Here is a 271,841-nt window from a genome sequence, read left to right as displayed (position 1 = left end):
TCCTTCAACTATACAGATGCATGCACTCCCGTCCCCGATTGTACTTCACGCAACCCCCTCCGTTCGGCGCTCGAGCCTTCGCGAAGTTTCCCTATGGAAACGCCGTCGTTTGTCCCACCGCACGGCTCTACTCTACCAATTTTCCAAAGCGACGAACCTTGACTTGAAACTAACTGGAAAAATACGACGGTGTCTTCGACTTATCGCGAGGCTCTGACCAGAAGCCGAATTCTTCATATTTGTCAACTGAATCACGTCCCCGAACGGTCCATGAATTTCGCGATCGTGAATTGATCTCGTTTTAAATCGAGATTATAGATTGTTTCCCAAATTTCGTAAAGAATGTACGATCTCTAGCGTACACAAAATTGAGGCGCAAGCTCTTTTGACGAAATAAATATCTGCGACAATATATGATTTTCCTCGCGTACGGGTCAAAGTGCACCGACCTAGGTGGATCGTATAACGCTCTTTCTCCTCTTCTCCCATAGCTGTCACATGCTTTGCGCGTATATCCGTGCACGAGGTGCACCAACACTTTTCCCCCGGTTATCTCTCCATTTTAACGGGAAGATAAACGCAAAAGGAAAGACCTTTATAAATCCGAAGCGAATAATAGCGACTCGTCCTTTAGATCGTAAAACGCACGCTTGAATTACCGCGATCCCCATCGCGCGTTGTAAATTAAATATTACATCTCAAATGTATCCCCGTGGAAAACCTAATGGAGAAAATCCGTACGTTTATCGCTCTTGCGATTTACTTAATTGAATCTTCACGGAGGAACGAGAGGAATTTCTCTTACGATCTGTCGCGATAAGTTCCTTTCTTATCGTCCTTGAATCTTCGTAACCGATGATTGTAGCGTATTATTTCCGGATATGCGAATTGCTATTGATAATTATTAATTTTCTATTTAATAAAGAAAAATATCAGATATTATCCAACTCACTATCGATCCTGTAAACTTGGCAATGATATATCGCGTGTATTCCTACATATCTCTGTTTTTTTCATTACCTAGAGATATTTTTTCTTGCAATATTTGTTTACAATTTATACGCAATTAATACATTTATATAAAATTGTAATGTTTACATTCTATATATATATATATATATAAAATTTAATTTATTGAATTTGTTATCGCATCATTATATTTCCTTTACGTATTAGGTTTCCCAAGAATAAACTTAATAATCGATATTTAAAACTGTGAATAATCTCGAAATTTCTCGCATGAGGCCACAATATATATACGCTTGACGCTTGACATATACCTAATCCATACTGACGTGAACAAGGTCGAATACTCATCGGCCCGATAGTCCGTGGGCCCCTTAATTCGCGAATTACAACCGGGCCCAGACGCGGACCACCTGCCCGACTAGCGGTTTCGTTAAGTAAGAGTGAAAAGAGAATTCCGTCTCCTCTCCAAGACCAAATCTCTAGATGCGAGCGAGAGCGCGGACCTTGAACCGAGGCGCAAGCGTGATCCCATTGTTCTCTGCCGACGACCCTTCGTCCTCTCTCCGACCGAGCACTCTGGCCGATTGCTCGATTTTTAGTCAGGAAGGCCTCACACCAGATCGGCTCGTGTCCTCCATTTTCGAGGACAGACAAGACGACGGGAGCCCGCCAACAATCCACGAATATCCGCGATTCATTGTTTTCCACGTATCGGACCAGCCAACGGATTCGTTAAAGCATATGGGAACGCTTCGTTAGTCGATGCAATCGTGTAATCGCGATAAAAAGAGAGAGAGAGAGAGAGAGAGAGAGAGAGAAAGAGGGAGAGAAATTCTCCATGAGAAAGCGAGACGAGACTTCGCCAAGACTTTCGGTAAGGCCTACCTGAATTCGCTCGGAGGTGTGAGCGACTAATTTTGTTTCTCATCGCATGCCGAAAGCAACGACCCGTGCACTTCTCCCGATCTCTCTTTCTCTCCCTTCAAGGTTGTCTCGAGACACCAACCACCTTGTGCCACAAGCACCTGCCGACTGCTCGTGCTCTCGGCTCGCTCGTAAATACCTTGGTGTTATCGCACGCATGATTTTACAAACTGCCTCTTCTATGTTCACCTCTTTCCTATATCGCGATCGAATCGACAGCATGGATTATTCGCACGAACATGTCACGCTCGATTACTAACCGCCGCCGAATATTAATCGTCGATTAATTCAGGAAAACAGAGATGATCGGCTGCGCTGATCGAAATTCGAGGATAATTATTTCAAAAAGCTTCCATGATCCTTCGTTATACCGAAAAATTAAGCGCGCTAAATTTAATTCTACTGCTGCTAAATAAATTTTTATGAAAAAATAGAAAAAAAAAGAGGAGAAAAGAAACTTACAAAATCGTACAAAAGTCAAGCAAAGAATATAAAGAAAAGGTTGAGGCGACAGGATATTTTCTTGTAATCCGTAATCCTTTCTTGTTCCTGCTAAGAATTTCTGAGTCTGTACCTTAATAAAGAAGATTGTTTCGACGCTTAGACGATGCCGAACCATATGGCCGGTGCCACTCAATGCTGAAAGGATGCGTTTTGCGTCGCTTTTCCAGTCGACGCATTAAACAAACTCCTCTTCTGTTCCGCGTCGCTCGTCGTATTTTTACAGCGCGCAACCGGTTGCGATCATTGTCGTTGCTTTGGCGACTCCCGTGGTGCGCCTCGCGCGTCCTCGCCGATATACACGCGCGGATAGACGCACCGCGGCCACGTACCTATGTACGCGTATTCGCATGTATAAGCGTATACGCGAAGCGGGGATCCGCGGAGAGGATATTTCTTTCGATTTTGATCGCCGGGGTGCAGCAACGCCGGAGAACCGCATTGCTAGGCTCTGAGTCGACATCGGCGATGAGGACGACGACAACGGAGGCCAATCATCTCGATACTGTTTGAAATTTTTATTCGGTATATAAGTAAGCCGTATTATCAAATGAAATTGTAACATTCTATTGTTCGATTATCGAGAAGAGAGTTCGCTAAAATTGCGTATGTCAATTACGGCGCAGCGGTACAATTACACAAAGCTTTTGTGAATCGACTAACAAAACGCCATTCCGCTTTCACGTTCCTCGAGGCGATCCGAGAGAATTAATACGATATTGGCATCGAATTATCTCGCAATGCGCCCGATATTGATTGGCCGTCTAATGTCTGGTTATCCACAAAATCGCGCGGGCAGTCGCCCACACACTCGCTCGCAAAAGGCAGGAGATCTCTGTGGCTACCGCTGCGGTGTCGTACATAAGATAGTTGCACAATGGCGAAAACACAAATAGCGTGGTTAATTGATGATAGCGCGGATAAAGAGAGTGCAGCGCCTTTCTAAATATACCCCGCGCAAAGCCAGTGCACTCGCACTCTGATCCATCCGCGGATATTGCTGTATGTTTCTTACCGCAGACACAACACTTGTCACTTATTGGAGTTGCATCTAAATTCGCTTAACCTTGAGCGTTGATTCGGTTGACTCGCATCTAGATAATATACAAGATGTATATACTTTCTAACTTCCCTACATTGTTAAGATCTTTTACAGCCGAGGTAAAAAAAATCTCTGAATAATAAAACCAAATTTTGTACTTTATTGTGTCTCAACAATATATTCAAAATCAAAAACATGTTAAAGTTCGAAGGAAGATTTATTTGCAGCCAGATGTGACAACGATCAATCTTAAAGCAAGAAACGGAAAACTACGGCTTTTAAAAGACACAATACGAGAGTCTTTCATAAAGCTGTTCCAAAAGCCTAACAAAAAGTGGAATTTTTCATTATTGAGAAAATGCAAAACATCTTTTGCTATGACCTCTGGAGTCTTTAAGAGAAAAACTGTAGAATAGAATTCGGATTTATTATTTAAAGATATGCGTACTACAGATATTATATATATTGTATATATATAAATTTTATATATTATTAAATATTGTATAATTATACACAGTTATTTGTATTTTTCTAATTTAAATTAAGTCCTGAGTTTAAGTTCTAAGCTTTGCTCGCATTTTGAAATAATATATTATATCTTTCTTGTTTCCATTGTATAATTACTACTACCTTTATATACATTTATGCATATTCTGTTTTGCTGAATAAAATTATTTTATTATGTATTATTACTAATAATGGTATTGATTAGATATCTATAAAAATTTCTTTACCCATATACCTTTTTTTTCATATTCAATTTTATCCAGTTTTATCCTTTAAAATAAAATAAAATATGCATGCATAGATATACTAATAGATAAAATAGTATATATACAAAATAAATAATTTACATGAATTAATTAATTTTCCAGTGACTATTATTAATTTCGATAATTATTGCACGTGTGATTTCAAAATTCACAAAACCACCGGAAGGATACGTGTATATAGTGGCATACATCTAAAAGTGAAAAAAAAAAAAACAAAGAAAGTAAAAGAGAAAATTAAAAGAAAAATGCGGGTGCCCATAGAAACATTTTTCGAATAGTCTTTGCTTCAATAGATTTTGTATAGAGCTGCTTTCTCTATATTTTTTTTTCTGCGAAAAAAAAACGAACAATAAACCAGACCGAAACCATAACAAGAAAAAGCCTATCAGATACCTGCATCTCTACGCACAAATAAGAACAAAGATTCAAAAATTTCGGTTAACATTTGTCATAAAAGATCGAACCATGTTTGACATTTGTAAAAGAAATTAAATAAATATAAGATTTTTTTTATTAAATATATAAAAGAAGTTAAATATATTTGTTTTGTATAAATTCTTTTATAATAAATATATTATAAATATTATATTATTCTCGAACATTTTAGAATCTTGGTGAAATCATTTCAAAGAAACGTACACAATTTGCATTATTATTTCGCATGCGGTAACAAAGAAGACTCGATTACGCTCACGCAATCGATGAAAGTTTAAATCGCAGGGAGTTAAAAATATTCTTTTCTTCCTTTTTATGACGATTCATTTATATCCTTTATGTAATTATTATGTCTTTTGTGCCGACAGTGTGTATTAAAAACGGAAACGCGGGGAAGAGTTATTTTCTGTTCGCGACATCGAGACCCGGTGAAAATGGAAAGAGCACGATCACGCGGCGTGGTTATTAGGCGCGTCCGCTCTCCTCTCCTCTCGCAGGTCCACGAGAGAGAAAGTCTGCCGACATCGATTACGTATAACAGTCGTCGTTAGGAGTCGAAGGTCCTCCAGCTGTTCTCTTCCGTGCGAAGCGCGATGGACCAACGCCTCCTGCTCTCACAAAAACCTTTGCGCGAACCATCGTCGTTCCCTACGTCGGTGATTTTCGCTGCGTCACAACGACAATTTTTCACGAGTTATCTCGCAAACATTAAAATCGCACATTGCTCTGTCCTCGTGTAGATAAATCCGAAATACTTAGCGGCCAGTAACCTCGATACAAATAGTATAGTCAAGTCGGTCAACTTCCGATGGTCGAATATACTGTCTGCGCGAAGATCGATAACATGCTGTAGAGGAGCGTCTATTTATATGTTGGCTATATTACGTTCAAGATAGCGGGGGATGTAATCTTCGATGTGCTCCAGATAAAGTCTTTACACGCGATGCCACGACTGTCACATGGCTCGAGCGTTGTACATTGAAGGAACGCGCGTTAAAAATCTATCGAGAGATAATTAAACGAGCGTGGCGCGTTCGACAGTACGGAATTAAATGCCGCATAAATGTGCGCGATATAGATATTGACAGGTCAAAGCACGGTCTCAAACGCGACGCAAAAATTTCTGTAATTTTGTAAAATATGCACGCGCACGCAGAACATAGGTGAGATTATTTCGGGACGTGTCCCGTGGCGATTTTAATTCCTCATTCGTTGCATGATATCCGCATTTATATTCATGCGCGTCATTTATTATACATACGAAATTCCGATGGGAGTTCAACTGCATTCTGCGCCTGAATCTCCGAAATCCATAAGGTATTTAAAGTTTTCTCCTAGAGATAAGAGATAATTCGCGACGTATATATATATATATATATACATATACATGTACATTTATCTATGAATATGTATATTATATACATATTTTATGCTTGCATGTGTATGTATGTATGTACATAATATATTATAAATATTTTATTAGTAATTTATAATTATCCGACAATCATTAAATATTTATTTTGGTGTTAGTGAAAAATTATGATTTTCCACAATTAATAATTATCTTTATAAATGCAATTCTTCTGTTATTATATTTTTCTACATTTCCGTTATTATCTTTTTTTTATGAACTGGATATCGTCTCCATGCGCATAAATTATTGCAAGAATACGCGATAGCACGCTATTGATCGCTCGAGATGCAGACTCAGGATGCAGGCAGTATCGATTTGACGGTGAATTTTCGTCGAATCGATGATGCACGCAACATCGTCGCCGATGTCCATGATACGATATTCGCACCGGACGGATTATCGGTCGAGTCATGTGTTCGACGAGTTATAACGATTTAAACTGGGACATGTGCCCCGGCGACGAAGGTAGGGCGAAAATGGTTCTCTGTCTGTGGTTGACAATAAGGGAGAGCGACCCTTGGCGAGGAGGGAAACAGCTGTTGGTCGGAGGTGGAGAAGTACCGGGCAAGAAAAAAAAAAGAGATTACCACCTGGTACCCAGCTTATGCTTACCTGAAAACGGATGCCTGTATACCTGCCTGGGCATTCTTTTGTACGATGCCCTCGGCACGTATCCATTCTCAGAAGATGGCTATGGTAGCATTCGATACAAAACTGCATTCGGCACAATATACGATTTAAAGGCTCTAATAACGTGACTGATGAATATAAGATGCATCCTAGAAAATAATTTTGGACAAAACAAAATTTTTGAAAAACAAAATTTTTGAAAAATAAAAGTTTTCAGAGAATTACCTTAAAAGACCTTTTGAAGAAAATCCATCATTTACATATTTTTCCTGATTATTCTTTGTTAAATTCTTCACTCCCTCAGGTACAACGCTTTTATATCCTTAAAGATTCTATGGAAACAATACAAATATCAAGAAATAATACATCTATGTAGAAATATCTATATAGCGAAAAAATCTATTTCCTGTTAGATTTTTTAAGCTAATTCTCAAACCTGCATTTCAAAAAAATTGTCTCTTTTTGTATTATTATTTTATTCTTTTGCAATTATTACTCAAAAACAAAATTTTATTTATATTTGTTTTATAAACTATTTTTCCTGTCATGAAACGACATGCTGCACTTGAATTTGAAGAAATATTTCAAGATCAATTCCCACATGGCCTTCACAAGCTAAACTAAAAGCATGCCTATTTACATAATTAATATGGAAGATTTGTCAGCCCAACTTTCGTGAATAATTTTGGTCTGGATTAAACACGCTGCACTATTGGATTGGAGAGTAATGTGTTTAAAATGTAATTTGCTTATATTTTACAGAGTGTTATCTTAATATCGATTCATTTTCGTTTGACATCGAATATCAAATAGGGTACTTTGCCATCTGTCGAACTTAAATCCGAGAAATATATTTTCGTGACCATTACTAATTTGATGAATTTCCTGCATGTCACAAAAAATATTAGGCAGATGGCACAATCCAAGCCATTTGGAGCGCTACAAAACAAATTATCCTCGAGTTATAATGGAGAATTTGTCTCGCCAAATAGGCCTGTACGAGAGATTTAGCTGCATAACCGATTTTCTCATATTGTTGGCTTTTATCTAGCAAAGTTTTGTTCAAATATATGTCGAGAAAATCAGTCTATTTGGTGCTTTTAATATTCATCGATTTTATCGATTTATCTTTTGTCTTGCTTTCGTTTTTTTTTTTTTTTACAAAAACATTTATTACAAAAAATGGCAATGATATAATTTATGATGAACTTAAAATTAAGAGATGAACAAATGATATACATAAAGCTATAATTTAAGTTTGAATAGCACGTAAGGCGTCTTGTAACTTTTTTCTCGCAATAGCCACTCGATCTTCTTGCCTCTTTATATCTTCATCCGCTATCGAGACCGCCTTCAACACAAAACAAAATATAATCAATTTATTGATAATATGAAAATTTTATAAGGATTTGTGATATATTTTGAAGCAAACTATTCTGATAGCATTAACATTTTTCTAAAATGCATTTATGGCGCCTTATTAACGTCCGATTATTCATTTTACCTGTACAAGTGGTTGATCAGGATTGAGAAACACTCCAGGATTCTTCTCCAAAGCCATTTTCGATCCCGTTTGTCCTGTAACTGGTTGAGTGGATACATGTAAGGCAGTGGCCACACTTTGAAGCAAAGTTTCTTCTGTGATATATGGTCCCACAGGTTTTAAGTTCTTTGGCAAATCCATTCCATCAAATTCATAGCCATCAGAGTCGCAGGCTCGCAAACCTTCTAAACGTTTTTCCCAGAAAAGCTGAAAAGCAAAAATTTTGATTATTTATGATTAATCAATCTATTCTTCCACGTAACACATTATTATACAAATAAAATAACACAAACTATAAAAACAAATATTTCCAGTACATAAAAATTATATAAAACTAGATTATTGTGTGTGCTTTTGTTGTATAAGTATGTAGGTATGTTTTGTCAAATACCAATTAATTTATCCAATCTAAATTCAAAGAAAAACAATAAAATTATAACTTCTTTCTGCATTTGCTTTCAAATATTAAGAAAATTGCATTTCAATGTTATTATTAAAAAAATTTATTAACACATGTTCACCATTAGAAATATAACAAAAAGAAGTAATTATTGACAATTTCATGATTGCGTGTTCAGATTTACCTGTTTAGGCTTATCTTGGGAGCCATATTTGCCATCAGTTTTATCGGCTCCTTCCTAAAGCAATGATTTGACAGTTGAATCATGTAAATTTACAAGAATATTACAAACAAATGGATGTAAGCAAAATGTGTCTCGCAAGCATAATACAAGAATTAAAAACTTTCCACACAAAAAAAAATTTTCGCAGATATATTTACAAGTATAATAATTATTAGATATTATATATAAGTAACCTGTACATGTAAATAGATAAAATAAAAGAATATAATAAAAGATGTAATAAAAGATTTGACTTATTGATATATCATACTGATTCACAATCCACTTAGCGTAAATAAACAAATCTATAATCACATAAACTAACTTGTTTTGGTTTCTCTTGAATGCCATGTTTAATATCTTTCACTTTTCCTTCCTGTGTTTTATAAATTGTCACTGGTTGCTTAAAAATCGATGCTGTTTGTCTGATCGGTGGCACCAATGATGAGTCATTTCTAGCCCGGCTGAAAAAAGAAAATTCGTCGGTTTACAAAAAGTAGCTGTGATGGAAGGTTAGGATTCCTTACATCTCAAACTGTATTCATTCGGGCAAGAATTTTTTCAGTTTCACAAATATTTAAGAATCTGCGAGTCATATAATTTCACATAAGATCAAATAAAGTTTTTTCGGGAAATAATTTTATTCAATCTACCCATAATAATAATCCTTGCCCGTAGATGTCAACTGATTCTGGCTCTTCCTCGACGGTTCTTCTCGTGTGTGCCAATTAATTGGCAACGCCGAAGGATATTTCTTCTTCTCCACGGACATATTCATCGTGCAAAATTTCCGTCTTCACCGTATACGCGTGCTTACCAAAAATTCTATAATTCCAAGTTTATATATATTATGATTATTGTGCCTTGCGCCTTTACTGTCAGCCATATTGAAGCGCGCGTCTACATCTGCAAAGCCATCGAGGATGTGTTCGAAAATTCTACCCGTAGAGCAAAGTAGTGTTTAATTGACCAATCAGGATAAAAAAAGTAAAGCTTTTGAAAAATTTTCCCATTAATTTTAATGGCAAAATTTTTGACTTTTTATGTTTCCGTTCTAAAGAAAAAGTTACATGATTAACCTCCTAGTTGATTATTTCAATGGCCGCGTTTCGGCAGAGAAAGCGCTCAGTCGCCTTGTTTGACGTTGATTTGTTGGTTCTAAAAGTAAGAGCCAATCACGTTCGATTACCACTGAGCGATTTTCTCTGCTGAACGCGATCAATTACTCAACCTTATGAATAAGATTTTTGAACGCACCCCGATGATACGACGATTGACTTTAGAGAGGTAGTACATATTCCATTCAAGAATGCACCGAAATGCACGTGCAGCTGCGACACTCACGTGTTCATTCAACATGCGAGTTCAATGAACGGACAGTTATATCTGTGTTGTATAAAGCAAAATCAAATTTTTAATGCAATCGTTTTGTTCGAGCAAGTTCCGTTTATCTCAGGAGCTTCTTGAATTCGATTTCTTTTTCTTGTAACATCATCGTGTTATCAAAATTGATAAAATTATAGATCCTTTTCGAAGCTGGTTTAAATACTCTGACTTCACTTGTGAAGATATAATCGCGCTGTTAAATTTTTTCTATTGAATTACATCAATGTATCTTGATTAATAAAGAATCATCAGTATGTTGCTGCGAAATTTTTATCGTCAAATATTTCGAAAATTTAGAAACTCATAATATCAAATTTTAAAGTGAGATGCTACTGTAACTTTTTTTCCTGTCTCGAATCATAAAGCATTCGATTGATGATAGGAATCGATGGAATGGGAATCGGCGAACATAATGATGTCAATCCTTGTATATAGATATAGAGGATTTAATTGCCGAAAGAAACAATTTTCGCGTAGCTATAGGAACAACTTGAACAGTGCTTGGAAAAAGATTAACGCTCTTTGTCTTCCGTTTATTACGAACGTATATTTTTTTTTTCTCCCACGGCGGCTTTCGTACGCTTTTCACGGAGTGCAAAATGCGAGCACGGAGACGCAATTAAACATATATATATATATATACATACACATATACATATACATATATATATATATATATATATATATATATATATATATATATATGTATATGATACGAAAAGGGGGCGGGGAAGAAAGGGGGAAGAGGGGCACAATCATTATCGTGGCTATGCGATTCCTTTGTCTCGCGTAATGCTTCTTTTTTTCCCACAGTGCATGTGTTATTCTCAACTGTAAAAGAATATCAATTCTGTACAAGTCAATGAGTTAGAGATAATAACTATTGAGTCTTCTTGAGGTATCGTTGTTTCTATTGGTCTATATGATCGGAGCTGTGCTCGTCCAAAATCGAATCTCGTTCATCGATTCGTCAGTCTGCGTATCGTAAAACGGCACGTGTGTGGAACGTTATCATGTCGTGGAAAGTTTTTATTCATCTATTAAGGTTTTTATCGCGGCAGTATTGTATTTGCGGAATTGAATTTCGGACGATCACAGCGGTGTCAACATGTTATGTGCCTTCCTGTAACAAAATATAAATCTCCATTACGCATCACCCGCTTTCACCATACAATTTCCGAATAATAATGCGCTAGCTAGTACCCTAAGTCCAGATGCAATTCTGGCTTTATAAACTGCACCAAAGAGTAGTGTAAGAGTTGCTCAAATGTGTCTCTCGCCTCGTTTCATGTCGCCTCGTTGCAGTCGTTATAGACGAACGCGTGGTCGATCGCACTCGACCGGATGGTTAAGTCTAGGGTCATGATGAATAGTCACAAAAATACTTTATCGAATATTCTGCAAAATCCGCTTACGAACGTGGTCCGCTCGCTCGTGTATGTATGTAAGTGCGTGTATGTGTGTGGGAGTGTATATTTACGCACATATGCGTGTGCGTGGTATGTATATGCCTATTATGGCAGTCAAGACAATGTACATTATATCAAGAATCCACGCGCATACGGGCGCAACTTATAGAATTTCTATTTGTATTCGATACCGCTTGTGTGATAGCCGTATGAAAGCCAGTTTCCTAATTAATATACGTAATTACTGCAAAAGATCAAAAAGTATCTTTCGCCGTTTTTTATTTATTTTTTATTTTTTTTTTTTTATCACTGTCTCCATTCGCGCGACGTTTATAAAATCTCAATTACAATAAAGTCTTAACGGCAGACGCAACAGTGCCATATAATTATAAAAGAATCGTTATTTAAAACTAAAAGTGTAATAAGTACAAATTATTCCTCTTGTCGGTGGTAGAAATGTCAAAGATCACATTATTGGCTTCGATGCCGATGAACATGCGCGTTGTTCAACACTGTTAGCGTGATCGATGCTTATCGATTTCTCATAGCCCTACAATTCCTCCGCTATATGACGTAAACATTCTGTCTACATGTGTGCTCAATATATTATGTATAATTCTGCGACACAACATACACATCCCTACTTTGACAAGTCTACGACACTAGATCAGCATTCCGTACGTATTCAGGTATTTCACCGCGGTGTACATACATTTCATCGTTACTGCATGAGAACGATCTCGTTTGACGAAACGATTCCTCGCTCCATTTTCCCTCCAATCGTGCACGCACAAAAGAACCTAATTGTAATGACTCTATATTACATTAGTAACATATTACACAAGCGATTTCATATCGCCTCCCACGTTAAATACAGTCGTAGGGTACTTACACGCATTTGTTCCTCTCATATTTCATTCGCTTCATTCTACTTACGATCATAGATTCTATACAATTTTATACAGCTAGACGCCATAAATCCTCCATCATAAATCAATCACACTGAGTGTCACAAAAACTTTAATCAATGTTGCGTAACTTTTATATATAATTATATATCTCCATAATGTTTTTACATGTCATTTTCAGTTTTAAGAACTCGTTATCAGAAATGTCGTATTTATGTAACCTGTTGAATATAGCGACCATAGTACATCGACCAAGTCTTGTCAATTTTTATCAAATTAATTCAATTGTCGTACAGCTTCTTGAAATACAAGTCACATTTTGCATACAAGAAATTAATTTTTTTTTCAATTCCTCCGTCATAAATCGATCACACTAAGTGTCACAAGAAACGATCGATGTTGCATAAGTAAAAGTTCAAATATATCATCGAGTCAACGTTCAATATATCACTTCATAGACGGTGGCTTTCTTGTCGCCGGATCCTGTCACGATGTACTTATCGTCCGTAGAAATATCGCAGCTAAGCACCGAGGATGATTCTTTCGACTGAAAAAAAGTAAAACGGAAACGCTTATTAATATTGCACTCTGTGAAATGAGAGATAATAATAGATCATACACGTAAAGTATAGAAAAAAAATGTAATAATAACTAACTTGGAAAATCGAGGCCCCATACGGCGTGCGCCACGCATTGAGTAAATTATCTTTGCCGGTGGAGACAAACCATTTGCCACAGGAAGCGAAGCGTAACGATAACACGCAAGACTCGTGCAGATGTAGTTGATACTTGTCTGGTTTCGTGGCGTGGAGTACCTCGACATTCGAATTTTCCATACCCACGGCCAACCATTCGCCCGTTGGACAGTATCCTAAGGAGAATATCTGAGACGTGAAGTCGTGCTGTTGGAGTTGCCTGCCTTCCCGAAGGTCCCAAGAACGCACGGTATTGTCGAGACCGCCTGTCCAGAGTTTCGAGCCATCAGCGGAGATATCGATGCACGAGGCGCCATCCGTGTGACCTTGGAATTGTCTAACCAATGTCTGATTCTGCAGATCCCACACGGCGATGTTGCCATCGCTACAGCAGCTGAAGCAAACCTTCGAGTCCGGCGATATAGCTAAAGCGTAACACGCCGGTGCTGAAGAGGTCAATTCAGCTTTGATTCTTGGCGTCGGGCTCGCCAAATCCCAGATGCTAAGATTACTCGCCTCGCCGCCCACAATCAGCGTTCTGCCATCAGGCAGCAGTTTCACCGACCTAATAACATCGAACAACGAGCGTTACATCACTAGCGTTAATCTCGTTAAATACCGTTTATGCACGCTTTTAAATAATTATTATCTTCGCGCACGGTTATACGAGGATGAGGAGGAGGAGGAAAGGAGAGAGATAAATGCATACGGAAAATGTATGCGGTAACTCGATGCCGTGTTGCTTCGACGAATGATATACAGCCGGCGGACACGACTAAATGTCATCCAGAATTCAGTCGGAAATTAATTACATCGACCGCGGTTGGTAGTTAATGTGTGTCACGAACTGCGAATGAAGACACGTGTTACCCCATCACTGACCTGATGTAGTTGTCCCGTTGCAAGCAATCGAGCTGAGAGACTGGCTTCGCGCTACCGCTACCGCCCTGACTGATGTCCCACACCTTTACGCAGCCCTTGCCACCGGTATAAACATACTTAGTTGGATTCGAGATTGTCACGGCGCAGACCACCTCGCCGTGAGTGAGCGTGTTTATTTGACGTGCATGACGCGGTATGCCCGGGCCAATAAGTGCGTCCTGCGGAAATGGCACCGGCTGCATCTGACCTTCGCTAGACACGTGAAAACTGTACGCACTGCTATGAAAAAAAAAAAAATTTCCATGAAAAATTGCGATAAATATATACAAATAAGATGATGTAAAATAAGGAACAAGACAAATAGCGAATTGTTAAAGAGGAGAAACACTCACGGTTTGCCGCCGGGAGGTACACCGAGCGGTCCAAGCGGCGCTCTCATGCTGGCGTGAGGATCGTAGAGCTGTTGAAGGGGTGGTCTCGCAGGATAACCATTGAGCGCCGCCGGGGGATAGCCCAGCATGTCCACGTGAGGTCCCGCTGGCGGATGATGCGGTGGAGGATAATGCGGAGGATAAGGACCGACTACCGAAGCCGAGACCAGCGGTTTACTAGAACTCGATGGTTTCAGGCCACCGGAACCGGAACTGCTACCACCTACGATATCGTGAATCAACCTGGTTATTTTCTCTCGCCGCTCTCCTCCATCTCCTTGTACTCTCATCAGTTTGTAATGAATCAACACCGACCTGCCGACGTAGGTGTAACCGGTTTTGAAATCGGCGTCGTCGGTTTTTCGCGTTCTTCCATTTTCTTGGCCGAGGGAGTGCTCGCATTACTACTGGTGCCGCTTCTAGGCGACGGCGGTGGTACTTCCTTTTTTACCTGACCACTCAGAGGTACCGAAGACGGGCCTAGCTTGTCGAGACCATTTTCCCGTGGCGATGCGGTACCGTTCGCCGCTGGACTGGTCGGACCCTCGCTCGCATCGTCGACCACCAAGTCTTGGTCGCTCTTTTCACCATCGCTTTGCTGTCGGGGAGAACACGCACGGCTTTATTAAGGCGGATCACGAATCGCGAATCATGGAGCACTAATCTTGAATACTTACATGGCCTATGTCCTTGTCGTGTTCCTTCTTCATCTTCTTCCCCAAAATATGTTCGTGCTGCGGATCGGGCGTACTGCGCGGCCTGTATTTCTCTCGCTCCGCGGGCGATATCGAGTTTCTCTGCAACACAGACAATCAATATTCAGCGAGATTTTTAACAAAGCCGTTTGACAAGAACGCGTTTCAATTTTTATAGAACTGTTATCGACCCGAGAGAAATACGCTCTCTCGTCTCGCGCGATTAATCCGCGATTACGGAGATTTGCAGGATTTATTCGTCCAAGATTTTTTTACGGGCCGCGCGATTTCACCTCCTCGATGGATCTCCACGGAAATCGTATCGGGAACGAAGGACTTCTTGCGGCCGAAGGGATGGTCGACGGATAGAGGATAGAACGACTAAATTCCTTCCTTCCTCTTTCACGATTAAATAAAACGGCTTTCCCGTCGGATGGGTGGAAGAGGTATCGACGGAATTACTTATCCCTCGGCCCGTTCGACCTCCATTCGCTCCCAAGTGAACGAAGAATAATAGGATGGATCTCTCAGAGTTCTGCTTTTTTCCATCTTATTATGCGCGAGAAAAACATCAGCACATGACCGTTTACAAAAGCAGATGAATATACTAAATATCCCGAGCTCTTTACGCATTTTTTTTTCACGAGCACGACGGGAACGCGAAGAAAGAGAAAGAGAAATACAGGATAGAATATGAAAAAAAGAAAACATAATTCGAAACGTTTGTTACACGTTCAGATACAATCTGATCCGAAAGATAAAAAAAATGATACACTTTGATTCTCGAAAAAAATATAAATAGGAATGTTAAAAGTACAATGCTTTAATAATATTTCAATCACACTTATTTATTTCTTTTTCAATTTATTGCATCTTCTTCAATATAATTGTACTCTCGTACTCAATTAAAACAAAAGATCTTTTTCCGAATATAGATTTAATTAATGAAGTATTATTGTGAAAATATTTTTAATATAAATACAAAATAAAAATCAAATAGATTATATTTAACTTGTTAAAACTTATTACTCTTCCTTTTTTCGCACGTTAAATAAAATTATTATTATTGTTATTATTATCTAAATAAAATAAAGGGGAAAATCATCAACTGACAATTTTCGTAAAATACGGAAAAATGCATTTTTCGAAAACGCAAGATCGTTCAAGAGCTCGTTAAGTCGAGAAAGGCCCTCAAAGTCCGAGATAGCACGACGAGAAGAAGTTTTACGGACGGCAGTTTCGTCGTCGACAGAACATCGCCCACATATCTCTATATATACACAACATACACACACACACACACACACATATGCATACACTTATATAAATGTAGCGGAGCCCTTGTACCCTGTCTCCGATAACTGCGCGCCCCATCTCGCAACCCCGTAAACCATCCCGTCGCGTCCCCTCGCAGTCGGTGTCGAAGTAAATCTCCTCTTCTCAATTACCCTTCGTTTCTCATTCGCTACTATCGCGTCGCCGTCGCCTCTCTCGCTCTTTCGGTCCATTACTTCGACGCCTCGCTATCATCCCCTTCTCGCGGTCGAGAGATGCCGAAGACGCTTCGAGCGGGGGAAAAAAATAAAAAATGCTATCTTGAAAGATACCATTTATATATATATATATATAAATAGACACACACACACACACACGAATACATTCGCGAGTATCTCTAGGCGATTAACGTACGAAATTACATTCCGCGCGGTATCATACCAGGCCTTGTCAAACAACGTCGAGATATCGCTCGAGAGAACGAATATGAAATCCCGCGACGTGGAAAAATCAAGCAATCGTGTTCTTCCGTTCGTGACGACGATATAGACGATAGGAGAAAAGCGAAGACAAAAGCCGGAGGGTGAACAAGGGGGTGAGTCCCGCAAACACGCGCGCGCTCTGTTCACGTCGTGAAAGATTCTCGGAAGAAAAAGATTCCCCAGGAGCCGTATTACGTGCCTCTTTCGAGTTTTTCGAGAGAAAGAGAAAGATCTTTTTCTTCCGACCTCTTGCGGAAGGAGAGTAGTCTTCTCGTTATCTGAAAATGGTCGGTCACTGCTTATCCGGCTGGAATCCACTGAGGCAGACGAGACAATTGTCGCGACGCCTTTGAAACAATCTTAGAAAATAAAACGCGCCAAAGTAATCCAAAATATCTTTCGATTTTATCGTCGATACAAAAATAATATCGCGCTACCTTTTTAAAGTATTGCAATGTCTCTTTGGATCGCATGTCTAAAAGAATCACGGGCTTCATTTCTGCTCAAGAAGAAAATCTATGAAAATTTCTGAACGTTGTAAAATATATATAGATAATTAAATAAAAATTAGCGTGCATGTTATATTATTGTTGCCTAACGGAGGATTCCAATGGATGGATTATAACTACGGTGGCAAAAAGATTTCGCGAGGAAATGCGACGTGATTGAGTTCCCTGGAAAATCATGCGAAAACATATACCACCTCTTGCCCGCAGTCGATACCGCTAGTAGTAATATGTACCCGGAAGTCTCGTCTTTCGGAAGAGGTAAGCGCATCCTTTTTCTCCTTCTCCGCATCGAGACGCCGATAGCTCGCAATATCGTTTCTCGTTTCTGTTCCCTCTGTTGCGCTAGTATATGTGTATATTTATATATATGTACATCGTACACGTACACATACAATGTGTGTATATATCCCCGCGAAGAAATGATACACACGCGGCCCGCCTTCCATTCACGTAAGTTTACTTACACCTCCTATCTCGTCTGCTATCCATACCACCCTCTCCCACAAAGAGGATTCGTGCCACGATCAATATGGGGGTTGGTACCCCTAGAGGAGGACGAGGAAAAGGAGAGAGAGAGAGAGAGAGAGACGGTGGAATGTAGGAGGAGCTGCGGGTATACCGTAGATATATAGACTTTGTAGTGTTAGGGACGACTTGGTCCGCAAGCAGGCAGGCAGGCAGGCAGGCAAGCAACTTGGCAAGCAACAGCAGGCACCGAAGTACAGTTAGGGGTGGCTCTTTCGAGGGTGAGACGAGAACGGGAGGGACGGTGAGAGAGGAGTACAGCGGGGGATGGAAAGGGAAGACGGCTTTGGCCGTGTGCATAGTATTGGGGTTGGCGGTCGCAGCCATGAGGGTGGTAAGTGAGTGAGCGACTCCTTCGCCACGGCGCCTCGTCTCGACTCAACCACCCTAACCTTACGGATATATCCCAAGCCACCGACCGACCGCCACCCACCGTCCTCTCTCCGGCTCCTTCAACTCCTCTTCCCTTTTCTCCGCCGTCTCTCTCACCCCCTTACTGCCGCTACTTACTCGCGCGCTCTCACCCTACGTCGACCAACCATCCCCGTATCCTCCGCTTGCCTGCCTGCCTGCCTGCCTGTGGTGCCTGTTTCCCTATTCCTCACTCCATCCTCGTCGTCGTGGCTAGGACCCCGAGAGAGAAGGTTACGAGCCAGAGTCGCGTCTCCCAAGACCCCGCAAACCCCAGCTGGTACAAGATTGCACCCAGTGACTCTCAGCAGCATCGTTGTCATCATCGTCGGCGTCGTTCTCGAAGGAACGCGCCGGAACGAGTAATATCGAGAAATTGGGATTCCGCGCGGAGGCGATACGATATCGTCGACGGCGGGAAATGCCCACGGTTGTGATGGACATTGCGGAACTTTGTGCCGCAGCGAGAGATGTTCGATTAATGCATTTCGTGCCGGTAAATCTCCGACTGTCGAGCATATCAGAAACAGAAGACAAGACTCTCTATATCAACTTTAAGATTGACATCATACGAATGACCATACAAGGCCATACAATCTCTATTTCCAACAAAAATCTCGATTTTTGATTTTTAAATTTATCTTTTCGCTTATGTTAATATTCTGTATGTTATAACAATATTAATGGAATCTCGGATAAAGAGATCGTAATCATGAGTCTTCTGCTTTTCAATAGATAAACATCCGCTGCACTTATATTACGCTGCCACTTGTTTCGCAGTTTCGTCAAACTCATTTGAGAATAACAGTCTCGAAATATTGAATGCTTGATCGCGATTTTTGTTTCTGCGCATCGAACGATTAATTTAATTGCCGAACGAAATCGCGCCTGCGAGCAATCGGCGACAAGATTCATGACGGAATCTGAACTGCAAGCGCGCGCAATTTCGGCGAAATATCCAGCGACTATATATCGCGCCGCGCAGCTTGCATCGCGGATGCATGGAATTTTTTATGATTGCGTCGGATAGGACAACGGTAATCGGTTCGCAGAATCTGCTACGTACACGTCACTGGATCAAATCGGTGCGTTCGTCGCAATGGCAATTAGTGCACGCGAGAAATTTTTATCATCGTCGCAGTAGATATTCACGCGCGTTTCAGCCGAACCGATCTTTCTCTCGTGGCTTATCATCAAAACTAACACCTGCTCGATGGAAACAAGCAAGTTCGATATCTATGCTGCTGTATACAGGCAAATCGAATCTCATTTTTTTCAAACGAAGGATTCTATTTACATAAACAGCATCTGCGGTAAATTTTCATAATAAAAGCGTCAATGGAGTCTCTCGTTTTACGAACGAAAATTTATTCATTACAGACTCTACTGTTATCGCTGTTTTCCATAATTCTATGTACAAATTTTCGCGCCAAATTTTTAACGGAAGAACGGGTTCTCGCAATCGGACTTGCTCAAATTGAACGACAAATAAATAAAGCTCACACGCAACATCGCGAATCGGACCAGACATTCACAGCGCTATGATTTATGACGTCGCCGTAAATAGTAAAGTCCCTTTCTCTCGGCGCGTTACTCGCGTTGTATTCTCTCGCGCTGCGCTTTTTTTCCCTCGCTCGTCTTCTCTCTCTCTCTCTCTCTCACTTTTTCTCGGTCTATCGCTCTCTTTTTTCCCATGTCCGCCCCCGGAGCGGCAGAGAGTCCCGTGGTGGAATTTGCATTTTTAAATTAACTCGCGTCTGTTTGCAGCTATCTCGGCTCGGCGGCGCCGCGTTGCTGGGCTTTGCAATTTTATGCGGCAATGCGCGTCCCATGGCTCCCGCGTACACACCATCTCGTTGCTGGTACGTTCTTTCTTTCGTGTATATGTATAGGCGTTTCCATCGCGTGATCGATAGTGCAACAGTTATCGTTATCGCGCCAACGAACCGGCGGTTACGGACGCGTTTTCGTTCAAATTCGGTTGGCGCGATAAAAACTGCGAAAAAAGACAGGCAATTTCCTGTTTTTAATGAATATATAACTGGAAAAAAAAAATGACATTTTTGAAAAATGTTATTCTCAGCTGTATCCTCTCCCTCCCCAGCGATCGACGCCTCGAGGCTCAATTTTCATTAAATTTTCATACGAGGCAACCGCCCTCGAGCAACGTTCCCCGTCCTTACAATCAATCGATCGAGCGTTGCGTAATTACAGCTTTTAATTACGTTTTTAATTACGAACATGGTTTTGACGCGAACCGCCAAGGCCGTAGCGCCGCGTGAATACCTACTCGACCAGGCAACTCGGCCTGATTGCGCGCGTGATTTTTCAATGGGGAAAACGCCGATGGCGCGTTTGTTCGCGCGCGGACGTTGTCGACCAAGTCACCGAGTTCCGTAGCATGGCTGGAACGTGAGTAGTCTTTTACAAAGCAGCAGCTTCCTGAGAGAATACCGCTGAGGCGGAAAGGCGCGAGGAGAGACGACGCACAAAGGGTGATGTAAGGGGATAAAAGACAGAGAAATCGAGGAGGCGAGAGCAGGTCGAAGAAATAAGGGGCAAACAGAATAGCCTGCGCCATAAAGTGCCTGCGCGTTATCCACGAGGGAGGAGGAGAGAACGAAGAAACATTTTTATCGCTCCGTGAGAAGAAGTGAGAGAGAAAGAGACAAGTTGAAAGAAGCAAAACAAACGGCGGAAGAGGGGGATGAGGACAAGCGGAGGAGCGAGAAGTGAGTGCGGTGAAAGGAGGAGGCTACGGGTAATTGAAAAGCCCATGGTGCATCCCGATCGTCGTTTTATTTCGCGCGCACGCTCGGCGCGGTACACCGGAGCTTCTCCTATTATCTCACCCTTCTACACCGATCGGTCGTCTCCTCTCACCTTCTCTCTTTCTTTCTCTCTCGCACGCGCGAGTTCTCACCTTTTGCACGTCGCAATAAGGACGACGAGAAAAAAAAAAAAATGAAGGAGGAAAAGAGGGGCGCGAGCAGATGCCCATCGAGGTAGAGCCCGAGGTGAGAGGAGACGGACGAGGGGAAGAGAAAAAAAGATCGTACGCAACAATGCCCGCGGAGGTGCATTCTCGCGCGATTACCAACGCGGCGCGGAGGGGCCCTTAACGAATGGCTTCGTAAACCATGGGCGCTTTAAGGTCATTACGCATCGCAAAAAAGGAGAGTTAATGGACGTCGTCGAGCCACATTGCCGGCAGGAAGCGAGACGGAAGAGCAAAAGATGGAGAGTGAGAGAGGAACGGAGAGAGACGAGGACCGGTTGGCGGCCACCCGTCGCCGATCGACCGTCTGATTTATAGCGGTAGTATCTTCCACCGGAAAGACGTGAACGCGCAACCTCATTGGCTTCCTACATTAGCGAGTTGAACGTTATCCTGCGGCGCGTCGCCCTCTTGAACTTTCGCCAAAAAGCAACCACGTGTGCGCCGTTAAGATCGAAAAGTCTGGATAGGGTACGAAATAGTTAATCGGAATTGTAAACACGTACAACACACACGATGGTGTACCAAATTTCCCCTTCAAAATACACAGAATAAAAATTATACGGTACGGTACTTCGTTCTACGTGTATTTATTTCGCTGCGTGAATTTTTTTCTAACAAGAAGAAGCGTGGAGCGGTGTGCAGCGGGTATTCGCAAATTTTCACATTTTTTTGTCCGCGAATTCGCGCACGTTATGTAACGGACGTTACGAATAAAATAATGATCCTTCGCTATGTTTCTCGCGTTCTCGTTTGCAAACTGCATCCATCGCGCGCCGTCCGTTATTTCCAGCGAGACGTTTTTAATAACAAATCCACGCTTTCGCGGCCGCTTCTCTCTCTCTCTCTCTTTTTCCCCTCGTCGCTCTTCACTTCCGCTTCTGCTTTTTTCATCTCCCTCTTTCCCTCTTTCGTTCCCGTCGTCGTCGCGGAAAAAGCTTTTCATAGCGCCGTAGAAAATGCACCAGCACAGCCGGCCAATTATATTGTGAAATATACATAGAAACGTAATTACACGGCAGTCGATCTTTGCATCGGCTGCTTACTACCAACGGCATTTTACGGCTGCCTCATTAAATTACGGAGTAATTACCGACAAATTATTAAAAAGCTTAGTCGGCCGTTAAGCGCGCCACGAATCATAAAAGCGCGCAAGAAGTCACGATACGATCTTACGCGTGTGTATATCGAAGCACTTCGTATACAAAGATACATATACACACAAGTTAATTAAATAAAAATGTGTCGTTAAGTAATTATATTATATAATATATTTTAATATATATTTTAAATTTTCCAAGAAAAAATTCAAAACTCTAAGAGATGTTTAATTTAAAAAAAATAAAAACTCTGCCATCAATAAATCACAAAAGAACAGTCATGCGAACAGAATGGAATCACGATGCGAAAAAAATTCGAGTTAATTTCTCGGTTAAAAATTGTGACACCGGGGCTTATATCGCGCTACAAACGGCGAGCGTAAATATCAGCGCGCGCCAAGCGGAACGAAAGCCATGAGCCGAGAGAGAATCGATCGTAAAGGACCGCGACGAAGCGATTCGCCGTTGAGGTACTGTTGTTAAAATTGCTCCCAACCGCACCTACGTATCGTGCTGTGCCGTGTAATAAATACCGGGAGACGACGCTTTATTCCGTTTCACAGAATCGTCATCGATCGTTGCAGACGCGCAATGACTATAAAACCGCCGATCCGTTGCGCTCTGATTGCGATCGCTGCGCGTACGCAATTTTTATACCTGCATATATATATATATATATATATATATATATATATATGGTGTGTGTGTGTGTGTATTTTGTTTTTTTTTTTTTCTAACGATTACGTTTGTTGCCAATCGGCTGTAAAACTAGGACGCGTTAAAAAATACCGTGTTGCGTTTTTGCTACCGTCGCTTTCACAAACACAATCTATCATTTCATGCACCTATCGTTATGATAATTGATATTTAAAATAATTAAACATCTTCCCATATTACGCAATGCTTTATTACTTCGATATTTCACAGAGAGTTTTGTAGCTTCAAATTTACATTGAAAAATTGGTATAAAATAGGAAGAGATAAACAAGCTTCTTTAAAGTCCTATTCCATGACGGATTTAATCTTTCCCGATCTTCTGCAATTTTCATAACGATATTGCGCCACAGAAGAGAAGAGTACTTCAAAAAAGGGGAAACAAAAAAGAAGGAAGAATAAAATGAAGCCGAAAAGCGGACGCGACGAGGCGTTATTAAGGCGCCATGATGTTTTTAATTAATTAATTCACGGAAGCCGCAGATTCACCGTCTCATAAATTCCGGTGTCGAGAGTCGGGAGAGTTCCTCTCTGCGAAAGGGAAAAAGACGGGAAGGGTATAACCAGAGAAAGTATGCAAAGTATTTAAAAATATTAAGTATCCCCGAGAGAAGAACGGATATTAAGACAGAGTCGGAGAGGATCGGCTGGCTTGGTGGGGACTAGAAGATCGTTTGAGTTAAGAGTAGGGGAAGGGAGAGAGGGTGAAAGTGACAGCGACGTGGAAACGGAATTACGGGATCGGCGCGGTGGAAGGTGGTAGCAGAACGTTTCAATTAGTAATTAAAACGTGCCGTGCAGTAACCCTCGCCCCAACCTCCCCCCCGTTCCCCACCCGCCTTCTCGCGGTACGATGTGGCTCTTGCTCTCTCTCATACCGTCGCCACCGCCGCCGCCATCTTGTAAATTAATTAATGCGTTCCTAACGAGATCAGAGGCGTCGGTAAAGCAGGAGGGTTGGCTAGTTCTCTACTTTGCCCGCTAAAGAACGGGGGTGAGAAATTCAAGAGCGTAACTCGCGTCTCGCGCACCCCGTGTCGGACTTTAAAATTCTCCACAGCGATCTTAATCGAACATTTAGTTTGATAATTAAGTACTGAATCAAATATTTGATAAGAAGAATATTGTATGAAATTTTAAATGAACAACTGATACAAATTTTTGATCTCTTGCAGTTTCCTCTGTTTAATGCGTCTGAAAATTTTTTTGAATTTTATAGTTGCATCGTGAACTTGAAAGGATTTTTTAGCGCGCAAATATTTCGAATTTGCCATTCCGTAAAAGTAGCCGCGAATCTTCACGTCAATTTTTCGAAACGCCTCCCTATCATCGTCACAGCCCTGGGCAAGGACGAATTAGTCTGTTCCCGGGGGTAGACAGCAGAGACAGGGTGTTAGTGGAAGGGGATGTTGGTCGGGAGCTCGGTGTCAGGATCTCTCGACCCTTTCATCGGCGCTTCACCCGCTTACATAATGCAGCCACTCTAATTAAAATAAATTACACTCTCACGCGTCAGTTCGCTCTTTTATCTCTCTCTTTCTCTCTTCCTCTCCCTCTTCTACTCTCTCGATCCTGCACTCGTGCTCGTTCTTTCTCTGTGTTCCTCCCCCTTTCTCACTTCCCTTCCTCCTTTCTCCTCGCCAGCTTTTTTTCGCTCTCACCCTGTCGCTTTTTTGTACCACACTTTCGACCACCACCACCCGGGTAACGCCTCCTCTTCCACCCTCTCTCACCCCTCGCTCGTTTATTTGCACTTTATTCGAGATTTAATTTACCGACCTCCGGCGACAGCCTCGTTGGTGCGCGCTCGACTCTGTGATGGGATTAAAAAGGCGGGTAGGGGATGATAGGATGGAAGAGATGAAGGGAGAGAGGCGAGAGGGTCGCGTAAAAGTTGAAAAAAGAGTAACGCGACCGCGAGCTTCGCGACCAATGGAGAACGAACTGCCGGAAAATGGCTGAACCAAGGAAAAAGCGAGGAGGCGTACGAGGGGTAGAGGTACGAACAATCGATATCGCGGCGTCTCGATTCGTAGCCGATTTTCAATTCCCGGAACAGCGACCGTGTATATAACTATTACCACGACATCGCGACAGCTTATACACAGTAAATAATGAAATCGATTTCGATTAAACGTTTAAAATCGTTCCTGTTTTTGAGATATCGAGGTCGTTGGCGCGGTTGCACGGCCTCCGGGTTACCGAAATACAAGGGGTGAAAGGAAAGCAATTTTTTTCCCGATTGATATTTGATCGCAATTAACGCTCAGCAAATTGTAGCGGCGTCATAGCCCCGAAATAAGCGATAAACGTTTATATGTATTGTTGCATCTGCATCAATGTGTAAAGTTCACTGTGTAAGATCAATATTTTCATCAAGATACGCGATAAAAAAAATAATGAATCAAAAAGGAAAAAAAAAAGCTCTCTTCTACAAATTATATAAATGTGAACGATATATATTGTCACGAGAGATTTTCATTGTTATATATCTTGTAATTGTTTATTAAACGCTTCGCGTTAGAAATAATGTATTCATTAATATGAGATTTAAAAAACGGTAAAAAAAAATAAATAAATAAAAATACATGTGTAAAAATATACAATAAAATTTGGCTTCACGATTACAATCGATTTTGACGAAAATTATATTGACATTACAATGAAATAAACTAATACCATCGCCACAGATATTTTCCTCATCGCTATCGAGATTAGCAGCTTTCGCGACAATTTATCGTGACCTGATAGCGAAACGACGCGTAAGTACCGTGCAATTCAATTAAGCTCGCGCTTGCGTGTCGGTTGGAGTAAATTAAGAAAGCTCCTCCCTTTTTCGTCTGTATCGGTGCGATAATAAAATATTCCGCGGTTGCCTCCTTTCTCTTCCACCGTCTCCCTTTTTTATACAAGAAACAGCTGCTTTACGGTGTTTTATGTACTCGTTATGAGTCGACATTTCGATGAAAAAGATGGCGAAAGAAGATTGTTGAATAACTCGAACAAATTCTGTCCTCTTTTTTTTTTCCTCTTATCACACGACAATGACGATGACGATGTTAACGTCGACGTCGACCTATAAACATCGTAGCTTCTTTTTCGCATCCTCGAAAAGCTTCGAGGTATTCCGCAATGCACAGAGTAAATATCTCTCGGGTTACGAAAAATCGTGAAAACGGAGAAGCAAAGCGCATCTCGCGTGCGCGAGAAAAAAAGAGAGAAAGAGAGAGAGGGAGGGAGGGAGAGAGAGACGAGGCAGGAGGCAAAAAGTAAAGCTCCCATAAATGAAAGGAGAGGTGACTTTACTGGTACGCGAATAATAACGACTCGCATTCTCTCCGGCTGTCGCCGGTTTTCGAATTGAGATGTCAACTTTCTCTCTCTCTCTCTCTGTCTTTCCCTCCTTTTTCTAGTCCCTTGCCTCTTTTTCTCTCTCTCTATATATAACCCCGTTCTTCTCTCCCTTTCTCTCAATCTTCTTTTTTCCATCTTTTTCTAGCCTGCCTGGCGATGGTTTGCCTCTTTTCCGCAAGCACCGTTCTTCCTCGTCGATCCAATCACGAGATCGGATTGCACGGTAGAGGATGGAGGCAGGAGGAGCACGGAAGGACATGAAAATGCAGTTGGGTAACGAGCCGCCGAGCGGAATAGAAGTTTTATCGTGCAGCCTGCTCCACGTTGCTGTGGAGAGAAGGTATAAATTCAAAGTGACGCGAAAAAGCGGATCGATGGGAACGTAATTCTTCGCTCCTCGGAACTTGGTAAGTACGGCGTCAATTTGTTCGATGGCTCGGAACTCCCTTCCCGTTAAAAAGAAGGCGATAGACGTCTTCGCGTCGAGATCGGACTGCCGATCAATACGGTATACATACGATAAAGCATCTTGAAATATCTTGACAGAATAAAGAAGGTAGCGAACTTTGAAATGGGGATATGAATGCGTAATCATAGCTCTTTAAAATTATCACTTAAATGTCTTAAATTATTAATGCGTTAAGAGAGAAAAAAAAAGAAGGAAAAGATTAATGATGAAGTTTAGCAGAAATCGCAATCGTCTAAAGTGTTTCTGGGATGAATGAAGATATAAAAGGCAAACGAAAAATATGTAGCGAGGAGAATATAAAAGGACTTATATCTGCCCGACAATCAGTAATATTATATGACGCTGAGGCGAGTAACCCCATTAGCATTCATATTTCAATTTCACAGCCCTCAGGGTCGCAGTTTGAAATTGTGGAAGAGGTACTCGGTCAGAGCGACGAACGGGGGAGATAAACGGAAGAGAATTCACACAGGGAAGAGCCAGAGGGGAGAGAGAGAGAGTAGGCACCGACGCTGGGATGAGAGGGAAACGTACGGGCGAAAGAGGAGAGCTAATATCGATAGCAACCTATTACCATCTATCTCCATACCAATGTAATGGACGCGCAGCCCTGATTATCAATCCGTAATAATTGTGCATATTAAACGGGCGCTAATTATCAGGCTGGCAGCGTGCCGCGGGCGCCATCGCCATCGAATCCAACGAGTTACAACTCGACGGCCCGCTCGCTCTCGTAGTAAATTTCACCACGGCCGAAAGAGGATCAATAAACTCCCCCCCACCCAAAAAGGGGAAAAAAATTCGTCGTCCTCTCGGGTGCGAAAATATTCGCGAAATCAAATATCAAACTGTGTTTTTCGCGATTCGCCAAGTGGTACGCGAATTTTTCAACGAGCGTGAAACCTTAATCGCCCATTCGTTTCGCCGCATCGGTTAATGCGGGAACGCTGTTACGACGCACGGGACCGTTTAATCGACGCCTGAGCTAACTGCGCTCATCGATATTCATCGATCCCGGAACGAAAAAAAAAAGTAGGAGAACGAGGATGGGAGTTCCGACCGCGGCGGCATTGATTCGCCTTTTTCGCGCGAGCCTTTTGCCGAGCGATCGATCGATCGGTAGGACGATCTCGTAGGACACTCGAGAGACCTGGGAGGCGGAGAGCGCAAACGGCGGTACCCTCGAGCGCTCTCGAAGCTTTTTTCCTCTCCGAAACGCTTTTAATAAACGCGCGCGCCGCAACTAGCGGACGCTTTATGTTATCGAAGAAGGAGAGAAACGCGGAGAAATAGAGAGATTGAGAAAGTGAGGGAAAGAAAGGGAGAAAGAGAGAGAGAGAGAGAGAGAGAGAGAAGTCGTTGGATGGTCGATGAAAGCGGAAGGGAGTGCTTTTGACGACGAGCTTTTTATGGCCCTGTGTTCCGGTGTTCAGGCTTTTATGTCCATTCCGTGTTTCCTCCTCCTCCTTCGTCGCCATCTCCGCTTTCCATCCGCTCTCTTTCCTTTTCTCCACGCTATAGTGTATCGCGCTAATTCCCTCTTTCGCTCTCTCGTTCGTCCATCTCCGCTATCATCCAATAATATATCGCGCTTAAGCGGCAGCGTAATTTCGCTTTATGGGGTGAAATTTTACGTACTTGGCAGTACCAGAGACACGCCAGTCTCTCTCTCTCTCTCTCTCTCTCGTTCGCGATAGATAATGAAAAATTATCTTAATATTTAAATGTGGTACTCACATGTCTCTCCTCGGCTGGATTGAGACCTGCAACGTAAAAATTTCGCGTGAGTTACACGTAAAAATCGTACTATCGTTAAAACTAGAGATACAACACCTAACTATGGTTTTATTCGCGAAATCTCCCGTTTTTCAGATATCATCATTCCCTCAAAGTCGACAGATCTATCCCTGACAGAATGAACGCGCCCTGAATGTTTTTCATTATTATTACAACGTTGAAAGCGAATTGAGTCGGCGATACGTCGGCGAAATCTTTTCCCGCGAAAAGAAGGAGATAAAAGAAGCGGGAGATGGAGTACGCGAGACTAGCTAGAGTTCTCAAGGATTTCCGAGACAGCGGTAGAAAGGGAGAGGGAGAGAGAGAATAGAGAAAAAGAAAGACCGGCCGGAATAGGGAGCGAAGAAAATCCAGACGGAAAAGCTTTGTCCTCGAGAAGCTGAGTTCATAGTTTGCCCTCGCTCGATTTCCCCAGCCCCTCCTTCTCCTCCTCCTTATCCTCCTCCTCCTCGCTTAGTACACTTCGGTCTCGTAGGAAATATCTTAACGATATCTTTTTCCTCCCGTTACCCCATCCTACCGCCAAGTAAGAATTACACGAGCCGTTTATGTTCCTGGTGCACCGGGACCACTATAAATTGCCTCTCTTTTCTCTCGCGACATTAACCACCGCGGAAATAAAATATTTTTATCGGCGCGCAAGAGACAGAGTTTCGATATCCACGTTATTGAGGCGCGGCGTCTCCTTAAAAATAAGTTGCACGATAAAACGCGCATTTTCGTCGCTCGATGAAACCTTAATTCCTAAGCTCCCATTTGGACGACATTATCGAATATCTACATCGACCATCGCGACGAACGAGTGGTTTTACTATTATAGTCTTTTTAGTTCGCCAAATAATGGAAACCATAGTCCCGGGAAAGATCTTATTAAGCCGGAGAATTTTCTGATATTTTTCCGGGTACGGTCGCGAGTAATAAATGTAAATATCATGCGGAAGAGGCCAAGGATCGTCGTTCCAGGGGTTAAAATCCGGGAATCCACGAGCAGAACGCGTGCAAAACGGAGCACTTTCAAAAGAGAGAAAAAGAGAGCGAGCGACAAGTATCCTTCTTCTCTTCGCGCTAGTCTAGATCTCGCTAATGCCCGCCATCCCCCTTTTATCCTTCCCGCTATCCAACTCTTTTTTCCTCCCTCACTAGACTACTCTTCTCTTTCTCGCGTGCGTGCACGAGCGCGTGCGCTCGTAAAAGGACGCGGAAGAGCGCGCATAATTTTCTACTAAAGCGCAAAGAGGTCGTCGAGTGTTTCCGAGAGGCGTTTTAAGGACCCACGTACTCGCCTCTTGTCTCCCATCTTAAGACGAGCTAAAAGTACCGAGAGTATATATACAGCTCGCCCGTTAGTCGAAAAATTACATCAAGAGTAATAGATTATTAAGTATTCAAATCATCCAACAAAAATCCTCTTTGTATTAAAATCGTACTATATTTAATTAATGGGCTTACGTTTTTCGTCGATTAATTCACTTGGAGATATCGGTTCTCGGGTATTGAATTGCGGTAAGATCAATCCGCGGGCTAAGGAAGGAGAGAGAAAAGAAATATTTTCTTTTGCTAGTATGCCGAGTACTTTTAGATTTCGAGCGCTACACAATTGATATGGCGAGATGAAACCAGTAACGTTATTATCACTCGCGTCATTCCCGCGTACCGCCTTTTTCTGTTTAGTAGTCTCGCTGCTCTCGTATTTTGCAAGGCCTATATCGTAGGCTTTTCCGAATTGGCAGAGCTGACAGAGCGGTATAGGTACGCGCGATCGACTTGTGTCGAATTTATAATTTATTTATTTAATAGGCCTCTGAAAATCATGGCACGCCCTCGACCAATAAGGAGCGCATTGCTTATGTCGCGAGAGAGCACTCGATTTAAAGAAAGATAAATATCCTTTCTTCGTTACACGTGAAAGCCTGCCGCGAGCCAAGTGTCGGTCACGAGACGCGAAAATCACATTCAAGAGTTCCGAGACGCAAAATCTTAACATATTATTTCTATCGCAGCAGCGATATAGAAATAAACTTTGGTAAATTGAGCAAGAATCAACGCCTCTATTATAAACTCCAACAATGGTCAACACATTTACTTCTAATCGACCATAAAAACTGTAAGCTCATAAACTCGCTGAACGAGTGAAAGAAAAAAAAAAACGCGACCAGCCGTTGGCAGATATTGCGGCGGATGTCTGAAGATGGAATCGTTTTAGGACGCGAAAAACCATTAGAAGGAGAGCAAAACGATAACGGGGCCGCGGTAGTACGCGTTGGTAGAAACAATTCGCTTCGGGCAATGTTCCGGAAAGAAGAGAAGAAGTTTCAGTTGTCACGACAGAAATACTGGGCCGTTACACGTTTCTCGGGGTTTGCGCCGAAATCTCGTTTCAAAAGAGTATCCGCGAACGTTGACAATGTGGACTGCGGTAGATTTGTTTCTTTTTCATCGCGCTTTTTCACTCTTTTTCTATTTTGAACGAAGCAAACGCATGTTCGCGCTTTGACGAGAAAAAGAAGATAAATTTATAGGACGAATATAGTCGAAGAAAACAGATTCGAAATAATATCCAGCATTATATATTTCGCAAATATGAAAAGATAAACAATTTATTATTCCAATTTTAATTTCTGAATTCTAAAATCACTTCTGTCAAAGTGATTGCGCCAAGATCGGCAAATAATCCATTACGACAGTTCCGACAATAGTCGAAAAGGCGAAACAACACGCGGAGCAAATCGGCCGGAGGCTACTATATACATCTAGCTCGAGTAACATAGTTAGGTGCGAGCGAGTCGAAGGAGAGGATCAGAGCAGGGTCAGAGTGGAGGCCATCGGGGAATAGAGACAGCGAGTAAGGGTGGAAGGCGCGGGAAAGGAGAGGGGAAGGGTTGTGGAAGTACACTCGTGTCGAGAGGAGATTCTGAGTGCTCTCTTGAGAGATGGTTGTGGTTAGAACGAGACACGCCGAGCGAGACATCGGGGAGGAGCTAAGAAGCGCGCGAGAATAAGGGCGAGAGAGGCGAGACGAGGGGAGAGAGACGAGTCTCTGGAGCACCGCGTGCATCTTCGTCAGCGCTACGTGGGGCCCTCCCGAGAGCGCGAACCAAGATCTTGTACTCGTGACGTGCCAACGAGAAGGATGGAGAGGAAAGGAGAGAGAGGACGAGGACTTAAAATCGTCGAAGTAGATTCTCGAGGTCAAGATCGAGAGTTTCAGGAGCTTCTCTCGGATTTAAGCACGGTCGTTTGCGTCATCGGCTCCAAACCGTATTTAAAATGGCACGAGAAGGTACGGCTTAATTTCAGTAATTTTCGAGCGATCGTCTCGCTCGCAAAGTAAGTCCCTCACTTCTCACAAACGTTCTCACGAGCGTTTTCATCCGTTACACCGACGACAGCTCTCAACGGATTAATCGTGTTTACGTTCATCGTCGCTACATATACCGCTGAATCATCGATGAGATTACGAGTCACGACGCGCGCGGCAAAACAACGTATCGTCTTATGAGAGGATCGGTTACCGGCTTATTCTCACAGAAGTGAAGATAAGGGATTGAACAGCAGGTAGCTGAGTTATGCGAGAGATACGAGACGAAATTGGATACGCGACTCGTTCCGCGAAGTTGGACGGATCGTTTGGCGCGCGAAATCACGAACGACTCGCTGAGTGCGCGAGAGTAGTCCGATAGTCGAGTCCGTTAAAACGTACTTCCACGAATCGAATCTTCTCTATTAACACACAGCTGACCTCACGTTTGTTAAGAGATTCGCGAGAAAGATTTACTACGCGTATATTTAGCGATTGATGAAATCGAAAATCATAGAGATATTTTCCTCACAATTTTTAACGCAAAATTTGATACGCTCAAAATTTAAGCTTTTACGACTGTATTTTATTAATTTTGCAAAACCTATTTTTTTTAGACGCATATGTCGAGTTTAAATATATCGCAGATCTAATATTTAATAAATTTTTAAATTTTGAAGATTTAAACGGTCCAAAAAAAATGTGCGACTTACCTCCGTTAGGCTTGAGATCGTCAGGTTGACCTCGATGAAGATCCGGTTTCGTCAGCATCGACAGTGGATGCGCGGCAGTGCCTCCCGGAGTGGCGGCCGCTCCCGGGGGGAGGCCCAAACCGAGAAGTGCAGCGGACGCAGAGGTGGGGACTGGTATACCGGCACCCGGGCCCAATCCAGGAAGTCCGGGTATACCCGGATGTGGCCCCATCGCCGCGCCAGGCGGCAATTGCTGGGCGTGCATCTGCTGCAGCAGTCTCGGCAAGTCGGGCCTCTGTTGCTGCAACAGCGAGAAAAATTTCGCGTATATAAATAAAGTTGCTTGCGCAACCTCGCGATCGTTATCGCGATATCGGGATATCACCGCCGGTCGCGCTATCGCCCTTCGTCGATACGCGTCGCGAAGCATCGCGTGAAAAAGATTACGTGTTTGCACGTACGTAGATAAGCGCGGGACGACGCGAATAAATATCACTGGGATCACGATAAATTTCCAAGATTAGATTAAATAAGTGGCGGGGCAATTAACGGACTCGAGAGCGCGTAACGGTGCCTGTCGAGTATTTCCGCTGTAATTAGCAGATAAAAGCGAACGGGTATTATTCCGCGAGACGTGAAAAAACGCGATGCGCGGGAAACGAGGCGATCATCGCTAAGAGCGCGGCAGATTGGAATTGAAGGGGGCAGGTAGGATGGGGGAAAACTTTAATAGCGCGCCGATATTATCGCCGCTATGGCTGCACCGCAAAAGAGAGAGAGAGAAAGAAGGAAAGAGAGAGAGAGAGAGAGACCCGATAGAAGAGTTCGGAAATGATTTTTACGGGCTATCGGTTTAGCACGATGGTATAGTGTGTACGTTGCCGCAGCTTCGTTAAGAGAGTCTGTTTGCCGAACGTGAACTCACGTTTCCAACGCGGACAAATGCATAAGCAAATAAAATCGCGCGAGCGAGCGAGCGCTCGCGGATTTAAAAGCACTGCACGATGGGTCTCCCCTTTCTCTCCTGTCCCCCTCCCCCCCTACTCCTCCCTCTCTCTCTCTCTCTCTCTCTCTCTCTCTCTCTCTCTCTCTCTCTCTTCCCACCCGTCATAATTGATCAAACAATTTCGTTCCCGCGAGAAGACAGGAAAACAGCGAAGGAGCGAACAAAAAGCAACGCAACGATAATTCGCTGGAAAAATCGCTCTGCTTAATTCCGGTCACGATCGCGCGTTTTCTGCTGGTTTTCTCTTCCTCTCTCTCTCTCTCTGCAAATTTCTCTCTTCTTCTCGCTACCGTCAGCCGCTGCCGCCGTTACGCGAAAATACACTTCGTTACAGTCAACGGAGAGGCAACTTTCCATTAGCAAAGCATACAAATTGCCGAGTAAACTCCGGTAAGTTTGAGTAACCCCCGCGTTCCACCTCGCTCGGGTAAATCAAAGGCTGCGAAACAAGTGGAAAGACTTACGCGTTCTCCTGTCGGACGAGCGAAACAACGAACGAGCGAAACGCAGGCGAAAAGTTTCGCGAAAATCTTAAGCGTATCTCGCCCGTAGTTTCCTCGTTAGTTGGACCAAGCCGCTAGACAAATTATGGACCTGTTCAGCGCCGTTTTAACGGTTCGTGAATCACGGTGCGGGCGGAGGGTAAACGAGGAGGAGAAGACGAGAGACGGGCGAAGCCCGTAGGAAACTGAGCGAGAGAGGAAGGGAGGATGGGTGCGCAGACGGCGAGTCGGAAGAGCGGAGGGTGTACTACACCCACACCTCCGCCTGTATAACCATGTACACTCGTTAAGGCAGGCCGGAGCGAATATTCCGGGGGAGTAGTTTGCCGAGATAATTAAATGGCTTAACGATATAATAACCTCGCGTCGAGTGTCGACTGTCTGAACAAAGAGCCACCCACAAAACATACAAACAGAGAAACGTTTATAAGCGTGCCGCGTCACGTCGCCTTTCCTCGCGCATCTGTGTCGGCAGACGGAGATTGAGTCGCGAAGCAAAAGAGACAGGATAACAGAAAAAGAAAAGGAGGAAAGAGAAAAATGAGAGAAAGACAGAGAGGCGGTCGGCTTTACTTCGGTCTACGCGAAGCCATTTGCCAGAGATTCGAGGAAGTCGAAAGCCCCTAGGAAACCTTCCCCAGTTTCCACTCTTGATAGCGATAATAATCCTGACCCGGGGCTGCTATCCTCACGAATCCAACTTCCACGCGAAGTGTTACCCTCTTACCCGTGGCAGGAAACCACCCTCATCTTTGCGCCGAGATTCCCTCGTAATACTGTAGCAATGCGACGGAATGACGAGAGCGGCGCTTTGACTCGCGGCGCGAACAAATTGTACCAAAGTTTCCAGATGCAAATTTCATTTTAGAAGCTCTTGCTAACGAGCAAGAAAATATACGCAAAAAAAGCACGAAGAAAAGATAATAGAGTCTCTCTGAAAATTACATTTAAAAAGTCGCATTAAAATGAAATACACGCGATTTATATATATCTTTGTCTGTCATTATAAAACTCAGAATAATCAAAATAATTTTTATAAATAATTAAATACGATAGTAATTAAATGCGACATTTCCTCGTCCCAAAAGGTTTCGACTCGCGATCTCTTTTATTTCTAAATGCAAAACAGCTACGTCTTATACTCATACTCATGCGAGTCTTCTCGCGGCACCTGCCGCCAACGCTCGTTCTCAGCACTTTTCATCGTCACCGACGCCACTTGCTGCTGACTCGACCAGACGCAAAGCTACAGCCGAGAAAGATGGAGGATCTTGAAGGAGGGGAGGATCGTCTCAACTTTCTTATATTGCGTATAGTTGACACTTGGTAAGCGTCTTTGAATAGGCAATCGCCACAAAAAGAACCGCGATCGATGCAAGGTGCATTTATACAAGCGTGTCTATTACCAAGGCACGTAAGTCAAGTCAATATCATTCGTGATATCGAAGCTTTGCAATTACCATTTTCCATTCGCCGTCTTAAGTTCGTTGTTTACAGTAACAATTTTAATCGCTTATCATAAAAGAAAATACAAATCACAAAATAATTCGCGAATTATTTTTTGAATTATATTTATTCCTCGGTATGTTTATCCATAATAAAATCGTGCGCACGAGCGGCTAGTCCGTCGCAGCTTGTCCGATTCGATTTATCCATATTCTGGTGGGATTTAAGAGAAGAGAGTAGACTAGGATGGGCGGTATTTCGGAATCCTGCTAAGGATTTGCCGCACGTACCCCAACAACGTCGCAGATCCGTGGAAGTTTCTCTGTGTGGGAACAAGAGGTCGGGGAGGGAGAGAGGGGGAGTAGAAGAGGGGTAGCTGGAATGCTGATTAGTTGGCGTTCGTGCATCGTAACACTATAACCTACCCCCGGCGGCCTGGGAAACCAGACGGGAAGACTCCGGATAAGATTCAGGGGAGAGACGGCTATATAGGTGGCGAGAGCGGATGCGAGGAGCGGGGTGAGAGGAGCGAGAGATCGAGGAGGACGGGGAGAAAGAGCCGGAACGGAGGAAGAGAAGCCGGTGGCTTAATAGGGAGGAAATTGAGTGCTCGAGTAATATTGAGGAGGATTCGGGATTCGCCAGGATCGTATCCGTCCCGTCCGCTTTTGGATTCCTCGGACGTGCATCGGCTTCCAACGTGGCGAACCCCCGCAGGGGTTCTCCGTTCGCCGCGAATGCTTTTCACGCTGAAACGCACGCATATTCATCGGGCTGCCACGCATCCGGTCGAGTATGCCGCGAGCGCAAACCGCGCCGCGATCAGCGATCCGACACGATGATATCCGACGACAGCACCGAAGGGTCCGCCCTTCAAACGACCGATATCATCAGCACTTACCCCGATGATGGTATTTAGTTCGGTCATGGTCACTTGTTTGGCTCTGTCGACCGCTGTGGCGACTTGCTGCTGATGCTCCTGCGAGAGAAACGGCAGAATCTGTGCGATGATGGCGTTCAATCTTTTCGCTATCTCCGTCTGAAAATAAAAATTGTTTATCCATAAAAAAAAATTTACTTTTGCGAAATTATTAATATTATATCTCAAGTAAGACACATTTCATATCCTTGCTATTTTATTATATACATATATCATGTATTTTTCCTTTAACACAATTAGAATATTACTTAAGAATCAAAGAAAATCGAAAAAGAAAAATGAGAAATGAGAAATGAGAAATTAAAAGAAATATATATATTTCGTCAGACTCAGTGCTGGTTTTTTTCTTTCATCGAGTACCAGTTACGACGAAGAGCTGTTCGATCCGGCATTACATTACTCTGTGCCCGGGGCCCCGGGCGGCTTGTTCCGGGTCGTTAAGAAAGGTAAGGGCTAGCTTAACGCGCCCTCGCGAAGGAAACGAGAAGATGCAGGTGCGGCATAACCGACTAAGGGTGTTTACGACGCCCTCCGGCTGGAAGAGACTGCTGGGAATTAAATTAAATCCAGGCAAGATTGCCACAGTGGCGTAGGCATTCGCGTGTTTTAAAGTGTAATTTTGCTGCAGTCTCATTTATTTCAACATACCAATAAATATTCCCCATTGTTTTTTTATGTCAATTTAAAAGACTTTGGATCTTTAGACAATAAATATATATATCTAAATATTTTGTTAATCTGTAAATTAGTAATTATTCAGTATTTAATATATAAGTTATCTCGATAAATAAAATTATTCTTTCGGCTTATTTTTCATATTTCTTTTTTATCTACTGACTTTTACATAAAATATCTCAAGTACAATCATTGGATAATCGTGCTCAGATCCATGCGCTGTAAAGCTGGATATAATAATTCACACGGCGCAACATCGCAGTGCGAAACTCCATTTAATTATCGCGGAATCAACAGGCAGTGCACGGAACGAAGCGGAGCGCGGACCATTTTCGACGCTTTCGTCGAGAAAATGAAATCACTTAATTACCTCGACAAAGCGGCGGCTCTGGCGCTCGTTTCACCGTCAACGCGTACAATTCGCACGCTCGAGAGACGCGGAAGCGGAAGCCGCCGATTCGTCGCGAAACGGAAAGCGAACTGCTGGTTCTTACGTGCCCTTGATCCGTCCCGAACGATCCGTCATAAACGCCTCGAAAATATAAGCCTGGTGAGCTTGCGGCTGATTTAAACGCGAGCTTCCTTCAACGCGTTTGCGCCACCGCTTAAACGTACCTCGGAACCTGCTAATTGAAATATCGCCGAGCCACTGAAATTCTTGGCAAGTTTCCCTCCCTCGAGCACATCTCGACAGCTCGGTGAACGAGCGCAAGGAGAAAGAGAGAGAAAAAGAGAGGAACGAAGAAAGAGAAAAGAGAGAGAGAGAGAGAAGGACCTGTTTTAATTACTCGTCGTCTTCCGAGTGCAGGTTATTAAGCCGCTAATTATAATATACGCGAAAATGAGTCAAGCGAGATATCGTATACATGAGAGCAAGGTTTACATAGCGATAGAATACATGTGCGCGATACACGGAACATGTAACTTTATGAAATACCGGAATGTTAAAAGTATATTTTTTGTGTACATTTAAATGTGTACAGTCAAAAATGTGAATAAACAAGAATGGAAAAAAATTCTAAAGAAAAAATATTCAGCTTTAAAAACTTGATATGAAAAATCGACACATCGATAAATGTATAAATTTACGAAATTAACTTTAATTTTATTCCTTATATGCAGAAATCACTAGTACTATTGAATATACGTTAAATGTGTTTAACGATTGACGCATTATCATGAAACTCAAATATGCGAATGAAAATAGCTCATTATCATGAAACTCAAATATACCTGTGTTGATCGCAATAATAACATGCGGAGTGTGTTTCGCAACGTGTGGTAAAGTCCTATCCGGCGTATACTGTACAGTAGTTTGTTGCAATACGAAAAGCAGAAGATTCCGAGTGAGTGGTCCCGGAAGACCCGGGAGGGAGAGGAAAACATTGTGGGCGAGAAATGGTGGCGCGGCTTGAGGGAGGAAGGGACGACAACGGAGGTGGAGCAGTCGCAAACGTAATTGCGTTGCCGAGAAGTTTTCCCCGGGTGAGAGGTAACCAAGAAAATAATGAATGGGATGCTCGGCTACTGCTCTCGCGTCGCGAGAGAAACAACCAAGACGGAGAGAGAGAAAGAGAGAAATGGCACAAGTAGAGACCCGAGTTTTGGTTGGCGGCGGTGTTCTCGTTCGCCTGGATTTCATACGAGGAGAAGAGATGGAAACCTCGCCCCTGAGAATGAATTTTTCTCTCCAGTTGTGCCAAATTGGACCAACGAAGATTACTTCACTCCGCGTAGCAAAGTCTTTCGCGGCACGAATGGCTTTTTCTTTAAAATAGCACTTGAGCAGCGGACGTTGTTATTCGCTATCGGTATATATCGGGAGCAACTTGAGATTTCAGCAATGACGCAACATCTAGGATGAACCGTGATACATGTAGAAAATATCTTCGTCGAGATCTCCGAATCATTTTCAGCAATTTTTCTATTTTCTCCGAACAGCTGCGTTCTTTCTGACATTACAAGGAGTCGTGGCGTGCCGAAACGAAATACGCAGATGCCCCGGCTCGTAATATCGCGAAAACCGCAAGAAACTCTCGCAAAGTGCTATCTCCCCCCGCCCCCCCCCCTCCCTCCTCTTTTCCCACTTACACGTACATGCGACGTCGCTTTTGTGTCACGCAGTTACAAGCACACGCGCATTTCAAAGGAATCAGGCACTCTCTCTCTCGAGAGATGTTCTCCCATATATATAAATAAACTATAGCGTATATCTAAAAGCAGGCAGCAACATTCACGACATGAAAATGCAAAGCACCCGAGTACCGTCGATAAAATTTCCCGTCTGTAAAACGGTGACGTGAACCGAATGCTCTTTCACCACCCCGACTCGACGCTCTCGATATTGCCGATAATCCGATACTCGAAGCTGCTTCGAGATAGAGAGAGAAAGAAGGTAGTCGAATCGCCTCCACGAATCGGGTTGCGTCTGTATATACGATGTTATCGAATATCGAAGCGTGACTTCTTATTTCTCATTTCGCGCGCGACGCTCTTATTTTTAATAAGAATCTTTGCGCCATCGGAAAATATTTAATCGAAGAGCCAGCATTTAGTATTACTAGAGGGATGAGAGAGAAAGAGAGAGAGAGAGAGAGAGAGAGAGAGAGAGCGAGAGTTTGCGCCAACAAAGCCACGTTCGCCGCCAACCTCCGCCGACCAAGCGGAAGCCGTTACTTGCGCTAACGAGTAAACCAACGGCTGCTCGTCGGACTTTGGTGGTATTATGCTGCGCGAGCAAATAAACTGGCGTGTTCGGCTAACTCCCTGGTTTCTGGTAAGCCCCTGCACACCGGCGGCGGTTCTCGCTCGCTCACTCGCTCGCTCGCTCGGCTTGTAAAGCCCGGCTAACGTCCGCGTGATTGCAATATCCCGCGGCTTGCGGAGAATACCGGATGTAACCGTGTGTACGCGCGCGCGCATCTGTGTACACACGGCTGGACCAGTATGTGCAAGAGCGCGGGTGGGCTGCACCAGAGCGAGAGCAAGACGCGAGAGAGAAAGAGGAGCGCCACCCGTTAAGGCATATGACCGGGCGAGCGAGCGAAAAGCTCATTGTCCGCCGTTGTTTCGTATGTTCCGTCTCCCGTTACCTACACCGAAAGTTAGATTAAATCAATTTTCTGTCCCGCATCGCGTCGTGTTAATTCCTACCGCATCGCGAAACAGCGCAGTAGCGACAGCTCTCTTTCCGCCGCGTTCGTCGCGCGACCACGTGAAAAGAATCGATAATGCTCCGTGTCTTTTGTTCCGTCTATCGCGCGCATCCGTACAGCGATACGCGACTTAACTGACAAATGGGTCAAACGCCATAATAGCAGGAATTTGATACGAGAGGAAAATGAGAGAAAGAGAGATAGTCGGATCCGTTGTTTATCCGTGATACATACGCGATATCTGTGCGCGAATAATATCAATTTGAAAATATCCGGCCGTTCAGAATCGTGAAATCAATTAGATCACGCGGTTCGCAATCGCGCGTAGAGGAGAGGGAAAATCGCACGCGTTGTGTATGTCGTTCCAGCGACTATGTCACGCGTGACGAATATGCGACACGCGGCAAATATCCGGGGAGATGTGGAGCAAAACGCGAGCAAATCCGGGATGAACGCGTCGTCGAAAGCCGGACGCAGTAGCAACGCCTGAAATTGCTTGTATAAATATTGAAGGCTCGCCATTTTCATTCGGTTAATTTTCTCGCGGTGGACACCAGAGAGGCCGCGATGAAATTTTATGCGCTCCGCGCGTCTCTCGACGTCATTGCACACGCTGTTCCGTAACGCGATGCGGCGGCACGCATGCACGCACGCAGGCAAGAGCGTGATTTCGTTCCCGAATGGGGGGGAAAAAAAAAGGGAGAGAGAGAAAAATCTCGATGTCGCGTAAAATGGTCAACTCGAATAACTCAAATCGCTGTTAAACGGATTATCGGAACGAACGGGTTACGAATGACGATGATCGGCTGTACATACATTGTGTCGATGGTTATTGTACCGCGAGATGAAGAATACAATTGCCAATCGCGATGCGGTTTCCGGTTTTGATTCGTGCTTTAACACGGCGTAATAGTTGTCCGCGTTGTAATAAATCTAATACAATTTCACATACAATTCAATACTTCTCTCTCGCACCGTTCTTCTCATTAAATACACAATTAGATTTATACATTTTAGTCACGCATCGCAAAACTCGAAATACGCTTCCAAATTACGATAGAATTGCCGTGAACGAAATTAAGGACGAAGAACACTCCTGCGAACATAGCTGAGGCCAATTTCCAGAGACAGAGGGTAATCGACGTGACGCGAAGGAGAATCGAGAGAGAAAGGGAGACAGAGAGAGAGAGAGAGAGAAAGAGAAAAAGCATTGTACGTGAATGCTCGAGGGTAAACAGGCTACAATCAATTCGGGGTTCGTCGTGGTCGCGCAACGAGAGCGGCGAGGGGTAACTTGGAGTGGCCGCAATTCGGAGAACATCCACAGTGTGTACGAGGCGTACGTGAACGTGAACACCAAGTATGGTACGGCATGCATGTGTATATGCGTGTGATCCGAGAGAGAGAGAGAGAGAGAGAGAGAGAGAGAGAAATCGTTGTTGCCACTAGCAGTCGGTATTGCCATCACCAGCTACATCGTCTCGCTAGAAATGCCAGGATAGAGAGAAAGAGAAGGGGAGGGGGGATAAGGAAGATGAGAGCAGAAAGGACCTCAGGTTCTGGTTAGAGATCCCTGGGCCGAAGGAAGACGAAGAAAGGGACGGGGGCTCGCTGGAGAGAAGGATAAGTGGTACTCGAGTCGCAGCAGTAGCTCGGCAAGGCAGAGAGACCCGACACACAGACAGCCCCGACCCCGAAAGATCGAGATGTTTGGATGTTTGAACGTCGGAGTGCTGTCTCAGCACTCGAGCTTCCATCCATCCTTCCCGTCCATCCCCTCCCCCTCCCCCCGTTCCTTCGTTCCGACGTGCTCTTCGCAAGTGTCCTGATCTCGCGCGATACCGGGAATCTACCGGGTGACTCAAATCTGTTTCAGATTGACAAATACCTGAAGGGCTGCTCGAATGTTACTTATCATCACAGCTTTCCTCCCTTATATGGCTTAAAAATGATTATTGCAAAAAATGTGGAGAAAATTTTAAAGCGTATCCGTGCGCGAGCAATCTGGGAAAATTTTTTCTTTTACCTTCGCGCTTTATCAAATTAATCGACTTCTCGGTTTCCACCCTCTTTCCGCACAAGACGATGGCAGAGACGGCTTGGCAGAGCGATCGATCAACGAGTGTCAGAGGGTTACGGTCGGCAAATTAGTGGCACTCAGGATATTAAACGGCCAGAATACCCATCTTGCAGTGCGCGCGCGAGCACGACCGCGATAGTGTCGGTAGCCAGCCAATAATAGCAGCGAACTTCGACTCGGCTATTAAGAGTTATGTACAATCGGGTGGTTGTTAGAAAGATGCTGAGAGCCATTATCGCCGTAGCAGCAGTCTTTTCATCTCAAGAAGATATTGTGTTATTGAGCGTCGCGATTACCGTAGACAATAAAATGGCAGTCTTTGATTATCATTATGATTATGTCGCTGGCATCCAAGCAGCTTATTCAGAGAAGCGACGTACCGTTTAATATTTAAACAGGGGCAAACGTGGATTGACTTTTCGCGCAAACATCATTGCGCAGGGTTTCGTTTCGGAGTTTATCTAGCGAATCTTGGAGAAAAGCCGCGAGAGAGCGAGAACGAGGCAGTTGATAATCCCAACCGCAGCAACGTATTCGTGTGGCTCTCTGCGCGTATATACGATGGTCAGTCTCTGGTCGAAGCGAGTGTGGGGCCGGTAAAGACCGCTAAGCCCACCTGATATGTCCCTCCTCATCCTCTCTACACTATGACTACTACTCTATCTTTCTCTCTCTCTCTCTCTCTCTCTCTATCTATCTCTTTCTCTCTTGCTTCATTTCCCTCTCACCCTTCGCCACCGCTGACCCTTTCCTTTGCACCCTGCCGAGGGGCAGTCCGCTTTCGAACCGCAAACCGCAACGGGCTACTGCCTTGATTAAACGCGCCATAGACCGCCATTATCGCTGATTGCGCTAAACATTAACGGACTGGCCGCCGAGGCCGACCGACCTCCTGTTCTCCATCCCTTCGAGTCTCACTGTATGTACAGTGCCCTCTCTAACGGCTCGCTATTATTGATATAGAGTGAATTTCGAACGAGGTGTATCCTCCTTGCACCCATTTTAACGCTTGATTTTGTATCTTTGACAAGTGTTTCGTGATCGGTCCAAATGACACTCGATTCTCACAATTAACGCGTTATCGATACGTATATAAGACATGCGCAAATCGAAATTGAATCATCGTCAAACCTCATTTACAATCGAGTGGCATCGATGCATTTCTACCGTGTGCCAAGTGGCGCATAAGACCTCACCTCGAACATAAACGCGCAACTGCGGTAATCAACGCGGAGAAGTCGAGAACGGGACAGAATGACATCCATCGCGGCGCAAAGCGAGCAAATTAGTTCCGTAGCAGCGAGCGGAGTCTCGCCTTATCCTACGGATGCCATTAAGACGCCTCGTTAAGAGTCTCCCTTGCCCTTACCCACTCCCTTTGCGCGCTCCATCCCTTCCCTTGGTCTTATTCCACTAGCCAGTGTCTTGACACTTCTCTACCCTGACGCTCGGGCACCTCGAACGCATTCGCCGTAGCACCGTCAACGACAACTACAACGACGACGACGACGACGACGACGACAATCCGCATTGTCGACTCGACTTTACGACCGCCCACCGAAACACCAAGAAAATTATCGTCGCCAAGCGACCCCCGTAATTCTCCGTTGGCATGGCGAATACCGGAGAAAACACGACTTGCCTTCCTTCCTTCTCCATCCACCGAACGTCCCTGGGGTTAGCTCGCGTAGGAAGTACAATTAACTTAACGCTAATTGCGAGATGAAGACCGAGCGGTGCGGTGAAACCTGCCTCCGGCAATTCGCAGACTCAATTACTCAGTCATATGATACAGTGATTAAGCGTGCTAGTTTCCTTTATACTCTCCCCCTGTCCCGCTCCCATGAATTTTCCATTCTCTCTTTCTCTCTTCCCTGACTCTTTTCGCATTGCAAAAAACACCAAAATTACACGATTCAACACCGCGTTGTAAACACCACGTGGCTGAATGAATAAATTACGTTGAGATAAAAAGTATTATGTATCCAGTAAACGAATGAATTCTGAAATTCAAATCTCTTGAAATAAAAAAATAAATTTAAAATAAAATAAATTTCACCTCTGAAAATTTTGTTTGAATTCTACGTTAAAAAAAAAAAAAATTTCTATTTCTTTTATCACAGATGAAATGTTTCGCGAGATAATTGCCGTATCACGTTCAACATACATGGTACTTAACAATATTTATAATTTTTTTTTTTCTTTTCTTTAGCACTCCTTTCCCCCTTGGTCCTTTTAACATTCATTGAAAACGGGCGCAAATCGTAAAGAGAAAAAGAGACAAAGGGGAGATAAGGGCGAAATTCAGATGGATAAAGTAACATGGTATAAAGTATGATAAAGCAGGCAAAGAGAGGGTGATCTCTTAAGGACACCTCTGACACGAGAGGGCTCGAGGCTGTTCGTTCCACCCTCTCGTTGATAGCCGACATAACGCTAACGTTCTTGCGTCGATAAAAATGCCGGGGCTCGGCTGGATAAAGTCGACGAGGGTCGGTTTCGGCGGGAGCTGCTTTCGAACTATAGAGTAAGCATGTAAATATACCCACGAGGAAGTGTAACGTCGCCAATCTATATCCCCGAGCGTACGTTAGATTCGTGTTCCTTTTGTTCGAAACTAACGTTGGCCAGCGAAAACTTCTTATCTCGTCTGCATTCACGTAAGTTTGCTCAACTCGGAATGATATCAAGAAGGTTTGAACGTTCCACGTACAAACATGTTTAATTACCACAAACATGTTTAATCATCAAGCATGTTTAACATGCTTAAGCTCCTCACGGCTTATTTCATTAGCAAACGATCTAAGCGAAAGATCTATGTAATCTTTCGATAAGCGAATGAGGAACGTTAGAGGGCATAATAAGAAAATAGAGATCTTATCATGTCTAGTTAACGGCGAAGACTTGAATGAAGATAGTCTCGCGGACGGGTACGATAAAGATGATGATAATGGAGCAAAACCGGAATCTCCTTTTTTTTTCAGACCACCCACTGCGCAGCACCTGTACACGTCGCGATACGGCGCGATATACACGCGCCAAGTGAGTTTTATGGCTCGCGGTTTAAATACGATGCTTACAACATAGAAAAAGGATGAAAACGCCGCATGAACGTGCCGCGCAAAACGCGAAGAAGCGACAAGCGAGGGCGCGACAAGAGAAAGAGCGAGAGAAACGGGGGTCAGTCGTAAAAGTCGTAAAAGACGAGTGATAAAAGCGTTCCCGATGCCGCCACCGACATCAGGGCCAGTAGGTAGTTACGACTCTCTTGGGAACGGTCACGAGAGCCGTCTACATGGATCTGAAATCCCGAGAGTATCTCGGCAATACACATACACACACTCAGATGCCATTTCTCTCCTACCTCTCTCTCTCTCTCTCTCTTTTCTTCTCTCCAAGACGAGCTTTTTAAGATCTCGAATTAACGATCCGGCTTTTTCCCGCGCAACACCACGAATTTTATGGCAAGAAATTTTAAGTGTCCGTTTGGAGACGCGAGAATTAAGCGTATCCCTCGTATTTCGCCCGAACTCCCAGAACCTTGAATTCGATATAAACGGAAAGCTGAAAAAAAAGAGAGAGTAATAAAAATTCATGACCCTCCGCGGTCGCGCATCGTATACTTATATCATTTATGTCATAATTGCAGATATTGCCCGCGCGAATTTTTGCGCAGACTTCTTATATCGTGCGGACGCGAGTTAGATAATTAGAATTAATTAAGATCGTATATATCGGAAAGAAAAAAAAGTAATACGATTACAATACTTCTTAACTTTGCATTGTATACGCGAAATGATTCTTATATATTTCCGATAAGATAAATCGGAATTGGAACAGCCTGGACCAGTCAGAGGTAAATAACTCGACTTCCTGTTCGCGAAGAGAAGAATATGATTCGATTCGCGTGCTGATACTCTCATGCCGGCGAAATCCATTTGCGACGGATAAAACTATTCGCGGATTGCGACGTCTCCGAGCAACATCCCTTCTATCTGCGGGGTAAAAGAGGAGCGTATTGTGCACGTGGACGAGGAAAAGAGAAAAGAGATCGAGGCCGCGCGGTGCCCGCGGTTGAAAGAACTTATCGTGTTGAGAGATCGCAAGTATGGAGAGGACGTGTATCGGGTATATGGAACCCCGTCGATATCGCGGATTCTTGCGCTGAAAGCACATCCGACTGGTGTGTATGGTCGTGTACACGCGCGCACATACACACACACACACACGTAACAAGCGTATATACTCCCAGCGGATGCGCTCTCGCGACATTGAGAAAAGAAGGACGTAGAGACACGAGTGCGAGCGAGGATAGACATTTCTGTGTATATTTTATTGTGCACATATTGCGAACCGCTCTCCGCCAAGCTGCACGATATACACGAACGCCATGTCAAACTCACACCGACGCGACGTACCTCTCGCTAGGGAAACCCCCGGGTTTCGGTGGCGGCGAGAGGTCGGGGAGGATCGCGCGAGTCGCGGTTGGGCGGGGTCGAGGGAGAAAAAGCGAGGAGCACAGCGCGTGGAGAGGTCGACGGCGGTGGCGTGGAGAGCTCGATTTTTCCGATAGCAAATTTTGCTCTTCGCTTTTTCCCTCCCGTACCAACCCCGGAGCCACTGCCACCAACGCGTCCCCACCGTCAACCATCGCCGCCCAACCGACCACCCATCCCTTCACCCTCTGCCGCCTTTGCCCTTCCTCCCCCGCCCCGGCGGCGGCTCCCGGGTTTCCCCTTCCGGCGTGTATCCCGTTCCTACCCTCTTCCCCTCTGACATCAACGACCCATTCGTTCCTCCGCTCGTCGCGGCGGCCCAGACTCGCCCTCTTTTTTCTCTCTTCTGCCCACGATCACCCTCGCCGCGCGGCGTTCTCCCTTTACCACCATCCTCGTACCTCCCCGCTCGCTTTCCTCTCAATCACCATCTGCTCCTCCGCCTCCACCTGGCGCGGCGGCTCGACCGATCAAACCAGTGGCACTGCAGACACAATAAAAACGGGAAAAAAAGCGGCGGCTGCGCACATATTTCGCGCAGTTACTCTCTCTCTCTCTCTCTCTCTCTCTCTCTCTCTCTCTCTCTCTCACGAATAAGGGATGACGGGATACCGGACGCTTTTGAGAAGTTATTCATGAAGCGCCCGACGAGATTCCTCGAACGTATTTTTTTTTTTTTTTTTTTCTTTTCTATCCAGACGCGACGCCCAACGCTCTCGATAAAAAATATCGAATCATACGGTTTTACAGACTCGTTTATTCGACCAATCTCGAAATCGTTCGACGATTTCCTTGACACTTCATTGCTTATATTCCCTATCGTTCATCTCGATGACGAATCGAAAATTCGTTTCGGATATACATCGCGCGAAATTGTGATCGGTTGATTTTTTTCCCCGAGCGAAAGATGGAGCACGCGCCAACAAGGGACCGCGAGCCGAACGGGTATTGACCATCCGATATCGATATTTCGCGACGCTTTATCGCGGACATGCTCGTTAAACCGATAAATGAATAATGAGCGCACTGTATATGGGATGGATATGGAGAGACAACCGTGGGGGACAAGCGCCGCGGGGCACAAGGGGAGGGAGGGGAAGTGGAGAACGCGCGCGATGGAGGAAGGGAAACGTGGGCAGAAATGGGAGGACGCGGGTGAGGGACGTGAACCAGCGAATCGAACAAAACAACGAAATCGAATCACTCGTGGTGGCCGCCCGTACTTTTCATGCGTGAATTTTCCAACTGCCCCGACACGTACTGCAGCTGCGGAATCGCCGGTAATAGCGTTAGTAAAATCGAGAGTAATGCCTGAAAGCGTTTACAATACGCATCGCTTCCTGCAAATAAAAACGTGGGGCGCGCGTGATCGCCATCCAGCGCAACAAAGCGCGACCGCGTGATCATCATCATCGGCCGATGACATGCGACGAAGCGGGTCAAAATCAAACGATACCCATCGTGTGACGCGGCGACATTTTCGATTCTCCTATCGATGCGGGAAAAAAAAAACACGATAAAAAGAATGGATACGGATAAGGCATCGATATTTGTTTTTTTCCGTCACTAAATATTCTTGGCATCAATTTTTCAGCGATTATCAGTCGATATTTATAATGTCCGATATTACACGAATAATTGTACGTCTTCTCTCTTTCTCTCAATCGATTGATCAATTTCAAAGTGGACGATTTTCTCTTGACAGTTTTTCTTGTTGTCTTTGTAAATTACATAAGAATTTTTTTGCCGATATACAAGACGGATCTTTTAATATCGCACTTCAACCGATCGAAAAATTTAGCCGCTGAATGTATTTGTGCAATATACATGCATATCCATAAACTATCATCGGGCAATCGTGTGATTCCGGCTGACAATGATTATCGTACAGGTGTAACAGGAAAACGTAACAGCTCGGTTGCGGTCGGACGGCTGACGATGATGACAGTAATTGCCGAGAATTAGCGACGTTAATAATCCCCTCCAGGCGGGTGGAAGAGAACGGACGCGTTTGCCTCGATGCGCGGACACTTACCGGGCTTGTTCGGCGTCCATTAATGTAACACGCCGATAAATCCCCAGCGCGCCCGCGTTATTTTGCTCTTTCGCATCGTCGAATCCGTTATTCATTCCCGCCCGTTCTCTCTCTCGCCCTTTTTTCCATTTTATTTCCATCGCGCGCCCGCGAACGACAACGCCCGGCCTCGTCATAAACGAGAGCGGGCTATTAATCGCGTGGTACCGCGTGGCAGGAGCGAGCGTGTCGACGAGGCGGTGATACGGCATTTCGATTTTATAAATATGAGACCGGATACACACATGTACATGTGCGCGCGCGTATACGAGCGTGTAAATCGCGCGCGCACACGCGATAATATCGTCTGATAATAATAAATCCCCGTCCGTCCGCGGCTAGCAGAAGCGATAAATCCCAACCGAATTAAAATTATAACGGCGATAATAATCATCGTCTCTCCTGATTCAGGAAAATACGTGACACCATCACCGTCGTATTTCAAAGGGCGTCGTCTCTCGGATGCTTACCTCGAAGGTATCAAGGGCATAAAACGGCGGATACGACACGATCGCGCGCGCTCGTATTGCGATTTCCTATCGAAATTTATATTCCATCGCTCCGATACGTTTCACACGATATATATCTTGTGGTCTGTTACATGTAGCGTATGAATATATCCACGTGGAGAAAGTCCTGAAAGAGTTATGCTTCTCATTCAACCTTAATATGTATGTAACTTTACTGCGACGCAGTAGACTTACTAGCGGAAATCCGAACGTCTCGACCGTATAAAAAAATCACCGTTCCTTCTCTTGCAATATTATCCTTCTTTCCCCTTCGTGCAATCTACATATCAATATATTGCTATATATTGGTATACATTTTTATATACCAATATTTTTCCATATATTTTGCTTTTCTTTATTATCCAATGTTAAAATATAAATGTTATACATGCAAATTTATCGAGACAATAATTTAAACATATTTTTAAATTTTATTATTCGCATAATTATCATTCAATCTGTCTTAGATATTTGCGAACGCGTCGATGCTACCATCAATCGCTCGAGTATATGTAGGAAAGAAGGGGAAAGCAGATAAGCAACCTGCTACCTGACTTGCGTCGTTATTAGTTTTGTGTAGACCTGTCGTGAGATCTTATTCATGATTTGAGGGAGACGCATCCTGCCGGAAAAAGGAGAGATGGAAAGAATGGACGAGACACAAAGGGAACTTGCGCGACGGGAGTGGAGAGAAAATAACGGGCTCACACAGCTGCTAAATATTCAATAAACGTGAGCATTACACGTCACTGCACGCCTACGCCAAAGAGAGATTATGAAGAAGGCGCAGATGAGGGGGCGAGAGAATATCAAAAGCAGACGGAAGAGAGGAAGGATCGCCATTCATTCTACTTGATCGAGATTCTTGTTCAATAGCGTGTACAGAATGCCTTCTCTAGGACACTCGGAAGCTACGTCGCCGATATTGCTGGCTTGTCGATAATTCGATGAATCCATTTGTACGTCGGTTTTAAAAACAAGATACCTCGCAAACCTCTCGCAAATGACGGATCAAGGAATTATTTTAAAGATAACAATAAAAAAATATGCAGCTTCTTTACCAGATTTATATGTATATATATATATATATATATATAACTGATTAAAAGATTGCGACCAGCTCTCGCTGACCATTTGATTTGAACCGACATGTCCTATAATTAAGAGATTAAATCTCGTTGCCGATCGATTAACGCGTTTTTTCTTCTTTTGCCTTCACGAGCCTCGACGACTTTAAATTATTCGATTGAACCCCATCTTTTTCTCGTCGTCCGAAAAAAAAAAAAGAAATAGAGTCCGCTTCAAAGAAGGATGAAATCAACGTTTCGCGATGGTTGTCGTCAATGAATGCACACGTGCGAGAAAATATAAAATTTAAATCGGCCGTTCGGTAGGATGAATATGGATACAATGCAAAAGGAACTTGATTACGAAATCTTTGTAATGCAAATTTTCCAAATAAATCTTTACTCAAGAATAATACGTAGAGTTTGACGCGAATCTATATGCGAGACAAAAAAAAAAAACAAAAAATCTTATTTGATTTGATCGTGCAACGTGAACAGAAATAAAAAAAGCTCGACGATTCGCTCCGAGTGCTTCTCGAAAACATGGTAATCTCAATAGTTGCCGATAAAAGTTTTGCGAATCTGGTTGTTTTCTTCTTTTCATTGCGCAAGACTTTGCGCAAGAAGCAACCCCGGGAACCCCGGTCGCGCTATTTGCATGTTATTACCTTGTTTACATATTTATTCAATAGCCAAGATCCCGGAGGGTCGCAAACACCCCCGTAATCGGGGCTTTCTCCTCATTCGACCCTTTAATTTCAGATTAAATCCTGCGAGCGTGCCAATTGGACGATCAATAAATCACCGCAAACACATATCGGTCATGACAATATAAGTTCTCCCTATTTTCGACGATAATTGAGTATATATTTGAATAATATAAGCGGAATGAAATCCCTTACCTGTTTGTGCATCTCCACATTAAGCCCGTACGACATCTCGTAATACTGCAAAAGTAAATGAAACAAAAAGATTAGAACATAATTACATATGTTATGTCGATATTATACGTAATTAGTATATAAGCATAATTGTGTAGCTGAATACATTGTTATATGCGTTTCGTTAAAGCGACGTCGACGTTAAGCGTAAGGTGATGCGTGCATAAACTGCGTAACGCGGTCTTTTCATGCAAAAGCTGAACTTTGCCGGAAGGTTGCTTACACGGAACCCATTTCACGCATTTACATTATAGCTTTGTCATCTTATCCTTTCTAAATACGATTGCACGCGTTATTTTCCGTTAATCAGAAAACTAAGAAACAATATTCGAATAAATTTGCGCCACGAGTGCAATGTCACAGATACAAATAGCACAATGCTTATAGATAAATGATAAATATTATTTTTGTCTATTATTTTAATGATAAAATAATTTCTTAACGTTTTATTCGGCACGTAATAATTATATTCGTAACGCGCAATTCGAATACAAATAATAATGAAAATTAGCGTATAAACATGGCATAAAGTAAAAAAGGCAAAGCCACTTTCCGTATGATTAATCGGATTATCGAGTTTCGTATACCAAGATGTTGCTTGAATCCGTAATGACGGCCGCGGGAAGAACGCCTCGCTGAGGATCCTTTAAGAGCCCCCCTTCGCGATTGCAGGGTTGAGATTATATCGATCAAATGAGATTACGAGATTACGAAAAGCGGACCAAATTGAGCCGTAATGCGAGACCGCAGCCAGTCGGTAAGAGGGATAAGCGCGTCGAGAGAAAATGAGAAAAAGGAAGATGAGAAAGGAGAGCAGCCTCTCTCGCCGCCTTCTCCTCTAACATGGGAGAAAGAGAGAAAAGACTCGTGTGCGCGCAGAGTACACATGTGCGTGTGAGTGTCGAGCAAAGACCGGTTTCTCGTAACATCGTTTCTACATCGTGTGTACAAGACTCAGGGCCGGCGGGGCTGGCTTTAACTAATTCGCTCACCGTGCAGCGGTTCTCATTTCGCGCGCATGAGATTTCCGATCGTAAAGATCGGATTCGCGATCGGGAATAAGGTTCACGCGTACTTAGCGGTACCAAGTTATTGTCGGTTCACCCTTCGCGAATGCGTCGTGTATCGATGCGGTCACGCGCCACGAAAGAAAAAAGCGTATAACGACAATCGTCAAGGAGGAAAGGAGAAAATCCGGCGGTTTGCGATTTTAACGAGCGTCTTGAATATAGTCGCCGCATTATTGCCGGCAGAATCAACGACCGTTGTGAAACGGTCTTTATTGCCCCCGTTGGTCGTAAAGAGCGCACTAAACCGCGTTTTAATATAACAGCGCAGCTACGACAGTCGGTTTAGAGTTTTGTCTCGCGGATACGAGGGGGAAACGTAAATGTAATAAACGCGTTAGATGGCCGAAACGCGGTCCAAGATGGTCTCACGCTCATCAAACGCAACGTTCTCCACGCATTACGATTTTAGCGACACCGGTAATATCTATTTCGCATAATGCGGGTAGAGTTATCGTTAATACTTTAAACGTGAACAAATTCGTTCGAATGAATATTTTACGAACCTGCTTCGGACAGGCCGCGATTAATTAAACTCGTTTGTTTTAATAATTTGATATTCATTCGGCGCGGTTTATCTTCGAAATTACGATTATTTTGTAAATTGTAAATGCTACAATGTATATATAGAAAATATATATGTAGAGAGAAATTTGGCCGTGCATACACGCTTTGCTTTTAAATATAAATTAATTCGCCCATATTTTTATTCCATTCGCGCTCACGAACATTATCAATAATTGCGAAATGTATATTTCAATCGGTCCTGTTCTTGCGAAAATAATAATTTCGCTGAAAGCTTGTAACCTATGTTAGCATATATTATAAAATGTAATTACATATTTAAATTCATCACAATTCTATTAAAATGGCACGAGAATAAATAAAAGAGAAAAACGATTAAAAAAATCTAAATAACAATGTTTCTGTTTCTCTCGCCGTTGCATTTTTCTATTTAAATAAATCTTATATTAAAAAAAAATGTGTTCTTTTTTTATATTTAATGTCTGAAATATAGCTTAGCTTCTCTCTCTTTCTCGTGTGTAGCATTTTGGCGGATTTATGGAGAAAAATTGAAAGTTAAAAAGTGCAGAGTTGCACGGAGATTGTCTTACCAGCAGAGTCCGTTCCAATGAAGTAATTGGCTTTTAATTAATAGACTTCGGTAGGAAAACGGAATTGTCGGAAAGTCAGAATATTAATTATCGCGAGACTGAAGACGCCACTTCTGTGATCAAGACATTTAATACGAACACAGTGGCAAGTCGGCTACGATAATGGCGTAAAGACGTATAAACTCAATAATAACGATTAGAATTATTCACCGAGAATATCTACTATCGATACTTTCAACATTTATATGCATTTCATTCGCGCAATCTTTTTTTATACGAGCAGTCGAGAGAGGAGAACATCTCAGGATGTATTTTTATTCCCGGTGTGTCTTTTCAGCTCTGCTCTTAAAATTGAAGATAAATCGAGCCTGCACATCCAACTGAATTTTCATCCACTGAAATCTCTCCCACTCAGAAAGCAGTATGTCGAGAAAAGGTTCCATTATTATATCTGGAAACTTACTCCATTGGTACTCTCGTCTCGGATTCGTGACCTAGTTGATTGCGAAAACGATTCCCACAATCTCTTTTCAATTCTCGAGCATCCAAACGATATCGATCATGATCGGTATCTACATACATTGTCGATTCGTCCCCTCTCGTAGAGAAAGAAAGGGGGGGGGGAGAGAGAGAGAGAGAGAGAGAGAGAGAGAGAGAGAGAGAGCCTTATCGTATACTCTCCGTCGTCTCTCAATGGAAATCGCTTCTGTTACGAACACACTTTAGGCGATGCCGACATCTGACTCTGACCGCATACGACTTGCAAATTTCGTCCTCAATGTAACCCCATTCCGCGGTCGATTCGAAGCTTTGATTTAATCGAGAAAAACATAGCATACCACGTGGACACGACAACTATTTACGCTCGCGTATTCATGCTACTGTGACATAATTCTCAACAGGACGGAGAGCTTTTAATCCTCTCAACGTGAGCGCACGCGCGATATTCCCTTCGTACCTAATGTTATTTTTATATCTGATGGAGACGTTCGGCGGAGAGTCACTCGACTGGCGACTGGCGCGGTTAGTGCGCGCACTTCGCGAGCGGAAACACGAAACGAAGAACATACTCATACTAATGTATAGGGTGATATCGAGCGAGCGCCGTGTCGGACAAAGTGCTTCGTGGCCGGCGGTCTCCCGTCGCGCTCGCGATTCGCGTGCTCGTAAAAGTTCACGAGCTCGACAATTACAATGAAAGAGTCGTAAAGGCGTAATGCCCCGTGGCCGTCGTAGTGTTGTATAACGACTTCGCGTATCGGCGCATCCTTCGTCTCGCACGACTGAAAACGCGTCGGCCACGTCACGCGGTTTTCTCGCGTGAAAAATTCGAGGGAAACCAGACACGGGGAAAAATAGTTCTATGCTCATATACGAGATGTATCTTGACTGTATTACACGCAAGGTATAAACACGCAGGTAGTGTTTTGAGGAAAATCATCGTAATGTAACGAAGAGGACAACGATCTGCTTACGTTCTCGATACGCACAAAAGCAAATTACGGCAATTATCGAGTAAAATAACCGTAACGCGATACTTTAACCAGTGATTAGGGGGCGGACAAAGCACGACGGATGCGTTTACGATTGTACCCGCAGAAATCGATGATTCGCGCGACGCAAAGCCGTTTAGCCGTTTAGACTGACGCGAGTACATACCTGTTGCTAGTTAACGCCGGCCTAAACTCGATACTACGATAAATTCTTGCTACATCGGTAATCAATCATCAATGATAAAACGACGCGATACAACGATAGCGCAATAAATATGCTTTCGTGTGCTCGTCAATCGAAATTTGATTAAGTGCATTCCGTGGTTTCGCTATGTTTCGCGCCGACGTTCGTTACCGCGCGGTGAACAGAACAATAAGCGTGCGCACACTATATATATATATATATATATATATATATATATGAACGAAAGTGGGATAAAGTGTGATATGTATGCATTTAAAGGCTGTCACGTACGCGCGTGAATCGCGACCCGATCGATCGTACGCGCCGGATAAAGGGATCGACGTACCGATGCGAAAATCGATCGATCGAGGAAGCCAAAGCTCATACCTGGGTAAGGCAGCTCTTGTACGGCGTACACGCTACGTACGTACGTATGTATGTACGTGAGACGATCGCACGATTAATCTTCGTGGCGGCATGAATCGGCGGAAATGCCACGTCCACGCGAGAGCGAGCGCCGCGCATTTTATATCAAGTTATTTGCATCGAACGCGACCGCGCACAGACTACGGCCTATAAATTATCGGCCGCCTATAAATGCACGCTTTGCGAGCTTTGGCCAACCAACTCGGCATCGTAAACTTACGATGCGACTGCGAATAGATGCCTCTAGCTTTATTTCTCGACTCGAAACGATAAATATTTTCTTCACAAGTTTTCAAAATTTAAAAATACATGTATACATACTTTAATCTTTAATCTTAATGTAGATTTATGTATTTTCTTATGAACACTAGACGATATAACACAAAAATTATCGCGTTACACAAAGGCACACGTCAAGATAAACATTCTATGAACGCGCATATTTCTCTCGAAATTTTTCTTTTCTGAAATAATAGATGGGAAAAAAATGTAGATGCCGAGATGTCGTCGGCACAACTGGCGTGAAATTAAAAGCGGTACTCTTCGACCTCCCGCGAAGAAAGTGGTGCACCTCTTCACGCTTCACGCAGCCTAATGAAGACGCATACACGACGACGGTGTATCGCTATAACGAAGATCTACGAGCGAAAGCAAGCCGCGACTCTATACGTGTATATACTCTCGCGGGACAAAGTCGAAAAACAAAGCTGAAAGATGAGCCACAATGACAAAGAAACAACGTGGCACGATGTAACTCTAAATTACTTCCTCTTACATCAAGACAAATATTTTTTTCATCGCGAATCAGATTTCAAAAGATAAACACTTCAAGTTTTTGAAGCGTGTCATTTAAACCTGTCAAAATATTTTTTTTTTTTTTTTTTAAAGAGATAAATATAAATCTATAAAAATTACGTTTCGATATATATTGCAGTATCGCATCGTGGCACAAATTTAACGAGCGAGCTAAATATAGAATATTTCCTATAATTAACGTAACGCTTCAGCCAAGAGGTAAAATAGATTTTACGAGGATTCGTCTCTAGACATAAAACGAGAAAAACGCGTTAGTTGCTTTTTTGCTACAAATACGATTCACTGTCGATTTTTGTTCTGCGATAGGTTCTGTAAGCTTGTGGACTCACCATGACGTAGTGGCGCTGCATCTCCGTCTTCTCCTGGGCGAGTTTGTCCAGCTCCAACTTAATACTGGACAGAACAAGCAGGAAATCACACGTGTAAGCTAAACATTAGTAAGTGCAGGCGACATTCAAAAGCTGTGGAGGCAAAATAAAGGAGAGCATGGGGAGCCTCTATCTTTCGCTTTACATCGGGGGAGAGTCATGTGACACATTTGCGGCCACAATAGAGAATATAACGCCGTTGAACGAGGGATTATCGAGACGTCAACGAGTCGAGGGGTCTGGGACTTGGGTTCCGTGGCGAATAATAAGGGATGCGATATCATGTTTGAAACGGTATAACGATTCGTTTAATTTGTCCCGCATTTTTTCGCACATTTTCTTTTAATCTTCCGAACCGCGATTCGTTCCTTCCACGCCTCCCCAAATTGAGGAATATTGCGGAGGGGTGGTGCACAGCCAAGCCATTAAAAACACACAATTAGTGCAGCCGCAACAAACATTGATTATAATTGTTATATACTGGCCATTGTGTATACGTGTTTGTGTGTATATATATATGCGTGTATCTGCGTATGAATTTCATGTTTATCAAAGTGGATCGTGGAAAATATTGCGAGCGTCGCGATTGCGAGCGAATAATTCATAAAAACGCATTCGTCGAATTTACGTCGCGTTCGATTAACAACGAAGCTCGTATGTAAATATAAACGATCGCGTATACAACGCGCGCGCCAGATACTTGTTGTTAAACGCCAAATGACGAAAATATTATTTCCGTCGAGTGATGATTAATAATTCTGCGAAAGAAAAGGGAGGAGAATGTAATGGTGAGAAAATTCGCGTACTTAATCCACCTCTCGTCCGAAAAGAAAGTTAATACGAAATCAATACGAGAATCGACGACAGCGGCAGTGCGCAGGTTCATTAAGAGTTAATCCTCGTCGCGCCGCGCTTTTCCCCGACGCGTTAAAGCGCATATTAATATTCACTTGGTCGACCACCATGGCGACCCGTCGACGGCGACGTCAGAGCGGGACAAAGACCTCGTCCGCGGTACGGCGATAACTTTTTTAACGACGACAAGCCCGCGCGTCGTATTTTTGTTTAGCGCGGCATTCCGCGCACGGGCGCAGGCAAATAATCTCGCGGTGACGACGAGCGACAAAACCGCTTGTGCACCGCGACAAATGAATGCGTTCGTATGCCTGTAACGCTCGAGTGCATCGCGTTCCTGCTACTGCCGTGGACCGCCGCCGTCGCCGCCGCTGTTCCATGATATATCTGATAATGAGCGAGTATGAGTCGCGTCTCTCTGTATCTCTGATCCATGTTTCTCTCCGTCTTTCTAGTATTTTCGGCGCAATGATAATTTCACCGTTTTCGCGTTTTCCTTCTCTACATACGCGCGCCTAGAACCCCAGTATTATACCTCTGACATTATTCTGCGAGTGATATCCGCGATATTTTTATTCTAATTGCTCTCCAACGTACGCTAAAAAGCGTGTACAAAAAGTACACGCGTGTTATCATCGTGGTTCGGAAAACTCATCTCGGTAAAGTCAAATCGATTTTGTTTTGATAATTTCGCCTCTCTTTTAGCTTCTTCGTAATTCGCTTGCGAAAATTGAAATAGCTCGACCGCGACCGAATGATATCGCTATCAAATTCACGCGCGACGAATTTATTTTAATCCGGGAACAACGGTAAGGTGATTTTATATGACTCTGTGTGTGTGTGTGTGTGTGTGTGTGTTTGTGTGTGTGTATGCATGTGACTATATAACTGTCCCTTTCTACGTTCTCATCCTTCTCCCGGCTTACCATCACGTAATGCCTCTGTATCTCTATTTTTTCACTGGCCAGTTTCTCGCACTCCAATTTAAGGCTGTGTAAGAAGAACAAGAACAGAGCATTAATATCCAGCAGCCCTCGAATTTGTCGGAGCCATTGTCTCTCCGCGTGTCATTCTTCGTCGCGACATTAAGTTAATAACGCGTCGTTTGTAATACACATGTATCGCAAAAATAAAGGAGATTTTACAGTAACTGCGTTAAAGCTTCAACGACGAAAAACTAAATAAAGATAATTTTTATCAATTTCATTATCGTCAGCAAAGATATCATAATAATGTTAAACAAAATTTCCTGTAAAATTTCCATCTTTTTTTTTTCTTTAGGAAAAAATTTAGAAGCCGCCGTGTAATATCCGCCGGACGCGATGTCGTTTAATTTGATTCGAGGAAGACGATAGAATGCACGCGGTAATTTCAATGCGGCATTTAATATTCGTGAAAACCGAATCAAAGTACGCTAGACGTGACGCAATCTCATCTATAAGGCGAAAAATTAGCACGGTATTAACGATCGTGCTTGCGAGCAGCTCTCGTTACGCAAGCGGCAATACTCGGCACAGTCGGAGAGTCAATTAATTATTTCAGATTGACGCCGTGCCAACGATTTACGGGACGATTTATCGAGAATCACGTTGCGCGCTTAAACACGCGCGATTATTACACGCGACCGAGGTAGGCTCTCCTAGTTCACGCAGTCGGACACGTTTTTATCTTTCCGTGATTAATATCTCTATTCGCGAAATTTATGAATAGTATTCACAGCAGTGTATATAGAATTCATTCTAATTTACACAAGTTACCGATATCGCTATTTCAATCATTTTTCTTTTCATATTTTAGGCATTTTGAACATCGTTCGATCTTCGTAAACTCGGTGCCAACTCTTCTTCTACATACACGATTCTGCCAATGATTAGAAGCGTAAATTCGACGATTCGAAGAAATTATAATTGTGCCAACGAGCTTTTGCCAAATCTGCCAAAGAGCGTGATGTATTTAATGAGGAAACTATTGCGCTCTGCGATTGCAGACACGTGCGCGCTTGCACAGCACACAGATGCGCTATCCAAACGCGGTCCTTCAACAGGCCGTGCGCATACTTCGATGTACACAGCTTCCGGTCGGACAAACAATTATCTACCTACGCCCATCGTCTCTACGTCAGAGTTCGTGCGTTTCGCGTGCGCGCCTACGCGATATTTGCACGCACGCCTAATGGATACGGCCCTGCTGCTGATGTCTACGGGCGCGAACCCGTTCGACCAACTACTAACCACCGAGCATAATTTACATTGCGTTCAACTATCCTTCGGGAAAATGTGTAATTTCGCCGAGAAAACGGAAATCCGGTAAATTTTGCTAAAATAAAACCGACGTAAATTGTAGGACAAATTGCGTCAATATCTCGACTTTCTCAAAAGTATTACACTTGTTACGTCAATAAATTAAAAATAAAATATATCGTCGCGCAATTTAGAAAAAAAAAAAAAAATTGTGCAACAAATTTACATCAGAAAAGTGATTTCAGATAATGGAGACGTACGTTTATAATAATCATATTGATTAATTATTAAGATTAAACAGTTTGTAATAAATTAGCTTTATCTCGTTTTATTTTTATTAAATAAAATTAAAATATTACGTACATCCCCGATTGACTGCAATTTACAAAGTTTTTAAAAAAAAGAAGGATACCTATGGTATTGAGCCTGCAAGAAATTGAACTCCTCCTTGATACGATCACACGATTCGCCGACAGAAAGTTTGAACGGCTGCCCAGGCTGCGGTGGACCCTGCAACACAAAAATATCATTAAATGTAACAATGCACCGTAATCCCTTAACGCTATTAAAGCCCATAATACTCCGAGATTTATTCGAAAGACTTTGGCGTCTCGTGTATTCGAACGTAACTCGAAATCGATATACGAGAACAATAAAAATGTTGCCACTTAGATGATAAAAAAACCGTACCACATCCCATAAAAAAATTAATGCTTTTATTTTTTTCTTTCTTTTTTTGAATCTTAACTCAATACATTTTTCTTCATTTATTACATCTGCTATCAACTGCTATCGCTGTTTCCGTTTTTGTACTAACTTTAAATTTAATGATGTTTGCAGTCATGCTTTTGTCAGATAATAACTTTGGTTTTCCAATCTTTAGATATTTTTCGGATCGTAAAAAAAAAATGTCGTATATTAAAAATCCTAATCTCTCTAATAAGTATATTTCTTATATCTCATTTACACCAAGTTCCTATTTGTTGTTTCTATTTACATAGTTATATTTTTTGTACATCGCATTATGTATTTGCAAAACACAAATATAAATAGAGGATAACATAAAACTTGTTTATAACAGCTTAATAGTTTTTATCGATCGAAAGAGAAAACCTTTAAAAATTATGCTATTATACAAACAAACCAGTGACCTCACTATTTCCGTTTGAGTTTGGGAATTGAATTTGTACTCAATTACCTAAATAACTTTAGTAATGATTTAAAAGCATGTCATGTCACAAACATTATTCTTCAATTCTTACATATCTTTGTATACATACAGTTATATTACTTCGATAATCGTTACAGCCTATAAATTTCTTCACCTTATTAAAAAAATTATATATATATATATTTATATATGTTTTAATTTTTTAATAAACAATAATAAACAATAAAAAACAATTACCAAAGCTCTAAACACAAAAAACGGTGGCGATTTGAAACCTTCTTTGGTATATTTACCATCTCTATTAAAGTATGTTTCAAAGTTAATTATTTATATATCTACCTCAATTGTAAAACAATATTGCAAAATTATCTCTTTCCATCGCGGAGTACACTGTAGCAAATGCCGACTGACTTTGGTAACTGCTGTATCAGCGCCCACGAGCGTAAAAGCCACATTATTACCGGTGCTACCCACCTCCGTATACCTGTTAGTAATAACGTTACGAGCGTGTTATCGATCGTTTTGCACGTCGTGCCCCCGCAAAACGGATACGCCACTATGGCCTCGTAAAAGCCGGAATAGCTCTCTCTCCCTCTCCATTTCTCCCTTTCCCCCGTCCGATCGTTCTCCCGCGTCACACGATCTAGATTCCACGGCGGCCAAAGAATGCCGGAATCGCGGTGTTTCGTGCAGGAACTCGCTAACGATTCGCCGACGATCGCGACCGCGTAATGAAAATCGTGCCAAAACTCGTAAAATAAAAATCAACTCCCGGACGCATTATTGCGCTAATGACTTGTCCGTGACATCAGCCTCCAGTCCTCACGCGATACAGTCCAAATATAATAAATATAAATGTCCAACTTAACCGATATTCCTATTTTTTTGCATGTATAAATCTTTCTACTTTTTATATTTGTAAATAAAATAATTTATTATATTATCTTGTTAAAAAGATATTTTTAATTTCTGTAATATTTTTTACCTCTTGTCAAGAGGTAATATATTTTATACTTTATTAAAAAGTAAATCAAATTCTTTTGAGAGGAATGATGCAACGCAAACTCATACTACGCGCCATGTCTTAACTGTGTAGTAGTCCTTTTTAAAGAAGGCTTTGTAGCTGCTTTGTATATAGTCACCGCAAGGTGTTTTATTAATTTCCACGGCTTCGAGTCGGGCTTCTCTCTCAACGTGTGCATTATCACACATGTATGTTTAAATTAGACCGAGGTTTTGCGCGGCAGCCGTGCAATATCTTTAAACGGTTCAAACCTGAGATGGGCGAAGCCGTATCAGACAACACTACGGATCTCGTTTATTTACGCCAACGTACGAGCACATATACATGTTCTGCGACTTTTTTTTTAACGCAACACAAAAATAGAAATTCTCTTTCATCTATCGAATGAAAGAACGTAAGAGCGAAGTTAATGCGAATTGGCGAAATTAGCTAATCGCAACTCCAATCGCTGATCCAATTTGTATGCGACAAGTCACGACGGTCAAGCCAATTAATTTATCAGCTTTCGCTCCTGCGGAGCATCAGACCACAACGCTTTGCTTGTCATTTTCCGGAGTGCAGCCGCTCCAGATCGATACGACAAGAATGTGACTCCATAAGAATATTAAGAATCGTGAAATAAATCTTTTTCCATCAATTGCATTCATAATTGTTATAAATTACTACTTGGAAAACGTATAATTATGTAATATAGAAATGTGAACATATCGAAAAACTATACCTTTAATATATACAAATGTCGAAAGCACAGATATCTTGTCGATAGTGAGAAAAAAAAAGATATTTTTCTCTCCGAGATTGTTTGTGAAACATTTATCATTTTTACATTTTAATCGAATGAGACTAACGACCGATGGCCTTTCGTATGGATGAGAGACGGAAAAGCAACACCGTCGAGCGTGCGACGCGGTTTATTAGCGTGTCCGTCGAAAAGCGAAGCGCGCGAATTATGTCGTTTCGACGAATAATGAGAGAACGTAGCCGTCGCGCACGTCAATCAGTGTCCTTTACGTGTCGCGGCCGATTTAATTATCCGATTGATCCGCCTCCTCTCGCGCATCATCAGCCGCGCTTTTTTTTATTTTCCGCGCGATCGAGAGGCTGGGCGCGTTATCGTCCCGACAAGAGCGTGAAAACGATAGCCAGATTCGCGGATAACGACGAACAAGAATTGGCATTAAAGCGCAACGATCGCGCTTTTATTGCTTTTCGAGTCTCGCGCGACATTTAATACATCGAGGGCCGCTGGCATGATACCGGATTGCTGTTTCGCAATATATTATCGCAAACGGCTCAATGGAGCGAGGAGGCCGCTCAATGGACGTTCGTTAAAGCCGACGACGACGGGCGACGTCGCCGTTTACGGACAACGCTGCTCCTGCGGCCGGTGACAAAGAGAGAGAGAGAGAGAGAGGAGAGAGACGAGACAACCCGACCACGCTAACAGCAACTAGACCCAATCGGTTGCGTTTGCAGCCACTCAAGTACGCTTAAGTGGCGCGTATCGCCACGTCTAATTACGTTACCTCCATCGATCGCGCCCCGTCCGTCATCCACTAGATGCCTGATTATCGGCACGTATTATCGGACAGGTTAACTGCTCTCTACAGTGTGTCCCCGTGTGTGAGATCAAATCCGTAACCAAACACCAGGCACGCGCGCGCTCAAGTGCCAACAACATTTGCTCATCTCGAGATACGCTAAACGGACTTGCATTAGTACGTCTAATGCAAATTGAAATGCTACTGGATTAATCAGACGTATGCCTATTTGAGATATTCTCGAAGAGAAATGTTCAAAATTTCCTCTTGTATTTCCTATGTATAATCAATAATAATAATATTAAAAATCTTTAGTTAATCACATATTTCAATTTACATATCAACTTGTTTTATTTAAAAAATTATAAAACTATTTAAAGCTGCTATTAAAAATATATATTGTCGCAATTTTTCCTAAAGGAAGACATTGAAATTCATTTTGATTAGTTACTTCGACAACGTAACATTCGAGAGAAACAGCCATTTGTATTATACCGGGAGCATCTGATATACCACCCTAATCAAAGAGATGGTAGAGTTCTGAGAGTTGGTGGCCGGGTGTACTCGTCCGCTTTACTTAGAGACTCTCGTGAGAAACTCGCTAAGCCATGGCGGGATTACGCAAAAGGACGCGACGCAAACAACACAGGGAGAACGGACGGGAAGAGCTTCGAGAGGGTCGGCGGTTTTCGTCGTACCGCAAAACCACCGACTCGTGGCGCGGATTCCAAAACCACCCGGCGACCAGAACCGACCGCGTTCGCCCTATAAGCGAAAACCTCTCTCTCTCTACCACCTTCCGTTATTCCGTGAGAGAGCCACTGGTCGCTCGAAATATCGTCGAAATATAGCGCGCGGGCAGAGAGAGAGAGAGAGTTCGTAGATATCGAAATACGCTTCATCTCGTAACGGTTTAAGTACCGTAATCTGAATTTCCTGAGAATATTCGATAACGCGCGCAAGATAATCACAACCACAATCGACAATACAATGAGTAGTCTAGTTTAATGTAATTTTTACAATTTCCGTAAGAAATTGGCCGAAAAACGATACGGAAATCGATGCGCCCGATATATACAAACCGATTGCAGGCGAGCAAGCGACCTCGGCAAACCCGAGCACGATCGAATGCCGAAATTATGCAACGCGATAACAATTCCTGTAATATCGCCAGACAATACGCCTCAAGATTTGCATGAGGTGCGGAGTGAGAATACACGAAGCCGAGGGGGGGAGAGAGAGGGCAACGGACCGTACGAGCGGTTGTATCTTATTGATCATTATGATTATTCCCCGTAGCAGACTGCGAATTCGCCCCGAGACTGCGGGGCACGACCGCTATTTGCATAAGCAATGCATTTTGATTCGTAGACCCACATTGTACTCGGCACACAGGGCAATGACATAAATAATGCATAGAATAATGATAGCGCGGGGCGCGCGCGACACGGCTCGGCTCGGCTCGGCGAATCGCGCGCGAAAGCGAGTCTATCGCGAAACGAGACGATTTTCGCGCACGTAATTCTTCGCTATGTTGAAATTGCGGTGCGCCGCCGTGCCCATGGCGCATGCATTTCGTTCTACTCTCGTTAACCATTACCGGCGCGCGCTATGTAATCCGTCATGTGATTCGCGCAATCTTCTCGCGTCGCGCTCAAATCTCATCGTATGTACGCCGCTTTATTTGAAAAAATGCCAATACTTCTAAAGTTCTAAAGTTTATGTAAACGAGAGAAAAAATATATCTTTAATGTATCAGAAATGCGAATAAAGCGAGCATTTCTACTGTTAAATTGAGACTCGCGCAGTCTCGCGTATAATATTCGCTGAACCGTTTACTTAAATTTACGAGAAGCACGGGAATATAGAGTTAACGTATACAGAGCGTGGTTAAATAAAAGCATCGCGGCGCAAGATGCTATTTCACGAGAGGAGGCGGTAATCTGTGCCAACAATGTATCTATAATAACGTTCTTTTACACGCGTCAATCTAACCCGTCGCGTAGCCCGCGATGACGCCAAGCGAGCTGCAAACACCTGACGCGAATATACACACGATTCTCTGTCCCGACATAGGCAGGCACTCGTGCAGATCGCTCGATAAGAGGCGACCGCGGTAGTTTAACCCGCCGAGCAATTAAGACGATACGATCGGCGCTCTCGCGAAATAACGTCACACCGACACGGCGCTGGCTGGATACGTGAATAAGTGCCACCCTACTCACTCTCTTTCTCTCTCAAACGTTGATGTATTTACACTCGAATGCTTTGCATGCAATGGCGTCTCGCGTGCGCACGACGCGACAACCACGACCACGACGATGACAACGATGACAACCAGCTGTGCACGCCAGAGATCGTCGCACAGGGAACTTAACTTAATAACACGCGCGGATGCTGACGTTTATACACTCCGTTTTACTGTTAGCGTTGGCAAATGTTGGCATGACGGCTCTCTATCGAAACTGACGTCCTCCTTTTGAAACATGATTGCGCAAAAAATCGTTTTACCCGTTTCGACGAGAGAAAGAAATAAAGTGCGCGGATAAAAAAGAAATTGGCGAAATGTGATCGCGCACCCACGTGTGGATTTGTCAGCACAGTAATAAAGAGAGTATGCAGCAGTAGTGATTCACAATTATTGCGGACAGAAATCAAAAGGTTATGAACCCCTGTTGTATTTTGCGCGGATATTACATCGGACACATTATAAAAAGAAATGTTAGACGTGACAGGCTCGAGGTGAAACACGAGATAACAGAGCGACAGAGAAAACTGGGAAACGTGGAAAAAAAAGAGCATATGAAAGAAGGAAGGAATAAAGATTAAGCGAACAGAAGCCGCGGGCAAACAAAGGGCCCGAGAGCTATGATTCGGCCGTTCTGAGTAGACCAGGTAATTACTAGTTGAACCTCGGGGAGAGAACGAGAGAGAGTCTTTTTCCTCTGCGCTTCCCATCCTCAACCAGCTCTCGACCTCGTTGAAGCTGAGAGAAAAAGATAGAAAAGGAGAGAGAGAGAGAGAGAGAGAGAGAGAGAGAGTGAGAGACAAGACTCTCGGGCGAGAGAAGAAAAACTACGATGGTAGATAAAAGCGCCACGAGAAAACTCCGTCGGACTGCGCGAATGAGCCGCGCGCGTGGTACTTTAACGACACAAAGGGAGCTCAAATATCGGCCAACTGTCGTGGCCCGCTGCTGCTGTCGCCTCTCCCAACTCTCCGGAACAACCGTTTGCTCTCCTCGTCTCCCTTTCATCGTCTGGTACGCTCGGTTGCCGGTAGAAACGTGAGCAGGAGGAGAAGAAAGGGAAGGGGACTTTGACAAAAGCGACGGCGCTACAAAAGCTCTGGCGATAATAGGAAGCACGGCGGGAGCCACCCTGGCAGTTCGGCCACCTAATCTGTTACAGTCATAAACCCCGTTCTCGCCCTCCTCCTCTCTACCCCCATGCCTGCCGTTCACGGTGCCGCCCTTTTACGAGCTCCTCTCCCCGAGAACGACTCACCCTTACGCTCGTCACTTCTTTCTCTCTCGCTTTAGAATTTTTTTGCAGATTGATTCTATCAGCGGGGCATTCAACCCGCATTGTCAACGAAATAGTCATCTTATAGATACGCGCGCGAATAAATCGAATTAACATCGAACTTTGCGTCGCAGCTTCTCTGTGAATTTTTAATATTTGACGATAGTCAAACGATGTTCCTTTTTTTTCCTCTCTCGATAGAGCATCGCGCCTCTCGTAATATCAACGGTCCTTGAGGGCGTCGCGCGATACTCGACGGGGAATCTGTAACACGAGGGTCGTCTCCCTCGGGACCGAGGGGAGAGATCGCGGGAATATGTTATAATTACCGCCAAACTCAACGCCGGAGCAGGAGTCAGGCGAGAAAAGAGGGGAAGACGGGATCGTACCTATCTACCTACCCTCTTTCGTTTTCGACACTCGCTACAATGCCGTCCCCTTCCGATTTTCCAGCGCCCGATACTACCGGCCTCTTTCCCCCTCTTTTTACGACATCCCGCGCATCGCGGCGCAGCCAGTAACGTCGAAATGAAATTTCTAAGGACGAGGACGGTCGTCGACTCTCTTACCGCTCCCTTTTCACGATAATCTCGTTACCCACGCCGACAATCGAGGGTGGAAGGCACCCCTTGTTGTTGTCTGCCACCCTCGTGCGACGAGGGAGTGCGTACGTCGAGGCAATGAAATCCGAGCACGCGGCCACATCTCTCGAGAGCATCTAAATTGCGATTCTAATCGCCGCTCTTGCGAGCATCCCCGACCGTTTCTATCGTGGATCATAAATGCGCGATCACGCTGAGTCATAATGCGCATCCGCCCGAATTGAAAATGACAATCGATGATTCTCGACGGAAGAAAAAAACATTCATGAAAAAACTCACGATTAGGCATAAAAGTCAATAGAGTGAAAATGAAAAACAAAACCGTCAGAAAAAAAGAAAACTTCAACGATAAATTTACACATTCTATGAAATTAAAAAAAAAAAAAAAAGAAAAAGAAAACTACAAGACCATATGTCGTACAATCGTAAGAAATAAATGATTTTTGGCCTATACACGGCGGCGATCACGACGGGGCCACTCACGAGTGAACTGCATTCGATGCGCTTCGAAAGTTTCGTTTTCGCATTAATCGTTTTTCTATGCTCAGCCCAGCTCGGCGAAGAAAGAGAGGAAGGAAGAAAGAAAGGAAGAGAGAACTGCAGCCGCGGGACTCGTTGCTTCCCTCCGGCGATCGAATACAAGTCGAAAAATGAAACGAATGCGGAGCGGTGGAGTGAAGGGAGGAGAAAAGAATGTCTCCCTGATGTCTCCGGCTTGTCGAGCCATTATCGAAGCTATCTCTCGACGGTCGACTGCGAGCGTTTTTAAGAGCGCAGTCGACCTTTATCTGCGAACAAGCTATAGCTAATGTAGATCCCGACTGTGCGACTCAACTTTATCCCTTTTTTTTATGTCTATCAAGACCTATAGCCCCGCGGGCCGACTTCGTAATACCTGGAATAGAACTCTACACAGAAAACCGCTTCCCCTATTTTGTAGCTTCTCGTATTTCAAAGGAAGAAGTCAATCTCTTTGCAGCAAGAAAAATGCTTTACTTTATGAAAAAACAGAGAACAATTTTTACACAACGAAGCCATGCATATCCAGTATCCCTTTCTTATTCAAAAATATTGGTGCCATATTGTCTGTATAAAATACAAGATATAAATAAAAAATACAAGAGATCGTAGTGTATTTGTGAGCGATACTAAACGGAGAAAGCGAATAAACGAAGAACGCGCGAAGAGGACGAGAAAAAAAAAAAAAAAACGAAGAAAAAGACGAAAGGATGGTAGCCGCGGACGAGCTCGAGACGGTAGTATACGGTAGCCGGCGTGTATATCATTAACCTCATCTTCGTTTTTCGTCTCTCTCTTTCGCGCGCGCACAGCCCCCAGCAGCCGACCACCCCACCTTCGTGACAAGCATGAGTCTCAACGGGTCCGATGGAACAGGAATGTGCCGTCTTGTTCTCTCAGCCGCATCGCATCTCTCTCTCCTACTCGCGCGCGTATGTATTCACTCCCGCGCGCGCGCGCGCTCGCGTTCCCCTCGATATGTCTCCCATCTCCGTTTATCCCACGCGATACTCGTCCCGTCTCACTTCCAGATGACTCCGACTCGGCGTAGCACAAACGAGTAATTAACTATCTCCGTGTGGGACACGTGTTCCCATCGTGTTCCTTCTCCTTCTCCTTCCGTTTGTCTCTCGCTTCCACCTCTCCTCCTCTCTCTTCTCACCCAGTATGTCTCTCCCGTTACCTTCTACCTCGCTCTACCGACTCTCTCCGTGTTTGCACACACTCTCTTATGTTAATTCGGCTTAACGCCCAGAAGGGGACGAGAGGGGACGAGACGAGTGTTTCGTTTCGTCTCGCCTGGCCGAAAAAATTACGGACGATCACGAAGAGGGGGGCCTACGACGATTGGGGTGGTCATGGACGATCTCGTGGAAAATAATAGGGATGTTCGTCCACTCGGGTGTCACGATACTGGGGAGAAGACACGAGCAGAAATCTAAGGGTCGTTCTTGGCCATTCGTGGGATATAAATGTGCCTAACGTTATTCGTTTTGCACTTGCGACTTGCGTCTTTTCGTGACAACTTTACATTAACGTCCCCGATGCCGCTAATTTTCAGCTCATTTTTCGCATGAAACAGCTCTCGACAAATTTGACGATAGTTTGTTTTGATTATAAACTTCCAAAATTGCAAACAATATTCGAAAAACGATTTATTTCCAGTCGACAAATTTTTTTTTCCACTTCACAGTTTTCAATTTTCTCCAGATTTTTTACAACCGCAAACTTTCACGATTTATCATTCGATGTGGTTCGAATTGGAAAAGCATTGCGTTGGCAACGATCGATAGTTAGGTAGATAGACAGAGAAAGATAGAAATAGAGAAAGAGAGAGAGATACTAGCAATAAACTCGATTATTCCGACGTAATCCACAGCGAGCGTCTAATGGGCGGGTAGTAATACCCGGTCGCAAATTTATCCATAGCATTCATCTTCCCATTAGCGGTGAATAATTCCGTTGGCGTTTACGTGTCAATTCCCCATTCGTCTGGACTGTAAGATGATTGGCCGCAGGGCAGAGGAGACGGTGTCGTCGCACGGTCACGACCTCTTCCACTCCCCCTTGCTCGCTCTTATATTCCCGCTCGTTGAAAAATCGAGAGATCAAAAGACACATGATAGTGGATAACATTATATACCGCTTAGTTGTCGATAAAACGGCTTAGTCTATAGGCTATGTACTTTCACTAAACGCACTTCCTTATTTAATTCTAAGTCAATATTTCTTCTGCAAAAATGTGCATCGAGGTGCTCATAATTCTCTAATTATAAACGATTATAGAAACAGGGAGCTTTTTGAAAATCAAACTTCATAGAAACAAATAAATAAAATTATATTTTTCATATATTTTTTAAAATTATATTTTATTTATATTTTTAAAATTAGAAAATTGCGATAAATGATGACCTCCATTGATAATTTCGTTGAAGAGAAAAAAATGGATTCAAAATTAGCTAAACACAATCAACACTTTGCATAAAGTACACTTAATGTAAAATGCATTCTCGATTTATTTTATGTATGAATGTTATTTAACGTACGGTCCATACGAGCAGAGTTATAATGTCATGATATAATGCAAGAATGATATTATCAAGAATAGGATATTACTATTATATTTACTATAGATTAGTATATTAATGGTCGGTTTAGTCCCCCCCGTTATTTAATCCGTCGATCAACAGTTTATTCAGCGAAACCTAATCTTTTCACTCACCGATAAAGACAAAGGAAAGAAAAAGAAAGAAAGAAAAAAGAAGAAGCATGTGGTCACGAAATCTTGAACACGAGACACTCATCGATATGCTGCACAAGGTAGAAACAGCGTGTGACGGAAAAAGGAAGAGAGGCGGGAAGAGGGAAAAACACGACAAACTGCCAAGTCTAACGCCAATTAGTGCCATTCTCTCGTACGAATGGGTCCGAGAGGTCCAAAGGGACCTCTCGACCAGGTTCTCTCGGACTTTCTTTTCACCTCCTACTACTACCTGCAGATACGCCGAGAGCAAGCCGTATTTACCGCTTTATGCGTATACAGGGTATCCGCAAACCGCAACGGGCACTATTTCAAACATGGTTTCCGTGACAAATGTGACGTTGGCTCTTTTTTAACGAGAATCTTTTATGGAACGTTAATTTTGAATAGGAAAACGTCACGATAATTAGGCGTGAAATTATATCTCCATACAGAGACAAGATCTAGGTAAAAATTTAGCTCGAGTCAAAATGAAAAGAAGACAATCTGAGTTCGGATAACGAAAGAAAGCTACAGGAAGCTAAATTAGAAATAATCATGACGATCGGTTCTTTAAAACTCTCAGTCGGGCTCTCCTTCGGTCTTTCAATGGGCCAATTTGATCCTGAGAGTTTCGGGAAAAATCTTAGAAACTTGAGATCTCGGGTCTAACTGTTGTAATATATTAGGGAGATTATTTCAGCAGGCAGGAAAGAGAGATCCATTAAATTGTATGATTCATTCGTTTACGCGTTTAAAATTTTCTAGCGGCTGTAAAAACAGCCGGCGATCGAATAATTACGCAGTCTAGCGAGATATTTAATCATCATGACGCGTGTGTTTTTCCTTTCTTTTTCGGATCGCGCATCAGCGATTATTATTTATTACGTCGTAAAGCGTGTCGTGTTGAACAAAGAGACAGAGAGCGACATAGAATAAATCGTTCGTCGTATCGAGCGTGTTGATCGCGACGGGAGAGAGGAGAGAGAGGGGCGGGGGGGGGAGAAAGGCAGGCATCACGCCCGGCTCATCATCGATTGCGTGTATCACGCGAAACCGCTTTCTACGCGGTCATCGCACATTAACGTGTAATTGTATCTAAAGGTAAATACAGACGCGATAAAATCGGTAAACGCCTCGCGCGTTACGCGTTAGCATCGGCAGATGTGTGCCGCTATTGCGCGATAAGACCGCCATCGGGAAAGAGAAAGCGCAGGGTGAGGAAAGTGGGAATTAAAATCGTCGCTGCTCACGCACCGCACCGCTCGTCGCACATACACACACGTAAAGATGTACAAACGCTCACGTACATTCCGCCGCAGAGTTCCTCTATCCATTCGGCGGCGCGGCACCGTGTAATTACGTCGGGCGAGAGCACGAGATCGCGATCCGGCTCGGCCAGGAAACGTATAATGGGAGTATAATGCGTGAAATTTACTGGCCGCATCGGCATAATGGACGACGTGACGCTCAAGATATCACCGTGATTCCATATTTCCGAGCGGTCCGCGCGCGCGCGCACGCTCGCTCGACGCGCCGAAGCGTAGCGCCAGTTCGCGTCAGTTTAGATCTCGGATTTTAATACGAGCAATTACCGAGACAGGACGGTGCAGGCTGGACCGGATCGCCCCCGAGATTTCATCGTCCCGTCCCGTCCCGTTCGCGCCATCGAATATTCGCATCGCGTCGCGCATTTATCGCGCGCGGTCTTGGCCTGTAATTTCGTCGAGTCGAATTTCAACGTTGCATATATCACCGGATATCGCTGATATACGCGGGAATTCAAATTAAATTAATTCCGTCACGGTAGCAAGGAAGAGTCTGTATTTATCGAAGAATCTGAATTTTTAACGAGATGGTATTTATAAAGTTGCGCGCGTGACTCTTAGCACTTTGGGAATTTTCGAGCATCTGGTCAACACGAGTAACGCGATCGTTAGAAGAGTAGAAGAGCTAGAAGAGCTTCCTGTATTACACATTATCCTCTTTATATGTGCCGTGAGAGAACCGCCGTCTTGTGCATAATCCGAGATTAACATATCACTAATTAAGCAGCATATCGACGCGTCGCGTCGTACGAGAATAACTTAAAAACGCGAGGAAGGAGTCTACGACCGGTTTACGCGCCAACGGGCTGACGAGCGCGCACAGGCGAGTTTTTTCAGCTGCGCGCATTCAGACGCATTTGAACAGCGTGTCGGAGCAAACAGACCGATTAAAAGTATCAATATTTACCGAATCGGGGGTCCTGCGCAAACGTGCGCCGTGCAGTTTACAGGAGGTAGTAAACCTGACGCGACGGCGAGGTCCGGTCTAATGCGCGCGTGTGTACGCGTGTAACGCCGTCCCCACCCGCCCGTTGACATTCGCAACGTGTACCCTACTAACGTCAGCGCTTCGCACCGTTGTTCGTTCATCGGTCCTTTCCCGCTAGTTACGGATCGTTGCTCATCGCCCCTCTATATACTTACTCTTTAGCCCTATAATATTATATGAGACGCGCAAAAATATTTTCAAGATGCAAACTTTCAAGATGCGAATAGAGAAAATGTCTGTTAAATATAGATGTAGAAGAGAACCCAAAAAAATTTCAAAAATGTAAACCTTCTTCATGCATAAGAGCGAGGATTAAATATGATCTTAATACTTGATACATGTGTAAAAAAAAAAAAACAACCGCCGATGATATCGATATGAGTAATATTTATATACATTTAACAAAAAGCATAATGTGATATCATACTGCCATAGTATTTAATGAGATAATTTTTAAAATGTATACATCGAGAAATTAAGCTAAAGAAAAATGTTAATATATGTACCGTGTGTCTTATATATTACGAAAGACCCCGTATATATGACAGACTGTTGTTGGCCGATCTTTTCAGAGGACTTTTCCATCTCTATATTCATCTTTCACGTGCTACCTGGCCACATCCGGCATAAACGACTATTATTATTATTGTTATTAGGGGTTGAGTCTTTCTTTGGGGTTCCCATTATGGTTACGGTTAAGCCTGTTCTTGGGGGCTAACGACACAGAATAAAACGACGTTTGACTTTTGCTGTCGCACGTCATAGCGATTATCGCTTATAATGACCGATTTCTTTTTCTATGAGTCACGTTTCGCGAGCGCTTGTAACTCGATTCGATTAGCGCGCCGGTCGCAAAAAAATTGTTTGTCCGTGGCATCTGTGGCTACGCCAAACGTCATCGTTACGAGTTAAAAAAAAGGCGTTAATATCCAGTGTAATGGTCGGCGAAACGTTATACGAGAGTCGAGCGAGAAAGAGAACCGAGAAACGGCGAACGTGACGGGACTGCGCGCAACGACAGTCCCGACAGTCTCGTGGTAGATGATGAGTCGTGCGCGACGACGACGACGACTAAGTCGCCATTATCTCGACCGGGCCATTAAATGCAGACGCGAACGCCAAGTCCGGACGGGACCGGACCGCGGCGCGGACAGCTTCGCTCGCTCGATTCACGGATCAACGACTCCGACGTACCGTGGCGAAACGCTTTTCGCACGCCCGCGAGGCTAATGTCGGACGATGGCGAATGCGATTGTTCCGCGCGATTGTTCGTATCGCCGAACTTCGAAGCGTAGCGGAGAGACTACGCGTGTGCGTTATTCATACATTGGCGCGAATTCAATATATAGCTTTACGATACTTCAACTTAACTTATCGGTAGTTCCATATATCACGCATGCAACCGCGATGCACGTGGCCGCGTTACCGCAGACGCGACGCATGATTTTCTCCGCGCGCATCGATGAAATTTTAGCGCGCGAAATCCGATATACGCGAGCGTTTCCGCTGATCGAAATCGCGGAATTAGCGCGTCCTCGACAGACCGAAACACGAGAAGTTTCGCCCGGAGACGACGACGGATCGTATTACGAGGTGCAAATCGCCTGGTCGGAGTAACGGGAGAGCAATCGAGCGCGAGAGACCGCACATCGGGAGAAACCTCGTCCGCTTCCCGTCGTTTCGCGCGGAGAAAAGAAATCCTGTTGTCTAAGCAAGCGCAAAAAATAAATGCTCGATAATTTATGAAATCAGAATAGTCTGAATCAGAAACAAGCGATCAAGGACGAGGTTAAACAGGGTTAACAACGATGTAAATTACGAACGTAAATCAGATCGTCGCGCGCGGTCTCGCCGCGCCGGTCCGCGCCGGCGCAGTGCGTTGCGACGCGGCGGTACATTAAGTATGCAACGTGCTGTAAAATAGACCGGAGGTTCGTAGCGGTCTCGAACAAAAAAAAGAGAGAAAGAATGCCGCGCGATCGAAGCGGCCATTTCGCGGAGCAAGCGAAAGAGCGTTCGACGAGTTTGAGCTACTATATATCAACGTCGAGCGATATCGCGACATCGCGTAAACTTTTTAACTCCGGTAAATCCGAAGCGAGCAATTCGTTCTCGTGCAAGATACGATCGCGAATCGCTCCATGAAATATTCGCCTTGTCATCGATATGTTATCAGTCACATTCGGCGGATAGAGAGAGAATATTTGGAGATAGCATTGTGTATTATAATTTATTCGATCTGAGAATTTACGTCGATTGAATTCGATAGCTATTTAATGGTCACGCGCACACGCAACTGCGGTTACGTAGTTTATCCGCCGAATGCCATTGTTGATACCGGGGAATAAATAAACAGGCTATTATTATTGTTATTGATAATTGAGTAATCGCTACTCACCGGATGCCTGGCAGCGGCGGCGGCCACGGCGGCTGCGTTGATTCCGGCGCTAGGATACATCCTTCCTGCGTGATTTCCCGCTTTAGCGAGTTCACGGGAACAACTTTTATATATGTATATCTATATATAGATCTCACACACACAACACACACACACTGAGGCGAGGTGCGCCCAAATTTTAAAGCGCGCCAAGACGCGTCATGTCACGCGATACACTATTCCCCGACGAGTGCGTACAACTCCTCTCAACAATAACAATAACAAACAACACAAGAGTAACAACCGATAACGGAAAAAAAGCGACGACGACCGGAAAAATCGAATTATATTCAGGACTGTGGCCGCTACGTCTCCGATCGGTACTCTCGGCGATGACGTGTCGTCTCGCGACGTGCGTTCCGGCGCGACGCGATCGTGAACGTGATCCGCAACACCCCGTTTCCTCGCCGAAAATCCATCGGCGATCTCCAATCCATTCGTCACTACCGTCCCATCTCGATCGCTCGAACGTGCGTAGCTATCTTGACGCGCGGATAATCGACGGCGGTGTCCCGGATCGCCGGGTTAGATGGCCGTTACGTTCATTCGAGCACGAGCGACGGAACGAGGAGCAACGATCTCGTCGACGGCCGTCGCGTCTCTTTGTGTCCACGGCGTGCCCTTTTTTTTCGGTCGGTAAGGCAGGAAAAAAATTGCAATCGCCGATGCCGACGCCGCCGCCGCCGTCGTCGCGCGTCGTTGGCGTACCTCTCGGCGCGCCGGAAAAACACCGGCTGAGATTATTTTCTATCACTCTCCCCCCTTCCCCCTCGCCGACAGACGAGAGAGCACGTTCCTCGGTTTATTACGAGATCTATATTTACTTCAAACTCGTAGCTTCCTCTCGATGGCGTCGCGAATAACACACTGGGATACGTCACACTGGCACACACTGTACACACTTCTCGTTGTTTACTCAAAACTCGAGACGACGCGCGAGCGCGCGCGCCCGATGGTTTCCAAGTCACTCCGAAAACGCGACGCCCGATTAAAAGCGTCCTTTTGTTACACAAAGCTACGACGACGGATCTCGATTTCACTGGCAAGAGTTTTCGAAACGGTAACGCGAGAATATTTGATGAGCGTCGCGAAACGTGCGTACAAACGACATAGACGAACCTGTCGCGATAACGGCTACGAAGCGACTGGTGGACAAACCGATAGAGGGGAGAGATCGCGAGATCCCCTCTACGTCTCCTCCCACCGCGCCGCTTCCTTCTCCGTTACTCTACCTACCCCCTCCTTCTTCCCTACTTCTCTCTCTCTCTCTCTCTCGTCATCCTTTGCCCCTCGTCGCTCACGGCCCCGCTACTCTGCGTTTAAAGCCGCCAAGCATCCCCCTCGAATGTCTCGTCTCCTCCACGCTCGTATTAACCGGCGCGATAGCTCCTTCGCAATTAAGTCGCGTTACGTAAGGATCTTGAAAAGGCGAGCACGAAAATCACGGCTCGTTAAAACGTTGCTCTACGTGTTCCTCTTACCAAATCTCTCTCTCTCTTTCTTTCTCTCATGCTACTCTTTTCCTTCTCTCGCTCGCGATACTTTTCTCTCTTTCTCTCTCTTTCTTTTTCTCTTTCACTCTCCACTATTGTTACATACGCTCGATGCGTTTTATCGAGCCTCGCAACGAGGTACGTCCGTCATGATTTTCGATCGTCTACACGTCTTTACGGTCGTCTTTACGCGTCGCTCGCTCACCCGCGATGAATGGCAATTCCGACAAAATGGAAATTATATCGTCATTAAGCGGCGTAGCGTCCCGATTTTATCGTTTCGCTGACCGACATTTCGCGCGGCAGTACTTTGACTTTACAACGACGTTGCGAAACGCAGTACTCCCGATTTGTCCTTTCCGCGAGTGTTATACATAAAAAACGACTCGACGCTCTTTCTCTCTCGCTCATCGCCAGTTTATCGACGTTGATTACCGTCCGTTTTTTTCCATTACGCCGGAGGCATTATCGCCTCGATACCGACAGTGACGACAGCGTCGAACAGCAAAATTGCGTGCAAATAATATTTGCGCTCGATCGTCTTTGGAATCTGAACAATTTGGCATATCAATCTCGAGAGATAGAGAGAGAGAGAGAGAGAGAAAGAGATGACTAAAAACTTACACAGCTCGCCGTTATTATTCGCACTGATACGAGTACTTTCTTCGTGTTCCGACTCCAGTTAAAATTTTTCCGAGTCTCGGGCGGAGAAACGCTGGTCCATCGGATACCGAAAAGTTTTCGGTCGTTGACGAATACGACGTATATATAAAACGAGGATAAAGAGAGAGAGAGAGAGAGAGAAGGAGAGAAAGATGAGACGCGGCATGCCGAGCATACGCGTCGGTATTAGTCGTTCCTCCGGGTTCGCTACGGCGTGTGCAAACAAATCGAAAGTTTTTCGCAAAATGGCCGTCACCGGGCTGACACGGATGTCCGCGTAAACTCCCTCTACCACCCCTCCTCCCCTCTTCCCCTTTCCGTCTCGCTTTTCCCCGTGCCTCGTTTCCCCGCTTGTCGACCGACTGCCTCTCTCGCCACTCGTGATTTCCCTCACTTCCCACACTACCACAAATATGGCGCCTCCACCCGTTTTCCCAACCCCTATACAACGTAGTTGCATAAAGCGACAGAGCGAGAGAGAGAGAGAGAGAGAGAGAAAGCGGGGAGAAGGATACACGTACGTGCTCGCGCACACATATTACCGTATGTGTGCGCGAACAAATACCCATGTACGTGCGTGTATGTACGTAAGCGTTGTGTATGCAAGTGTATAGCGAGTACCATCCTGTACGCGCGATTGTGTGTGCTAAGGGGGTGCCCCTATGTGAATATCGCGCGGCACACAGTCCCAAGCAGTTTCCTACTTGATTGCCGCTATCGTCCGCTCGCCTCGTATAAAGGCGCTTACTCCACGCGGACCGCGCCGTGCACCTCGACCAATCCACGCTGCTCCAGCCGACACTTGGCCAATCGCGGCGCGTCTGGCGCGCCGATCGACTCGGCGACGGCAAAGAGTCGAATGAAAACGCGACCTCGGCCAATGGCGCGGTGACTTTTTCAGTTGACGTACATACGTTGCGTCCGCGCGGATAGCTCGCTCGCTTGCCCCCGAGCCTCACGAGAACGTACCTATACTGAATAAAGGTGCTACGCGAAGCCGCAGCGAAACATGAAAAATAGGGGGCCACACGAGGAAAAACACGGACCCGAGGGAGGATGGAGGACGAGGACGACGAGGTGGAGGAGGAGGAGGAGGAGGTTGAGGGCGCTGTAGGATGGATCCTACGAACCGAGACACCGAAGGCTGGGTGCAGTCGGGGTTGCGTGGGATGAGTCAGGAAAGGAGGCCGGGAGGACGACTAGAGTATAGATAGAGGCCGAGGATGAGAATGGTAAAGTAACATAACGAAACGTCGATCCCATTATCTGGAGTTCTCTATCTTTCTTTCTCTCTCTCTCTCTCTCTCTCTCTCTCTCTCTCTCTGTCGCCTCTCCCGCAACCGTGCAACGAACCCACTTTCGACCCTTAATCCAAAGGAGGATTAGAAAAGCCCATTGTCATGCTTGGCGGGACGCGGAATGGGTAATACACGTACGCGTATGCGCGACGTTCCATCCCTCTTTTGCCTATGGCGCGTACGAGATAGGGCGAGAGAAGGAGAAAGAGAGACAGACTCCCCTAATGAAATATAATAAATACGCGATGAAACTCGCGCGCGGACGTCACGATCGCGGTTCCGTTTTATCGCGAGAACCGTACGCTTTTTGCGCGATTCAACGCGGTACGCGCCACGCGGGCGATTCTGTAAATCCCCTCGCTTCTATAATCGCGCGCTCTTTCCGTACCGTCAGCTCGCCAGCCAGCTCTTTATCTTGTTTTCACGGGGCGAGAAGGAATATAAGGCAGTGCCGCGGAGTGTTGGCGAAGCTGTCGGTCGCGCTTGGTCGGTTGCGGTTTACGCGAAGCTGCCTCACCTCGCCCCGCCTCGTCTCACCAGGCGGTTTGCGTGTTCGCTCGCAACGTGGATACCTCTACCTACGTGTCCTCGACGCCGCTCTGCTCGGCCCGGCTCGCCTTTGGTGCTCAACCGAACGGCCGCGAGAGAATTGGAAGGAAGAAAACGGCGAGGAGAGCATAGAGCTACGCTCTGTACGCGAAGGAAAGAAAGAGAGGGAGAATGACAGAGACGTAGGAATGCGAGCGGTGCGAGAGGGAGAGCGCGATATTACCGCTCGAAGCGCCGACGAGAGCGAGAGCGAGAATGCCGCGTCGTGCCGCGCCAGCAGGCGGCTCCGAACCGGTCGCTGCGGTTGCCGCGGTTAACCGCGCCGGTGCTCTCAACCCGCGGCGACCGCGACGGTCACAGAGCCGCTCTATACCCGGCCTTCCTCTGCGCGTATCCCTTTTCGAAACGGCCCGATAGATTCGCTAAATTACGCTAATGACGAGAATTCCCTCCATGTTCGCGCTTTACATCTGCGCGAAAACGTCGCATCCGTATAAAAAGCGAATAATATCTTTGCTCGAGTTTCGTATCTCGATTCTTCGGACCTTATATATATCTCATTCCTGTCCGGACCAGAGATAATTCGCGCGTATCAGAGCGTATACATAACTATCCACCGAGCAACCATCATCGCTTACTATTATACGCCCGGCACGGATGTTACTTTAATTAATCGTTATCGGCCGAGGGCCTCTTCGCGATCAGCGTCTGTTTTATTCGTCCCGGAAGAGAGGAAGAGAGATGGGATGAAGCGACGACTGAAAGGAGGCCCACAAGGCGACTTATGCGCGAGAACGAGACCTACGGGTTTTGCCAGCCAACGCGGAGATTTGCGACGATGACGGGGCGTTCTGTGAGAGAGCACTCTCGTTAATATTTTTACTCTTGAATGTCGGCGAGCACGCACGCGCACCTACACACACGGTCAGATTGAAAATAACTAAATGCCGAATCACCATAGCTACTAACCGCGCACACAGCGGAGCTTAATGGAATGTGGAATTTTATTGCTCGGACACTTTTCCATTATGCAAATATACCAAACAACTACTTCTCTCCGCGATACACATCGAAGAATCAATTTTAATTAACGTTGCAACGGAATAATTATCAGATTGTGTATGCCGATATAAAAAAATTATTATAAAGACTGATGAATATGATTACTGTATACTAATTGATTGTTGAAATTATCAATGCGCCATGCTGAAATGTAAATAATTTTTTAATCGTCCCTGCTGCAGTAATTTTCTCGAAATAGCGAGATTGTTTCCTCAATATTAAAACTCAGAAAAATATAATCCTACCCCTTTTGTGTCATTCCTCGCGCGTGATAGTCAAAGCTACGTTATTACCCCTAATCGAATTGTTAAGTGACACTCTCGCCAACTCCATCGAGTGGCGTTAACACGCTCGATAGAAGCAGAAGCGAGCAACCTTTGATTAATACCTCACTTGAGCGCGAAAAAAAAAAGTAGAAGAGACGAGCCGACAGCGGCGGCGTTTTTGGCGAAATATTAGATTTCGCGTGTATGTACGTGTATGTATGTGTGTCTCGCCTCGAAGCTGCGATTCTAGCGACGGCTGACAAATGCCTTCCGCGATTCTGGCAGCGCGGTGTACCGTTATCCAAATTACAAATAACACACCGCCGTTGACGTTTTATCCAACGCCCGAAGACAAATTGCAGCCAACGTGGGACGGCCGAGCTCGAGATTATCCTCCCCTCTCACCGCTGTTCCCCCCTCGGCCGCCGCCGCCGCGCATCTTCCAACTACTCTTCGTGGGGTAACCGCGTGTCGTGGACTCGGTTAATACCGGTAGTTGCTCGGCCCCTTGGTCGGCACACGGAATTAACACGGCGAAGTGTATTTATGGATCAGGCCCGACCAGATATCCCGAGGAAGCGCAGCCAGAGATCGTTCCATCTTTCTCTCTCTATCTCTCTTTCTCGCTCTTTTCCCTCCGTCTGTTCGCCTCGCCTCGTCGATGTTTCTTTTTCCTTCTCCATGGTGGAGGATTAATTAATGAGACTGGACAAGCCACAGGCATTATTACCTGCTTTACAGCGCGCGGCGCACTGGCGTGGGAATGTCTCTTCTTTGCTCGATTACTTTAAGAAGCGGCGAAATTTGCCGAGCAAACTTCGGCCATTAATTTTCATTCTCGATCGAGGCTATAATCGTTGACGTAATAGGACTTTGGACGTCTAATATGATCCAATGAGTTATCGATCGCCTTTTTATTTCGTTTTCCACGGTGAGAAATTCAATACGTAGACGGAAGTTTGCTTGCCGATGCAAACGTCGTGCACTTTGCAGCGCGACGCGCACGGGAATGCATTTTACGACGGCGCAAGGACGGTTACCTTGGACATAAGTTTGTACTCGGTAATGATTTCTCGTCGTTCGTCGCGTCCTTTGTTTAGTCGAGTATGGGGCGCGGAGCAAGCAACGCCGAGGGCGCGATAATCAAATAACATCGCCCTTGTGCCCGACGCCATTGGCCTACATCCCACCGCATACAGGACGTGATACACGTGTACTCGCAGCGTGTAACGCGTGCTCGAATATAGTGGTCTCTCAGTGTGCATCGCCGGTGTGCCATGCACTCGCAGAGAGCCGCGTACCACGCGTAATGCACATTTGTAAAGCTACACGCGTAACCGCGAGTAGACATTTTTCACCGCGCCGAGTAACTTCTTTAATTGAAACCTTTTGTAGAGGAACAAAGTGTATCTTTTCTCTCGGTAATCGTATAAAAGAGAGAGAGAGAGAGAGGGGAAAAAGAGCAGAAAAAAAGAAAAATTCGCTGTCGTTTCAACTTTAATAGCGGCAGGAAGAAGGAATTACAGAACGCGATATTAATGTCAACGCGAAAAAAGCATTATTATAGCCACGACTGAAGCGCCCGTGGCTAAACACGTAATAGAACTCATTTAAATTTAAGCGAAACTTAATTAATTAAAATGGACATCGCGCGGCTTGACTTCAAATTCGATTTTAGGTCAGTCGCGAGAGGTTAAATTAACTAACGAGACATTAGCGTCGTGAGATAATTTAGGATTCTCCGCTAAGATAGCTATATCGAGTTCATTGTACATTGTTAAACAGTAGCAACCGATTTTTTCTCGGATAATTCCCAATTTGTAACATTGATGTCAATTGTTGCAAGCTGCCGTAGATGATTTTAGATATCTCCAAGGTATCGAGATGTTTCTGAAAAGTCAACTTATATTTACAGTTTTATCGAATTTAAGATATTTTTACCCAAGTGTATATATATATGAGAAAACTTGTCGACTAGAGAACTTTATATATATTCTAAAAATTTCACCGTATGCGGAAAGCTAAGCGTCAGCAGAAGGAAGTCCTGGTTTTTCGCGGAAAACGAATGGGCAGTCGCATCGTTTATATACACACTTGAGGGCATGTCGAGGACGAGGACGAGGACGAGGACGAGGACGACTACGACGACGACAACGAGAACGACGACGTGGTGACGGCAAAGAGGGCGATTTCGTCACGGTCGTCGCGGCTGCGGCTGAACGAAGCTGGGGAAGGGGAGTCGAACGACTAACAGAATTATACTCGGAGACCATGGAAGGTTTTTAACGGTCCATTTGCCGCGTAGCTCTCCCGTGTGGGTCGCCACGCCACACCACGCTACACCACGCCGTATCCTCTCCAACTCTTCAACAGCAGCTAAGGGCGACAGTGCGACGCTCACCCCACAGCCAGTTAGTACCCTTAAACCGCCCTTACCCTATGTGCCGTTCGGCGTTTCGTCACGCCAACGGGGGGTCAAAACTGGCCGCAGATGTCGGCTATAAACCTTCACGTACGGACACGATCCAATGCTCCACCAATCGTCCCCTTGTACTTGTAGCTTCTCCTCTCTCTCTCTCTCTCTCTCTCTCTCTCTATCTCTCTCTATCTCTATCTCTTCATCTCTTTTGGCTTTCCCTTTACACACAAGGTCGTGTCGTTTCGCTATTGTATCTTCCGTCGAATACACGCCCTTAAATAAATCCATCCACGAACCCGAATCATCTACTCCTGCCTCCGTTGCCCTTTGTTGTCTCCGTTACTGTTGTTACCGAGATTAGATTCGCGTTCCACACGCATCGTTCGGTCCGGCGACCTGTTCTTCGACATTCCCCAAAAAAGCTGCTTTTTTATTGACCAATGAAGATCGATTTCGAGAAATCTCGTCCACCGATCTTGTGACCTAACAAAGTCATATTCGCATCGAATTAATCGTATCGCGTTTTGGCGCGTTCGACGCGTAAAATACGCGTATGCGTTTACGAGCGCGTTAATACGACGAACTGCTGCTTGGTCGAACGTCGATCGGACGCGGCAGCCGTGACGCGCTACGAGAGATTCCAGCGCGATCTTTAACGACGAGGCGCGGCGGATCGTTAACAATCGCTCGTCGACGTTTAATTAACCGAGGCTCGCGATTACGGGGCGCGCTCGCTCGCAAGCAGAGTCCCGCGGCGCAATCGCAATCGCGACTGTAACGACCCATACCGAAGGGGGAAACCGTAAAAGGCCGGCGAGGCAATGACGAGAATCATTGCTTCTTCTCCGTCGTTCCTCCATCCCTCCCCTCCCCCTCCGCCTGTCCATTCCGTTCGCGCTCGCGTTCGTCCTTCTTCGTGTTATTTCTCCTCTCCCTTCGCCATCCGCGGCACTTTCGTGTGGCGCGCGTTGCACGCACGCACGAAGCGAATCGGCGAATTACAACGATTGAAATTCAATTCCGCGCGCGGCCGAGCGGCTAATTAGACGCAATTGAGGCGGCGACGGCGGTGGCGAATAGGCGATCTGCCATTGGTATGCGAGAGACTTCGAGTTTATCCCGGGCATCGTTCGTCGCGTATGTTACAGCTTGTGATTACCGATGGAAAAGAGAGAGAGAGAGAGAGAGAGAGAGCTCGCAATGATACCAAAAACGCCAGAAGTTATCTCTCCTCGAACAAGATACGCGAATATAATGTGGCTTTGCCGAGACAGTCGAGGGTAGGAATTATGTATAGCCCCGGGAGTACGTAATCCGCTTTCGCGATTCGAGCTCGGGAGACATACTCCTTTGGTCCGTGTATACGAGGTCGTAAGCCGGTCGCAAAAGCCGTGAGGCACGAGACGATTAATGTAATCGGGCATGCGTGACGAATAATTATTCGTTCGAAAGCTGCATCGTTCGGCGGGGGCAGTCTGTCGATGTTAACCGCTCGTATCCGCCGTTACGACGTTGAAATCTCATACGACGACCACGGTCGTTTATCGATGATTATTCCCATTAAACAGTCTGTATCCACTGATGTTATAACGCGTTATACGACATACGTGCTGTGACGTATAAACGCGTATATACATAATTAAAAGTTCGAACGTTTGATATCGTGTACGTTGATTAAAATAGCGAGCGTGATCATAAAATCGTGTTCGTGCTTCACGCAGATTCTTTAATCAAAATTTTAAACTAAACAACTAAATATAGATATATTCATTAAACAAGATAACCAGCTTGGGGACTGTATTTGACGACATACTTTTAATCGATATAAAGTCAATTTTTTAGTCAATGAAAATTATTTTAAGACCATAGAGAATGCGAATGTGTGTTGTGTGTGTAATTTTTTTTATTCCTTTTTTTTTATAATATGAATATTCTCTGTATGCTCTCTCATGAAGTTTAGTAACCAGCATTGGCAATTAGCACTTAAAATCGCAAAGCGAGCGTCTCTGTATGCGACAGCCGGCAGACCCTCTTCGAGCCGTCTCGTATTTACGAAGTAAACAAATCGCCCCGATCGGGGGGACCGCATCATCAAGCACCGGCCTTCCCCTTCATCTTCTCTCAAACTATCGACTTCACTCTATGGCGGTCCGACGTTTCGTTAGCGACGCGATTCCTCCCCCGTTTTCTAGCACGCTCTTACTTTTCCCCCCCGATGATTTTCCACTCCCTCTTCTTTTTTCTCCCGATTAAGCATCATACCGTCTATTGCGTTATTATTATCTCGATCCACATCGTGGCGTCATTATTATCCACAAGAGCGCCGGCGGTCGAAACTATCGCATCGGCCGGTGACTTAATAACAACCCGCTATGTTAGAGAGTAATGGGCGCTGCCGAGTATCGTATAAGCCTGCTAATTTACCGCTTTTTTTTCCTCAAGTCCTTTTCCCACCTGTTCTCTCTTTCTTTCTTTTTTTTTTACCGACCGTCTATTTACTATCTTTTAATGGATTGTTCATCTTTTTTTCAAATGCACTTTGCAGTGCACTTTGCTTCCCTTTTACACGACGACGCGCGCGGTTCCTTAAAGGCGTTCGCTCGACAGACCCTCGCCAAGTTGAAACAAGTGTTGCGTCACATGGTCGGGATAATGTATCACCTGTTCAACCGCAAGAAGGGCCATTTCGGTAGTAGGGATTTTTTTTTATCGAGCAAACAATATATCAACTCGAATGTCCGGCAATTTTCCCGGACGTTGTATCGCGAAAGCAAAATAACGACGAGTAAAAGAAGAATTATTTGCAAATTAGAAATTTGTTAAAAGCTAATAAAACATCTGTATTCTTACGGGATGACGAGGGCTGTTTAACGCGCTACTGACTTTCTGTGAAAGACAACGACTGCGTGCTTGTCGGTGGCACTTTCGCTCCACGATAACGATCGGGAAACATCGCGACAATGGCTTGTCACTCGAAATAATAATACGGAGCTGGCACCAGGCATAGACTACGGACCGGCAAGTCCTTGGAGCGAGTATAATGGCCTATCCGGCGCACACTTGCACGCTTCGTCCATTTGCATGCGAGGGTGCGCCCCGTAAGAACGATCGTCGTTACCTCCTTCGAGCAGCGACGCGGCCAGAGTGTACCGAAACAATGCGCCGTTTATCTTCGATCAAGCGGGAGGAGGGAAGAGTGGCTCCGCTGATGCATAACGCGTTTCGATGTGGGAGCTTCGATAAATTGCCGAAGAGTTTAGGTGCGATACGATCCAAACGATCTCTCGAGAAATGCCGTTAAAATGGCGCGAGATTTACATCGTTGCTCGTAAAGTACGCAATTCGGAAGGTCCATTGTTCGTTTTTATAAACGTCTTTTTGTCATAAACGATCATCGCACGTCGTATTAGAGATGCGTATAAATCTTTTATAAAATTATGTTCCCGTCAGTTCTTCCGAAAATGTTCCATTAGGTTAAGAATAATTTGACATCTGCACAAGAGTGAGAACAGCTTTCGACCGGGTCTCTTATTTCTCAAGGGTCATTCTCGATTTCTCCCGCTAGGTATCTGTTGTCCGGTCGACCCCCGTCACGTGCGTGAGAGACGGGGAGAGACAGAGGGAAGAAGTAGCCGGACCGGATGACAGTAAATAACGAGAGATCTTCGAGAAACTCGAGCCGCCAAGTTGGGGAGCGTACAGGCAATCGAGCATCAGAATCGAAATTCGATACTGGCGTACACACCCTCGCGCTTACAAGTAGTTTTCAGGACGACGGCGTGAGAGTGGCGTAAGATCCGGGTTAACCGCAGGCAAGGAGGATGGCTCGCGCAATGGAAACGCGAGAGATAGGATAAGACTCTCTTCGCCACGTAATAACTATCATCTTATAGCCGGAGGTACTCCCTTCCTTTAATTCGCGCCGCTTTCCGAGACACATCTCGACGATCCCGGTATCGAGTTTACGCGATGAAATCACGTACGCGCGGCACGAACGCGAACGCACGTGTGTACCTATCGAAGCTAATAATAACATGCGCTGCTCAGCGCTCGTCGAGAATCACCTCCTAATTATAACTCGGCTACTAATGATCCGTGAAATTTAGTAAGTACAGCGCTGCGGCTCGTAACCTGGAAATTAAACGATCCGCCGGTCGGTCCGTTCGATTCCCGCCGCCGTCGGCGATCCGACCAAGCAATCGTTTTACACGACCGAGACCCGAGATATACCCTCCCTCCGCCCCTCCTTCTACCGCTCGCCGAGTTATTAGAGAAACGTCAAAGATGTACATACACACTTGTACAAACATGCACGCATACACACACGTGTGTGTACATATATATATATATATATATATATATATATATATATATATATATGCATGTATAGATACGTATACATATATCTACGTATCGATACTCTCTCACCGAGCGTGCGCGGTTATGTATTACATCCATTAAAGCCATATGCACGCGCGAAGGTACGCGCGCGGTGGCGAGGGCAAGTTTGTAGGTACCCGACGTTAATACGTTCCGCCTGGATCTGCATCTGCATAAGACAACACCATGCGAGCGTGCAACGCGAAGCGAACGATCGTGATGGGAGGAGAGGAGAGGAGGGGAGGGGAAGTTCCGACCGGTACTAATTATTTCGCCTCTCTGACACGATTGTTGGTCGTTCCTCTCGATATTACAACCTTATCTCTCTTTTTTTTTTTTTCTTCACATTTTCTCTTCTTATAATTAATTTACTTATTAGCATAAATAATAATGCTGTATTTTCTACGTTATTATTATTGCATTTACCTGCGCTTTATCACTCATCCTTGAATATACTTTTATGTATATTCGTTAACAGTAAATCCGATACATGAAATGTATCCAAGTCTTATTTTCTCTTTTATATGTATATTATATGTATATTAAAGAGAATTCTATCTCTTTTTTCTTACTTTCTATTGCAAATTATTTTATTTTACTCCATTCTTTCTCTACACTTTTGTCTCGTCTCATACCTCGACAGCAGAAAGGAAGGTTATTAACGAGATTTCGCGATAAGCGATTCGATCAAAAATAACTGTGTCACGCGTGCACGCGCGTCCATGTATATAATATACGGACCTCTCTTTCTCTCTACGTGTTAAATTTTTCTGCGCGCAAAAATCAGCACGAATCGACCTCTATGCGCGTCGCGTATCGCCCGACCGCGCGTATATTAATGCTCGCGTATGCACCGTCGGGTGCAATGCGCTCGTTATCTGGCGCATAACGCCGTCGGTCGCATGCAAATCGCAACGTGTGTGCACGATGAAAGAGCTGGTCGTGCCGAGAAAAATATAGCGATCCTGGCAGGCCAGGATACCTGATAAAATCGCGAGGCAGCGCGTAATCGCGCTTTCGCGGGAAATAATTAATGTTAACTCTCTTACGTAAGGCGGTCACGAGGAAAGAAAGGTGGAACGTCGTAACCCTTTCAATCTCTATTTACTAAATGTCTAAATTTTTTCCAACTAATCGCTCTTCTCTGCGTCGCTGCAGGCATTTCTTACAAGATTTTTTGGGGGACAATTTTTCACGGCAAATGCGAGCCATTATCGCTTTCTCGAGAGGTGAAGAATGTAAAAGTTCGCTTTCACAGAATCGAACTTGTGTGTGAATTACGCGAATCGAACGGTTTCGAAATGAACGTTCATGCTCTCGCGACTCTGCCGTAATGAATTCCACGATAGGTGATGGGTGAAACATTAAGAAGTGACTGGAAAAACGAATCTACGAGCGAGAAAATAAGAAAGAGAGAGAGAGAGAGAGAGGTGGCGTATCTCGTGTCATCGTCTCAGTGGAAATGAATTTTTCATTTCGCGCAAAGTCGCGAAACGGTTCGTGACTTAAAGGCGAAGATTAAAGGGCGCGGCGCCGAGCTTTTCTTCCTCTTCTCTCCGTCTCTCCCGCACCCTTGCTTCTTTTTTTCCTCGTCGGAGTGTAAGAGGGAAACGAGGGCGGTGCCCCGCTATTATTTTTCATTGCTAGCGCGCACACGATCCTTTTCCATTTCCTCTTTATTCCTTCCTTTTTTTCTTACCTCTTCGCCTCCCTTTCCCCCTACCCTCGCTCGTCCCTTACCTCTTCGTCGCTCAACGATGAGACGCCGCGAGTGTTTCCTTAAATTTGTATTACCAGCCCCGAGTTACGACGAGAACGAAGCTGCCACGGAAGAGGGATGCTATCCTCGTGGATTATTCAATTGGACCGCGCAATTTGTATCGCCTCGCTTTTCTAGGCCAACGCAATCGTTGCCGAGCTGATTATGCTGACAATAAGTACGTCAGAAAATACAAGTGTATCTGCAAGTCGTATTTCGCTATAATCCTTGTGAAATACGAAAGAGAATGACAATTTGATAAAAAAAACGCGAGCAAATTATAATATATATGTATACATAATAAATTTTTTTTATTTGATAATATTCAAAAAATTCGTCTCGAGCCAAGTACGATACGGCAAGAAGAGGTTTATCTAGATCTCGTAAAATCTCAAGTGCAGGATGAAAATTCATTATTTTTCCTCGGCTAACGAATAACATGAAAAGGAATATCACGGCGAAGTGAATGGAAATAAAAAGCGAAATAAATATTCGGGCAGAACAAAGGGATACGATACTAATTGAAAAAGTCCGGCCTCCGTGATCCTATCGAATTAAGGTCGTCGGGTCGTTTGGATATCGGATCGTATCCATAACTACTAAATTACGGCGTTGTATTTTCCCCTCGGGAGACTCCTCCGTTGCACACGTCCTTTCGCCAGATGCCGTTCTCCCGATATCTTTCTCTCGCTCTCTCTCTCTCTTTCCTCTTTTCAACGATGTTATTACTTATACCGCAGCCCATCGACGACGGTTTATTTTGTCGACGACGTAAGAAGACGGCAATGACGACGGTGAGTAACAGAGACGACGACGGAAAAGCAAAGGAGGAGAGGACGGAAGGAAGAGAGGGGAAACTCTCTACATCTCGAAAGGGAAGAGGAATACCGGCTCTCTCAGTCTCTCTTCTTCTCGAGGGATTAGAGCGCGAATCAATATTGGGCAGCGAGGCGAGGTTTTTTGTCGGCGCTGAAAGAAATCCCCTACTTTCTTCTACTTGGAGTGGGCACCATCACCGATTCTCGGAGTCGAGAGATAGGGTGCGAGCGGTGGGAGAGAGAGAGAGAGAGAGTCATGCTCCCGGCGGATGAAGTGAAGAGGGTCGATCGCGAAGCGCGACGGAAGGACGGAAGGATGCGCCGCCGCCGCCACACCACCACCACACAGCGGGACACGAAAACGGAGTTGCGCGCCGCGAAGGAAGGAAGGAAGTAAGAGGCGGCAGAAGGAGGAGGTGAAGAGAGAAGTAAGAGAACGAGGATTCCGTTCGAGCAACTTACCGGACTTGTACGTTTTCTCTCTCTCTCTCTCTCTCTCCACACTCGAGGATTTACAGATTACGCGCCGGTAGACCCCGAGCCCGCTCGAGCGCTCGAACGAGCGCGGCGAAGGGCGACGGCGGCAGCGGCAGACGTGAGAGCGAAAGCGAGAGCGATGCCCGGAATGGTGCGAAGAATCATGAGTGCGACGAGGACGAGCGAGGGTCCGTCCGAGTCCGCGCGGACTCGACGGTCGTTGAGCACCTCGGCCAATCGGGCGACGCCGTTTACGCGCGTCAGCCAATCCTCTAACAGTGCGGGCATTACGCGTTTATTATCAGGCGGCAAAAAGAAATGACTGTTTATAAATAATTAGAGAGGTTTTAATTAACCCTCGGGAAGCTCTCGGATCTCCGTTATCTACCGGCATGGCGAGATGAGGCGAAACGAGACGAGACGAGACGAGACGAGACGCGGCGTTTTAATCGCTCGTCCGGTTTCGCTGTGACCGGATCGGCCGACATCGTTGCCGTCACCGATAACGAGACGAGGACCATGTTGTTCGTGCCGTTCGTCGCAACCTCCTTTCTCGCGATCTCCTCATCTCTCGCGCGATCCGTGTTATATTTGTAAAACTAAACCGACGCTGGTGTAGGTATAAGTCGATCGTTAAAGACAACTATCGCCTTCTCGCTTCGTTCGATATATCTTCGCCTCTCTTTTTTCTCTCTTTCTCTCCTCTTACACAGGCGTCGCGTATATGCGGCATGGTGTAAATATAATACTCAAAGTAACGATGCACGGCAGACGCTACTGCAACTTTCCGATAACCGATTTCTAAAGGCGCAACGGCGCGATGCCTTCGCCAAATTCCTTTATTAAATATTCAGACGTGCGTAAGCTCCCGCCGATCTCGGGACCGTTCAATCGTTCCGGCAAATGTGCCGCGTTCTACGAAAGGGGAAATCAAAGCGGCGTCGAGAAGTTTTTACGATCGAATGCACCGCTTTTCTTCCTCCCGCCACTTATGCCTTGGTCCACTTCCCGTCGCGAACTCTTCGCCAACAAAAAGGTGCTCTGGCACTTCTTTTTAGTCCTCGCACATATGTGTAGAAAGCCATAAACCCTCCCATATATATGTGTGTGTGTGTAGCTCAGAATTTATTATTCGGGGATGGAAAGCTTTATCGAGCGAGATATAGCGAACAAATATGTAGATGATTATTGAATAGCTACAATGCTGAACAGCTAGGTATATCCTGTTTGCGAATATAACGATTTAATAGATATTTTTCTAGCACATCTATTAGTCAAACTTTCAGTAGTATTTTAAGCTAAATTACTAAATTAATAAAACATTTCTTTATGATTTATGAAAAAATTTTCTTAATATAAAGTTTGACGAATTCGTAGATCTTATATTTTTTTTGGTATCTATTGTAAATATTTTAATAATATTGCATTTGGCAACATCAAGCTATTAATATATGCGACATTTTTATTTAATAGCTTTGATTCACAAGATGAAAAGGAGACTCTAAAGATTTTCGTATTTGTCATGCGACGGATATTATTTTGGACGAGATACTCGTCGAATAAAGAGGCAGGAGGGAAGTAAATCGCTCTGCTCCTCGATGATCTTTGGCGGGCGGCCAAGAAATTTGTTTCGCGGTCACGCCGCGAGGAGAGAAGAATTATTATTTCTCACTCGGTAGAAACGTCAAATATATCGCCCTCGGCGACTCGACGTCGTCATCGTGTCATCGACGACGTCGGCAGTCAGGACCGACGATGAGCGCGCAGCGTACGAAATCGGTTTCCGGTCGAACGGTTCCGCAAAATGATTTATTGCGCCATGGAGCGTGGCGAAACAGCTGAAACGAGCGGAGCGTGACCCGTGACGAACGGTGTATTACAGACACCGGTTGGATGAATCCTTGTCATCTCGCTAAGACGTGGAACGAGGTTTCTTCGGGGGCATCCCAAAGTCGAATAGAAAAGAGCAGCGCGCTCGTTCAAGCGTGGAAAACGGAGTAATTATCATGACAATGCGCTCTCCATCGCGCGCCCATCCTTGTGCAAGTCGCTAATATCGCGCAACGATCCTGGATAACGAAACTACTGCCCTCGTCTCTTCACGCGACTCCGTAATGTTCGATCGCTGCCGATCGAACGATGCCGCTCGTCATCGTGTGCCAATCGCGTTCAGCTCGAGGAGCTAAAGATCTACTTACGAGCTCGAGAGCGAATTAATGGGCGTGTCGAATGCGCCAATCTCCCGATCGACTTGCTCCGACGATAAACGCAACCGGGATAATAATCGGGACGGTTTAATTATAATAATTGATTTGCCAGACGCGCGCCGTTCTCTTCCAACCAACTCCATCCGTCTCTCAAGCGTCTTGTCTTCGTTTATTTATTCTTTCTAAGAAGGGACAAAGTACTTTTCTCTCCCTCGAGTCCTTCTAACGAGAGCAAGGAAATTTCTGCCCCACAGGCGGAATCTGACCCGTCTTCCCCGTATTTTCCGCCACTTCGTATGTATATATGTACATATACGGAAGGGCAACGTAGACGATGCAAGTTCCTTGGGGGGTCATCGCGTCAGGGAAGATCCCTTAACCTCGACTGCGTCGCTGATTAAAGCATAAATGGCAGAGGGATACATGGGAAGATTGCTGAGCGTGAAAGAGAGAGATGGACAGAGAGAGAAAGAGAAAGAAAAATTTGTTTGGAGAAAGGGGAGCGAGGGGAGCGAAGAGAAAGAAAGAAGAGGGAGAAAAAGAGAATAATGAAAGCAAATACAACGTGAAGGGATACCTAATTGTAAGTACATTATACCCTCGCCCTCGGCCCGGGCGAGATTATACAGCTACTTCTTTATTGCCGACAGTGGCGTCTTTTATCCATAATCCTCCCCTCTCCCGTCCTCCACACTCATTCCGATTATAGTCGAGAAAAGATGCTTTCTGCGTTCCTGCGTCGGAAAAAAAAAACACCCTCTTCCGCCACTTCGCTATTGTAAATCGCCGGGTCTGAATATGTTCACCACCTGTATTACGGCGCGCGTCCCATATTAATGTAGCGATATTGGCTTGTATATAATAGAAAAAAAAAATGATTGTTACACGTATCGTTGCGCAATAATTTCACGAAATTGTGCAATTCAATGCTCTTGTTGTTTTTTCCCATCTCCGTCTGGAATGAACGACGAAATTGCTATTGGTTGTACATTACATCGGTCATACTTGTATTGCGATAGGTTAATATGTACACACGAGAGGATGTGTAAATTGTTTAGTCTCCGAGCAAACACGCCAGAGGATATCTATTATGAAACTATTTACGATTCCGATCGAGCATACTTCGTTGACGTTTGTAGCGCTTGGAAAGTAAAAATATTGAATTTTCTATAAAATGGTTATATATTGCAATTTTATTATTCATGAAAAAAAATTTTTAATTTCTTTTAAATATAAGAATAAAAATGATGACTTTAAGTAATGAAACTAGTAAGAATAACAGAAATTTATTTTTACAAAATTTGTAAGAATAATTTTTTTAATTTATTCTTCCAAACTTTGTAAAAATAAATTTAATAGGAAAAAAATTTTAATCTTTTTCTGATGATTGTCAATATATAAAAATTTGAATTTGCGATAAAATATATATAGCAAATTTAACATCTCACACATCGCGGTACAATGCGCAACTTGTAATTTACAAACGTTCATCAGCAAAGAATGCAAATAGATACAGATTATAAAAAAAATTGTCTAAATAATTAATATTTTAAAAAATAATTATCGGGCACAATTAAGAAAGAGAGTTCTTTAAATATGTACATTCATTTTTTAAATATATATTTTTAAAAATTCATAATTTACGAACAAAGAATTTTTCAGATATAAGCATTTATGAAATATGATGATGGATAAAATTTTAATATTGATAAATATTCAAAATAATTATAATTTTAAAGTTACGCAAAGTTAAAATATTTTATATGTAAAATATTATATAATTATTGCAAATATTTTATTAAATATTTTTAAAATATTTAAGAAAACAAAATCTAAAAAATTATATATATATATATGTTATAATATATATACATATATATGTATACACACATAATAATGTAATATCATTATCGCGGAGATAAAAAAACGTCGAGTGGTTATGTCTATATTTTGATATAAATATATATAATAAAGATAAACAACGTGGTCAAGATCAAGATTATTGGGAAGTGAGTCCCCAAATATGCTTATTCGCAATAACAATTAAAATATTATATTGCTCATCCCATGATTGTTTTGCCTTTGCTCCCCGAAAGCTTCTTCTTCTCTTCTCTCGTTCATTCTTTGCTGCTCCATCACTTACATGACGTTTTATAACCGTGCGGTATTTAATCATCAAAATATAATGATCGTATAGAACTTTGCATGTCACTTTGCTCTTTCAACATTAATCGCACACGACGCTTACTTTATTATATTATTACAGAATATTATGTAATGACTATTTATGACTTAATGACACATTGGATCGTCCGGAAATGCAATCGAAATGTAGCATTACACGCACGATACATTTTGCGAACACGAATTCCGCGAGATTATTGTATTATATTTTAAATGAATATGAATATATATGCATAAATCGTGCGAAATATCTGCTTCGAGAAGTAGTATAGCTTTGTCGCTTACAAATTGTTAATTAGTAATTGTTAATAATGAATGATTGCGTTTATAAAAATTATACGACGACATATACGGAGCTACCGCTTGCTCACGCGTCACTATACAAATGGCAACAATGTAAGACGACAACATTTACGTATGACAACAATAACAACAATGTTTTATACACAATAGCGCTCTATACGCCGCATACCAACGCGCAAAGAAGCGGAGAGATTATTATTATTCAATCGACGTTCGTACGTTACGGAAGGTGTAGTATTTCGTCGTTTATCGATATAAAGTTTTTCTATCTTAACAAATCCTTACAATATATACATATATTCGTTATCTCAACGAAATATTTAACACGTGTAAGATATGTTCAAAAATCTTAGCATTACAATGATTATTGCCTTAAATATTGAGATGAAACAAATTTATAATCAATTCTCTATCGTTTCGATTTCCATTTTAATTGATTAAATCGCGTGAGATATCTGTTTTGATAAGTTGTTTCGATATACGTTTGCGAGTCTTTATCTTAATCTAATCACAGAGAACACACACACACATTAGGATAATAATTACTTTTTTAATGTTTCAATTCGATGTATTCCACATTAAACTTTGAATCTTTTGTCAATGTAATTTATTAGAGTAATTTGACTATTATTTTCAAATTAGAAACGTATAGTAATTCACAAATCAAGTAATTAAAGTAATGAGTGATAAATCAATTGTTTATTAATAATGATTCGATTTGATATTCAAGTAATGCAATATACATTTTACATGCATTGATTTTATAGTGTATTAAATATTTCGTGTGAATATAAGGAATATGTATTAAAATTGTTATACAATGTTCGGCGTTCGTCTTTTGCGGCATATCGAATGTTTTTGTTGGCGCACGGTCACCTTGTTGTCATTCGCGCGTCGAGCGAGCAGGCAGGCAGCTGCTCCGTGTGTATCATCGTATTATCTCTTTAGTCGCGATCACAAGTATTAGATGTCAAATACGATCATTCTCTATTACAATTAGTAATTAATAATTCCTGACCGTGTCGATGTGACTGCTAGTTAATGAAGCAGTTATTTTGTGCAATTTTCAAAACAGAAATAATACATATTAATTTCGCGAAATTTATCTATATATTCGAAATGTTTCGCGCATATAATTATATTTTCGTACGGTCCATCGCGTCGTAACTAGCCGCGTTAATTCGCGTAGTATCCTCTCGCATTACAATAAACTACATATCGCGTGAGATTAACGGGAGTGACGTACAAAGTGCTCTGCGATCGTCATATCTTGGTGATTAGTACGCCGATTGTAATTAACTGTATTTTCGCGAGTGAGTGTGCGAATTATGTGTCATGAAGAAGCAACAAGGATGAACAAGAGAAAGAGAGGGCCCGCGTCTGGTAACGAAAAACGACTGTGAAGTAAGTGAAAAATTTGAATTAATTTAATTTATCGTATAATTTATATATTATCTTTGACATTTTTTATTTTTTCGTCTTTTTATTTTCGCGATATTGATCCACGTTACATTATTGCGCAATATAATATGTATAAAATGTTCTAGATTTTATCTTTTTAAATATGTAAAATATTTAATATATAAAATATTTACAATAATTAACATTTTATATATAATATATCTCATCAATTTTACGTTTAAGAGATTTATAATTAGTTTATACATATTTATATAAACATTAAATTTTTAGTTAATTATAATATATACGTATGTTATACATATAATATATATTACAATAGAGAAAAAGATAATTTATATGTAAAAAAAAATATATATTTTTTCATTAATTTTTTATAAAGTATCTGTTTTAAGCACAAACAAAAAGTTTTGATGAGCGCATAAATTATTTTAAGCAGTATTAATTATTTTGGTAAAACTGCTTTAATTTATGTATATTAAAGTTTTTGTATTTTACGGATCGATATTGTTACAACTTTGCTGTTACACATCGTATCGGTTAGTGTTAAATTATTTTTTATTTTAATGATTGAATTTGTGTGAAAATATATATCCAGGGAAAACTAGCATATATTTATAAATACAGAGGCCGTTTTTAAATCGAAAAGCACATAAATTTTGATTATTCCGCATGTTGCTCGATATTTATCCGAGCGATGAGATCCGTAAAAAAAAAAAAAATGAAACGTGTCGATCTATTTATTGAATCGTATATTTGCGTTCAATTTAAGTCATAGAGCCACTCGCAGATAAGGGGCCGATATGAACGCGCGGCGATAATGTAAATGCGATAACAGTACGCGGAATTTCTACAGCACAGCTCGACTGAAGGATTTGATTAATTTGAAATCGTTCTACATATCGAATAGTTTGTTTATAAATAAAAAGACGACTTTTAAATTTTTATCTGCTTGTAAAATATCATATGCGATGTTGACGCCGAAATCGAGACGTCGCGAGAAAACTCTAGGATGAATGTGCCTTTCTGTAAATGTTTCTCTCGTAAATCCGAACCTTAGCACCGCGTGAGCGGCCTAAATTCTTCTTTCTTTGCTTCTTGTCTCGTTCGCCCTCTTATTGTCGAGAAAACCATTGTCTCCAAAACCGATCTCTGCTTACCCTCTCGAGTCCTCTCTGTAACAAACAAGGTAACAGGATACAAGTACTCCGAATCCCTCCATTCGTAACCTGCTCCTTCTGATCTCTCTCTCTCTCTCTCTCTTTCTCGAGCGTGAACTTGTGCGCGCTTTTTTTCTTTGTTTCCTTTTGCCCGCTTCCTTTCGAGCTATGTGCTCTCTTTCCTCGTCGGATCGAGATGGGCTTCCACTAGCTTGTCGAGCGATTTATTGCCCGACCGCTCTACCACAAACACAGGCCTGTTTAGCCCCGTTTTCTATCTCGTAAAGGGTAGAATAGGTAGATAGGTAGAGGATCGGTGCGGAACAAGAAGGGACGGAAAAAGATGAGGGTTGCGAGAAAGGCAAAGCAATACTGGGCGAGAAAAGTGGTCGTGTACATACGGCCGCAAAAATGCCGACCAGCCAGTTTTTGTATATCGTTCCGAAGAAACATTCTTGAAAAATTTATTCTTTAATTAATGATTATTAATGTTTCCGCGCAAATTCTTGAAACGCGTGCACGCTCGCGTGATGTAATGTACAAGCGCGCTGTATCGTAATTTTTTTTAATTAGGCACTACACACAGACACGGATGATATCCGCGAATTAAAATAATTTTATAATCGACGACGCCATTAGCGCGGTGCGCAAGGGTAATGATCCCCGCTGCATTAATGCTCCGTGGAAAGCGCGATTTCGCTCCACCGCAGCAGAGTGCGAGGTAAAATTTTTAATAGCGATATAATTGTACGTGCGAATCTCCGATTTACATCCGATGGAGGAGAATGAAAAAAAGCAAACGGATTACCGAGAAAAAAATAAAAAAGAAAGAAAGAGAGAGATTTGCGCGATTTAATCGCGTCTCTATCTCGCGCGACGATATTTTATAGCGCGTCACAAGGAGACGATAGACGATTGTCTGTCGTTTGCGATCGATAACCGGCTCGTCGATCGAACAAGGCAAACGCAATCGTCGACGGAACTTTCCGGACATGCGATAAAGGGTACGATCGGCAGGACCAGGTACGACGCGGATTAAAACACGTAGAGATGAATGGAGACGTTTTTCCGTAATGAAGGACAGACTACTCTCGTAAAGAGAGAATGCAAGCGCGATCGCGGCGATCGAGCACCTGCCTACATCAGCGAAAGAGAGGTCCACAATGGGGAGACAAGGTTTCCTGCCTGTGCCTGGAACTCGTGAAAATAATTCCTTACCTTTTAAGGTATGCAACGCGCGCGGGTAAATATAAGCCGATGAGTGCGTGCCCCGTGTTCTCGCCTTACGTGGCGCGTCTCTTTCTCAGTGGCTTAAACAGGATCAAGCAGGTGTCTCTATTGTGAGCGTATCTGCGGATTCTCGCTTCTCTAACGCACGAGTCGACCCTCGATAATCTTTCCTCGGATAATTTATTAAACGTAGTGCGCCTCTGCGTCGCGTCTCGCGCTTATAAAGGTTTTAAACAGAAGCCTGATTTATGTATTTATTATACTTTTCTAGGAGATTTTGAATGTATAATTTTGTGTAATAATATAACCGTTTTCGAAAAAAATATACACGTGGTTTTTAAAATAGCGCGCAAATATTACGGATCAACGATGCTGTTTCATCGTAACGAGCCGTTTGCGAATTATCGCCCCTCCAGCACCGAAATCGCTCTCGTAGACTTTTAATCTTAACGATGACTGAGCAATTGACCAGTAATGGCGGACCTTTATTAGACATCGTTGAAGTCCGTTACGCTCGAGCGGTGTCTTTAAAAATGCATACGGTCGTCGTAACGGACTTGTCCGACCGGGTCGTTTATCGTTTCGCCGCATGTATTATCGATCGCGTCGAATTAATATATGATGTCGGTGTATTAATTTCTAAAGCGTCAACCGGCGTGCGATAACGCATTGTGCCGAGTTATTTCCATGGACGGTAAATAACCGTTACGCCAAACACGGCAGATCTTTATTGCATATATGTAATAAACAATCTAAACATTGTAAAACATGCATTCCGCTCGCGTATGGACAGACCAAGCTTGCAATGTTGCTAATACATTGACCGATGTATATGCCTCTGATATTGTTTCATTCGACAGTCTATCTGTGATTGGCGTGGGAAAAAAAAAAAAATATTTCGCACTCTCTTTTTCGAATTTTCCATATGGCGACGGGGCGATAAAAGTAAATAGCGCGATCGTCGATCGTTTTAGATTTCGCGACGAGCTTACACAACGACGTTATCGATGCGCAAACGAAACGATTGATTATTAGTACACGGCGTCTAACGACGCGTGATGAAAATTTCGCGCTCACGATGGCCTAATCTAGCGAATAAATAAGCGTCCGTTTCCGATGATGCGGGACGAGGAAGAGGAGGGGGGGGAACGTGATTCAAAGCCCCGGCGTGACATAAATATTTGCCGACGATAATACTTCATTCCCGACTCCGGTTAGCGGACTCCTGGCTTCATCGTACTTGCACGCACATGCGGGAGATAGTAGTAGTTATAAACATCGTCGACGCCTACAGGTGACCGTGTAACAGTACGAGATAATCAATCCGCGAGTGTCTGAAAACTCTAGCCTATCTCTTTTCCTTGCTAATCCTCTTCCCTTCTCTCCCAGCAAGCTTGGCGCGTAAATATCTCGTGCATTAATGAGTCATTATCGCCGTACCGTTATGGCATTCGTCCGTGCTTACGGGCAATGCATTACGAGCTCGGGAAATCTTTTCATCACTGTGCCGGGAGTTAATCCGGATGAAGGTGGATAAGAACATAGGACGGGGATGAAGGAACATGGAACACAAGGGAAGCCGGAAAGAAGGCTAAATCCATAGATAAATTTTACATTTATTTTAGAAAAAGGCCGAAATATTGTTGTAAATAATCGTCGTTGCACAATGATAGGGTAAAGAATGCAAAAATATATAATATAATATTGATATTTATAGTCTCATATTCGATGCTTCATATTAGATAGATATTTTCTTTATAATTATATTGCAAACTTTGTAATATAAAATATTTATCTATTCATGCGAACGCGAATAGTTATAAAGTAATCAAAGCGTTCTAATTTTTTTTTTTTTACAAAGTGTCTATTAACTGGAGAAACTAGAGTTGCATAGAATGTCGAATATCTATTAAGAGAAAGAGAGAGAAAGAAAGAGAGCAGCGTTCGTTTTTGCGTCCGATCGCAATACTCAGGTACGCTGCGAGGGGGATTGTTTGTTTTTAATTTGCCTCGCAAATACGTTTTGCACGCGACAAAATTTAATGAATACTCCAAAGCGTTTGCCGCTTGTGTCACATCGTATCGAATCGCGCGCAATTTAATAACTCCCCGGGCTAATCGCGTCGAATGCGTAGAGAGGAGGAGCGAAGGGGGTGTGAGCCCAGAGAGAACGAAAGAGAATAGGAAGGGAAGAGAGAGAGAGAGAGAGAAAAAACGGGGAAACAAATCGAACGTATATTTTGGTCCGTGAAAAAAATTGAATTTTGTTCGCGTTTTATACGGGATACATTTCAATAACAAATACAATCGACGTGAAAACATAACGTTGCGGCCGTTGCGCAAAATGCAGGAAAGATACGCAACGGCGGAAAAGCAATTACCCACAATCATTGAGCCCTCCTCTGTTCTCATGTAATTCACCGCGACACAGAGAGATGATAATCGTCATTATAGATATATTGGCTGGAGATTTCGAGTGGACCGAGTATACAGACCGAAGGTCTCAATCCCTCTCCTCGAAACTCTGCTTATCGCGTCGTCGCACCCGGCGCCAACAGCGCGATGGCATTGTCACTTTTGTGAGGGGGCTCTTAACATCTTTTCGAGAACGAAAGGCCACTCCGCGTGACGCGCCATAGTAGATAGGCAGCCGACTCGACCGAGTCGAGAGCGCTCATATGTTCGCCCGCTTGGGAAAAATTCATTTGCGGCTCTCTCTTTCTCCCCTCGTCTACGAGGTCCTCCCCTCTCCCCTCCCCCCCCCCTCTCGACTCCTCGAGTTTCGAATACGTCGATTTCAATGGGGTCGGTTCGAACAATACACACAGCGCAAGTTTCACCAGAGGACGATCTCTTCGTTGTTTCAAAGCGTTGTTTCATTCGTTAGCGCGTATCAGACGCACGTGTGACGAATTTTGGTGGAAAAAGAAATACCGAATGCGCGATCGATCAAATTTGAGATATTTCATCATCTAAAATATCTAGAAGATATAATAATTTTCCGTGACGGTGATATATTTTTATAAAAAACATCGTCATGCTTTGAGCAGAATAAATAAATTGCACGCTTGTATGAACGCTTTGTTTCGTTTGGATTGACGCGTTTCAATTATAATCGTGATAATGCAGAAAACCGATCTGACTCTTCCTAATTTCTTGAATTAACCACGCGGAAGTCGTTGGGGAATATTTAACCGACCGAAACTTCTCTATCTCTCTCTCTCTCTCTTTCTATCCACCTAACTTTCGAGAAGCGAATTGAACCTCTTTTTCACGCCTTTCCTTTCTCCCTTCCATTACTGACATTTTCTCTTATTCTCTCTTATCCTCTACTTACTCCCCTACATCGTCACGATCCGGTTTCTCGACACCTCATCCCTCCACGCCGTTCGACGTGACTGGAGGTATCAATCTCACCCCCATTCACGACCCCTGGAAACGCCGTGTTGCCACTTCATTACCTCGTGCACCATAGTGCCGATGTACGAGTTTTCGGGGAAGAAACCAGGGGTGGCTGGGGTACAGTCGGCGAAGAAAATAAATCGAAGAATTACAAAGTGGAAACCGGGAAAGCGTAAATAAAAAAACAAAATCGCAAAAACAGAAAAGGAATTTTCTCATTCCGTAAGGAATTTGTTTTCCTCTCGCAATTCGGTGAATCCTCGTACAGTATGTTTGTAGTACAAATATCTAAAAATAATTTAGCATGTGTAGTATGAAGCGCGTTTCGGAATTTAGCAAAACGCACATGTTATATGCAATATTTAAACGAGTATGATTTTAAATCGCCGCAATCAGTCGATACGTGCGTATATATGTCGAGAACGACAAATACAAAAATACCTGCCGCCAGTATACGCGAACGATAAATGTCGAGAGCCGCGTAAAAAAAATTCCCAACACGGGCTTGAAAACACGCACCAACATTTCTATGCATGTTATACACGCGCGTACGCGATTTCGTTAAATCGTTCGAAACAAAGTGTTGCCAAGATTGAGATATTTACAAATTTACACAATCGCAGTACATTAGAAAATATCGAAGAATAGAATATGGAGGAATACGTTGTCTTGTTTATTATTGCACTCGAATAGTTACATCGACAGCAATTATATCGAGAAATAGAATTAATGAGAGGACGAAGCAGATTGGAAAAGCGAAAGCTTCTTTCTTGGCTGTCGTGTTTCGTGCCCCTTTGGATGCCAATCGTCGGCCAATTTGTCGCGTGGCAACCATTTCCGGCCTATCGAAGGGCCACCACCATACATGAGCCTGCCCTCGATTGGTTGGATACATATCTGCGGCCAGGCAAAAGGACGATTGATGGGGGCAGCAGTAGAGTAGGCGCAATAAAATTCACAATTGCAGAGGGTACGTGATCGAACGTGCGCGCGTTATCGAGATATTATCGATGTTTATATTTGATATTAATCTCGTTGATGTTTACGGACCACGTCGTTTGTTACATTATTTTAATTAATTATTTTAATGAATACAAACGTAACCGGGGACGACACGCCTTCTACATGCCACCATATATACGTGTATATACTTTTAAATGCGTTTTATTAATATTACGCGCTAATATTATGCGCGAGCGAACGTGCAAATATCCACTTTCGTTAATGAGGTTGAAGCAATTTATAGAATCGAAGACTCGAACTCGTGATTGTGCTCTTACGATGTCCATTTCGAAATTGCTCTTGCGAAGGGAATCTCGAGGACGCTTCCGAGGGGCAATAACGAGTGCAATGTAGGGACGCTGTGTTGCGAGAGTGGCAAAGTATACAAAATAGAAAGTGAATCCTCTCACCCTTCCGTCTTGATTCTCCGAGGGGATTCTTCCCCTCGAAAATCGAGCGTGGCGAGTTCTCATATCCATTACCTTCTCGGTGCCCCGGTAGGTAGATCCTGCATCCACGAACATGTGGTTGGCTCCCCTTTTCGGTATACATACACCCTTCGTGCTTTGTTCGCCGGGGTTCGCTTTCGGGCACGTCTGGCAGTCGCATTAAATCGCACATGCGGGTCGAGCCGTGTTTTCTTAATTCTCCGACGACGTCATCGAGGGGACGCGCCGACCTATTCCAAATTCATCCCCTTATCGGAATCGAACCTTTCACCTTTATGAATAGAATAGATCTCTGCGAATCTACGTTCGTTGATTCGCTCTTAGGCATGCAGGTACGTATGTATATGCATGCGTACGTATGTATGCGTTAAATTCCACGGTCGAGAACGCGGTAGGTGGCAGTCGAGGGGCGCGACGGTCGCGCAGCGTAGGTTTAGGGGGATGAGCCTGATGAGGCTGTTGATACAATCACGAGGGTGCGGCGGTGTGGGGCTCCGGCAAGCGGCGGGATCCGACGAGGAAGAGTAAGTGAGCGGCGGAGCGAGAGAGCAGAGGCGAGCGGGGCGGGACAGGGAAAGGGACAGGGACCGTGGTGGCCTATTAACAACCCTTGCCAACATCCGGCAAGCCGACATTACTCCCGACTAACCCCCTCGAGCGCGGTGCTAACTGTGTGTATGTTCAACACGCGATCTCCGTGTTAGCCCCCTACTATCCGGCCATCCAGCGGGCCAGCATCGACGACGCCGGCGTTGTGCCGCTTCGCGTACAGAATTCCCTCTCTCTCTCTCTCTCTCTCCTACCCGCTCTCACCACCTCGCGATCTCCGTTGGCCGCAGCGCACCCGATAGAACTCGAACATGCTGTCACAGAGGCGTCGAGCACCTGTTTCCTCGAAATTGACACGTTGCCATCCCTGGCGACACGCCCGCTATCGACCTCCGTGTCAATCGACTGAATCTCGCGATCATCCATTCTCTCGGTCGACTACCACCGTGTCTGCATTGGCTTTAGGGTGTGCATACACGTAACGCTTTTTTTTTTCCACAGTTTTATTCGAACGATTATGTTTATGAAAAAAAGGAATACACACGTCAGTTATGTCATAAACGTCTTACATTATCGTTTTCGATCGCGAGTCGCGTTTCGATGAAAAGAAGCGTATATTCGCGATCTCGCTCGAAAGAGAATCCGACAAACTGGGAAAACATCCGCCGCGGTTTAATGATCGTGTTGAGGTCAGTCGATAAAAATAAAATGAATCGCTCGCTCGCTCGTGCTAAAATTAACGACGTGTGGACATGGAATATGGCTATGAAACTTTTACTGGAGTGTAAAGCTGGATACTCACTCGGTTCGCGAGCGGATGTCGATGAAAGAGAAAGAGAGAGAGAGGGAGAGAGAACAGCTATGAATCGCAAAGTATTTCTCGACTTTATCGCAAAGACAAAACGAAAATAGAATTTAAAATGTCCTAGATTATTCTTTCAGAAATAAGATAATATAAAAAGAATGAAATTTTAATATTATCCAGATCTATTTTTCAAAAACTTTGAAAAACGTATCCTTCCGCTTATCCTTCGATAAACGCATCGGACGCGTTATTCGAACGAAATAAATCTCGGCGAGCCAATTATCGTCGCCCACGCGCACGACATCGCGCTCGCTGTCACGCTCCGTCAATTCGCACGCTCGTATCTGTATGCTTCCGTATTGTACCGCAATCTCTTCGTCGCGGTTTCGTCGTGCGTTACCCCGTCGCGTTGCGTACACCGAATTTGCATGACGCGCACGCGGACACGAGAGGCGAAGCGAACAGCGCGTCGCTCATTGAGAATTAACATAACTGCAACAATTATTGGGCAAATTGATATAACTCGTTTGCGTTTGCGCCTATGTGCGCGCGCAAATATACATGATTGACGGAGAATGCTTGTTCGCTACGTAAAGTTTTAGAAACATTACCAAAAATCCTTTCTCACAAGTAAATCTTTTCACCAAGCACCAAGCATAATTTTTATATTCTCAGTTCGTATGCGTCGCAAACACACTATTAAAATACTTATTTATATTCTAATAAAATATATGAAGGATTTTTTTATTTAAAATTATTAGTGGGAAAACACCCTGACATAATTTAATCCAAGAGATTGAAAGAGCCGTTAGTCGTTAGTGTGGCTTTTGACACGCGAGCTCGCGGCATCACGCAACACGGAAATGAAACATCATCGACGCGTGACCCGGGGGAGAGCGTTATCGGCGAAGGGCGTTCGCGATACGAGTCCATCGCTCCCTCACCATCGTGGGCGAAACGACATCGCCGAAGGGCGAGATAAGGATAAGTTATCCTCTCGCGCAACTCCCTCATGACGACGCATGCGGCACACAACATCGTTTTCCCAGATTATCATCGTGAAGAGTTTTCGCGTGGGCGACGAGTATAACAGATTTTTACGCTCCTATCCGCCGAGCGCAAGTGTGCACGTGCGCGCACAAACATTCTTCCATTTCGTTCCCGAAGGCAACAGCGAACACAATTTCTCGATACCGACGTAACGAAGTAAAATAAATCGCGGCCCGACGATAATAAAAATCAACGAGTTTCGCGACCGTCCCTTCGATCCGAACGAAACGTGATTTACCGCGGCGGAAGGAAGGAAAGGAGGCGTAGTCTCGAATCCCATTGTCGAACAGGCGGCAACGCTACGAACATTGTTAGGAAGAAGAGGCGAAAATGATTCCGCCGACTGAGCAAAGAGTGTGGGATTCCGACTTTAGCGGTGGGGCTCGAGATAAGTCAGGGCCTTCTGAAAACTTAATTACCTGTGTAGGCCCTATAAATTAATTTCTCTCGATTTTCTTGCCGACCCTTTCCCACTCCTATTCCCGACCACCATCTCGATCCGTCTTTTCCCCCTCGGGCCGTTGCCAAGCGCGTAATTCCGCTACCATTATTCCCAGCACGTCTCCAGTCGTCCCCCTCGTTTCTCCCGCGGCTATATTTTCCACTCCCGATCACTAAAGACGCGGGAGCTTTGTTCCTCATTTACTTTTTATTACTATGGCGATTCCAGCAGCGGCTCTCTGCAACCCGACACTTTACCCATGATTCAACCTTCTCCCTTTTTTTTTTTAGTAACACTTTTTTATCCCTCGTCTTCAGCAACGTTTGCTCTCGTTTACGCAATTTCTTTCGCGCACATCCAACTTTTTATTCCCCTCAATATATTTTTACGATCAGTTTTTTTTTAAGAAATAAAAATTCCAATTCTCAAATTCTCATTCGAGAAGCGTTTCATAGATACTCAATAATGATCGCTAATTCGATCAGAGCCACTTTTGCGTACAACTACTCCTAATGGAAGTTGATAACGCAGATGGGGAACGAAGCGACGACCGAGAGGGTCAAAGTGTGCGCGGAAACACCGAGGGGTTAAATACGAAAACAAGCGTATCCAGCCGCAAGTACCCTCCAGTACGCGTCATCGCTAATACCCGGCTCTGTGTCATGTCGCGGACGGTGGGCGTTGTGTGCGTCGATGTGTGACGTCGACGTATCGGTGTCGGTGTGCGGCGTTAACGGAGGGAAATGAGAGAATGCGAGAGCGTCGGCGTCGGCAGTAGCGACGACTACGACGATGACGACGTCGACGGCGGCGGCGAAGGCGGCAGCGAGCGTGTGCTCGTCGTGGTGCCGTATTACGGTCCTATCTCCCCGTCTCGCTCCCTCGTGTAGCCCGGCGCCGAAACTTTCAGTAATTACTGTAATTGGTCCAATTAACAGACTCGCTCGAGCGGCCCCTCTGGCTACGAACCCTTTTCCCCTTTCGTCCCTTTCGAAACTCCACCGCTTTGCCTACTCGGTCGCTCTTTTCATTCACTCTCTCTCTCTCTCTCTCTCTCTCTATCTACCTATCTGATTCTCTTTCTCTGTCGATTTTCTGCTCTCTCTCTCTCTCTTTCTCATTCGCTGTAACGATGCACATCCACGTCAACGCGCTCCAACACCAACAAGATCAACTCGCTGACTGGCCAAACTCGCTGGCGATATGGCTGAAGGCAACCGACCTGCTTCACCGTGATATATCCGTGTATGCGTGCGATGTTATGTAAGTGTATATATCCACTACGGTCCTCATCCACTTTATCCTCCATTTCCTCCTCCTGCCTCTCTTCCTCCTTCACCGCCTTTGACTCCTCTAACTCTCGGCACTCCGCGCGAGTACTACACTCCTAGTACTCGTAATCCGAAAGCAATGTTGCGCGCATCCGAGATACGAGATGTATCAGAGTTTCCGCGGCGGAAGTAACGCTCAAGTTTCAGGGCGAGACCGAAGTGGAGATTATTTTCGAGTGTGCAGTAACGGGAGCGAATGCGATTAACTAATTATTGTGAATACGAGGCGAGACGCGGGTTTATCTATACACGCTGTTTCCATTATCTTTTTTTCACCGTACGCGATGTTGTATCGAGAGATTGACACATAGCGCGCGAATTTGCGACAATTTGAGATTAACGGGTAAAATATGTCGAGGAGGAGGGAAAAGCGGAAGGGCTATTGATTTATATAAGCGATTACTTTATTTGTATTAACGATTCACACGCGTCCTCCATTATTTCTATCGGGAATATTATATTTCACGTATCGGACAATTTTGTGCCGGCAGTGCGCAAGCCGGGCGCATTACGTGTCCATCGGTGTTATTACTAGCGACCGATGTTAAATAACAATGAACACGTACGCCGCGTATCCGTTTGCACATTATTTAACAGATTGTTGGTAGGTGGGTAAATGCCGATCGTATTTTACACGCTCCTTATTGATACGATAAATATTAACGCGGTGCATCTGCATAATGCCAAATTAACAGATTTGTTTGCCGTAAATGAGAGCAGGACCACCCACTCTATCTCGAATCGAAGCTTTTATAAGAGGGAATCTTATCTCTATATTTTTTATAATAATTATTATTTATTATCAATTTTCTACAAAGACAGAAACTAAAAATTATTTTTTTTTTTTTTTTCAAACATTGTATATCTTTCAGTATTTTTTTTCTTACAATTAGATGTATATGTGGAAGAATTTATGCGTCATATGACGACGCCCTGTATAGATCCGACACGGCGCTTCATCGCTTTAGACAACGTCTGTCCCGTTTTCTCGTCGAGTTTTCTCCCTTTCGTAATTTGCGAAAGGCAGTCCCGTAGTCGCGTCGCAGCATCCTGCAAGTGGCAGAAAGACTCGGAGCTGGAGACAAGCTTCGCGGTGCTAGGTGGATGCTAGGGGATCTCGCGTTGCCATTAACACCTCGCGTCGTACTTCGCAATGTACTTCAAACAAATTAAGCGCGCCCGTAATTACGTTACGGTTGCGCGACCTCCGCACCATGGAAGAGGGAACGGTAGAAGTCTCTTTTGAATCTCCGGCGCGCCTCCCTCTTCCCTCGATATGACTGCGATGATAAACAAGACTCGGAGCTAGCGACACAGTCTGCGGATGTAGTATACTCCAGGACCCCTAGGTTGGCGCAGAGACCTTTGAATCTTCCGCGATCTAATAATGGATATTCCGAGCACATCAAGAGAGAGAGAGAGAGAGAGAGAGAGAAAGACTTAAGAGGGAGTGAACGGTGATAACGCGCGGCTCTTAACTTTGCTAGTTTCCAACTCTGACGCTTCCGCTTTCGACATTACAATTCGCTTTCACAACATTATGCTATTTTCTTGTTTTTTTCTTTTTTTCTTTTTTTTTTTTTTCTTGAGAACCTTGCCGAAGAATTTGTCACGTTTCGTTGCACGCGTTGATATTTTAATTTGTCTTTAAAATTGAAATTGAAAATTCCAAGATATATCCTGCAATTGAGAATTAAATGCGAATATCATACCTAATGATATAATTTATACATCTTTAATGTAGCTTAGAAATATTTATAAATATCTGTAATAAGAGAAGAAATCTTATTTCAATATGCCGCATATGTGCTATATAGCTCGCGAGGTGCGGATACGAATTGGGCGTCTGGGATAAATGAGTGAACGCAAATAACGCGTGTAACTGCAGGTTCGCGGCGGCGAGCATTGATCAAACTGTAATTGATTAGCATCGGTAACACGAGCGATAATGTTTTACGAAATACAAAACCGCCACGTATCGACGCGACGTTTAGAGGTATATCGCGGATCGTTATCACGCGCGGACCGGAGAGTTATCGCCATAAACACTGATACATACACGGGGACCATTGTCGGCCGTATATTGGTTCCGCGGATACATCGCCACTCTGTATATTGTATGTACATGAGATGCACACACAACTACCTCGTACAATACTTAAATATATTCCAGGGATTAGAGCGGAATATCTTAATACAAAGATGTGCGATAGTTTTGTTGTAAACGATCAAAATGATAAATATAATAGATATCGCGTGATATATTGTACGTTATATAAAGCGAGATAGATGTGTATACGGCATACGAGGAAGATGTGATGAGCGGACGCTAGGCTGGGTTAAGCGACACGTAAAATGGGAGTTGACAGGGGAGTGCGCGCGAACGATGACAGCTTTACAGCCCTGCTCGTAACGCGAGTAATTTCCATCCCGTGGTGCGATCATTCCTTTCTTACCCGGTCGTAAAACTCGTGTACTCGGCGCCCCACTGGTGTTCCCCGATCGGTAGCGAAATTATACGGCGGCCCACGAGTTAGCGACGTGACGATGGTTACGCTGTCCGGACACCCTGGCGTCGCGTCGTCAGGAATCGGGAAGCACGTACGCGAACAATTTGGCGAAAATGTGCACTCGAGTCTCGATTACTTGGACACGGATTCGAGTCGAGCGTGCCGAAAACAACGTCGCAGAGATGTCGATGTAGATAATCCGCTCCGTGAATAATAAGTGAATGATGTTAATTGCGATTTATCGGCGATGTAAATTAAACGACAACTGCGATCAATTTTTGCCTTTCCTCTCTTCCCTCGTCATAAATTTCCCGCACGTACTCGACGCGTACATTCATTCGTTACTCTCGGTTAGTAATAGACCATCCGTGCACGACGCGCGGCACGGCCAAAATGTTTATAGCGGATTCTGGTCTCGCGTTACGGATTTTCATTGTAAACCGTGTTTACGCGCATCGCTCCCGTCTTGACGGCGTATATAAAGCGGTATAATCCCAATATATCCAGCATCCGCCCTCCAATCCGGCACGTAAAATATACGTTCGGTCCAATTCCGCGCTCGCACGGAACGTGGGGCGTGAATTCGCGATGGCGGGTTCATTTCGAATTCCCTGAATGCGCGCCCCGATATCCTCGCCGGGGCCGGAGCGCGCAAACGAAGAAGAGGTGTGGCTGGGGGGAGAGGGGGAGAGAATATATAAGGAGCCGGGGAGCCTTATAAGAAGAAATCCGTGAGGCTGCGGCTCGTATATTTTAATCAGAACCCTCTGGCTCTCTACCCCTCTTTTTCCTTTATCTACGTCTCATCTTCTCGGGCCTCTTCCCGCTCGGGCTGCTCCGCCCGAAGAGACTTATAAAAGAGAAAGGAAAGTAAAAGAGGGAGGAAGAGAAAGAGGGAGGGAGAGAGAGAGAGAGAAACGCGCGAGCTCACGGCCCGGGCGGAAAGAGCTGAATAACTCCGGGATAAAAGCCGAATAAATCTTTTTATTATGACTCGTTCCTGCGTCTGTTCCGTCTAAACCCAAACCATCGCCTCTTTGCCCGAGGCGCGTTCGCACGTACTTTTCCTTTTGTTTCTCCTCTCGCCCGAGTGTTATCCTCGCGCTTAGTAGTCATCAAATTTTAGTGGAAATTAAAACTCTTGTAATTTCGATGAGTTCGATCTTTGCGCGTTATATAAAAATACGAGCGAATATAACTCACGCCGATCGCACGGTAGCTAATAAGAACCAAGGGATGATCCATTTGTCTTCACCTGAATTGATCGAGATTTTAATCGGTTTTCAATCACTAAATACCGCGTGACATACTATGGTAAAATAGTTTATAGACGATAGTAAAGCATATATCCACTTTGGTTTTATCTCTAACGATCAGCAAAATCGATAGACCGAGTCGACTCGAGTTGGGGTGAACTGCGCGACAGAGGGTACTAATAATCGTACGATGTACGCGCGGCACGTTTCATTTAGCAAATTGGCAATAAATGGCGATGGCCATCGCGTGAAACTCACCCCATAAACGCGCGACCCTCTCGCACCCTCTTCTTCTCTGCTACCCTCGTCGCCCCTTTGTTCCACTTCTCTCTCTCTATCTCTCTTTATCCCTCGATTTCTCACCCGGCTCTTCGCCAACCCTCGACGAATTAAGTTCCGAGAGGGGCGGCAGCTCGTAGAGAGTTTATGGGGCTAGGTTACCGCGGCCGATTTCAACCCCTGCTACCGAGATTGGTATCTACACGCACCCAGCACCGGTGGCAAAAGCCGTCTCTCTCTCTCTCTCTCTCTCTCTCTATCTTCGAGGTCGTGTGTGCAGCGCGTGCGCGTACATGTGTGAGTGCATGCGCATGTGTGAACGAGCGGGCACGTAGCACGCGATCGTCAAACCTAAAGCCGTAAACGTAAACAAGGGTTGTTAAGAACGGCCGCTAGGCAAAAGCGCGGGCACTTATGATCGAATCTAAATATTTTGCACCCCTACCACCACAGTGACTCTCAACATTCTCTCACATTCCTCGAAAATTATGATAAAAATGTATATAAAATTTTTTTAGATTTACTAATAATAAATAAATAAATAAATAAATAAATTTTTCATTATATGATTTAATATTTGATAACGAGTTCTTACTGATTTTACGAAATCGATTTGCTTGCGAAACTTATAAATCTTTTTTCTTTTTCCATTTTTTTTTTTTAGTGCAAAAAATTTAAAAACGAATTCGATCACAGTCCTTCTGTCGTTTATCATGCATATCTATCTATACATCGGTAACTGGGATCGCGTGACTCTTAATATTAAAGCGCTATTGAACGCGAGCAATTAATTACGGGACAACCGGATACACCGGATAGTGAATCGTGACATGAACAATCTGATGCTAGCGGCTCGTCGACCGATTGTCCGTTCAAAGGGAAAAAAAGCTATTGATTCACGCGTCAGTAAAATCAACCAAATTACTTTGTACAATCAACGAAACGAACACTGTCGGATCGGAGTAAAGCAAACTAGTTGCGCACAGATATTGACATTTTTATCCGAGCGACGCGTATCTATTGATTTCGACCCTGTCCGTCTGCCTTTCCGTCGATTGAAGGCTCCTCTGTTGCGTCTGAACTAGAATCGCCGCACGTCAATGTATGTACAGAATTGTCCTGAATTTCCATTGGAATCGCAGTGTTCCCGCATTAAATGAGTCGAAATGCGAAATTCCGTCATGTATTTCGAGTATTTTCGCATTTAACTAGATTCTCTCTGTCACGGCTACGTGAATTTTATTTTTAACTTTAAATATGGTTTTTCTGTTTTGCACGCGAGCACAGCGTTTCCATGCCGGTCATTTTACATGCTTTTGCAAACGTGGCGGGAATCGTGAAAAAATTTTTTTGCAGTTTATGATAAAATCCAGTCCCTGAACACACGAATAATTTTTTTTTTTTATCGTCCCATAACATATTTGCAACGCGAGCATAAAGCTGCAACGAATGGAACGAGCGCATCAAAGCGCGAAGCGACCGGATATCACACGCCCCAGAGCTTCAACGCGCTTTCCGCCGCGATACGAGCCACCGTGAACAGATTACGACATAGTGTGCGAGAGCGCGGCTTCTGTCATTTCGTCGACGCGACGCAACACGAGGTATTCACGCGAACGTCGCATGAAGCGGAAGGTTGCATCGTCCTCTCGCGGGATCAAAGATGAGGCACGTGATAGATATATCGGCGGATTTATGAAATGCGTTGTCAATGCATTCGTGTTGAAGATTGCCAGAGAGTGAAACCGCACAGCTCGGCAAAAACGTGTCAGGATCATCAACGGATCGCGATACCGAACAAATCCGTGAAAACTGTCCGGTTGCATGATGTGGCACGTTAAACAAATCGATCGAATATTGCATCCGTATATTGTTAGTATCGATATGCCAAAATTGCGATTCTTCACTTTAACAACAAGTTTTTGGTTCAATTTAAGATCTATTTATATATATCGCCGATTAGAAAAAAAAAAATTATTTTCTGAAGAGATGATATATTCTGGAATTTTAATTCAGAATTTAACACGCTATCGATATATTCGAGGATGAAACTTTGAGCGAGAAAAAAAAAATCGACTTTGTGTCGCAGCGGCACGTCATCTTTAAGATATCTTTTTTTAATGATGAAATGTCACGGTCGGCGAGTTACACAACCGCAGCTGTGCTTTCAGACTCGGAGCTTGTGATAATTTAATGAGCGACGTCGGTTGAGTTTTGAACGATCGCGCGTGCTAGGGCCGTCCCCCGAGCGGTCGCCAACAGACAATTCGCGAGATCGAAAGTGAGCTCGTCGCCGTTCAGAATCGCGCGGGTTCAACGACCCCGGAACTAAATACTACTATATACTACGTAGTGTAGGAACTATATCCGCAAGAAGGCGAATGATGGTGGAAACGATAGAGAATTTACGAACACGCAGCCTTTGAGATACGCGCACCTGCGACCTCGCGATTCAGCTCGCCCTCGAGTCTCGAATACGTATATATCCGGTGGCCGTTAAGTCTAATCCCGAGCGAGGGAAACGCGATATAATGCCGCTGCCGCGGCATTATCACTCCGTTACAATATTGCGCTTTTTTTTTTCGCGTTACACGCGAGAAAACGCGACTGCTGCCGTGAAAATCGGCGATTCGCATGCGGCGGTAAACTCCGCTGCGCAAAGAGCGGAATACAATAAGGTTGAAGGTTTTCCCCTCTCGGCGTTTTCTTCTCACGGCAACACGTACGTTGTTTACCCCGACATCGGAGTACGTTGAGAAATTTTTCACGTCGCTTAAGGATTCGTGAATATCGTCGGACGCGAGAGACAGAGATCCCCGACATTTGCGGCGAAAGATAGTGACGTGGCGCGGAAGAGAGGAGCTGTCGTGCGGAGGAGTCGTAAAACTTTGAACGAAAAGCGACTCTTTTTTTTTTTTCCCCCTCTCGCATGACTTCTTAACCGCGCTCGCGATTTATTCATACGTATGACCGCAACACGGTACACCGTAAGTATCAAGGAGAACTTTTTGCTCGCTTCGTGCTTGCAAGCTATATTCAGCAGTAGCTATATTAAGCGCGCTTCTATCGATCGGTTTCTTCTCTCCGATCGAATCGACTCGCGAACAAAAAATCCGTGTTGATCACGGTTAAGATTGTCGCGATAACTTATGAAGCATAATGGATCACATTTTTATTTTCACGCCGAAATATAAATCAAGGACGAATAAAATTTGCTTTTTAAAAAAAATTGTATTTTCCCGACACAATCTGTAACATCTTTCAGAGTAATAATGCGCGAGGGACAAAGAGAGTGCTCTCTATCTTCTATCCCCCCCCCAGGCCCTCCTCTCGTCCTTGCCGATTAATCGGGAACATCTTCGGTGCACGCGAGACGCAAAAATGTTGTCTGCGAGCAAGCACTCTGAAACGCGCGGACGGGTAAGGGGTTTCTCTTTAAACATCCCCTTCGGGTTCACAGGTGCAAGGCGAGACGAAGCAACGCGCGAGGGGTGACGGTGTGAAAGCCGCTGTCGTAAAACCGCACACTTAATTTGCCTTGCAAAATTCAGTTCCTCTTTTTTTCCCCCCCCTAACCGTTCCCTATCTCTCCCGGCTCTTTTCATCCCCCGTTTCGCCTCTCCATCGCGACGATGCTTTCAGGTCGGGGAAGTGAGCGAGCGAACGAACGAATTCACCGCCTGCTTCCCTTTCGTAGCGGCTTCTCGGCAAGAAGGAGGAACGACGAGCGAGAAAAGCGAAAAGACTAGAAGGGCAGGTGGCGAAGGGGGAGAGGGCGGTGGAAGAAAAGTGTGCTTAAAATATTAACGCCGGAGGCGCTCAGTGTGGCGAGGTAGAGCACAGTGTTCTTTGTTCGAGCGGCGATGGAGGGCCGCAGGGTGTAGCATGAAAGAGGGTTGCGCAAACACCCGCTAGCGGTAATGTTCGCTCACTCGCTCTTTTGAGACATCGTGACACGTACGTATCTACACTCGTGCGCAGAGAGGCCATCAACCTTCTTGTCGCGCAAAATAATATATGAAATATGCGCCGCATCGTCGGGCACTCTGCCGAAACTTTCGCCGAGAGCGGAGACGTTAATGAAAAACTTAGAATTTTCCGTCAAGGATTTAAAGTCTTCAATCCATACCGCTTATTCTACCGGCAACGCTTCCTGTCATTTTTTTTTTTTTCTTTTTTTTTTCTTTGCTTTCGATGGAAGAGAGATTTCAAATTCTCGCGTCATCGATGTAAAGCCGATTTCTTCTCGCTGAAATGAAAAGGGAAGAGAAAAAGATCCATTATTTGGTAGAAAATAAATAAACAGGCAAGCAGGAAGGAAGAAATTTTCTCTCTCTCTCTCTCTCTCCTTCTTGATAAACGTTGCGTGCCGCGAAACCATCGTGCATCGTAGACTTTCACACACGAAGAAACGGACACTCGGGCTGCACGAAATATTTGAGTTACTCGGCAAATACGTAAATGTAAACGCGGCGTTTACATTGCCGTTTACTTTACTCTCTCAGTCCCTCAGCGCCGCCACCACCGTCGAGCCCCGGAGCCCTCGGGCGTCTACGAATAGTGGAAGCAAATGTGTTGCTCGAGACGAAGGTGCCGGTACATATTGAGAGACGCGGCTGAAGGAAGAAGAAAAGCGGAGGCGGAGGCGACGGAGATGTCGGCGCAGAGGCAACTCTCTCTCTCTCTCTCTCTCCCTCCCTCCCACCCCTTCTCTTTCTCTGTCTCTCTCTCTCTCGCTTTCGCTCTGACTCTCGCTCTCTCGTTCTCGAGTCGACTAACCGTCGAGCAAATATTGACGAAGCGGGATATTGCTCCCAATGCTTGTTTGTTTATTTCAATGCCCGTGACCGACGGGAGCTCCGCGGGAGGTTCATTTACTCGGGGCGGCGCGACGCGGGGAGACACATGGCGACACACGCAATGTACACACGCGGCTATTTATATCGGCTCCGATATGTATATTCAGCCTCGCGCGCTTCCTCGAGGATGCCTAACGATAGCCATCGACGATGATCTCGCGCTTGTAATGCTACGCTGTTTCTCCTTTTTTTTTTTTTTTACGAACAAGGTAATATATGGTTCTCGAGATGGATTAGTTTCGGCCAGACAGCAATTGTTATTGTAATTGATATTTATGTAAATATATACAATAATGAACAATAGAATAAATTAAACAAACTGAAGCTCGATTAATACATGACGGACAAAATTGACTACTTATATTCTAATTTTATATTTCATTGCTGTAAGTATGATGAAAAATTCTTTTTTTTACAATCAAACTTTGATTTCATATATCCAGAATCGTGTACTTCGTGTTTCTTTCTTCCGCTCTATTCCTTTTTTCTATATTAATTTTTACCTTTTCTATGTACTAATAATTTCTTGCAATTTAAATAAAATAGAATGCATCGAATACGTCACGTTGAAGGAAGGAAGAGTAGATTGCGAAAAAAAAAAAAAAATGCAGACAAGACGGACAGACCTAACATCTCAAGATTCTCGATTCAGGTTCTGCTAAAACATTTATATAGCAGATCTACCGTGCGATATCGGCGATGGCAAAAAGTCGATGGGCGTTATCGGTCCGATCAACAGCGGCCGTGACAACGAAACGAACACGTTACAGCGTTGCGACGCGATGTGACTCGATGCGATACACGAGCATCGAATCCATCCAGCCCATGCCAGCGTACGAGTGTCGATACGCGTCGCATTCATCCACAGCGTATTCGCAACGATCGTGTTCCCCACATGTTGAGCGTGTCTCGCGCCGCTTAGTTAGCCTGTCCGCGAACGCGCGCGTTTCTCGGCACACGAGAGTGCCACGCGCGTACACCCTGTAAACACCCGACTAACATCTGTCCAACGGAAACAATTAAGCCGAACTAATAATCGCGCGGAAAACTATCGCTTTCCACATTGGGGAGAGAAATGGAGTGTACGACGAGCGAGAGCAAGCTCATTTTTTTTTTTATTTACAAAATAGTAAATGCGACGGTCTTTATGTCCCCGGTTTAAACCTAAGATTGAAAAAAATTTTTTTTTTTTTAGTGTTAAAGCTCAATCGACGAATTGTGATATTACGTGTAACGTGTATTGCGGAGCGATAGAGCCAAACTTGGATATCTAAAGATGATCGCGAAAAGGGGCGTTGGAACGTGCGCGTTTGAGTACCACTGGCGGACACTTGATTACGTCAGTTAGGCGGTCGCGGCTCAATTCTGGCTATGAGGTAGCCAACCCCTTTCCAATGCTATCCGCGCCGCCTCCCTCGTAAAGCGGCGGCGAAGCCAATGTGCGCCCTCCTCTTCCTCCTCGTTTCCCTCGTCGCGTCCATCTCGTCGTTCTGAAACCCCCCGTCCGTCCGCCTTCCGCTTCCGACAGACACCGTACAAGCGTACAAGCGTGTACCTACCACTATCGTGGACTGCCGCATACGCGAAAAGGGGGATGCAACCCCGCCATCCCGTCGCCCTTCCCCGCCCCTACGTTCGGCCTACGTTGACGAGCTAGCGCGCGTATAGCTCGAAGCCAGAGCGGATTGCGACGTGGGTCCGAGGCACTAAACGTAATTAAACGGATAGTTTCCGCATTAGCCACGATTGGATAATCATTCATCGATTATCTCGGCTACACAGAGGGTGACACACAATACGCTGCCGCTACCGCTCGTGTTGTACCGACTTGGCGAAGCGCGTTTGCATCCCGAACGTCCCGAAACCAAAACACGAATCTCGAAAGATAGACAGATTTACGGTTGAAAGATCGCCGTCAAATATTTGCGTTTCGAGTATCTCTCTTTCTCTCTCTCTCTCTCTCTCTCTCTCTCTCCATCTATCCATCTCTCTTTCTTCGACACGATGTGTGTATCGATTTGTCATGGATATACGATCTTGGTGATAAAGAGAGGTGGAGTGAAAGAGAGGGAATGAGGCGCTAAGCGAGTTTCGCGTGTGTCGAGGCAACTCGTGCGTGCGAAAAACAATCTTCCGCTCGGTTACCGGCCGGACATCTCCGAGAAAAGATCGACGTACGCATTATGTAAAAAGCCAGTCAGTCGGCCCGTATCTCATGAATTATGTAACACCGTCTAATTAATTCGAAATTTCGACTGCTCGCGGCTTCCACGAAGCCCGGAAGGCGTTGTGGGACTCGTGATAACACGCACTTTGCCTTCTCGTGTACGTACGTTTCAGATCCGACGCACGCGATACTTCTGTCCCTCGATCTTTAAATTAGGAAAGTTCGAGATTGTATGCACGAGATATAATCTTAAACGTGTAACTATTATTGATGAGACACTTGGGAAAAATTCTGCGTTATTTCTTTTACAAGCTTATATATTGATAAAATTTATTTTACACTTGTTGACGAATTATTAGGACATATGTATGTCTGTTTTAGGCTTTTATTTTTGTCTGCGATGAAAATTATATGTTACTAAAGAATAAACATTGTCCTATGGTTTCTCGCTGTTTCGATGATTTATTCGCTGAGTTACGGAAATTACTATGCTCCGCGAGTCCTTACCAAGGCATTACGGGAAAAGGACCGGTATTCGACGCTAAATTACCGTGACTTCGATCGCTAAGTAGAAGAGCGCCGCGTCATCCTTGCTATTTACACGCTTCCCTTTCTAGAAATACGACGGTAGAAATGTTTTCGCGTGAGAAAATGCTCGGGGCCACAGGAGGGCTGTAGGAGCGGCGAAACGACTAGTGGAGGAGAATGAAGTCGATTGGAAACGCCGGGGCCGAAAGATTACTTTCCTCATCCTTTCAGCTTCTCTCCGTCTTCTTTCTTTTTTTTCCCTCCTCTTCTCTTCGGCTTAGAGAGCTCGGGCACGGGCGTTCTTCTTTCGGGCCGATTTCACTTAATTCGAGAGGAGTGCACGAGGTTTGCGAAATAGCCGAGAGGAACTTTGAGGTAAGAAAAGGAAGGAAGTGAGCGGTGAGAGAGAGAGAGAGAGAGAAAAGATGGAGGAAGGAGAAATGTGTAAGCGAAAAAGGAACGTCTCGAATTCGTCCAAGATCTATCGTGTCTACCTCTTGGCGGCGTTTTATCCCTGGACATTCATTTTCGAAGGCCAACTTGTTATTAATTTCGCCATTTCGTAAGACACGCGATTTTGCGCGAGTAAAGTTGTATCGTCCGAGTTTGTCGCTAATCGCGAAAAAAGAGAATGTGAGAGAGAGAGAGAGAGAGAGAGAGAGAGAGAGAAAAGAGAGCGAGAAATTGAATCGAGATATATAGCGAGCAGTATTTCGAGAGAGGGAAACCTGTAGGATTTTCGGTGTGTATCATAACGAATTCTCTTTGGATATCATTATCGTAGCACGCGCCAATTACCCCGAACGAGTGGCGAAATGATTTATGCGCTTGACGATATCCTTGCTGCTTATAGAATCGGGATCTATTCACTTTACGTCCCCTTCGTATTATATATTCGTTAAAAATATCGTGAGTGAGCTGCCGATTTTCATCACAGGGAATTCTCCCCGGTTCTTAAACGATTACACGGAAAGTATAACGGGAGCATCGAACAGACATAATTATCAACGTAATATTTTGTTACATTTATCACGCGATTAGAAGCGTGTTATTAATTATTGTTCCATGATGGCGAGACGTAAGTGCAGGTAAAAAAGTAAAAGTATTCACGACCGCGAGAGAACATTTGATTACACATTAACGTAACAATAAATATGAATTGAAACGATTTTACTCGAGAGGGAACATCGAGAGATATTGACGATAATTATTGTCAATATAGTATGAAAATCGCCTTCGGAACTAAATTGATATTTATTAAATGGCATCACGGGACGCGCGATAGGGTATACGAGAGAGAGAGAGGGAAACGAGAGAGCAGAAGAGCGGCGATCTCACTCGATCGATTACAATCGTAATGAACGTATACAGAGCGGTGCATAAATGTTTCGAAAGATCCGACGAGCCAAGCGCACGTATGTGGCTGTATATGGCATATTTGTGGACGGGCTCGTCCGGAAACCGTTGTTATCCCAGTTCTAATTCGACTCCCAGTTAAATTATTACCGGGCGACCGGCATTTCGTGGCCTGCCAGCCGTGCGCTCGGCTTTTATACGTCCCGCCCGACAATCACAACGCGACGAGACCGCCGCTGCTATCTTTGTTATCATTCTATAATACACGGGTGTCGCAGAAATACGCTTAATCGCGCTGCATAGTAATCCGGAAATTACGGACAATGTTGCAAACTGTTCAACGAGCGAATAAAACACTTAGTATGCATAAAACGATCAAATTTTTTAAGTTTGGCAATCTTAGACGAGACGATCAATCGAGACGAATGCGTGATGTGTCGTCTTCGAAAAAGAACACACATATATATATATATATATATATACGGTATGAATTTACTAACGATTATTATATTAGATCAAACGCAAAATGAAAGATATTGTCATCGATATAATATGTGCAACCTGTTCAAGTGGCAAATGAAATGAGGGGGAAGATAAAAAGGGGACGTAAAGAGGCGACTGTTAGACTACAGGAGTTAGGGAAACCGGGCGCGATCATTAATAATACCACGGCCTCGCGTCTCCATTTTACGGCCCTGACAGTGCACAACTGTGCAACAATAATGTTGGCCGCCGATCCCGGCTGCTCGCGAAAGCGGGGACGAGGGCTCGCACACGGGCCATCTACCCGCTTGCCGCGGTCAAGTAATGAAATTTGACTGGAAATTAACCACCGTGGTGTACACACGCGCACGCGTTTTCCGCCGAATCCGAGAGCACGCATACGCACATGCATACGCGTGAACGAAGATATTACGAGAATAGAGAGAAAGAGAAAGAGAGAGAGAGTAGCGAGGCATCATCGGACAAAATAATGGCTAACTGTTTCGTGATAACGATGAGTTAGCGCTGAGCTTCGCATATGTATATACAGGGTGAGTCATTAGAAACTGTCTTCTAAGATGTCTTCATGAATATTAATTTTATACAAAAACGGTTAAGACAAACGTTAAATCATTTTGAAAGGGCTACATTTTTGTAGACTTAATTTTCTTTTTAGGTGGAGGCGTTAAAAGTTTTGAAGATTATCTCAAATTTTTTAAGTGGGAAGCTCTATCATTAATTAGCTATAATTGTAGAGTATGAAAAGATTTCAGAAATTCAACGACTTATAACACTTTGACCGTGGAGTAATTTCGAAATGAAAAAAAATCTAGAAAACAGAAAGAGTAATTAATAAAGGATAGCGTAAGTAATAAAAGTAATAATTTTACAAATAAAAAATGAATTAATTTTATTTAATAAGATGCTCCAAGTGTTTTCCGTTTATTTCATGATCAATTTTGAATGCATTGTGTAAAAGATGCACGTATTTTTTGAAATCGTTCGATAAGCATTGGTAATACGTTGCTTCATGTCTTGGGGATTGATAAATACAAGGGAACAGAATGTGTCAATGAGATTTCGTTGGGATAATAGGGAAATAATATGTCGAGAACTCTCGAAGACATGAAGCAACGTATCATCAATGTCGAACAAAATTTCTAAAAGATAGCATCTTATTAAATAAAATAATTAATTCTGTTTGAAAAATTATTACTTTTATTATCGATTTATTTTATTAATTCTGTTTTTCTGAATCTTTTCATTTCAACATCACCCCATAGGTGTTATAGATTGTTACATTTATTTTTGTATCTCCTATAATTGTAGCTAATTAAAGATAGGACTTTTTATTTTTAAAAGTTGAAATGACTTTCAAAACTTTTTGCGCTTTCACTTAAAAAAAAGCTACAAAAATGTAGCTTTTTCAAACCGATTTAATTTTGTCTTAAATATTTTGTAAAATCAATATTTATAGAGAAGATATCTTGTTAGAAGATATTATAGTTTCTAGTAATTCATCTTGTATATTACAGCTCATAAGTAATCTTTTTCTTTCTTTCTTTCTTCCGTTTCTTTCTCTCTTGCTCTCCAAATAAAGACATTCATCAATCTCAAAAGATTCTTAAATATGTTATCGCGAATATGAAATCGACCGAAAATTGTTTGAAAAAATGATAGACTTCGCGATTAAATCTTTACGTGAATGTGTGATTGACTGTGAATGTTAAATTATAAAAAAGTTTAATATGTTGAATTTATCTCAAAGTTTTATCAACTTGCGCATCTACATAAGTGTGTTATGTCTATGCATATATTAATACTTATCTCTTTTATATGTATAATTATTTATACATGTTATAATAACATAAATTTATGATGTGTAAAATTGTTTCTTATTCTTATCTTATCTATGACGTTGGACTTTTTTCAAAAAGACCTAGAGCGTTGAATAATATTAATGATAATAATTTTTGTCACACTTGTAGTATTATACGCTGCGTCTTCACTTTATGTGCATTTCACCGTGCAACTGTTTGTTGCATTAGCTTGAGCCGCTTAGTACATGGCCGGTAATTTTGTCTCCCGCGATTCCTCTTAGCGGCGCTCAAATTAACGCTATAATACCGTAATACTCTCTCTCTCTCTCTCTCTCTCTCTCTCTCTCTCTCTCTCGGAGCTGGAGCGTGTATTCCGTGTCGGCGGCGCGCGCTGTCGTTTCTGCATTATCCAGACGTTGCGCGTCACAATTATGCGACTCCCGCGTGCAATTTCGAACGAATTAAGCGGAATAAAAACGGACAGCCGTCGCTACGTAATTTGCAGTCCGTCGTGTGTACCTTTAGATTTATACCGTAACATGTACAAACGATTCTCTCTCTCTCTCTCTCTCTCTCTCTCTCTCTCTTTTTCTCTAACTCTCTCGGTTAGCCGAATGTAACTGCTATATTAGGCGCGTAGCCCGGGAAACGCAGTAACGAGCGCGAAAAATCACAGTCGCGCTTTTTAAAAACGGAATATTTACGAGCGTTAAAAAGTTCGAATGCGAGGACGCGATGGCGGGATATAACGTTAATCTCGCCGGATATTATAACGTCGAAACGATCTGCTCTCGTCGTCGCCGCTGACGCCGTACCGGCTTTTCCGTAGCGGTTTGTCTCTTTCATACGCGCTTTCCGCTTTCGGAAAACGCGTAGGAAGCTAACGCCCATTTTCCCCGCCGCTACTATTCCCTTCCCGCTCTTCGAAATCGACGTTCCTCCCCTTTTACGATCTGACCAGCGGCGGCAGGCACACAGGTGTACCGTACCAATACTTTTTCTTCTCGTAGATCGAAGGGAGAGGATGGACAAGGGAAAATAGGGAAATGGGGAGAGAGAAAGAGGATAAAAGTGGAGGCAGACGAAGAGAAAGAGAGAGAGAGAGAGAGAGAGAGATCGGTTGCGTAGCCGGAATGGGGATAGAGGGCAAGCGGAGAAGAGTCGGGGAGTAGGAGAAAGTACAGGCTGTTTTATTATGCAAAAGCTTTCTCGGCAGTTGGGTCGTTCCAGCTCCACGCCGTTGCACTACCCATCGAGTCGCGCGGATCGAGGTGGTGGCGGCGGCGGTGGTACACAGGGTAGGTGGAGGAAGCTCGGAAAAAGCCTCCGCCCCCGAATCACGTAAATACGGGCAGCCATTTTGCGATAAACTTTTTTCGGGCCGTCTCTGCCCCGCACCGCACCTCTCGCCACCGTGGCCCGGTGCGAGCGAGACGGTGAAAAACTTTGGGCACACTCGCGAAAGAGGAGACGAGGAGGCACGAATACTCTCCCCCGCGATACTCTCCACTGTGCGAAACTCTGGGTAAATGAAAGCGGGAGAGAGCTTCTCTTGTACGGCGGTGTACGCCGACTGGAAATTGAGTGGAGATGTGTACGATAAGAAATACGAGCCGATTAATCCCTGGTGAAAGACTAGTCGCACGTGTAAATATAATTGACTTTATTATTTCATAAACAACGTCTATGATATTTAGAGATGGAAATAAATATATGCTCTCTGGAAATAATGAAACGTTGAATCTATAATATATCTACAATTTAACTTGATTAATTAATAGACGTCGCGACGATTTTCGAGAGGCATTGGAACAAAGGAAACGCCTAGACGGTCGGAGTCAATCGTTGGCACGGTTGCAAACTGAGCCGCGGAGCAACTCGATTTGTTTCAACTCAATTATGCGACACTGTTTCAGCTCTGCTCGATAAGCAATTATTCGACCGCGTAATTTCGCAGACGCGACAAGCGCGCGAGCCGCTCTCCGCCCGATTGTTCTTGCAAAAAGGCGCCACTTTGAAATCAAAGGTTAGGCCAAGACGCGATGGTGCAACCACGCATGAATAAAGAGAGAAAGATAAGAGGATATCTAAACGAGGCATACTATCATTGCGCGTAATGCTGAACTCATTCATTATTACTCGCGTCGCGATGATCAAGATGGTCACGGATCGGCGGGCAGGTGCGAGACAGCAGATTCGGTATCGAATTTCACCGACGCATCATCTTTCTTATCGCGTTCCTCCGGACAATGGATAAAAAGCGAAGAAAAGGAGACAGTAAGGAAGAAACAAAAGGCGGCACCACCTACCCGTGTCGCGAGTAATCCTCTTCTACGGAACATATCGTTTTCTCTCTCTCTCTCTCTCTCTCTCTCTCTTTCTCTCTCATTTTTCTCTCAATCTCCCGTTCCCTTCACGTCTCTACCGGTGCGAGACGAGAAACTCGGCCTGTAGGTAGGTAGGTAGGTAGGTAGGTAGGTAGGTAGGTAGGTAGGTAGGTAGGTAGGTAGATAGGTAGGTAGGTAGGCGGGGACAGATCTTGTTCCGATAACATTCGTTTTGCGGTGAGTTCGACCGACCGGTGAGCGAGAGGTCCTTACACCGAATCATTGATCGCAGATGCGCGCGCGCGCGCTCACTTTACGCTTCGAGTAATTGACGGCACGGCCGGGTGAGCGAACGAGCGAGCGCTCGTAATAAACAGTCGCGCGATCGCGAGGAGAGATAAGATTCCGGTTCGAAAGTTGGAAACTCGTCTGAATTCGTGGTGCAGATTACACACCTCCCGCGGCCCCGACGCATTTAACAAACATCCAAGAAAGTCAGTAGTGGCGCGGAAACGGGAAGGGAAGAAGGAAGAAAGGAGGGGAGGGGGACGGATGGGAAGTCGAGAGAGAGAGAGAGAGAGCGTCCGGCGAGCCCCTAATTTCCATCGTGCCCGATTCATTACCGGGTGGCGCGCGAGGAGGAGAAAAGAGGATAGGGGGTAAGGCGATGGTGGCGCGGCGACGCATTATTACGAGGCCGAATTACCTAATTTCGCTGGTCGTTACGTTGTTTCGACGAGCCCGGAGCCCCACGAGTCCGGAAGGGAAAGAAGGGCGGCGCAGGGTAAGCAGGAGGGATGGTTGTGGGGGGATAAGCGGGGAAGAAGCGTAGAGATCCTCGCAATGGTGGGTCCTTCTGGCACCGAGCTTCGCGTTAAACCACCCTATTTGAGCGTTTTCCACCCCGACGACCTTACCATCGGGGTGGCCCGAGCGTGACCCCCTCTCTTGGCGCGCACGGTTTCTCGTGGATAGTCCGCGCGGATTGTACGGCCAATCGTTCGCGCCGCTCGCCCGACTTGTCCAATCGACAGTTCCGGTTCTTAAGCAACGTGCCCCTCTTTCCGTGCGGCGCGCAGCCGCTGTTAAAAACAGCCAATGGAACCGCGACGTCGACCAATCCACGTGCCGCACGAAACCGCTCCGAGTGCAGGCACATCGCGCGACGGCGCTTGACAGTTGCTCGTCGAGTCCGCGCGGACTCGAATCGAGGGGGCAAAACTATTGACCACCCACGCCAAGCTTCGTTCTTCCTCGATCTCTCTCTCGTTCTTTCTCTCTCTCTCTCTTCCTCTCTTTTAGCCCTAGCGTGTGTGTGTCCGGTATCTCTCGAGGGACCGGAAAAACAAAACTCGAGAGGAGAGAAAGGAGAGTACGTAGGGGTATGTCTACTCGTCGAGGCTCTCCTCGGCTGAGCTTTTTTCGCTCGCTCGCGACGGGGGCGAATGGACCAGACGGAGGAGAGTCTTTCCAGACTTCTGTCCTTCCTGCGGGCTGCGCTATTATGGCCTAACAAAGTCCGGGTGGCTCTCTCGTTTTCTCCGCCGTCTTTCTTCCTCTTTCTCTTTACAACTTGGCTGCGACGATATCGGTGACGGCATCGCGCTGGGATATCCTGTTCTATCACTTCCAAGACGCTTTTTAACAACGCGAGCGTGTTTACGAACCGCAACCCCGGACAAATTTGGATTTCGTCAGCTTTATATTCTTTCGAACGCGACGTTTGCATTCGAATCTCTTTTTTTTTTTTATCTAATTGGCCTGTAGAAGAATCTGATAATTACCGAAAATGCCAAGGCGAGTATAAAACTGGACTTTGTACTCGGCTGACTTAACGCAGTCATTAATCATAACGACGACGACGACCCGACTCGGTCACCGCAATTATTTCCCATTTTCCCCGCGTCTCGAGACGATTCCGCTATTAGTCGCACATTAGTCCGCTATTCTGAAAACTCATCGTTGTCGTTACGAAACAATTGGCGGTAGCAACAACGATAAGCCGAGGGGTAACGCTCTAAATCATTTCGTTCTATGGTCCAGCAACGGAGCTGTATCGCTACGTATTCCAAGAACTCTCATTCGATTTGTTTTTTAACAGCGAGGAAACGCCGACTTGACGAATGCGACGCGAATCGATGTGTCGACTCGATCGTTATCGGCTCAAATAGATATACCACGGTCGTTCATGTTCACTGGCTTGTTGTAAAAATATATTTTTTTCCTCCTTCTCTTCTCCCTCTTTTTTTTTCTATAATATAATGCGGCGCAATATTTTACTCATTATCGCGCGGCGGCTGGTCTGCCCGTCCCGGACATCTTCGATTCGCAATTTTCCCCCGGATCGTCGTAATCGCGGACGCGCTCGATTTGACCGATTATTTGGCTGAAGCAGCGGCTATAATTAACATCGGTCCGCTAGAAAGTGATCGAGTAAAAGGAGCAAAATACTGTGGTGAAACGATCACGATCGCTTGTGTATCCTTGGGACTCGTCCCGGCACGCTTCGTTGCGCGCGAGGAGAGCTGCATCGAGGATATTAAAGGGATCTCGACGAGGTCGAACGTTTCCCGCACCGCGAAGAACCGCGAACAACTTGTTTTTCTCTCTCTCTCTCTATCTATCTCCCAGTATTTTACCTTCTTCCTCGCTCCCGATTTCCTTTCCTGCTTTTCCGCGAGCCGTTAAGCGAGACGATGAAAGAAAGAAAGAGAGAGAGAGAGAGAGAAAGAAAGACGGAATGCGAAAGTGAGAAAGAGGATAGTCGGTGAAAGACCAAAGGGAGAAAAGGAAGACAGCGAGAAGAGAGAGAGAGAGAGAGAACGACTCGAGGCCACTGAAACCAGCTGCATACCCGGCCATTAGAACTCCGCACGGTAGTGAAAATTTACTGTCGTAACCCAGTCCTAATGCACTGCGCGCACAGCTCTCTGGATACGGTGAGGTGCGACGTGCGGTACGACGCCGCTCCGTTGCAGTTATGGACGGTCTGTTAGCGGTGTGCCGGCGGTACGTCCGTGTGCGCGTGCACGTATACGTTAGGAGAGCGCACCAAGTCGCTTTGGCTGTATGGCCCGTAGGTAGGTAGGTAGATAGGGTGTAGGTAGGTAGGTATCTACCGCTCTCCCCGGTACTCGAGTAGTTGTACCAAGAGCAACGGTGTCATGCAGCAATGTTATCTGCCACCCCGCCTGACGAGTGCCAGGGAGAGAAACAGGAAGAGAGAGAGAGAGAGAGAGAGAGAAAGAGCAGCAATGCCAGAGGAGAAGGATGAGAATGTTCGTGTGCATCGCGGTAATGGCTTATATTCAGGGCTGTAGTCACTTGCGGTAAACTTGCAAGAATATGTTTTGATTTTTATTTATTTATTTTTTTTTTTTAATGATAAACAGTTTGATTACATAAAGATATTCTACATTTATCGAATTATATTAGACTTTAACTCTTTAAAGAATTAGGATATCCTGTTTTATATAGCGAAAATGTAACGAAAGATTTTATATTTCCTCAACTTTTAATATATTAAATACCTTAACTCGATAATAATCTATTAAATAGTGATGGAGTTTTAAAAAATCCTATCGATACTTTTCGCAGTATATGACATGAGTCAAGTGCGTGAATTTTATGTTTGAAGACAAGTAGCCAAGTGCGACAACTTTTTTATGCGCGGCCCTGATTCTATCTTTTCATTCCGAGCGTTTGGAAATTGCGAACGGTATGAAGGCGATATAGATTGTATTGTTCCACATGTGCGAGCATGTGTCTCGCGACAAGCAAACCCCAAGCGACATAGGAAACTTCAGTAGAAAGCATAAGAAACAGTGCGCTCTTGTAATATCGTTTGCGAGCAGAACACAGTTACTAGCGCTATGATATCAGAGATTACTCTTATATCATTGATAAGATAATTCGTCCTTTGTAAATTTTATTCCGATAAGAAATGTAGACAGATATTTTGATACGCGATTTTGGAATTGATATTCGCGCGTCGAAGAATTCGATTCGTTGAACTTTTGCACTTTTTCCATTCTCCCCCGGAACCGGAAATTCTATTTCGCGGCAAATGATCCTTTACACCTCCCGCTCGTCGCGCCCATCGTTACCGACGGCCCTGGGTCGTCGTGGGATATATGTACGCGCCGGGAACCTCGCAATAGTGGACGCAGCCGCAGCAGCGGCCGCAGCCGCAGCCGCGAAGCTGGCGGTTATTAGCGTCCGCCAGCAAAGTTGGCTGACCGGTTGACCGTCGAATCGTCCCAGTAGTGGCTGCTGCTGCTGCCGCCGCCACTGCAGTCCCCTCTCAGCAACGCCGCCAGTTACACGGGTACTATCCGTTGCCGTTGCTGCCGCCAACTACACCACCGTCGCCGGCAACAGTCTCGCTAAACTCGAAATGGCCAACTGTCTCGTCCCTACGGCGACATTTGACGCGATCCCGCACATCCTGCGCGCTTCCTCCGCTCCCCCTCTCCGCCTCTTACGCATAGCTACGTACACTGAACTTCCCCCAAACTGACACGAGATGAAAATCTTCTTATACTTAATGTCTAACGCCATATACTGGCAACTCGCTTTAATTATATCGAAGATTTGAATTTAGAACAAACATTTCTAAGATTTTCTTTAATAATTTGATTATTTCGTGTTGCATCAGATTTCATAAGCGTAAAAATATTTTCAATAATATTTTCAACTCTCTTTTTCTAATCAGATATTAATTATCTATTAAGTTTATATCCGTGAATTGAGTTTTTCAACGAGTGACTTTAATAATTTTTTTATTTTATCAAACATTACTTCATATTTTATATTTTTTCTTTTTTATTCTTTTGATGCTGAGAATGTATATCTATTAAATTTTGCACTCTTGGAGGTATTCTGTCCTAGGATAGCAAGTCATTAAATCACTATTTCCTTTGCCCACTCTTACTCTATTCGCCATAACGGATCATATTAGCGCGATGTAAGATACATGCATATGTTTGCGGTGTCGCAGAATCGTGAGCCTGGGATCGGCGTTAAGTCACCGTTAAACGTGGACATCGGCCGATTATCGTATCAGTCGCTTGTTTGCCTCGCTGTCGAATTCGCGAATGAACGGATGACTGCGACAGCTCAGATGTAATGCGGCGATTTAATGCAACCTTGTTATATATGCATTTGTGTTTAAGGAAATAGAGCACGTTATCGCGCGACATTGCAATATATTATCACGACCGATATATTCGCAGTCAAATAAAATTTTATTTATTTTTCCAATCAATTTTCTAATTTTAGATCAATCACAACACATTTATCGATTATTGTTTTTTTATATTATTTATCATTGACAGAAAAAGACACTTAGAATTAAATCATATATTTATTTATAGTTCCTTAGTTTTTTCATAAAAAAATTAAAAAAAAAGCATTTTGACTAAATAATGTGCTCAACTTTTGAATTGCTAAATAATTTCGAATTAATAAACTTTTTAATAATTTAGTGTCTCGAACTATATTCTCCGTCATATTACATCACCTTAACGTCTAATCGCACGTGGTACGTTGCACGTGCACGCACGCGGCCTCCGATCTACCCGAGGCACTCCCTCAACACTCCCTCGAGAACAAGACGAGGGAACGAAACAATCCGTGAACAAGCCACTACACGAGGCTCGTGGATGTATCGCTCGGCGATTAGGTTCAAGAAACGGTAGTAAGTCGTATAAGAGGCCGAGAGACACGACGGCGGCATCTATCCAGCTTGATGATAGCGAAGCCAAGAAAATAGGATCTTAATTAGACACTCGCTCACTTGTATGATGCGCAAAATCGTATAACACAAGAATGAGATAAAGATAAGCAACAACGTTACGTTAAAGATTTATAAAATTTTTTTGATTTTGAAACATCATGTATACACACGGAGAAGGGAGGAAAAGCGGATGTTAGATTTGCGCGAAGGGGCGATAAATTGCGGCGGATAAAGGCGATACACCACCATCTCGAGACGTTTCCGCGCGAGATGCGGAAAAAAAAGAAAGGCGAGAATTGCGCGCGAGCACGGGATGGATAAAGAAAAATAGAGTTAAGCGAGGCGAACAAGCTGGGGAAGATTGTGAGGGGGAAAGAAAAGGGGCTGGGGGTCTTGCCGGATTTGCTGCCGGGACGGTGCTCCTCCTTTTGTCCCTCGGGCGCGAGATATCTCTCTTTATCCGGATTAAGAGGCGAGGAAGGTCAAGACTTCGGGATTAATAATTTGTCCGAAAGCAACGATCGTCTCGCCGGTATCTCCAAGGATGGACGGCGCCTGTCCTTCCATCTAACTCCAACTACCTCTTCCCGGCCCCTTCAATTCCTCCCCCATCCCATCGAATCTCACCCGTTCTCTCTCTTGTCACCGATGTTCAAAATCACTAACCGACAGATGGAAGAGTAACGAAGAGAGAGAAGTACCGCGAGAAATATACGACGGGTCGTAGCGGATAAACGATGTATCGATAAAGCCAGACGTGCCCGCTTTTAGCAGGACGGTCCCGTTTTTAAATAACGTGTTCCATTCGTTGCTCAGCTTCGAAATGCCCCACTTTTCTTAACGATAACCGCGAATGTTAATATAGCCGAATATTAACGAATCAAATTAATTCAATTGAAAAGAAATTTGTCTAGTTTTCTTAACAGATTGCGTATTAATAAATTCGTGTAAAAAAATAATGACTTGACGCGAATGTTTCTCAATTTTTTTTTCTCGTTTCTTGTACGCTCTAACTTGAATAATTTGTAATTGATCTGATCGATTCGAGAGAGTAGAATAAATTTCTCTTTCTATTTTATATTTTTTCCTCATCTCAATAGCGTCAATTTGATCTTATCGCGATCGACGATTAGGAACCGTAAAATATCGTAGAGTCTCGCAGAAAACTTTCCCCGATCTCGATAGATTCGTGCATCGATTTAAGTACGCTAATATTCGCTGTACATTGGACAGGAAACATCTCGTATTGCGACGGCTCGTTAGGCGTACGTCTTGTCCCGTCAGCTGATTGGTGTCAGCGCGATTTTACAGGAACAGGCTGCCGCGTGAGAATCGAAAGCCGGTTGTGAGTAAATAAACGTCATTGCATCGTGTAGGGGAACAATATCTACCACGCGTTTACGTAAATCGTAATCATATTATCGTAATCGCGTTAGTTTTCCGACGTGGGGCGCTATCAAGCGCAACGGTATACCGACAGGCCGGAATGTATAGATGGAAAATGTTCAATCTTTTCTTTTTCAATAAACGGTACGAAAATATTAACGTTTTATCAAATTATTCGCGTTTTTTGATATTACAATTTATAACCTTTCATAATTCGTATTTCCGAAATTATGATTATTATCAATTTTCAATTATGATTATTATCAGTTTTTTTATATTTGCATTACGGGAATGTGTACATTTACATTCGCGAAAAACAATTTTGATAATTTTGGAGATATTATAATCTCGGTATTTATAAACGACGTGTCGTAAATGCATAAACTTCCTTCCTAAACCATCTCTCTCTCTCTCGCTTCGCCTCCGACGTTTCTCAATGAAGGCAGGCGGAATTTTTTCGAGTCGTGCTCGTCGAGCCTCAAAAACCGAAAACCGCAGCCTAACGACGGTACATTCGAGAATTTTGTAGCAGCGACGGCGGCGGCAGAAGCGAAGTGTACCCTCTTCCTCCTCCATCTTCGCCGACGGTGCTTTCTCACCTGCCTACAAGCGAGGAGAGTACACGGCGGTGCCCTTAGTAGGCCGGGGCCGGAGGCATTGTGTATGTACGCAACGTGTATTCACGGCTCGCTCGGCGGGACAAAAGAGATCCTACATCCTTGCGTGGCTCGGCATCGACTGGCTCGAGCAGGCGCGGAGAAGCGCCAGCGTTGGCGGTTTGGCGCGAGTTGGTAGTGGTGCGCTCGGACGTGTGTGTTGGTCGCGGACGAGACGCGATTGGTGGAAGCCGCGCGCGGATTGGTCGGCTCGATCCGACGACGACAGTAGAGAGTCGAGTCCGCGCGGACTCGGAGTATATACATAGCCAAAAGCCCGCGGACGGCTGTCTGTCTGTTATCTCTGTCCCTCTTTTTTTCGCCTTCTCTTTCTCTCTCTCTCTCTCTTTTCTCCTGGTCCTTATCCCTCTTCTCGTCTCCTGCAACGCGGTCGGGGATTTATCCTTTCCTTGCCTCTCGATTCCCCAATCCCACTTACTCCGTCTCTCGCTCGTTGGTTCGAAAGCAGTCTCTCAGGCGGCGTAGCGCAGCTCTACGAGAGAGATCCCTCGGACGAGATATGAATTCACGTTCCTCCTTTTATATTCCACGCTCGCCTGCCCTCCATTTTGCTTGCTCGAGCCCCTTGTCTACCTCGCCGATCTGCGACTACCGTATGTGTCGGCCGCACGGCTTATCTCACTGGTCCCACTCTCTTTCTCTCCTTCTCTCACTCACTCACTCTTTCCGCCTGCATACGCGCGTGATCATGCTGTCCCGACGCCGTCGTCCGCTCTTCTTTTCTCCCTTTTTCTCTTTCCGCTTCTTCTCGCTCGTCGTCATCGGCATCGACGACGAAGTTTTGCACGACGCCGTTAATCGCTGGCGAAAAGTACGATACGCAAGAGGAAGAGCAATCTCGGGAGAAGGAGGGAACGCGTCGCGTCGCGTCTCGCCGAGAGAAACGCGAACAAGACGATCCTCAAATATTCAACGATGACGCGCGCACGCGTGCGTACATGCACACGCATGCGGCGCGATGCGACGGGATGACGACTGGTAGCTATCGTTGCGGTTTGTTAGATACGGTCCCGCTACCGTTGTAAAGGTTACGCGATATAAAATATGCATGCGCAATATATGTACGTCCTCCGCACCGATCGTACACATGTAAGCACACACCGTTCGGCCGTCGTCGTTTTGTGTACACGTGATATTTCATGTATTTATAGAACACGATTGATAAAGACGCGGGATCACGAGGTAGAGAATGTCTCGCTTGGATTAGAAAGTATCGAAGTGATATGCAACTTTAATCATATACTTTTGTAAAAATATCATTCAAATATCTCGCCTTTGATTGACGGCATACATTGACAACGTAATTAAACATTGTAATACTAATAATGATTGACACTTTTATAACGTAATTAAACATTGTAATGCCGCATAATAATAATATTAATAATGATAATGATAATAATAATAATAATAATAATAATAATTGGCCAAGTGCGCCTGATAGCTTCGTGTAGTTTGGCATCCCGTTCTCTCTGGGACTCTTACACTCACAATTAGAAAATCAGAATCGCTCAATTCACATGACTCTTTAATCATCTATTATGTATCAGAATATATTGCGAACCCATGTTATTCCACAGACCTATAAATATGAAATCAATTCTTACATCAAATGTTAACGTCAATATTTTCGGCTTTAATCCGTCACGATCTAAATTTCATCATATATTCATTAATAAACATGGCTTATTCTTACTTTTTTTTTTACGTTCTTAAGAGCGCTTGTTGTAAAAGAATAGTAAAAGTATTTACTACTACTACTACTACTACTACTACTATTACCGCTCGTGTGTTCATCCGCATGACTGAAGATGAGATCGGTTAACGACTGAATATTCGGGAAAGCCGATCTCTGTTCGGTGGAAAAGGGTCGATGGAGATAGTCGAAAAATCCGAAGGATTTCAATTATGCCGGGCCGATTGGTTCGTCGGAAATGCGAAGGCGATGGCTCTTTATCTCGAAATACCAGTGAATCGTTAAAACGCCGAGGCTCTACTGACCGTTCGTAATATCTACAAACAGGCTCGTTATATTTTTGTCGGTCGCGCGCGAGGATAATCCTTTCGAAGAGTTCGCGTGGCTCGTTTGTCGATCTCTGAACCAGCGGGATGATCCGACTTTTCACGGATCATCCCGGTATGGTGCGGCAAGAGATACAGGATATTTTCTAGACTCTAGACATACCTGGATATCTTTTGTTTAGAAGCTCTTACGGATTTATATTTTTTTCCTAAAGAAAAACGAGACGTTGATGATCCTTGAGTCATAAATAATCGTCAATAAAGGGCTTTTCAGAAATCAAGTTCGCACGGACGTGCGAATAGGTAGCAGAACCTTATTCCTCACTCGACACAATGTTATTCCGACAGATTTATAATTCGAAAATTAGTTACAAAGTATAAAAATGCAGAAGAATAACGATTCTCGCGACAAACGGTAAAAACCCTCGCTAAAAAAAAATCGAAAAGTCGTTTAAAGAAATTTTAGAGAGATGAGAGCGTTAACTCGCTAGATCTGGGACACCCTGTATTCTACGCCGGGACACGCACGAGTGGACGAACGAAGGATCGGGGGACGATCGTTCGCGAAAGCGTGGCTGGTGCAACGACACGCATCGGCTTGCGAGCGAGGGCGACGTTATCGCCGGTTGCACACACCATGTGGCTGCGGTACGGTGGTTAGGGGCGGTTAGGGCAGTGCGCCGCAAGGGTGGTCAAGCCGCAAACGAGACCACCGTCCTAGCTATCTGCTATCTGGATAACCGCCGCCCGCCCCCTCCCTTCCCCCTTTCGTACCCTTCCGCTCTTCGTCGTAGTTTCCACCTCCGAGCGGTGTGCATGTACGACGACAGGTAGTCCGCAATGTCGCCTCTGCTCGCTTATCGCGCTAATTTTAAAGTCATGCGATAATTGTAGGAACGAGACTGTGAGCGAGACAGCGGTTTAACGTAACGGTTTATCGCGAGCGAGACAATGACATTCCGTTTAAGTGCATCGATATGGATGAGATATCGTGTGCCCTTGGAAGTAATCGGTCTCTCGAACGACATATATATGTATATATATATGTCTGTGGTATCTTCTCGTTTGCCGTTTAATTCGACGAGATATTTTTCGCATTTGCGGAGATGAAACGCGGTGACGTGATGCGAGAAGAGAGAGGAGGAGAATCGAGAAGGGAAGAGGAGGGCGAACAGAGCGGGATAACGGATGGAATAGTGGAGAGAAAAGGGGTGAAAGAGAGAGGTTGGCGTACACGTTGGCGCGTTTATTAGTGTCCAATTGTGACGAGGAGAGGCCGTGTGGGGTAGCGCGAAAGCGAGCGCGTGAACTCGCTCATTTGCGTGCCTGTTAATTTGCCGCGTTGTGTGCGCGCCGCGCCGCGCCGCGCCCATCGTGCCGTGCCGCCGGAGAGTTGCCGCGACGGACGAAGGGAAAATTAGCTCTTTGTGTACGAGTGCCACCAACTGTTGGATCGCGTACTGCTAGAATGTCGACGACTACGACAACGATGATGCGAATAATTACGCGTATCTTGAATGCGCGCGAATCAACTCTCTCGGTTCCGATTTTCGCGAAGCGAAGAGAATATTGATAAAGCGGAATATATTAAAAGAGACGATAATAATACGACTATATATATATACTTTGATGGTTACATCTCTTTATAGGCATTATTTTTTATAGACTTGTGATGTAGACGAATAAACTGCGGTGGGACGCTTCGCGCGTATCTGTCGCGTTGTTCGTCGTCGAATTAAACGTAATAACCGACGTATTTAGGCGCAATATACAAATCTCGCGGTTCCAATAGTCGCCGCCGCCGCCGCAGCCGTCTCTACCTCCCTCGTTGTTATACACCCACCCCGTCCTCTTCCCGCATCATCCTTGCATCGTATATTCGCGTGTGCGCCGCATATGATTACCATGCAAATACGTCGGGTAAAGCCTGCGTAAAACCACTCTCTCACTCCCTTCCTACCTCTCTCGTCCCTTCTCACCGCCTCATCGCCGGTTCTCCCTTCCCGACTTTATTCCTTCCCCCGTGTTCAAACGCTCCCCCAACCCGCTCTCTCTGCTCGTCTGGGAGCGACCATCACCCGGTCACACATATGCAAAACGTGCCACTATTATAATAACATTACGCCGATGAACCTTCCATTGAACGCGCGTATGCATGGCCTCGCTAATTATACACCGGGTGGTGAGATTCGCACGGATTCGCGACGCAAAGGCATTAATAAAATAGTTTCGCTCGGCTATCATCGGCACGCGCATTTTTCTTCTTTTTTTTTTGAAGCTGTTTTTTTTTTGTTTTTCTACATTCATATATACTATATACCCGAATGCGCACGTGCGTATCGAGTCCACCCCGATTTGTTTTCATGACAATCGCGAAACCGTCAGCACGCCGCCCGCGCGAGCAGCGGTGACTGTTCTTTTTTTTTTATTTTTTATCGGCGGAATAGTGTCGTAATTTTCATGACGACCCGCTGCCCGTTGCGCCAGTATACAACTAAATATTGTTGATGCCTCTTTTTTGCGCTAACAACGTTCACGTGGATAGAGTAACGAGTGGTCCTTGTTTTTTTTATTTCCACCTATCCGACACCTATCCGTTGTATGCGCAGCTCCGATTTTTATCGCCGTGCCGACCACTAATCATTTTGTTTTTAACGATAGAACAGGAGCCATCTCGCTGTTTCGATCCTCCCCTTATTACTCAATTTTCACATTTTCCGAGAAATCCGTCGAATTATTCCCCCGTTAAAAAAAAATGGTAGCAAAAAGAAAAAATAATTTTTCAAAGATACGAAGAGCATAAATTGAGGGATTTGGAGGAGTTATTAAGGTTAAACAAAAGAGATTGTTTTATTTTAATTATCATACGTCATTTATTGAGATGGATTTTTGCACTCCACCTCTGTGAAATTCTTAATTTTTATATATTTACAATTTTTTTCTTTTCATGTACGCCTTCATCTCACTCTTAAGGGTAGTAGAAAAATATCATGATATAATTAAGACATGCTATTTACAAAATATGTACAAATATAAGAGGGACAAGAATAATCACAATCAAAGAGCGATCATACGCGCCAAGCGAAATAGATTCCAATCTGAAATAGATTCACTCTGTGTATAAAACAACCGGCAGTAGAATCTATAAATAACGATCCCAAACATTAACTCGCAAGTGATGTACTCAAATCTTGCTATAGTAGTTTGCATAGTACTCGATTCAATATTATATATTTTTATTTACTTCAGCAAATTCTATATTCATGAAAAAAAGAAAGAGACGGCAATTTTTGCATTTTGTAATCCGAAAAATATATTTATCGCAAAAAAAAAAAGTTCTTCAAATAATTGTTATTTTCAGCCCGTCAAAACATATGTTTCTCTAGCACGTTTTAAAATTTTTATTCTGCTGCAATTGTGCGATTGTTAAAAATCTATCAAATAATCTATCGCTTCCGTTTGGCTTTGATCTCACTTTCCTGTCAATGAACGAATAACAACGATAATGAAAAGAGCAATAACACTGTCATACTTTTATAAGCGCTTCGTTTCCAAGGGACAGTCAGTTGATAACGCTTCATGAGTACATGACCTCATAAACGGTGGCCTTCTTGTCGCCCGAACCAGTGACGATGTACTTGTCATCCGTCGATACGTCGCAACTGAGCACCGATGAGGATTCCTTAGACTGTAAATATAATCGATAAATATGTCGAGCGAGCCCGTTAAACGTCGCGCTGCTCGTTGGTAGAGAAAGAGATAGAGATAAGAAGAAGCAAGAGCGAGAAAAAAAAAGAGAGAAAAGAAGCACGAAAGATAGGACGTTATAAAAGTTTGAGAGCATCGAGGCTCGTTTGCTCGTTTTATGAAACATCAAAAACGTAAACATATTTACGAGCACAGATATCTATTATTCCGTCGCTTCGAAATCCGTTCGATAACAAAATCGCACGCTCAACGCGTAGCGCGCGATTATTCATAAGCTTTTATAAATCAGACTCTTTTTTTATGCTTATCGAGTCACGACTCGATGGCTCGTTTATATCGCGTAATTATATAGCATCTTAATGAGCTGCTTCGCGATCGTCCCCGACGCCTGTCTCGCCGTCTTGTCTCGCGCGTAACGCCGTACTTATTCTCCTCCGCGTGAAAGGTGCGAGGCAATTTATGTAATTTTCGAGTTTGAAATAAACGCACACATAATTTCGAAATTAAAAAATAACTTAAAATAACATTCTTCTTCTCTTATACATCTATATTTTTGTATTTTTAATATTTTTAAGACTGTGATATATAATCACGGTTTGAGATAAATTAAAAATATTTATTTCTTGCGCGAAATTTGCGTCAAATGTACATTTCAAAAACTTGTTTATTCGCATTAATCGAGAAGTGACAAAGAAAAAATTAACTAGTTGATACTAACCTGGAATAACGATGCTCCGAAAGGAGTACGCCATGCACTCAATAAGTTGTCCTTTCCCGTAGAAACGAACCATTTACCACAGGAGGCGAATCTCAACGACAATACGCAAGATTCGTGCAGATGCAATTGATACTTGTCCGGTTTCGTAGCATGTAACACTTCGACGTGCGAGTTCTCCATTCCGACCGCCAACCATTCGCCGGTGGGACAATAGCCGAGGGAGAATATCTGTGACGAAAAGTCGTGTTGCTGCAGTTGTCTGCCTTCGCGGAGGTCCCAGGAGCGGACGGTATTGTCGAGACCCCCCGTCCAAAGTTTCAAACCGTCGGCGGAAATATCTATGCATGAGGCGCCGTCCGTGTGGCCCTGGAATTGTCTGAGCAGCACTTGATTATGTAGATCCCATACAGCGATGTGTCCGTCGCTGCAGCAGCTGAAGCACACCTTTGAATCTGGCGATATTGCCAAGGCGTAGCATGCCGGTGCTGAGGATGTTAGTTCAGCCTTGATCCTCGGCGTCGGGCTGGCCAGGTCCCAAATACTTAGTTGACTCGCCTCACCGCCGACTATTAACGTCCTTCCATCCGGAAGTAACTTGACCGACCTATATTAGAGGAGCGCGGATCGTGACGATTTTAGTATCGGTGATGTCATTTCGACGCGTTCCGCATCGAATAAAAATAAAACGCATTCATCTCACTATCAGTCTTACCGACCTGATATAGTTGTCGCGTTGCAGACAGTCGAGCTGCGAGACTGGCTTCACGTTGCTCATACTTGTCTGAGCGATGTCCCAGACTTTGACGCAACCCTTACCGCCAGTGTAAACGTACTTGGTCGGATTCGAGATGGTCACCGCACAGACTACCTCGCCGTGATTCAAGGTGTTAATCTGACGCGCGTTACGCGGAATGCCTGGACCGGTGAGAGCATCCTGCGGGAAAGGCGACGGTTGCATCTGACCGTCGAGCACATGGTAGCTATACGCGCTGCGGAATAATTTCGTCTCGTAACAATGATTCTTCACCCATCTTATGTTAATTATCGATTACGGCACAAGTTTTTATATTTAGAAATTTATATTTGATCGATTAATTTTTTACTCGCGCAATTTGAATTTTAAAAGAAACTAAATCGATTCCATTCCTAAATCGAATTATAAAAATTCTCATTAAGAATGAGAAGCAAGTATTGACATCAATTCTGCGAGACACTCACGTTTTGCCTCCGGGTACGGCGATGGATCCCACTGAAGTCCTTATAGCCGCGTGTGGGTCATATAGTTGTAACGTGGAAGGCGGCCTGGGTGTCGCATAACCGTTGTAAGCCATAACATCGATATGCGGATGTTGGCCGTGCGCGGTCGGCACGAGATTATGAGGCGGCGGCGGGCCAGGAGGTGGATAATGCAACGCACCTGGGTAAGCGGCGGTCGGTGGCGGCACAGAACTAGGCAGTACCGGTGGAGCCTGATGCAACATTTTACTGGAGACTGACGGCGTCTTTATCCCACCGCTGCCGATCATCGTTGCCGATCCCGACGTCGGCGTCAACGGCTTGGAGATCGGCGTCGATGATTTCTCACGATCCTCCATCTTCTTAGCCGATGGCGTGCTCGCATTGCTACTGGTGCCGCTTCTGGGCGAGTGCGACGGCGCCACGATTGCGTCCCTCTTTGATGTTTGCACGCCGGTGGATCCTAACGACGGCACCGTTATCGAGGATGCCTTATCGAGGCCGTTCTCGCGTGGCGACGACGTGCCATTTGCCATTGGACTCGGCGGGCCATCGCTTGCGTCATCCACGATTAGATCCTGGTCACTCTTCTCGCCGTCACTCTGCGCGATAATTACACGTCTTATGCCTTCGGAGGCGATATAATTTTTTGCATCGCCTAACATATTATCGGTCTGATGAAGAAACCGCCGTTACAATTATTGCTCGTAGAAAAATCTTCGATAATTTGTCAAAATTTCTAAATTCTCTGGAAGAGTATCGTGAAAGAAAGAGATTGAAGAAAATATATAAATTATATTAAAATAAGAAAAGTATTTAGATGTGTTACTCGTGATTCTCCGCAGATCGATATTGCATCTTGAAAATGATAGATCGATATTGCATCTTGAAAATGATAGTTATTGGCCACTAAGCAATTATTGTCTACCGTCGTTTTACAAAAAAAAAAAAAAATCGATAAAGATTGGAAGTGTTTCTCGAGCAATACCGTCAACAATTGTATGGTATGGAGTCCGGCTTATGATGATGACTCTCTTAAAATACGAACAAGGTAATTTTTGTTATTAAGCACTTACGAGCACCACATCCTTATCTTCCTTCTTCATTTTCTTTATCGGGTGATCCTGATGATTATGCGAGTGATGAGAGTGGTGAGAATGATGAGTGTGAGTGGCCTCTTGTGGTGTACGTGACCGGCTGTATTTGTCGGCTGGCGATATCGAGCCTCTCTATAAAACGCACGATAACGAAATTAGGGTTGCACGAGATATCAAGACTAATCTTGATATTATCTTGTCTCGAAATTCAAGACAAGATCAAGACAAAATTTTTAATTATCAAGACAATATCAAGAGTATAAGATTGCCAACTTTATTGGTCTTGTCAAGATTGATTTTTTTAAAAAAGATAATAATATTTGTGAGATTTAAGTTTCCGTAAATTTTTAATACTAATATAATATTTTTATGAATATTGTCTTGTCTTAAATATCATCTTGTCTGGAATCTAAATGAAATCTTCTGAAAGCGTGATAAATGGTTCCATCGAATTTACGATTACCACGTAGAACATCTAGTATCAAAACCGCGAAGTCGATTCACACGAGAGATATCCCATTACAATGTTCGACAGAGAAACCTCTTAAAGGTAGATGTTTGCGTTGGCGGATAGATCGGCGCTAAACCGACATACGCGATGCGGAACGAAGAAGCAGTCGGATACACAGTCGGGCCTCTCGCGTCTCTCTCCCCCGTTAATTCCGCGGATCTCGTTAATCTCGTTTAACAACAGACACCACGCGGCAAGTACACAGGCTGGAACAACAATCAGCCACATATTCCCTGTGGCGCCGACGAACGTGACAAAACCGTAATTACCCGCGTCGACGCGGGTTATTATCAATCGTCACGCGAACGCTCGCGATAATCGATTTCGACTTTACCAGCTACTATACCCACCTCTCGATATCCACTCGTACGCGAACGTATTAAAATTTAACTTTCATCGACGTTGCATTGCGCCGATTTTTCACCTGCGCGACGCTTTTCGATGAAATATCAATTTGGCGAGCGGCGAAGCGTCAGGACGACATGCGATAAAATCGCATCTCTGGCCGATGTTGTTATGCGAAATTTATTTATTTATTTAATTATTAAGTGCGCTCGAAAAAAGAATTTCCTCGAACAGTAGATATGCATGCTGTTGTGTATATTTATCAAACATAAATATACATAGAGCGAATGAGTTATACATGACATTGCAAATAGGACTCGCAAATAATAAGAATGTAAGAACAAAAAAACGCTCGGAGGTAGCAAGCTTACGACGATAATATGTATCATGTCAATGTTTATGAATTATGATAATTATAGGCGAGCGCAGATGTATAGCGTCTATCGTGAAGCAAGTATGTATATATCCAGTGTGTCAAGGAATTCGCGCAGCGGATCTAATAATAGCATGCATTTCGGTAAGAAATTTCCGCGAATTTCTCTGCGCAACGAGAGAAAAGTTGGCACGCTTCGTCGCGCGGAATTGGTCTCATCGGTCTCATCGGTCAACTCGTAATAGAATGTAATGGAATTCAGTACGACGAGACACGCGAGGAGCATGTAAACGAACAAACAGACGATAGTTAAAAAGAGGAAAACACGAAAGGAGATGCAGCGCGGCGCACGCGGACCGACCGTGACAGTCGATAATGATTATAGAATGGAGCATCTCGAGCATCACGCGATTGACGCGGCAGAAGAGGCGAAGGGAAGAAAAACCGTGGTAAGGAAAGAAGCACGACCCAAGGGTACCTTAGGAAAGTGGTGCCTGGGCATCGGCACGGACGCAGCGAGGAGAGAAGAAAATAGAATGGCGAGAGGCGGAATGAGAGGGCGTCGATGGGCGTTTCGCGGTCCCGCGATGATTACAGGCTCGGCAAACCCGTAATATAAGATATACCCTTTCTTTCACCCCCTCCCTCCCTTCCCCCGTGTTATTCTTTCTCGTCTTCCTTTTCCTCGACCTTTTCGGCGACACGGCGAGACTTTGAGATGTAGACGCGCGATATTACCTCGAGAGGAGAGACGTGTCCGTTTTTGAAAGCTTGAATGTAATTTATAGATTAATTAGTATATTTTCCTTACAGGTGAAAAATCTTATCGTATCTCACTGTTTTATTTTTTTACGACAATTAATTATATAATTATAATATAAACGAAATAGGAATTTATTTCTCCAGTAAAATCGCGATTAAAGAAAGAAATAAAAATTACTTTTAATAACGCGGTATAGCAAATAACTCGGTAGCAAAATAATACGCACTGCCATTCTTTGCCTTCTATATTTTCGCCATTTTACACACCTCTCCTCGCGCCCTTAGGCGCATAAAAAATATAAATTGTAATATGCAGCACACGCACTCATACGCGTTAGGTACGTTGGAGCAGCGCTCGTTGCACTCTTGACGCGCGTGCGAGTCAAGTTACGCGCGCGTAATGTGCGTGTAATACACGAGGCCGCAATAAGTGCCACTCGGTTGAGTGCATTGTACATTGTAGAAGCCGTACGCGTTTCATATATATATATGTACATCGAATAACAAAATATATTACTTTCACAAAGCGCAGCATAGTCATTGTGTTCCATCAACTTTTAGAAGATTTTGTAAGGCCTTTCCACACCTCACTCTTTCGATTATACAATAGGATTTATCCTTTAGCGCAATTTATTTATTCACGCGCATAAATAAAAATATAAACTTATTATATTTGATGTGAATTATATTATATATATAGTATAATTACTATTTTAATATTTTGCTGTATTATTCCACAATTTTCTACATATATAGAATGTATAATATATATTTACATAATTGTGAGTTTTTTAAATTAAAATCATTCAATTTTCATTTACATCAAATGCAATAAATTCGTATTTTTATTTATGCATGTATATGTATATTGTAGCGCTGTAAAATAAATTCTATTCTCGACTGTGAGAGACATGTGAAGAAGATGCCTTCAAAGTCTCCGGATCTTTTTAAAGTGAACGAAACATTCGTAAAAACTTCTTACTGCATTTCGTAAAAGTAATATATTTCGCTATACAATGTACGCGTATATGTATACGAAACATCTATATATATGTGTGTGTGTGTGTGTGTGTGTGTGTGTGTGTGTGTGTGTGTGTGTGTGTGTGTGTGTGTGTGTGCGTAAACATATTTTAGCTAACTATTGTACATTACAAACATAAACAAATAAGGAATAATATCTAAATGATCATTTACGCTACTAATATAAGAATCGTTCACATTCGTAATCTCATTGAAATTCATAATGTTGCCACAGTGCAAGTTAAATAATTCACATTGTGATAAAATGGGAAAATATGCTACTCACGTGTCTCTCCTCCGTCGAGCTTAGACCTGAAAGAAAACAAAAGCACATAGTGTAATGTTCGCTGCAAATTTAATTAGTTTATTTAAACATAGATTTCTCCGCATAAATATACCACACCACTAATTAGAATCTCCTCCTCCCTTTTCCCCTTTTCTATCTAATAATAAATATTTTAATTGAAAAAATTAATTCAAAACTCTTCGGAGAATTAGTATACATATTAGTATATGTCTAAAAATCTAAAAGAACAATAAGATACGCAAATCGCGCGGGAATATTGGGAACGATCTAATATCAAGTATCGCGCATCGATAAACCGTTAATAACGAGCCGCGTCGTAAAACGGCGGTCAGTAGCTATCTATCTAGAGGAGGGAGGGAAGTGCCCATATAAATGATCTTCATGCATATTTATGTGCGCTTTTCGCTGAAAACCGCCGTTAGCGCGTCCGCTTAACAGGGTGACGCAAACACGCCCGCTCTGTCGAAAGCGGATATCCGTAATAAAGCGCTTTGAACATTTCCCGGATTTTTCCGGGTGAGGAAAAGGGAGAGAGGGATCATCGAGAATTGACTATATATGTATGTTTTTTTTTTTTTCTTTACACCTTCGCCGATCTTCGCGATTCTATAACGATTGGTGGACAGCTCGCTCTCGTGTATGAATATACGTTAAAAATCGCAGAACTTTACGAAAATAATTTCGGTACCGGTTTTATATTTCGCGTGTATACTCCTCTACTGTTGCAAAAAAATTGTTGTACTAAAAAAGACCTTTAAAAATATCGGTATTATGTATAAATATCAAATATCGTTGTATCAAAAATTTTCATAGTACCGGAATATACATATAAATATACATATAAATTCGTAATGTATGTACTGATATAAATTTCACAAAATAAATTAGGAGAATAAAATAAAGAAAATAAATTCTGCGCTGCTAATTACAATCCCAAGTTCTTGTTATTCTTTTTAGATTTTTCTATTTATAAATCGCGAAAGACAAAAATACATAAATAATCTGGTTGATACTCGATTTCTTAAGCGAAATGAAATTAATGCGAGATATCATATATTTTTTTCTAATCGCAGAAAACTATAAATAGTATCTAATAATATTGAGTAACAACCGCGAATTTTGTAAAATAATTAGAAATAAAAGTTGAGACTTTTGTGATATGCAATCACGATACGCAATCACAGTGCGGCTGCGTAGATAGATATCGAATATAGATATGGTCAGAACAGAGTCGAGACTTACCGCCATTGCTCTTGAGATCATCCGGCTGACCGCGATGGATATCCTGCTTGCCAAGCATTGACAGGGAATGCGCGGCGGCGGTCGCGCCTGGGTTCGCGGCGACCGCCCCGGGTGTCAGGCCGAGGCCGAGCAAAGCCGCGGACGCGGAAGTCGGCACCGGAAGCCCGCCAGCTGGCCCCAATCCGGGAAGTCCAGGTAGACCCGGATGAGCGGCTATCGCCGCCGCCGGTGGTAGTTGCTGAGCGTGCATTTGCTGAAGAATCCGCGGTATGTCTTGCCTCTGTTGCTGTAACCGCGTACGTAAAATAACATCCATAAATCGATCGTGTGTGTGTATATATATGTTGTGTGGTTTTGTTGTATGGTAAAGGCTCACTAGAAGATAAATTAATACTGACAATGTGCTATCAAATTTAGCTCGAAGAACTTCATTATGAGCGCGCACGATAATGTATTATTAAATGAAAGAAAATAGAAAGAGAGCGAGAGAGAGGAAAAGTCCAGAGACTTTAAAATATAAGTTTAAGACTTTAAAATATAATAAATATTGCTATATTTATTTTCACAAAAATATATAGATAATATTTTAAAAAGTATTTTATTCCGTCCATACAACAGAGAAAAAAACCTCGCGTGTTATCTCTGCGATCGCAACATCGAAAAATCGCGCGACTCTCGCGGACAAGATACACGTCGAAAATCGCGGTGTTCGTTCCCGGCGCGTGAAATGAAACGTAATAGTCCCAAACGAGGTTTAACGCGCCGTGAATAATACGCGCAACGTGTGGCGAAGCGATGGAGGAGGAGGGGGGGGGGCGAGGGGGGGAGGAGCGGAGAAAATAGCGGGAAGAGAGGATCGGAATCACGCCATCATCATCGCGTTTTGCCTCAGGGCGGGAGCGGGAGGAAGATGAAAGGGAGGGATGGAGGGAAATGAGGGGGTTGGAGGACTATACGTTCCTCGCGCGGTGTTATTAAACGAAATATTGATTCAACCTCTGTTTACCGAATAATACATATTCATGAGGGTTAGCGCTTCTGTCTATTTGCCTTCATTGTCCCTTCGGTCGGCGCCGCACCCTTTCCCACCGCGTTTTACGTACCCCACCACCACGCCATCCCGTACTTTCCCCGTCGTACGAATCCCTTCGTCACGAACCCTTCTCGACAGCCCACAACACACTAGCACTGCTAATTATATTTTGCGTAACAGCGACGCGCGTCGCGTAATGACAGATTGGCGAGATTGCGGTTTGCGTCGCAATGACCTTGTCCGAGCGATTACTCTTTTGCGCTTTCACTCTGCCATGAAAGACGACTTTGATTAAGTATATCCGTGAAACCACGAGAAGGTAAAAAATGTTTTCGCTTTACTTTATCGAAGTATGTAAATGCTTTGCTAAAAATATATGAATAAAGATATGTTAAAATATAGGTCAACATATACATAAATGCAACGAACATTATATTAGAATTGTAAAATAAATGCTTTTGACGATGTCAAAAAAGAAACGTAATTCTGCCTTGTGACTTAATGAGAGTTTTGATTATACATTGATTGGCTTGCACAATGCGTTTCGAGATTAAATATCAGTTCTTTTTTTTTCAACGCGAACGTTTGCTTGGACGATAGCAACGAGGCCACGAGGTTGAGAAGTTATTCAAATCATGCGCGTGAGAATCAACTCGGAACTCAATTATACGCGACACGTCTATTGAATGCCAATCTCGCGTTTCGATCGCGTACGCAAGCGCGTTGCGCTTATCGTCGTTCCAATATCGGACTCGCACTGCGAAATGAAGAAGAGTCCCCAGCCATAGAAGCCGTGAAAAATATTAACAGTTATGAAATAATCACCGAAATAAAAAGATATCCGACAAATTGCTTTTGCATTGGAAAATTTAAAAAATATTTAGGAACTCTGTCCGCGCACTCTCTTTCTCTTTCTTCCGCTTGCTTTACACTCATGTACTTACTCCTACAATGTTATTTAATTCAGTCACCGTAATCTGCTTTGCCCTTTCAACGGCAGTCGCGACTTGCTGTTGATGTTCTTGAGAGAGAAATGGTAGAATTTGGGCGATAAGACCGTTCAGTCTCTTTGATATCTCCATCTACAAATGTAAAATACACATCTCCATGATATAAAAGTGCAATAAGATATGAAATAATTAGTTATAACATATTAAAAAAAAATGTATGTAAATATAATTTAATATAATATATACATATTTTTTAATATGTGCGTTAGAGCAATAATAATCTAATATAAAACTTAATATTTTTCTATTTTTAAAGCACACACACTGGAATGTTTAGGATTGATAAAAATAAATACACGTGTAAAGAGATTTTCTCTCCGGCTCTCGAATATCTTTGATGTATCGAGAATGTGTTTAGCCGTTGGGCTCGACAAACGGATTAGAATTCTCGGAAACCAGATAGAATGTTGAACACATCGCGCGCGAGTAATAGTTTAGGTCCAGCCTCAGCTTCCCCCCGGCTACATCCCGAATGGAGAAACGCTGTCCCGAGTGAGTAATGAAAGCGCGAGTCGAATGACGACGGCGACGACCGCCTAACGCCTCGTCGCCTTAAACGCGCGAGTAACGAGCGAGGCTGGCTACATATTTCTCTGACCGGGGGACGATCTGCTGTCAACAAGACGTCCGTTCCTCTATTTTCGTCGCGTCGTCGCGCACATCGTCTTCAGGCCGATGCTTAGGTACCGTGTATGCGCGCGCGCGCGTACATTCCGAGAATAAAGCATCCGCGAGCGACGCGAAGCATAAGATGAAGGAATAATGAGACGTATTTACGAAGCCAAGCCCCCTCCCAGCGACGCGACGACAATTCGACAGTTCGCCATGAGAATTTTGAGATACCTTCGCGGTTCTTTGAACCTGGCCAAGAAGTGCAACGGCAATCTCCGCCAGACGTGGAGTAATAGATAAATAGATAAATTTATCTTATTCTAGCATATAGAAAAAAGTATCCGAGTATATAGGAAAAAACTTATAAATGTATTATTAGCGAAAGATAAATAGAATTGAAAAATATAGCGCACAGAATCTGTAAATGAAGCATAATGTAATAATAGAATATAGTTAAAAAATAGAATTGAAAAAAATTGCCATACATGATGAAAGAATGAAATATACTTAATAATACATAAAATATAGATAATAATGCAGAAAATATAGAGATGCGTGCATGCAATTTTTAATAATAAGCGTATAACCCGCATAACAAGAATGTATTAATATAATATATCGAGGCATGTAGAAATAAGAGAAAATATATTTAAAAAAACATTCACGTTTAGAAAAATGAAAAGCTTTGTTGGCGACGAAATAGTATCAAAGCGAAATGAAAATTCTCACATTCAGACTCACATGCTTGTGCATCTCGACATTCAGGCCGTACGACATCTCGTAATACTGCAACAGAAAAATTTCTTATGATATATTTCATTAATTAATCCAGATGTATCAATGTGCGATTTACAATATTTTATCAGAAATGGGGATAATTTTTCCGAGAATGGCGATTTAATCGCAGAGAGATTTCCCGGCCCAGCGAGCGTTACACCGACGCGGTTTCAATCACGCGCGATAACGCGTTATTAATTATCGTTAATCGCGATAATGCACTCGAGAACTACCGGCGGAATGTACTTGAGAGGCCGGTTGCAGTTGCAGATGCAGAAAGAGAAAGAGAGAGAGAGAGAGAGAGAGAGAGCGCACGCGGGAGTCCGTGAGTAATACGAGACGAGGAGATGAATGCATGTAAACGCGCATTGGCCGCGTTACTGGTTCTTAATTTTACGAGCCATTAGTCCGGTAATTACACGAGCGAATTAATTGCGCCGTAAGTAAGTTATTTCATCCAGGAGATAGATACAGCGAGGAGGCGGAGAAGAGGAGAGGGTGGATGCTGGAAACGAGTATCTGGGGGATGAAGTGCACGATAACGGAGATTGTTGAGATTGGTCGGCAGAATGACGTACTCTTTCGCCGGCAGCAATAACCTTCTTTATAGTGGATGATGCAACAATGTTTTTAACGTGTCCTTAACGAGAAGATAACGGCGGCTATCGAGAAGAGGAAAAAGTATTCGCGTATCAAATGGACTAAGCAGAGATTAATTGCGTTTAAACTAGTGACTCGCGCCTCAACGTCGATTAGGTCGATGAGAAAACGTGACGGCGAATTAAAACCATAATGAGTCGACGGCTACGGACATAAAATTTGCGCGCTTTCGATTTAATTATCACGTTGCTCGTTGGTCGGCGTTCAATAAAGAGATTAATTAAAAGAATAACGCAACGTAATATGGAAAGATTTTAGACGTCGCTACACAATTTCGAAACTGCTGTCAATTTAAATAAATGCAGCTAGAAAGAGCACACACACACACACACACACACTTCTATTATCAAAATATTAATTTATTTAAACATTAAATTTAAATTTGACTTCTTTAATGCGCTCATATTTTTTTCACACTTCCGTCGCGAGAAAAAAAAAACAAACTGCTGCGAAAACGAAAAGATACGATATATTTCTCTCTCACGGCACTCGGAAATTCATAAATAACTGCGTTGCGGTATGCTTGCTTTTTTTGCCTGTCGTGTCGTAGAGGATGATCCACTTGATAGTGAACCGATGACGAGGAGAGGAGATGCTCGAATATTAATGAGCCGTAGACTGCTGTCGCGACCTCACAAGCGTATTACATACTTCGTCATTAGACGTGCGAGGCAGCGCGTTGTAGCCTAACTCGATGAGAGCCACTGGCTTTTAGAGTCATTAGCTATGCACAGTAGATGCGCACATACGCATGCATATATATATATATATATATATATATATATATATATATATATATATGAATATATGTATTATCCGACTATGCTACGCGCAACAAGCTAATGTAAGGCTCAGTCCCGGCCCTCGATTGGAGGATGCAATTAATGCTAAGAAGCCGAGGCGGTTTAGCGGTCGAGCGAGCATGATTATTCTGGAAGACGGGGAGAGAAACGGAGAGAGAGAGAGAGAGAGAGAGAGAGAGAGAGAGAGAGAGAGAGAGAGAGAGAGAGAGAGAGAGAGAGAGAAAGGAAGGAAACACAGAGGCAATCGAGGAAAACGTTACATCTAACCGACACGACTAACTTTACGACATAGCAATGATCGTACTCACCATCACGTAGTGTCGCTGAATCTCGATCTTCTCGGTGGCCAGTTTCTCGCACTCTAGCTTCAACCTGCGGAAAGAAAGAAGAAGAAACGTGTCGTGAAACGCATGTGAAAAACAGTCGAGTCGAGGAGAGACATGCATTGAATAAGCTGGCGAAACAGAGAGAATCCAAAGTAAGAGAGGAAAACTGCGAATCGCGAAAACCGCGTACTCTTTACGAATGGAATATGTTTCGCGTACGAAAAAAAAAAAGAAAGAAAAAAAAAAGAATAAGAGAAAGAAGTCCGCGTCGAGCAACGAGAAAAGTTTCGATCCGCGAGCTGCTGCTGCTGAAAAATGCAAGACCCGTCTTGCCGGTATTCGTGAAACTCGAAGCCCGAGTTCGTATATTCGCGAGCAGCCATTACGTATCCGGCGCACAACCACGTTGTATAGGATGGCGTGCAGCTGCGCTTGTTCCCAGACCTTTTTTTTTTTCTCGCGCGATACGACTCGCTACATCCTTACGCGCGCTTCCGCGTCGTTGGAAAATAGAAGGAAAACAAGAGGGAAAAAGAGAATGAACTCGCGGCGCGCGAATAGGAAAATATGCTCCGTGTACCTTTTTCCCGAGTGATGACAGACAATTTCCCGAGACCGATAAGATTACGATAAGAACGTCCAATACTCACGCGTGATATTGCGTTTGCAAGAAATTGAATTCCTCCTTGATCCTGTCACAGGACTCGCTGATCGTGCACTTGTACGATTGACCAGGCTGCGGCGGACCCTGCGGACAAAGAAAGACAGAATCCTCTGTTAGTCGCGAACTTGATCTAGCAATATATACATATAGATATATTGATCGTGTCCCAGAAACGCCGGCGGATCGATTCGCGCGTGGCTAGCTCTCGAGATCTACGTCCTCTCGTCCTGAATAATTAACTCCGTACAGCTGTTCGACCGCGAAAGGGCAGGGGTGCGAGCGAAAGTGATACGAGGTCCACGATAGATTGAAGGGGAGGGGGCGAGGGTGGACGGTGGTAGATGTAGACGCACACAACGAGACACGTGCATATGCGATTACACGAGGCCGAGGCCCCGTTCGGCAATTGTCGGTTGCGATCTCTCAGCCCATGTGAGCCATGCTGCAACAACGACTCTTTCTCCCTCCCTCTCTCTCTCTCTCACTCTGCGCGCGCGCGCGCATGAGAGAGCAAGTGTTAATTACATGTTTGCGGTGTCCGCGAGGATTACACGCTACAACCGAAACTATGAGCCTGCACTTCGTCGTGTACGAATACACGCGCACGCGATCGCATGTGTGTGTATATATGCACATAAATATATGTATATCGTTAATGACGATATGTATATGCGCACATCCGTGTCCTTCGGCGAATCCGTAAATTACATCACGGCGAGCGATGTGATATTTGTCTACACGCCACGTGAGGTTAACATCGTACGACTTCTTCATCCGAGCTAATGACATACGTTGAACTTAACACAATGAATGAATACTTGATTCTAAAACAACGATTCGCTACTCGGAGAAAAAAGAAGTCAAAGACGCTCGACCTTTTCCGTTTCAGCTACCTAGCGCGCGGTCGAAAGTTGCACGATCAAGTTGCTCGTTAAATTCTTGAAACCCGCGAGAGTAAAGAATGTGCCGGTTTCGAGAAAATAACAACAATAGGCGCGAGCGTGAGAAGAAAGGAAGATATATATATATATATATATATATATATATATATATATATATATATATATATATAGGTAAACGGAGAGGAAACGGATAGTCGGATGGAGGTTGCGGCAAGAGGAAGAGAGGAATTGCGGACAGGAGGAAGGGAGAGTGCGAGGCGGCCAAAGGTGGCCACGACGAGGGAAGTTGCGGTTTTCGCGGTCGCCGTGGTTGCGGCTTAGGCAAATTGAGATAGTTCGCAAACCACCGACCAGCTGACCCGACCGTCACGCCAGGATGCGCCAGGACGGCACATGCCGCACGTTGCCGTGCTCGATGCGTTTCTCCCCCCTCTCTCTCTCTCTCTCTCTCTCTCTCTCTCTCTTTCCTACTTGTGAAGATTTAGCGGTCTCGTAATATCGCATCGCGTATCATCTCCGTCCGAAAATTCATAAATCTTCTCCGCGATCCCCGAGACGAGAATGAACCCGTTATAAAAGCGGCATTGCCGATGGTATCCGGTGACACGATCAAGCACCACTGGTATGCCGGGCAAACATCACTGTATCGTATTTGTGTGCTTAGCCCGGCAAATGTTAGCCAGCATATCGCTTATGGTGCTTGTTGAGCGAGGGTGATGGTCGATAGTTTCCGCAGCGGCGGCGAGAAGGGTAAAGAGAGCCTCGGTTCGCTCTCTCGTAGAGGTAAAGGTACTCGGCGTCGCGTTCGCATCAGGTTAGCGCCGATCCGACGACGTGGACGCGAACGAACGAGCGAACGAGCGAGCGAGTGAGTGAGTGAGTGAGTGAGTGAGCGAGCGAGCGAGCTGAGCACGAACACGAACGCATACATCGTGTTTGTCCATCCGTCCATATAGGGCTGTTTGTCGTTGCTCTCGCTGTTTGAAGAACGTCGGGATCCCGGTCTGTGCAAACTCCTCATTATTGTGAACAGTGCACACGGGATATAAAGCGCGTGCGCGCGCTCGCCCGACCCGCCGAAGTTACACGTGTCAAGTCGCGCGTCACATGTGCGTATACACACGGTTGCAATTCTTTTTCTTTTCCTTTTCTTTTCGTGTGAGACGGCAGCCGATGCAACGTTAGTAACGCTCGCGCGACAAGGTCAATCTCCTCTTAGCAAAAAATCGCTAATTCTCGAGGCGAAATTTTCGCAATTCAGTTTGCAGCGTTCCTCGTGCTCGATCGTAATTATTTTTTTTTTTTTTATCGTCAAGTTTCTCCTTACAACTGTTTACAATTCATGTTATTACGTTAATGTAAGATTTTTTTTTAATTATGTATTTAAGATTAATGAAAGAAAGGGAAACTTTCCGAGATAAAGCGATGATCTAAATATATAATTTTATGACTAAATTAACGGTCGCAATTAACATCAGTCCGATTTTGCATCATTTACACGTGCATCGCGTGTACTGGAACGTTTCTTATTTACCGTGTCGTCATCATCTAATTATGTTTACGAATCGCTACACACATAGTCTAATGTCAATATTTTCCAACTAAAATACATTTCAGAAAACTCATCAGTGAGAGAGTGGTTTGAACAGTCGGGCGAGCATTTATTACTTTTTATCTGATGACTCTAGGTCTTAAATTGGAAGATGTCGTCAATTAAATCATGAATTACGATCTCGATCAGGGAGACGTTCTTTCAGATTGATTAGCGACGATTAATTAAATAACTAAATGCACCTTCGCGGGATCACAATGCTCGTCTTCGACGATAGAAATCTTGGCGTACTCGAGAAATTCCTCCGCTCTGTTATACTAATTAATCATAAACTCGATGATGAGAGAAAGAGAAATTTTATTACATCTCGATAGGAGCTAGATAGCAAGGTAGTAAAAATAACAGGCATAAAAAAGATATGACAAAAAACTTGACGTGATATATATTGTAAAATGGAGAGGTAGATATAAAAACAGGATTATATTAAAACTGTCTTCTTTTTGCATAGACAGTTTTTTGCTAATTCTCTCTTTCAACAGTTTTCGATTATATTCAGATCTTATACGACTCTAAGCATTAAAACATTTAATTTCTTTTTATATTTGAAAGGATCGCTATACAACTTTGTATGTATCTGTGCGTACGTGAGATATGCCTGCATATGTATATTATATTTTGTTGAAAGATAAATTGTTTATTAAGAATTTTTATTAAAATTATTAAGAATATAAATTTATTAAGAATTTCTATTATTTTAATATATCTTTTTATTCACAAATTATGAAAATAACATAATTTACATATTGTCTATCAGCGTTAAATTATTTTCATCGAAAAAATTTCATATTATTTTTCTTTTTTATGTCGGATTGTGTAAAAACTATAAACGAGCTTCTTTATGTTTAATAATGATTATGTGTTTAATTTTTAAATATTTGCTTTGGTAAATAATTTGTACATTGTATGTTTATACGTCAGCTGTCATATCTTTTTAGAAGACGAATTTGACGTTACTCCTAGATATGTATTTTTTTCGTAAAGTCCTATTTATTTTCCATTTCAAAATACATTGTAACGTCAGCATTAATAATTTCGATGAATGAACAATTTAAAACCGGGCTAGGAATTTTATCTCTTATATTTTATACGTGCATTCATATGGTTTTCAATTTATCTCTATTTATAGCATCATACGTGTATGAAATACGAATGTAAGATTAAATACAAAATAACATACTAGACATGTTTCGAATAGCTAAATAATTTTTTATCGAAAGCAAAACATTTTTGATATTATTATATAATTATCGCTACTGTTTATATTTATTTCGAGCTCAGGACTCGAACTTATAAACAACTGCCAAAACACAAGCAGATTTAATTTATTATTTAAAATTAGTACGTAACACGTATGGCAAACGTGTCGAGCCATGAATGTTACTCCTTTATCAAATTTATATCAACTAATGATATATTGTGGGATATGTGTTATCTCTTTATCGCGGGGTATGTGTACGAACGTATTAATCGGCTTGACAAAGATCAATAAGATATATAGATATATTTCTAAATACAAAACCTCGAAAGTCCTCGAGTCAATCTAGGCAATAGATCTAATTTCTAAGAGCCAGTCGTTCCATGGGACATAAGACAGTCGGTTTAAAGGACTCAACGTTACAATAAGAATTCTGTTTGTATACGCGCGCGCGTATGTATGTATGTGTGTGTACAAAAGGGAGAGGGCGAGGGAACCGGACGAGGGGTATCCGTTGAAACTTTCCGCCTGGGGTTTCGTAATGATCGACGGGCTGGTTTGCCCGGAAATAATATTTGTACAGCTTGTACGTAAACAGCCCTGGCGGCCCTGCAGAGTGCCAATAACCACCGCCTGTGTCAATTCGGTCAAGCACCGGAGCGTCAACGACGACGACGACGACGACGACGACGACGTCGACAACGATGCTAAGAAGGGACAGCAATCGTCGCCACAGATCGAAAGCGTCGGTGAGGACGTCGACATTCAAAAGCGCCGAGTCGTTCGATAGTTTGACTGCGACAGAGATAAGTAACTTACATTACCGTTAACCTCTATTTTCGTCCCTTCGCGATTCAGATCACGTGACGCGAATTAATCGAGAGCGTCGGTCGCGACCGTTTCCCGATAATTAGTAAATTTGTCACTGTCATATAAATACGTGACTCGATCTTGGGCATGGCTTACATACATAACGACGACATTCTTTGGAAAATTGAAAGCGTATCGTCGAGATTTAATTGAGTGTCCACGTTGCGCGTCACTGCGCGTAATAATAGATTAAAGTCGTAGAATGTGGGTCGCGTTAAAAAAAAAAAATATGACGCATGTCGAGTCTCGTTTGCGGAAGTTTCGTCGCTCGCCTCGTCTAAGATTTTCGTCGGACGAATGTTAATGAAAGAAAGAGATCGGAGAGACGAGGTGGCCAACTGTTTGCACGTGACGAGATTTATAATGCTCGCGCCAATTGCACGTAACAGGCTTCGCTCATTCCGCGGTGTAATTCATCGCGGTGTAATTACCAATGCATATTGCGGTTTTGCGGAAGTGCGCGCGAGCCCGCGCGGCCCGCAAATTTCGTGGTGCGCGAGCGATATCATTTCGCCATCTCTCTCTCTCTCTCTCCCTTTCCCTATCTCTCTCTCTCTCTCTCTCTCTCTCTCCCTCTCTCTCTTTCTCGTCTCGATTTCAATTTTGTTCCCGTCTCTTCCTTCTCGCGTCACGCTGGGAAATAATTACAACGGGAGATCGGTCCGTGTCGTCGTTGGCGGAACACTAATGAGATTATCACCACACGCGCGCGTTTGTGAAAGCATTTAGTACAAACAAAAATGGCACGAATGAAAAAGAAATATGAGTAGATATATCTTTTACTTTTTCTTTTTTATATCTTTAATGCGCATAAGAAAATATATAAATAGACATTATTGTTTAAATTGACCAATCATCCGCGAATAATCCCATCTTTTCTCTCAAGAGTCTCATCCGAGAAGCAAAGCTCAGTCGCCTCGCCGTTAATGCTAATATGTACTTTCAGAGACGACGAGAGAATAAGGTTAACGTTTTATTTGAGTGAAATTTCTCGATGTAGGGAAATCTGTTGCGGAGTCTCGGATATCGGTGCGCCCGCTTTGGAAATCTTCCAGGGCGGTTCGTTATCGCCGCGCGACAGCAACGAGAGAGCAAATCCATTTTTACGCGACGTGGCTTTTTTTTTTCCGTGTGTGTATCTATTTTTCCCACTTTTTCGTTTGACTTTTTTTTTTCGCTCCACCGGACGGCAGGGAAGAGCGGCGGGAGGAGGGGAAGGCGCGCGGTTAATCGTTGTGCGCGCCCGATGGTATAGCTACAGATATAACGTAATTGCGGATACCGGGGGCGGAGGCGGCTTCGGCTCTCCCCTCCCCCCTCCCCCTCACCTCGCCACCCCGCGCGTCGCGATATATAGATTTATTTTCGTCGTTTGCGTACGAGCATTTCCGCTTCGGCTCGCCGGGTGTTTACAGTCGAATGAAAATTTGCTCGGCAGCCAAATATTTTTCCGTCGTCGCGCTCGGCTCTGTTCGCGCGCGCGTTTCGCCCTTCCCCTCACTCCTCCTTTTACGCCCCCGCCCCTTGTATAACGCGTGTGGGTCAATTTCATTCGGTACGTATTTATACACGGTTGCGTACAGATATTTAGCGCGGAGACCTATACGTGCGTGCGTGCGTGCGTGCGTGCGTGCGTGCGTGAACGCGGGACTATTAAGCATTAGAGAGATGGGGGAGAATCGGGAGGAAAATAAATAATCGCCGGAAAGAATTTATTGTGGCTTAAGCTTCGCGCGCCAGCTTGGAAAACGTTAATTCGCCGCCGCTACTTTTTAATTATCTCGTTACTCTGCGAGAGCGACGTTGACAGCGAAGAAATAATGCGATTCATAGGCACGAGCGATGTGTATCTGATAATAACTATATATGTGGTGAGTAAATATCGGTCGATTAACTTCAAAGTTAGCGCAGTTTATAGACACAAGACAAGGTAAGTAAAAAACACAATTTTCTTTATGATTAATTATTATAGAAAGATTAATTTTCCTCAAGTCTAAAGGTATAAAGTGCATCAGAATGAATGGATATATAATAGAAACATAAAACATGAAAAAATAAGAAAAGATATTTTTACAGTGTTAAGATACATCCGTAAAATTTAATTTTGAATGTATCTCCAAAAAATATACGCACAAAGAAATAAAAGCTCTTTACAAATAAGTATCATAATCACAAAGGAAAGTTTTCACTCCAATTCAATACGACAAAATAGGACAATGACCAGACTATGTTCAACCGTGACTGATCGATTTGTTTTACTATCTAGAAAATATATCTACAGCTTATATTTATTATCCGCTATAAATTTTTTTTTCCTTAGACAAATGATTTATTTATTTTCCGTTTAATTCGTTATTTCTTCTTGTGTATAACCGTTATAAATTACATGAATTGTAAGATGCCATTTTGAAAAAACCTTCGATATCTTAAAAATCTTAAATGCATTTTCTGTCAATACTTTGCTCAGTTTTAAATCAACTTTTTGTTAATGTTAAAAATTATCACAATTCTTTTTAATTTTCAACACTATATATATATATATATATATATATATATATATATATTGTAATTAGGAAGCTCTCGAATTAAAATTCTTTCCAATGTAAATTAAAAAATATTTATTATCTATTGGATTCTCTAAAATTTAATTTTCAACAAACTTTACATTACCATTACTTTAATTTTTTATAATTCAAAAGCTAATAATATCTCGATATTTTTATAAAAGAAAGATCGATTGAATATTGAAATCCGCTTCCGTTCAAAGGCAGTGCGCTTGGTAAGGCAATCGAAACGAGAATAATGTGTTCATGTTCTAGGAAAGGAATCTTGCGACTCCAAACGCATTTTGGAGAATCATCAGGGGAAACGATCCCGTTCTTATTTTCACATCCAATGATATTATTCGTAAAAAATGGAAAAAAAATTTGGATTCGTACCGGATGTCGAGCTGCTGCCACGGCTACCGCTGCCGCGTTGATACCGGCACTAGAATACATATTATTCCAAAAGTTTTGCTACTATGTCACTACCGCACTTCGTCCAGAAACCAGGAAACGATATTCTCACCGTTACTCATCACAGCCGCGCGAGGTAAAAAAAACAGCGAGGTATTAACACACGTTCATCACACACTATGGAATTAAATTTTAATTCACAATGACGATTCGTACGAACACCCGTTATGCAATATCACACATATGTAAAATATTTGTGAATCGCGCATCGTCGAAAGACACGTTACACAGCTGATACAATAATAGTTGCGCGAAGCGATCCACATCCAACGGCGCGTGTGTGTCAACTGATGAACTGCCGCCGTCGTCGTCGCTGCCAATCGCCAAGAAGCGTTCGTCCCGCCACCTTCCGGACGCTAGGTGTCGCCCCGGGATATTCTCCACGTGCTTCGTCACAGACCTACCGTAAAAAAAAATATCCCGAAAATATTCTATAGAGTATAGAGATTGAGACCATGTGATTAGAAGTTCAAACGAATCTCTCTCGATTATCCGCTTGTTTTAATCCAGCGCGAGAAATATGAAGAATTACGAGGAAAATCGTCGAAGGGAGCTAATAATTTATGAATTATGATAAATCGTGTTCAAAGAGAATCCTTCAACTCGTAATCGAACAACTTCAAAAAGAGATCTTTTTGAATAATGAGGAAAATAATTCAAGGATGTATTGCGTATTGGAAAGTAAAGGATGCAAAAAAGAAACGATTTGCGTCTTAAAAAGGACCAGATATCTGTATTGAAATAGAAGAAAAAGACATCATTATCGTTCCACGTGCCGCATACGTCTTTTATCTACTAAGAGTCGAGACAAGAACTTTTCAGAGTATCCGTAACAGGCAGGGAATTCTGAGAGCTTAGACCTCTGACAGTGTGAAATGTTCATATATACCATGAAGCAATGATCATTTTTTATGAGATATATAATATATTATATGAAAAAGAGAGAGAGATAGAAGCTAGGAAAATGGAAGGTAAAAAGCGGGGGATATTCGAGAAGGAACAAATACGAAAGCGAAAAGAACTCGAAAATTTAGGGATCGTTTAGGTTTAGGATACACGTGTTAGAATTCTATAAAATATTAAAAAATTAATATCTTGGAATACAAAATAAAAATTGATACATTTACATTTCGTTTGACAGGCAATAATATACTGTCCTTTTTCTATCTCGCGAATATTATCAGCGTTTCGCTCGGACGAAGCTTCAAAAGAATCGTATGACTTAAAAAGATAACGCATATGCGCGGAGAGCAACATAAGTGACTGATAATACTCATATCTCGCTGACTCTTGAGAGCGGGTCCAGAACTGCCTTCGCGCAAGCTTACCAATTTTTATTTATCGCTAGCGTTATCTTGTAAAAGCATATTGCGCAACATCCGCGCACAATATTAAGTATAATATTTTGTAAACGGATTAAGATCCAGTGATATAGTATTCTCGATATGTACGTGCTCGAAACGTGTTCAATCTTTACTTATTCGGATTATTTTTGTAGGGATAAGAACGTGTCTCATTCTTGTTTTTCGATCTTATCGATATCCTTTATCGGTCAATATTCACTTTCAGACTTTAGTATCGATCATACACATTGCTATCGAGATCTTACGATCACTCGCTACAAGTATCACAATACGGGCTTTTGCAACAATTATCGGGAATTAACTGCATCACTATTATTTGTGATACTGAACAAACAGAGAGAGAAAAAGAGATTGTAAATAAAACAGAATTCTTCTTTAGAATCAGCTGTTAATCAAACGTCTTCGAAAGAGAGAGAGAGAGAGAAAGTCAAATAAAATTAAATATATAATCCCTAAAATCTTAATTTTTTAAAGAAAGAAAGCGCCAAGTACATGCGCAATCATGAAAAAGTTTATATTACATATATTTATAAAATATTATTATTTTAATTAACACAAAATAATATTATTTTAAATCATAAAAAAACTGTTCTGCAAATTATTTTAACTATTTTTTAATCTTGATATTTTTTGATGCTATCACATTATTTTTGTAGGATATATTTTACTTCAATTAAATTAATTTATAGAACAGTTTTTTTATACGATTTAAAATAACACTTCTGTAAATACATGTAACTATTTTTCACAATTGACGCGTGTACTTGGCGCTTTTTTTTTTTTAAGGGGTAAATTTTCAGGGATAATACATATATTTTATACAACGTATGTGTAATAAAAATATTAAAAAGATATTTTGTCACTCGTGTGCAAATTCGGTTTCGATGATGATGCGCTTGTCCGTTTGGCTGACGCACAATGCGCTCTGGAAAATATTTCGAGCTGAAAAACTTTGTCGCTCTCGTCGACGAACCGGATACGCGCGATCGCGCGACGTGCAGTTGACTCGTCGAAAAACGTGTTTAATTGGTATTATTCTTGCCAAGCGTGTTTGTAACGATTGCCGATTGGCTCGGTCGTAAATCGGCGCGCGATACCCGAGCCGTCGCGACGCATACGCGTGCGAACGCGAGATGTAACTCGTCGAGCGTTCTCTCGACGATATTTCCGGTTTGTCGCTTTTCAAACGCTCTCGTTTCTAAAATTATTTTCCCTATTCGAATCGCATGAGCGAGCTTTGATCGATCGATGGAGCTTTCTTCCTTTCGTCTCCAGTTTTCCGTACCGGGTATTTATCATTTCTAAATGCGTATGTGAGTAAGAATGCGTCTTCCACAGTTTATCGACTGCGGATTTTTTGATCAATTTTAAAACGATATTCTGTTAGCCAAAGTGTCGCCGATTCAAATCGTACGAACATCGTCGAACGTCAATGATGTCTGCGGCGAAATAAATAAGAATCGTGATCTCCGGATGGCATATTAGAAAAATGATGGAATCGTGCATTTGTGAAACACATGATGGAGGGAAAGAAGCAATCGCAAAGAAGAAATCGCGTTATGCTCGGTGTAGATGTGACGCGAGAAAAGCTTTCGAACAGCTCTTTCTCTCTCGAGCTTCGTCGAATCGACGCCGACGGCGACAACGGACGGCAATGACTCTGGAACTGAAAAAAAAAATCTCTCGGAAAGCTCTCCGCTCCGAGCCATCTCTCTCTCTCTCTCTCTCTCTCTCTCTCTCTCTCTCTCTCTGTGCGTGATTACGCGCGCGTATATACCATTGACATTCGCGTGTGTATGTTTGCGCGCGAAAAAAAGGTCCGTAAGCATTTTCTCTCGCTTGGAAGAGGGGGCGGCGGGACGAGGGACGACTCGTTATTAGCGCTGGAGCGTCGCGTTATACGTAAAAAACGTACGTGACTTATTTCGCGCCCCCTTACCCGTTAACATTCGTCGCGGCGAAGTATCGGCGGCGGAAAAGCTACCGGAGAGAATGCGCGCGAGAAAAACACGACCGGTTGCTTTTCATCCGTCAAATCCATCCGAGCGACAGGCTGCGGAAAGAGCCCCCGGGTGTGGAGGATCGAACCGAAGCTGGGGGGAACGAGAGCGAGACGATAAGGTGGTGGTAGTGGTCGTCGTTGTGTGGTGGAATGGAGAGGCGGCAGAGAAGAGAAGTAGCTCGGTGGTACGCGGCGCGAAATGCTCTTCGCTGATTTCCTTCTCTAAATATGGCCGCCTTCGTGTACGCTTTTTCTCTCTCCCTCTCTCTCTCTGTGTTCGTGTACCGATGCGACGCTGTAACCGGCCCTGCTTGCTTGCCCGAGGTTCTACTTGATTGCCAAGGCGTCTTAACCTCGGCCTCGTAGCAGCGGCAACGGCAGCAGCGACGACGATGACGGTACTAGCAGTCCGGCGGTGTCCGCGCGGACTGAGTCTCGAGATTCGCGAGATGCGCCTATAAGAGCCGCGCTCGGCGCCACGCGGCCAACCTGCGTGCATAAAAATGCACGGCGACGCCCTCAACCGAATAAAGAGGCGTCGTCGAGTGGTGAAAAAGACCAATACGACCGGAAGAACGCCGCTCGCCGACCAATGCCGGCTTCCCTCTCGCGCCGCTTGACAGCCGACCGTCAAGTCCGCGCGGACTTGGTATACTCTACCCTACCTTTATTATACCTTTCTACGCGCGCTCTTCCCCGCGACGACCGCGGCGTGTACGTATGTGTGGACGCGGTATACGTGGTACGTGGTGTACGCGCGGTATACGCGGTCGAGGATATACTCTGACAGAGAGAGAAAGAGAGAGAGAGAGAGTGAGCTACATTCCCGTTGGTCTCTTCTGTTCGAAGCGCGGAAAGAGAGCTGCAATGAGAGAACGTCGTCGTCTTCGTCGTCACCATGCGGCGAGCATGAAAAAACGTCCTCAAAGAAGTGGCTAGAAGACGACGGAACATCGTCGCCGCCGCCACCGTATTCCTTGTCCGCCAATTAATACCGACGCCTCTTCTTTCCAAATCGGTTCTCGTAATAGTTCCACGATGTTGTATCTCGGTAGAAAGGGAGAAGGGAGAAGGGAAGAGAGGAGGAGAGGGAAAGAGGCGATGACCAGTCGAAACAACATTCGGTTAAGTATGTAACAATTGCCTTCTTCTCTAAAAAAAAAAAGAAATGTATTACGCGCATGTACATACATATTCACGGGGGAAAGAATCTCGACGTGACTCGCAAACAATCGATGGTAAAAAATCGCTTTACGCTGTACGGATGTTGTCTTGCATCTAATCGTTGCGTTATCGCTCAATCGCGATAATATCGACGATGATTAAAGATTGCTTACCTCACATATCTGCCACATACCTACGACTTATGAAACTTTGGAATCCGATATCTCAGCGATCTAAGAATTCTCAGAGTTGAAGTGACCGCGATAAAGTTATTTCTCGTGGAAATTAAATTATCCGACGTTGTTCTCATCGCCGCTTGTAAACATTCTGATTATCGATGAGAGAGTTTTCAAATCTAGATTTTCCTCTCGAGATTGCGCGGAATGGATAAATTTTTTTCCTTATTAGTCCGAGAGATATTCAAAATCGAATTTATAAACAGCTCGTTCGAGTAATATCGCTCCGATATGACGACGATGAAGCAAACGAGTTAAAAATTACGAACCACCTCCCTTTCAGCATATATTTCGTCACGGTCTCTCCCGATTACGATCTCGATAATTGCACGACTCGTTTCCATGCTCGCGCGCGGTTATGAAAATTTAATCGGCTGTATCAAGTTCGCGCGGAGGAGGTGAATCGAATGGAACAGTCCGATTTCTCGTGATAGTCAGCCATGCGTATAATTGGCGGCACTCTTCCATATTTTTTCCTTTTATAAATGTTACACATGTGATGATAATGTACGACATGTTCTATTGCCGTAATTGGCGTCAATTATTCGGTAAATTAACGATACGAAAAAAAAATTAATGAAAAATAAATTAATTATATGTATAATGCGGAAAAAAATAAATTCTTTCACAAATGCTTTGATATGAAACTTGCATATTTAACATTAGCAAATTACAATTATTGTATAATTATTTATCGATGTTTTATCATTTCACAATGTTTAGCTTTCAAAAGGACGTTTGACGTTATTTTTAATTAAGCGTTGAACTGCACTCATCCTTATTATTGCCATGGGAGCCATGATGATTTCTAGTAATGATGGTCTTTTGAATTGTGAATGACTGTCAAGTGATTATTTGCTATTCGACGAGCTTTTATTATATACTAACAACCGAGGGAACAGAGTAACACGAAGGAAAAGGGATACACAATTTTATTATTTTCTTTTTTTCTTCGTACAACTGTTTGATTATTAGAATGGTTAAACTTATTTGATATATGTTACCATAATCACGCATTGTACACATCAATTTGCTTGTTATTTTCATCGTGCAAAATAAACGTATAATATGCGCGTCATAAAAAGACTCCGGATCCGAAAATGTCCTCTATTCATCGCATCATATATTGAAAATTTACACGAAACATCTGATAAGATTATTATGATTTGCAATGCATCAGTTTTAACAAAGTATTGCATTGTCATATTTTTCATCATTGTGATCATCAAAAATCTGTAACGAAATCGACCTATTCTCCTTATTACAACTGCTTCGGGTTCACCAAGTTTACTATTTTGAAATTCGGAATGGCTAATTTAACGAAAAGGAATAATCGAAATTTGCAAATGGAAAAGACAACAGAAAATTAACTAGCATATGTAAACTCATAAATAAAGATGTATAGTTAACAATTTTTACATTTATGTATATACAGGATGTCTGTATTCCTTTATGGAATCAATGTTGGCTTTTCCTTCGCAAAGATTTGACGAAGAGTTTGATTTAAGGAGAACACCCTATAAATATGTTACTTTATTTATCAATTACAAACTTAAGCCGAAGAGTAATGATTATAATTCTATTAAAGCAGAGACATTGATATGGGCATATGGATAATATGTAGATAGGTAGGTAGATAAATAGGTACGACGTCTGTGTGCACCGTACTGATCAGCCATTTTAGATTCGTCGGAGATATTTATTCGGGAGAGAATCGCAATATATAATTCCCTTTTTACTATTTTTTTAGAATAGTAATTACAACTAGAATGTTCACGAAGACGAATCTTGTGTGTCGATTCTCTCAAGACGACAGCCGCCTATTCGTTGTCGAATTTTAGACTAATATATCTCCTTCAATCCGGTAATCCGTAAATCAAAGTACGATGCTATATTTTTCTGTTAGCTATTATTTCGGCGGACGTTCTTGCTCCGTGAAATATTTGGTCGCGTTCGGGAAGCGCAACGGATCCGGAAAGTCGGGCGTACCATATCGGCACGGGTTTAAACAATCCCTGATCGCTTGACCGAACGCGCGTCGTACCGCAGGATCCGCCGCTACAGCCACGGCGGCGCCCTCGACTTCCTCGACGCCAGCGCGGCCGACTCCCTCTCTGACCAATCGTTCCATGGACGCCGCTATCGTCGAGTGATGATTTGGCGTCGGACTAACTAATAATCGCGGTTTTTGTTGTTCAATAAGCTTGCGACGCTTGCTCGGCAATCCGCCCAGGTATGCGTCGCTAAACGTTGTTACGCCTCCGTTTGGCGTTGCACCTTGTAATTGCCGACGTTGTCTCACACCATCTCGAGCAATAATTGGTACCCAGTCCTATGAAAGAAAATGATACTAATTTCAATCCAATGTTATCGTTACAAAAATGGCAATCTTATAAATGTACATTAAGAGAGAGTTGTAATCAAATCATTTTTTCATAAAAAAATATTTAGTGTGAGTTTTTTCTATTTATATTTGACATACCGAAGGTAAAGCTTCGTGTCCAGGGAATGTTTCTGGAACTTCTTCTCGATCCTCAGGTGTTGAGCTTTCGAGAGTCGGTTGTTGTTGCTCCAGAGTTTCCGTTTCCATTGGCTACACGCATATCATTAGAATTAAATAATTGTACTGCTGCATTACATTATACAATGATAGGAAAATGACACCACGAATGAAATGAATAATAGGTTACCTCATCTTCGGATTGTGCTTGAGTGGATTGGCGCGTTGAAGCCGATGATACTGAAGACTGCTGGGATGATGCATCCTTGTACACCAAAAGCGGTATGATCTCTGAATCCGGCGGTTGCGGCACGCGTAGAAAATAGGTACGAAGATGGGTGATAAATCCATTCAGTATCCACTGAAGAAGAGCGCGATTGCCACCATCCATCAAATCGCCCTAATGACAAAGCAATTGAATTATATTAATATGACGTTATAAATTTTTTTTACGTAATTATGTATAGCTTAAGAGAAGCAAATCTAACCACAAAACGCGTCGCAATTGCCTCCAATCCAGCTTGACCGCCGCGCAGCGAATATCGCAGCACCGTGCAGAATTGATTGCACAGATCAATTAAGATGTTCAGTATCTCCTGTCCGAACCTTGCATCATCGACTTCTGTAAATCCAACACGGGAGGTTTATCGATTTTATGATACAACACTATAATTAAAATTAATACTAACCGTTGTCGAATAAGTTCCTAAGTATATCTCTCGCATGGCGAGCTATTAACGATTCAATAGTCGCGCATATATCAACGCGAGAGCCGCTCCTGCCGCTAGCATCTTCCTCGGGCGCCAAAAGATTTCGAATCTGAGGTCGTAGTTGAGAAAGTAGACGCTCGATCGTTTGTTCTTGAAGAACGTCCGGTGACGAGGCGTCCGAAAATGTGTATTGTAGGAACTCTTGCAGCGGTCTTCGAAGACGAGCAATAGGTTCCCATTGACCAAGACGTAGCCTGATCAACCCATCCAGAGTCATAGTTTGTGCCTATATATATATATATATATAGTGTTTTTTTAAATACCAAAACAAATCATCTCATATTATGTAATAGACATGTGCAAATATGACTTAGCGACGAATACCAGCAATACGAAGAGATCGATGAGGAAGTTTTCTTCTCTGCCGGATTCATGTGACGTGAAAAGATCCATAGATAGACCTCCACCCTCGAATAAGTCGGCTAAAGTAAGAGCACTTCCGTTCGAACTAATTATTAAAAAAATTACGGGATTAGCTCTATGTAATTAATAAATAATTAATAAATAATTCTTTCTTGAATTTCTTTATTGACATTAGTTAGACATACCTATCGCTCACGAATCCCACATGTATATTGCTACCGAGCATCTGCATTATGTTACCGAGATTTTCTACCAAATTTGGAGCTGCAATATAATCAATGTCGATATCGAAGTAAATCTCATCCATTATTTTTTACTTCTATATTTTAAATTCATTCTTTTAGATTCATTACCGTTACTATTGATGCTGATGTTGGGTTGTGATTGACCGACTGCCGACTGACTTAATATCTGTTGCAATAAGTTTACGAAAGGATTGTTAGCCGTCTCGGCATTCGTCGTCGATGCGTTTGTTGGAGGGGCACTGGTAGTTGTAGTCGAAGTCGTCGCTGGAAAATATTTTTTTAAGTTTGTGTAGAAAAACGCATCTTCTCTTATTTATAAGTTTATACGAAAAAAATGTCTACTCATATCTACCAGTTTGATTCGTTTGATTCTGAGCGTCCGCCGTGGCTGTCGATGCTGTGCGCGTCGTTTGCGAAGAGGTTGTGACGCCATTTGTAGTACTGGACGCGGTGCTCGTTGGAGTGCGGTATACATGATGAGAATTACACGGAAGATAGGGATCAAAATCGAGACCTAGTCCGATGCTCATACCGAGACCAACGGGATGCGCATGATGATGAAACACATGCGGCCGCGACGTACTTCGAGTCTGCGTGGCAGTGGTAGGATGAGTACCAGTGTTGCTCCTATATTATAGAATTTTTATAATTTATGCCTCATCTCGTATGTCTGTGTGTGTGTGTGTGTAGAATATTTGTTCTTTTAATATTGTTCTCTCATATGATATAAATGAGGTAATTTTATAGCATTACGATAATATTATAGCCATTGTTATTATACCGTGCTTGAGTGCTTTGACCGGTATTCGTATTTCCGCTATCCATCGAAGTAGAGACATTCTGTTGCGTTCCAACAGTAGTAACGGGTGGATTTCTCGAACTTATAGTCGTGGTAGTGATGCCACCATGCACCATATGTCCGGCAACAGCTTGCATAAAGTTTCGCATAAAATATGGCGGCGGACCTGTGCCGAACGGAAATACATTTGTCCTGCCTGCAAAATAGAAAACACACAACGGCGCAAAGTTGTTTTTCTCGATACATAAGATGCGTTAATATATCATGTCATTAACTTACGAGTGTTTCCATTGTTGTTGTTTTCATTGCCTGCCGCGTTCTGTTCACTGCCAGATCCACCATCTATATTACTCTCGGAACTAACCTCCATCAGTACTTCAACATTATTCGGTAAATTGAATACCGTATCTGAAAAAACGAATACATGTTTTGACATATTTGTTTAACATTTTTAGAGAATCATATTAAAATATAAAATGTACCAAAAGGCGATTGGCCTTGTTCTTGTTGTGACCGTTCTCCTTGCGACTGCGTATTGTCAGATTCTCGGTCCTGATTGCCTTCCTCCGCATTAATGAGCGATGACGTCGCTGATTCTGCGCTGTCTGATTGTGTCTGCTGACTACCGGACTCGGTGGACTCATCGTTACTATTATTATTATTAGCACTACGACCGTTCAAACTGATGTGAGCCTGTAGAAGATAAAAAAGAAACAATAGATTATAACAGTATTACTTGCGTCAACGGATATCCTATAGTTATTTTTTTATCAATATGCTCACTTCTACTTGGATTGGTATACCAGGCTGTAAGATGGCCGAATGTTGTACTATTATCGGTCGGCAGCGCAAATTTCTGGGTGGTGGTTGACTCATGTCGATGATAATGTCGCTTAGAGCGTGACAACTGTGAGACATAAGATGTAATATTTCGCTGACTCCGTCCACTATTCTCTGATTGTCTTCCACAGTGTTCGGCCCGGGCTAAACAATAATTAAACTGCCTTTATAAAAGCGAAATTTCAATTAACTTGTATTTGATGGTCGATGCGGAGCTTTTTAATCGACTTACCCCAGGCGGCAATAAAGGATCGAGAAGTGTAAGCATGCAATAACGTTCCAAATACGGTCTTAAACGTTCTTGAGTGTTATTCAGTCTTTGCAATAATTCTGCCATTTGTGGAGGTCGCGGAAGACTAAAAATAAAATAATTAATAATAAAATATACATCCATAAAATATACAGCCACGCTAATTAACATTTCATTAACATGAAATATTTAAATTAAGATATATACTCTTGCTGCTGAGTACGCCTGTTTTGTCCAGCGTTGCTTGATGCGGCTCCTGTGTCTGCAGTTGCTTGGGCTTGTTGTTGCTGCTGCTGCGTTTGTGTCTGTGGATTCGGTTGTGACCGCGATTGTGGTTGGGCATCACTTTGATTTTCATTTGCATCGCTTGTAGATCTCGTACTTCCACCATTATAATTGCTTCCTATATATTATTGAGCAGTTAATGCAACATATAAAATCACATTTCTGAATCAAATTGGCGTCGCAAATGTACCAACCTCTGAATAATGTAACCGCGCGCGCACCAGCGGCAGATAACGCAGCCGTAATGGCGGCTGCAGCTGCTTCTGCGAGTCTAGTACCACTATCGTCTCTCGAGGCATCGTTGTTCCTGTAGAAGTTACACTGTTGAGTTATACAGAGAAATTCATCTAATAACCTGAAATATATATTTAACTTACTCATTTTGCTCCACTTCTGCTTCTTGCGATTGTTGCTGTTGCTGTGCCATCGATTGATTAAGTTCCGATGGAGTAGGATGTAGAGGAGCATTGGGATCATCTAATCGATCAATCAACTCATTTATGCGATCGAGCATGCGGCCTGCATGATTCAAACGACTGCCTGATAAGCTGTTGCTCAATTGTGGTATTCCTGAATAATTAGACGATGGATGTATTGAGGAAATTGACTAGCATGTGACAATTTAATGTAATAATTTAAAGTAAGAACTAGAATGTTACCATGTCCCTCTACAATTTCGGCTGGTACTGACATAGCACCAAGATACATTGCATTTCCATGCATCTGAGTGCGTGTGACACGGTAATGCGATCTCGGCGAATTCTGCCATCTGTTTTGTCCCTGTGTCTGCCCACCATCGTTTCCGTGTTGACCCGATTGGGGTGGCGCGCGTTGCACCAAGTGTATGACTTTTCCATTGACATCTGAAGAATCACATTACATCAATATATATGAGAATCATATTATTCTTGTAACAAATAATTTATTATACATTATATATTTATTATATGTAAACAAATATGTATATATATGTACCATAATCATTTAATTTCTTGTCATCTTGAAGCACTCGTCCGCAATAAATCAATCTCTGCGAATCGGCTGGTACCGCAACAGATTCTGCTATATGTTCTTTAAAGCCACGGACTGTGATTTGCTTTAAGGAGAATTGCAAAAATATAATTAAATGTACAAGTTTAAAAAGAATCTCATGGGAGATTATATGCTTTACGAACACGTACACGTACGCTTAATATAAGCAAAATAAGCTGTATATATCTTTTTAATATTATCAAATTTTTTAATACAATTTTAATTTTAAAAAAATATTTTATTTTGATTTAAATAATATTTTAAATGTGTTTATGCCAATACGATTTTTTTATATCTATCGGGAGATTTGGACAAATCATAACAAACAAAGAATAGTAGTGGCATTTGTTTGTTTAGGACATGTGAACAAGAACGCTGTACTTACATCGTCTTCGAGGGAGAAGACATGATTCTGCGAATCCAAGGTCTTGACTGTTAAGTCGATCATCGTCGTCGGCGTGCCGCGTCGCAGGCTAAATGTAGAAACTTCGAGATTTCTGCGTAAATATGTACAGGAGTATAGCAGCGAATTAGGATATGCGGATATTACACGCAAAATGCACGAGTGAATCACTCGTTTTTCGATCCCACTACGAAAATTGGAAAACGGATTACGCTCGCGAGCTCCGATTAACACGGGTCGATCGTGAAAAGAAAAGAAGAGAAGCTGGATGTGCAAAAATTGCAAATCGCACCGATACTGATCCGCGACTCGTTCACCACATTGTTCGGTCGCTTCGTTCACTTTTTTCTCATTGCTCTCATAACGTCGTATGTATGTATGCACAATGTCGTCTAATGACGGGAGAAATAAGAGGACACGATTACACGTTATTTTACCCAGAATGCGCTTTATCAACGATGCAGCGAGTGCTGACAATACACGCGATAGCGATGGTCCCCAAGTCGGAAGTGAACGTTGATCGCATCACCGTCTATCGATACCGCGCAATTATATCATCGCGGTGTAACGTTGAATGGAGAGATGACGCCACGATACGCAAAATGAGGTTCAGTTTTCCCTGAAAACTGAAGAGGTTAAAAGTTCATCTCCTTTCTTGCGCGTATGTGTATGTATTTATTATATAAACGATAAAAAAAAAAGACAGAAAAGTGCTTAGTTTTACGAAAAATTGAAAGATCAGCGTTTGGATATCTACCAAGGACTTTGAATTTTGCAGAGGCAAGCAAATATTTTGAGTTACTTGAAATGATATTTTGCACGGATTGCTTATGAGCTGTTTTTGTTTTCCATAGTTAGTTAGTTTGGTATCAAGCTGTTCACAGACACGATGTATTTGTGGATTACAGATCAATAGGAAAATTAGATTTTTTTGCAACAGTCAAGGATTTTCGGCTTATTTAACAATCATTCTTTTCGGATTTCATTCTTTGGAGAAATTGAGTATATGTAGAACATTTGGAAAAATTTAACTTCTTTATTAACAACAATACATATACACATGCAATATACATATATATATATATATATATATATATATATATATATATATATAATATATTATACACACACACACACACACACAAAACTTGAAAACTTGAAAAGATACAGATCAGCTTATTTTTTCTTTTAGAAAAATCGAATTATTTGTTTGATTCTCAAAGAAATTATTTTATCATCGTTTATGTAATTTAATTTTCTAAACGAAAAAAATGTTATGTTTTTTATACAATAAAAACATTGTGCGATGTGCTTTTACGATAATTTGTAGCATTTACATTTCATATTGAGAGCAGTATGTATATATACATGCATATAATATATGCATATCGGCGCAAAGAGAAGAAATTGCATGTGCACGGTGTATTCATAAAAGAATGTTAATGATGTTTTGATATCATATGCAGGAAGTGAGCGTACACATACGTCCTACATGTATCTCGTGATGGAGGCCTGTCCGGGACACCCGGCGCCCCGACGCGACGATGGACCGCGAAACACATTCCCCTCCCTTCGCCAATCCCCCGTTACCACGACGGGCGAGGCAACTCCGCTGTCTGTCCAGAAAGAAGACCCAATAAGAGTGATAAAAGTGAAAAGTTCGGCCGGGATTTGGCCGTGGCCGCGGCGGAAAGGCACGAGATGGGGAGCTGATTTTAAATCCTATCGTAAACACGCTCTTCACAGAGACTCTCAACATTGTTGAGGCATCCTGGTGGATGTTACCCAATGGTAAATATATGATATTTTTAATAAATGCAATCTTTTAAGTATAATACGCGTGAAATTTATACAAATTATACATAAAAAAACGTTATTTTTTATTTTTCAATGCCGTACATAAAATTTGTACATCCGCAAATACAATTACCTTAGAAAAAAAAAATGTATTATAAAGAGTTGGAATATTTAAACTTTAAACGAAAGCTTTTTCTCTCACGCTTCTCAATATTGTTTCTAGAATATATTCGATAATTGTTAGCCGAAATATCAATTGTTCTGCGAATAACAAGAACGGTTTGAAATAGAGAACAAGAATCTACAACAAGCATTCCATCATAGTTCAATTTAGAAGCGGAAAAAAGCTGGCTAAACTCGCGACACGGTGACGAGACGGCTTTAAATGACGCCCATCTAGATTTAGATCGTTAGTATGCATTTAACTTAATCTTCTCTCATATAGCTTCTTTTTTACCCCTTTCGCGGTCAACGCGTGGCGCCGTGCAAACCAGAGAGAAAAAGAGGCCAGATGCTAGAAGCGTGAAAAAGCAAAGACAAACATCTTTCTTATAGAATACAGTTTGGATACAACTGCAGCTCTCGAGAAATTAATGGTATAATTATTCTTTCAATAAAAACATATATGGAGAAGAGAAATAAAATAAGACAAAATAGAATATATAATTTAAATTCTTGTCAATTTTTAAAAAATTTATACAGTTATGATAAAAAAAAAAATGTGTAATAGGTTGCGAATTATTGCATGCGAGAATTGTGTAAACGAAAAAGAGAGAAAACAAAGTAATGAAACATTGTGGTCGAATTTAATTGTTTAGTCTTTGCAACACTGCATTACTTTACTTTAATTATTTAAAATTAAATAGTATATTAATAGTATATATTAGTAGTATATTAATAGTATATATTAAAAAAAAATAATAATTAAAGAAGATATAGGAAGAGTATGATTGTGTATGAAAAGAACGGATTTTTAGAATAATCTTTGTCGTCGTGTAAAGAACAGTCTACTAATCGAGAAAGAATAAATCCAATAGCGGCCAACTGCGGGCAAAGGATAATCTTTACACTTATGTTAGCATTCTTAACGCCTACGCCAAGCGATTATCTTCCAATATCTCAACGTAGCGTGTGAAGTGTCTATCATGTATACTCGAGCGCGATACTCGTTCTGCTGCCTTTTTTACTCTGTCTCCGCTCTCCATCTGCTTGTTTCCTTCTACGTTTCTTGATAAGAAAAGAAAAAAATTTGCATGTATACCTCAAAACTGTGCGATATACAGATGCAAATAGAGCACTGAAGATTTATCTATATCGATATTGATAACTGAAAAAAAAAGAGAGAGAAAATCTACTGTCATTTACAAATCTTTTTAAGATACGCGTGAGCAAATGTAAAGAAAAGATAATTATATAAATTAATCGATTCTAAATTAATGACTATATTAAATTGATAAGTTGATTTAACTGAATAGAATTGACAAACAGTATGTGAGAATTTTACATCATAAAATTTATATTAATTATATAATAATAAGGGAAAATATGCGATAAAATTGAGAGAATAAAAAACAGCGGTTAATTGATTGATACTTATATTTTTCTATTTCGGACGATAAAAAGATACATCACATTAAAAAGAAAAGATTAAAAATTGTATTAATTGCTGAGAAAAATACTCGAAACATAAAGATCACACTTTCATTTATTTCACATGAAATTATTTTATAATTTAAATATATTGTTTTTTATTTGCAATCCGATAACTACGAAACAAATTTTATCATATTTTCTTACATAAAATCATCAAGCTTCCTACTGTACCACCACTTATAGGATATATACTACAGAGTATTTTCTAAAATAATATTAAAATATTTTACAGGACTGTAAAGGAGACCCTAATAATCATTTTGAGATAGAGAATGTGAAGTATCCCAGAATGCGATATATCTAGATATTATCCTGGTACGCAACTTATGTGCACTTATCGTATATTTTAAACGTGAGGCGGACACACGAATTGAAAGATCGGTTGCAGTTTAGTATTTTGAACTCCGGTAAGGTCATTAAACAGAGAGAGAGAGAAAGGGAGAGAAAGAGCCGGCGAGAGAGGCGAGAGCGCGTGACGCGGCGGCCGACGCGGCGACCGCGTGTGCGTTGGCGCCAGGCCGCATTCTCGCATTCGTTAAACTGAGGGGCACGGAGTTAGGTCCCTCCGTCTTGTACCTCTCGTGCCTCGTGCCCTGCCTTGCCTTGTCTTGCTTGCTGGACTGGCCTTTCTCGCTTGTGTTATGTCCTCCTCCCTTGCTCCCGTATTACTCTCTGCCCGCGGCGATAATAAGAGCGGTAACGGACAGGAGAACAAAGAGAAAGTCTCTTGTCTATCTCTCTTTTATTTTTTCTCCCTTTTTTGCATTGTGTTGTTTTTGACGGATAAATAAATAAATAAAGGTATATAAAGATTGTCAGAATCTCTCTCTCTCTTTTTTTTTCTTTCTTTTCGCTCGAAATGTCTGTGAAAAATTAAAGCTATGTTTTTCACTGGTATGTCCACAGTTTGATGACCTTTACGCGGCGGGAGAGATTAGGCGAATTATAGGCGCCAGTGCAGAGATAGATGCCATGGGAGCCAATGTAGAATAGCTTAAAGAGGATATAAGGCGAGTCGAGGTGGCGCCAAGCTCAAGAATTTGTATGGCATACCTCACTGGTGAGTTACGGCATATAAATGGGTACGTAAATCATGCGCGTAAACAGCTACGTTATATAGATAGAGGCGTTTACTCGGATGACAAGCGACCCGTGAAGCGCCGCCGCCACCGCATCGGCGAACTCATTAAGTAATCGATATTATTTTATGATGAACAGAGAAACCCTTGATAGAACACTTACGATCTCGACATGGACACGCGTACTCTCGAGATCGCTCTTCTTACGACGATTAACGAACGTAAAGTTAGGATTTATCTCTCCAATTTGTAACGAGTGAAAGAGCGCAACATTTTTCTTGTGACCCTTTATGTTACCCATAAAAAGTCCCGTTGTAATTTCTACCGATTATTATCTCTATTATTCTACCGATTACTATATTTTAAAATAATTTTCGTGCTTATTTGTGGCAATTAAAACGGATCTTTGACCGAAGCAGAATAAATTTTTCCATATCGAGAATTTAAGGATTACACATACCGGTTTCGATTCCCGAATAACGAAAAGAGAACGAAAGAAAGATGTCGCGACAGAGGCTACCAGAGGTACTCGGTGTTATGAATCGCTCGTTGAAGTTTATTTGAACACAAAAGATAGGACATACGGTCGAAGCTTCCTCGATTCCACCCTTAATAATAATTATTGCAGATAATGAATTGATTGAGCTTAAATTTAATGAGAGACAATAGCTAATTTCTCGGTCGATTCCACCGAATCGACATTCCAGAGAAATTTGCATATCTCTCTCTCGTATCTGGGATGATTTGATTTACGCGATCTACCGGTTCTCTGATACGCAAATATAATGAGGAAATGAAATCGCCGATAATATACTCTAATATATCTTTTAAAGTTTCAATTGATAATTTTTTAATATACAAATCAATTTTTTATGTCAATTGTAATAAAAGATATTTGAAAGAAATTTGGAGCAAAAGTGAAGGCATTAGTCTATAATTTATAATTTGATTTTGATGATCTTTCCCTTTGAATCTTTTAATTATGAAATTGAAAGAAATTCTAATCTTTAGTTTTTTCTATGTACAGGATGTACTTGGATCAGTCTATAATTCGTCTTTTGCAATGGAGAGAACGATTAAAATAGAGAGAGAGAGAGAGAGAGAGAGAGAGCACCAGAAAATTATCTATAATAATATTTTCTTTCATGTCGTGCACCGTGCGAAGCAGTTAAGCAAAGGTCAAAAGTTATGAGCAATCGGTCCGTTTATCGTGCAAACACACGCTTGCAGCGTGTATGCAGTGCGATAGACGACGAGAGGGAGAGGTTGATGAATCCTCCGCCGAAGCAGCTGATCCAACGAAAACTTCTTCGTATCCATCACAGTCTATGAGTGAAAATGAGAGCGTAACTTCCGGAAAAATGAGACAAACGTAAAAAGAGATAGAAGCTTTGCGTGCCTAACTGGATTTAAGTAAGTGCGGTAGCCACGGTGAGGGAGTATGTAAGAATCAGGAACATACCGTGGGGCACGATAAGGAAGAGAACGATAGGGAGCAACGAGGCAAACAACAATGGGGAAGGAGGAACGAGAATACGCGTAGTACGGGGTGCAGTGGTAAGAACGCAGAGGAAGAGCAGCAGAGAGCCGGGTCGGGCCGAGCTGGGCTGTTCACTCATTCGCGAGCGGCCGGTAGAAAAAGAAGATGAGCTCGTCGGTGTACGTACGCGCGTAACGTACGACGGAGGGAGTAGTAAAAAGAGCGAAGAAGAGCTCTCCGGAGGGAGACCCTCGCGCGGCGCCACGGTGGGTGCCGACACGACGACTATAAGTAAGTCTCGCGCGGCGCGCCGCGACTTAATGCTGCCGTTGCCGCGTCCGTGGCGCCAGGAAGAAGGTTCATTGGCGACGACGATAAGCTTCCTTTTCCCGGCCGGCCTTTGCGGAGACAACGAAGAAGACAGAAAGAGAGAAGCGCAGTAAACTTATATTCCATAAGATGTGGATCCAGCTACAGTACAGATAACACGTGGTTGTCATTTGCTGCTGCTGTGTCAGTTCTTTCTGCCAGTGATCGGCAGTGTGGCAGTGTCTAAACGCGGAATAATATCGCGGACAATTGCCGATGTTCCGTGCTATGCAAGATTATATCAACGTTTGCGTTTTTTAATGAAAAACAATTATACGATTTTTCGCAAAATTCATACACATTGTACGTATCGAGTATCGCGGAGGAGGACGCTCATTCTTGAAAGTGATCACGCAGGGGTGGTGCGCGCGATCATCACGTTTCTCATCACGATCACGGTATTCTTCTCACCATTTTTTGCGATTGTTCTGTAATCACGCGTTGTAATTAACCGGCAACATGTCCGGCATTCTCTATACGTTGTTGGGCCTCGCAGCCAGCGCGAGCCTTCATTGCGCCGTGCGCCGCGAAATCAGTCCATGCACCTGCCGACAAGAAGAGTTTTCCAGTCCCGTTATCAACCAGCCACAGACCGCGGCGACGACCATGGCCAGCGGTAATGTCAACGCGAACAACAATGCCGGGGGTGGCGGTCACCACATTGGGGAACGTATCGAGGTAATGTGCGAGAAGATGAAGTCATTCGATCAGCTGGCCGAGGCGCTAAGGGGAAAATTTACTCCTGAACAGCAAATCACCTTACGGGTAGCACATTCGAATCTGCGCGATATATCGCGCCACGACTTCAAGCAGTTGCGTATGTCGATCACCCGGCTCGAGCTGAATCACGATCATCTGGGGTGAGTGCAATATATTGCGCGTCATTGATTTTGTGTGACGAAATGATCTTCGTTCGCTCAGAAATTAACGTGACACGAATTCTGAACGGTAATACTACAAGAGTGTTTGTTGAAGTCATCGATGAAAACGAAGAGAATCATGGGGGCGCAATAACTGATATTGTTTATCAGTCACGGTTACTACACTGCGCGCGTAGAGATAACGATAGTTCCAATTATCCATTTATTCCTTGAAATTAACTAAGCAGCTTATCTCTCTCTTTCATCAACATTCTTTTATTGACATAATATGTCACATTATTTTTATTTTTTGAGCGTTAAAAATTAGGAAATTTGATTGCTTTATGTAATGTTGATTATAGAATCTAAAGTAAGAAAAGTTGATGAAATTAACTATTAAACAGATTTCTATAGAAATTTCATGGAATCATAGATTGAAAAATGTCGACGGTACAAAACAGAATAATTTGCAAAGCGAAATGTCAGAGCCCCCGTGGTACACGTCTGTGTCATTCTCGTGCTCTCCGTTTGTAAGTGTGCCACACACTTACGATACGACCAGTATCTTTGCAAAAGGTCATCGTCTGCTATTGCGGACATTGAATGGAGACATTTGTGTATGTATAACAAAGAAACGATCTTAATTCTCGCAACGACTATTTGCGAAGGCGTTCATGGCGCCATTGCGCTCAAATCGACGCTTGAACTTTCTTCCTGTATTTGCTGGAAAAGCGATTGTACGTTTGATAAATTCCTGAAATTTTATCATTGGTCATCGGGCTTGATCGTTAATCTGTTTATAATACAGTATAAATTTGTCCCATAGATGTTTTGACAGCGAGTTCGTATCCGAATATCGTATCTCGCGTAAGTTTTTTTTTTTTTTTGTTCCGTTTGGCATTATTAAATAATGTGATAACAAGTGGACGAAATTTTGCAATTCGCATTCCAACGACCGCGACTCGTGATGCGATGATGTTAAACATTGTCGCATACATAGCGGAAGCAGAGGATATCGTGGCCGATATCATTACGTAATGTTTCTGTCATAGCAATTGACGAACGAACGCGATACGCGTCTCGACATTTCGGCGAGTTCGTTCTCGGTTTCAATTTTTGCCTTTGTATCATTATTTTTCTTCGAACTAATGCATACGATGACTGCGTCATCCTTTACAAACATCACAAAGGACAAGTCATCGGCCTTCCTTGATCTTGTCGCGGATATCCCGTCCGACGAGGTGAGGAACAAATGACAGTCCTTGGAGACTGTATGTCTCTCTTTAGGAATACCAAGAAGTATCTTCACGAGACAGCGTGAGGAGGAATGGGACGTAAGAATGAAGTCTTAATCGTGCCTGACCTCTTCGCACGCGAGTTATCAAGAGCTATGCATGTTTATCATCATGGAATAATTAAATAACGAATCGTCACAGTATATGAGTCGATACTAACAAGTGTATAATCGAATACGATAATGTCTGGCGCGTCGTTACTTTTTCAGGATTCCCATTAGACCGAGTCACTCCAATTGTATATTACTATATAGGCAAATGATAAATGGTGTAGTAATAGAGAGAGAAAAATATGAAATATATTACTATTCTTGATGTCATTTAAAAAGAATTATTCGAAGAAAGTGTCGCGCGAGCTCGAAAATATTATTGTATAACATTTATCTCGTTTCGTTAAAGTCAAAGAACACGCGTGTGATATCGCGATTTGCAGGGTCGTGGACGGCGATGTTTTCGCCGGTCTGGATCGGACGCAGTACTTGAGTCTCGCGGACAACGAAGTACCATCGATACCGAGGCACGTCCTGTTGCATCTCTCGCTACTAAGGACTCTGGATCTCAGCAGGAATCGGATAAGCCGTATCGATTCGGATGACTTCAAGGTGAGTATATATTCGCGAAGATTAAATTAGATTTAGTTTATGTGACCGTACAGATCTCACATGTACGAAATACTGTAAAAAAAAAAAATCGAAGTGAAGTCACGAACTCGTTGACGCGATGGAATATGAGACGAAATGTGCGTCATGACCAACGCGTAAAAAGTTGGTTGATTAAAATCTCAAACTTCTCAAATAAATCGTTAAGAAGAGGATTATACGATTTTTTAATTCGCGACGAAATCTGCGCATTGACTCTCATATGTTACTACAATTACGAAGACATAATCAAGTGTTAGCTAAATTTTAAGAACAATATTTTTAGATAATAAAAATGTCCTATTTCATAAAAGAGGAAAAAATCATAAGGTTTAATTAAAAGAGAAAATAAATGAAATTTAGGTATATTCTTTAGGTATATAAATGTTGCAATTTTGTGCTCTTCCTATTCTAGTATAATCCGATGCTTCAACACTTGGCCATGGCCGGAAATGCAATCTCCGAGATGACCCCGGGTTCGCTGCCGCCTCTAGTCAAGCACTTGCACGTCGGCAGAAATCATTTGAACAGTCTGAATCATACTCTAAGGTACGATCGACTCGTGCTTTTTCTTGTTGAGAAGAAAGGAGAATGTGAATGGGCAGAAGTACAATTCAATCTTTAGCAAGGACGATAAAAAATTAATGATCAAGAGCTGCAACACATAATTAAAACATAATTTCCATTCATTTATAAACTTTGAGAGTCGCGTTTGCATCAGAAAGCTACTGCAGCATCTTGCTGCCATCCTGTTTACTATCATTTAATCACATTGAGTCTCTTATCTAATTTGTTTTATTTATGATCGAGCTAGAAAAAGTGAATTGCTGATCAAAGGAAATTCTGTGTGTGGATTCGACTATCGATTGGCGACGACCTTTAAAATCGTGTAGTCGAGAATCTTTGATGATGCTTGGCGCATCAAATACGTAAAACAGGATTCCTTAGATGATTTAACCATATGTGTCCCATTTGTTTTTCTTCGCAGGGATCTAAATCAACTTGAGTGGTTGCTCATTAATTCTAATGAGCTCACGTCACTCGACGGCGAGCTACCATCGTCCGGTCACAATCTCAAGATGCTTTACGCCGTGGATAACAAACTGACACATCTGCCGGTCGAATTCCGATATCTTCACCGTCTGGAGACTCTCTTCCTCCAACACAACAAGATCCGAAATCTTGATGGCACTTTGCAGAAGGCCAGACGTTTGAAGTTTCTAGAACTCTCGTACAACGAGCTGCAAGAGGTATTTGGTCATATGTTTGTCACACAAAATTCTTCTTGAACTTTGTTTTAAATCATATATAATCCGATGTTGTAGTGCACAAACGAACGTTTTAGAATAGTATTTAAGTAATATTTTCATGGAACAAAATTTTATTTTTTAAATTATAGAAAGTTGGCATTTTTATATACTAAATAAATAAATAAATCTTTTTCTTTTTGTAAAGAAAAAGAAGGATTTTAGAAACCTAAAAATATGAATTAATTTGCGTAATTGCGACTCGCGAAGCGCATATGCTCTCGATATTACGTTTTAACGCGCGCGACGTGGTGGAGAAGTCAAGGCGTTCATTCGCGCTAAAGCGCGCCGTACATTGAGTCAATTACGTATACGTAATGTAATTATTGCTGCCTTCCGTCTAATGGAAAGATTTCAAACTACTATACCAGACAAAACGTACGAACAAACGGACAGCAACCTTTTTATTTTGTTACGCAACAATATTCGAATCTCGAACGAGTTAATTAATTATGCGAAATTACATTATGGATAATAGAAACTGAAGAGGCGCTTGATTTGTGCTTTAGCTGAACGAGAACGATTTCATAGAGGCCGAGATGCTAGAAGACCTCGAGCTTGGACACAATTCTCTTAAGTCCTTGGGTGGCGCGGACGGCGATGGGAACGGTAGTAGCGCCCTTTATCCCCTTAGATCGTTAAAGTGCCTGAACTTGACGCACAACGAACTTCGCGAGTTCTCTCTGGCTTCCTTGCGCGGTTTGCGCGAGCTCAGGTTGCTCGATCTGTCTAATAATCGAATCGTCAAATTGCACAGAGGAAGACCATCCTCCGAGGTAGGTATTCATCAATATCAACATGTAAAGTATCCTTGTTGTCGACATTGGCCGATTTGATCCAATGAGAAACGATTATTGATGATATTTATAGAATCTAGTGGAGGAGGAGGGCGACGATATTGCGGGTGGCAATATCCAGGATCTGCGTCTTCAGCATAATGAGTTACGCAGTTTGGACGGCTCCTTATTCTTGGGCATGAAGGAACTACAAAGGCTCAATCTCAGTCACAATGCACTGGGTCCCACGATCGGGCCACGCGACTTACGCGGTCTCGATGCGCTTCGCGTGCTCGATATCTCGCACAATCAGCTCATCACTCTTGAAGATACATCAGAGGTAAACAAAAACAGCGATATCGAGCTCTCTTTTTTCTTTTCTATCTTTCTTTCTTCATCTTACTTTTTTCTTTTTGTTTACCGATAATCGACTTACTGATATAGTCTAAGAAGTATTGATACTGTTTAGACATGGCTGCCGTCCTTGGAGGAACTGAATGCGTCGCACAACCGTCTGGTCACATTGTCCGGCCGAGACTTTCGTGGTTTTCCGGTGCTCTGTTGGGCCGACGTCAGCATGAATCAAATACGTATTCTCATGCCGGAGCTGGTGGCTAATACACGATGCACGATTCACGGGGTCCCTGATGTACTACGTATATATCTTCAAGGTGAGTTTATATTAAACTCTGTCTCTCTTTCTCTCTCTCTCTCTTTCTCTCGAAGCGTCTGTCTCCATCACCTTTCAGTATCATATTTAACGCTTTCGCTACACATATTCCTATATTCATGTGCGTAAGAGATTATTTATAGTAGCGTTATATAATAGTAGAGAATGTTAAAGGTAAAATTTTGTTATTGTCTAAAATTTTTTACACTTATTTAAAAAAAAAAGTAAGTTGCTTTCATTCCTTTTCAAAATATTTAATTTTCTGTTAGAATTGATAATAGCTGGCAGATTTAAATTTGATAGTAGTATTGATGAAAGAAAAAAGAATGGATCTAGTATAAGAAAGATTTGTTATAGATGCATAGTCATCGAGTTAAGTGAAGTAAACGAGACTCTGACGAGATTTCTAGAGATAGAGATTCCTAGAGATAAAGAAATCTCTGTTTAGTGAGACAGCTATTAATGATATTGTAGCAAATTCATCTCAAATAGCCATTCTGAGTCCTAGATTTATTTAATTATATATATTATTACTGTTTTTACGCGATACTCCATAATATATATACACACATTCACACGCACATTTAAATAAAAATTTTTTTATTATAAATTTTATCGAATTTCAACAACTGCAATTTGTTTTTCCGCTAAAAGGACAATGTTCTATACTTTTGTCCTTTTTCCGATGAATTTTTTCTGCTCTATATTATTTGTTAATATTGTACAATTAAGTTTAATTAGATTGTTGAACATTAACAGACATTAATCGAAGAAAACAGCAATGTATGACGCATGCAGTACTGTAATTAATAAATATCGTTTGCAAGATCTAGCTTGAACAAGTAAACAGAAGGAGCAGGGGGAAAAAGCAAGAATGAGAAAGAGAAGGGACAGGCGAAGAGAGTGAACAGAAAATAAATTACTTGCTGATAATGGCCTGGCTCCATTTGGCTCCTGAGACATATATTATTTTACGATTACATTTCTCGTGATAACCCCCGCTGCGGCGCCATCTCGAATTATTTATTGTATACCGGCGCCTGCTTGCGTTGAGCTGTTGTTATTGTTAATATATCGTTTCTCTTTGCCATGCTATCATGCCCAATCCCAATTATCTCTAGCCTGGTCTCAGTTTTCATTAAACATTCTCTTTCTTCTTTTCATAAATTTGCATTGAGAAAATTATGGAACATGTGGTGGAAAAAATTGTTATAATTGTCGGATTTATGTCTCGGACAACCACTTTTTCTGTGTTAATGAGTAACAGGCTAGGCTAATCTTTGTTATCACAGCTGGCGCCACATCGTCAGTAATCACGCTCTTTTATGAGATAATTTTTTTATATTACATTAATTTATGATCAAAATAATATGGTTCTTGAATTTAGGGGCGAGTAGCGCAAGATACAGTATAACATATATAAGATACAAGGAATCAATTGTAAAAATCAAACGTATCATGTTATATGTTTCACATGTACAGATTTTTCATTTTTTGCATCTTATTGTTCAACTTTATCATGCGGCAGAAGCCCTTATGCTCTTTATCTCTCTCTCACACATATACATACGCTTTGTTGTTCGCAGATAATCCCGTGCTGTGCGACGCCGGACTGGCCGACTTGACCGTCGCGCTTGAGGTAAATCACGCTAAAGTTTATGGTGTCGGCAATGATTGCCCAACCACGACGACATTGGCACCACCGATGGCAGTCGAATTGACATCGGCACTGCCATCAGCACCGCTTCCGCCGACGCTATTGTTGGCCGCTGCGGCGGCTGCCTCCGGCGGCAATGTGTCCTTCGCTGCCACCCTCGAATAAGAAAATTGCATCGCCGCATGGTGCATGGTGGCTATACGAAAATAATATTCGCGCGAGCATCCATATCCAGCATGATGAGAAAGAAAGAGAAAGAAAGAAAAAGAGTAAGAAAAGGCAAAGTACGAAGAAGGGATCGGTGTAGAGAAAATATCGTGCCGTATCAGAGAATATCGTGCGACAATTCGTTAAACGTTGTCTTCGTTGGATGAGGAAAGATGAGAAAAGCGAGAAAGACCATCAAAGTATACGAACAAAGTTCGATCATCGAAAACGGATATGCCATCTCTGGATATCCATTAGTAGTGCAGTAATGAAACGGATTTGATGTTATTCCGAGCACTCTCGGTAACTTTTGTTTTCTCCGCGATTGTGAGGATGCGATGTGTTTATGTATCTATCTACATATGCGTGTGTGCAGATGGAGAAACGATTTTGTGATCAACGTTTTTCGTATGATCGTTGAAGGAAATATTTTTTTTTAGTCATCATCAATCCCGGAGCAGATTCATACGTAGCTCCGATACGCTTAAGACAATCTTGGATGTTTAAAAATCCGTTGAATATCGCGACAATAATGTGAGGATCATGTTTGTTCAATATTGGAGCATAATCTCGAAATGATTCGGAAAAATTAAAAATACAATGGAGTTCACAGTCGTAGGAAACGAGTGTACGATTGGGTACAAAAGAATCATTACTTTTCCGTTTAGCAATAGATGAAACCCTTACATTGTAAATAGTCTATAACAGCGGAAAGTCTCGTTTACGTATAGCAGTAAGCCGTCTTTAATTTAGCATTCCTTTTTGTCAAATTAAATACGAAGTATATAGAGAATAGCTAATAACGTATTCGTAGCTGAACGAAGTATCAATTTATTCGCAAAATCTATTTTCAGCATCAATTCGCAATACATTCTCGCATCCGCTTATTGTATGGACATATTTTTTTCAATTCAAGACAGGACAAATTCATGTTTGCTACAATATACAAATCATATGTTGAACATTATCATATTTCAAAAAAGAATATCTCAAGTATCCGCGCGTCCGTGTGTTTCGAGTGCACGCCGCAGAGATGCTAATCATCGCTTTTTCACATTAGGTTTAAGTTTCCGATATATCGCATAGCGGAATGATGGTCTGAGTGGAGAAAAACGGCCGCAGCTTCTACAATATAATTCACAGAAGACTTCGGTCTTCAATCGAATTCCTGGTCATGTGTATGCGAATGAATTGCCGACAGGTCAATGGAGCAAATGAAATCTGTTAACTTGTCCCACCGGCATGAGCAGATTGGCAGTGGGCGATCAATTGACTCTTTCGTTAACTCGTGCCAATAGGGACGAATTGTTATCAGCATGCCTCAACGCATACATAATGTATCAGCCCGTTTATCCGCGGTGTAGTCATAGTATTCAGCTATTTTACATGTGCGCGTAGATAATATTAAAATAAATATGGCATATGTAAAATATTCGTTTAAAAATTTGTATAAAAATTCGTATAAAAATATGCGAAAGAAAGTGCCGCGAAAAAAACATTTTCTGCCAAAATCAACAATGTAACAGTTGTACTAATTGTAAATCGAAGAATTAAAAATTTTTGATTATGTCATAATTAATATCAAACGTAGCATCGCAAATAGCATGAAAGTTTAGAAGATTTATATAAAAATGTGCTACGCACAAAAGATGTTATCTCAAATTGAGATCAAAACATTAAAGTTAACTATAAACTTTTAAATGGAAGAATTTCTCCTTCAAGTTCTTTTAACACATTGGAGAAGGCAACCAATAGCATGACTAGTAGTTTAATTAATTAAAATTCGAAATCAAAAAATAATTTATCTGTTTTGTATATTTTAATGAAAGATTCGCATCAATTTAGAGAGATATCGCGAGAATTGTGAAATAGTTGATGAAGTATTATTACAAATTTTTACGTAATACCTATCTAATAAATTATGCACAAATATTTGCAAATACATCTCAGCAAATATCATCAAAGGTGATTATTAATGTGTAGTACATTTGTCTAAATTTATAAGTGAATTTCCCGTGATGTCTGCAAAATGATGCAGTACTATATATAGGTACCATTTATACATATGTATATGTGTATGTATGTATGTATGTATGTATGTATGTATGTATGTATGTATGTATGCACGCACGCACGCACGCACGCACGCACGCGCGCGCGCGCGCGCGCGCACACACACACACACACACATACACACTTATAAAAAGACAAAGTAGAAATGTTTATATAATTTTAGCATCTAAGTTATTTATCTGCATTGTGATTTACACTCTCTTTTCCAATATTTTATCTTTTGCTTAAATCTCAGAAACATTCACAAGAAAACTCTTGTAACAAATTTAATAAAAATTGATGTGAAGGGAAAACGGAAAAAAGATATTGATGTAATGCTAAAATATTCATATAATTGAATATTTAAAGAAATATTTGAACTTTTAATAAGAACTATACTACGAGGAATAGAATTTAAAAAAGTATATTGTTTTGTATAAAATACGCTTTCTATAAGTTCTCATAATTACTTGTGTTTGTTTTATGATTTTTTTTAGTTTTTATGTATAATATTTTAGAAATATACTTCGTATCTCGTACAAGAACAAAGTAATATCCATTACTTTGGTATGTCCAGAAGAGTCTTGATCAATGCTTAGCTCATTGAAATGTTCCTTCTTTAATTTCGGTTCAGTATGTTCAACTGAAAATATTATGCAAATAACTATCAGTATTATACATCAATTACATTTGTGTCTCATTCTCAATTTATATTTAATATATTATATACCTATCCAGCAGTCATCACTGTGTAATAATTGAACATAATATTTATCCTTTGTTTCATTATTGTGTGTGAAAAAATTAACTTTTATATAGTCGCAATCTTTCTTTTCTTCAAGACTTATATGCATGTCCAAGTTTACTTTGTAAATGTTACATGCTCGTTTAATAGCATCCCATTGTAGAACTTTTTTTCTTTTCCTTTCTTCAATTTCTGGAAATATATAGTTAAAAGAAAATAAGAAAATATATTTTCAAGATGAGAATACACTGTTGAACTTATGCACTTTGATTCAAATAAATAGATGTGCTCACCCAATTCTAAATCCATTATCTCGGAAAATAAAGCATCTTTCTGCTTTTTTCCCTCTTCTAATTCAGTCTTTATGTTATCTTGCAACTTTATCACATCGGAAATCTTCTTATCTATTACTTTCTCTTGTAACATGATAGCATTTACGTTAGATGTTATTGTATCAATCTTTTGTTGCAGTTCTGATATTTTTATAGCATTGTTAGTGCAATCTGCATAATGTAAAAGCATAAGATTTTCATATTTATATAATGAATTATGAACTTATTAATAAATAAAAATAATATAATGTGAGTTTCTTTTCATCGATAGTCTTTGATTGTTCGTTTTTTATAGAAATATATAAAAAAAATGATTATACCTTTTTCGTAAAGGAGCCTCTTCTCAATTTGGGCGATGACATTTGATCGAAAATTCCGATAGAACGTCTCCAATTTCTCCAAAAAGGAACTTCTGTAATCCTCATTTTCTAGTATGTCCAGTATATCGCATTTAAATTCTTCAAGAGTCATCGCACTTGTGTGAGTAAATAATTATTTGAAAATCAACTTTTTTTGTATGTTTGGTCCGCCTATATATGTTTTCAGTTTCAGAAAGCGTTAAAAATATTTTGTATAACGTAAAGCAGCAAAGAAAGGTCTAAGAGGTAAGAGAGAGGGACCACGGTCATTTTTTGTTAGACCATTTTCCTAGCTGGTACAGTAGCGTCAACTAGACCCATTTTAGAGTTGGCGAAACTACATGATCACATGCCTTTTTAGTGCCATCGGCCACCGGTAAAACAGCCGGTGCATGTTGGTGCATATTCATGCTAATCCATATAATAGGTTCTATAATAGGAAATCCATATATATGGATATTAATAAATCCATAATATTTCTCTTTTGACTCAATTGTGGATCCACGCATTAATCGGTCTATCATGGTATCGAAAAGTGAAGCCGATTATGTAGTTAATTGTACCTACTAGAGTGTATTACGAAAAACAATGATGTGATTCTCCTCAGGCTTCTGTCTGGTCATAAGCATCGTAGCAGTAGCATCAGCATTTTGCTTTAAATGTCATTAGAATAGAATTCTAAATCAGTAAAAATGGATATCATAAATGCAGAGAGAAACCTGAGAGTAATCATGCCCATCTTGATTGCTAATATTGACATATATACTTACATATAGATTCTCATCAAGAGATATGTAATAAAAAAAAGAGAGAAATATACACTATGCATAAATAAAATAATATAAAATTTTATATATATTAAAATATTTATAATTTTCTTATTTGTTACAATACTGAATTAGCATCCAGATCACATTGTAAATGCACAATTGCACAATGAATATAATAATGAAAAAATATAAAAATCATTAAAAAATAATTTCAATATTCATAATTAGTAATTAATGAAATGTCACGTTAATATTCAACATTTATGTCTCTTTCCAACATGGTACTTCCACCAGTTCCACAGTTCCATCATCTGTTAAAGTCAATATCTGTTTTCTGCTTTCATTTCTGGTTTTTATTTCCATTTCTTGTATAAGATTTGAGTCTGAACTTTTTGTCATATTCCTTGAAATGTCAATATCAACCATATTTACTGGCTGCAAAATAGATATTGACTGCTTGGAAGATGTTGGATTATCTTTTTGAACAGAAATATTATATTAAACATATCTTCTTTATTAACAATAAACTATCATTGTTAGTAACTACTTACTTGCTGGTGGTATATTGGAAATATATAAATGATCACAACTTGATAACCCTATTAATGGTGGTGGTGTAGTTTGGGTAAGCGGTAAAGTTGGTTGCAATGTTTTTTCCAAAAATAATGTCTTCATCGAATCATTCTTGACAATAATATCAGAATTATCTGTAATATGTATCAATAGCATCATAATAATTATAGAAAATAATTATTCCAATAATACAATTTTTCTTCATACTTTTCTCATTTTCTTTGTTTCTTGATTTACTTGTCTTGATACAACTGTGTTTTGTATCCTGCTGATTCTCAGAAATACATAATCCACATTTATGACAGAATGCTCTCTGCTTGGCATGATCCCTCAAATGATACATCATGAAAGAATTGAGACGTGTGGTATATTTGCACTTGTCACATTGCAACCATGAGTGAGAGTTTTTCTGTATCTTACTATCTTCTTCTATGCTATTCTTTTTCCCTTCTGTTTCTAGATCAATCTCATTCTGTTTACAGCTGTAATCAGTGATCTCTTTTGTGCTGGATTTTGTGATCTGTGGTGGCTGACATGGTTTTGGCTTATCACCACCACCTCGAAGCTCTCCGTCTTCCAGAGAATATTTCTGTTCTAAGAATCGTAAAACATGATCGCGAACGTTACGCATTTCTGTTTCCAGCCTATCAAGAGTGTTAATAAGAATGGCGCAACTGCGACAGATCACATCGTCCTCGGATATTACAACCATGTATCTGAGAGAAAAAAAATGATTTCTTTTGTAATCTTCCGTTACTTTATAGAACAATCGTGTAAGCTATTAATAATGCGAATTTATCACCTCTCGCCGACTAGTTCTCCAAGTTTCTCGATTACTCTGGTCTGTGAATTTTGCGTCCTGCATGTAGCTAAGGCATAAAAGCGGCCCTGAACTTCGGCGTCACAAACGAAACATCGTGATTCTCCTTTTATAGTGTCATCAGTATTACCAGATTCAGCCATGATCTCGAAAAGTATATCCGAAACATATCACGACAATGATGTTTTTATTATTACAATGCGCTCGAAATCCAATTGCCGCGCGTATATCAAAAGAATTAATCTCGTAGATTAGGTTAGGTTAGGTTAGGTTAAAGTAAAGTTAGGATTATAAAACACGAGGGAAAATAAAATAAATACGTGTTAATTACAAGATTTAAATATTTAAAAAGAATGATTCATTAGAATTTATTATGTATATTTGTTTATAACATATAATTGTTTTTTTTTTTTTTATAGATGTCTTTGGAAATTCAACCAGAACTGAGAATATGAAAGAAAAGTAAAAAAAAAATATGAAGAGAGAACAGAAGAAACACAGAAATATTATGTAGAAAATAAAAAAATGTGTAATTTTTTATACTTATGTTTTATTTATTTAAGAAGAAAGAGAACACTTTTTAAAATGAGATTATATATACGTAATCTAAAATTCTTTTTATAAAACTTATATTGGGTTTGTGACAAAGTCAAATTTATTCCTATAAAAGATAATTTTTTTTTTTACAGACAAGAATGTAGAGAGATGTTTTTTTATATTAAATTCTCAAATTATTAAATGCATTTATGAGTTATAAATCGAAAAGTGCATTATAATTATGAAATTTAAGTAAAACTTTTAAATAAATAATTATATTTGAGTCTGAGCCTTTTATATATTTATGTATAAATGCATGTAATTCATTGTACGAATTTTTATTGCATTTTAGAACTTTTGAACACCGAGACGGTTTCAATTCGTTAACTTATAATATCTGATATAATTATGGTCTCGGTCATATATTTATGTCGTTTTATCCTTTAAGTGTTATTATCTAAAACTTAAGATAGTGACAAAATTTTATCTCACATCGATGAATCCATACAATAATAATAATAATAATAATAAAAGGAGAATATCGCGCGACTAGTCGGCGTGATTCGCGCATACATCGGCTGATCTCTTCGTACCACATGATAAAGCCTAAATATAGAGTGACACTGTGGCATTAATTTGTTGAATGAAAAGATAGGTGCGTTCATACTCGAGGGGGACTGAGTGTCATTGTGGGGTATATCGTGACGGGGTACGGCAGAAATCTCTGCATCCGCGCGAGCCCTTCCTCGAAATCGCGCTTGGCTGGACGTTCGGCTAACGTTCTACAAAAGGGGTGATTTCGCCCCCTTTCACAAATTTTACCCTGCGCTGAAGATACCAGAAGTGGTCCCGCACCGAAAGAATCGCAGAAGAAACGCAATATTTGACAGGATGTCGAGGATACAGGGATAAGGATCAGGAAGGAGGATACCAAGAAGTAGAAAAAAAGGATCCTTACAAGAAAACACATATTGGATCGCGCAATAATTACGTATGTATGTCGTTTGTGAGTTTCTATGCGAAATGAACACTTTGATCGTTCCCTCGATGTTGATGTATATCTATTATTGCTTCTTTAAAGCTATATATATATATATATATATATATATATATATATAATATATAATATATATATATATATATATATATATATATAAAACTTAATTATCAAATTATTTTTTTCAATTAGCACTTAAATATGAAAAACAATACGACACGCGAGAAAGATGGATAATCTTATTTATTTAATATATTTTTTCTATATATATATATATATATATATATAGAAAAAATATATTAAATAAATAAGATTATCCATCTTTCTCGCGTGTCGTATTGTTTTTCATATTTAAGTGCTAATTGAAAAAAATAATTTGATAATTAAGTTTTAGTTTAACAGCAATCGCGTTTAATACATCAAAGCTAATCTAAAAGATTCGTGATTAAGTAAAAAAATAGAGCTTTTTCGTTACATATCGTTATCGCGGGACAATACAAGACAAACGACACACCGTCGATATGCACAGGGCACCAAGAATTAAATATTAAAATAGGACAAGGTTGTGACGATGAGAACGCAATCGGCGAACGCTATGATTCCCGGAAGTGGCTCGTTATTCACCGTTCATCGGTCATCATCAAGACCCTTGTCTACTATATGTAATACCTTGTATGCGCACCTCGCGCTCGTGTACGCGCGATGACGACGATGACGACGATGAATATTACGAAAGATCCCGTAAATATTATCTATTACTTTATATTATAACGCCTTATCGTCATGTCCTATATATTCTTCTGGAGCCTCGTAACAGTTTTGACCGTTCTTTTAAGGGCTTCCTGTTTATTGAGGTCGCCGTAACTAGATAAAACGAAAAGGTCGCGTTATAAAAGCTTCAAAATTGAACTAAATAAGATAATTATCAATTAGGCCTTTGCTATTTTTATATCTTTTTTCATTTAATTATTGATTCAACAACTATGCCATAAACATTTTAGCATTTCAATAAAAAAAAAGAAAAAAAAATACGAAGCACGAAGTATACTTAACGTACTGGCAAGCTGATCTCCATTCGCAGCTGATCGGTTATAGTAGAATGAGGTGAATCCTTCAATCTCAATTTCATCCCGCGATTTCATCGCCGTAACAAATAATGCCTTCGAGAGGATCGACCGACCGTCCCAAGATAGACAGATCCACCAGTCCTCTGTCGCGGAAACCGGCGACGAGTTCCGCGAATCCCGTGCAGGAGTTGAAGGCTCTTTTCACCGAACCTACCAGTAATGAACTGCCAATTATCTCCAATGGCGAAAAAGAATCGGACTTCCGATTTGAAGCCATACAATGCTTGCGACAATCCTCCATCATCAAGAGAATTCATCTACCGGATCTACCGGAACGAGGGAACTGGAGCAGCAAGGTGAGACTTCGGATAACGTAAACAATACTTTAGTATAAGACTTGGATCTAATTGATAAGCGTTATCTTTTTTTTAAAGATCGAATTTATTTTATCCGTCGTGGGATTGGCCATAGGTTTGGGAAATCTATGGCGATTTCCCTACCTTTGCTATAAGAATGGCGGCGGTGCTTTTATGGTGCCCTACTTCATCGCACTCGCGCTGGCCGGTATACCCATGTTCCTAATGGAGTTATCCTTAGGACAGATGCTGACGATAGGTGGTTTAGGTGTCTTTAAGATAGCACCAATCTTTAAAGGTGATTTTACAGAATACTCTTAGGATCTTAATAAGTGTCTCGTCGTTAGGATATTTTTCGGTAATGATAATGTTGATTTCTTCATAGGCATTGGATATGCGACTTGCGTGCTTTCCTGTTGGACCAATGTGTATTACATCATTATCCTCGCTTGGGCACTCTTCTATTTCTTAGTTTCTTTACGAGCTGGTGAGCATACAACATTCAAAGCATTTCAATATACTTTGATATTTCTCTCTAAAAAATCAACCTTTTATTATTTAATCTTCAAATTATATAAATTCAAATAGTGGAGAAGTTATTATATCTAATATAAATTTTGCGCAGACGTACCCTGGAGAACGTGCGACAACTCATGGAACACACGTTACTGTATCACGCCAGATGAACGTCTGAACGTTTCATGCTGGCAAGACGATCACTGGCCGAATGATATTATATGCGCCACGTCCCTCGGGAATTTGAGTCATGAGTTGTTGAAGGATCCGGTCAAAGAATTTTGGGAGTAAGTTACTAGTTTTTTTCATGCTTCAATTAATTAATAATTTTTTATGAATATTTTCTGTCGCAAAAAGGAGACGGACCCTACAGATTTCAACTGGTATTGAAGACGTGGGTGGTATAAGATGGGAGTTAGCTGGTACGCTCGCGGTCGTATGGATCATGTGCTACTTTTGCATCTGGAAAGGCGTTAAATGGACGGGCAAGGTATATCGGACTCTCACAGAATCGAATCCTCACTCTTCGCTTTCAAACATAAAGCTGTGAATTACATACGCGATATAATATAGGTCGTTTACTTCACGGCACTCTTCCCGTATGCCTTGCTGGCTGTGCTGCTCGTGAGAGGTCTAACGCTACCCGGTGCTGCAGAAGGTTTGAAATATTACGCTACACCGAATCTCTCAAAACTCGGTGATCCCGAGGTAATATTGTTACATTATTAATTTTTCTTAATATATACATATAGCTAGATCAGAATATAATTATTACATTCATAATTATGCTATGTATATAGGTATGGATAGACGCGGTGACACAAATATTCTTCACTTATGCTCTCGGTTTAGGTGCATTGGTAGCTCTTGGTAGTTACAATAAGTTCAACAATAATGTTTACAAGTAAGCATCTTTTTTTCCATTGCGTGAGAAACAGCAAATTTATTTATTGTATCAATCATGTGTGTTTGCTATTAAATGTCGTGTTAAGTATGATTTCTCTATATTTCCTTCCATTGTACCATAAAAAATATATAGAATATCTGAGTCCCTTTTGTGGTCTATTATCTAAAGCTTTATCGATATATATTATAGAGATGCTCTCATTGTATGTGGAGTGAATACTTGTACCAGTTTGCTTAGCGGAGTAGTCATATTTTCCGTAGTTGGTTTCATGGCTCATGAACAACAGAAACCTGTAGCCGATGTAGCTGCTTCTGGTAATTATTCGTGTCTATTTCGTATTATCTTCTCTATCTTTTTCAATATTAGGACAACGCAATAATAATTTATATCCGTTATTTCGACCAGGACCCGGTCTGGCATTCTTAGTTTATCCCTCGGCGGTATTACAATTACCGGGGGCGTCGATTTGGTCAAGTCTATTTTTCTTCATGCTCCTTTTAATAGGATTGGATAGTCAGGTAATGTAAAATTTGTCGAATCTAGGGATCAATATTTATTATTTCATTAAATTATCGTGGATTAATGTTAATGTTTAAAAAAGTTGTATTCTGCAGTTCTGTACCATGGAGGGCTTTATTACCGCTGCCGTGGACGAATGGCCGCGGTTTCTCAGAAAACGGAAGGAAACATTCATCGCGATCGTATGCCTAATTTCCTATTTAATCGGACTTTTTTGCGTTACGGAAGTGAGTATATACTTAACATGTGTGTATGTACAGACTGCTTAATAGTAATATCTAATATCTCTGCTGTTTTGTATATCTCATTTTATTAAATTCTGTTTTTTGAATAAAGAGTTTAGTCATTCGTTTCAATGACCTGACACGTTAATCTTTTTAATTTAGGGCGGAATGTACGTGTTTCAACTCCTGGATACATACGCTGTGAGCGGATTTTGTCTGTTATTCCTCATGTTCTTTGAATGCATCTCAGTGTCGTGGGCATTCGGGGTGGATCGATTTTACGATGGCATACGGGACATGATAGGCTATTACCCCTGCTTCTGGTGGAAAATATGCTGGACGTTTACCACGCCCGCCATTTGCGTGGTGAGACTTTTTAATTTGTCTCAACAAGATAATTTAGGGTAATATAATTTATATGTATATATACACATTATTTTATTATCCTTTGTATATATAGGGCGTTTTCATCTTTAATATCATTAAGTTTGTGCCTGTGAAATATCTCACATACGAATTTCCATGGTGGAGTCATTTGTTGGGGTGGCTCGCAGGTCTCTCCTCGATGTTGTGCATTCCGGGCTACATGATTTACATCTGGAATGTTACATCCGGAACTACCTCAGAAGTATATAATATTGCGCAAAAGAATAGCATACTCTCGCGAAACTTTATAACTTACTTATTTCTTTTTAGAAATTTCGGAAATTGATAAAAATAGAAGACGATGTTGCCGCCTTACGAAAGAAACTCAATCCAGTCAAAGCTGCTGCCATCGATACAGAGTTCGAGTTATAAAATCGTATTGTGCCTTCTTCAATGGATATTATATATATGATGAACTATAAAACATTAATAAGAAAAAGATTTAAGCGCAATGGGCTATAAACGATTTAATAATAAATTCAGATTTCATTATAGTAGTATTAAAATAAGATATCACATATGTTTCATTGACACTACGAGCACGATTACATATCGAGCGATGTTTATTAATTAATTAATATATCATACTTATAATCTGTTTCCAAACAATATAATATCAAACAAGAAAAGCAAAAATAATAATATTCTTTATGATTTGTATGACTAATACATTTTGATTTTTTCTTCCTGTCACATTGCAATTGCATATCTTATAAATTAATTAGATAAATTAATGAGATAATGCTTAAACTTTATTTAAACTCCCTTAACCTAATTAATATAAAAATCAAACATATATATATTAAACGTACATATATATTCGTTTATATTTAAATGCTAAAATATGTGTAACTAGTTCTTGATTATGTTTCCACATCTTTTAACATTGTAATTATAATTATAATTTGAATTATAATTCCAGATATATATACTGCTTATTATGTGCAGCAGATAATAAAGATTTTAACCTTTTGTTTGTTGTATGTGTGCAATCTGGTGACTATGATGCAACTTGAAAACTCTATGGATCTTTGTTCTGCATCTGTTTAATGCGAACAAGAAGTTGCTCTTTCCATTGCTCTTCTGAAATTGTGGACGCCCATTGTGGAATTGAAGTTTCCGGAAGGGTGATGGATGCCATTACAGATTTAACTTCCTTGATCTTAGATGCATCTAAGTCAATATCAGAACGATTATCTGAACTTGACCAAACTTGCAGTATCTCTGAAGAACAACTCTGAAACATGACACATATATAATGTTGATCTTTAATTGATTGAATGCCTTACTATATGTTTAAGAGACAAACTAGTAAACGCAAAGAAAAAGAAAAAAGAACAGAAAAACAGATCGCTTATATATATTTTCTATAATATATATGCAATCAAATTTGAGTTGAAATTAAGAGTTTCCAAAATCAAATAAAACATACTGATTAGAAATTTTTTGGTTTACTAAATAGTTCTATAATAGATGTTCTCATTAAAAAAGAGCTTACTTGCTGGGTTTCTACCATATGAGCCGATGATATTTGAGTAGATTCATCAAATCCAGATAACCACTCATCGCTCTTAAGTAGAATAGATATATTTAATTAATTTTAGAAATTTTCTTTATTAGAAATGATAAAAATTCTTGCCACTTGATAAAATATTACCTCTTCCCTATCCAATATAGGATCTACATCAGTAGATACTTGGGACAATGGCATATATCCTGCCATTCCTACATCCTCATCATCACTATCGTCTTCATCATTCATCATTCTTGCATCTAGGAGTGCATTGGAAACTGTCAGATTTTCCTGAATAGATTCATGTGTAGGCTCAGGCGACATGGTATGTATTGACTGAACATAAATATTTTATCTTAACAAAACAACGTTAAATATGCGGACAGCGACAATTTCGAATTCTATCACACAACTAATGTTGACAAAATATAATAAAAGGATGTACGTACAAATAAAACTAAAACTGACTACATAAGATTAATTTTAACAGCTCGTTACTCCTTTTTCATCTTTCTCAATACAAATGCAAATATTAAGTCATAGATATAATAAGAACAGATAAAATATTGAGAAAGATAACGCGTAGTCTGAAAAACGTGTAGAAAGAGACGGAAGACTAAATTAAAAACTTTATTTCTTTCTAATGAGAGAAAATAAATGTAGATATAGACTGTTCCAATTATATGAACCAATCGCTTCGAAAATATCACTGCGCATGAACAAATGAGAGAGACTGTAGAGCATTGGAGAATCACTCTACTCTTGCTTTGTCTATGGTGTATATCTGCATATGCGCTATTTTTGATGGTATAGCGCTTTTAAACGCTTATTAAACATTATTATTCAAATTGTGACAATATTTTTAACTCTATATAATTTCAGACGATTAACATACCGTTTTATTAACAATCAATAAAAGGTAAGTATCAATAAAAGGTAAAGAAAAACAAAATAATTTTGTTTTTCTCATTGTTTTAAATAAAAAAGAAAATATTCAAAAAAGATACATTGCAAAAATTCATATATATTATATATGAATATATAATATATTATTTTAAAGTATAAAAACATTAATTTTCGAAAATGTTAAGTAAAAGTTTTTTATGATAATCAAATCTCTCCTTTTTCCTAAATATAATTATTACAACAAATTAAATATATATATATATATATATATATATATATATATATGACCTATTGAAATAATATATTCTAAAAATAAACTTATATTTTAGAAATATTTTGAAAATGTGATCTCTCACACAGAGAAGGAGAGAGAAATTAACGTATGTTAGATTTGTATGCAGTGCTTTAATATTAGTTAATTTCTTGAAATTAATTCATCTATATTTAATTAAAAAATAAATACTGCGCGCCATCGAATATGAAATTATTTGAAATGTTGCTGGTAGGACCGTTCTTAAAATCGGCATTATGGTAATGAACGTATTAATGAGTGAGGTTACTCTTATCGTACTTTCGAGAGCTGGTCGACGAATAAAAAGAAAGCGCGCGGGATGAATGACGGACTGAGGCGTTAAGTCGACCAAGTTAAAGTAGTAGTAATCCGGTGCATCTCGTGGAGACGGCTGGTGTGTCGTGCAGCGTAGAATTCAAAGATATGTCACTCATCGAATTTCTCATCCTTTCGACCATCCTCTTCGCCTGGTCAGGTAATCATCGATTATTATCGACTCGAGATCTCAATTGATACAAAACAGATTTTTTTTTTACGAATTTCGATTAATGTCGATTAATCCTTCAGTTGTTAATTCCAGCATACGCATATCCGGAAGATAGGCTATTAAACGACGACGCGCGGGCATCGATCATCGAGACAGTATTGGAACGCGAACCGGCGACCTTCAAATTGTACACCAGGTGCGTGCAATCCTTTACTATTGTTAGATTTGATTTACAATGAGATATAAAAAACGTGTGTGAATCTATAATATCATGTACATTAATATAAAATATAAAATACATAATGTACATAAATTATACTAAAAAATATTTTATTAATATATTATAATATATTATATAAATATTTTAACTTTGGTTCGAACAATTGGGCAAAGGAATGAAAAAGCATTGCTGTAGTATTAACAATAAATGAACTTGTACGAGAACGAAGGAGAGCCATTCGCGAATATTATAATTGATTTAAAATCAAATTACATAATATATTATGTGAATTTCGTGTATCATTATATTGTTTATATAAAAATTTTCTTGATATTCTTCAAATAATTATTTAATATATTCGCAATTGTAGAAATCTCTTAGAGCACCGATCGAGAATCAATCATACGTCAACACGACTAATTTCCATGTACCGCGGTACGTTATCGCCCCGTGGAGGATGCATCAGTTTTTTAATGATACGTGCAATCAGCGAATATTCTATTCTCAGCGCTGACGTTCGATCAACTATCGAGCATCGAGGCGCCGTGTCGCATCGCATCGCGTCGCGTCGCATTGACGCCTGAATATCGCGCCCTCGGATTGATTCCCCCCTCCTCTTGCACTTTTTTTCTTTTTCTTTTCTCAAGAGACGACCGAGAAAGCAAGAAAGGGACGCCACTTTGACATTCTAAATTTTTTTTCATTACGCGGAGAATAACAAATTTCGAAACCTACATCCACGATGATGAAATCGTCGCGATATTTGGTTGTGTGTTTTTGTATTTTAACTTTCGCAGTATCCGAAACATGATCATACATTTAACGTGCAATACAAATCATCATTATGATATTATTATTTTGCGCAGGGAGAACCCATTTGGCGAAGAACAATTGTTTCTAAACAACACCGAGGTGTTGTACGCGTCGCATTTCAACGAAAGCAGACCGACCAAGTTTATCGTTCACGGATTCAGCGATACCGGGAACGAAGGCTGGATACGAGATCTAATAGGCGGTGGGTCGACATGGATATTGCGTCGCAATTTGCGCATTTTTTTCTACTATTTCTATTATACTACTACTACTACTACTACTTTCGCAAACAATCAGGGTCAGCCTATTTCGGTAAATACGGAATCGACGTCGTTGTTGGTTCAAAAGTCAGCGCGATAACAATTTAATTAATCGTTTTCGCAAGTTTTTGCTTGCTCTTCCTCCACAGAAACTTTGCGGAAGAGTTCCAAGTTCCTTTTTTTATATCATACGCGATTCTCTGATCTGATAATTCGATCATTCTGTTTTTTCTTCTCTTATACATAGCGTCGCTTTCAAATAAAAATAAAAAAGGAATAGAGATATAACATTTAATTGCATTTTTAGCGTATCTGCTTTATCAGGATGTGAACGTGATAGTCGTTGGTTGGGGAATTTTGGCGTCCGACGCCTATCCGGTGGCAGCTAAGAATACGCGTCTTGTCGGTGAGTATTTAGGCCAATTCCTGGAGTTCTTAAATCGGGACTCGAACCTGGAATACAAGGACGTGCACATTAGCGGTCATAGTTTGGGATCCTATGTGGCGGGCTTCGCCGGAGCTTATCACGATGGACGTGTCGGAAGAATAACAGGTAAAACAGAGTGATCGCCTATCATCATTTTTATAAGCGCTACAAAAGAACACTGCAAAATTTTTTTAAAACATTTTTCAGAATATAATTACATCATATTTATAATAATTTTTTTTTTTAATTTTCATGTTTATCCGTTTAATAAAACGATATTAAATAAATGTTACATATAAATTAGAATTACTATATTTTTTTTGAAGCATTATAAAATAATAGCATTAGAAAATAGCTGCAAATAAAAGACACAAAATACGCAATTATAATTTACAATTTTTTTTTCTTTTTAAAGGATTGGATCCTGCGAGTCCTCTGTTTGAGACCATTTCCGGCATAGTTGATCCAGAATATCGATTGGATCCGACCGATGCTCAATTCGTAGATGTGATCCATACCAGCGGTCCGACGTTTGGATTTCTGGCGCCGTTAGGACATGCTGATTTTTATCCCAACGACGGCAAAATTCCTCAACCTGGATGCTCTTTTGTGCCAACAATAAGTAAGTATCATAAAAGTAAAAATTGCGTTTTATTGCATCTTCATTGCGAAGAATATCGAAACAAAAATGACTTATGGATGATATATATATCTTAATGTCACTTTATATTACAGCTTATTGTAGCCATTCGCGGGCACATCAGCTTATGACCGAGAGCATCGGTAGTACGGTAGGCTTCAAAGCAAGAATGTGCGAGAGCTGGGAAAAATACAAGGAGCAACTTTGCGATTACAATCCGGTCGTATTGATGGGCGAATATGCTTCTACGTCGTAAGTTGTCTCTTTTTCTACTCTGTTATAAATTTTTTGAAGATAGTTATAAAAGAGTCGATCCAATGATTTGTTTCCCTCTCATCCAGGTTACGTGGCAAATTTTATCTGTCGACCAATGGTGCTCCTCCATACGCGCAACAGTAAACATTATAAATTTGATCTTAACGGATTTTGACCTAAGAATTTGCGAACTCACGATTCGAGAGCAATGATCGTGTAATATAATAATTTGTACTATAGTCATTTATAAGTTACCTTATTTATAAAACTTTCCATTCTGAGCGTGTACTGAACATGTTTTGCGCGCACCGTATATCGGAATGTATCTTTAATATTACGTAATGTATGTTTTACATACATATAATTTTTAAAAAGAGTACAAATTACATTAATTGTGACTACAATTTTAAATTAATATTCCATTTACACAACTGTCACTTTTTCCATTTTAAATTCTTTAATTTTTCTAATGATATCAAGAAAATTCCCGAGATTTTTTGTTGTTCTCGAGTTCAAAAATATATGATAACTTCAAAATAGCATTGCATGTGCAAAAGAAAAAGAAAGAAAAATAAGTTTAATAAATTTAATAACGTAGGTTTAAGATAGATAGAAGTATTAAATAAATCGATCGAGAAGATTATTATTTCAAATCTTGAATACTTAGAATGAAACATTCATAAAAGATTTGTGCGTTGAATATTTGATGCGGACAGAGAACACATATCATTTCCTTCTTCAAACTCTTTATATTATATGTTTGTGCAATCCATACGGCTTACGAAATGCTTCGTGGAAAATGGAAACTTTTGTTTTTGTCACGTCTTTTTCTCGTTTCTTGCATGAAAGACAACATCATGGTCCGAGATTACTTTATACATAAAGGCATATATAGTGTCGTAGGATTTTCTTGTGAGAGTCTCGAAAGTGCGTAAAAATATTTGAATAACACACGTACATACATATATATAATTATAAGCAAAGCTTCTTTTCCGCGTAACAGACAACGTGAAATTTGCGAAGACATTCAATGATGTCTTTATACTTGCATCCATGTGGAATCTCGAATCTGTGGTTGGATCATCAACTCTCAGGAAACTTTTACAGAGTAATTATCGCAATATAGGAATTTACGTGGACGCGCGATGCGACACTCATAATTACACCGTATTATATTCCGAGGTAAAAGTATTATTCTTTAAGAGAACTTTAACTATTACAAAGATTGTATGTTAATTATTGAGAATTTATATAAAAATAAGAAAATATAATGTAAAAGTAAGAAAATAATATGTATGTATCAAGATGCGCGATCAAAGAAGGAGAGAGCAGACAAGGGTCACGAAAGATAATAAAACCGTGAATGTCGAAGTTGCAATCGCGCATAAAGTTTTTATTTTTAAAGATATTAATTTCTTTTTAATTGATTAGGCTACAAAATATCTTATGTACGACGAGACGCATAAATGGCTGATTTTGGGGGAAAAATTGAACAACACTGTCAGTTTATTGAATGATAATGCCTTTAGTATAGTTACTGATGTTACGATTGCCATACCATCTCTCACTGGTTACAATTTGTACGATGTATATAATCCTTGCAAAGCACGCGGTGGCTCTTTAAACGTAACCGCTTTGGGTTACTGGACTGAGAAATATGGTGTGGCTATCAGACTGAAGCAATCGAAGTATGAGAGACGCTCTAATTTGCACGGTATGAAACTCAAAGTGGGAATTTTAGTAAGTAATTAAAAATGTTCTACGATACACATACGCACAAAACGAATACAAAATATAATTTATTGTCAATTTTTTTTTGTAGCTGCCACAAACATTCTATAATTTGTCAACGGAAGATATTATGTTGAATCCAGACATGAAGGCGAAATACGGTCGATCCCAATTTTTGTACACAATCTTATTGTACTTGACTGATCTCTTCAACTTCACGTAAGATTCAATGAAGATTTTTTGAGCATTTTTCAAGACCTTTCTTCTATGCATGTATGTTTCTTTTTAGTATGGAAATTGTGGAGGTGAATCCAAAAAAACAGCAAGACAATTCCGCGCCTATGTTTGTTGCTTTTCAGAAAAAAATGGTAGATATCTCGGCTAGTCCAATCGTAATGAAAAGTGAAAGATCACGGAAGGGAGATATTATCGGTCCAATTTGGTCGATACGGTGCGTAATTTCGCAATATACAATATTATGTACAAGTTATTTCACATGCTTATTCTGATACTTTTCATAGATCGTGTTTTTTATTTCGTACAATATCCTCAGCAAATATGAAGACGGAGCAATTTTTACGACCGTTAGACGTTAAAGTATGGTATGTGATACTCTGTACAATGATAGTTGCCATGTCGGTTCTGGTAATATTGATTAGACAGGAAGGTATTCGGAGTTTGACGGAAGGTTACGGTATTTCTATTCTTCTTACCATAGGTGCTGTTTCTCAGCAAGGTACTTATGAATCTCTTATATGAATCATTTATATTAAATATTTATAGCTTCTTGAGTTAATTAATGTATATAAAATAAAGAACTTTCGATAGATTAAGTTTATTCGCAGGCTCCGTATTTGTTCCGATACGTTATGCGGGTCGCATAGCTTTCATACACATTATGCTCTTCAGCGTGTTGATTCTGAATTACTATTCGGCGAGCATTGTGTCGGATCGATTAAAAAACATAGGCCAAAAAATGAATGATTCATTGATCAGTTTGGCAGATAGTAATTTAAAAGTGATGGCCGAGTCTACACCATATATTCGTTCTTTTCTGCAGGTAGACACTTTCATGATACCTTGTTATAATTCAAGTAATGAAATTTATAAAAAAAGAATCTACAATAAAATCAAGCTTATTTTTTATTCAAAATATATACATATTCTTCTGTATGATATCCGTATAAAGTCTATATGCATTTGATTTCGTCTTTTTGTATTACCGGAAGTCACCGGAGGAAGAAGTACGATATTTTAATGCGAAACGATGGGACAGAATACCGGAATCCAAGCGATATTTGCCATTGGCGGAAGGTTTAAATCGCGTAGCTGAGGGCACTCTGGCCTATCACACGTCGATCGAGTCAGCATATCCGTACATCGAACGGCATTTCCATTCGCGAATGATATGCGAATTGACTGAAGTTCATCTCTTTCGCGCCGTCCTGGCCCTTTGGGGCAGATACAGAAGCCCATTTACTCCGTTATTAAGAATCGGGTAGGAAAATTATTATCCGTCATTATTATTACAATGAAAAGAACGGTTTTCAAAAAAAAAAATATAATACACTATACATATATATTTTATTTATATTATTATTATTACTCTTGTAATGGCATCATTAAATAGACACTTTAGTGTGTTTAAATATACATTTTTATATCTTTATATGTAATGAAAGTAGATTACTACATCTCTCATTAATATATACTATTGAAGCTTGACCAAGATATATGATATGGGCATACATAAGCGACAATTAAAACTCTGGTCTGCGAGGAAACCATTCTGTCCAAAGAATATCTTGGTTGCTGAACCACTATCGATCCATGAAGCTGTACCAATTTTTGTATTTATTAGCGTCTCCATTATGCTGTCTTTCGTGATCTGCATAATAGAGAATTTGGTCCATTGGATGCAATCCAAGCGGTAATAATCAATTAAATAAGTGAAGATCTAAGAAGAAAGGATATTAATTTTTAAATTCTTTGTTTAGTCATTTTATGTTATGATCTCTTTCTTTTATTCTTTTTTTCTTCAAGCATTTTTTTTCTATATTTCTTGCACGTTTTTAAAGAATTTGCTTTAGAATACCAATACATGAACTTATTTATTTGTATCTCTATTTTTTACAGATTATTAATTCCTACGTTACAAAGAAGACTGCGTTTCTCAGCATTAATGAAGCACACATCTATTGATCGAAACAGAATATTCTCGCGGGAATGAACTAATAATTTACAATTTTTATTATACATATTATTTATTTTGAGGTGCTTATTAGATTTTATCACAAATAGTTTGTGTGTTTAGCCATTAGACATGAACGTAAATAATTAATCAATGTCACAGGTAATTTATTGTTTAATATGTAGTCCAACAGTATTGCATTTCTTATAATAGTCCCCATTTCCTGACAGAACTCGATATCATTGCGACGAAACATAAATAAACGATCAGACACATGACATCATATATTCAATATTATATTAATGCTGAAAAATTCAGGACACAAGCTTTGCAACCGATCCATGCGAAATTAATCGAGCTATATTTCTCTTTTTGTTAGTTACTTCCTTCATTCGTATTCGTATTAGCAGACGTGGCATTGTTTAAAATCTCTTAAATAGCTTAACTTTTTTATACAGTAACATTTGCAATCTTTCAAAAAATAAATTACAGTAAAATGTATGTAATACTTTTTTTTATTTTGCTACGATTTATTTCTAATGCTAACGCAGGAGACAGCGATTTTGTTCGTGACTATTTTGTGCACAAGACAGTGCGAAATGTCGTTGGATTCTCTTGTGGAGACGTCATGAGTATGTCTGGTGTATCCCTTAAAATATTAGAATCAAATTGTCTGTAAAAAAATTTATATATAAAATTTATATATAACTATATTTCTTAAAGAATGTCTCTCTATTTCTCTTTCTTCTTTTTTCTTTATCGTAGGCGATTTTCATTTCGTTAAATCATTGAGTAGAGCCGGTATATTTACGATCGTCAGAAAACATGATACAAATATCAACATAAAACGATTTTTGCGTACTGAGATTTGGGGCTTAGGAATTGTCCTGGATTTGCGTTGTCAACGCAATAAGGAAAGCGCCGCAACTATCTTCGCCGAGGTAAAGGAATTTAGAAGAGTTGATAAATAATATACATAATATCATTATTTTTCTAATATAGAAAGAAAAAGAAAGGAAAGAATTAATATTTTGTATTTGTTAGACATCTAAATATCGCATGTACGATTATTCATATCATTGGTTGGTTCTGGGATCGAAGTTAAATGATAGTGTGTCGTACTTGAATGACAGCGCTTTCAGCATAATTACCGATTTCGCGCTTGCAATAACAAACGGTAGCAACTACGATCTGTACGATGTTTATAATCATTGCAAATATCGCGGTGGTACGTTAAATATAACGAGACTAGGCTCGTGGCGACGAGAAACTAGTCTTGTCATTACTCTTACTCAACCGTTGATCCACAGAAGGGCAAACATGCATGGAATGACATTGAAGATATCAGGCGTGGTTTGTATTTCATATCATCGAAAATATATGTATTAGTAACTTAGAGCATATATGCTCTAAGATTAATAACAAGAAAAAACAGTAACGTAAGAACAAGAAAAAAAATAATTTTATTACATACAATATAAATTTCTATAATTATTATCTACTACATAGATACAATATAGGCCGAAAAATATGCGATTGGAAGATTATATGCACGATATTAATACCAGATCCTTGGACAGCATGCATAAATTCACGTATGCAATGATAACTCATACTGCCGATCTTTTTAATTTTAGGTATTTTTTTAAAAATAGATTTTTGTCTTTGTATTTTTGCTGATTAGTCATTCTAAAAAGCTCTTTTTCAAGCGTACACGCCTCTGAGATTATTTATTGGGATCGTCATAGCGTGCACGGCTTAATATTCGAGATATTACAAAGGAATTACATCGATTTCGCCAGTAATCCCAGGATTATGGTATCTGAGAGATTGGATTACGCCACTCTTATCGGCGCGGCGTGGCCGATTCGGTATCAAAAATTTGAAGTTAAGAAGGTATTAATATGTTATCTTTTAATTAATAAATAATGGATTTTTTCCTACCTACAGACCCTGTTTCATGTTGCTGTCCACTCCCTCGAATAAAATTAAGCTCGAGATCTTTCTGAAACCGCTCGCCAATCATACTTGGTACTTATGGGCCGTATTTATAATAATCTTTATGTTTATAATGAGAATAATATTGAGACGTGAAGAAGACAGCAAGCAAGAGAAATATTCGGGCGCTGTAGTTCTTACCGTCGGCATTCTCGCTCAACAAGGTATAAAATAATGAATGCAGAGAGATAACAAAAAGTCGTTTTTTGTCAATTTAACAATAATATCTCTTATACAGGTGCAAATTTCTTTCCTAAACACATCCCAGGTCGTATCGCTCTTTTGCAGATCACTGTCTTCAATTGGATTATGTATAATTATTATTCGGCCAGTATAGTGTCGGCTCGTTTAAGTGAGCCACTCGACATGATGGAAGATTCTGTGACGGTCCTCGCAGATAGTAATCTAAGAATCGCCGCAGAGGCTGTACCATATCTAAATTATTTTTTATATGTACGTGTGTATTTCTAGATCATATGGAAACATTAAATTTTCTAGAAACGCATGCTTGCATGTTGTTTGATATTAAAATTTTTAGAAACTCAATTGGGAATCGGATTACTTCAGGAAGAAACGCTGGGATCCATTGCCGGAGTCGAAACGATACTTGCCGATAGAGGAAGGTATGAAACAAGTCAGTCAAGGTATTTTGGCCTATCACACGGATCCCAATACGGCGTATCCCTACGTGGAAAAAATGTTCGATCCAAGCAAGATCTGTGAATTGACGGAGATTCATTTGTTCAAGCAATCCGTCATGGGTATGTACGCAAGTTACAACGGTCAATTCACCGAAGTGGCGAAAATCGGGTAAGCTCTTATTATTTTTCTTGCAACAAAAGGCCGTAACAAAAAATCCAAGAATTTTTTTGCAGGTTGTATAAGATGTTCAACACCGGTTTACGCGATCGTCAGATAAAATATTGGTCAAGCAGAAAGCCTCAATGCCAGCTCGATACATTATCCACAAGAAGCATATCCATATATGAGACAGCTCCGGCTTTGATTCTGTTAGCTTTCGGTATGCTCGTCGGTTGTGGAATATGCATCGTCGAGAATATTGTTTACTATCGATCCATGAGGTAAATTAAACACTCACCTTTTTGTATGGAAAGTTAGGTGCTACAGCGTAATTATATGTTCGCACAGAAAGAAAATGAGACGATCGATGATGAACAATGACGCAGAGAAGATAGCCGGTATGAGCAAACACAATTTGCTCGAATAAAATTCTCTCGCCTTGAGAAGTAAAATATTTACAAGTCGGTCGTATATTATAATTAGTTCATTCATTAGTGTCTCGTTATCGTAAACTTATTTCACGTAGAGAAAAGGAGAGAGAGAGAGAGAGAGAGAGAGAGAGAGAGATAAACTATGTGCTACAAATGTAATTTTCCAGTCATTGTCATATTTTGCTCTAATAAAGCCGCTTTGCATTGCAAATAGCTCCCGGGAAAACTTTTCTATGAATACTTTCGTAGAAAACAATCGAATAATAGATAGGAGGACAAGCAAATCGATTGTAACAGATTCAACTTAAGTGGTAATTGATAGGGAACAGGGATAAAAAATAAGAAATTCTGAAACCAGAGAGGAAATACCGAACGTGTGATGTATACGGAGTGTCTCGGTGACAATGTGGAAACCTTTTAATATATTAATTGTCACATATAAATCGTCTAAACGCGACTTTCTCTCGCAAAATTTAAAAGCTATTAATTAAAGAAATTTTTGTTAAACAGAGATCGGTTTTAAAGTCGAAGAATCTAACTGCGAAATAAACGACGAAGACAGCGAGACACCCTGTATACACGGTTAGTATCGGAAGCCATTGTGATTATGCTGTCATGTCAATCGACCTACGCGAGTTATAGATGATTTCGAATTCCGCAAATCGTTTCTATGTGCCTCGAATGTATTATCGTCTTGAGTTTGAAATAATTCCAGCGTTTCATATAGAATGAAGATGAGACAAAGTGCTTACAGCATTGTCGCAACAACCTCGTAGTCTCAAGAATGCATCTGTCGAGCATTTTTTTCTCGCAAGCATTTATTATTTTCGCGTACGCACAAACAAGTATCATCATTCGGGATTATTTTGTCTACAAAAAAGTAACAAGAGTAGTAGGATTCTCTTGCGGAGATGTGGAAGGTGAGTATAAACAATAGCATCTCTTCTCTTTCTCTCTCTCTTTCCTTCTTTTTAATAATCTTCTTCGCAGACGATTTTCTTACGATGAAGTTGTTAACTGATGCTGGGATGTCTACAGCGATTAAACCGGCTGGATTCCAAATCAATGTTCTGAAATATCTTGACACTACACGCACCTTAGGTGTGTTTCTAGACATACGATGTCCAAATCAGAACGTCAGCGGCATTTTTGACGAAGTAAAAATTCTGATTTTTATTTTATTTTATCGCAAAAAAAGATTATCGCAAAATTAAATAAAAGATAAAATCTAAATATTTAGGCCTCGGCTTATCGCATGTTTGATTATTCATATAACTGGCTGATTCTGGGGAACAACTTGAATCGGAGTTTACAGAGCTTGAACGATAGCGTCTTTAGCATTGTTACGGATTTCGTGATCTTATTACCGAATTCTGATTCTGGTTATATTTTGTACGACGTGTATAATCATTGCAAAATGCGCGGCGGAATACTTAATGTCACGCAGCTCGGTACTTGGCAAAAGAACAGCGGACTCGCGATCACTTTAACTGATTCAAAGATTAATAGGCGACGAAATTATCATGGATTACGTATCAAATCGACCGGAATCGTAAGTCTCAAGTTTAACAAAAAGTGTGTAATTGTTTACTATATATATATATATTCATATAGGTACAGCATAGACCGGCAAACATGAGGCTGGTGGATTACTTGGAGGGCGAAGGTCTCGAGATCATGGATAACTGGCCGAAATTCGGATACAGTCTCCTCTCGCATGTCTCCGATATGTTTAACTTCACGTAATCAAGATTATAATAACGTCTAAAAATATTCTCGCTTATTATTCCACACCGTATGTATCATTAATCGCTCAACGAACGTTTTCGCGCGTAGCATGGATCTCATCGAGATCAATCATTGGGATAAGAACGACACCAATGGTCCCGTAATGAGCATGCTGAAGAGCGACGGAGCCGATTTGGGTTACTTTCCGTCCATCCTGACACTTGAGAGATATGGATATGCGCGTGTCATCTTACAACAATGGCCCACGCGGTAAACAGTATCCAATGAAGAGAAAATATAATTGAATAAAGAGAAATAAAAAATATAATAAATGCATAGAGATATGTGTCTCATCAAAGTTATATAATTTTTTTATTAATTTTTTAATTTTACGAGAGCATATGATTGCTTTGATACTAAAGTTAAAAAATTGGTTTAATTAAAAATGAAGTTGATCAATCTGGCTTCCAGAAAACTTATATATTTGCCAATATCTATGATAAAGTATTAATGTAATATCCACCAGTCTATAATTTCTTATTTAGTTCTTGCTTCATGTTTCGTACTATACCAGCGATGAAGATGAAACCTTGGATAATATTGAAGCCATTCGCAGCGGATACGTGGTGCATGATTGTTGTAATTGTAGTGATTACCATTCTCATCCTGTCCTTTATATTGAAGCTGGAGCACGCTAATGACTATGGCTACAGCATCTCAGCGTTGATTACTATCGCCGCATTATGTCAACAAGGTACATACAATTATACAATACATAATAGTAAAAATACATATATATTACGCTTTTTTGTTATTCATTATATCGCGACCAGGTTTTCCTTCTCTCACCGATCAGTCGGCCAGTCGAATTGCCTTGATTCAGATTACAGTCTTCGGTTTATTAGTGTATAATTATTATTCGGCGGCGATAGTGTCTGCTAGATTAAACGAGCCTCTCCAGAAGATGAACGACTCTCTTTATTCGCTGGCGCACAGCAAGATGCAATTTGCGGCCGAGAAAAATATTTTCTTCGACTTTCTGTTACGGGTAAAAAAGCACATCTTGCTATAACAATTTCCGATTTTTTTAAGCTTAATGAAACTTTAGTTCCATATTAAATCTAGAATCAAAGACCGGACGTACAATACTTCAGGCACATTTGGAATGCTATACCAGAATCAAAGAGATTTATCGCGATTGAGGATGGCGTCGAGAGAATAAAAAAAGGAGGCTTCGCTTTCCATGCAGATCCAGACGACATTTATCCGTCCATTGAACAAGCGTTCGACAAGCAAATGATTTGTCAGCTCACGGAAGTTCATCTATTACAGCCCTCCGAGTTGGGCCTGTGGTCCAATCTTAAAAGTCACTTTCACGAAATCAGCAAAATAGCGTAAGTATATTCTCATAATGTATTAGATCTGCAATAATTTTCACATTCCTCAAGATGAGGAATAAATATCCCAAATTGAAATTTATTTGACATGACATGTTGATATCATTAGATTATTAAGGATATCCACCTCAGGACTTCGACGACGAGAGATACACCGCCGATCGGCTAGAAGACCTTATTGTCCAAGCGATGAACTCTTCGTCTCCAGTGTGACTATCTATGAAGTGGCGCCAATTTTGTTTCTTCTGCTTTTCGGAATGATAATTTCATTGATTATATTTGGGATCGAACAATTTGTCTTTTATACAATGCATTCGAAACGAGCACTTGACATTAAAATAGAAAAACATAAAAAAAACAACACCAAGGCTAAAACCTCATCTAAGGATAAGAGCACTCTGATTTTTCCAAAAATCAAACAATCTCTTTTTCACAAGATTCTAATGATGCAGCGATAAAATATGGATAAAATTTTAGATAACAGAAAATTCTCAATTTCATGTTTCAAATTATTTATCAGATCATTACATACAGGTAGACATAGTTCGAATGAATATATGTTTAAATTAAATACAAATATCTTTTCACGATCCCTTTCTTACAATTCCCAACACACAATGCGCGAGTAGACTATAATAAACATATTAAATGCGATGCACATACATATACTTTTATCTGAATACTATTAATGCGTAAATATTTTATTTACGCATAAAAATGATATAAATACGATAATTTAAATGTATAATTTAGAGAAAAAAACGTGATAAAAAAAGAAATACTTCGTTTTTATTACAAAAGAAATGAGTTAAAAATTATTTTTTCTTTTTGGATTTCTTATCGACAGTGGCTGGCACTATTCCAGTGAGATCCATTAAACGCTGTTTCATTTTCAACAATATCTCCACTTGTGGCTTCCACACACTTCCATCTTCCTTGGCCTTTAATTCTCGCACGAGATTGCCCTAAAGTTACGACATAGTTTAGTGTAATGTAAATCGAGCGCGTAATTGTTATAAAAAAAATCCTGTTTTTTATATGTAATACCTGTTTTGCGATAGCCGTTTCTAATGCTGCTACATCTGTTAGAGCATCTCCGTTTTGTTCTGGCACGTGTATCGGTTCGGCTTTCTTATTTTTCACTAGTAATTTTTTCTCAGGTGCATTTGTGTTACTTTTGAGATCATTAAGCTTTTTCTTTAAGTCTAACAAGATTTCTACTTGAGGTTGCCAGACGCTCTTATCGTGTTTCGCTTTCAGTTCTCTTACTAAATTACCCTAGAAAATACAAAAGATGCAAGGAAATGATTTTCATAGATAGAAAAAAAAGATTTACTAACTTGTTTCGTGATAGCGACTTCTAATGCGACACATTCATCGGAAACTTTGTTTGCTGACATTTCATTATTAGTCTCTTGTTGTCCAGCATATTTCTTGCGTAACATTTCTACTTTTTGATCCTCAATCTTAGTGAATAGTGGATTGGGTTTGCCAATTTTATGCCAAGTAGGTAACATGTTTGTTATTGTTTCGGGAATGTAGCCATAATTTTTAGTACTCAATCCTAGTTGAGATCTCAATTCTTGAGCTGTAAAGGGCATAAAGGGAGCCAAAAGAGCAGATAAAAGGCAGGCTAAATTACAGCAAATTGCAATGACAGTTCCAGCCCTCTTCCTATATTGGTTTTCAATAAAAATATTTTTTAATTCAAAAACAAATATTCAAAAACACACAAAATAATAGTTAAAACTCATGATATTACTTGTCATCATCGGTTCCCTTAACTTTTACCCACGGTTGTTGGAATTGCATGTATTGATTGCCGTGTTTTGAAATCGCCAATATGTATTTCAAACCATCTCTCAACTTAGCTTGCTCCATTGCGTTTATATAACATGACAATTCGCGTTGTGCCAACGCCAATATGGTCCAATCAGCTTCTTCCGGCCGTTCTATCGGTGGTACAGTAGAGTTGAAGAACTTTTCAGAAAATACCAGAGCTCTATCCGTAACAAGATTTTGGGACTGTTAATAACAGGTTAATAATGTTAATTATTGTTGTAATACCAAGAAATAAAACAATTACAAACCTGTTGACAAAATTGCCAAGGTTATTCAATAATTCACTATTGTTTTTCGTGGCTAAATCCACCCAATTAAAAGTGGAATCTTGAGTTTCTGGTCTAATGTAGGCTAAATAAAATCGCCATACGTCCGATGGAATGCCAGTATCTCTGGCGTCAGTTCCAAATACGCCAATGCCTCTGGATTTGGAGAATTTCTTATCCTCATAATTTAGATATTCTAAAATGGAATAAATATTAAACTCATATAAAAATGATATAGAAATGATAAAAGCGAATAACAGATAAGATACAAAGAAAAAAAGAAAAATGTATAAACTCGAAAAATATAATTAAGAAAAAAAAAATGTTGAAGATACATAAAGACAGAGACATAGAGTTAGTAAAGTGCATCCGACAAATGTATATTTTTGTATTCTTTGGAGATATCGTACCAGTTGCCATTAAATATTTGATCAACGTATAATTTTGATTGGCCACTAGCAAACAAGCGGGAAACATTATCGCGTGGAACGGAACATTATCCTTTGCCATAAATTGGCACAAATCGATTTTCGTATCCTGAGGAGGTTGCCACCATTTCTTATATTCTTTGGTATACCTCTTTGTTATACTGAGATATCCGAAAGGGGCGTCAAACCAAACGTAAAACACTTTATTTTCGAAACCCTCTACTGGAACCGGTATACCCCATTTCAAATCCCTAGTTATGCAACGCGGCTTAAGACCGTCGCGTAACCACGCTTTCGAAACCACTCTCGCAACGCTGGACCATCCTTTCTCCACAGTAGCGGAATATTCCTTCAATTTATTTTCTATCTGCAACGTACGAAAATGGCACTTGTAACTTGTATTTATCAGAAATGCATCACTGAAGTAATCAATATTATAAACAATATTAATAATAAACTAACAACTTACTTTGGGTAAATCTAAGAAAAATTGTGTCGAGTTTTTAACGACAGGTCTAGTATTACACATCTTACATCGAGGATTTATTAACTCGACCGCATTCATGAGATGACTGCAACCGTCACACTGATCACCGCGCGCATCCTCATATTTACATCTGGGACACATGCCTTCTACAAATCTGTCGGCGAGAAACCGATTGCAAGATTCGCAATGTAGCTGTTCCACGATTTCAGTAAATATGTAACCTTGTGATTTTATTTTTAGGAAAAATGCTTGAACAATTCTGAAAGAATGCAAGAAACAATAAAAAAAGAAACAAACAAGAATTTAAAAAAAAAAAAAAAGTTTGCTAATATTATTTTGTCTATTCTCTCTTACTCTGTTTGCTCGGGTGTAGTAGTTCGACCAAAGTAATCGAATCCAATATGAAACCAACGATAAACATCGTTATGTATGCCAAAAAATTTATCGCAAATAGCTTGAGGAGTTGTTTTCTCTTGCATAGCTTTCGCTTCAGTCGCAGTTCCATATTCGTCAGTCCCACTTAAAATTAAATTATTTCAATTTATTACAGATATTATTTTTTTATATTACCAAAGAAATAATAATTACCTTATAAAAAGGGTATTGTAATTTCTTTGCCTGCAATATCTGTACAAGTCAAGAAAATAATATTGCATTAGTAGTATTACAAATTATGATATATTTATAGATATTTATGTGTACTTATATATAAACCTTGCAAAAATATCGGCCGAAAGAACGCAACCGATAATGTTTCCCAAATGTGGAACATTATTAACATATGGAAGAGCTGATGTTACTAATACATTCCTTTCACCTTTTTTAGGCAATCTAAAAAAAAGAACATAATTATTCTTAAATAATTCTTAATTTCATAAATTCATGTATATTGTGTATAAATTTATACAATCAATCCAACTTACATGGGATACGTATATTTTTGGACTTCTGGATATTGTCCGGCATTCCAGTTACTTTCTATTTTACGAAGTTCTTCTTGACTAACAGCTTCTATCTCTTTTTCTTTAGTTGGACTAATCTAAAATTATTTAAATAAATATATATATTGATAAACTTCAAATTGTGTTTCAAGTTTGTTGTTTATAAATAGAATTACTTACACCAAGAAGAAATCTCAGATATAAAAATTAATTTGGTTGTTTTTAAAATTAAATAATTCATTTCATATATAAAGTGCCAAATACTTACATCACTTGATACTGACTCGCGAAGTTGTGAACTACTTGAGGCTATATTAACAGGAAACCAAGAGGCAGCTTCAATACTTGCAATAGCCTTTGCCCCTCTCTCCAAAGGAAACTCTTTAATAGACTCCTGCATATTCATAATAAATTAATGATATATCAAATCTATGTTTATAAAATAATAATTGCATAGTGTAATGATTGTTTATACCTGAATAACTAGTTGCTTCTCAATATTAACTAGCCAATTAGAAACATTTGTCAAATCCTTGGAAATATCATCTTTGATATCTGTAAGTAATATGGTACTCCAAAGACTTACCCAAATAGAAATATCTGCTGGTGATAAATTACTATGTTTCTGAAAAGAAATCAAAGACATAAAAAAAAATAAGAAATATAAAATATATTTAAATAAAACAATAAAATGTTTTCATATCATTTCATACTTCAATTAAGTACTGTTTGTCTTGTAATTCACTATTGAGATCTTTTAATAAAGACCATAAGTCTGATTTTTTCTGTAAAATTTTGGAAGTCCTCACATTTGTATGATTTAATATAGTTGGCTGTAAAATATATATTAGATTTAAATATATCCCAATGTTCAAAAAGAAAAAAAAAACTTCTTTTAATATGTTCATAAAATTATATACCTGTAATTGAGAAACTTCCCATTCCAACCATCTATTATTGAGGACCTCCAATTCTTTAGGTACAGGCAATAGAAAACGCAATGCTGAAGAGATACTGAATAAGGATAATTCTGAAGGTATAGTTAGCGTCGGTAAACGACCCAAAACAGCATCTGTATATAATGCAATATATGATATTATTGCATGAAAGAATTGGATTATTAACGACATGCTTGCTACATATGTATTAATTGAAAATAGTAAAATAAAGAATATATAATCTATATTCTCTAAATATCTCTTAATTCTAAAATTTTATTTAATTACAAGTTAATTATAACAGTGAACATAGGAAGAGGTTAATGGACTCACCGCCAGGCTTTACGATTTTAAGAGTAAAAGTCTTCTGATTTAACTTAGCCGCGATAATCAATTTTAACGCATTTGGATTATTCTCGTTCGTCGAAATGATCATTGTTATCAATAAATTAATAAATATGTCAATAAATAAGAAAATATGTTAGCGCACAACCGCGAGACATGTGAGCGACAGCAAGTATACGAATTAGTCATAGACGTAAAACCTGGTTTCTACGAACAGTTGGATTGCATCAGTATATTGAGTGCGTTCGGCAAACACGCTTTTAGCGTTATGAGTGTGCTCTTGTCCTTGTTCAACTTTTAGTAAATAACAAAGATAGAATAACACTTTTAGCTTTTAAACGTGCTGCCGAACGCGGTGTCAAATGTTCGACTTTTGGAAATAGGAACTTGAGTAATATAAAACTGCGTGCATTTCAATATGTATTCTTCGTATATGGTATCAAATGAGAATGGTTTAAATAGGACATATTTACATCTGATATAAAAATGTGTGGTAAAATAATTAGAACATTATATGCAAAATATTTTTGAGAAGCTGAAAGGTATTAGAACATTTCGACATTATTAGAAATATATTAAATATAAATCTTGTATACACTAATAATATAGACTAATTTATGAAAAATTTAGAAAAAAATAGGTTAAAATTTGATTTCAAATTTTTGGTGAATGCGAGAACCTTGTCTTTTTGTCTACATAATTTGTTTTTCTTATTTCCATAAAAAATAAGTTTCAATTCTTTCATATTAATGTATATACATATACATACGTAAAAAAATATTGCATAAATATACAATCTGTTATAAGTTGCCAGATAAGAAAATGTTATTCTTGTAACAGAATTATAAAATATACAACAAAGAACATATCAGGATTTCTTTGCATTTAACAAAATAAATAATTTAGTATTTTGCAACTTTTAAAAATATTAACAAGACATTATGCATTTGCTTATCTGACATAGATGATATTATGTTTCCTTTCTAGACTTTAGGATTGTTAAAATTTCTTCAAGTAAATTATTTCTTATTTCTCTCTGTAGATTAGCTTTCTCCCTCTGTTCTTCTGCACGAGCATATGCTTCTTTCTGCGTTTCGTGCATTTCCATGCATATTTGTAAGATTTTATTTTGTGTTTCATTGCAAGTTTTATTTCTGTTGTCTGTCTTGGTGATTAAATTCTTCATCATACGTTGATAGTTTTGCAGATTATCAATTAGCTTCATATGCTGAGCTTCCAATCTTGCATATTGTTCATTATTCTTGCCAGAATTATGTATTCTTTCAGCATTGAATGTAGCATTTCTGTAAGTCAATGTGATTATTAATAATAATTTTCCGAAACCTTTATATGATCAGTTTTAATTAAATTGTAAACCTTAACTTGACAAGTTATAACTTACTCTGAATCTATGGCTTCTTCTCCTTTCATTTCTGAATCATCACTTAAAAAGTTTTTGGAAAAGATTTCGTCTAAATCTCTGCAAATATTTTTAATATACTAATTTGCAATATGAATGCTAATTTATAGACAAAAAGCTATTGGAAACAAACTTACTGTTCATAGCTGCAGATATATTTTCCCCTTCCATTCCTTCTATTATGTATTATCATATTTTTATAAGCACGTTTCAACGTTTTGAATCTATTTTCTACTTGCAAAGGAGATACAGTAAATCCGTTATCTTGTAAACTCTTGGATATTTCCTGATATGCTAGCTTCATATTTTTTAGTTTTCGATTCCTTACCAGTTCCTTCTTAAGTTTATATTCTTTTAAAAAGATTTTTGTCGAGGCGTCACACCAAGGAAAATGCGCATTCCCACTTTTACTTGTCGATGGGACATTGATTTTATCATCTTCAGATATTTCTATTTTATCGTTTTCCGAATCATTTTCAATCATTTCCCATGGATAAACATCAATATATACATCTCTACCATTGACATTGAAGCACATTTGCTCAGCTTTTTCATCAATTTCTGACAGATGTAATTGGAATACCAAATTGTCTTCTACATTCATGCAAATGTATATATTTTTATAATGATTATTTATAATTTATTACTAGAATTAAGTACACATAGAATATATCGCAAAACCAACATAAGTATTATGCAAGTTTAGCTATATTATATATAGATATATTATATATATATAGTAAAATAAAAATATTTATGATCCATTTTACCTTCGCATGTAATTGTAACGAATCCATTGCTGTCTATGATTGGTTTACCTTCCTCGTCACGTTGAATACAGCCTTTCATTTTTGCTGAAGAAACAACGCTTCGCAGTAGCCGAATATAATTGATCAAGTCACTTGACTCCTTCGAGACACTCGGTACATTTGCTTTTCTTATTCCGCAATTAGTTGGAATAAGAAAAAATTTTCTTCTCTATTCTCTGGAAACGCAATATCTTATTTTCGCGCTTTATTCCATTGCACTTTTTGCACCTCCGATATTTCGACTGCAGAAAGTGTAAAAAGGTGCAGGCGTGGTAAATATATGATCACAGAGCTTGTACTGCGTTTCAGCGAAGAACATTCGTACAGCGAAGAAACGCAGGAAACGCTCGCTCAAGAGAGAGGGATGATCGAAGCATCGGTACGAGTATAGAAATATTTTCGAGAGAGAACCCAGATCTCTTATATTCCAATTCTGTTTCGCGTCATATGCAACGGTAGCGCCATCAAATGACATTAACGGAATTACTATTACGAGATTATCGATAAAGCTAGTTCTCGAACTTGAAAATTTTCATTATATTTTTATCAATTCATTGTGTAGTTATAATTTCTCTCTTTTTTCTAATACGTAATTGCTGGTCTAATCTAATCTATGAAATGCATTATTTCTGTTACATATTCGAATATTCAATTATAATATTAATTAACCGACTCATCATCCCCAATTTCAACTTGCCAAGTTCATATCCATATATATAATTCATTGTTCAGTTTTGACAGCTAATGGCACGTCTATATATTTTAAAATCGATGCCATGGCTGTGATGTGATGGATCAGTGATACCAAAATGGAGACTCAAGGCTTGAAAGCAAGTTGATTCCACTTGACTCCATCTCCATCCTCTGGCATCACTGATGTGGAATGTGAATATGTATATCAGCATGGCTGCTCGCTGAGGACTGCAGCTGTCAAAAGCTTGGGGAGCGAGTATTTTGGGACGCGTGGATAATCTCATAATTTATCTCATAAAAAGAAGAGTTATTATCTTGCATAAGAAGAATGTTGACGGCAGCCGCAAATACGTTATCCAATAACGGCGGCTCTTATAGCAATGAAAGGCCATCCAGCGCGGGCGATGCGGATCTCGCGACAGATCCTGCCTCCGGCGGATTTTTCCATTCCGATTATAAGAAGTAATTAGTTCACGTTGATGTATATCTTTGATTATAAGATCTTTGATTGAAAGATCATAAAGTGATAATTGGGAAATGTTCTAACTACACATTGAAATTTTATTATACTTTATACATTGAACAGAATTATACATATTATATATTTATTACATATTATACATTTTGTTTCTTTCTGTATAATACAAATATATAAAACTGTACCTGTGTGTTGGATATAGATATAATATGAGACGAAGAATTTCATAAAAGTATTTTACATATTTTAGACATGAAGATCTGAAGGAAATGCTGGATAGTAACAAGGATGGGCTTAAGTTGGAAGCCATGAAACGTATAATTGGGGTAATTGTATATATAAATTTGAATTTAGAATAAACAGTTTGATATTAGCAGAATTAGAACTGATTCTTTTCTTCAGATGGTAGCCAAAGGAAGAGATGCATCAGAATTATTTCCAGCTGTTGTAAAAAATGTAGTATCTAAGAATATCGAAGTAAAGAAGCTGGTATATGTTTATCTAGTTCGTTATGCAGAGGATCAACAAGATCTTGCTCTTTTGTCTATATCAACATTTCAAAGAGCTCTGAAGGATCCCAATCAGTTAATAAGAGCAAGTGCTCTAAGAGTATTGTCCAGTATACGGGTTTCCATGATAGTACCTATTGTTATGCTTGCTATTAAAGATTCAGCTAGTGATATGTCACCATATGTACGAAAAACTGCTGCTCATGCTATTCCTAAATTATACTCATTGGATCCTGAACAAAAAGAAGAGTTGATAAGTGTATTGGAAAAATTGCTCTCTGACAAAACCACTCTTGTAGTGGGTTCAGCAGTAATGGCTTTTGAGGAAGTGTGTCCAGAAAGAATAGATCTTATCCATAAAAATTATAGAAAATTATGTAATTTATTGGTAGATGTTGATGAATGGGGCCAAGTGGTTATCGTTAACATGCTTACTAGATATGCTAGAACACAGTTTGTTGATCCAAATACAGATGTAAGTATATATTCAAAGATATTTTGGTGAAATAGTAATTAATTTAATTAATTTAAAAATAATGATTTAAATAATATTTCGCAGAATTTAGATGAAGATGAAAATCGGCCATTTTACGATTCTGATTCTGATTCTTCTAATGCGAAGAAATCAAAGTTTACATTAGATCCCGATCATCGTTTATTATTAAGAAATACAAAACCCTTATTACAAAGTCGAAATGCATCTGTGGTAATGGCAGTTGCTCAGTTATATCATCATGCAGCACCCAGAAGCGAAGTTATGACTGCTGCAAAAGCATTAATAAGATTGTTAAGATGTCATAGAGAAGTGCAAAGTATTGTACTTCACTGTATCGCGAGTATATCAATTACAAGAAAGGTAATGTAAGTATAGTGCTCTAAAATACAATACAAATTAATCTATGGTAACCCAATTTATAATATATAACTATGTGGCACATTTACACTATTTTGTGTTTTTCAGGGTATGTTTGAGCCCTTCTTGAAATCATTTTTCGTACGGACTTCGGATCCTACTCACATAAAACTTTTGAAACTTGACATATTGACAAATTTAGCAACTGAAACCAGCATTGGTGTAATACTGAGAGAATTTCAAACATATATCTCTAGTAGTGATAAAGAATTTGTTGGTGCTAGCATTCAAGCAATCGGCAGATGTGCAAGCAATATCAAAGAAGTAACTGATACATGCCTCAATGGATTAGTATCTTTATTAAGTAATAGAGATGGTAAATTTTTATCAATTTATATATTTTGTATCATATGTCTAGTGTCATATATCTTATCTGCATTAATTTTTATTTTTTTACAGAGGCTATCGTGGCGGAAAGTGTAGTGGTAATAAAAAAACTCCTACAAACGCAGCCAAATGAGCATAAAGATATAATTGGCCATATGGCGAAATTAATGGATTTCATTACAGTACCACAAGCCAGAGCCTCTATTTTGTGGCTTCTAGGCGAATACTCCGATAGAGTTCCTAAGATAGCGCCGGACGTGCTCCGAAAAATGGCAAAGAGTTTCGTGAACGAGCAAGATATAGTAAAATTGCAAACCTTAAATCTGGCCGTGAAATTATGCTTAAATAATCCTGTACAAACGAAACTGTTTTGTCAGTATGTCTTCCAACTCGCCAAGTACGATCAAAATTATGATATCAGAGATCGCGCACGTTTCCTGCGACACTTCATCTTCGAAGATGAAGGCAATGAGACGAAGAAACTACCACAGTTCGCGAAAAAAATTTTCCTTACACCGAAACCGGCGCCGACATTAACGTCCAGATTTAAAGATTCGGAATATCAATTGGGCACTTTATCCCACTATCTGGACATGCCATGCGCGGGTTATCGGCCTTTACCACCATTCCCGGAAGTAACGCAAGATCCATCCGTGCGAGATGTCGCACCGTCAATTGCGCAGGAACATAAAGAAGAGCGATACAGTAGAAAAGAAAAGGAGAAAAAAAAGAGCAAGGAAAAGGAAAAACCATTCTACAGCGACGAGGAGAGTATTGCTGCTGAAAGTAAAGGTACCGATAAACAAGTTTAACATTGTATATTATTTCTGTTTGTGTACTATATATTTTAATTTTTTATTTTTACTTTTAGAATCAGATAATCAATCGTCCAATTCTTCATCCACCGACTCTTCAGATGAGGATAGCGATTCATCAGAATATACAAGTGAATCAGATAAATCTGAGATTGGCATTGGAAAGAAAAATGAAACAAAATCCGATGATTCTGAGAGTGAATCATCGAGCAGTGAAGATTCGGATTCCGAAGAAGAAGAAAGCGAGACTCAAGAGAGCGAAGAGGAGAAATCAAAAGTCATCAAACAAGAAACAAAAGAAAAACCGAAAAGCAATTTTGATCTACTATTAGATCTAGATGATGGTTAGTTAAGAGGTTAATGAGATTTCTAACAAGAGACAGATAAATTTTAAAAAATTTGTAGTATTAACATATTTTGTTTTATGCAGTTATTCCAATGACTCCTGTGATGACACCTAGTTTGGGTGGTTTTCTTACTCCAATTAATTCAATAATTACGGAAAATGTTCAAGAAGTGTCGACATCATATGTTCCGTTGAAAAAGACTACTTTGTTAAATAGTATCATAGGGCATGGTTTAAAAATTGAATATAGATTTACAAGATCGCAACATTTAGTTAGTTCGAGTTTGGTTAATATCGAATTAACATTTTCTAATGAAAGCAACAATGTTATTAAAGAAATTCAAATAGGAAATAAGGTAAACAATTTTTTTAATATTATTTAACATACAATATCATGATTATATTGAAATAACGTATTATATTATTTTCAGAATTTGCAAAAGGGAATGTTTATTCACGATTTTATGCAAATACCAATTCTTGATACAAACGGTACATTATCTTCTACACTCGGTATTAATTTTAATGACTCTACTCAACCAGCAAATTTCAACATCGATTTTTCAATTAACGATGAGAAACACTCATGTCTGGTCAGTATCAAACCACCAATCGGAGAGATAATAAGATCTGTGACCTTGCCAGAAAGCATGTTCAATGCAGAGAAAGCCAAATTAAAAGGTATGAATGAACATATTGCAAAGATACCTTATTTTGGAAACAAAAGTGCTCTTCCTCAAAAAATCTTTGAGACAGCGAATGTTGCGAGAATACCGAATGAGGATGAAGTCATGCGGTAAGCATACACATTTATCATAAAGTTAATATTGTTTGTAATATATTTTTTGTATGTTTTTAACATAGTTTTTATCTGAATAATTAAGATTAAAAAAGAACTAAGTACAATGAATATATGCAGGTTTGCCGCTTATACTTTAGCATCTAAATCGCTAGTATTGATAACAGCGAAATTCATTGATACTGAGAAATTGGAAGTTTGCATAAATTGTGAAAAAATGGTTATAGGATCGATCCTGCTGAATGAATTTAAAAGTAACTTGAAATAAAATGGGTATGTATACTCTGCAGAATTAGATTTAATATAGATGCATTTCATATATTTACGAGATGAAAAGGTTCAAATATTTCTTCTTTTTCTTCTATTATGCGAAGATAAATTTTCAAATATATTCTATACTTAATATATACACTTATTTTCATATGAATGAGTGTATATGTATGCATGCATAAAAATATAATTAAAAATATATATAAATATTCTGTTATGTCGTTACGATGATTTTTATAATAAATTCTAATCATTTTTTGTCATAAAAACTATGTCATTGCCATTTTTTCAAACGGCACCATATCAGTTGCTGAGATACACCGATATCGCAGTCTGCAATTTCCCAGAAACGCAATCGATATTCTTTATGATTCATCAGAAATGTTTTCAGGACTATAAGCAAGAGAGATATATACTATTAGAATATAATTATAAAGATATATATACTATTATAAATCTAATACGATACTCGGGTTGAATATACTTACTTCTTAACATGCCATTTGAGATTGGCTTAGAAAAGCCAATATCTTCATTCGGAAAGCGCGCGATCACGTCGGATAAGATTTCCGTACCAAAACCCCGGTTTCTATATTCTGAACGAATGTATGCCGTGTCCACTATGGGCATCACATATCTTTCTTTCGTCGAGAATATTTCCGTACCTAGGTAAATTATTGAAAATGCTTTACACGTTTATTCTCTGAACATTTCCTAAATTCTTTTCTAATATTACACTTAATTACCTGTAGGTTTAACAGTATAAAACCCAATCGCTTTTCCCTTATACCATCTTAGTGATACGATGTCGTGCTCATCAACCGGAGCGTACAATGATTCGAATTTCTCTGCTCGTGGCGCATCGAAGTTGGGGTAAACAATCTGGCTCAATATGTAGTGGAGCACCTTATCGCGATCCGACTGGACTTGCCGCCATTCATCTACGAGTCGATCGCTATAGATATTATTAATGTCAATTATTTCATCATTTAACACTATATTTACAAAGTGATCGCCATCGATGCAATCTACACGATGGACGTCACCCTGAATATTCACATTGCTCAGGTCAAGTTTGATCGTCTCGGTCCGAACACATCTTGCGCACCTATAAATATCACAATTGCGTTATATAATGCTTCTTGTATTATTTAAAAATCTTTCCTTAAAAAAATACGAGCATAGGAGTTGCGGTAATGGTTTATTTTTTTACTGACAACTTTTCAGAGACAAACTCGTCTCAAAGAGATGTTATGTAATCGACCAGTTTTGTGGCCGATTAACAATGCAACACTCTAGTGATAAATAAAGCTAACAATCAATATGAATTAGTAGGAAGCGAGTTAATTCGTCACCTCGAGCATATCATCTTGAGCAGACAGATCGAAGAAGCGAACGACGGTTATGATAAGCGAGAAATATTCGACTAGATTGTGTACGGCGAAAAAAATGGAACTCATTAACTGATAAGAAGAATAATTCACTTGTATCGTTCAGAGTATTTCATCGGTGAAACCTTGTATGAGCACGTGACAAAAATATGGATCTTGTAATACATTCAATTTGACAATTTATGACAAATGCAATATGAAAAGCTATCCCCGAAATTTCGATAGAAATTTATATGCTATTTAAGATCAACAATCATATTAATTTTTTGTACATAAAAAGAAGAGATTTTTCAACAATGCCGTGACTGCCACTGATCTCCAATTCAAACATGTACAAAGTACAATTCGCTCACAAAATATTTAGAAAGCTATGTGCAATCTGTTGAATTTCGAAAGTTCATGAATCATCGACCAGAAAAATCAACCAAAAGAAATAATGAATGTAGGAAAAGATTCATTATTTATATATACTAGATAAAACATATATAATATCTATTCTTTTGTACTAGGTCAAAGTAATCGGGGCAATCGATGTATCAATTATTATATGTTTATTGAAATTTTCCTATTTGTAATGTTCGTATAATATTTGAGTTCAAAGGAATATAATTAGCAATAATTATATTTTTTTGGTAACCATAATTATAATTTTTATTGCCTCGCTAAGATGCTTATTACTCGACATAGAAAAAAAAAAATAAAATCAGTCGATTGCATACATGGGATTACGTATATACGATCATATAAAGTTGAGTGAGCACAAATTACATTATCTTACGCAAAATGCTGCGAGCAATGCAATGTTTGTTCATCGAATACAAAAATTTCTCATAACATATATGTGGTAAGGAACAATGAACTTTGTTACCACGTGCTATTGCGTGATTTTCACGGTGCAATTATTCATAATTAAAATGGAAATATTCCTTAGTTTTGATTAGAGCCGTGATAGTTTTTAATCATTTTTTTTAACTACAATCATATATATATATATATCATGACGTGAACTTTGAAAGTCAGTAGTGGGGTTCACGCATGCGCATTGTACTTTCCATGCTTTGTTTCTTTCTCTCTCACTCACCATATCAACCCACACATATTTACATCTGTCTCATTTAATCATACACAGAGCAAGAGAGAACATTTACACATTCTCATAATGTCAAGCGGATCGTCGATATCGATGCATTTTAGTAATAGCGGCAGGAACATGAAGTATCTATTATATCTATATCATATATTCGCACACACGGTTACATACATTCCGAGCGCGTCGCGTCATCCAGTATCCAGTCGGAGCCTGTCGTCGTTCCGCAGTGGAGTCGACGAAGTTTGCCGGCTCGTTGAATCTGTCAAGGTCGACCAGATCTGTCAACCGTAACGCGCTGACAGGAAGTACGGTGCAGTTAGTGCAGTGCGCGTCAGCTGTGCGACGCGACGCGCGCTCCAATGTCTTCGTCGCGGTCCGGAGAATCCGCCGCCGATTATCAGCGATTTAACAATGAGACGGGTCTGCCGCTCGATCAAGAGATCTCCAATGGTTCCAATCGACGTGAGTCAGCTTCTAATCTTTACTGCCCTAAATTCATCTAGATAATCTAACAATTACGAAACGGCTGCAACATTGCATATGTACTTATTGATAGAAAAAAATATTTACTTTTCAATGATATATCTTTTTGACAAGAGACAAGTGTGACTTGTGACAAGTTATGACGTTAGTTGTTGAAATTTTTGATTTTTTGCTGATAACGAATATAGTCTTAACAATTATTTTTTTCCATAAATATTCTAAATTTTTATTAACTTGTAAAGATATTGATTTATATTGAAACTTATGGAGTTTGTAAAGGTATGCTATGTGTTTGTCACATTGAGATGATCTGTAAAATTTCGTCTCTTACAGAATATGGCTCTATGTTGTCTTCCCCTTCTTCGGAAAGTCATGTGAAGTTTTCATTCGACAATGGTAATACTGCTAATCAACTAGATTGTAAATACGAAGCAGGTGAGACAGGGACTGGAAGCATGACTGAGAATATAGTGTTTACTCCATGTAACGCAACTCTTGATATGGACATGCATTGGGAAATGAATTATCATGAAGCTGCAATATTTTTAGAGGTAACTATGTGTATCGATTATACATATATATTTCAAAAGCAGTTAATAACATAATATATATAAGCACTATGCTTGTATATACGGGCAAACAATTAAATGACCAATTATTTTTTTAAGAATATCTACTTTATAGTGTATATATAGCATTATACACACACACACACAGTGTATGCTATATAATATAAAGATACACAGCTTATTGTTATATATGTATATGAGAGAGCTTAAATTATGTTAAATTATATTATAATATCTAATGATTATCAGCAATGTATAAATACTGTTTTAGGAAGGTAGAAATAATGAGAAATTTGATTCTCATCCAAAACATCCTGAAGATTTACCAGCATATCTCTTAGTCCATAACAGTTGTTACAATGGATTGGATTTGATGACTTCATTAATCCTGCTGTCTCTTGCAATTGTAGAAGAACCGGCTCTTCCACTATTCAAAGTATGTTACATTAAAAATAAATCAAATATGTAATTCTTTTCCATCAATATTTCTCATTTACATACTTTGTTTCAGGTACCAGTGTGGGTACATGGTTCAGTAGAATTACTTGCTTTAATTACTATTGGTGTGGAATTAGCTTTAAAGCTGAGATGGACTGGATGGGCTCCTATGTTAAAACATAAACGTACAATATTGAAAGTAAGAACCATTACTTGAAATCTATATATCTGTGAGAATGAGTAATAATTTGACAACATTTACATGAAAATATTTACATAAAACATATAAAAAATACGATAAGAAATATTTGTATAATCAGATTATCTAAATAGTTTATACACTTGTGAATTAATATGCGATGATATAAGAGTATCAGACAGTAGTCATGCATTCATTAACGATCAACAGCCGCGTCGTCCAAATGAATAATGAGTACTACAATGAATATAATGACTTTTTAATTTACTTACATAATGAGTTATTGAGCTACATCTATAATGTCAGACACGTCGCAATATTCTTCATGAAATTCAAATTAAACGAGTTTACATACGATTCTTATGAAGAAAAAAAACTGTCGATGCATCATTAAATCTGGTTATTGACTTTCTATCAACATCATAAATTAATTTCTGTTTCAGTTTATCACATTAGTTATTATGTTTCTCGAAGCTATGACAATCCTGGTACGGCAATCCTCGCATTTCCGCGTAACGCGTGCCCTGAGACCTATCTTTTTAATAGATACAAAATATTGCGGAGGAGTAAGGCGATTTATAAGACAGATACTTCTCACATTACCACCCATCTTAGATATGTTGGGCCTTCTTTTTTTCTTGATTATTGTATATACAGTATTAGGTTATTATATGTTCAGTGAAATGAACAGGAATTTTTCCACGTTGCAAGATAGCTTCGTCAGTCTGTTTGTCCTTCTTACCACTGCTAAGTGAGTAGACAATATAATTCAATGTAATTAATTTAAAACAATACAATTTACTTTTTATGCTACTTATAGCTTTCCGGATGTAATGATGCCGTCTTATTCGCAAAATAAGTGGTACGCGATATACTTTGTATCGTATTTATGTACCATGCTGTATGTAATGATGAATTTAATGTTGGCGGTGGTAAACGAAACATTCACGTCTCGCGAACGTGACAAGTTTAAGAAACTGTTCCTGCATAAGAGGAAAGCATGTCAACACGCTTTTAAGTTACTAGTTTCTAAACAGGATCCTGACAAAATGCGATTCCGTCAGTTCGAAGGTTTAATGCGATATTATGCTCCAAACAAATGTACGTATTCAAGATTTATATTATTATTTTTCTTAATTCAAAAATTTCATGCTAGCAAATCTATGTTTCATGATGAGATTATATATAACTATATTTAATCAAATAATGTCTATACCCGCAATTACAATATTATACGTATTTTATAGCCCTACGAGACATTGTTTTAATGTTTTGTCATATGAATGCATCGGGAAGCGGCGCTTTAAATTGCGAGGAATTCTTGTCGATTTACGACGCCGCGACACTTCAATGGGACTTACAATACTCTAACATACCATGGTATCGAGCCACGACATGGTGGCCTCTGCAAATGCTGTGCACAGGCGCCCACACTATTATCAAATGGCCATACTTCGAAATGTTGGTGTGTAAGTAAATGACACTTGTGTGAATAATTGACATTGGCGAAAAAATCTCATTTCTCATTGTTTGTATAATTTTGTAGGTGTTATCATTACTGGTAATTGTATCGCAATGATAATAAGAATCATAGAACCGAGTAGTAGTCTTGTAGAATCGGCTCATGGATTCGCTGCGTGTTGGGATACTCTATTGTTTGGGGGACGTAAGTAAAAAAAAATCTTTTTAAAAAAATAAAAACAAACATATATCATATAAAAGAAAAGGAATATGCATAAATAAATTTACAGTTTTTGTGGCTGAAGCATTAGCAAAGGTATTAGCTCTTGGTATTAGATGTTACCTGAGCTCAGGATGGAATCTTTTTGACTTGGGAACATCGATAATGACTCTTGTCGCTGCATGCGCTCTCATTTTATTTCCCTCGGCTACATTCCTGGTTATGTTCCGGCCACTCAGAACATTGAGATTGTTCAAGATAAAGAAGCGCTATCGAGATGTTTTCGGTACTCTTGTGATTCTATCTCCCCAGATGTGTTCGACGGCGATTGTTATGTTGGTCTTGTACTACTTTTTCGCGATTATCGGGATGGAACTATTCGCCGGATACGATATGCGGAATTGCTGCAAGTTAGTGCAAAATTAATTGCAATAATTAAAAAATGAATATTATGTATTTTTCTCTCAATTCTCTTTTTTTAATTTTTCATGATTTTCACAAATGTTTTCAATAGGAATACAACCGTCGAGGATTTTTATGAATATTCTGTCAATGGTAGCACAGCACTGGGATACTATTATCTTAATACTTTCGACAATCTCCTAGCGAGTGGTATGACGCTCTTCGAATTGACAGTTGTTAATAATTGGTTTATACAAATGAATGCATATGCATTTACCGCGGGCATGTACACAAGGATATATTTTATGATATTTTATTTGGTAACAATGATCGTATTGACTATCGTAGTATCCAGTTTCTTGGAAGCTTTTCGATTTAGGATACAATATAAAAAATCGACTTCAAAACACGACGGTAAATATTTGAGCAAAAATTTTTCTCTCTTTATTTCTAAAATTTTTCAATTTTTATATAATAATATATAATACTAATGTATTAATTAATATAAATATATGTATTAATATAAATATAATAATAATGTATTTTTACATATCTCGATCTTTAGAAGAAAAAATGCTCCATGAGGAAGTGGAATTAAAGTGGAACGAATTACAATGCATAATTGAAGATTTTCAAATTCTGGAAAATCTGCGCAACTCTTTGGTCGTTGGAGGAAGCACTCTGTTCATTGGTTCACGACCGCGAACGCGAGAAGTTTTACAAAGAAAAATGTATACTCATGAGATAAATGAGTGGATAGCCGAAGTAAAGTCGGAAGAAAAGCAACTGGTACCTAATGTAGCGCATAATATAGAGGACCCAAATAGTGATAGTATTTCCGATACAGATCATCTTGTAACAAACGGCAATTTGCGTCAATAAAACAATAGTTATTATCTAATAAAGATAAAGATAGCGGCGTGACTTATAGACTGTATTCTGAAAATTAATTTATATTTTTTGCTTACAGTAGTGTAAATACATTTACTATAATATACTATATAAAATTCACTCACTTAAACATTAATTTAACATTAACGTAAATATTTTTTTGACAGTAAAAAAAGATAATGTATTATATGCCGGATCAAAAATCTTTTTTTAATTATCTTTTATTTATTTTTTTTAATGATAGAATTCTAAAAGAGGTACGATTATTATCAAGTTTTAATATAAATAAATATGACTTTTATATATATTTTGATACTACAAACTAGTCGCGAACATTACAAAATGATTTTGTTCTATTTAAGAAACAATTATTATGATGTGCCTCAACTTTATTGATGCGCCATTTCACAGTACGAATGTATGATAATTTATGATGATTTATGATAATTACCCATTGATACTGATCATTAAATATATAGATGAGATATGCCGCAAAACACAATACTCATACATTAGATTAAAATTCTGATATTTTAATGTACAAAATAAGCAATGTTATTTTTGTTGCTTTTTATAAAAGCTTTATTCGCAATGTTAATTATTGCAATTTTAATATAATTAAAATATATATTCAGAGTTGGCTCGAAAAGATAACGGGATTTGGAGCAGGATGATATTTATACTTCTATTTATTATTTTTTTTATAAAGTTGAACGAAATTTCTATTTCTCAAAGTCAAAATATAAACGAAGGAAACATTTTTTTTCCTCTGGTTCTTGTATATCACGTGATTCAATGACAGTAATTTACAAGTTATATATAGACATATCTGATATTGTTACATATTATACTAGCGCGAAAGAGACTTTTATCTTCCCATCTATGATATAACAATTTGTATTTATTTAATAGATCGATGCTTTATTATCTAATAATAATAAAATTATATAAAATTCTCTATTCTTTTTATGTCCTTCCATTTATAACACCATTATAATTAAGTTGATAATTTTAATATCTGTTCATATATGTTGATGATTCTAATACTAATCCTATCCTATTATAATAATTGTATTAGATATTAATCAATTGTCACTCCATTGCAACCCAACTTGGTTCTTATGACAGAGCAATCTGCACTTTTTAATAGATGAGAGAGAAGCGTAATGTGTATATCTTCAATATCCGGCAGTAGCAAGATATATGCATATCCACCTCCACCAGCGCCTGTGAGTTTCCCCGCGAATGCATGATCCCGTGCTATTTTACAAATCAAATCCAATTTTGTATGTGATACATCTAATGCACTAAGTAATCCTTGGTTCGTATGGATGAGAGCCTGCAAAACGTACGACTATATATTATGTAAAATAACTATAACTTTCAGCGGATAATTGTATACATGAATCTTTCGTACAAGAAAAACGCACACAACTACATTGGAATATGAATGGTAATAAAATAATATTGAAGTTCGCAAAGAGAATGTGAGACTTACAAATAACTTTTTGTATTGTGATTGCAGGAGATCCGCATCATTAGTTGTTTGAACGTCGTATATTTCACCGAGCACCTGAACAGCTGCTTTTGATACAGCGTCTATGCTGTCGAAGATCGGATCGATAATTGCAGGATAAGATCGTCTCCTCTCTGCCACTCGCTCCACTAGATCTTTCGTACTCCGACTGACATTCGAGCTGACTAGCAGAATATTCAAGCTTGGCATATTAGATAACACATTCACCGGTTCTCCCCGTCGGAATTCTATTATCGAACCATATGTGCACACGCTGTTATCGATTCCAGATGGAGAGCCGTGCATAATTCGCTCGCAGCTCAGAGCGTATTTTGAGATCTTTTCGAGATCATTTTCATTGAATGTATGATGAACATCACCTTTCTGTCGATGTGCCCAATGGAGAAAGCATGCTGAAAGACATACCGCGAACGATGCCGAACTGCCCAAACCCGCGTTGATCATTAATTCCGTAGATAAATGCACGGAGAAAGGTTTGATTTGCATTTTTTCTTCATAGGCGATATAAACAAGCAAATAAAGTATCGCTTGTAAGCTTAATACTTGTTCATTTATACCGTTGTATTCGCCGGAAAAACCTTTTTTTAATTTAACAAATTGTTCGACTTGATCAAGCAATCGATTAGTATTTTCGTTAAACGGATAAGGCTCGAAGTACTCTAAAAGTACATCTAAAGGTACATCTAAGGACATATGAATATTGGGGAAATTTATTTGAATACGATCGCAATTTCGTTCCTCGAATCTGAGTTTAGTACGTAAATTTAAGCTAGCCGCAAGAGCTGTTTTTCCATATACCACCGCGTGTTCTCCATGCAAAATTATTTTGCCCGGTGCGGATATGTGGAACTGAATCATTTTTTATGAATAAAAATTCCTTTAATCTAATTATCTAAAAAATTGATATATTGAATATAGAAAAAAAATTAGGTATTTGTACTATAGCTAGAATGTATTTGTTAATATAGAGAAAATCACTTGGATAATATTCGCATTATATTCTTTTGTTATATAAATTGTTAGAAACGGCTAACACTCACAAAACAGTTGTGACAAAAGTAACTGTTATCAATTTTCTATCTATACAAAAGAAATTTAATAAGATTCAAGTTCTCGTATTTTCCCATTGTTCTGGTGTTAATGTTGTTACTGAAATAGCATGAATTGCTTTCAATTCTTCTTCTAAGACTCCATATACAAGCCTGTGTGAATCATATACATATGTACTCCATTATTGAAATTTTATATAATGTATTAATAAGTTTCCATAAAAAGATATGTATTGAAACCTCATATTTTTATAATCTGTGAAAACAACAATATTACCTGTGACGTTGCAGAGTGGGCTTTCCTTGGAATAGATTAGAGACAACGACTACCGAGAATTTGGCACCGCAACCGTCAGATTCATCTATTACCTCCTGTAATACACACATACTGGGAACAATATATCTTTGTACAACCACTAAAACGAATGAGTAATAATATATCTGTCATATGAAATATATTTATGATTTCATATTTAATGCAGAGTAATTTGTTGAACAAATTATTTTGATATGTTCTATTGAATTGATACTATGAAAGATGCATTAACATAATTTTATCGAATAAATTTTTTTGTTACATCGTTACTTGCCTTAACATTTATCTTTTCTCTATTAATATAATTAATAATTAATAAATAATACATAGAACAAAATTTTGCAAAACATTTTTTTGTAGCGTCAATTCAATATGATGATATTAAAATCTATTTCCAGTGAACTATATTGTTTATTATACATAGTCAAAACACTTAAACATATTTATAAATCTTCTTATATAAAACGATATAAAGCGTTCAACTTAAATTTCAACAGATAATTATAAAATAAAAAAAACAATGACTTATATTTTATATATATTTACTTTATAAAGACTGCAAGGCAACTGATCTAAAGCAGTTCTTTTGTATGACTGAAACTTATTATGGAAATATCATACTGATTTTAAATGCAATTTAAAAGAAATTTTAAAGTTAGGTTTGAAGGTAGATCCTTATCTTATTTGGAATATTGAAATGTAGGAAACAAAATAATATGTTTCTGGTAATATAACAATATCATCAATAACATGGATATAGTAATTAAAATAAATATCAGTAATCAGTAATAACACATATTATTTCATATTTATTAAATCACAACGTGTGTTCTATTTATTATGGATAAATTATTTTCTTTAATATTAAAAAAAATTGTTATTGATGAATGTGAATATATTATATTTTATTATATATTATGTTTTTAATGGATTTTTTTAAATTTAATTTAAAAATTGGTAAAACTTATAATAGACATTATTTTATTGATTTTTCCATAAATTTTCATAGATAGCATTTATAACATTTTGAAAAATTTTCGATTATTTTATATGATTATTTTATATTGATAGAAAAGAGAATATTTCTATATAATATTATATATTCTGAATATATTCCAGATATATAAATCGGATAGATTCCGATATTTCTTTAAGAAAAAAATGGATAATTTGATGTATATCATATCGTCAATCAATATCAAACATGTTTTTAACGACAATTGTTTATACATTTTACTTCCGCGATAATAAATTTACGATACATAAAATTAGCATTAGCGAGAAAATCAACTAACGAACGAAGAAAAAGGACAAAGAAGAAATTTGATTCGACTCTATAGATTCTATTAGATTTTTATTTATTATTTATAATAATTTATACACATTTTTTTCTATTTTCAATAACTCCATCAATGTGATTTAACTTTACTCGCCAGAATATCTTTCCTTAGGACAAATAGTTGGACATAATTGAAATACACAAAAAAGACTAGAAAATGTCCACATGAATAAATCGATACCAAGAGAGAAAATAAGTCAGGATATTTTTCAGGGGGTTTTACAAATTTACTAATGATAGAAAGAAGTAATACACCTAAAATGGATCCATAGAACGCAATAGAGAGCCACAATTTTTTATTATAGCTTAGTAAATTTGAAAGAGATTTATTTTTTTCATATTGTTGCATTCTATCCTTTGATCTTGATGTACTCTTATTTAACAAACTCTTTGTTTTGTCATTGTGAAATACATCGGACCACATCCAAAAAATCAAACAGAAATAAAAAACTATTGTGGCAAGATAAGCAAGATATAGCTCATCTTTTATAAATAATGGTAACATACTAAAATGTGATATGATCAAAAACCAAAAACAAGGAAGAGGATCATTATTAAAATACAATAAAACCGGTACGGCAACTAAAAGAATAGACTTTTCGTGAACTTGAAATGAGAAAAGGAAAAACGCTATGGCGGAATTTATTAGAGAAAGTATAAATGTATCTTTTGTAGGTAAAAAATATAAATTGATGCTACTCGGTAAAATTGCGCATGTTGTTGCCGTTAAACAAATTTTGGCTAATTGCGCGTTCGTAAAAATCTGTCGTAATTTACAAAAAATATTGATTGCACACCACATGTTGGCAACTTTATCTTCAAATACACCCCTGGAAAACGGGAATAATCTGAGCACTGTACTGAAAAATAAATCTCTACTTTTGAAAAATGGTATCCAAATAATGTAAAACGTTAATAGTACTACAAAAGAGATGCATGTCAACATGCGAATACAAAAAAACCAAGATTTTGTCTTATTGGATATATGAATCCCAAGTATATAAGAGAAAAATGGTAAAGCGTGATACAATTCCATTTGTTTATAGTTCAGCGCTAAGACAAACAGAATTGAGCTAAGGATGACTGAATCTTGCATCATAGCAGCTACAGCGGCGACGAAGAAACCCAGCGACACGCAATTGTATTGAAAATGTCCATGATCTATTAATATTAACCCTGGATAAATCAGCATTGTCAAAAGGATGGCGTCTCTTTTCTTAAACTTGAATATATTGGACTCATTATATTGATAACTATCTGGCAAATGCAAATTGATTACAAAATAAATAATTGCTGGTATATAAATTAAAATATCTGCAATTAAGACAGTCGATCTCATAAAGTGTTTATGCTCTACAGTCTCAAATCCTCTGGATTCCTGCAGTTTTACAAAAGACGGATCTATTCTGTTTGCAATGTGACCTAATAAAAGACTGTGATATGCTGTTAAAGGTGGATAATCTAAACCCCAATATTGTAGATCATTTTCTGTGGTATTGATATACCACTTATCAAAGGGTAGATTCAATGTGATTTCTTGCCAGTGTCGCTGTGCTTCATAATCTCCGTACATAGGAGGCTTGCCCTCTCCGCTGTGCGAATGATGAATGACACAGCATCTCAAGAGAATGGCAAAACAGGAGACCAAGGCGAGTTGCAGTTTTCCCTGCATTTTCCCTTATGCAAGGCCCCAAAATTTATCCTCGAATCGCAAAACTAATCGCAGAAATTTCGAAAATGGTTCCTGGCAAAATGACACGTCATCATACATGGCACAATGTTGAAAAGGGGTAAAAAAAAAAGTAATGAAAGAATTGTTGGCTTACGTACCACGTGTGAAGCTTTCAATCCTTCAGTCACTTTGTCTTTAATATATTTCTCGCTATATGACATACTCTTCTTCTTCTTCTTCTTCTTCTTCTTCTTCTTCTTTGTCTTAATCGGCCACGTCCGATCTAGTATGACATACTCAGTTCTTAATGCAACAGGTATTTGCTATTACCTGCTATTAAGTCTATCGAATACTATTAAATGCCACCACTAAATTTTCTATTAACTAATTCCAACTGAAATTTACTAAAATGTTTTTTTACGAATGCAGGACAATGCGATAATTACCAAATCGGTTGGTTAACGGTTAAATCACAGACATGATAAAAATAGACCGATTCGGCTCTTATAATTGATAATTCCTCCGTATGAAGTGCCATCTATATTCAGACTCATTCTTTGAAATCTCTAATCTATTACTTAAAGAACTCTATCGATAATATAGAAACATCTTTTCAGTTTAAAAGGTACCTCATCTAGAGAGTAATTAGATTATGAATATTGTCGAATTGATTTTTATCAGTATGTATTTTATATTTTATATTTTAGAAAAGAGAGAAAAATATTTGTAAATATTAAAAATTAATAAATCGCGCGTGTTAAATAAATTGTTAATCATCGAAATGTCAATGTGAGATTTTGACAGATAACGCGAGTGACTCGATGCGCGCGCCGCGGACCTCTCGGTTCGCGAACCAATACGAATAGCAGCCGCACACCGCACACCTCCGTCGATGGGCCAATCGGCGTAGCGGGATCGCGGCGGCGGGCACGCTAATCAGGGAACGAGGCGCGTAGGCGATCTCCGATCAGGCCACAGCGCGTTATATTTAAGCCACCCGCGGACCCGGCACCCACGGTACGTACGTTGTCGGACTGGTGTCCCCGGCGAACGAAAATCAATATTTCCGTCGCGTTGTGAGGAAGAGAGAGCACAAGCGAACGGTCGCCATTACCGTATACTATATATTCGCGCGCACGTCTCTCTGACGTCGAGTCTCGTCCTTTTCGGCGTCACGACGAGCGAGGACGACAACGCGCAACCGCTTCCGCTCCGTGGCTCATCGTCACCGGTCAGTCGCGCCGCGTCGCGACTCGTATACGTGAATTTCGTTGGACACGCGCACGTTGTGCAGCCACAGGGAGAGAACCAATAGCAGCGACCACACCGCTTCGAGGATCTCATCTGCCTCTGTCACATTTGAGATATCCGATTCGATCGCGGTAGGTTCGATTATCGTCGCCCTCGCTCTCTTTCCTAATCCTGCCATCCTCTCTTTCTCAGTGCCCGTCTCATTCACGGCCGGTTTCGTCCGTCAATCTGAAGGAAAGCTGAAGCAGCCTCGGTGAGAAGTCAGTCGCAAGCGCGGATATCCCGTTCCGGTAGCGCGGAAACCGCGTCGTCGACGGTCTCTCTCGTGTTCGCTAATTCGCTCTCCTCCCATTCCTTTCCTCTTCCTTTTTCTCATTCCTTCTCCTCCTCCTTCTCTTCCTCCTCCTTCGCATTCTCGCCAAAACGATGGCGTTTCTGAGGAGCGTTTCGCGCCGATGTTGCGCCGGCAAGAAGTTGAGCAAATGCGGCGTGCCGCCGTTGCCCGTGGTTGGCCTCCTAGAGGCGGCGTCGGCGGCGATGATGACGAGGACATCGTCGTTGCGGCTGGTTACACAGGTGCGCGATGATACGCGCGGCTACGCAACCTCCGCCGCCGACGATGACGTCAAGAAGCAGCCGGTGCCTCGGCAAATCGATCCTCTCGATTTGAAGTTTAACGACCCGATCGCCTCATTCAAGAGCAAGACCACCATGGAGCTGGTGCGCGCCTATGTTGTCTATCAGATGTGCTCTATCGACTACATCGTAGAGAATAATATGAAGGTGAGCTTTGTATATATTTTGCAATCTGCTGATTAAAGGGGCCACTTTCAAACTCCGGTTAATTTAATCGTTACTTAATTTACAGGGCGACCAAAAGCAGAATTGAAAAATTTGTATTATATTATATGCGAATTACATTGTTAAAAATTTTTATGTCGATCATCTGTAAGTTAATCAACGTTAAATTAATCGGAATTTAGTCGAAGTGGCTCTTACTCCGCGTATGCTTTCGAAGTCGATCGACACTAAGTTCCGTAAATTAAAATTTCTCTATTCATTATTTAGATCGCAGTATAATCGGAATTTTCGTCTTTATTTATAGCGTGTCTTTTTCTAATGTAGAAAGAATATTTTTCGCAATTGATCGAACCAAACGTAATAAGCGAGATGTATTATTTGCAATTCTCGCGTACAATAGAATACGGTACGAATGTGATATAATTGGCTCTTTCGGTAATTGACAGTAATTGACAGACGTTTTTCTTAGAGATCTGTATGTATAATATTTGTCGCAGATGCATATCCTGTATATTCAGCGAAGTGTGAATTGATTTATATATATAATCTGTCATCATTACGATCGATCATTAATTTGACATGTTAATCTTTCAACTTGGTTGAAAGAGTTAATAGTTCTACATATGACGTACATTTGTCTCGATGAGATAAATAATCGGATCTTCGAATGATACAAATTAGTATTAACTCTGAGTAACGTGTTTTTTTTTTATTGTATTACACATTATTTCCAGAAAAAATCACGTGTCATATATAATCTAAGAAAGAGATATTTAGTTTCGATGCTGAAACAAATTTAATCTTTCAAATTTTGTAAAAATTGCCGACCATGTTCCGTGGAGGATTCTAGATCGTATTTCGTTTATGACAGGTCGATTAGCCTTCCAAGAAAGCGCTTACGTATTCCATTAATACATCTTATCGCGTTTTCGAGAATGTAATTCGGCTGCTATCGATATAAACCATCCGTATCGTTTATTGCGATCTGTCGATATAATTTTGATCTTGGATTGATAACGTTATGGAGAATTCCTTAAAAAAAAAAAGAACAAACTGACAGACTTTTTAATTCGCTATTTATAAACTTCCATCATTTTGGAGTTTACGTAACATTCCACGCGCGATTTGCATTAAGGTAGCTCGGACGATGACGTTGTACGTCGCGTCGTTATTGATTTCACTATTGCCGGATCGACGTAGGAATTTTGCCGCAAACCACCGTCGACGAATTACATAACCCGTTTTAAGATGGATGTGTAATACGCTCCAGTACGCGGAATTCAATTCAATTGTGTTTTCTAATCGGTCATTAAGAAAATCGCCGATCCCGTGAATATATGTATATATATATAAATAAATAAATAAATATATATATATATATATATATATATATATATATATATAGCATTTTTGAGTGAAGCAAGGTTTGATTGCTCTGAGAGCGATTAAACTTTATTTTTATGATATATTGGGTTGGCAAGAAAGTAATTTCGGTTTTTTAGTGTGAAATAAAACTCAATTTTTTCTATACAAAAAAAGATCTTTAATCAATTGTTGTATGTGATACATTTAACCTTTTTGCAATCTCTCGCACAGTTATATGATGATTCGATTCAATTATGGCTTTTATTTTGTCATCATCAACTTCAGAAGATCGACCAGAACGTTGGTCATCTTTAAGTGAAAAATCTCCAGAACAAAATTTTTTAAACCAATTCTGACACGTGCGTTCTGTTTATGGTGTTGATTGCTTAACAGAACGCACGTGTCAGAATTGGTTTAAAAAAATTTCGTTCTGGAGATTTTTCACTTAAAGATGACCAACGTTCTGGTCGACCTTTTGAAGTTGATGATGACAAAATGAAATGAATAATTGAATCGAATCGTCATATAACTGTGCGAGAGATTGCAAAAAGGTTAAATGTATTACACACAACAATTGATTGAAGTTCAATTTTTGTATAGAAAAAATTGAGTTTTATTTCACACTAAAAATTACTCATACGAAATTACTTTCTTGCCAACCCAATATATTCAATCGAAAAGTGAGTTTTGAATTTGATTAATTTAGATAAGTATCTTAAGTAACCAAAGACGATTTTTATGACGTCATTAATCGCTCTCAGAACCAGAACGTCAAATTTGCTTCACTCAAAAACGCTATTATATTGTGTACATATATGTATATTCTGCTTTGTAGCTTCAATATGTTATACATTGCTAATCATATTTTACGTGATTTTAAATTACTATTGACTTAATTAATTTAAAAATATTGGCACTGCGCATTTTTTATTATTTACTATTAATAAAACGCGAATAAATATTTTCTGCAATTAAATGAACGAAAATAATGAAAAATCATTTGTTTCTTTGGTTATGATTGAAACGCGAAAATATCTTTTTTGAAGCGTTTGTTTGAAATCTTAGATAATTACATCACACAAATGTGATTGAAATACTTCAACAAATCATTTTTATGTTGTACGATTGATACACCTACAAATAAAAGATATATGTCTGTCAATGTGACAGTTGTCAATGTTGAAGTATTTCAATCACATTTGAAGTAATTATCTAAGGTTTCAAGTAAATGTTTCTAATTCATTCATAAATACTTCACAAGAATCTGCAGATGATAAATATCGTTTACTTTAACTATATAGTAAGTATGTAAATGTATGTAAATTAAAAAGTATATAAGAGTATCTAAATTATGCAATATAACAAATAAAAATAATTTGTTGAAATTTTTACCAATGTTTCGACATCACGCTGTATACAAAGACTGACATAAAGAATTTTTGAAAAGCATTATTAATTTACGCAAATGTATCTCTGTAAGAATTTTGCACAAATGGCAAATGTCATACATTCAAGCAACCTTACCTTAATTAGGCTCATCAGTATACACAACTGCGAAAAGATCATACATAAATTACTTGTCTCTTTTAAAAATGTTATACTTATTTTTTCAATTCAAAATAAATTGCAAAATACAAAGATTATTAGGGATTATTAAGGAGACTTGAGACTTGAGACTTATCTTTTTTTTTATAAATTGCCGCAAAGAGAGACAAAATCTTCTTACATTTACTTTACATTATAAATTCTCTACTTTTTCTCGAAGTGACTCTTACAATTAGAATATAGATAATGCTGATGCCGCATTCTAAGATTTAGCTTATTATTGTACAAAATAAAATCGTTATGACATTGAGAAAAAACTTAACTTGACTAATTCCGTTCAACTAATTATCATTTTTTAATTGAAATATTTAAGTATTTAAGTCAAATACGACATATTAAATCTAACATGACGTATATTTGGTTTAAATACTTAAATATTTCAATTTAAAAAATGGTAATTAGTTGAACGGATTTAGTCAACTTAACAACTTTTTTTCTCAATGTATCTACTTGCTGAATCTTATGTAACGTCAAATTTGTTACGTGTACATTCCATCGACCGCATTACTCGTTGCGGAACTAACATATGCAATCATTCGATAAATCATCCCGCCGGATGTAAATGTTGTACCGTTTGATTAACGTTTTGGTTGTTTGACGACGAGACATAACTCACGGTAGGACACTAATTGCGAAATGTTTACGGTAACATCGGACGGAGAATATTTTTCTCCCTTTTTCGAAAACCGCGATTTGACATAACGAACAAACTAATTCTTTTTCATCTCTCGTATACTTCCGTATCGATCATATCCGTTCATTCGTGTTCGTGTCGGTTCTTCGTCACTGCGTGACGATAATAATTCTCATTGCAGACCAACGATGTTAGAACAAGGTTTTATGGGCCAAGTCGAGCCTATTTTTGGATAAGAAGGACGCGAATAAAATGAAATAAAAATGACACGAAAAAATGGCTGAGTTTCCCGCGATAATCGCTGAATATTACATCAATTACAATGGTTACATTCTGCGAATTTTCTTGCGATAATCTTATCGTCATAAATATTGTGCAAAAGACGAATTGACGCATCCTAACTCCATTCACATTAAAAAATTGATATCTACAATAAAAAATAAAAATAATTTAAAAAACGAATTTTTTTTCTAATCTTTATTTTTTGAAGTATTTTTTAATTGAAAACTTTTCGATTTTAAAAAGATCTCGGATCGGGGAATCCATTGGAAAAAGGGCACGTTTTTCCAGGCATTTCATTAATTTTGGAACCATGTGTGAAAATGTCGTACAAGGATTCACGTGATCGTGGCCGACCATGAATAGTCACGAGCGAAAAACTGCATGAGGGTAGACGGCATATGGCACATAGTTGTGCATCATTACGTCTGTGTGCATCGTTTGTCAACACCGACGCAATCCTGCGGATTTGATCTGAGAGATATTGACTTTCTTGCTTTCTTTTATGCCAGACTAAGTGGCACGATACCCTTTGTGCACGATATATTTCTACGCACTTCTTATAAAAATAGCACATACGTTCGACTAAAATAGTCATTGGAATAATGTAAAGAACAAAAATTTGAAGAAATGAATTAAAAAATTTGAAAATATACGCGATTTTTTTAAACATATCAGGTGAGAATGAAATTCAGCTGTAATTTCATGAAACATTTGTGGATGAAACATTTGTGATTCCGTTGAATAAATTTGGAATTTTAATATTTATTCAACGGAATCACAAACGTTGTTATTGCATTCAATTGCTCGAATTATTCTGATCGAATTGCGATCGAAGATCGAGAATTATTCCCGTCTTCTTCTTTTCTTCGTGTAATTGTTTTATTCTTCTCACGCATTTTGTATCTGCATTTTATAAAAAATACAGAAAGAAATATGCGCACTGTGTATAAATATCGAATCTTTGTACATCACTACGCGAATCAATCGTTGCGAATGATTTTTACATCTCGCACGAATTATTATTCGTTCGCGTTTATCTCGTTATGCAATCATTACGCAATGCATCGCGAGGTTCGCAGGCGTTACCGCGTCTGCTTTTTGCGAAATTTTTCTCGTGCATTGATTTATCATCAAGAATCATTCTGTCAGCATATCGGATACAAGATATACTCTATATCTTTTTCTTTCATTGATCCTGCCTTTAGATGTTTAGCTTGTAATTATTATTCAATATTAAATCTCGCGAGACGCATCGAATCCTTGCTCGAATTATTTGTCACAAAATCAGGCAAAATTCCGACTCTCTTAAATATCATATCCAAATCGATAAATTTTCAATTCTCGACGTGGCACAATATTCTGCAATTCTTGTGAATCTATTTACGAAACATTGTGCCAGATTTTTTCAAGGTTGATACGCCTTCGCATTATGTCTTAACTCAGCTGTCTCATACGGCAATTGGGCAAACATTTTTTTCTTTCTCCATCTCTCTCGCGGCCGGGTACTCGTTCTGGAAATTTTTGTATACTCTTGACGCTCGGATTTCGATCAATCCCGGTGCGTACCTGTACGAATCTGCCGGCTGAAGTGACGTAAACACTTCGAGATTAGTATTTGTATATTAGTAGTGTCAATTATATGGAGTGTCCAATATGTGCGTACAAGAGATTGATCCGTCGAACAGTTGTTGATGACATGTGTGACAAGTAGTTTCAAGGTTATCCAGATTGTCTGGCGCCTTCTTGCACAGCCGTTTCAGGGACAAACGAACGGACAGATGGATGTTTTTCGAGAGGTTGCCGGTTCAATACTATCGCATCGATCGCCTAAATAACAGATGTTAGGTCTCTCAGATCTGTTGTAATGCTATTTATCTATTTTTTTAAATTTTAAATGTATATAATACATGCGCGTAAACATTAAAAATAATACACGTGCGTAAAATACATGCACGTGTTATTAGCGAGCGATAAAGAAAATGGATCGTGAGAAACGAAGGGCGGAAGGAAATGGGATATATTTCTTTTCTAAAATTATATTGGAATATCTATATTGGAACATCTGTTAAAAAAAGTTTGAAGATTTGTAAGATTTTTTTATACTACCATAGTAATTAATATAAAACCTGTAATTTTTTGAATTATTATTTAATAGATTCCACAGTAATTTTTAAAAATCTTTTTCCTTATTACGGATTATCCGTATTCCTGTACATTGCAATAGCGACAAAGAATCGTCTCTGACAATACTGTTCTTAGAATGCATCTAATTTTTGTGTCTTGTGAGGAAAGACATATACCTTCTTCCCCGAACATTTTTATTTAAAATATAAAGAACAGCGTAATTAAATAAAAATAAATTTGAATAAATTTAACTTGTTAAAATTAAATAAAATTTGATTTTAAATGGATTTGATGATGCATGTGTAATTCATGATTAATGTTTTTTTTCAATAGATAATGCATGTCAATGCGATATTATATAGTCGATCGACGAAATAGATACCTAAGTTAAAACCGTTAACAGGGAAATAAACGCGTCGATGTCGATAATGATTAGCTTTTCTGAATCGAGCCGCCGTTATCGGCGTAATATTTCAAAGTACTTTGCGTCGTTTTTTATCTATTGTAGGTTTTTCCCGTGTTTACTTACAGGCGCACACAACAATGCATGTATGTCTCATACAGAATACCGTAACATGGTCCGTAATACCGATCTCTCTGTCAATGTCAAATGACTCGTCAAATTTGAAGTATGAAAAAACTGAATTCTTAGTCTAAATCGATAATCGATATCTCAAAATAAATCCCTAATTATTTATGACAAGAGAATGTTATTAAAAATGCCGAATGATGCGTGTTCCGAAGCCGGGAATTTTTCTAGATCAATTGTCACACACAGCTCAAATCGCAAGCAGCGTATCGTGCATAGCACACTATCGCATTTCTCCAGTTACATCATCGATCTGACAATGAGACTTAAATAAGACGTAGACAATGCAGTTCAACGGCCTATACAATTGCCAAGAAACGCATTTCTAACTTTGTCAAACTTCAATAAAATATGTATATACGTATATTATTTGCAATAAAATACATAAAAAAATATTTCAGATGAATAGGAAAAAAAAAAATAATTTAATTTACACAGGGAGATAAAGGATAGGTTTTATTTTAATTAGGCAGATTTCTCTCTCTTGAATGATTGATCGCAATTGCAGTATACAATGTCATCTTTGAATTATACTGAGTTATGCGATGCTGGTCCATAGTCCGATGATTTTGGCACGCGGCAACGATTTCAATTAATTTCGAGCAACTGTATAACATTGTCGATGACAAAGTCAACAATTATTTATAGCTTCCCTTAAACTTATGAGAGTTTGATGATATTATTACAATTTTAATTGTTTTTAAGTATTTAGAATATAAGCATAACATTTTTTAAATAAATTTTTAATTTAATTTTATATTTATTTTAATATCATATTATAATCTCGTCAGTAAAGCATTTATTATGCGGCAGATACTGAAAAGGGAGTTTACAGAGCGATTTATACGTATACGTACTGTTTAGGCTTATCAATAAGTATATATAACGTTGGCAAACTTTGGTAAGCTCCGGCAGCCTCTCGAGTTTGACAAACATAACAATGATTTAAGTGACGAGTTTAAGTATATACTGTCGACCACACCATCTATACAAATCAATTTATCTATCTGTTTGCATAAGAATCCACTTAAGAATCCATATTTCAAATTTGCTTTGTATTATAGTTCCACAAATTGTATCTTATTAATTACTATCACTACAAAATCATGATTATGCAGTATTTTATATCATATCTAATAAGCGATTAAATTTTTATTAGCTATCGATTATTTTTATAAATTATTATGAAAAATACAATGTGAGAATATAAATTTTACAATATCTTAATTATGCTATTACAAAAATGCCTAGTAGTTGTATATGTTATATCGGAAAAATTTCCCGGGACGATAGTGAAATCTTATAAATGATGATAAAATTAAAATCGACTTCTACGTGCGCTTCGTCGCATGTAAAATGTTTTCGCTGCCTTTCGGCTGCATTCCAATTTTATTTCTACGATTTCATCTGACGAAATCCGATTGATAAGGGGAGCTATTGCAATTAACAACCTTCCTGTATGTCATCGCAAGAAGATCGGGTCTATTTTAATAACCTGACTGACCACGCTTCTTCCTCTTGCTTAAACTCACGCATTCCATTACTCCGTTCCATTATTCCGTTAATATCTCACTGCTTATCCTTTATCAAATTTGATGAATCATAGCATGTGTCTTAACGATTTATATCACAATATTCATTATTCTTATCTAAAAATTTCTTTATTTGAATTAATTGCTTTCTGCTTTCGTGCAATCTTTTTGCATGACCCAAATTTTCAAAAGCAATCAATGCTTAGCTCTGTTTTTTATATAAAATAAAATAGATGACACATATGTGTGTGTGTGCGTGCGTGCGTGCGTGCGTGCGTGCGTGCGTGCGTGCGTGCGTGCGTGCGTGCGTGCGTGTGTGCGTGTGTGTGTGTGTGTGTGTGTGTGTGTGTGTGTGTGTGTGTGTGTGTAAAATAATATTCTAGTAATAAACAGAAAATAGAAAGAGTTTTTAAAAGATAAAGATGAAGAGAAGTTCAATATCTCAAAAATATATTCAATATATCAACAAAATGGGGTGTTTGATTTTCATATCTATTACATTTAATAAAATGTATTTGATTGCTATTGTGCTATTGCCGTTCTATGATGATTGTAAAATCGATACGTTACAAATCACAAAATATAAATTTTGATAGATTATTGTATCAAGAAATCGGTGTTAACGAACAATTAACATTGAGTTTCAATATATATATAATAAATTTGTTAATACGTATTCATATGACGTATTTACATTCGTTTCTGCGTGTGTTTATATCGCGTATCTTTATGAGAGAGCAATAAAATTTTTAGAATTCCATAAAATTATAAAAATTTTATTTTTTACTTATTATTTTTAAGTTGATTGTAAAGCTACCGAAAAAACGATTTTTTATTATATTTCTTATATTTTACTTCTATATTTTCCTTAAATTGACGGATTTTCTTGACACTGACTGTGGCACTTAATGGCAGACGGGATTATAATGGCGCATACTGGGAGCATGCGTCTTCCTAAGAGATCGATATTCGCATACTGAGAGTAAGTGTTTTCTTGAGAGATCGATATTCGGCAACCATTCACGTGATTGTTAGCCTATGTAACCTACATTTTTATTGCGAGGGAGTATTACCTATTTCATAATAATGTTTTCATCTCTCCGAGTTATATAACGTTTGTTCTGAGTTGAACTCTACAAGCGAAAATTTAGCATCTATTTTTATACATTTTTCTTCTCGTCCTTGCATTGTGTTACGCTCGCGTCTCGCGGCTATAGTTTCTTTTGAATAGTTTATACATTTGGATAGAATACATAAATTACACACATCGTGAGACGGAAAGAAAAGAATTAACGTCGTAATTATTCCTGGCTGTTGCCATTCTGATTTATTTTTGTTTGATTTTTAAAATAAATTTACTGAAGAAACAAAGCAATTATTTATATATATCCATCCATATCAAGTATACATTGTTACTTATTTCACGATTGAATTAAATTTTCTATAAAAACTTGCACTCATAATTTTTTAGTAAAGATCTACTTTGTACGCATTAATTTCTCAGTTTTTAAAATAAAATTTATTACTTTAATTGTAAAGATTTATAGTGTTCGATATATTGTTGATTCGACAACACATTACCTTATATCTAATTACTTGAAATTTAAATACACAGGTCATGAAATGGACGAAATCGGTATTAGGTGAAAGGCTATTCACAAAGCTTATGAAGGCAACATTTTATGGACACTTTGTCGCCGGGGAAGATGAGGTGCAGATCACACCAGTTTTGGAGAGATTGCGGCAATTTGGCGTGAAACCGATTCTTGATTATTCCGTCGAAGAAGATATCTCACAGGAGGAGGCTGAGCGGCGCGAGATTCAGTAAGTATCCATTCCATTTCCGTTGTCGTAACGTAATTATGTACATATCGTCATCGTCACATTACACTTTGATCTTTTGATTTTTGTCCCATGTTCTTGCGAAAGAAGCGCAATTCTACGACTTTGAATCCTTTCGCCAAGTATGAAATTTAATCCTGCGTATCGCTTTACAGTACCTTTCAACGGATGTATTAGTGCTAGTATCACAGTTTATTTGCGTTTGCTTATCTTTTTTTTTGTACGTAAAAAAAGAAATTGTGCTTTGATTTTTGATAGTATATGCGATCGAAAATAGTCTGAAAAAATAATTTGATGAGTAAAAAATCAAGAAAAGAAGATTAATGTAAATCGAACAGAGGTGCACGGCGATTATAATTAATAAAACAAACGCCGAATATTTGATATTCTTTTATTTTAGAGCCTCAGTATCAGAAGCGGGTGACGAAAAGAGGGAAGGCCCGCTGAAAAAGTATCACGTGGAGAAGTCGTTCGCCGATCGGCGTTACAAGGTGTCGTCGGCTAGGACGTATTTCTACCTGAACGAAGCGTCCTGTGAGCGAAATATGGACATATTTATCAGGTGTCTGGAGGCTGTGGCGAGTGAGTCACAGATTTTATTTTTAGCTCTCTTTCTCTCTCTCTCTTTAACATTTTATTTTTTTTAATCCCTGACTGACATTCTATCCTTTGTTTTTGGCTTTGACATGAATTATATAGGATATCCCTTAACAATCAGCTTACAGAGGTGATTTTTCGTTTGTTTTCAATTTAATTCTTTTCTAAACTCTTAATTAAATAGATATAGCTTTTTAAGATTTTAAATTTTAAGAATTTTTTTAACTTTAAATTATACAATACAGACAACGTTCGCCGATTAAAATATAAAAAATGAATATATACACGTACATATATATGTATATATGTATGTGTATGTGTATTTGGTAACAATAAGCGAAATTAAAATATGCGAAGACGCAACTAACTATACGGGACGCACTTAAACATTAATATGCGCTAATTACACATGAGTTATTTGTGACTCGTGACAAGTTTGGGTACTTAACTTCTCCTTCATCCGATTAACCTTTCATGTGTTAAGCCCTTCCACCAATATCAAGATGTACCTGTTGAGAAGGTATATTTATATAATTTTTAATATAATATATAATTTTTGTATAATTCAATTTGTAATTGAGAGATTATGCCTTTATCGCACTTTAACACACAAATAAATAGATATACAAGTTAAAACTAAAGATAAAGATTAAAATATATATATATATATATATATATATATATATATATATATATATATATTACAAATTAAATTTACAAATTAAATTTAAAACGGCAAACTTTAAAGTGTCAAGATATATTTGATCCCAAGTATTGTTACTGAAATAATTATTGTCCGTAAAGATTACAATGTCAGAATAATTTATAATTTTTATTTTTGTCGCTTTGATTTGTATTTGAAACAATAAATATATAAATAGCGAAAAATATAAACCGCGAGAAATATTATTATCACGACATAGTTGCGAGTTGTTTATTGAAAATTAATTAATTGTTAATTATAATAATTATTGCAAATTATTTTCCGAGACCTATCGCGATCGTGTTTCGAAAAGGAATTCGATAATATAAGGTCTCGCGCTACTATTTTCTCGGTCATGTCGCACCACTCGAATGACAACAAGACGAGTCTGAATAATAATATGCCGAGAAAAATGATAGCCCAATACTGTATGACAATTAATTTGTTATCGCTTCAAAATATTTAACATTTTATAATATAAATATATAGATTGAAGATTTGTTATGCGTTTCTTGCATTTTAAATTAATTTCGATGATTGGGCCAACATCATATATAAAGTCTAATGTTCGTTTATCTTATGTTAGCTTAATCTCAAGAAATTATTTGTGTAAATTAATTTACTATTATCATTTTATGCAAAATGTTCATATTTCGAGGAGACTTTCTTTTTTTAATTTGGCATTTTTTATTTGCAGTTTATTGAATAATATATGGCATAATAAGAAATAAAGGCATATGCTTTGTAATATTTTGGTATATCTAAAATATATACCTTTATTTTTTTATTCTTTTTTAATCTATTTTGCAATTTATTACACAAATAGATGGCGGGCATAGTCAAAGAACTAACTCGTACGAAACAGTAGTATCGGAGCTGCTTCGAATAATACAAGGACGCATATTGTCGCTATCTATGAAAGTCGATACTCCGACTTACAATCTGACAAAATTACCGCATTACTATAATATTATTGTAGAATTTGATCTTAACGTGATTAGTATTTCACAAGCGCGATTACCATTGCTGATTAGTTAGAATTCATATACCGTGAATTCGTTTTTTAAATGTTGCTTATGACTAAATAAATATTAGTAAAAATAAACTTTTATTAAATTAAATAAATAAAATTAAATCAAATAAATTAAATTATATAATATATAAAGTTATTTAACAAAAAATTGAGAAAAAATTAATAAAATTTACAAATATAAAAAAAAAACGAACAAAAAAGAACCAAGTGCGGAAAACAAGACGCAGAAATAATTGTATTTAAAAGATTTATTAATTATTCAATTAATGTGTTCCGATCTACTGGCTCGCTTTTCTATATTTGTGTATTTTATATAACAGAACCTCTTCCATTTGTTAATAAATTTTGATATGGAGAGATGAAATTATTTCTGGGAAGGATAATAGTAATGTAATTAAACGTGAATGTGATGGCTGACGTCATGCACACAATCGATCGCCGTTTTTCCAGAATTTTCCTTTCCTGTTCACATTCTTTTTCAACGATAATTTTACGTTTTTATGTATCTATAAAACTTTGTAGATTATGTTATGATGTATATTACCAAAGAAACGGGAAAGAAAGAAAATGTCACACGCTCTTACCGCAATAATGTCTCAACCGAAATCGAAATTCCGCGAGTCATAACTTGGTAGCTCCCTTTTAGTCTAAGCTATAAATATCGGCACGCGTGTGGATTATCGTTTGCGCTTTCCAGCCAAATTATATGACATAACGCGTCACGAAAATATTTCATATACATAAAGCTGCCACAAATTGATTAATATTATAAGAAATAAAGAAATCAATGTACTTAGATGTGAACGGATAAAAAACTGTATACATTTTTGTACAGAGGATGAAGTGAAGACTTTGCAATTGAAATATCCTTCTCAAAATATTACCACTCATGATCAAGTCGATCCCTGTCCTGGTAAGAAGACACGCCTTTTCCTTTTTCCTTGAAATAATTTTTTTCTACTTTACATTATCCTTAATTATCCAAAAATATCAGTCATAGTCTCGTGTTTTTTTTTATGTAGAAAAATAATTAATCCAATTTAACATTATAAGATAACACGATATGACATTAAATATATCTTTGCAGGTGCTTCGATGGGCATGGGCATCACAGCCGTCAAATTAACCGCGCTTGGTCGACCGCAGCTTCTGGTTGGCAATTATATTTTTATTAGAAATTAAAAAGTTTTACTTAACTACGTTAAAACGTATTTACTAACATAAATCTGTGACTAATAGAATAATTATATTTTAGCTTCAATTGTCAGAGGTAATCATGCGCGCACGGCAGTACATGTCCGACGTTATTGGTGGCGAGGGTGCCATTCTGGCTCATCACGTGAAACCTGATGACTTTAGGAAAAAATTCGAGGAAGCACACATCACAGATGAGGAATCGGTGCAAAAGTTCCTTCAGAAAATGCAATCGGATAAAGAAGGGTACGCGCAAAATTAAAATCAAAAATTGAAGTGACGTTTTAACATTTATATGAAAGGAGTATCGCAAGCAATAGATATTTTTATCCACACAGTGTAATTCATCTCTTCCCATGGAGCGGTATTTTAGACGAAAATTATGAACTAAGCGAAACTTTCCAAGTACCTGATATTAAGACGGGCAAAATGGTCAGATTAATGACGCAGCTTACGCCTAAAGAGGAGGAAATGTTTAGGAATATGATTAGACGATTAAATAATATCGTCACGGTATGCGTAATAATTTTTCCTCTTTCTTTCATTGACAACAAGAGTTTCATGACTAAATAAATAATTATTTTTCAGGTGGCTGATAGTCTAGACGTTCGTATCATGATAGATGCGGAACAGACGTATTTCCAACCAGCCATTTCTCGCCTGACACTAGAGATGATGCGCAAGTACAATACGAAAAAGGTAATGTTTTAACGTTCTCAGAGGATCGCGACGTTATCACTTAGCTACTTTTCAGTGAATCATATTCTCACTGCCAAATATCGGTCTACTTCTCAGGCTGTGGTATTCAATACCTACCAGACGTATCTGCAAGAAGCATATAACGAGGTGAAAACGGATCTCGAACAAGCGGAACGTCAAAACTTTTATTTTGGTGCTAAACTCGTACGCGGCGCGTATATTGAACAGGTTGGCAGATATTTTTCGTATTTTTCGTGTAAAATCCATTAAAGATTAAGTATCAAAAAATTCTTATTTAGGAAAGGGCGAGAGCGGCAGCTATGGGTTATCCAGATCCCACGAATCCCACATTTGAGGCAACGACCGAGTGCTATCATAAAACGCTCATGGAGTGCTTGAGGCGAATGAAACAGTATAAGGACAAGGGAGTCGATCCTAAGAAAATAGGAATTATGGTCGCCTCGCATAACGAGGATACTGTGCGTTTCGCGATCGAGAAGTGAGTGTCACCGTGACTTTGTTTCATCTGTTCTTTTGCTGCAAACAGACATAAATATACATAAATAAAATAATCTTTTTGGTTTTAGAATGAAAGAAATCGGAATTTCACCCGAGGATAAAGTTATATGTTTCGGCCAATTATTAGGAATGTGCGATTACATAACATTTCCATTAGGTACATAGAAACATTTTGAAGCTGAAATCTTTTTCTTCCATTATTGCGTGAAACGATATGCATTTGAACAAAATTTCCAGGTCAATCCGGTTATTCTGCGTACAAGTATATCCCGTACGGACCGGTTAAGGAAGTGTTGCCGTATTTGTCGCGGCGCGCGCAAGAGAACCGAGGTATACTGAAGAAGATCAAGAAGGAGAAACGCTTGCTACTAAATGAAATCACAAGACGTTTAGTGCGCGGCAAGATCTTTTATAAACCCAAGGGCAATTATACTCCAGTTTGAACAGTTGATTCGTTTAGTTGCACAGAGACAGGATTTTAAGTATCAAATTTAAGTAGTGATTATAAATTATTGAGAACTCTCCCAAATGATATGGGCAGGAAATTTGGAACTGAAGTAACTGATTAAAGTAACTTGACGAACCTGTTGCTGTGGTATTCGAAAGAAAGAGCGGCATGCGTGCACACACGCGAATGTGAGTATGTGAAAACTTACGGTTATACGCCCAGTGTTATCCATTACAAAAAAATTGCCTTGGTGTTATATTTTCGAATGCATCGATGCTCAATGCTGCTGGTAAAACTATAGTATTATAACTATAGTATTCGTTGTTCGTTTTACTCGTTATGGTCAAAGAAAATGATTGTGCTACAATTAGTTTCCACTCATCAGAGAATGCGTTTTCACAAAGATCGGGTAAAGAGAATCGAAACTTAATTGATTCTTTCCACACTGAAAATTAACGAAGATAGTTTCTTTAATACGTAGTTTGTGATATTTTCTGTATGCAATATTAAGAATCGATTGAATCGATCAGCAGCTTGTTCGATGCGTAACATCGACGGTCAAAAGAAAATAGACTCTGATTTTTTAGCACATTTGTTTCAAGTTTTACAATTTCTTTGAGAATCTCGTCAAATATTTTTCATATGTACATAATACACGCGCGCATCAATTATTTATGATCGTCTTCACGTAATTGTCCTATCGTCCATAGTATCTGTAACAGAGTAAAAAGGATGAAAAAAAGGATCAAGCACATCGCTCATGAGTATCCGAATGACAACACCTGCGACCATTACCATCTTGACGATTGTTGCTTACGGTGAACGTATTTAAAACGTATTTAAATCGCGATGCATATAGTTACCAGAAAGGATAGTGGCTGCATCGCACGCATTTCCATTAGGATGTAACGTTACCGACGAGTCTTTTAGTACGCGGTGTATGGAACAATAGAGGAATTGGGAAAAAAATAAATAACATACGTATTACGAAAAGATGATTCTTAAAAATGCGACAAAATAACAGGGTGAAAATTTAATGAGATTTAGAGGTATCTTAGCGAGAGATATGTGGATTTCCAAATGCTTTTGGTAATACAAAAAAGAAGAGAAAGAAAGTGTTTTTAGCATGCGCGTTTAGTACACACTTGTCGTACGAAAGTAATCTTGGGCTGACATTGGCGATAATGAAAGTCAGGGAAATCTAACATGATTTTTTTTGTGATACGTTAATAATTGTAAATAAGTCAGTAAGTAAAATTGCTTCCCGCGTTACTAAATAATAAATCCGAAAAAAAGCGTACGGTGCTGTCGAAGAATATTACAAGTAATTGCAGTAATATCGATAAAATATATATGACCCACTTCGTCATTCTCATTTTTTTCTAAAGAAAAAGGTAAGAGAAGATTGATTTATAATTCAGAAATAATGAATTTATGCCGCGATTTGAATTAAAATTTTTAAGTACTAACGAATCCTTTTTATCCGTTATAAAAAAATTTATATTCTGAAAAAAAAATTTATTGTGAGAATAGGTAATGATCAATGGAAAGGAAAATCATCCGATCGGAGATATAGATATAAAATTTAATATTGCTCTAATTGATACAAGGGTATAATTCGCGAACTCTGGAAATAACGATCATACGTAATATCAACATCAGTTACAATACTTTAGCCTTTAGCCTATAATATTGTACAAACATTTCCACGGAGGTTGCATAGCGCATTCTGATATTCTCAGGCCAGTGTTTCTCTGATGCTCGCGATAGATGACTTGATAGTGTATTTGAAGTCGATGAGTACTATTTTATTATTATTTTTCTTAATTATCGCACTCACGTGAATTGTCATGATACTCAGCACATTATTTCGTTTGTCGAGCGATTTGTACGTGAATATGGATTTATGATCTCTTATTTTGTTCTTTTTGCTATCTATGTTAAAAGTGAAGAAGCGAAAGCGTTTATGTTCAGAATGTTATATATGTAGCCTACATTTATATACGATTATAATAATTCAAGTGAAATATATTATGTAGGGTATTTACTCGCTTCGTAGAAACGCACTGCGTGCGCGATGTTGATCGAAGAAGAGCAAAAACAAGAGTTACAAAGCGGGTCTAAAAAAATCCTTCTGCAAATCATGTGTTACGTGCAAATATTAGAAAAAAAGAAACATGAATGATGAAAAAAATAAATAAATAAAGAGGCATTGTTACAAGTTATACACGGGCTAATAGCTAGTATCTCCATGTGTCTATGTGGTGTATATACTTATATGCATGCATGCATATAAGTCTGCGTGTATGTGTGTGTGCGAGCGGGCGTGTGTAGTTCTAGACATTATATATTGATAAAATCCGTTGAGCTCTAAGGCCTTCTTTAGGGCCGGCTAACTCGTACCCTATCGTGCTCTCGCAAACGCGAACTTCTACATGTGATCGCGATGTAAGACGTAAGATATATTGACAATAATTTAGGTAGACAATGTTGACATATGTGTGTGTGTGTGTGTGTATGTATGTGTGTGTGTATATATATATATATATATATATATATATATATATATATATATACATATATACACATATATATAGACGTATATAAAAGATACACGAGTCCTGTTACTTGCATTTATGTCGCTTAGCAAAAATTCGAAGAAAGTAAAGCGCGATACTGATGATAATGATGATGAATGCGTTTACCAAAAACGGCGAAGAATTGTTGCGAGACTTCTGCTCTCACGAGCATTCGCTGTTTTACTGCCAGAGCGTTCAAGTGGCGACGAAATTCTTCACTATCATTTTCAATCGAATTTTTTTAGTAGTTTTATGCTAAGAGTTGTGTGCGATTGTGCAGCCGATTTCACCGATCTTGTCTTTCTTCGTTTTATTCCTCGACGATCCATTTATGTGCAATTCTCTTTTTATTTATCGACACTCGTTAGCGATGATCAGTAATCGATTTCTAGATTATTAATCGATTTCCTCCAACGAATCCTTAGAAATTCATATGTCGTTAGTTAATTAACGATTATTATATCGTTATATGATATTAATTATATTCCTTAACAAACCCTTGAGGAAGATCGGAAAATCTGCCACAAATCTCGAGGTCCACACAATTAACTGTTGATATTATTATTTTGAAGTACAAAAACAAATGAATATCAACGATCTCTACGATGAAAGTAATTCCAAGTATTAAATATAAAGAAAAAAGAAAAAAAATAAATAAAAAAGAATGCATGTCCCTTCTCCAGAATTGGAGGAACAATCGATAGCATTCGCTTTTCTTCTTGGAAATATTTATAGGTAGGTAGGAATCGTTCCTTTTTTTTTCGAAATGGCAATTTAATGCATTGCACATGAAACTGAATTAAAGCGTCGGTCAAAAGATATATAAAATAAGATAATATTTATTATTTCATGAAATATACAGATAATATATGCCTTTCCCCAATGCCATTGACGATATATTCCTTATTCGATATTTTCACTAGGACATTGAACATTTTTCGCATTCCTTTTTCTTTTCTTTTTATTTCGCATACCATCGGCCGCGATCCTCAATAAATCGGAAATGTGTGAGCAAGTTTATTGCTGCGTAATTAAAGATTTTGCGAGCATTTCTTGTCCTAGCAGTTTTTCTTTCTTTCTGCAAGACTTTGCGACACATTTTTTTATCTCATCATCGCTCTACGATCCCTATTCTCGATCAAGCATAGTTAATTCAAACATTGGAAAACACGTATGAGACGCATAACGAACTGTACTGTTAATTGGGATAAGATTGCACCGGCAGAGGCAATTTTTTGTTTTGTTTCAAAAATATTTTCGCATATAATTAAATGATATTTTACAATCGATTCAATTATTAATCTATAATCTACATATATATATATATATATATATTATATAATAAAATATTGCCCTTAGTTCTTTTTCAAACACAATTATTGTTCGCATAAATTTTATTAAATAATAAAAATGCAAACAATACGCGAATTATAAAATAAAAGAAAATGTGCATTAAAAGTAAAATTTACAAACTATTTTGACAATAATATTAAGAGGCTTTGAAATTTGTTGTTTATTTTTGTTCACGGTGACGTGCAAAAAATTATCCTCGTTAATTATCCTCGTGTTTTCATCGTGCGCTCATGCTCTACAGCTTGTTGTACAAACAATATATGTATGTCCCTGTTGAGAGTAGGCAGATGGAAACCAGGCTCCGTTTCCGTTAGACAATGTTGTACGTCGGTGATATGTTGCCTCAATCTTGTCCTAATTTATTCCTCGATCCGCCTACACGTGTAACATTAAACAAGATAACACTTATTAATCTTTCTTAAACTTTATGCGATTACAGTTTCACTTGCTTAGCCTAAGATCCGTAACAAAACAAACGTCAACTAACGTTTGCAACCGGGAGACGACCATCATCATCATCTTCACTACACACGAGCGGGAAAAAATTCCTAAACGGATTTCAAGCAGCGATTGTTCCGCGACTGGGCGCGGAAATTACACAGTGTACATCTTCGCTTTTCTTATCTGCAAGGAATTATATACCGGAGGTCGTCCCCTCTTTAAGGAAGGGAAATTCTCCCGTACGCGATTAGCGTCGACGAATTATTATCATAAAAAATCTTATCTGAATTGTCATGATACTTGAAATCGTTAACAGCGCTTGGATTCACTGTAGATGCCGATTCGCACTCGATTTTATTGGCGATCGCGAGTCAGCATTTTGCGTATTATTTTGAGTACGATCGGTATATAAAATGACAAGAGTCGTTTGCTCAAAAAAATCGATACGCCCGTAAGGCTCGTATACGAGCATCTACGATAAATAAGGAAGTATATATATATATATATATATATATATATATATATATATATATATATATATATATATTATATCGGGTGTTTCGCTCGAGGCGATTCTGTTTATATTTTATGCAGCTTGGCTTGAAAGACATCAGGTACATCTCGACGTTTCGTTACGTCAAACGGCGATTCATTCGAGTGATACAAAACGGTACGCTCGATACTAGAATACGATATATGTAGATTTACGTACATACATATATATGTATGCGTGTCGTTTCCCCGCTATTCAGTCATGTGCATCGATCGCACCGTAGCAAGAAAAAGCGTGTATATATGTGTGTGTGTGTGTGTGTGTGTGTGTGTGTGTGTGTGTGTGTGTATATACGTGTATGTATATAATGTCCGTATACACAGCCGTTCCATCCAGCTTTGGAAGAGCTATCCTTATTAATCGCAGCTTAAATGCACCTGGAGAGAGCTTTAAAGCATCTATCGATCGTCGCCGTCCTCGCTCCAAATTTGCGGAGGGAAAGAGACAACTCTCTCTTTCTCTCTCTCTTTTCCGAGTCGAGTATTAAATAGGACACTGCAATAGCTGCAATAGTCTGTGCTCGCACGAGATGCGCTGGATATCGGTGTATCGATTGCGTGTTTCCACGATTAATTCAAATCTTGGACCGTAAACACACAAGTTAAAAGCAATTTCTCCTCGTATCGAGGACGAAAAGCGGCTTTCGTTCTTCGAATCTTTTGAGATCGGTTGAAGGACGATTATGATTCAAAAGCTCTTTCTCGACACATTATCCAGCGCATCGCACTAGAACGTCGCATGCCGAGTACGGCTGCTATTACATGGCTCGACGATAGAAGCTTCAGAAGCGAAATCTCACGTCCGTGGGACAAAGACGTCTTCCTCACGAAAGTGTAAAAATCTTGGCGCGATCGCGCCCCTTCGCTCCTTCGGCGCTGTCGATGGCACTCCTGCGACGTTCTGGTTCCGCGATGAGAAGCAGCGGATTTTTCGGCAGATCATCATCGCTGTCGTCGGGCAGACCGTAATCGGTGCGACAGGCAAACGCGACGCTATTCGCCCTGCGTCGCGTCTTGACCTTGATCGATGCACCGGCATCGCCACCGCCACCGACTTGCTTCGTTTGATGCTCCTGCAACTGAGTCATCAGGCTGCTGCTTCTGTAGCTACCGCGTCTACCAGATACGATCCCCGTCCAGGATCTCGTCGCGATGCTGGATGGAACGGCTCGCTCTCAGTCCCCCCGGTGTCTGACGTCGGTCGCTGTCGCCGTCTCGACGCTGGTGGACCCGCGCTCGCTCGCCGTCGAATCGCCCGGTCATAAGGGTGCCAGCGTTTTACCACGGCGCGCTAGACGGCTCTCCAGCCAGAGATGCGGTACCACCGCCAGAACCAGGGTCGCGGCGAGGCCCAGAACGCGATAACGGGTGCACACTGCGCCATGGAGGCTGAGCGCGAGAGTCAGTCCGAGCCAACGCCAGAAGAGCGACGTCGATAGCGGTCCCTGCCATGAGTTCGGGTAGAGGCCCATCACCAGCGCTGAAATGTCAAAGATTCAAGTCTCTCTTTGCGGCTCGCCTCGCATCCGCGTCTTGAGAAAGTTCTCATGTTTCCATGACAAATGTTTTTGCGCGTTTATTCTCTCTTTTGGCTTACCAATATAATCTGGCACAAGCAAGTATTTAATCTATTATGTTTTAAGAAGAGAGAGAGAGAGAGAGAGAAATAAACTGCGTTATTTTTGGTACTCTCTCTTTTTCGCTCTACGCTTTTGCCACTTCTCTATAAAGACGAATAATTTCCGTTTGCTTACTCGAACACGCGCGTTTCGTCGTGTATGAACAACTGGCGAACGGCGCCGTGTCTTGATAAAATACAGCCGCAGCTGATGAAGCGAAGTTTGAAAATCACTTCCGAAATTTTTGTGTACGATCTGGCTTAATCGCTTGAATCCGACGTTTTTAAGAGTCATCGACTTAACTTGCGAACATCGCACAAATCAGTCCGACATTTGTATTATTCGTATATATTGATGAAGATCAAAATTCAAGATACTTACTGTATATCAAAGTCTCCCAAATGGAATTACAAACTCCCCAGGCAGCTGATATGACGTGGAAGAGAGCTGGGTCGTCTCCTGTGGGTCTCCAAGTGAGCAAGACAAGCAAGAGACAAGCGTGGAAGGCGAAACCCACGACTGAAATCATAAAAAAAAAGCAAGCTCTCCCTTCTTTCCAAAGCGCGATTAATCCGAATTAACAGGGTCGGATTAAAGAATTATTCTTCTATTATCTCTACATGTAATTATAAATTAACTTGATTTGTCTTTCTTTTTTTTTGCTATATTAAATCCGTAGCATTCATCTTATCTATTTAAGTATCTTACATTTTGATTTGTCTTCCTACATTCTAAAAACGTCATTCATTCATTTCGCGTTGTATATGTTATTATAAATATTTAAATCCGACTCTGCGTTTGTTATTGAATGTAATGCATTAGAGAAATCACTTACCCACAACATAGTACCTTTTAATCTGTCTCAATAGCATCGAGAGTGTTACGGCGGCGAGAGCTTGTAATAGAGCCAAGCTCAGGAAGTTTAAAGTGACCGTGCCGGCGTCGCCTGAGGTGCACACTACATACGCCTATACAAAATACAATGTTAATTATAGCCATTTAATATTAAAAAAAAATATATGGTACTATCTTTTTTTTTTATAAATGGTTTAACGAAATTTGTACAAAAAATTCACACGTGTTGTATATATTTGCATTCTAAAGTATTTCTACAGCAATACGTTACGAAATAGGAAGCGCCGTGGGACTTTATATATGTCTGGAAGGGAGGAAAAAAGAATTTTTTTTTCATGTTTTTTCTGAATAAAGTAGAGCTCCAAAAATAATATGCAGCATTATAAATAAATTAACATTTTCTTTAGTTTCAATTATTTATTCCTCGTATTATATTAAATGAAATTTAGAGAAGCAATTGTGTGTGATATTTAGATTATAATTAATATCGAATGAAGAAAAAAAAAAAAAATGTTTACCTCCATAAAATCGGCATAAATGAAACCTTGTTCCAGTCCGATAAAGAGCGTGAGCGGCGCCGCGAGCTGAAGCTTCGGATCCTGAAAAGCGCATTTTACGGACTTGAGGATATCCTTGACGCTGGTACGATCATGGTTCGCCTGAGGCTCTTGCATCCTCGAATCGAGGAATGCACAAGATATGCCTAAACCGAGCACTGCCAGACCGAGCCAAATACTGACGAGCATCCTCGACGTGCTCGACGCGATCGTTGGCACATAGAGCGATTCGTTGTAAAAGTACATCTCCTCCGAACAATACGCAGCTCCGCAGACATCCCCAATGTCGCTGTTCATTATGCTAGTCGGTATCACATCCGTTAATCTAACGAGAACCGCGGCGATGACGCAACCTGAAATCATAGAAAAAGAGAATTTATATATATATATATATATATATTTTAAAAACAAATAAAATTCAACGAGTTATTTGGACAAAATTAATTAAATAAAATTTCTGTAATTATATAATCCTCAATAGATTTCACAATATTTACTAGCAACATATGTGCATACTTTATAGTGAAGGGGGAGAGGGGGAATTGATTGACAATGAGATTTATTTAAAGGAAATACTGAAAATACCGATTGCGAGACCGATATCTTCGGCCAGTTTGATTCCCCGATTGAGCCTTCTTAACAAGCACTCGCGTCGCGTCTCATCCGGATCTTCAGGATCGACGCAGACCATCGCCAGACTACTCGCGGATACGTTGACGTGCGACGTCCTCGCTAAAAAGCTCGAACTGGCGCAGCAACCTAGCATCGCGTAACTAGGTGCGAGTATGTACCTAAAATGTCAAAGAGAACGTGCGTGTATATGTATACATTTATTTTAATAATTCGCGTCGTAGTTTACATCGATTAGATTGGTTTTATCTCTTATCGAATTTTAGGATATCAATATGAGGAAGACAATGATATAAATGATATAAATGATATAAATGAATTTTGCGATAATAATTAAAATTAAATTTTTGATGAAACGAGATTACAAAAAGAAAATTAATTAAATAGAATATTTGCAATCGCAGGGATAATAAATAAGAAAATTGAAATTCTTAAAACTCGAAGAGATGCAAACGACGTCTCGGGATCATAGAGATCGTACCATTTGGGATACAAATGCACGCCGACGAAGATCGCGGTGACCACGTGGCTCGCGGTGATGGCAAGATTTGTGCCGAGCCGCTGTACGACGATGGGCGCGAAGCAGCTGGTCGCGGCTGCCATCATGTAGAGCTGCGCCAGTAGCACCGGACCCAAATGCGGCTCAAACGCGCCCAGGCCCGCTTGCAACGGGAAGATGGGCAGCGTGGCGGCCGAGCAGCTCGCGTGGCCGAGCAGTAGGGCCGCGATGTGCCGTAATATGGCCTTACGTGGCGGCCGAGGCCCGGCCGGGGTCGCTCGGACCGCCGCGATTAGTCGGCGCACCGACGATGCGCCCGCCGACGAGTTCATGGAATCGCGACGTCGCCACGACAGCGCCGATGTGCGCGTGGACCGGCAGGAGATCGGCGAGTATGCCGCCATGTGCTGTAAAATGAGAGCCGGAAGATTAGCGGAAACAGAAGTCTCCCGCGAGCGTGACTCGGCGTAATCGGCACCGCTTAAAAGTACCGCGATAAAGTAGCAATTAATAATAGCGCGATGGAAATTAAAACGGTAAAACACTCGCAGAATACTCATTATGCCAAGTCGCGCGTTTTCCTTCGATTCTTGGTACGGATCTAAATTTATAAATCTAGATTTAAATTGGAGGATTTTAGAATCTCAGTAAATGTTCACGCTCAGATAGCGTAATACATCCCTTGGCTATTCTATTTAGCGTCAAATATATTATTTTGAGGATATTCTTCTACAGAATTATCTATGAATCTTTGTAAAATATTTGCGTATTAAAAGAATATTCTATAAATCTTAGAACATTGTATTTAGGACGTTTCATTTTAAAGTTCTATCGAGATTCATAGATCATTTTTTTCCACTTTATTAGAATATTTAAATATTAAATATTAAATATTAAAGGATATCTATTGTGTTATCTAAGCGGTGCTATTAGATTTAAGTTGAATCTGTAGGACACATTGAAATATATCTTCAGAAATTATGATTTCGTATACATTTTGGTTAAATTGAATATACTGATGGATGATCGGTACCTCCAGCATGGCATCATTGTCACCCAAAGTAGAATGATGATGTCCACTGCTTCTCGCGCGTTTATGCGAGTGCGCCAACGGCGGAGGCTGCGGCGGCAATCGCACTGGACCAAGACCGCCGATTGGCGCCGGTTTGTACACCGGGCTCTCCAGTTTCTCTTTCGATAGCTCATGAAGATTCGGCAAGGACCCCATCGTTTTCACGCGTTTCCGCCGTTATCGCTTCGCGATTCTATTCGTGTGGTACTTCCTCACGCGCGATCAGGCCCTTCGCTCGATCTCATTACGATCGAGTAACCATCGTCATAATCACTTTTTCCATCTGCGAGTTGGTCATCTAAATCGGAAGGAACAGACTTACACGCGAGCATAACGCGATTATTTTTTTATATAATTTTATATATTTTTTTATATATATAAATTCAATTTTGCATGTTAAAATCTCGTATCTATCAAGTAAATTATACTTATTATACATATTATATCAAATAAAGTAATAATATATATAAAATTTGATGTATATATATATATATATATATATATATATTATATTTAAAAATTTTGCATTTTAAAATACTTGCAAGCTTGATAAAAATATATTTCGTCTTCTATAAAGTTTTAAATCTGGAGCTTCGAAAAGAATAAAGCAGTACGTGAATGAGAAACTCTCGTAAGATACATTTTGACGTATACATATACCCAGAATTTCCAGAAATTGCAATTATCCATCTCTTCAATCTCTCTACAAACGCATTCGAGTTCGATCTGATGAAGGATCGCGATGTACACCGTTAAGTAAAGAAATTGCTACGATATTGTCGTGCGTCTTGCATAATTGTGACGATTCTCGGACCAATTACGAGACGGAGAAAAAGAGCGGATGATAAAAATCCTAGCGGTCACCCGCGCAACCTTGAACGAGAACTTGCTGAGCGAGCGAGCCATTAACTATAAATAAATAAGCCACACAGTATGAGGCCTTGGGTGTCACTCGTCGAACAGTTTCGTACAATAAGTGATCGGCAATCGGCAGTTTAAACCGGAAATGCAAACAGATGCAAATGCCCGGGGCGTAAAACGGTTCGATTGTAGCATTCATGATTTTAATTAGATCGAGAGAGAGAAAAGGCACACAGAAGATCAATAGCGATATGCGTCGAGAATAACACGATAATTACCTACTTATGTAATCAAAGATTATAATTCAACAAACACCTGCTTCGCAATACACACCTTCTAGGGAACATGCGCAATCCTTATTATCAGACGATCGGATTGAAAATGAAAAATAATTATATGCAAATTTATAGCATTAGATCCGTAAACTAGTTTCAATAATTGAAAAGATTTTTTATCAAATAAAATCACAAGCCAATTTATTTATCATAATGAAATTTTTTAATTACGAATTAATATGCCTGATAAAACGGTAATTGCTACTTGGCATGTTCCTCGTTCATTTCTGTATTAAAAAGATCATAATTTTTTATTGTTTCGAATTATGATACTTCGCAACAAGAAGCCAGAAAAATTATGAGACGTTTATGTGTACTCGATAACATTTATAAATGCCTCTTTTTTTAAAGAACAAAACATTCGAGTGAGCATTCATTGGAGCCCATCGAGTTCGGTTAGCGAGAAGAATTTTCGGAGAGCAAATGTTTTCAAGCTGAAAGTAACGTCGGCTCCGCGACTCCAGCAATTTACGGCTAATTTTTTGCATTTATCGATCATGAATCTTTCATGCCTCCAGTCTCTTTTTTATCTTTTATATCGTTAACGTGCGATTCGACGATGACAAATTGATGTGTGGAGATCTATCGAAAAAGTCGAAGCTATATGGATGTAGTCGAAGGTGAACTAGTTTCTACGTGCAAAATTATATATAGCGGCGTATATCTAACTAATGATTTCGGAGAATCGCGGAGGATTCGAAATTAAAAAGAAGAAAAAAAAAAAAAAGATAAAAGCAACGAGCAGATCTATTCATCCGTAGTGACAATAAAATCTAACAAGAACAATTTCAAATTGATTGTATTAACGCTCCAGCTCAGGAATGTGAGGGAAAAAATAATTCACGTTGGATAAAGTGAAGGATGAAGAGTCTGAAATCCCATTGCAGGAGAAATGTGAACAACCTAATTGTTCGTCATAGCTCTCTCGCTCCCTGGCTCTACGCCGTCTCTGAAAGCTAGACCTATGGCGCTACACTTGCATTCCGCGTGAGGTATTCGCTGCGTGGATGCTGGATGCATCTCGCGACGTTGCAACGACGTGCGTCACAGGGGAAAATGCGGCCGATGCGACACGGTGCGCAATCGATATTTCGTTTTTCAGCACTGTCCGCGCTCCTGACCTTGACTATTATTCTCATGTCGGCCCACGTAACATTAATGCTGCCGATAATTACGTAGGTTTGCGCCGCCGGACTCGAGTAACGAGGTACAATGATTGAGGATAAAAAAAATGCTGTAAACCCCTCATCTCTCTTTTTTTTTTTAACAAAATCCTGTTGAAGATTCGCGAGAGTCAATAAAAGGAAATAAATGACGAAATTTTATTTTCGAATTAATTGGTAATCAATTTTAATTGATTTTATCTCCTGAGAGGGAGAAAGAGAGAGAGAGAGAGAGAGAGAGAGAGAGAGAGAGAGAGAGAGAGAGAGAGAGAATTTATAAGCTAACATTGCCAAGATAATTTGTAAAATAAAGAAGTCTCTATATTTATACATATATAGTATCCTGTTGAAAAAATAATTTTATCTCTATTTATATTTCAATCGGAATACGATTATTTCAATACAAAACTGCCTGAAGAGAATAGAACCGCGTGCGAGGCAGGGTTTATTTTTTCATACTGCGTTTTTACACACGACGGTAATATAACGCGGCTGTCAGAGAGTGAATCAATGACAACAGAATGATGAAGCAGTTTATTGTACATATGCCCAAATCGTATATTTAGACGGAGGACGTTGCAGATCGTCAGAAAGACGATTTTAAGTCTTGCAAGCTGAAAGAACTATAGTGGGATGGCAATAGAGAAAACAAAAGATTGTAAAGAAGAGCGGAGCTTACGTTTTCGCGTTCACGATGCTGTGCGGCCGTTCGACATTTGCCATGATTTCTGCTGACGAGAAGCTGCCAAAACTTAGCCAGTTGCCACGCTGTGGATCGTCACGGTTCATGATCGTCGTTCAAGGAACCGCTCGTCGTTTTCATAGCGATAACAAACTTCGTTCACTAACATCCGCGGTACGAATTGCGCACGTCGCCTCTTGGAAGCTTAAATCAAATGCAAGAGTCGATGACACGCAACATTAAATATTTGCACTCGTGACACTTGCAAATTGTTAGCAACTCAAGGGAACAGTTGTCACAAATGCTCGCATCCCGCGTGAATTCGCGCGTGTCACTTTAGATTTAATTAAAGTTAAGCCTCGAAGCGAGATATCAACGATCGCCGTTGGTATAAAAATGACGGGTCGTCACTGCATTTGGGTTCAAAATCGAATTAAAATCATGAACGACGCGATGTCGGCTCGAACAATTAATTTTGACGGGCCTAATGTATCTGCGAGATGCCGACGATCATTGAAAGAGACGAAGTCGAGATGAGAATTAATGCGTCTCAACGCGCGGATAACACTCTGGGGGCCATTATTAACACGCGGAACATTGATACGATGAATCGCAAAAAATATAAAGGACACGATCGAGTCACGAAATGCGAAGGATACGTCAGGGCACTGACATACAATCGACCACCGGGCGAGATATTGCGTTTCACCCTCTAATTAAGATTCCTCTATTTCTATGAAACGTCGGAAGATCCTGGTATTTCCCATCGGAAAATGTAAACACGATGCTAGTCTGTAATTCTGATTCTTTTGCCCGAGTCCTTCGCGTTTTAAAGACACGAGCGGAAGACGCGAAATTTCTCGCGTTCTCTCGCTCACTCAAAATCGCGATCGACAAGTAATCAAAAATCCCGATCCGCGCGTTTACAGGATGGGATCTAGGTCCTGGGCCGACGAAGGGACGACTCACAAAGCGGCTTGACTCTGCGTCCGCAATTCGGTGTCGCTCGGTTCTGCTCGAGCCAGCTCGGCTCGGCCTCTTCTCCTGATGGTCGATAACAACGAGAGTGCGTAGTGAAGGCGCGCTCCTTTAATTCCATCACAAATCTCTTCCGAGTAAAGAATTCCCTTTAAATCTCACTCTGGCATGCGAAAGATTCGGTCTCGGGAATCTTAATCAGTCACATATCGAGATCGATATTAGTCGATCGTTACGAGATTAGTCGAAAGGTTTGCTGAGCCGATGTTTTGCGACGATATCAGCGCACGTTTGT

The 271,841-nt window shown here is 40.4% G+C and overlaps 22 protein-coding genes and 1 long non-coding RNA gene across 41 annotated transcripts; 9 read left to right on the top strand and 14 right to left on the bottom strand.

Annotated features, from left to right (window-relative positions):
* Window positions 1-7,828: 7,828 nt before the first annotated feature.
* LOC126849327 (methyl-CpG-binding domain protein 3) lies at window positions 7,829-9,762 on the bottom strand. The gene is made up of 5 exons (XM_050591055.1): window positions 9,508-9,762; window positions 9,180-9,318; window positions 8,816-8,869; window positions 8,193-8,438; window positions 7,829-8,039 (listed from the first exon to the last, which is right to left on the bottom strand). Exons 1-5 carry the CDS (start codon window positions 9,630-9,632, stop codon window positions 7,941-7,943), a joined length of 663 nt encoding a protein of 220 aa, XP_050447012.1. The 5' UTR covers window positions 9,633-9,762; the 3' UTR covers window positions 7,829-7,940.
* A 1,253-nt stretch (window positions 9,763-11,015) lies between these two features.
* Window positions 11,016-77,345, bottom strand: LOC126849312 (protein groucho-like). Of its 4 annotated transcripts, none has more exons than XM_050591024.1 (13): window positions 76,176-77,345; window positions 60,753-60,850; window positions 59,027-59,090; window positions 51,738-51,782; window positions 36,741-36,878; window positions 32,906-33,185; window positions 28,835-28,860; window positions 15,243-15,362; window positions 14,881-15,163; window positions 14,527-14,788; window positions 14,135-14,410; window positions 13,214-13,817; window positions 11,016-13,104 (listed from the first exon to the last, which is right to left on the bottom strand). In XM_050591024.1, the coding sequence occupies exons 1-13, from the start codon at window positions 76,233-76,235 to the stop codon at window positions 12,997-12,999; spliced, it is 2,364 nt and encodes a 787-aa protein (XP_050446981.1). In that variant the 5' UTR covers window positions 76,236-77,345; the 3' UTR covers window positions 11,016-12,996. The 4 variants fall into 4 exon arrangements, with proteins under 4 accessions (XP_050446981.1, XP_050446979.1, XP_050446982.1 ...); XM_050591022.1 differs by lacking the exon at window positions 59,027-59,090 and adding an exon at window positions 57,207-57,270 and having other exon boundaries at window positions 76,176-77,344; XM_050591025.1 differs by lacking the exon at window positions 76,176-77,345 and adding an exon at window positions 57,207-57,270 and having other exon boundaries at window positions 60,753-60,816.
* A 61,837-nt stretch (window positions 77,346-139,182) lies between these two features.
* On the bottom strand, window positions 139,183-161,439 carry LOC126849310 (protein groucho-like). Of its 3 annotated transcripts, none has more exons than XM_050591016.1 (12): window positions 161,061-161,439; window positions 153,529-153,626; window positions 152,861-152,924; window positions 151,042-151,098; window positions 149,635-149,772; window positions 147,658-147,943; window positions 146,395-146,420; window positions 143,077-143,229; window positions 141,983-142,602; window positions 141,481-141,753; window positions 140,765-141,368; window positions 139,183-140,026 (listed from the first exon to the last, which is right to left on the bottom strand). In XM_050591016.1, the coding sequence occupies exons 1-12, from the start codon at window positions 161,118-161,120 to the stop codon at window positions 139,916-139,918; spliced, it is 2,490 nt and encodes an 829-aa protein (XP_050446973.1). In that variant the 5' UTR covers window positions 161,121-161,439; the 3' UTR covers window positions 139,183-139,915. The 3 variants fall into 3 exon arrangements, with proteins under 3 accessions (XP_050446973.1, XP_050446974.1, XP_050446975.1); XM_050591017.1 differs by having other exon boundaries at window positions 151,054-151,098; XM_050591018.1 differs by lacking the exon at window positions 151,042-151,098.
* A 5,379-nt stretch (window positions 161,440-166,818) lies between these two features.
* On the bottom strand, window positions 166,819-173,920 carry LOC126849308 (large proline-rich protein BAG6). The gene is made up of 20 exons (XM_050591013.1): window positions 173,374-173,920; window positions 172,932-173,052; window positions 172,616-172,819; window positions 172,334-172,526; window positions 172,151-172,263; window positions 171,879-172,074; window positions 171,654-171,777; window positions 171,365-171,565; window positions 171,064-171,274; window positions 170,861-170,989; window positions 170,564-170,777; window positions 170,135-170,409; window positions 169,891-170,046; window positions 169,723-169,801; window positions 169,499-169,622; window positions 169,094-169,400; window positions 168,893-169,026; window positions 168,595-168,804; window positions 168,387-168,497; window positions 166,819-168,236 (listed from the first exon to the last, which is right to left on the bottom strand). Exons 1-20 carry the CDS (start codon window positions 173,434-173,436, stop codon window positions 167,814-167,816), a joined length of 3,588 nt encoding a protein of 1,195 aa, XP_050446970.1. The 5' UTR covers window positions 173,437-173,920; the 3' UTR covers window positions 166,819-167,813.
* A 937-nt stretch (window positions 173,921-174,857) lies between these two features.
* Window positions 174,858-189,810, top strand: LOC126849316 (chondroadherin-like protein). 5 transcript variants are annotated; one of them, XM_050591034.1, is made up of 11 exons: window positions 174,858-175,182; window positions 175,634-175,784; window positions 177,748-177,901; window positions 179,089-180,629; window positions 182,358-182,526; window positions 182,978-183,111; window positions 183,551-183,812; window positions 184,379-184,645; window positions 184,740-184,985; window positions 185,115-185,316; window positions 186,902-189,810. In XM_050591034.1, exons 4-11 carry the CDS (start codon window positions 180,229-180,231, stop codon window positions 187,135-187,137), a joined length of 1,917 nt encoding a protein of 638 aa, XP_050446991.1. In that variant the 5' UTR covers window positions 174,858-175,182; window positions 175,634-175,784; window positions 177,748-177,901; window positions 179,089-180,228; the 3' UTR covers window positions 187,138-189,810. The 5 variants fall into 5 exon arrangements, with proteins under 5 accessions (XP_050446991.1, XP_050446990.1, XP_050446992.1 ...); XM_050591035.1 differs by lacking the exons at window positions 174,858-175,182; window positions 175,634-175,784 and adding exons at window positions 175,419-175,597; window positions 177,074-177,248; XM_050591033.1 differs by lacking the exon at window positions 175,634-175,784.
* LOC126849326 (uncharacterized) lies at window positions 189,640-190,939 on the bottom strand. Its single transcript, XM_050591053.1, has 4 exons — window positions 190,629-190,939; window positions 190,270-190,479; window positions 189,962-190,168; window positions 189,640-189,874 (listed from the first exon to the last, which is right to left on the bottom strand). Exons 1-4 carry the CDS (start codon window positions 190,777-190,779, stop codon window positions 189,732-189,734), a joined length of 711 nt encoding a protein of 236 aa, XP_050447010.1. The 5' UTR covers window positions 190,780-190,939; the 3' UTR covers window positions 189,640-189,731.
* A 571-nt stretch (window positions 190,940-191,510) lies between these two features.
* Window positions 191,511-193,242, bottom strand: LOC126849320 (uncharacterized). Its single transcript, XM_050591047.1, has 4 exons — window positions 192,813-193,242; window positions 192,218-192,726; window positions 191,989-192,144; window positions 191,511-191,913 (listed from the first exon to the last, which is right to left on the bottom strand). Exons 1-4 carry the CDS (start codon window positions 192,971-192,973, stop codon window positions 191,699-191,701), a joined length of 1,041 nt encoding a protein of 346 aa, XP_050447004.1. The 5' UTR covers window positions 192,974-193,242; the 3' UTR covers window positions 191,511-191,698.
* On the top strand, window positions 192,672-193,370 carry LOC126849331 (uncharacterized). The gene is made up of 2 exons (XR_007687390.1): window positions 192,672-192,783; window positions 193,250-193,370. It is a non-coding gene; the product is annotated as an uncharacterized LOC126849331 (long non-coding RNA).
* A 363-nt stretch (window positions 193,371-193,733) lies between these two features.
* On the top strand, window positions 193,734-199,048 carry LOC126849314 (sodium- and chloride-dependent GABA transporter 1-like). 4 transcript variants are annotated; one of them, XM_050591029.1, is made up of 15 exons: window positions 193,734-194,358; window positions 194,826-195,105; window positions 195,446-195,787; window positions 195,866-196,085; window positions 196,173-196,274; window positions 196,413-196,590; window positions 196,661-196,793; window positions 196,877-197,011; window positions 197,104-197,207; window positions 197,400-197,524; window positions 197,616-197,728; window positions 197,825-197,956; window positions 198,116-198,319; window positions 198,414-198,581; window positions 198,650-199,048. In XM_050591029.1, the coding sequence occupies exons 3-15, from the start codon at window positions 195,521-195,523 to the stop codon at window positions 198,749-198,751; spliced, it is 1,983 nt and encodes a 660-aa protein (XP_050446986.1). In that variant the 5' UTR covers window positions 193,734-194,358; window positions 194,826-195,105; window positions 195,446-195,520; the 3' UTR covers window positions 198,752-199,048. The 4 variants fall into 4 exon arrangements, 3 of the variants coding, with proteins under 3 accessions (XP_050446986.1, XP_050446985.1, XP_050446987.1); XM_050591028.1 differs by lacking the exon at window positions 194,826-195,105; XM_050591030.1 differs by lacking the exon at window positions 194,826-195,105 and having other exon boundaries at window positions 193,734-194,362.
* On the bottom strand, window positions 198,375-200,508 carry LOC126849329 (male-enhanced antigen 1). 3 transcript variants are annotated; one of them, XM_050591058.1, is made up of 6 exons: window positions 200,342-200,508; window positions 200,037-200,228; window positions 199,878-199,949; window positions 199,348-199,616; window positions 198,636-198,795; window positions 198,375-198,570 (listed from the first exon to the last, which is right to left on the bottom strand). In XM_050591058.1, exons 2-4 carry the CDS (start codon window positions 200,214-200,216, stop codon window positions 199,401-199,403), a joined length of 468 nt encoding a protein of 155 aa, XP_050447015.1. In that variant the 5' UTR covers window positions 200,217-200,228; window positions 200,342-200,508; the 3' UTR covers window positions 198,375-198,570; window positions 198,636-198,795; window positions 199,348-199,400. The 3 variants fall into 3 exon arrangements, with proteins under 3 accessions (XP_050447015.1, XP_050447014.1, XP_050447016.1); XM_050591057.1 differs by having other exon boundaries at window positions 198,636-199,616; XM_050591059.1 differs by having other exon boundaries at window positions 198,375-198,550; window positions 198,636-199,616.
* Window positions 200,509-201,404: 896 nt separating this feature from the next.
* Window positions 201,405-204,596, top strand: LOC126849322 (pancreatic lipase-related protein 2-like). The gene is made up of 7 exons (XM_050591049.1): window positions 201,405-201,565; window positions 201,671-201,773; window positions 202,664-202,812; window positions 203,178-203,423; window positions 203,713-203,919; window positions 204,033-204,189; window positions 204,279-204,596. Exons 1-7 carry the CDS (start codon window positions 201,514-201,516, stop codon window positions 204,334-204,336), a joined length of 972 nt encoding a protein of 323 aa, XP_050447006.1. The 5' UTR covers window positions 201,405-201,513; the 3' UTR covers window positions 204,337-204,596.
* Window positions 204,597-204,740: 144 nt separating this feature from the next.
* On the top strand, window positions 204,741-211,478 carry LOC126849282 (uncharacterized). The gene is made up of 16 exons (XM_050590969.1): window positions 204,741-205,932; window positions 206,015-206,142; window positions 206,213-206,374; window positions 206,445-206,659; window positions 206,769-206,983; window positions 207,153-207,421; window positions 207,644-207,853; window positions 208,911-209,055; window positions 209,159-209,467; window positions 209,624-209,751; window positions 209,824-209,985; window positions 210,065-210,276; window positions 210,351-210,565; window positions 210,651-210,922; window positions 210,988-211,194; window positions 211,262-211,478. Exons 1-16 carry the CDS (start codon window positions 205,639-205,641, stop codon window positions 211,338-211,340), a joined length of 3,222 nt encoding a protein of 1,073 aa, XP_050446926.1. The 5' UTR covers window positions 204,741-205,638; the 3' UTR covers window positions 211,341-211,478.
* Window positions 211,479-211,699: 221 nt separating this feature from the next.
* Window positions 211,700-214,963, top strand: LOC126849315 (ionotropic receptor 75a-like). The gene is made up of 10 exons (XM_050591031.1): window positions 211,700-211,750; window positions 211,855-212,264; window positions 212,335-212,501; window positions 212,585-212,896; window positions 212,959-213,086; window positions 213,181-213,342; window positions 213,618-213,826; window positions 213,906-214,120; window positions 214,198-214,466; window positions 214,579-214,963. Exons 2-10 carry the CDS (start codon window positions 212,129-212,131, stop codon window positions 214,925-214,927), a joined length of 1,947 nt encoding a protein of 648 aa, XP_050446988.1. The 5' UTR covers window positions 211,700-211,750; window positions 211,855-212,128; the 3' UTR covers window positions 214,928-214,963.
* Window position 214,964: 1 nt separating this feature from the next.
* On the bottom strand, window positions 214,965-219,917 carry LOC126849309 (methionine--tRNA ligase, cytoplasmic). The gene is made up of 16 exons (XM_050591015.1): window positions 219,705-219,917; window positions 219,354-219,505; window positions 219,147-219,266; window positions 218,909-219,058; window positions 218,702-218,827; window positions 218,416-218,531; window positions 218,207-218,323; window positions 218,081-218,119; window positions 217,847-218,011; window positions 217,475-217,751; window positions 216,988-217,372; window positions 216,560-216,773; window positions 216,232-216,471; window positions 215,810-216,143; window positions 215,517-215,747; window positions 214,965-215,434 (listed from the first exon to the last, which is right to left on the bottom strand). Exons 1-16 carry the CDS (start codon window positions 219,805-219,807, stop codon window positions 215,285-215,287), a joined length of 2,919 nt encoding a protein of 972 aa, XP_050446972.1. The 5' UTR covers window positions 219,808-219,917; the 3' UTR covers window positions 214,965-215,284.
* A 276-nt stretch (window positions 219,918-220,193) lies between these two features.
* On the bottom strand, window positions 220,194-222,041 carry LOC126848839 (uncharacterized). The gene is made up of 4 exons (XM_050590078.1): window positions 221,907-222,041; window positions 221,274-221,730; window positions 221,119-221,196; window positions 220,194-221,020 (listed from the first exon to the last, which is right to left on the bottom strand). Exons 1-4 carry the CDS (start codon window positions 221,983-221,985, stop codon window positions 220,687-220,689), a joined length of 948 nt encoding a protein of 315 aa, XP_050446035.1. The 5' UTR covers window positions 221,986-222,041; the 3' UTR covers window positions 220,194-220,686.
* A 139-nt stretch (window positions 222,042-222,180) lies between these two features.
* On the top strand, window positions 222,181-227,312 carry LOC126848832 (AP-3 complex subunit beta-2). Its single transcript, XM_050590069.1, has 11 exons — window positions 222,181-222,324; window positions 222,678-223,100; window positions 223,367-223,442; window positions 223,519-224,100; window positions 224,185-224,481; window positions 224,587-224,854; window positions 224,938-225,657; window positions 225,737-226,024; window positions 226,111-226,382; window positions 226,458-226,822; window positions 226,946-227,312. The coding sequence occupies exons 2-11, from the start codon at window positions 222,967-222,969 to the stop codon at window positions 227,091-227,093; spliced, it is 3,150 nt and encodes a 1,049-aa protein (XP_050446026.1). The 5' UTR covers window positions 222,181-222,324; window positions 222,678-222,966; the 3' UTR covers window positions 227,094-227,312.
* Window positions 227,313-227,347: 35 nt separating this feature from the next.
* LOC126848840 (soluble lamin-associated protein of 75 kDa-like) lies at window positions 227,348-229,870 on the bottom strand. Of its 3 annotated transcripts, none has more exons than XM_050590081.1 (4): window positions 229,748-229,870; window positions 227,842-228,203; window positions 227,584-227,760; window positions 227,348-227,488 (listed from the first exon to the last, which is right to left on the bottom strand). In XM_050590081.1, coding segments are annotated over exons 1-4 (660 nt in total). In that variant the 5' UTR covers window positions 229,750-229,870; the 3' UTR covers window positions 227,348-227,369. The 3 variants fall into 3 exon arrangements, with proteins under 3 accessions (XP_050446038.1, XP_050446036.1, XP_050446037.1); XM_050590079.1 differs by lacking the exon at window positions 229,748-229,870 and adding an exon at window positions 229,568-229,702; XM_050590080.1 differs by lacking the exon at window positions 229,748-229,870 and adding an exon at window positions 228,451-228,912.
* On the top strand, window positions 229,681-235,194 carry LOC126848833 (two pore calcium channel protein 1-like). The gene is made up of 11 exons (XM_050590070.1): window positions 229,681-230,038; window positions 230,393-230,610; window positions 230,900-231,064; window positions 231,140-231,265; window positions 231,709-232,016; window positions 232,086-232,366; window positions 232,513-232,734; window positions 232,812-232,931; window positions 233,017-233,356; window positions 233,461-233,762; window positions 233,914-235,194. Exons 1-11 carry the CDS (start codon window positions 229,936-229,938, stop codon window positions 234,228-234,230), a joined length of 2,502 nt encoding a protein of 833 aa, XP_050446027.1. The 5' UTR covers window positions 229,681-229,935; the 3' UTR covers window positions 234,231-235,194.
* Window positions 235,183-236,951, bottom strand: LOC126848838 (mevalonate kinase). Its single transcript, XM_050590076.1, has 3 exons — window positions 236,817-236,951; window positions 235,738-236,668; window positions 235,183-235,578 (listed from the first exon to the last, which is right to left on the bottom strand). Exons 2-3 carry the CDS (start codon window positions 236,632-236,634, stop codon window positions 235,321-235,323), a joined length of 1,155 nt encoding a protein of 384 aa, XP_050446033.1. The 5' UTR covers window positions 236,635-236,668; window positions 236,817-236,951; the 3' UTR covers window positions 235,183-235,320.
* On the bottom strand, window positions 236,751-240,457 carry LOC126848841 (bolA-like protein 2). The gene is made up of 3 exons (XM_050590082.1): window positions 240,311-240,457; window positions 237,103-237,197; window positions 236,751-236,978 (listed from the first exon to the last, which is right to left on the bottom strand). The coding sequence occupies exons 1-3, from the start codon at window positions 240,371-240,373 to the stop codon at window positions 236,882-236,884; spliced, it is 255 nt and encodes an 84-aa protein (XP_050446039.1). The 5' UTR covers window positions 240,374-240,457; the 3' UTR covers window positions 236,751-236,881.
* LOC126848837 (probable dolichyl pyrophosphate Man9GlcNAc2 alpha-1,3-glucosyltransferase) lies at window positions 238,479-240,459 on the bottom strand. Its single transcript, XM_050590075.1, has 2 exons — window positions 240,311-240,459; window positions 238,479-240,224 (listed from the first exon to the last, which is right to left on the bottom strand). The coding sequence occupies exon 2, from the start codon at window positions 240,150-240,152 to the stop codon at window positions 238,551-238,553; it is 1,602 nt and encodes a 533-aa protein (XP_050446032.1). The 5' UTR covers window positions 240,153-240,224; window positions 240,311-240,459; the 3' UTR covers window positions 238,479-238,550.
* Window positions 240,460-241,159: 700 nt separating this feature from the next.
* LOC126848834 (proline dehydrogenase 1, mitochondrial) lies at window positions 241,160-260,600 on the top strand. The gene is made up of 11 exons (XM_050590071.1): window positions 241,160-242,186; window positions 251,951-252,159; window positions 252,578-252,759; window positions 255,598-255,662; window positions 255,766-255,950; window positions 256,043-256,217; window positions 256,293-256,403; window positions 256,500-256,631; window positions 256,703-256,902; window positions 256,991-257,079; window positions 257,160-260,600. The coding sequence occupies exons 1-11, from the start codon at window positions 241,830-241,832 to the stop codon at window positions 257,363-257,365; spliced, it is 1,911 nt and encodes a 636-aa protein (XP_050446028.1). The 5' UTR covers window positions 241,160-241,829; the 3' UTR covers window positions 257,366-260,600.
* A 1,935-nt stretch (window positions 260,601-262,535) lies between these two features.
* LOC126848835 (UNC93-like protein) lies at window positions 262,536-271,568 on the bottom strand. Of its 3 annotated transcripts, none has more exons than XM_050590073.1 (9): window positions 271,538-271,568; window positions 270,566-270,772; window positions 267,489-267,825; window positions 266,438-266,862; window positions 265,912-266,117; window positions 265,288-265,679; window positions 264,750-264,882; window positions 264,296-264,433; window positions 262,536-263,775 (listed from the first exon to the last, which is right to left on the bottom strand). In XM_050590073.1, the coding sequence occupies exons 3-9, from the start codon at window positions 267,681-267,683 to the stop codon at window positions 263,555-263,557; spliced, it is 1,710 nt and encodes a 569-aa protein (XP_050446030.1). In that variant the 5' UTR covers window positions 267,684-267,825; window positions 270,566-270,772; window positions 271,538-271,568; the 3' UTR covers window positions 262,536-263,554. The 3 variants fall into 3 exon arrangements, with proteins under 3 accessions (XP_050446030.1, XP_050446029.1, XP_050446031.1); XM_050590072.1 differs by lacking the exon at window positions 271,538-271,568 and adding an exon at window positions 271,246-271,525; XM_050590074.1 differs by lacking the exon at window positions 271,538-271,568 and adding an exon at window positions 271,496-271,509.
* Window positions 271,569-271,841: the final 273 nt, after the last annotated feature.

Source organism: Cataglyphis hispanica, chromosome 4 (assembly GCF_021464435.1).
Source record: "Cataglyphis hispanica isolate Lineage 1 chromosome 4, ULB_Chis1_1.0, whole genome shotgun sequence".
In the NCBI taxonomy this organism is placed as follows: domain Eukaryota; kingdom Metazoa; phylum Arthropoda; class Insecta; order Hymenoptera; family Formicidae; genus Cataglyphis; species Cataglyphis hispanica.
Note: the sequence above shows the minus strand (reverse complement) of the source record. Positions and strands in the feature narration are given on the sequence as shown.

Excerpts from the sequence above, each read along its gene's own strand:
- LOC126849327 (XM_050591055.1), bottom strand. The coding sequence starts at position 9,632 with ATGAATATGTCCGTGGAGAAGAAGAAATATCCTTCGGCGTTGCCAATT. Across the intron at positions 8,439-8,815 it reads CCCAAGATAAGCCTAAACAG|CTTTTCTGGGAAAAACGTTT; the intron begins GTAAATCTGAAC and ends TTTGCTTTTCAG. Across the intron at positions 8,040-8,192 it reads CTGATCAACCACTTGTACAG|GCGGTCTCGATAGCGGATGA; the intron begins GTAAAATGAATA and ends TTTGTGTTGAAG.
- LOC126849312 (XM_050591024.1), bottom strand. The coding sequence starts at position 76,235 with ATGTATCCTAGCGCCGGAATCAACGCAGCCGCCGTGGCCGCCGCCGCT. Across the intron at positions 60,851-76,175 it reads CCGCCGCTGCCAGGCATCCG|GGTCCACCGCAGCCTGGGCA; the intron begins GTGAGTAGCGAT and ends TTTGTGTTGCAG. Across the intron at positions 14,411-14,526 it reads GTACCTCCCGGCGGCAAACC|TGCGTACAGTTTTCACGTGT; the intron begins GTGAGTGTTTCT and ends TTTTCATAGCAG.
- LOC126849310 (XM_050591016.1), bottom strand. The coding sequence starts at position 161,120 with ATGTATTCTAGTGCCGGTATCAACGCGGCAGCGGTAGCCGTGGCAGCA. Across the intron at positions 143,230-146,394 it reads GCTCGACGGAGGAGAGACAC|AGAGGCTCGATATCGCCAGC; the intron begins GTGAGTAGCATA and ends TGCGTTTTATAG. Across the intron at positions 140,027-140,764 it reads TCGGAGCATCGTTATTCCAG|TCTAAGGAATCCTCATCGGT; the intron begins GTTAGTATCAAC and ends TTATATTTACAG.
- LOC126849308 (XM_050591013.1), bottom strand. The coding sequence starts at position 173,436 with ATGATCGACTTAACAGTCAAGACCTTGGATTCGCAGAATCATGTCTTC. Across the intron at positions 172,820-172,931 it reads CAAGAAATTAAATGATTATG|ATGTCAATGGAAAAGTCATA; the intron begins GTACATATATAT and ends GTGATTCTTCAG. Across the intron at positions 169,027-169,093 it reads TAGGAACTTATTCGACAACG|AAGTCGATGATGCAAGGTTC; the intron begins GTTAGTATTAAT and ends TTGGATTTACAG.
- LOC126849316 (XM_050591033.1), top strand. The coding sequence starts at position 180,229 with ATGTCCGGCATTCTCTATACGTTGTTGGGCCTCGCAGCCAGCGCGAGC. Across the intron at positions 183,112-183,550 it reads AGTCTGAATCATACTCTAAG|GGATCTAAATCAACTTGAGT; the intron begins GTACGATCGACT and ends TTTTCTTCGCAG. Across the intron at positions 184,646-184,739 it reads GAGGAAGACCATCCTCCGAG|AATCTAGTGGAGGAGGAGGG; the intron begins GTAGGTATTCAT and ends TGATATTTATAG.
- LOC126849326 (XM_050591053.1), bottom strand. The coding sequence starts at position 190,779 with ATGACTCTTGAAGAATTTAAATGCGATATACTGGACATACTAGAAAAT. Across the intron at positions 190,169-190,269 it reads GATAATGGATTTAGAATTGG|AAATTGAAGAAAGGAAAAGA; the intron begins GTGAGCACATCT and ends ATATATTTCCAG. Across the intron at positions 189,875-189,961 it reads CAGTGATGACTGCTGGATAG|TTGAACATACTGAACCGAAA; the intron begins GTATATAATATA and ends TAATATTTTCAG.
- LOC126849320 (XM_050591047.1), bottom strand. The coding sequence starts at position 192,973 with ATGGCTGAATCTGGTAATACTGATGACACTATAAAAGGAGAATCACGA. Across the intron at positions 192,727-192,812 it reads GGAGAACTAGTCGGCGAGAG|ATACATGGTTGTAATATCCG; the intron begins GTGATAAATTCG and ends TTTTTCTCTCAG. Across the intron at positions 191,914-191,988 it reads TTCCAATATACCACCAGCAA|ATAATCCAACATCTTCCAAG; the intron begins GTAAGTAGTTAC and ends CTGTTCAAAAAG.
- LOC126849314 (XM_050591028.1), top strand. The coding sequence starts at position 195,521 with ATGCCTTCGAGAGGATCGACCGACCGTCCCAAGATAGACAGATCCACC. Across the intron at positions 196,275-196,412 it reads CTTAGTTTCTTTACGAGCTG|ACGTACCCTGGAGAACGTGC; the intron begins GTGAGCATACAA and ends AATTTTGCGCAG. Across the intron at positions 197,012-197,103 it reads CAAAACTCGGTGATCCCGAG|GTATGGATAGACGCGGTGAC; the intron begins GTAATATTGTTA and ends CTATGTATATAG.
- LOC126849329 (XM_050591057.1), bottom strand. The coding sequence starts at position 200,216 with ATGTCGCCTGAGCCTACACATGAATCTATTCAGGAAAATCTGACAGTT. Across the intron at positions 199,950-200,036 it reads CTATATTGGATAGGGAAGAG|AGCGATGAGTGGTTATCTGG; the intron begins GTAATATTTTAT and ends ATTCTACTTAAG. Across the intron at positions 199,617-199,877 it reads ATATGGTAGAAACCCAGCAA|AGTTGTTCTTCAGAGATACT; the intron begins GTAAGCTCTTTT and ends GTCATGTTTCAG.
- LOC126849322 (XM_050591049.1), top strand. The coding sequence starts at position 201,514 with ATGTCACTCATCGAATTTCTCATCCTTTCGACCATCCTCTTCGCCTGG. Across the intron at positions 201,566-201,670 it reads CATCCTCTTCGCCTGGTCAG|CATACGCATATCCGGAAGAT; the intron begins GTAATCATCGAT and ends TGTTAATTCCAG. Across the intron at positions 204,190-204,278 it reads GGCGAATATGCTTCTACGTC|GTTACGTGGCAAATTTTATC; the intron begins GTAAGTTGTCTC and ends CCTCTCATCCAG.
- LOC126849282 (XM_050590969.1), top strand. The coding sequence starts at position 205,639 with ATGTACGACGAGACGCATAAATGGCTGATTTTGGGGGAAAAATTGAAC. Across the intron at positions 206,375-206,444 it reads GGTCCAATTTGGTCGATACG|ATCGTGTTTTTTATTTCGTA; the intron begins GTGCGTAATTTC and ends TACTTTTCATAG. Across the intron at positions 207,422-207,643 it reads ACTCCGTTATTAAGAATCGG|CTTGACCAAGATATATGATA; the intron begins GTAGGAAAATTA and ends ATACTATTGAAG.
- LOC126849315 (XM_050591031.1), top strand. The coding sequence starts at position 212,129 with ATGCATCTGTCGAGCATTTTTTTCTCGCAAGCATTTATTATTTTCGCG. Across the intron at positions 213,827-213,905 it reads CGCCGCATTATGTCAACAAG|GTTTTCCTTCTCTCACCGAT; the intron begins GTACATACAATT and ends TATCGCGACCAG. Across the intron at positions 214,467-214,578 it reads CACGAAATCAGCAAAATAGC|ATTATTAAGGATATCCACCT; the intron begins GTAAGTATATTC and ends TGATATCATTAG.
- LOC126849309 (XM_050591015.1), bottom strand. The coding sequence starts at position 219,807 with ATGATCATTTCGACGAACGAGAATAATCCAAATGCGTTAAAATTGATT. Across the intron at positions 219,059-219,146 it reads ACAAACAGTACTTAATTGAA|AAACATAGTAATTTATCACC; the intron begins GTATGAAATGAT and ends ATTTCTTTTCAG. Across the intron at positions 218,324-218,415 it reads CAAAAATATACGTATCCCAT|ATTGCCTAAAAAAGGTGAAA; the intron begins GTAAGTTGGATT and ends TCTTTTTTTTAG.
- LOC126848839 (XM_050590078.1), bottom strand. The coding sequence starts at position 221,985 with ATGAAAGGCTGTATTCAACGTGACGAGGAAGGTAAACCAATCATAGAC. Across the intron at positions 221,197-221,273 it reads TATATCTGCAGCTATGAACA|AGATTTAGACGAAATCTTTT; the intron begins GTAAGTTTGTTT and ends AAATATTTGCAG. Across the intron at positions 221,021-221,118 it reads GAAGAAGCCATAGATTCAGA|AAATGCTACATTCAATGCTG; the intron begins GTAAGTTATAAC and ends ATTGACTTACAG.
- LOC126848832 (XM_050590069.1), top strand. The coding sequence starts at position 222,967 with ATGTTGACGGCAGCCGCAAATACGTTATCCAATAACGGCGGCTCTTAT. Across the intron at positions 226,025-226,110 it reads ACTATTAGATCTAGATGATG|TTATTCCAATGACTCCTGTG; the intron begins GTTAGTTAAGAG and ends TGTTTTATGCAG. Across the intron at positions 226,823-226,945 it reads AATGAGGATGAAGTCATGCG|GTTTGCCGCTTATACTTTAG; the intron begins GTAAGCATACAC and ends GAATATATGCAG.
- LOC126848840 (XM_050590079.1), bottom strand. Across the intron at positions 227,761-227,841 it reads TTATACTGTTAAACCTACAG|GTACGGAAATATTCTCGACG; the intron begins GTAATTAAGTGT and ends TAATTTACCTAG. Across the intron at positions 227,489-227,583 it reads CTCAAATGGCATGTTAAGAA|TCCTGAAAACATTTCTGATG; the intron begins GTAAGTATATTC and ends TCTTGCTTATAG.
- LOC126848833 (XM_050590070.1), top strand. The coding sequence starts at position 229,936 with ATGTCTTCGTCGCGGTCCGGAGAATCCGCCGCCGATTATCAGCGATTT. Across the intron at positions 232,735-232,811 it reads ATACTTCGAAATGTTGGTGT|GTGTTATCATTACTGGTAAT; the intron begins GTAAGTAAATGA and ends ATAATTTTGTAG. Across the intron at positions 233,357-233,460 it reads GATATGCGGAATTGCTGCAA|GAATACAACCGTCGAGGATT; the intron begins GTTAGTGCAAAA and ends TGTTTTCAATAG.
- LOC126848838 (XM_050590076.1), bottom strand. The coding sequence starts at position 236,634 with ATGATTCAGTTCCACATATCCGCACCGGGCAAAATAATTTTGCATGGA. Across the intron at positions 235,579-235,737 it reads CACAATACAAAAAGTTATTT|GCTCTCATCCATACGAACCA; the intron begins GTAAGTCTCACA and ends TACGTTTTGCAG.
- LOC126848837 (XM_050590075.1), bottom strand. The coding sequence starts at position 240,152 with ATGCAGGGAAAACTGCAACTCGCCTTGGTCTCCTGTTTTGCCATTCTC.
- LOC126848841 (XM_050590082.1), bottom strand. The coding sequence starts at position 240,373 with ATGTCATATAGCGAGAAATATATTAAAGACAAAGTGACTGAAGGATTG. Across the intron at positions 237,198-240,310 it reads GATTGAAAGCTTCACACGTG|GAGGTAATAGATGAATCTGA; the intron begins GTACGTAAGCCA and ends TGTGTATTACAG. Across the intron at positions 236,979-237,102 it reads CCCACTCTGCAACGTCACAG|GCTTGTATATGGAGTCTTAG; the intron begins GTAATATTGTTG and ends TGATTCACACAG.
- LOC126848834 (XM_050590071.1), top strand. The coding sequence starts at position 241,830 with ATGGCGTTTCTGAGGAGCGTTTCGCGCCGATGTTGCGCCGGCAAGAAG. Across the intron at positions 252,160-252,577 it reads GCTGAGCGGCGCGAGATTCA|AGCCTCAGTATCAGAAGCGG; the intron begins GTAAGTATCCAT and ends CTTTTATTTTAG. Across the intron at positions 256,404-256,499 it reads GCAAGTACAATACGAAAAAG|GCTGTGGTATTCAATACCTA; the intron begins GTAATGTTTTAA and ends TCTACTTCTCAG.
- LOC126848835 (XM_050590073.1), bottom strand. The coding sequence starts at position 267,683 with ATGGGGTCCTTGCCGAATCTTCATGAGCTATCGAAAGAGAAACTGGAG. Across the intron at positions 265,680-265,911 it reads AGATATCGGTCTCGCAATCG|GTTGCGTCATCGCCGCGGTT; the intron begins GTATTTTCAGTA and ends CTATGATTTCAG. Across the intron at positions 264,434-264,749 it reads TAAAAGGTACTATGTTGTGG|TCGTGGGTTTCGCCTTCCAC; the intron begins GTAAGTGATTTC and ends TTATGATTTCAG.